Below are 243,793 nucleotides of genomic sequence, written 5' to 3' on the forward strand. Positions count from 1 at the left end.
GTGACAGTGTTACACAATATTGTCAAAGTGAGCACTAGATATTTTCTGAAAAGACAGAAATCTAAGGAGTTAAGAACACCAACAAGCACATGATTCTGCACCTAAGAGCATCCACAACTGTAAGAGTATATTTATTTATATTTTATACACATGTAGAATCATAGATGTATTATTCAGGAGACGCCAGTGCACAACACTGATCTGAAACTCACAGAGAAATTAATCTTAAATGAGTCTGTAGTGTCTCTCCTTCAACGCTTCAGAGTGTACGTGGAGTTCGTATATATTTAGTTTTTGAAATAATTTGTATCCCTGTAGCACTTTTCCATAGAGAAAATCCAAACCTTGCTTTATTAAACACTCAAATACTCCTATAAGAGATGAAGAATCAGATATTATTATTCCTATTCTAGAAATAAGAAAACTGATATCTCAAAATGTTAATATGCCCAGAGGACTTATATGAACAGTTAACAAAGTCCCTTTCTCCTTCTTGCCAGTCGATCTTTGAATATCGTCTTGAAATCTGAATTTAGCTCTCAGCATTTTCAGTGTTCCAGAAATGGACCTTGTGAGAAAACAAAGCGCATTGATTCCTGGTGCTCACAAATCCACTCTCGACATTTCCTAGACTAGTGACCACAGGCTCAGCCTCTGCCTGCCTCTAAGGTCATGTGGTCTTTGTTGCTACAAGGACCATGAATCTATCGCAGTTCACTATTAAAAGTAAATTGTCGGTCTCTTATCTTCTATCCAATTTTGTTAGAGCAACTAAGCTGTGCATCTCTCCAGAGTGAAGTCGCAAGTAACAGACCAGCAAAGCATTCCTTCTTGCCCTACCTGGATCTTGGTGCCTGTGAGCGACTAGAGATACTGCTGGATGCTGGGCGTGCGGAATGTCCTGGAGGAACAGCGTGGGTGGGAGCATTAACATTAAAGTAATGCGCAGGAAGTGCTTTCTTGCTCAAAGAATATGTTCAATACATGTTAGCGTTTGTTATTCTTAGTATTTGTAGCTTAGCTGGTTGAATTTGGGAAGAGCTAATAACTACAGTTCTGGTTACCATTTATTAAATTAGGCAAATCTCATGATAATGTTACAAAGGAGATTATCATATTCCCCATTCTGCGGACTTGGGATTTGACTAATGTTTCTCTGATTTTACCAAGCTTGTTTGTTTATTCATTTGTTCGTTCATTCATTCATTCATTCATTCACAAATACTTACCAAGCTCCTGTGTACTAGGCACCGAGCTAGGCAAAGAGGTGAACAGGACAGACCTAATCTCTGCCCTCACAGAATTTAGGAGTCTAGGGAGGAGTACAGACAAGTGAGACCCAATGTCATGATGTCGCAAGGCTCACTCTCATTCTTGCCCTACCATTTTGAATGCAAACCCCTGTCCTTCTCTTCATGCTCCTAAAATAAATTCACTCTCTTAGGCCAAGATGAAGGGTATTTTACTGAGGCATGCACAGGAGAAGTAGTTTATACCTCACAGAATTTCTCTCTGAAAGCCCCCATAAGCGTCTTTTCCCTCATACCACGTCAATCCTTAACCTCCTTACCCATCTACACCACCCCCAGTCTCCCAGTCTAGGGACAGGCCCCTGGCCCAGGGTCTGCCCTGAAAGCTGCTCTCTGGATCTTTCTTCCTTATGCACACTACTTAAGTCTTACTCTCAAGTGTGCAATGAAGTTCTCCCATTAACAAGATACATCTTCCTTATAAGATAGCCAGGGGATTATAAGTAAATTATTACTGTTCTGGTCCTGTAAGTCAACAGAGAGGTCTACTGTGGTATGATCCCCTGTGTTAAAAGAACACATTAGAGACTTGGAACTTGGACTTAGGGCAGCAAGGCAGGTGTCCTGGAAAAAGTGACATCTAAAGTGTGGTGGATATTACAGTTGCCTCCTTGATGTCCATTGTTCAACTCTTGGTAACTCCCCTGATGTGGTGGTAAAGATTGGAGCTGACTGGGGGGGGGGGGGGCAATAGTCATACCTTCTACACGAACCCCACATGCTTTGGGGGAACAGTTTCACCCTCCTCAACTCAAGTCTAATAGCATAAGTTCATCGCTCTAGCCAGTTTTTTGGCTCAGGGGTAAGCAAGGACTAAGTGGCAATAAGACTATAAAAGATGTGGAAAAGAGGGAGGTTTGGGTGGGAAGAAAGTCTGGAAAAGAAATGCTATCTTTTCTCTAATGGACATGAATAAGGAAGTACACAAACTTTTTAAATTTTTTAATTTTTAAGCAACCTCTGAACCCACGACCCCGAGTTCAAGAGTCACAAGCTCTACCGACTGAGCCAGCCAGGCGCTCTTGGAAGTGCACAGACTGAGTCATTACTGTTGGCGATTCGATCACCACAAGGACCAGCAGCCTCGGCAGGAAGGTTATGTTGCCCCGCAGAGTGAAGAGTTAAACCGAAATTCAACCCTTCGTTGCCTGGTAGAGCTGCTGAGCCAACCTCAGTGATGTGAACCTCTCTTGCCTAGGAACACTTGGCTTGAGTTTTCTGTTACATACAATCAAACCCAAACTAACTGATACAGAAGGTGAGATTTGATCAACAAGTAGGCAAGTCCCTGATCTATAAGTTACGAGTTCATTTAAACGAGGCAGTTTGATTTTCAAGAAAAACATAAAATACAAGACAACTCCTACGTACAATTACCAGCCTGACAAAAATTTTTTTAAAAAAAGACCTGATTTATTGGCATACACACATAACACACACACATCCTACTCACAAATTCCCAAACTTAAAATGATTACGAACTACCTAGGGGCGCCTGGGTGGCGCAGCGGTTAAGTGTCTGCCTTCAGCTCAGGGCGTGATCCCGGCGTTATGGGATCGAGCCCCACATCGGGCTCCTCCGCTGTGAGCCTGCTTCTTCCTCTCCCACTCCCCCTGCTTGTGTTCCCTCTCTCGCTGGCTGTCTCTATCTCTGTCAAATAAATAAATAAAATCTTTGAAAAAATAAAAATAAAATAAAATAAAATGATTAGGAACTACCTAATGTGACATTTAAAAAGAAAACTTCAAAACTTTGTTAGAACACTTAAAAGATGATAAGATGATTCAAACAAGAAATAGAGACAATTCCAAGGTAAAAAAGACAATAACATTAAAATATCTGAACAAACCAAGAGAATTGGATTTGAGTTTCATGTATAGATTTAATACTATTCTGATTGAAAGCCCAATAATTATGTTCAATCCATAAAATTATTCTAAAATGTGTGCATAAAAATAATAATACCATCAACAGAGAGTATAGAAAAGAAAGGCAGTGGGAGTTTCTGCCAATATCAGCCATTAAAAACTCCTATATAATAGAATAAGGATTAAAGTAATGTGCTAGATAGACCACAGATTAATGGAACCAAATAAAGAGACTTAAAAGGCCTAACAATTTTTAGAAGCATTTGTGTAGAATAAATGGAAGTAAAACTATATATACATGTATACACACGCATATACATTTAAAATATTTTAATGAATTACAAAATAGTTTTTTTAAATATAAGGAGAGAACGAAGATGTGTGGCAGACACTTCTCAGCTGATTCAATGGTCTTTATCAACCTTCTCTTTTTTGTTGCATTCTATTAAAGCAGGAAGAATTAAATTCAGCTAAATGTGACCATATGAGGCAGTTCTGACTAATGAGACATAAATGAAAGTTTGCTAGTAAGTTTCTGAGAAAATTTTTTGTTTTCCTGATAAAAGAAACTGATGTGGTTCCCATTGCCTTTCCTTCCTGTTGCTTTGAATGCAACATTCTTCCTGCTTTAAATATAGACAAGATAGCTAGAGGTTCAGCAGCCATCTTGGGACCATGAGGTGGTAAGCATGAGGGAAAGGCAAAGAGAATTTTAGAGTCTCTAGCCCCAAATCACTGAGATGCTGAAATGACGCCAAAAGCTACTATATCAATCATGGTTTGTTTTGTTTTGTTAAAGCTTTTTTGTATCCGATGATGCCCTGATCCATTAAAAATCTTGCTGGCAGGGCAGAATGGCTCTTCCAGGGCTAGCTAATATCTCAAGGCAATAAACAACTTACTTGGGAAGTGCACTTCTCACATACACACCAACAACCCCCTTTTACTCTCACACACCAAGCCTCAGGGCCAGGTACCAGGCACCTAGAGACACCACCGTAATAGCCCCAAACCCACCAGAATTATTCAAACTAGTCATTCCTAAGCTGTTTACTCTGACCTGTCTTGTCCTGCCTGCAGAAACCCCAAATAAAGGTTCTGGCCTACGCCTTCTCTAGCTACTGCTTCTGACCAAAACCTGACTCTTCTGCAGTCCTGTGTGGCCTGGCATGCCCTCTTCAATCGGGAAATGTAAATTCTTTTTTTCAATGGCACAGATCTCTCTGTGTCATTATTCAGTCACCTCTGTAAAGTAAAATCCCACAGGTACATTTCAGGAAAGCTGTCAACCTCTGGACTTCCTGTAGAGTGAGAAAACTAACCCCCTATTTGTTTAAACCACTGGTGTTTGGATTTTTGTTACTTGTCATCACATAATCATAACTGACCCAAGGAATATTTGATAAGAGGTGTAGAAATTAGTGGTAACAATTTTAAAAATAGCTAAGACTTGATATAATTCAGCTAGATTAATAAATTTTTTTTATTATGAGAAAAGAACAGAACATTGAATAAAAGACTTAGCGGATCTGTGAAAAAGAACATTTTTTTCCCCGAAACTTCTTAAGGAATCATGAAGAAAGTTATGTATAGGGATGCCTGGGTGGCTCAGTCAGTAGAGTATCTGCCTTCAGCTCAGGTCATGATTCCAGGGTCCTGGGATCAAGTCCTGCATTGGGCTCCTTGCTTAGCAGGAACCCTGCTTCTTCCTCTGCTTGCTCTGTCTGAAACTCTCCCTGCTTGTACTCTCTTTCTCTGACAAATAGATAATCTTAAAAAAAAAAAAGTGACGTATATAAATTTTAAACTTCCGTACAATGAAAAACAGCAAAACTGTAAGAAAATAGAGAAAATGAAAAATATGTATCATATGTGACAGCATATAGGGTCATACATAAAATATAAAAGGAGCTTATTCAAATTTATTAGTTATATTTCTTTACTCTGATAGATAAGTGGACAAAGAATATGAACAAGCAATTCCCCCCAAGGAAAATCGAAATAGTAAATAAACACCTGAGAAAATGTTCAGCCCTGGTAGTAATCAAAGAAATGCAAATTAAAGCGACCTTGAAATGTTATTTGACACCTACTAAATTAGCGGTCTTTAAATGCATGGGCTGGCAAGGTGCTGGTGATAGGGTGTTCACTTCAGGCGGCACTACAAACCGGTACCAGCTTTGAGAAAGCTCCGTGGCAAGTAAGGAGAGACACCCGTGCCTTTTAACCTAGTGATTACAGATTTTGCAATTAGCCCTAAGGAGACTAATTGAACAGAAGCAGAGAGACACCCTCAGCAGTGTGCTTCAGAATCTTTGCAATTCAATCAAATTCAATTAACATATATTTTACACATTCCACCTGTCAAGCAGAGGCGACAGGGAATTAGAAATTAATAAGACGCTGTGTCTGACCTCAGGGGGCTCACAGTCTGGCAGAGCGGTCAGGTAGGTAAATAAGCAACACGACAAAATGGTGCAGTAAGCCCAGCAATAAAAACACAGATGAAGTCAGATGAGCTAGATTTTTATGAGGCTTACCTAAGGGGACAAGAGGAAACTACAGGCAAAAAGGTACATAGAGTTAAAATAGGGACAATGAGTCATCCAGCACTATGAGAATAGAGATTCCAGGAGTAAGTTGGTGGAAAACCAAGATTTGTGGCAGAGCGCAGAGAGCTTTTTTGACCTTGTTTGATATCTATAATAGTAAAATGTGGAACATTCTTAAATCACCAGCTTTGGAAATATCTCTTCATGAATTATGATACACAGCGGACCATCATGCCCACCATAAGAATGAAAATTATGAAAAAGTACGTAAGACACTTAGAAACATCTTATAATAGGCAGGCAGGATACCTAGGGGGAGAGCAGCTGCTGCCTCAACGACCCTGAGCACTGGTCCAAATTCACCTTTGCCCCTTTTTTTCCCCTCAAATATAAAAAATCGAAATATAATTCACATGCTGTGAAATTCACCCATTTGAATTCAGTGCTTTTAACATATTCACGAAGTTGTGCAACAATCACACTACCTAATTCCAGGCCACTTTCATCACTTGAAAAAGAAACTCTGCAGTCCTCCTGGCCTTCAGCAACCACTAATCCACCTTCTGAGTCTGCGGACTGGCCTATTCTTCGCTTTGCCCTGAGAGAAGCCCCCAAATTACTGCTGCCCTCCCCAGGTCTGGGTAAACAGGGGCAACACCTATTCAGTGCTCTGGCCCCAGTGTGGATGCCGGCCCTCCTCCGAGTGCAGCTGCCTGAAAGCCAGTAACACCACCGATGAAAGGTTCAGACATAACTCAAGGGAATTAAATGTAGACTGTGTAAATCTAGAGAATCTGCTTCACAGACAGCCTAGCTCGCTCTGTGGGGCTCTCAAGACCCGTCATGCTAACCTGAGCCCCCCCACCCCCCTGAGGTGAGCACCGCCTCAGCTCCCTCCCTCGGCGTGAGGAGAGCATGACGCATACCTTCTGGTGGAGCATTTTCATTTCTCCCCTAAGAAACTCGTAGGAGGCGTGGGGCTGTGGTAACTTGGTCTCTGGCCACCTTCACCAAGGTCATTACCTCTCTTCCCCGCCAGCCTTCTCTCCTGCCAGGCGCCATTTTGTTCCTTTCCCAGGGACACTGAATGCAAAAACTGTGGTTCTCTGTGGAAGTGACTACAGATGCGTTAGCTCGCAATTTGTGTTTGCTGTGTTTTCCTGGCTAATTAAGGAGGACGCTGCACACGTGGTGGTGAAGCTTGACCTTTCTGTTTTATGCACTAGGACATACTCTCTTCGGTGGTCTCGGGTTAGAAGACCTTATCTCACTCTTTATGAGCAAACCACAGCAATAATGCATCGTCCCATTTCTCCCAGTCCCCCCAATACAGCACGAGGCAAAGATGGGGGTGAACCATGACACTGTTAAAAGCACACAGAGACAGATCAGCGATGTATTAGGGGGAGCACTGACGGGAGTCAGGATATGGGAGTTTGGATTTACTCTCTCTGTTCTCAGTTCCTTCATCAAAGTGAGAGTTGGAATAGAATGAGGCTCCAGCAGTCCCCCAGACTGAAATTCCAAAGTTTCTGTTAATTAGTAAGGTGAGGACCAACCTCATTATTTAGGACCCATCTGGTCTCAGGGACCTTGTGAGAGAGAAGAGAAGAGGAAAGAGGAGGGGATACCAGAAAGGAAGGAATTTAGGGGAAAAGAAGAGGAGGTTCAGGAGATGATGGGAAGGAAGGGGTCAAAAGGAGATGGGAGAGGACAGAAGGAGAGAAGGGGAGGGGAGTGGTGGGGACGGAAGGAGGGAGGGAAGGGAGTGGAGGGGATGAGAAGAGAAAGGGAAGGAGGGAGGGGACAGGAGATGAAGGAATGGATGGACTGGAGGAGACAGGACGGGAATGAAGGAGCGGGAACACACAGGGGACCAGAGGAGAGAAGAATGGCAAATTAACAGCCTTCATTGGGAAGAAGTTGGGAAGAACGGAGCAAACATTTCTGATGTTCTTCTGAATATCAGTTCTCAAAACCACCTTCAAGGTCCGTACCGATATTGCTCTCTCACCAGTGAGGACCTGAAATTTCAGATTCTTCAGGCCCCTCTCCTGCATGCTGAGTGAGCGATTCCCCTTGGCCCCAAGGAATTCTGGTGCAGTTAGACAGACTTCACAACAAGCTGGATTAAGTAATTCGCCCCAAATCTTCACTGAGTTAATCATGGTGCTGAAGTTCAGAGTGGGGCCTATCCGGTTCTGAGACCTGTGTTCTGTCCAGTATACTAGGCTGAGAAAAGAAACACAGACATGAGGAAAGGTTTCAGAATGGACACCTTCCCATGCACGTAATAAAAAATGGGCTGAGAAACGGTCTCAGTGAAATCTACTCAAAAAAAAAAAAAAAGGCGGAAGGAAAATGTAGGCTGGGTTAAGTAAAACCCATTCAATTCAAAGGAACAGATTTAAGATAAAGTCTCAGAGGCGTTCCCAGGACAATAGGCCTTTTCCATAATTAACACATCTCCTCCTCGGCTGGCAGTAACTCTTACTGCCTTATTCTTTAGTAGGGATCTAGATTTAACAATAGCACTTTTCATTCTCTAGCACATTCACAATCCTTAAAGCACTTTTACATCCAGTATTCCTTTTGACCTTTCACATAATAATAACAAGAGTTCAAACAAAGATTTTGGAGTAAGACCTCAGCTCGATTGCCAGCCCTGCCTTATGAGCTGTGTGACCTTGGCCTGATGAATGAACCACTCTGAGCCTCAATCTGCTCTCTCTTACAAGATGGGGATAATGAAAGTACCTACGTCATAGGGTTGTGGTGAGCATCCAGAGGGGTAATATATGTCAGCGTTGCCCGGCAGGTACTAAGTGCTGAAGAAATGCTAACCAGCATTACATATATATATATATCTGTCTCAAAAATTATATGGCATTTGAAAATAGGCAGAAAAGATTACTGGGCCTTCTGTCAGTGCAGTACTGAGATTAATTTTCTATTGACTTTACAACTCTGAAGATACAGGTGCTACTATGAAAATTTTTGTCTCATGAAGATGCAAATAACTTCTGTCCAATAGAGTAGATAAGCACAAAGATCACAGTTTATTGTCCTGTTGGACATTTCCCAGTTTTGTATCTAACTTGAAAATCTTCTACCTTTTTGCGTTGAATTGTGTACACACACACACACATCTCCAATGCTCTTTTGACCAGTTTTAACATCTTAATGTCCCCCTCGACAAATAAAATCTTTGCCATGTATTGTTATTATATTTGCCTGAGAGATAGGATTTTACCCTTCTGAAAAGTATGCTTTAACCTCTGAGACAGATCCTACAGGGAGGCCTGCCCCCTTTCCTTGAGAGACTAAAAATCAAAGAGATTTTTGACTTGCCCAGAGTAGGAACAGAATTTGGTTTTCTCAAATTCCAGTCCCAGTACTTTCTGGCTCCGTCATATGCCTTTGCCCAAATGATAGACAAAAGGAGAATAATAGTAATAAAGAATATAATACAAAAGAATCTAAGGCTTCAGCAGTTCCTGGGCTATCTTCACAGGCATCTCTCCATCAAAGAGGGATGTGAGAAGCCCCATGGGAAGCTGCTTTCTAAATGTTCTGCTTCTCTGCCTGTTTTTCAAACCCAAAGAGGAAAAAGGGACAGGCTTTAAAGACAGCAACAGTCTAAAAAAAGGAATGAGGTGGGGAATCTGATCATTCACTAACCTAGTTAAAGGGAAACCAAAACTATTCTATGCAAAATACATTTAATCTATATTGATGAGGTAGAGGGAGACGGGGTTGAAACTACCTTGGAAGTGGAGCCGACCCTACCCTGCGTCTCAGAAGACTTCATATTCTCTTTTCTCAGCATGAGAGGAATGTAAGCCTTCAGAATTAGAAGGGTAATGAAGAGTGAGCCCTGTGTCGGGGGGCTGCACTCTCCGCTGGGCTCTGGGTGGGGAATGGACCTCAGCCTAGCATGGTGCCCAGCATCCAGGGGCCCCGGCTGTTCTGGAAGCAGAAGCAGCAAGCAGAGCCGAGCGGTGGGAAGGTGAACGTGGAACCAGGGTTCATTTAAATCAAGCGGTGCCTGAATCAAGTGGAAGGAGCTGCCTTTACATGTATTATAACTGCAGGTCTATTAAAACAACATATATGAAAAGTGCATTTTGTATTTGAAAAAAAAATTCCGTCGACATTGTATTTTGGCACAGTCGGCCCTCATTTGTGCAATACTTTCATCTCTAAATTTCCCTAGATTTCTCCTGCCTCACTAGCTGACCCTTCTCAGTTTCCTTTGCTGACTGTTCGTCCTGGATTCCTCCGTGTCCCTCCACACAAGGGTCATTCATTCCTTGGCCCTATCTTTTTCCCCACTACCTGGCTAAATGTCACCCCTATGCTGATGCTTCCCAAATTTTATCTACAGCCTCAACCTCTTGCCTGAACTCGGAACTAGCATGTCCAGCTGCCTGTGTAAAATCTCCACGTGGATGCCAACGAGCGACTTAAACTTAGTATGTTCAGAACGGGGTTTTTGAGTCTCTTCCGTACACTCTACACCTTTTACCCCCAGAGGACAAACTCTGAGTCAGGGCCTTTGTATATGCTGTTCTCTGGGTCTAGAACACTCTTCTGCCGGTCATTTCCTGGAGAGCTTCTTGCTGTCACTCAGATCTCAGCTCAAACATCACTTCCTTCGTGGAGCTGTCCCCACCCCCACCCCTCTAAAGTAGCCCCCCTTTTCCCCAGCACCACCACCAGGCATTCTGGTGGTCATGAAGGTAACCTGCAATGACCCTATAGCCTCACATTTATCACTACACAGGATTCTGTTACCTAAGTGCTTGCTTGTTTCTTATTGTTTCCCGCCCACCTCACAGCTCTGCTCCCCACCCCTGGCCCCTGGCCCCTACAGAAAATGAGCCTCGAAGGAGCTGGGACTCATCTGTCTTAGTCACTGCTGTTCCACTAACACCTAGGCCCTTAACAAATTGTTACTGAATGCATATATGCATGAACAAATGCATCTCTGGGGATCTGTTTTCCCATGAAACCAGAGGGTAAGTATCACAGAAAGTCTGCATGATAACTGGGAAGGAGGAAGATACCAGTTCAGGCATGACCTTGATTTCTAAATTGATTCAGGGACAGTAAATGCCATAGGGACAGTAAGAGGGCAGAGGATGTGTGTGTGTTGGGGGTATAGTAAGCAAATAGAAAAACACAAGGAATTAAATCAGTCACTTTCTAGACTTTGGGATTATAATAATCCCTAAATGTTTAGAAAACCTTTGAGAGAAAAACACAATCATTTAATTTTTATTTTGCTGAGTAAAGATATCAGGTGGAAAATTATCATCTACTGTTACTATCACCATCATGCCATAAAATAAAGTGTTTAAATTCCAAAAAAGAGAAAAGACATAAATAACCTTTACCGTTTTTTAAATTGAATAAACTTTGCTTTATGTAAACTCCATGGGTGCCTGGGTGGCTCGGTCAGTAAAGTGTCTGCCCTCAGCTCCAGTCGTGATCTAGGAGTCCTGGGATAGAGCCCCTCGTAGGGATCTCTGCTCAGTGGGGAGCCTGCTTCTCCCTCCCCCTCTGCCTGCCGCTCCCCCTGCTTGTGCTCTCTGTCAAATAAATAAATACATAAAATCTTTAAAAAAGAAAAGAAAACTACATATTGACTTAATTTCTCTCATTGCGCCATCATCCTTTGGAAATGTCATCCCTGACATCATGGACACAAGTGACTGGTTCAAGATCAACAAGCCATCATTGGGACGCCTGGGTGGCTCGGTCAGTTAAGCGACAGCATTCAGCTCAGGTCATGATTCCAGGGTCCTGGAATCGAGCCCCGTGTCGGGCTCTCTGCTCAGTGGAGACCCTACTTCTCCCTCTGCCTGCCACTCTGCCTGCTTGTGCTCTCTCTCTCTCTCCCCCTCTGTGTCAAATGAATAAATAAAACCTAAAAAAAAAGAAAGCAATCATTGGCAACTCTCCTAAATCTACTTCTTAACATGTCTTTAGCCAGTTAAAGCTCTCTAATAAATGTTCTCTATTACGGTATTATAATGTGCACGTGACCTCAAAAACCTAGCATTAGAATGTTACTTAGAAGTTTCCCCAGGGGCGCCTGGGTGGCACAGCGGTTAAGCGTCTGCCTTCGGCTCAGGGCGTGATCCTGGCGTTGTGGGATCGAGCCCCACATCAGGCTCCTCCGCTATGAGCCTGCTTCTTCCTCTCCCACTCCCCTGCTTGTGTTCCCTCTCTTGCGGGCTGTCTCTATCTCTTAAATAAATAAATAAAATCTTAAAAAAAAAAAAAGAAGTTTCCCCATACATTAACCAATTATAAGGCCAGACATATTAAAACAAACAAAAACCCATGTAAAATATCTGAAGTAAATAAATAGATGAATATGTATGCATGTGTTCACACGGGTGCATGGGCGTGTGTGTGTGCGCGTGTGTGTGTTTGTGTGTATGTAATGCATTAAGAAGACACTGGTGGATTAATAGAGTTTTACAACGTAAAGATTAGTAGTCGCTTCTGAAACTAATAACTACAACATTCAGGATCACAGTCATGTTACAGAGAACACAAAGGAGAATTCCCTTTCATTTTACTGTAAATGGTTTTAAAGATAAATGTTTTTTTAAAGAATAAGATGAAAAGGCACCAATAACAGAGACAACTGGAAAAAAAAAGTGTTTAGTCTACTGAGAAAACTAAGAAACAAAACCAAGTGAGGCAGATGATATCAAGCATTATTTACATTCACTGCTGAACCGAATTATTTAGGAGTAACGCCCACATGAGAAAGAGAATATATTTTGCAAATGTTAATGTGAATAATTTCCTTAGATGACCTACTTCATATGAAAAGAGGAAAATCTGCTTGCGGAGAACATGCAGAATGCAAAGGACAGGGAGCGGAAACGTAGCTGTCACGGGAGAAGGAGAAAGACGGTGGGCTGAAGGGGCATTAGCCAGCTGGAATCCGAAAAAGTGGGGGTGGCTGGGACATGTGTCACACACAGTCCATTAGATGCCTTTTTAAGAAATTAATTCAGGATTCAGGGGGAGCACTGGGTGACTGTAGTCATACATAAGAAGCAAATAACAATAAGGACTAAGTGTTCCGGGCATTTCACTGGCCCACGGGCTTCTGGAGGGCAATAAACAGGGACACTCTCTGGCTCACTAGATAAACAACAGTAATAAGAGGAATCATAATTAGGGCGCCTGGGTGGCACAGCAGTTAAGTGTCTGCCTTCGGCTCAGGGCGTGATCCCGGCGTTCTGGGGTCGAGTCCCACATCAGGCTCCTCTGCTATGAGCCTGCTTCTTCCTCTCCCACTCCCCCTGCTTGTGTTCCCTCTCTCACTGGCTGTCTCTATCTCTGTCGAATAAATAAATAAAAATCTAAAAAAAAAAAAAAAAGAGGAATCATAATCGCTCCAATTTGGAACCCTAGCTCCGCAGGTGGCTGCTGCCATGATCCACTCAAGTCAAAAAGTAAGAAAACTCAATTAGCAGCTCTCCGCCCCCCAGCCCGCCCCCTCGGATGAGGCGAAGGAGTAGAACATTCTCCCACGCGCTTCCTAAGCCATGGGGGGTGTTTTTGAGCTTCTGAACAGCAGTCAGGAAATGAGGCCGAGCAGTAGATTGATACTGTGAACCACAGTTCCCCTGAAGAGCTTCGGTAGAAAATGATACGAGTGGATAGATCTGAATTCCCAGTAAAACCAAAGCTAGTCTCCCTATTGAGTTCTAGTGGAAATTGTCGTATTTTAAAGAAACACTGCATAATATGTGTGATTCCGAATCAGATTCAAAATATTATCTTTTGATTCAGCAAGCAGTCGGCAGGCCTTTTCCTGGTACTCAGGACAAATGAAGGTAGACCATCTGCCCAGCACAGTTCTCCTGGAAACATCCTGAAAACGAAGTGGCTCCCAGACCCCACCGCTTCCCTTGGCTCCGGCAGTCAGAGCCCGCCGTGGGCTTCACTCCTGCATACTCCTGCAGATGTAGCCACAAGCAGAAGAAAATAGGTCCAGTGACCCTGGTTTATCTGAATTTTAATAGAAAGTTTGCAAAGAGTGCTGACATTTTTGCTTCAAGATTCATTTCAGCTGAACTTAGGTTAATCTTTCCCTCCTGGGGAGAGTCTCTGGGAAGGGGGGGCAGCAGGTGAGAGGAGTGGCCGGGGGGGTCTAGGCTGTCTGTACCAGCAGCCAGCCGTGTGTCCATCAGCCGAGCCGCCTCACCCTTCTCTGAACTGTCATTTTCTTAGCTGGATGATCAGAGAGTATTGATGATTCTTAAGGTCTTTCCAAGTTCCAGAATAATATCACTGGATGTTTATAACTCTGTGCGATTGGACAGAAGTTTTGAGTAGGTCTGCTGCCCAGGAATAAATGGTTACCTCATTCCGTTGTTGCAATGACCAAGATAACTGAATTTAAAACTCCTTGGCTGGTTATTTCAGCAATTGTAACCACTTACTGGCTTGACCATGCTTTGCCTCAAAAAGCTTTCGAAACAGTCACAATAACTTTTTAGAAAATAAGAATAACCACCTGTGATCCATCGGTCTCCACCGCACCATCTGACCTTGTGTGTGGACATCTTGAGACACACAGCCCACAGGGTTATTGTGCAATCTCTCCTCCCTAATGTCTACAGCACAACCTTTTGCTGCATCCTGGATGCTCCTTGTTCTATTTTACGACTCTTGCTCTGTCCACTCCCTAAATGTTACTTCCTCAGCACTCCTTCTCCGGCCTGTTCCTCTCTCACTCTGTTTGCTCTCCTTGGATGATCTCACCCTCCACCCACGATAGTGTGCAATTCACGTTCAGGTTCGTGCTGTTTGCTGGTTGCTGCCGTGTAAATACTCTCATCACTGCTGATTTCAAGCTACCAATGATTGTGGAGTTGGGAACTGATGCACAAAATTGGCCCTTCCAGCTGTGAGAGCCGGCCTCCAGCGCCCACACCCCCATTGCTTCCACTACTGCCCGCGTCCTGAAATCTCCCTCTGTGTGTGAGCCTCTCCCACTTCTGGGGTTGTTTCACATTCAAATCTACTTGAACGTCGCATCTTCTCAACATCATCAGGAGCAAAACGGACCCACGATCTTCCTATAAACCTTTTCCTGGATCCCGGTTTCTCAAGGTCGCCCTGGACAGGCGTGCGTGACCCAGGCTAGGGAGCATACGCTAACCTTGAACTTTTGTGTGGTTGCACCTTTTGAGCAATGGAATAAAACCGCGTGCAGGTGCGTGGGGAGGGAGGTTTTCCAGCAGAGAATAGGTGTTTGGCCTCAACCATCCTGTGGCGTAGTTTCTCCAGGGACAAGAAATAAAAGGTGGGGAATGCTTTGAACCGGAGTAGAGAAAGATCTAGGGCCCAGGACCGGCTGAGTCTGATTCGGAGAAGCCTCGGGCTGTCCTACAAGAGGAATTGCTGTGGTCACGTGGAGGCGGTGGATGATGACACCGAGTTGCTGATCTAGCAACCACGTGGAGGCTGATAAGGCAAAGCCAAAGGCCGGCCAATTTCTGAAGATGCCGGCCTGAGGCAGCCGTTCTGGACCTCGTTCGTCTGGAGAGGGCACATCCCGTGTTCAAGGCTGGAATGGGGCCCGTAGGCAGCAGTCACACAGCCGTCCACTGATTCCGCAGAGCAGGGGTCTCAGAAGGGCATGAACAGTAGCGGCAGCCGCAAAGCAGCAAGATTAGAAGGTTAGAGGGGAAGGACCCGGGGGACTTGTTCTGTAGCTCAGCAGTGAGGCGCTCCGCGACTCTGAGAAATAACAGATAGGACACTAATGGGAGCTGGTTTCCAGCAAGTAGTTCTGCTGCGGGCAGAACAACTTTATGTCATAGTCACAGGCTAGCGGGGCCAGGGTGTTCCCCCGGATGACATTTATTTCCCTCGAATTAGACCAGTTACTGCAATGCCTAAGCCTGAAAATGAGGAGTCGTTGGGTATTCTCTGACCTGCCAGTCACAGAGTCGGGTCACTTCTGTCGCCCAACATTGGCTTGAATCCATCTTTCTTCTTCAGGCTCGAAGTCAGTCCTTCAAGCTCAGGCCTGCATCCTTTCTCACGTGGGTTTCTCTGACAGCCCTCCAAGTAGCCTCCCTAACTTCTGTCTTGCTCGCTCCAGTCAGTCCACCCACCACGTTGCTGCAGAGTGATGTCCAAAAACAAAAAACAAAACAAACCCAAAATCCAACCAAACAAAAAAATCTGTTCAAGTCACTCCTTTCCTAACAACTGTTCAGGATAAAATCCAGACCCCTTGGAAGGGCATATGAGCTCCGTCATGATCTTTCAGGCTCCTCCCACGCTTCCCTTGCACCTCCAAAATGCAGAGGCATCTGGGTATGGGAGGGCGCTCTGAATCTTTTCCATACCTTCTGATCGTGATAATGTAGTTTTAAACTGTCATCCTGTCTTACATCATACTCCTCTCTTCTGGTTGTTCCTTCTCACCTTCTTCTTCCTCGATTCATTCCTTAAATGTTGATTTCCCCGAGGTACTTCCCCAGCTCTCTTTTCTGTCTTCTGGGAAAATGTAACTCATTCCTGGGGTCTCTGCTTCCACCTAACGCTGGACCCTCTTAAAACTCTGCCTCCAGATCAGACTGTACTTCTCAACACCTCTGCAGAATGCCTCCCAGCTACCTTCAACTCCATATTTCTGAACTAGAGCTCTCCCACCTTCAGACGGGTGCTCCCGCCTGTATTCTCCACCTGAGTTTATGTCTCTGTCGGGAACTGGTATCTGCTACTTACAGCTGCCTAACAAATCACTCCCGAACACTGGCTTAATACAACAGCCATTTGTCATTGGCTAACAAGTCTATGGGTCAGCTGGCACTTCTGCTTCGTGACTCAGACTCAGCTGATCCTGGCTGGGCTCTCGCACACGTCTGGAGCCTCCGCTGGGACAGCTGCACCAACTGGCCCATATGGTCTATCCTCCAACTGGTTAGCTTAGGTTTATTCACGTGGTGGAAGTGCAGAGTTCCAAGACAGAAAGCAGAAACCATTCAAGGCTTCTGGAGGCCTAAGATGGGAACACACTATCGGTCCCATTGCATTCTGTTGGCAAGAAGTCACAAAGCCAGCCCAGGGTTGAGGAATGGAGAAATACACAACACCTTTTAATGGAAAAAGCTGCAAAGTCAAATGGCAAGTGGTGTGAATACACAGAGCGGTGGAGGAGTGCAGGATTTTTGCAATCTACACAGAAGGAATCCTAAATACCTCTATATTGATAATGTGGTGGGTGGTAGTGAAGGCAGCTAGCTAATGCTGACTGAGGGCCTAGCACATACCCTGCTCTGAGCCAATCTCAAGAAAAGACAAATCTCGCATTGTGCTTAAAGTTATTCATTAAAATCACCTTTTTATTTTATTTATACGGGAGTTTTGACTTTATTATGAGATGATACAGAATATGTGTAAATTTAACCCAAATTTCATGGTAACCAATATGGAAATACAGTAATTCCTACTTTTTCTTTATTTAACAATAAAACAAACAAGGTTCCTAATCTAATGCTTTGTATTGTCAACAGCATTTGGGTCAATAACTTCTCATTTGTACAAACAACTAAATTGATGGGGCGCCTGGGTGGTGCAGTCATTAAGCATCTGCCTTCGGCTCAGGGCGTGATCCTGTTGTTCTAGAATCGAGCCCCACATCAGGCTCCTCTGCTGGGAGCCTGCTTCTTCCTCTCCCACTCCCCCTGCTTGTGTTCCCTCTCTCGCTGGCTGTCTCTCTCTGTCAAATAAATAAATAAAATCTTTAAAAAAAAAAACAACTAAATTGGTGTCAAAATTCCTCATTCATTATTATGTCCTGTCCTATAATGAGAAAGCTGCTTTGAGCAAGAATGGTTTGAAAACACAGTGGCATAGTTTAGTCAACTTATTTCACAGGGATTAAATCAAAACAAAACATTTGTCATTTAATGGCACCTTTGATTTACTAATCCCTTGCCCTGGACTGGACTAACTATGGCTTTCAGGAGTTTCTGGATATTTTCTCCTCTACTTTCTGCCAGCTAGATATAGGCAAAAAAAACTGAAAGAAATAATCTTGTAAAGATATTCCATCTAGAATAAGATACAAAATACACAATTTCACAATTTTAAGTATTCACAAAGAAAATAACAGAAAACAAGTGCTCATCAGACTTTAAAAGAATTTTCTCATTCTCACAAGTTTAGCAATAATAAATAAATACATTTTAATAATAAATTGTAGCCTCTGATTTTAACTTTATAAAATTGTTAATTTATATAATTAATTTATATGATTATGTTATATTGATTTTATGATTAATATTAAATCATATTATAATTTTATATTAATTTACTAAGTATATTATATACAACAGATATGTTTATATTAATTATAAATTAACAATTACATTGGTGGTTATAAATATTAATATATTAACAGTATATATTGATTTCATTATACTATGTTAATTTTATATATTAAATTTATATAAATATATATTAATTCTAGTAATATAATTATATTATATGGTAGCTTTTTCCCCAATAAGTACTTTACTTCATTCAGTTTTCATAGTGACTCTAGAAGGAAGTTGTTATTTTTATTAATTCCTTAATTTACAGTTGGGGTCATGAAAGTTTGGTATGTTAAAATATGTAGCTCAAGGCCACACAGCTACTAAGCGATAGGGCAAGGTTTTAAATTCATGCAGTTTGACTCCAGGGTCACTCTTGGACAAAATGTTAAATTGGCACCTCTCTCTCCTTTATTTTCCACATCTAAACGATTCCTCAATTCTACCTCTTTTCCGTTTATTGACCTAGCTCCTTCTATCCAATGCCACTGGCCCTGACCTTGTTCAGGAGCTCATAAATTCTTGCCTCGATTATTCCTTTAGCTTTCTTATTAGCCTCCTTCTTTCTAGTCCTGCAGCTACAGTACAAACCCTCTATTTAAAACACGTTGAGGAATGACATACAAATTAAAACTACACTGAGATTCCTTACTCCGTTAGCCAGCATGGTCTGCCATAACAAGACACCACAGACGAGGTGGCTTAAACAGAAGCTATTTATTTTCCCACAGTTCTGGAGTCTGGAAGTTCAAGATCACGGTGCCAGTAGGGTTTATTTCTGATGAGGACTCTCTTCCTGGCTTGCAGATACCTGCCCTTCTGACTAGGTCTTCACATGGCCTTTCCTCCTTCTGTGCACAGATAGGGAGAGAACTCTCTGGTGTCTCTTCCCCTTTTTATATGGACACCAGTGCTGTGAGATTAGGGTCCCCCTGTTATGATGTCATTAAACTTTGATTACCTCTGTAAATGTTATAATTCCAAATACAGTCACATTGAAGGCTAGGGCTTCAACACATGAATTTGGCAGGTGGGGGGGAGGACGGTCACACCTTAGTCCATAACAACTACACATACCTACCAGAATAGCTAAAATGAAAAGGATAAACAATATCAGTTTTTGGAAACTGGAACAACTGAAGTTCTCATACACTTTAAATTAGTCTAATCACTTCATAAAACTGTCAGAATCCAATAAAGATGAATATATACTAAGCTTATGACTCAGATATCCCACTCCTACATGTTTAATCCAGTGGAAATGCATACATACACTCACCAAAAGACATATGCAAGAGCCTTCACAGCAGCACTCTTCCCAATAGCCTCACACTGGAAATAATGTGAAATGCAGTAGAAAGCATTAGTTAATGGGGGCAAATGCCTGCAATGGAATATTATACAGCCATGATATGGATGAATTACATCGCCACATGACTGAGTGGATGATGCTCAGAAACATAACGCTGGCTGACAGAAGCCAGACAGAAGAGTACACATTTTAAAATGCCACTTAAATGACGCTCAAAAACAGGCAAAACAGATCTACTGTGTTAGAAGTTAAGCAGCTGATCCCCCTTGGAGAGGGAAGTAGTAACTGGAAGGGAGCAAGATGGGCCTTCGGGGGTTCTTGCTACATTATGATCAAGTTTCTGGTTGCCCAGCTATGTTCAGTTCATGAAAATTCATCAAGCTGAACACTTAACATATGTGCATGTTTCTGCATATATTTTACATTTCAATAAAATTTTCTTTTAAAAAAGAAATATTGTGAAGATTCCATATCACATGAGAATAAAGTCCCAATACTTCAGCCTGGTCTAACACCCTTTGTGACCTGGTCCCGGGCCAACCTTTCCAGCCCTTTCTGTACTAATCCTGGCTTACACTCCAGCCAAAATAAGCCATCACCAAATACCTACAATGCATCGTGCTCGTTCATGCTCACCCCCTGCCTGAATACCATTCCCATTTCATCGAGCTGGTTAACTCCTTTTAAAACTTTGATCAGACCTCATTTTCCACCAGGAAAATTTTTCCTCATCCAACCCAACCCAGACTGAATTAGGAGTGCCTGCTCTGTCTTCCTTCATCATTCTAGGGACTTATTACCCCTAGTCCATCGCACTGTCATTTTCAGTTTATAAGTCTATCTGATGACCTGTGAGTGTGATGAGGGCAAGGACTGGATCCTTCATCTCTGCATACACAGCATCTAGTGCAGGGACCAGCATATAGCAAATGCCCAATGAACAGCAAATGCATTAATAAGGAGATTAATGAAATTTAGCTTACATCTTGATTTTGGTGCAGAACATTTCTTCAGTCATTCCAGCAAGAAGAGTTAAAGAAGAAGAAGGAGGAAGAGGAGGAGGAGGAGCAGAGGAGGAAGAAGAGAAGGAAGAAGAAAAGAAAAAAGAAAAAAAAATCTGGCAGCACAGACTATACCATGTCCAAATTTTAGTTTGCAATGAGTGCTTTGTTCCCCGTGAACATTAATATCAGGGAAACCAAATACACATTTCTTAAAACATATAATAGTCATATTGCTCATTCCCTAAAGACTGTTCAACTGTACAGAATGATTGCATTCCTCTGAAATATGGGCGAAGTGTTAATGTTCTTGGTTGGCTTGAAACTCAAGAAATTCCTCTAACATCTAGATTGGCCATGTTCCTCGGGTGGATCTGCCAAAAATTCCTCAGATATCCCAGTCTGGGATTTATGGACTGAGAGGTTTATGATATTTCAGAGTGTAGAATGGGCTATTGTTTTACATATTAGACAAGTCAAGTAAACGCAATGAAAGCTGTGATTGGGCTCCGGGCCTAAAAACTGAATCAAATTGACAGCAGTCATTTTTCTATGCAAGTTCCAAGCAGGCTTAAACCGGACCAAATGCTAAGTGGTGATCAGATTGGGTTCTCAACAATGTTTCTTCCTACTTCTGAATTTGGCCTTGAGGCATGGCTCCAGGACAGAAAGGCAGAAAAGGTATTACTGATGAGAGGTTGAATGGTGAGGATATCTCCACGATGACGATTCCTGGTAAATAAGCAAAACACGCATAAATGTGAAACCCGACCTCAACAAGAGTTAAGGCAAAGGTAAAGAAGTACTCACCTAACCATCTTACGCATGTACAAGCTGGGGAGTGAAGTGAGGCCTATCATGAGGGCATTTACCCACTCTCACACCAATGAGGACTCCTCACCCCTCCATCACTACGCCCTGACCAGCAGGCTTATTTATACTGTCTCTGACTCCACCCATCTTCTTGAGCCGCAGCTGATTGGACCAGACATAGGCACCTGACTCAAGCAGCGCCAATCAGATGCTCTCAGTTTGGAACTGGGCAGTAGTTAAGCTAGTGCTCCCAATGAGGACCGGTGGGGCTGCCTGCCCAGCCATTTGGGGTGCAAAGGAGTGGGGAAGCAGAGAAAAGTGAACGGTAGGAAAAGAGAAGAGATAGAGTAAACTATCGAGGTGCGATGGGGGTTGGTGAGAAGAGATATCAGTTCCTGACAGCTTTCCTGTTCCTGTTTTCAACCCTCTGGAGAGATCTGTATACATACTCTGGCCGAGTCTGGCCTACTCTTCATGACAGAATACCGTGTTTTTGCTCAGGCTGGTTTGGGTGGGTTTCTGAGGTCATAGGACTAGGATACTTGTGCTCTGGTATTCCAGCATGAAGTCTGGCTGCACTCCCTTCGTGCCTTTGGAAAAGGACAAAGGGTGCAACTGAGGCCCCGCTCGGGTGAGGGGCATTGCACTGCAGCAGTCGGGGTCCCCGGCCCTTGCTGGCTGGAGTTTTAGCTCTGAATACAGCCGGAGCTTGCGAGCTGTTGGTTAGTGGGGGTGTTAAGTAGTTCTTTAAAAAGGGAAGCATGGCACCGGGAATGATGACATCTGAGCATCAACAACACAAAATTAAGCCTGTGGAAAATTTCAATTATGATAGCTAACACAGGAAATTGCATTTATGTATGGAAACTAAATTTAGAAGCCTGGACAGATTGACAGGATCCTTCCTAAATCCATGTAAACAGCCCATGCCAGGTGCCAGGAAGTAACTGCGGGAGCAGGACTGGCTAGGACGGCAGGCCCCTTGGCTATCCTCGAAACTCTGAAGGAAAAAAAAGGGCTTTTCCCTAAGGCTAGTTAATTTTTCAGAAGTCTTATCCTCCAGGTTAAGAGAGAATTAACAGTTTTTGCAAGAATCATTTTCAAAGCTGTTGCTATTCTCTCCCTGCTTTGTGTTCGTAAACAAGGAAAGGGTGTGGTCAGGACTTGGATTTGCTCTGGGCAGTGTTTATGCAGCCCTAGCTGGCTGCCAGAAGCAGGACCCTGTGGAATAGTGTGAGAGCGCGTGAGGGGAAATCTCTCAGGCTCCCTCCCTTTACCCACGGCGCCCCCCACTCTTAGGGTTCTCTCCTTCCCATGGTGTTTCTCTACCATTTCAAGTCCTAGGGACATGAAAACTGGAGTCAAACGCTGAGAAATGACAGTCATGGTGGTTCAGTAGGGAAAGGATGTGGGAGTCAGGCAGACAGGTTTAAAGCCCTGGTCCTATTACTGGTGCTTTTCTCAGCTCCGGACAGGAGGGTCATCTGCCCTGGGCGATGAGCTCTAGAAGGCCCTACTGTGGCCCTTCTCATGGCATGCTTCACCCTGTGGAGGCAAGAGTCCACTAGGTCAAAGGAACTTGCCCTCTAGAGCCTGTGTCTCCTTCTCTAGACTGCGTTCCAGGTACTGAGACATGAAGGTTCCCTGTGCCAGGGGCCCCGAGCCTGTTTGCAGGACCTGTGCAAGCTTCTTCCCAGGCGTGTCCTCCCAAGGGCACGTATCCCCTAGATTTCAGGGTGGTTTAGGGGCAGCTGTTCGTAGAGCACAGACAAGGGTTGGACAGTGTGTGCCAGAATATCTGTATATGAGTTTCAGGGATGGGACGGGAAGGGCAGCAGGCCAAGGACTGGGACATTACTCACTGTGCACTGCCTCTTTCTGGCTCAGATCAAGAAGTCTGAAAAATCTAAATTTGAATCTGGCCTTCCAGGTTGTTATGAAGCAGGAGAAGAGGATATTTTATTTAACCGTAAGCTTGATATATAGTTTTTGCCATGGAATATGGGTCTCAACTTGTCCTCTTGCTGCAAGCCCCCTAAATGTTAGGAGTGGGCCACATTACCAGTTCAACACTGTGTGACCTTAGGTAACTTAGGTCAGGCTTCTGAGCCTCCGTATCCTTATCTGCAAAATGAAGGCAATAACAGTAGCAGTTATTTTGAGAATTTAAGATGTAGTTACTTTGGGGCTCCTGGGGGGCTCAGTTGGTTGAGCATCTGCCTTCTGCTCAGGTCATGATCCCAGGGTCCCGGGATCAAACCCCACATCAAGCCCCACATGGGGCTCCCTGCTCAGCGGGGAGCCTGCTTCTCCCTCTCCCTTTGCCCTTCCCCCTGCTTCTGCAATCTCTCTCTCTCAAGTAAATAAATAAAATCTTTAAAAACATGTAAAAAAAATAAACCGTAGTTAGTTCTATTATTGTTATGTGCCCTTTGGCAAGTTACTTAATCTCTCTGTGCCTCAGTTTTCTCATCTGTCAAATGGGAGGATGCTAATAGTATCTGTCTCCCGGGTTGTTATTAGTTAACGTATGTAAGGGTTTTAGAGCAGCATCTGGCATGTCATAAATGCTGTGTAAATGCTGCTTGTTGTCGTCCACTGCCCATTATCACCACGCCCACCACCTGGCCTGGTGGAAAAGGGAAAGAGCACATGCAGTGTGTAGGTCACAGTGAGGCACACCTCTGCCACACTTTTGTTACTTTGAGACTTGCCTCATACTCCAGTCTCATCCTGTGATTTCAAAATCCCCACCAGACTTGTTAGGAAGCATGAAGCCCGTTCCTGCTTCCAACTGAGACTGTTGCTTTGGCCAAGTGTAATCTGATGAATACAAACTAAGAGTCCTGTCCTGGGATAACCCTCATTCTTGTCTGTCAGGGGCTTTGAGATCCACTCAGAAAGGTGCAAAACAAATCTTGAATCTCTGGGCAGAGACACGGCGGTGGCAGCAAGGGAGGAATGGGGGAGGGATGTTGGCTCTTCTCCTGAGATCCACCGATTGCCATTTCTTGCTTAATGGAAGTTTCTCCGGCCCTGTGCATTGGCAGGCTGGGGTTTGGGAATTAACCTAAAATGTTAATTTTGTAAATATCTGGAGAAGGCTGATGCTCCGTCCGAGGGGACTAGATTGCGTAGAAAGGACCTGTAATCCACAGAGAACTACCGAATGGTTTTCCAACCACGAGCCCCATTTCTTTCTGCTACACAGCACTGCCTCTGTGGATCAGCGGCTCTTTCTTCTGCTTGGCACTCAGGCAGCCCACTCCCCATTTGCTTCAGCTTTGTAAGGGGTCAGCAACAGGCAGCTGAAATACTGCCGCTCTCCACCGCAGACACTGAAGAAGCATGCCAGCGAGGCCATTAGCAGAACATCCAGCATCGAACCCCAGCTCCTCACCTTTGTAGCATCCTCTCCCCAAGGAGTTTCTTCCTACGTCCCTGTGCTCTAGAAGCACATTTTATCTTAGGAACGTTCTATTCCTTCCTCACATTAAGGCATGAGTTACTAAGAACAGCTATTATATCAAGGTTTTATACTAAGAACAATATTATACCTTTCTCTCAAATTATTTTCATCTAAAAAAGCCTTAAGAAAGCTCTAAATGAAAGAAATAAGGCAATTTCAGACAGCAGTCGGCAGTCGTGGAGGGTTTTTGTCAGGGTGGGGGTCCTGGGGAATGGCCCGCCTATTCTAAAGTGCTTCTCATCTCATAATCCATTTATTCAGCCTGAATGAGTTTCCACTGTGCTTTCGGGTGTGCTATCAGGGACTGACTCCATAAATGTATTGGCATCACTGTGGTTCAGGGCTGGTTGCACAGCTCTTCCCCAGGGCTCATGGGCAGTGTTCACTAAATCCCCATGGCTGTGGTTTCCAGTGAGGCCTTTGCGGTGGAATTCCCTTCTCCTTATGGTCAACAGGTTTGAGTTGTACAGACAGTCATGACATGGTGCCCTGACCACCTTTTGTTTGTGTTCGGTGGTTCTGACACATGCATGCACTCCTACAGCATGGGAATGGAACGATTTTAACACATAGAGAAATGTTAGAACGAGGGAAAGCAGCGCCATGGTGTTGCCAATGAGGGTCCATGCTCTGATCGGCTTGAGTGGTGCCTTTGTTTTTAAGCTCATATTTGATACAGGATGTAAATACGTTACGTTGGTTTGCATGCTATGCTGAACACGCCCAGCAATACGTTGTAAACATCCTTGCGACATTTCTCAAAGGAAGTAGTTGCTATGTGTGACTAGTCACCATTTTTGCAAGAGTTAAACATCTGAGCTATTTAAATTCCTCTGCAAAGTATGAAACGCAAATTAAGTAATCATGGCATAATCACTCAAATCCAAAGAATGAGGAGTGCAGTGTTTGGTTGGTTGGTGGGTTCTTCCTCTAACTGGTGGGGTAGCAGGGGAGCATCAAATCTGATGGTCAAAATTCCGTCAAAACCTCTAGCCATTCAAAGTTTTTGGAGAGAAATGATATCCCTTACAGATGATCAGCTAGGATGAATATCCCTGTGGCACAAATCAACATGCACTTGACTGCTGTTTGCTGTGTACACAGAATGAGTGTGTAAGTCCAGGGCGTGGGGAGACCACTGTGTGAGTGTGTTATGGGTGTGTCTGTGAAGGAGCAGGAATATTTTTCTCAACATTCTGTTTATGAAGCCCCAGTTCGTTGTATAGTTGCTAAGGAGTGGAACCAAGGGATATGATAGTCAATACGTTTCGTCCAAAGACCTAGTTTTTAAATAAATTTATCAGTAGTGCAATAAACCATATTCCATGTGAGCTTTCCTCTGATCAAAAGAAGAGATATCGAAGGTTTATTTTTCACGAAGAAAAAATTTTGACTTCTCCGTAAACGTACCTTTGTTTATTTGTAGAGCTGTTTCCTATTTTTTCTTATCAAAATACTTCAGCTGTAGCTCAATAAATCGAGTAGGTATAAGAGGGTCTGTCCCAACCAAGTCAGATGAGTGTTTTTCACCACGGGCCTGAAGCAGATCCACTATGTTAGGAATTACAGCGCTTTAAAAAAATAAAAGGGAAAAGTATTTTTGTTCCAGTGAGTATCTCCTGTGGGAAAAAAAGGCAGATGGAAAGAATAGCAATGATGAAACAAAATTAATATATCTGTATTATATAACCACCAAAACAGCTGCCATGCAACATTTCTATGTTTCCTTTTACAAGTAACGTGCATTTTTTTCTTTGAATATGAGTTTATGCTTGAGTAGGTGGCAGCTTAGCCTTAAAGGCCTATGCTCAGATCATTGATTTCTGCCCCTTTAAGAAGGTTTTGTGTTTCTGTGCCCAGTACCATTATGTGCTGATTTCAGAGTTTAGCAGTCAGAAAGTGTATTTGTTTCTCTATTTCCTATTTTTTTGGCTGTACATGTTTATTTCTCTATTTCCGATTTCTTGGCTGTGTTGGGGGCTGGGGGTAGCTATCTTACTTTTGTCCTCATGGGTCACGTACATGTGTGAAATCAGATTCCTAGGAAATGTATTCTAATTCCCTCTAAGCAACATATGAAAATGCTTTATTATTGGAGACTGAATGTATTCCAGTTTGCTGACAAATCCAGCTCTGGGGTATTATCAAAAATTGGAGATTATTTTTTTCTCCTGTTTCTTTCTGGGGAAGAGTCAATAGTATTGAACAAGAAAAAAAAATTGTGTTCCTTTTAGGCCACAGAGCCAGTGTAGCCCTTAGGGGAGGTGAGAGAGTTAATCATGTGTCCTAAATTGAGCTGGGGACATGTACCTATTGCGTCCAGTTAACTAATCTTTAATTTTTGTACCAGGCACACAGCCAGCATGTCCACTTAGCAGGGAGAGATGATTAAGAAGAATGTTGTAAAAAAGCTGAACATAATTCACTATCACCAAATATAGGAGGCGTCTCTGAAATTGACCAATTTGCCCCCACAGAATGCAATGACATGATCCCAATTGTGAAAAAAAAAATAATCCAACTTGATTGGGATAGGTGAGGCAAAGCAAAAACAAAAAAACTTTGGCCCACAAGTCATTTCCGTTTGGAAATATTTCTAAAGATTGAACTTAGGCCGGCGGTGCCTGTAACAACACGATCTGCACGCTGCCACGAGCAGCCACGGCGCTGAACCCAGAAGCTCAAGGTGGGAGAAAATTCAGTGGACAGAGTCGACCTTCTGAAGATGCTCTTCTCAGAGCTTCCTGAGACTTTCCAGAGGGATGGTTTCCAAACTATGTTTAGCCAGAGGGGAAAGAAAAGATTTTGCCAGCTGTAAACACTGGATTTGATTTTCTGCAGCCTATTTCCAGCATCAGAACAATTTCTGCTTCTACCTTATAACCCACCACAGCCCAGGATTTTAAGAATTTTATCTGAAAGTATCTCAACATAGTTTTTTTTTAAAAAGAAAATTAGCACAGAGAAAATATTTTTTTAAAAAACTACTTTCCAATTATACATAGTGTCCAGTGTACATGTTATAGACATATAACTTGTATTTTATTCACACATAGAGATTTGAATCAAGTAGGTGCCCTGTCCCTATTCCCTGTATGGAAAGTTCCAAGAGAAGGATCTACACATGGCTTTTTTTCCAGGTATGTGTAATCTCTGGAACACGTTTCACAGGATGCTACTCAGATGCTTCAATTAATGGGACAAAACAATTATTACACCTGCAGAAAACAAATGGCTATGGGGCTCCTGAGCGGCTCAGTCGGTTAAGTGTCTGCCTTTGGCTCAGGTCATGATTTCAGGATCTTGGGATGGAGCCCCACATCAGGCTCCCTGCTCAGTGGGGAGTCTGCTTCTCTCGCACCCTCTGCCCCTCCCCCTGCTTGTGCTCTCTCTCTCTCTCTAATAAATAAAGTCTTTAAAAAAATAAATTAAAAAAAAGAAAAGAAATGGCTAATTTATTTAACATAAAAATGAGTATTACAAACCAGTAAGAAAAAGATAAACAATCCTGTGGAAAGTAGGCAAAGGATACACACAAATAATTCAGGAAAAACAAACAAACAAAAAACCCAGGAAGTAGACATACAAAAATATACTTAACCTTGCTCATGGTTTAAAAATTCCTGGGTGGCTCAGTCTGCTTAGCATCTGCCTTCGGCTCAGGTCTTGATCCCAGGGTCCCGGGATCCAGTCCAGCATCGGGTTCCCTGCTCCGCGGGGAGCCTGCTTCTCTCTCTCCCTCTGCCAGCTGCTCTCCCTGCTTGTGCATGCTCTCTCTCTCTCTGACAGATAAATAAATAAAATATTTTTTAAAAATTCTAGGGATGATGATATAGCAATTTTCACTTTCAGTTGGCAAAATCAAAAAGCGGGATGGTAAAACCAGGCGAAGATGTGAGGAAACCGTTACTTTCACACATATTCATTGAGTGTGTTAATTGATACAGCGTTTGGTGGTGGCAGTTTTGCAATGTCAAAGTTGATCCAGAAACGTCACTTCTGGGAATGTAATCTATAGAAAAGCTCACAGAAGTACACAAAGACAAAAACGTACGTGAATGATGATTGCAGCATAGTTCCCAACAGCTGACAACTGGAAACAAACCACGGAAAAGAATGAGGTAGAGACACAGGTCCTCACGTAGAGTGTTCCAAGACGCAGTCGAAAGGAAAAAGGGCCAGTTACAAAAAAGCGTGTAGAAAAGGATTCCATTTTTGTTCTGTGTGAAAGAAGAAAAATGTGATGGCATATATACTAAAATGTAAATGCTGGTTGTTTCTGGGAGTTGGCGTCTGGGAGCACCTTCCGTCTCTACCTTCTGTGTATCTGTCAGGTTTGATCCCAGATGAAAGGTAAAGTAAAAATAGTTTTAAAAAATCACAGTACGAACATCACTTATGTAGTTTTCTTGCCAAACATGTTAGTTCTGAATCTAAACATGAGGAAACAACCGCATAAATCCAGCTTGTGTGATGCTCTGCAAGAGAGCCAGCCTGGACTCCTCAAATTTATCGATGTTAGGAAGAATGAAAAGGGGACTCTTCTAGAGTAAGAATAACTGAAGAGAGCCGACAACTAAGGGCAATATGTGATTCTTGATTGGATCCTAAATGCATAAAAAAAAAATTATAAAGAGGGGTGCCTGGGTGGCACAGCGGTTAGGCGTCTGCCTTCGGCTCAGGGCGTGATCCTGGCGTTATGGGATCGAGCCCCACATCAGGCTCCTCCGCTATGAGCCTGCTTCTTCCTCTCCCACTCCCTCTGCTTGTGTTCCCTCTCTCGCTGGCTGTCTCTATCCTGTCGAATAAATAAATAAAATCTTTAAAAAAAATGATAAAGGAAGTTTTAAGACATAATTGCCTTGGTGAATCCAGGTAAAAGAATAGCATTTCTAGAATGATATTTTGGGAAATGCTAGTATAGGAAATGCCCCATTAACTGAAATGTATTGTACTCCTTTATGCTAGCTCTTCCCATGGATACATTATCTCATTTAATCTTTGTTATTTATTGGGAAAAAAAGATGGTTTCCTTTTGAAGCTAAGATTATTACTATGATTGCTGAGGGATACCAATACATTCAATTCTAGAATATCTTACTGAGTTATAGATTTCCAATCGGTGCCTAGATGCCACCTAGGGTCTACTACAAAGTTAGGGAATTTCAAAGCTGGAGGATATCTTTGATGTTACATGGGATCAACCCTTATCATTTTACCAAAGAGCAAAGGGCCCTAGATGGGTGAGGGACTTACCATAGTTAACTCAAAAGAGCACTGGTTTTGGAAATCTTGCCCCTAAGTTTAGAATTTATACAATAAAACCATTAAGATGTATTCAACACTTGCTAAACATCACCAGTGGAGTCGGCATCATAATGGCCTGCCCTGAGATGAGCCCCTTCTGCATGGAAAGAGGCTTACCACTGAGGGAGGAATTGTATGATAATCCTCAAGGAGCAAAGAGCCTCAGACTCCCAGCACTGTAATAATGCAGGCAGTCTGCCGAGTCCCGGCCGAACCAAGACATGCCCTTTGCTTGACTTTTTTATTACATAAGAAAGCACAAGGAGTTCAAGCCAACACTTTTTTCTCCCTAAAAAAAAAAAGAAAAGAAAAAGAAAAAAGAAATGACCGCTTATGGAAGATGGATAACAAGAGTCCTGAGTCCTTTACTTCTCTTCCTGATGAACATTTCCTCGCAGCACATTCCCAGCAGGACTCATCCCATCTGGTAGAATGATGGAAGAGAGATTAAATCACTTTTCCTTTATAAAATGTGCAGATTGACGTTTCCCATTTTCTATCTCTCTCTGAGAATCGTCTCCTGACCTGCACAGCAGAGTTCAGGAAATCAAAACGTTCTTCTCCTTGACTGGTTTATCAGGAAAACGATTCCCCTGACTGGCTTATGTCTGCTCCTCAGGGGCCAGTGGAAGTCCCACACTGGTGATGGTGACACCGTGACTTCTCCTTGCGGTGGGCCAGATACTGGGGGCAGGGCAGGCAAAGGGCTTGAGAGGGCACAGGGAGCCGCAAAGGTGTCCAAGGCCAAAGTCTGCAGAGGTATGCAGCGTCTACGTATCTGGAAGAACACATGCAGTGTGAAGTCCGGAGGCCACTGAAATTGGAGTTGCTAAGTTGAGGGTGTGGATATGAACAGAAGTGGGCTTGTAGCCCAGGCAAGTCAGGACCGGGCAAGAGGGTCTCTGGAGGAAGCCCCAGATTCCAGCTGGCAGGTGCATCTCACCACGTGTGGTTGGCGGCGCCTGGTGTTTTGAAGTGACTGAAGTGGCCAGGATCAGCGCACCTGGAAAAGCCACTGGTCCGCAAACAAAACTAAGAGCACCAGGGTCTGAGTTAGGTCTGAAGTGAAAACTGGATCCCGACATCCAAAGAGGTCAATAGGGTGTAAAGTCAAGGACAAAGCCATTGTTGGTCCAATAAGCATGTTTGGCAAATCAAGGGAGGAGCAAGAACACCAGCGTGAAGCCAGGGAGAGCAGGCGGCCATGGTGGTCAGTGTCTGAGGAGTGCGGTACAGCGCTGGGGTGGGAGGGGCTAGAATGATTCCAGGACTAAGGAGTGGATGGGACAGCCACTCTTCATTCTGTTCCTGCACTCTGAATGAGACATGGCTTGTGCCATTAGAAGTACCACCAGAACTTTCTGCCGTAGGCTTAAGTGGCTGGTATCAAGATGGGCAAGTTCATGAAACGCTGGAAGGTGCTGCTGGTCCTGGCTGGATGCTACTCCGGACACAAAGCAATCATCATGAAGAATATTGATGATGGTACCCCAGACCATCCTTACAGCCATGTTCTGGTGGCTGGAATTGACCGCTAGCCCGGCCAAAATGACAGCTGCCATGAGTAAGAAGAAAATCTCCATGAGGTCAAAGATCAAGCCCTCTGCAAAAGTTTATAACTATGATCACTCATGTCCACAAGGTATTCTGTGGATATCCCCTTGGACAAAACTGTCATCAACAAGGATGTCTTCTGAGACCCTGCTCCTAAACGCAAGGCCTGACAAGAGGCCATGGTCAAGTTCGAGGAGAAGTATAAGACCGGCAAGAACAAATAGGTCTTCCAGAAGCTGCAGTTTTAGATGTTTTGTTTCACTCATTAAAAATAGCACAGAAAAAAGTATCACCAGCATGACTATAGTTAATAACACTGTATTACATATTTGAAATTGCTAAGAGAGTAGATCTCAAAAGTTCTCATCACAAGAAAAAAAATTTGTAACTATGAACAGTGACAGATATTAATAGACTTATTGTGGCAATCATTTTGCAATATATATTTGTATAAAATCATTACAATTTCATATATTGAAACTAATATAATGTTATATGTCAATTTTACCTCAATAAAAAAAAGGTAGTACCAGTAACTTTGTTTACTCTGTTGCCTTGCAATTAATTGAGAATATGAAGGAGAAAAGAGAACTTTGCTTATGGGGAAGAATATGTTTGTGTTGACAGAAAGTACTACTGGGGACTTGCAGAATTTCAAACACACAGGCATTCCTAAGGGAATATGCTGGGGCAGTAGGATGTGGGGAATATGGCCCAAAGTTGTTCTATGATCAGCCATACTGAGTTCTCCAAGTGACTGGTTAGGGACTATGGGTCTGGTTGAGGCGCTCTCTCTAGAAAAATCTTGTAAGAATGCACACATTTTGGGGAGGGGGGTAATGTTAACACACTGGAGAGTCCTAACAGCTCAGTTCAGATACATCTATGCTTATGCCTGGAGGGAATGGAATGAGGCCGCTAGGGAGCTGGGAAGGCTAGTTTCCCCGCACAGATGCCTGAGGACACTGGGCACCCACAGGGCGGGGGGGAAAGGTAGAGTGAACTGTGGGGATGGTCCAGCATCTGCACAGAGAGGAGGGTAGGGAACGGGGTCCAGTTTACAGGATGCCAGTATACCTATCTTTACCCCAACTTCTACCACACTAGGTCAACTTTTGTCTATCTTGCACATAGGGTTTCTGGGATTTTCTTTCATTTGGCTTTAGACCTTTTGAAAACCATCACCTTATATCAACCACACTATGGGCTGTCCATGTTCTTGGCTCTGTGCTGGATCTATCTTGGTTATATCATGTAGGACACCCTCCTCAAGGAGTTCCCAGTCTCTCTGGAAATTCCAGTTTTATGTAATGGTATAAAGGGGAAAACCAAATAGGGTGGGACTTAAGTGCTAAGTGATGTGTTGGGGGTACAAGTGACTCACAGATTTGAGGGAAAAAAAGATTCCTAGGTTTTAGGGGGTAAGGAGCCACGTCAAAAGATATTGAAACCTCTACCTGAAAAAAGCGATCTTTGTGCAGAAGTTTAAAAGGAGGAGAGGATTTGAGTGAGTGGGGAAGGCATTCCAAGCTGTGGGGAGAGCCTAAACAAAGGTATAGAGATAGGAACACTCCAGGCCAGTTTGGGAAACAATAAATAGAGAAAACATATGGATGACTGACAGTGTTTTCCATTTTTTAAATTACTTATTCAGACAATATCCTCAGCAAGAACAATTTCCTGTGGTTTATAAATAGGTCCCAGTTATTTTAGTGGAACATAATGCTGATGATCATTCATGGAATGTTCCACAGAGACTTTAGTTTTCCGAGGACCAGGAGAAAATGTATAAATGTGTAAGAAATGGTCCAGAACATGAAACACCATTAATAAAAATTGAATACCAAGTTTATGCAGAAATTAAGGTTCCTAACCAGGTACTTGGATTTGTTCCTGATTCATGATGCAAAGTGCCCAAGGCTTCAGATGACATGTACAGCTCTGGATATGAAAGAACGAGAATAGGAATGGGGGATAATAAAACAGGGACAAGAGATGAAGTCATTTGTCTGAGCTCATAGGATGGGTGGTGGCAAGGTTATAATTCAGGACACCAGTCTCAAGTTTCCTTTCACCCAATATTTCCTACCCAATTCCGAAACCAAAAAGCCACTAGGATGGTACAGAATCCCAGTTCCAGTGATTCCTAAGATGGGAAAATTTTCACGAGGCTGGTATGTTTCATAGGTTCGGGATCTCAGTTGCCCATGCTTGAGAAACATCCCAATGCATATGACCAGGTTATAGGGTATGCAAAAGAAAGAAGATATTTATGTTCATTAGGTTATGCATGGATTTGTATTTTATTGCAATTAGCATCATTCTCAGCTTTCCTGTGCTGTTCAATTTTCAATGTGTTTCACTAGCATTTGTAGCTCTATTTTGTTTATTTTGGCCTAAGAAAGATTATGAGTGACTACATCTTTTTTATTTGTGTTTTTCCTTTGGGTTCCTCTTCCTATAGACTTAGGGCAAAAGAAGTGACGGTTATCCTAAATATTCTACCTTCCAGTCAGAGTGAGGGTAAAAGAGGGAGTTTGGACTTTACCCACAGCCTTGAGTCATCAAAATTAAGTTTCAGAGCAATAGGAGCAGCAGCAGCAAAGTACTTTGTTATAAAAACTTTCTTAGGAAACGTATCCAGCAGTTAATCTTGCCTATATCTGAAGAGACCCTATCAAACATCTCCAAAAGTATGAAATGGCACAACTACTAGTAATTTTACAGGTTTTTGCAAGAACTTGGAGTTGTATCTAAGCCTCCACCCACACCCCAGCTCTCAAAATAAGAATGAATGTTATGAAGTCGTCCTCTCATTCTTATAGTTGCGTGATTTTATGGGGTAATAAAACCAGCACCGACAGCATTTCTGGCCATTCCAATAATCCTCCCACAAATTAAAAAAATACTTCTAGAATTGAAAAGGAAGCTCCATTCAACTTATCAAATATAATAACGATTGCTTAGAAAAATGTCCTTTGACAGGCAGAATTTGTAGCCAGTAAAAGGGTATTATTTGCACAGACTGCTCAAGATTTGCAGAATCCTTTCTTAATGACAAAGGTTTTCCTTGGTTTACCCATGCCATATGTGTAAGTTTTACATTTCATGAGACAGTTTGAAGGAAAGGGTGAAGGTATTTATGTATTTATTTAAAACCAGGAGCAAGGTGGGGAATAGGGGCAGAAGGAGAGAGAGAATCCCAAGCAGGCTCCATGCTCATCATGGAGCCCAATGAGGGGCCCAGTCCCACAACCCTGAGATCAAGACCCCAGCTGAAATCAAGAGTTGGACGCCTAACCAACTAGGCCACCCAGGGGCCCCGAAGTTATTCCTTTTGAACATACTCTCTTTAATGGTGATACCATAGCAACATCAGACTATAAATCACCAGCTAATCAGAAATTAAGTTCACAGGCATAACCTAAAAAGCATGGCCAGAATATACTTTTTAGTTCCCAACATCCCAACATCTTTACCTTGGGGCATGAAAGAATTAGAATAGAAATTGGGAGATTTCTGCTTTAGAAATCAAATCAGGTTTTCCCATTTTGATACATAAAACAAACAAGGACAAAAACCAAAACCAAAACCAAACAAAACATATCAGTTTTCTGAGATATGGAAGTTTGGGTAGCTTCTTTTCTGTGCAGTCCCCAGAAAGTAAGATTCCAGCACTCTTCATATTTAAACATTATAGATTTGTAAACAGTGTGTGTATGCCCAGCTAATCAGGAAACACAGATTTCCTTCCTTTCTTTCTCCAGTATGTTCTATTCAGGCTTTCCCAAACTGTATTCCTCCCAGCACCATTTCCACTGAATGTGACTTGAACAAAGGGCTTGGGAATGATGGGAGAAGAGAGCATCATGGGAAGATTAGTTTTGGAAATGTGAGACGTAACATCTACCTCTTGGTTGATTTATGAAGCATGCAAATATATTAAAGTCTCTGAGAAAATCTGCCATTAAAGTAAGGTCTAACTTTGTTTATCTTAGCATTTCCCAAGCTTCGTTGACCACAAACGCCATTCCCCTCTAGGCTATGCATGAGTATTCTGTGGGCTATATTTGGACAAATGTCAGCCTGTGCACAGGCACTGGCTTTCATCCAGACACAGGCCTTGGAGGCTCTCTTTGCCACTTGACAGCTTGGAGAGTCTGAGCAAGTTACCTTCCCACTCGGAACCCTAGTTCCCCATCTGAATTATGTGGAAAATAATCTCTCTCTTACATGATTTTTTGAAGATAGAGTATATGCTCAATAAACATTTATTTCCTTCTGTTTATAAACACGGTAGTATAAATCTTTCCGTGTTTCAACATGCATCCCAATATCCTCTCTAATAAGATTATCTTTTTCCAGTCTCATCTCCCAAGAACACGGGAAGTGTTAACACTGCTTTAGAGTCAGACGTGTAGAATGTAACCTTACTGTATGCCTTAGGCCTTGAGGCGAGTTATTGACTCTCTCTGCGTCTCAGTGTCCCCACCTGTGAAATGGGGATAATAATGGTACTTGCTTCACAGGTTGTGAAGAATTAAAGGCTAGTATTGATAAAGAACTAAGAATAACACCTGGCATAGGGTAAGTGTTTAATACTCTTATTAAAGCTACTAGTAGGACACCTGGGTGGCTCAGTTGGTTAAGCATGTGCCTTTGGCTCAGGTTGTGATCCCAGAGGCCTGGGATCAAGCCCCACATCAGGCTCCCTGCTCTGCAGGGAGTCTGCTTTCCCCTCTGCCCCTGCCCCCACTTGTTCTCTCTCTCTCTCTCTCTCTCTCTAATAAATAAATAAGATCTTTAAAAAAAACATAAAGCTACTAGTAGTCTCATTTTCTAATCATATGCTGTGCTCCAGCCACACCAGGCTCCTATACCCACAACTGTGCTCTTGCCTTTCCTCACCTTTTCTTCCCGGTGAAATCTTATCCATCCTTCCAGGCCTGCCATGAATGTTACCTCCTTGATGAAGTCTGTCCAGATTTTCCCTAACCAGGTATCTTCCTGCTCCAGGGGATCCCCTGTTCCAAGGGGCTTTGTAGTCCCCTCTTGGCTCTTACCCTGTTTGACTTTGTGTTCAATGAGTTTTATATTCCTGGAGGAGCAACAGACACACCCCTACACCCCCCCACATCCCCCCTCCCCCACTCAGCACTCAGTTGTGTGATCTAGCAGGTACAACTTCAGGCTGAGAATCTGTAAACCTATTCTGGTCCCAGGCCAACCACTCTGTAACCTTGGGCAAGCCACTTTACAGGAGCTTTGGTTTCCCCTTTCTTAAAACAGTGGGTTGGATTAAGCCCGCTCTAAAGCCACTTCTATCTCTACCTTTCTGTAAGTCCAGTAAACACCCCTTGGGCTGCCATCTAGAAGCCTGTGGAACTTCAAGGAAATAGAAGAAACGAAGTTTGAGCCAGAAATGTCGATCAGAAATAGTTGTTTTCACCGTTTATAAAAACAAAAGACTGAAACAACCCAAATAAAGTGTGGCGTATCACGAAATACTATGCAGCTGTAACAACAACAACTAAGAATAAGGAAAGCTGATGAGAAATGATCTGTAGGACGCGTTAGGTGAAAAAAAGCAAGGTGCAGGCCAGTGTTTGTAGAATGCTCCCTGTTGTATGCTAAAGAGAGAGAAATTACAAGAATATGTATTTGATTTTGTTTATATATGCCTAAACAGACACGGGGCAGGTGCACAAGAAAATTTTAAAATGGTTACCTATAGGAAATGGGGTGGGGTATGGGGTGGGTGGGGACAGGGTGAGAGTGAAAATTTCAATGCATTCCTTTTAATGCCATTTTGATTATTTATTTATTTAGTAATTTTGACACCCAATATGGGGCTCGAACTCACGACCCCAAGGTCAAGTCACATGCTCTTCTGACTGAGCCAGCCAGGCACCCTTACCATTTTGAGTTTTTAATTACGTGAATGTATTGCTGAGTCAAAGAAAAAGTTAAAAGAGAAACCTCTGACTGTGACAATGACTTTTAACAAAAGCAGATGTTTATCTTATTTGTTTGCAGTTTTCAGTGAGGCCAAGGTTGAACTAAGGAATGATGTACTCATTTACTGTTGCCGCTCTGTACCGGAACATGAACCCCTCTGGCATGCTTGTCATCGGAAAGGTGAAACTTTGGCCGTTTAGGTATTCTTGGAGTTTTCTTCTCAAGGCAGCCATCTTGATTCCCCAGTTCATGGCACCTGATGCAGTGCTGCTTAGCAAACAGAGGCTTCCGTGCACCTGGGATGTAGCCGGTGGTCATGGGAAAGGTCTCGGGGTGATCTTTCTGGAGGATCTGGAGAATTCTATTGAGGAGGAAGGGAGGGGGCAGCCTAGCAAATTCTCAAACCCTCTAGGAAGGCGAATGAACAGAGGAGCAGAGGACTCAGAGCTCTGAGTCTCCTTTCAAGGATGGTTAAAGATGATAGCTAGCATCTACGCCCCAACAACTAAGGCGCGGTTCAGGGAAATCTTTCAGACTTTTCCAGCTTGCCCACAGAATCGACCTCCCGGGGAGCATCAACCTTCCTCCCAAATGGGTGAAACGTTCCTCTCAAAGTTAAGTAACCCACCACTTTAAGAAACTTAGACCTATAAATATTTTTGTTTCTACCACAGTCTTGCAGCCATGAGAAACCCAGTGTATGGCATTCTCAGCTTGCTTTGGTCCAAGGTCCCGTTCGGAGAGAATTGTGAGATTAAATTACTTGCAGCTGAGGCAGGCCCGCACTTAGCCAGCATCCGCGGCATCAAACCCCAGCACTCCCGCCTGGCCGCTCCTGGGAAGGCTTCAGAAGAGCTTTTCAAAGCAGACCTCATAAAAACAAACACCCCCACCACTACCCCCATCTCCTGTCCCCTTTTAAAAACAAACAACAATACCGCTCTGTTCGCCAAACACAGGGGGATTTTCTGTTTCAAGTATTTTTTCTTATTTCATATTGGCAGCACTTGTTAAGGAACCGATGACTTTCAAGTTGAATGAACTTTGAAACATAAGCACATAAGAATCTAGGTACTTAAAACTTCCTCAAACTTAGATACATCCTTACAGGCTTCATCTAAAAAAGTTTCTTTAAACTTTTATTAAAATTATTTTAGTTAAAAAAACGATACCTTTGACCCCATATCTTGAGTCATTAAGTTTGCTTTAAAAGCTAGTAAGTAAAATATCTTAAGATCTTATTTCCCTTTTCAGACTTAGAAACAAACTTAGAAACTTGGGTTTGAATTCTGTTTTCATCACTTACTAGCTGTTAAGACCTCAGACAAGTAACCCAATCGATTTGTAACCTCAATTTCCTCATTGGTAAAACGGTGTAATAATAGTATAAAAAGTACGTGTAATAAACAGAGAAGTAATAATAAAATGAGTACATGTACTTATCAAAATGCCTACAGATAAACATGAGTGACAAAAATAACAGTGTTAAAACAATAACAAAAAATTATTATTCCTTGGGGCTCCTGGGTGGCTCAGTCAGTTAAGCGACTGCCTTCTTGATCTCAGCTCAGGTCTTGATCTCAGGGTGGTGAGTTCAGGCCCTGCATCGGGCTCTGTGCTGGGCTTGGAGCCTACTTAAAAAAATCTTTTTATTATACTTCTATCTCATCTGGGGGGAATGCTTACTAACCGAAATTGAGCAAATACAGTATTTTCTCTTTTTTGTGATTCTTTAAGGGTTCCAATTTCAGTCTTAAATAAATGCTTATCATTAAAATTGAACTCTTGTTTGGTCTAGCCTGTATATAAAAGAAAAAACCCAAGAGGAGAACACAGCGTGCCAGCCATGAGAAGCAAGCAAGGAAAGAATTTCATTGCCTCCACAGCTGATGTTTAGATAGTCTTAGTGTTTCATCGTCACGCCCTGAGAAGGAGATATAGCCTTTATGCTGTGACCGGGCATCCGCACCCACTGAGAATCTGAGGGCATAGGATGGGAAATGAGGAGAGTCCAACACCGGAAATATAATTAGGGGGCAAAGCAGACAAGATCTAATCACTTAATCCAGACCCAAGGGTTTCTCCTCGAACTAGTGGCATGTTAAATTTTTCTGACCTCTGTGGGGAAGTGATTTTTCTTTTTCTCTTTGTTGTTCACCCATCAGCCTATGAATTTCGGCAATTTCTCGAATGAATTCTAGGCATGAATCTAGCCCACTTCTGGAATCCTTTACATAGCGTGGCAAACTATGTCACATTGGTGGGGTGGGGTTATCTTGATGCAAGGGTCCTCTGTTATTGCCAAGGTCATCTTTGGACTTTCGAAAGAATGACACCAGTCATGAAAATACTAGCCATGTCTGCCTTCTGCTCACAAAGAGCACCATGGCTTGCCACCCACAGATGCCAAGGCCATTGTGATGGAAGCGCTACAGAAAGCCTGGACGTTGGAAACTTGACCTCACTTTGGATTCTTGCTTGGTAGCATATTCCAAATTCTAGTTGCTTTTCTTCAGTTTTCCTGAGCCTAAATAGTGAGGATGCCAGTTATTGGAGTCCCCATTGACAATTTCTGGAACAAAGTTGTCCAATAGAAATAGAATGTGAACCACATATGTAATTTAAATATTTTGCAATAGCCTTATTTGAACAAATAAAAAGAAATGGCGAAATTAATTTTGAAAATAGGTTTTATTTAACCCGTTATATCCAAGATTATATCATTTTAACATATATTGGATATTTTAAAAATGGAAATATTTTACGTCTTTTTTTTTTTAACCAAGGCTTTGAATCTGGTATGTATGTAGATTTCATGAAATTTAGAGTTAAAGCAAGTAGATTCAAATATACAAGTTGTTCCAAACATAGCTAAACATTTTCTAATGACTGAAACCAAGAGCCAATTTTTAAATTTAAATCTCACTTCATTAAAATTAAGTCAAATTAGAAATTCAGTTTCTCTGTCACTCCAGCCACATTTCTAGAGGCTACTGTATGGGACAGCGCAGGCTGAGAAGATGAAGAAAGAGTGCACAAAGTTTTATGGAGGGCCAACACCCTCAGGGCTCTTCCCACCCTCATCCTCAGTTGGTACATGCCGAAGGGAGGTTCCAGCAGCCCGCCCCCCTCATTTCTTGTTTGTTCCCAACAATAAGGACTCAGAATCACTTTTGTATTTCTGTGGTGGGATAATTAGAATCAAGCCGTCTGAAAATAGACAAGTAAAATAGTCAGCTTATACATGAGAGGTAAATTGTGACAAACCCTTTTTCAAGAGGAGCATGTAGGAAAGTTTTAAAGAACATGCAGGGATGCCTGGGTGGTTCTGCTGGTTAAGCGGCTGCCTTCGTCTCAGGTCATGATCCCAGGGGTCCCCCATCAGGCTCCTTGCTCATCAGCGAGCCTGCTTCTCCCTCTGCCTGCTTTGCCTGCTGCTCCCCCCTGCTTTTCACTCTCTCTCTCTCTCTCTGATGAATAAATAAATAAATAAATAAATAATAAGCAAATAAATAAAATCTTAAAAAAAAAAAAACATGCAGAAGCTCATTTACCTGATCTGACAAGTGGTTGGTTGTTAATTGAAAAATGATGTTAAATGAGGACTAAAAAAGACTTTCACTTTTGAATTATAATTTTTTTTTAAAGATTTTATTTATTTATTCGACAGAGATAGAGACAGCCAGCGAGAGAGGGAACACAAGCAGGGGAGTGGGAGAGGAAGAAGCAGGCTCCTAGTGGAGGAGCCTGATGTGGGGCTCGATCCCATAATGCCGGGATCACGCCCTGAGCCGAAGGCAGACGCTTAACCGCTGTGCCACCCAGGCGCCCCTTGAATTATAATTTTTTAATTGAGGTGAAATTCGGATAACATAAAACTATTTTAAAGCAAACACTTCAGTGGCATTTAGTATCTTCATCATGTTGTGTAATTACCACCTCTATGTAGTTCTAAAATACTTTCATCACCCCCAAATAAAATTCCATACCAATTAAATGGTTATACCCCATTCTCTCCCCTGCTCCTACCCCAGTCCCCGGCAACCAACAACCTATGTTCTGTCTCTATGGATTTATCTTTTCTGGATATTTCATATAAACAGAATCATATAATAAGTGACCTTTTGTGTCCGTTATTTTTTCCCCCACATTGTAACATGTATCATTGCTTCATTCCTTTTATGGCTGAATACGATTTCATTGTACATATATATACTATATTTTGATTCATCCATTGATGGACATTTGGGTTGTTTCTAACTTTTGAATATTGTAAATAGTGTTATTATGAACATTTGTGTACAAGTGTTTGTGTACCTGTTTGCAGTTCTTTTGGGCATATACCTAGGAATGGAATTGCTGGATAACATGGTAATCCCATTTAACTTTTTGAGGGACTACCAAACTATTTTCCATTACATCTGCACCATTTCACATTTCCACCAGCAATATATGAGGCTTCCATTCCTCCACATTCTTGCTGATACTTGTTACTTTCTTTCTTTTTTTAAAAAAATTAAAGCCATCCTAGTGGGTGTGAAATGGCATTCAGAATGGTTTTGATTTGCATTCCTCTAATGACTAATGATGTTGAACATATTTTCATGTGCTCAAATGCCATTTGTATATCTTCTTTGTAGAAAATTCTGAGTCCTTTGCCCATTTTTGAATTGGGTTGTTTCTTTGTTGTTGAGTTGTAAGAGTTCTTTATATATTATGGATACTAGACCCTTATCAGAGGTGTAATTTACAAATATTTTTCTCTTATTCCCTAGACTGCTTTTTCACTTTCTTGATAATGTTTTTTGATGTACAAAAGTTTTTAATTTTGATGAAATCCAATTTGTCTATTTTTATTGTTGTTACTCATGCTTTTGGTGCCGTAGCTAATAATTTATTGCCTAATCCTTGAGACATATTTTGAAAAAAAATAGACTTTTATCTGGAAAAAGACATAAAATTTTACTTTACTTGAAACTTATAAATGTACATTCACCTGGTAACCTGTTGATAGTCAAAGGGTTTCTTCCAACATGTTTACTGAGTGAAAGACCACTTTGTTTTTGCATAAGCCAGAGCTATCTGATACACTTTGATTTCTTTTAAGTTGACTAAGAACTTAGAGACACTAGCAAAGCAACTTGACTCTGGGTATTTCGAGGTTTTTATAATCTCCACTCCTCCTTAAATTTTATTGTTATCTTGCCCACCTATAATTTGATGGTAATATTTTTAGCCTTTAATCAGACGTTTAAAAATATGCAACTTAGTTATCACTGAAAGGAGTCTCTTTGCACACTCGTATTTAATTGATTTATGTAATGTTTAATTATATGTATAATTATTAAGTAAAATAGGTTCAATTGTCATAACTGGCATAAATAAGTTTGGGAATAAACTCCATTGACTTGGTAAATATATAGCACAATGGTGGGACCTGAAAAATACAGGTGTAGCAGAGTATAGCCTACTGTCAGAGTGTGCTTGTGTGCCACGGACATCCGTCAATAGGCTCACAATACAGAGGGAATGGACAGTGTAATCCAACAAGTGTGTTAACTGAAGAAGAGTTAAGAGAGCATTTACTCTATTATTCTAGAGGTCTCGATTTAGAATTATTTAAAACATATTTATTTTTATTTTTTAAGAACATTTTTAAAACTTGTGGTAACATATATAACATAAAATTAGCCATTTTTTACCCTAAATTTTAAGTGTACAGTTCAATGACATTAAGTACATTCACATAGGTGTGCAAACATTACCACCATCCATCTCAAAGAACTTTTTTTTTTTAATGATATTATTTACTTATTTGACATCAAGAGCAAGAGAGAGCGAGAGAGCATAAGCAGGGGGAACAGCAGAGGGAGAAGGAAAAGCAGGGAGCCCAATGTGGGGCTCGATCCCAGTTCCCTGGGATCATGACCTGAGCCAAAGGCAGACACTAATCGAATGAGCCACCCAGGCAACCCCACAAAGGACTTTTTCATCTTGCAAACAGAATTACTTTTTAATAATATGCAATGCCAAGCACACAGCTCTGATATGCTATCTTCTAAGAAGATACCAGTGCCATTTAGTAGCAGTGTGAACTTGGGCAACTCATTTAACCTACTGGTGTCCTCAGTTTTCTAACCTATAAAATGGGGTTAATATCTACCCCACAGAACTAACAAAAAGGACAAAAATATATCTGCTAAAGCACTTTAAAAACTAGAAAGCATTTTACAATTTTTATTTATGGTTATTTTTATTAGTAGAAAATTTGAGAATTGTTTCCTAGAAAGCCAAGGCTACTCATTCTCTTCATTTTATAAATATCATTTCTACATATTTAGGTTATTCAGATTTATCATCATACATTTATTTTACTTGTTTGTTTATTGATTGATTGACTTTCATCCTACTAGAATGGAAGATCCATGAGGGCAGTGATTTTCTTACTGTTTTGCCCATTGCTCTATTTCAAAGCCTAGAACAGGTTAAGGCATATTTATTTCTTAAATAAATGAAAGAATGAATTATTTTATACATCAGTAAATGTGTTACTAGAGCTCAAAAACCATTCATGATATTGACAGCTCAAACATGTAAGTCTTTAGGCTTTCTCAGTGCAAAATTAATATGTGTGAAGCCCCAAATAGAACATTTCTACTATGAGGAAACTTCCCAGACTAGTTCAGAGTTGACAGGAAGTTAAGATTAGGAGTAAACAGAGATGAAAAAAAAATTATTCAAATTTTCAAAATGTGTTCTAAGTTTAAAATTTTAGGCTATTATCAAAACAATAAAAGATGGGTTTTAATTCAGCTAATTTAGTGTAACCAAGGAAATACTTTAAGTGTCATTCTTTCTTTTCTAAATAAAACAGGCAGGCAGCACTATTGTTTATCAATATCTGGTTTCAAGTGTAGCTATGTGACTTGCTCTGGCAAATGAAATGTGAGTGGAGGTAACCTTGTGTCATTTCTGGGTGGAAGTATTTAGTTGCTGGTACTTAGCCTTCCATCATGCTCTTCCCTTAACAGTGGAGATTGTAGAAGTACCTACTGACATGGAGAAACCATAATATTCAAGTATTCTGGAACACTGAGCTGACACATAGGAGACAGATTCCCCACAGAGTCTCTTGGAACCACAGTTGATTTTATATAAGCAATAATTTAACTTTCGCTGATTTGGAACTTATGTATTATACTGAAATTTGGGAATTGTGTATTATAACATCATAACCTAGTCTATAGTGACTAATATATATGTTGATGTATTTTCCCCTACATTTTGAATGGAAAATTAAAATAATTTATATCCGAAAAATTTTGTAATAAAGTACTATTTCTATGGGAGACAAAGCCATATATAATCACGTGGTTTTAAAAATGGAGAGCAGTACTACAGTATGTTACAGACATATCAATGAGTTCTAGGTTCCTTTAAATCATCTTGATTTCTAATGTGAGGAAGAACTTCAACAAAGCTGCTTCTGAGATATTCGAGAATAATTCTTTTGAGCTATCCTAATTACTAAGGCTTTTCCTCTTTTTCTAGATTCTTGCCTTTCACAGAAATATATGCCTTCTCCAATAATCTCTCCATATTTAGACTGTCTTTTTTGACCTGTTACTTTTTCTTGGCCATCAACTGGACTCTCCTAGTTGATGATTTTTTTTTCCACCAAAGGGTAAGAATTCAAAATTGTGAGGTATTTATAGTGTATTTATAGTGAAAGTCTGGTGAAAACTCAGGTATTTATAGTGAAACTCTGAATCCTTGCCTTTTACATTTTTGGAATACTTACTGGCACTTTATTAGAGTACCTTGCTAAGGTTGTGTGTGGCCTCCCTTTTTGAAAGAAATTTTTAAAAATTAAAAGGGAGTGGAATGGGGTAATGGAGGTGACTCATCCAGCAAATGAAGAGTTAGTCAAGTACTATTATCTGTGATAAAGGAAGCTGTTACGAGTCACCATTTCAGAGTAACACTGGAAGATGTTAAACAAGCATTTTCCAGAATTCCCATTGTTTTCTTTGGTATTTCATTAACATTGTGGGTGGGGAGGTGCTGAGGGCCATGGTGCAAAATAAGTGAAAGGGAAACAACTTTCATTCCTGGTGGATTTCCTGCATTACCTAATGAGGGCAGCCACTTACATGTTGATTCTGTACAATTCAATTCAACAAATATTTTTTGAGCACCTCCTAAGTGCCTGCTATGTACAAACTGTGGACAAACAGACAAAAGAATCCTGTCCTTGGAGAGTTCACCTTCTGGAGGTGTGGATCAACCCTCTGAGAAAAATGCTCAATTATTCGCCTTTCTCAATATTTTTTCATATATATCAGAAGCAAACATTGGTACAAACATTCAAACTGATGGTGGAACACTAAAAGGAAGAGTCAGCATCACTTTGCTGGAACAACTTCATTTACATTTATTTAAAAATATTCATTTAAACATACATGTAAAAAATACAAACTCATCAGCCCTCAGGTCTATTGATTTGAGATATAAGCATGATCTAAACTATTAACCTTTTATTTCTGTTTTGTTCTGTTTTTAAATTCATGGTTGAGGGGCAGATCTTTAGGGAGAAAAGCCTTTGGGCTTTTTTAATCGAGAAGGGCCCCTCTTCCCTCTGAAAGCTTACAGTGCCGCCGCCGTTGGGCACCTACAAGCAGGCAGAACGTCAGTTTCCCTAGACTCTGCTCTCTAAAGAGCGTTTCTATTCGTGGACACGGTGATGACACCATCTTTTCTCCCCAGCAGTGGCCGTTCCAGAATTCCTACATGGCCTCGGGGATTGACTGGGTGGGCAAACTGGTTGAGAAAGAGCATTGGCACTTGACAAAAACTCGACAAAGCGTCCGGTGTCCATCTCAGGACTTGCGGGTAGGGGCAGAAATCGAACCCTCAAGCCATCGCGGTGCTTGCACTGAAGCTTGAAGGACCTCACTCCGCAAGGGTGGCTTGGGAAGAGCACCCGGTTTTAGGTTAAAGTGAGCCAGAACGCCCAGAGGCAGGAGTTGGACAAACCACTTGTAGGGTCTGTTCGCACCTACCCGGAGGGACAGGGTGAAGAAGCACTCACAAAGGGGTGGGCGGGGGAGGGGGTAGATTTTGACTTCACCGAGTAACAACTCCCTGCCCCAATCTCTCAAGGTTTCCCACGGAGAGGTCCCTGTCGCTCTTCATCAGGCTGCGCAGAACCTATAAGGCATCAGCACCTAAATTCTAAAACCAAACCAACCAAACCACGTTCTAAAACCTCCCACAACACTCTCTCCGTAGCGTTCCAAACGCAAACATCGCGGGCGAAAAGAGGCTGCACAAATCACGTAGAAAATTAGGCTGCCCCTTTGCAAGGCGATAATCAAATTAGCCTCAAATTAAACGTGAAATTGGCCCTCGCCGGCTGTGGGGACAAAGCCCCCATTGTCCCTTTGCCCGGGTAGCGGCGGCGGCGGTGCCCACCCTGCCTAGGCCAGCCCTGGTGGGTCCCCGCGGCAGAGGACGAGGTCGCCGGCGGGCTGGGGCAGAGCCTGGGCTGGGGAGTGCGTGGACGCGCCCGAGGTTCGGCAGGCACGCGCAGCAGGAGCTCGGTGGGCGCTGCGGGGCTCCCGGCAGGCGCCGAGGGCAGGCGAGGGAGGAACCGAGGGAGGGAGGAGCGGAGAGCCGAGCTGAGTGTGATGGTGTGCGGGAGAGAGCGTGTGCGCGCGCAAGTGTGCGCGCTCCCGGCGCCCGCGCGCTCCCTCTCCCCGCCCCTCGCCCCCTCCCTGGCTGCTCCCTCCCCTTCTCCCCCCGCCCGGCGCTCCCGCCCAGCCCCCGGAATCAGTGCAGCTGTTGCCGAGCCCGCTGCGGATTCCTCCAGTCCCTCCCTCGGCCGCCTCTCCGTCCGGAGCGAGCGCGCAGCCCCGCGCAGCAGCGCCCACCGGTCCCGTCCTGTGAGCCCCGGCCCCAGCCGCGGACAGCCCCGCGGAGTCGCCTCCCGGCCCACCCGCCCGGCCGCCGAGGAGCGGGAGGAGGACGGGACCCCGGCGCCCCCACCCCCTTATCCGCGGGAGGTAGGTGGGGGGCCTAGGCAGGAAGATGCCAACTCACTGGGGCTGCCTCCCGGGTGGGCTCCTGGGCGGCGGAAGGGCAGGAGGAGGGGCGCGGGCCCAGGCCCGGAGGACGCCGCTGCCCCACCGCTGCCCTGCGCCCTGGGAGCGGCGTGGGGGCAGGGAGGCTGCAGAGCTCGGGCGGGGGCGGCGCGGGGAGCCTGGGTATCCTGTGCTTATTAGTACGCGGGCTATGCGGGCAGAGGTAGGCAGGCTCCGCAGTGAGGCGAACGCAGCTCCCCTGTGCGCACCGCGGCCGCCCAGCCTCATCCTCGGGCGCGGCGGCGCCGATTCCTCCTCCCTGTCCACTGCCGCCTCCCTCCAGCAGGGCGCAGCTGCCCCTGGCGCGGGGGTGGGTACTGAGTGGGCAGCAGGGAGGGCGTATTTTCGGGTGCCCTCCCTGCGGCCGGGGCTGGTAGGAGCGGGGGCGGCGTTGACAGGGCCCGACTCTGCGCGTAACGGTACGGGGGATGCGGCCAGGCGTGGTCCCCGCTGCGCCGCGCTGCAGCTGAGCCGGAGGCGGCGGCCCGGCGCCCCCCCCCCCACGCCCATCCTCGCGCCCGCCCCCCGCCCTCACCGCCGTCCTCACTCTCCCAGGGCTGGGCGTGAGCCGCCTCGGGGCGCGGAGCCGCGGCGGCGCCCGCCCTTCAGCTCCAGCCACCCTCTCTTCAACAGGTTTGTACCAGCGCGGGGACCCTCCGGGCCGGCCTTTGGGGGGTGGTGGGCTGGAAGCCCCTCTCTTCCTCATCCTTTACACCACGCCCTCGGCCCTCTTTTTTGGGGGGGGAGCCTTCCCTTTGTTTTTGTGAGAGGAAAGATGCCAAGCGCCTGCCGTCAGATGGGGAGGGGAGTGTTGTCGATGTCAGTATACAAACGAAGTCCATTATTTTTCCCATCAAAAGCCGGGCCCCAGAGCGAGGAGAGGGCGAGTGTGGGGGTGCTTCAGCAGAGGAGAAAAATGGATACGGTGGGTATATTTGGGCGGGGATGTGCTTTTTTGGCAAGATGGATGGCTCCCAGTGCCCTCGCCGTGATGCAGCACAATGCAGCAGTATCGCAGCCTCCCCTGGTTCTCGCTGCCGGGGTTGGCACGGTCACTCGGCGCCTGCGGCCCCCGCCCGGCCCCACCCAGGCCCGGGGCTGCCCTTGGCCGAGGCCGGGAGCTGCTTCTACCTTGTCATGCTGCTTCAGCTGGATGTGGCGTCTGGAGGACCAGGTCACCTAGCCGTGGGGGGTGGGGTGGGGGGAGACTGCTGTTTGGGGTGACCCTTCCCGCCCCGCGGGTCGGGCAGTGCTCGGACGAAGGGGCGTCCTGGAGCGCTAATACAGGCTGAGGGAGCTGGCCTGCGGCTGCGGACGGGAATCTGATCTCCGACCGAGGGACCTGAGCCGTAGGGAGGGGCTGCAGGGAGGACAGGCCCGGTGGTGTGCGGAGGCAGTGGTGCAGTCAGTATTGGGAGTCGCAGTGCTTTTCTGTGCATTACCCATAATCTGTGACTACAACCCAGCTATCCATCGATTTCTTCATATGTGAAAAGTTGATTAATAGAAGCTTTACGGCGATAACATTACAGTACCTCTGTCTTTGGTTAATACTAAGAATATGCGTTTTCCCTATAGGAAACCATTTTTTGAAATGAAATGATTGATGTGTTTTAGTTCTTATGTCTCTGAGACATTTTAAAAAATATTAACATTCAGTAAGTTGTTTTAAAAGGAGCAGGTTTTTGGTGGATAGTAAATTGTTTCTTTATCCGTATTTGCTTTATTTTTATCATTTGCTTTTTCTGTAAATGAAGCAGTTAGAGATTTGGATTCTTTATTACGGATTATTAGGTAAGTGGGTGTCATGATTGTTGGTAAATTGGTATTCACATTGATTTAGCTAGCCACGTTAAGTATCCAGTCATGACTAATGGGATTATCATGGTAACTGACTGCATTTGTATTTGTTTATATGTATTTTTTGTGTACATATTTTTTGCAGATGTGGCTGGGGAGAGGGGTGGAGAAAGGCAGACCACCAAGGCCTCTGTGACTGGTATCTGGTTAGAAGGAGGTGATGATTCCCAATGTCCTCATCTGTTTAGTCTGGGAACACCGGGAATTTCTCTTCTAAATGCCACTTCTACAATTCATGTATTCAATGTGGGATGGCAAATGGGACATCTCTAAATGTCACCTCTTCTAAAATGTATATGTGAAAAAGGGAATTTCAGTATGCTAACTGGAAGGGAAGGTCAGTGTTTCAATGCAAGGGCATATCTACTTTTATTTTTTAAAAATCTGATGAATCCAGCATTTGATTTTATATGGCTCTGTAGAGTAGAACTGAATGTAAATTGTGTGGTTTATGTGCATTGAGTTTCTCTAATAGAGGGCCATTAAAGTGTAGAATATTTTTGAATTTGGATTTCATCATTGCTTTGGTTGTATAAAATTGTGATGCATAAAGATGTTTGGGAGTATTGTTTCCATGGATTATCAAGACATTTGGATTTATTATGTTGTAAAAAATATCCTGTGTTGATGGCTCAGGGGGTTTAGCTGTTCTGACTTACACACCAGGTGCAGAATTATGTTAGGCTACCCTCTTTGTAGCTGTCATCTCTGGACTAACCAAACCCTTCATCTGAGAGTTAAGTATTGAGGCAGTGAGGAAACTGCTTTCACTTGGTCTGCTCCTGCTATGCAGGCTTTCTGTGCAGCGCATCTCTTGGGGTGAGACTAGTAACAACAGTCTGTGATGTTGTAGGAGCAAGTGAGAAGACCTCACTCTCTACTTGTGACACATCCTTAGCAGAGACTTGGCATTGCCGTTTCCTTGGAAGAGTTTGTTTGAGTGGTTATTGAGTGCAGCATGAAAGCGTGACTCTACATGCAGAAGCACTGTTTTGAGATGGAAGGATTTTACTACTACTAAACAAACAGACATGATGAGTAGAAATTATTTGATGTGGTTTTCATTAAAATAATAAGTTTTTCGTTTCAAGAGCATACTCTTAGAATTCTAGAGCTATTCACACACACGTACATATGTAATATATATAGCGATGTGATGCTCCTTTAATTATGTTGGGTCATGACCAACATCTGCATTATAATCAGTCTTTAATTACTGTTCTGTGGATTTCCTTTTGGTAGTCTTGGTTTCTTCAGTGCTAGAAACCATTCTTCCATAAGGAAAGGGCTAATATCCCTTCTGGAAAGGCTATTCCTGTAGGTTTGTCAGAAGGGATATTAGCCCTTTCCTTCTCATGGATTTCTCTTTCAAGTTTTCAGTCTTTGCTGTCTCTCAGAGCACCTTTTCTTTGCAGAAGACCTAGTTTAGTATTCTTGATTTTTCTGATAACAGTTATCCTGTTCTCAAGTTTATAATGTAGGAATAGTTTCGTCCATTTCTTTATCTTGGTGGGTAAAATGAAACTATCCCAATTAGAGACACCCACACTTCTGTTTTTAGATGTCACTGGAGAAGGTGTCCTCATAATGTCTCTTGCTACGGTAGTGAAGTTTGCAGAACAGCAACGTGAGGAGCTTTTTATAAATGCAGATTCTTAGAGGTCTCATCCCAGACCTGTCCAGTCAGAATTTGCATTTTAACAAGACCCCTAAGTAACTTGTGTGCATGTTAAATGGAGAAACTGCTCTACTCCTTCAGGTAAGGGACCTCCATATCCTTCTAGTATCTTTTGTCTTTTCTTTTGCCGAAATATTGGCACATTTTTTTCCTTGGGTCGCTAAGTGGTGTTGAAGAAAGGGATACACTGACTGTAAATCATTTAATACAGAAATACTTTGTAAAGTTCTTTAATTTTTAGGTGGACGAGCCCTATTTTTTTAAATAATTTATTTAGGCTAGTCAGGCGTTTTAGTTCTTTTCTAGAACACCTCTAAATTTGAAAAACAGTTTCACCTCCCTGCCTAGACAAAAAGGCATTGGCTTTGAGACAGCAGAACTGGAGTCCAGGAAGCTAAACCCCTGAGTGCAAGGGCCCCTCTGCTCCCTTTGTTCTTCTCTGACCTCTTGTCTGTCATCAGTTACTTCTCCTCTTATATTCAGTGTCCTGCCCTTCTGGTCCATTGCCTTCTTGAAGTTTTTTATTGAGTGATTTGTACATACAAAATAATGCCCATAAAAGATCTGTTACAGAATCATAAACCAGTGGGCGCTCAGGCACCCACCACTACCTGGTTCAGGAAGAAGAACCTTACCATTGGATATTCATCGTCCCCTGTGTGATCCTCTCTCCTCGCATCTAAAGCCGCTGCTGCCCTGAGTTTTATGCTTATCATTCCCTTGCTCTTCTTTATGGGTTATCCTTTCAAAAATTCTTATTTTGTATGTTTTTGAACTTTACGTAAAAGAAATGACGCTTTATGTTATTTTTCTGTGATTTGCACATTTAGATTAACATTATATTCCTGAGATTCATTCATTTTGTGGCTGTGGTTCATTCATTTTCTCAGCTGTAGAGTATTCCACTATGGCTTATTTATTCCTTCTGCTGTAGATAGAGATTTGGATTGACTCCAGTTTTTTGCTCTTATAAAAAGGCTGCTATGAGTATGTCGTCTACACATCTCTTAATACATACGTGGAGATAGATGCAAACACACACACACTGTCTGTCTCTTTGTCTCAGGAATGAAATTTCCTGGATGATTGGGTATGTGTATTATCAACCTTACTAATATGCCAAACGATTTTTCCCAAGTGATCGTACTACTTGTGTTCCTCCTAGTAGTGTACATGTTATAATCATTCCACAACTTTGCCAGTGCTTCATTTATCAGACTTTAAAATGTTGTCCTGTTGATATTTATGAAATGTTATCTCATCATGCTTTTTATTTGCCATTTCCCTGATGATTGAGGTTAAGTATTTATATTATTGGCCATTTGGGTTCCTTCTTTTGTGAAGTCCCTGTTAAGCTTTTTGCCTATTTTTATCTTTTAGATTTGTAGGAGTTCTTTATGTAGATTGCCTGCTAATCCCCATGGATTGTGTGTTGTAAAAATTACCTCCCAATTTGTGTTTGTTTTCAAAAACTCTTTGTGGTTTTTTTTGATGAACAGTCATCCGTAATTTCAGGAGAGTCATAATCAGTTATTGTTCTTTAAGGTTTGTGAGGACAATTTTGTTATTGCAGGAATTTTTTTTTTTTTTTTTTTTTTTTAGTTGGGAAATAGCATGCGTTTTGGAGTCAAACAGATCTGGGCTCAGATCCTAATGCTGTTGTATACTAGCCATGTGGCCACAGTTAGGTTCTGGCCTTAGGATAGTTGATTACTCTTGAAACCACAGTTTCCTTATTGAAATTGAAAAATTTTCCTAAAATCGAAATAATAATACTTCGTGATACAGTTGTGAGACAGCAGTGTCTAGTGCTAGGTACATAGTCGGTATTCAGTTAGTAACTGTCCATTACTTTCTCTTCAAACTACCCCAGCTGTATGAGCCACTGACCTCTTCTAAATGCTTTCCAAAAACTGCCTTGATATTTTTATGTTAAAAGAGATAATAAACAACTTATTCTTTTATTTTTTTAAAAAAGCTGTGTTACAGTGGAATTTATATATTGATCAGCACAGGCTGTACAAGACCACTTACTGGAAACCCTTTGTCAGCTTAGGTTCCTATTCTTGAAAGTAGTGTAATTATAGTTCTTTTTACAAGAGAAGCATTTATACTGCTGTTCTCCCTTTGCTGCTACTGTAAGATTACTCTGCAGTATTGTTTTTGGTGCAGTAAACAAATTATTGGATATCTTCTCTTGCCAGGGGTTGAAATTGGGTTAGAGTGATGGTGGTGTGGGCTGGTCTAATGGTGAATAAGATTTAGTTCCTGATTCTAAGGACTCTATACTCTACTGTATAGAATATATTCTCTGTATGTCCCCAGAAGATAAAAGACTTTGGCAACCCATTTACCCTTCTGGTCTCAGTTCTAAATTTATAAAATGAAGAACTTAGATGAAATTATAGTGAGGGTTAAAATCTGGCACATGGGCAACATTCCCTCCCTCCCTGGCAGACCTAGAAAATCATCCGTGACACTCCTTTTCCGCAGGGCTGAGATAGAGTGTCAGTAACATTCTCAATATAGTGTTATAGGCAGTAACTACCAGTTGATTGGATCTCATGCTCAATTTTTAAGATCCTGTATATCTTTAAAATTCTGTGATAAGATATTTGAGTAACACAGCACTCTGGCAGAGTTCAAAATAGAATGGAACAGGAAGAAATCAAGAGCAGGGAGACAGGAAATAGGTGATTGTGGGGGCCCGGAGGTTAAGGGAACAGGTTCTGGTGGTAGCCAAGGGAATGAGAAGGAGGGGAGAGAGGGAGAAAAGCTGTGATGGCCCAATCCTGTGCCAACTACTCGTAGAGTGAATGAACAGGAGGTAGACCTAAGTGGATGAGGAGCTAAGATGACATGGGTTTCAAATTTGGATCATGACAGAAATAGACCCAGGGAAGAGTGGAAATTGGGTTGGGAAGAGAATCAGTTTTGTCTTTGAACATGTTAAATTTGAGGTTCCAGCAGAACCCTTAGGGGAGATGATGTTGGAGGAGTTGAGAGAGGTCCGAGCCAGTGCGGCTGAAGGGAGGCTGTTCAATGCAAGGGTCCTGAGCTTCAGGCTCTGCAGTTACACAACCTGGTGACTCCATGTACAGGCTAAATGACCTTGGGCAAACGACCTTGAGCTCTCTGTCTCAGTATCTCCATCTGCATGGTGGTACCTATCACAAAGGATTATTAAAGCTTAGTGAGATAATCCACTGTCATCACAATACATTTTAATTACCATGAGACATGGACATTTTGCTTAGTGTCAATTTCTTGCTTTCTGTCAAATATTTTGATTTACTCAGAAGAGATACATTCCAGTGAACATGCCATCATTCAGATAAGTAACGCTAAATTCAGTCTACATTAAACTTGTCCTTATGTATCACGTCTAAACTATAGGAAAGGCAAACCTAATTAATGCCTATTTTTAACAAACAAGGAAACACTAGAATCCTACTATTTGGGGGAAACGATGTGAACAGATAGTTTATAAAAGAAGAAATCAAAGAAGCCAATAACTATATTAAATTGTTCAAACTCACCAGTAATTTGAAACACAAAACAATTGGATTAATATTTCCACTTTAACTGGTGGGTAAGTAATGCTCTCTGGGTTGCTGTAGAATAGGAGCTCTGCATTATCTGTTGGGAGAATATTTGGATTAATACAAACTTAGTAGAAAAAACTGGGTTATATATAACAGAAACCTTAAGTGTTTTTATTTTTTGGAGTGAAATCCCACCTGTAGTTCTGTAACCTAAAAGAAAGAAATAAAAATAAGGACAGAGGTTTTTAAACAAGGATTTTCTTTCTTTCTTTTTTTTTTTTTTAAGATTTTATTTATTTATTTGACAGAGAGAGAGAGACAGCCAGCGAGAGAGGCAACACAAGCAGGGGGAGTGGGAGAGGAAGCAGCAGGCTCCCAGCGGAGGAGCCTGATGTGGGGCTCGAGCCCCGATCGACGGGATCACACCCTGAGCCGAAGGCAGACGCTTAACGACTGCGCCACCCAGGCGCCCCTAAACAAGGATTTTCTTACCTTGTATTTATAATGAAAAAGCAAATGGGACATACTCAAATTATGGCACAGGGATAGGATGGAATTCAATATAGTGCTTAAAATAATAATGGTTTGTTAGAATATTACTGAAATGGGAAAATGCTAACAATATAATATTCAGTGGGAATACCTTTATGCAATGCTATATAATAGGGTATAAGTTCAGTTTTGTTTTATTAAAAGACTAGAAGGAAATACATTAAAATGTTAATGCTTTGGGTGGCGGGTTGAAGGGTGATTTCCTTTCTTATAAGAAAGGAAATTCTTATGACTTAATGTTTCTCATTTTGAGTTTTGAAATATTTTACAAATAGAGAAGAGTACAGTAAATATAATAGACTACCACGAGGACCGTTTTTTAATCAGAAAAACAAGCAACACTTTATGTTAATTGTTTAAAAAAAAAGGAGACAAAAAAGCAAACCTGGCCACTTATAGGTCATTATTAAGGAATAGTTTTGGTTTCCAAAGAACTGTCTTATCTGTCCTTCTGTACACTTTTCTAAGAGCAGAGGAAAAATGAGTAAGTTAGCGTCTTCAGGGTATAGGTCTCAGAGAAAAGTAGAGCATTTAGATATGATGGAATGCTGTCTTGACTCAGCACTAACATGGGTCAGCTGAAAGGGTGGGGAAGACCAGGATTCTTTAGTATTTCCAAACCACATCCTTACGCAGAGAGGGCAGTGGAATTCTGTGACATCCTTGTTCTCACTTGTGGAAACCCAAGCACAGCGGCCGAAGCTAATTTTGTAACCATTAGACCATCATGTTTCACTGAAATTGGTCAGAAAAGTAGGTGAAATTTTGAGTGAAAATTTTAAAATAAAAATACTCCAGATTTATATTACTTCCAGTTAATGGTTTCTCACCATTTGGGAAAATTATAGACTACAAGTGAGAGGAATGAATTTTAATAATATCCTTCCTTCTTTGTATGAGAGGAAATTCTTACGTATGTGTATAGATATTTATTGCATCTCTCCATCACATTAGTGAGACAGAGAGATGTATGTATGATTGAGTAATCTCCACCATGAATGGAGGCAGAGGACTATTTTAAGACTTTTAAAGTGGGGAATTTTGTGGAGATAACATTTTGAAAGTGAATCTCAGGAGTGAATCACACTGCCCTTCATCTGTGGGGGAAATTTGGGAGGAAATAGTTCTGGTGTATGGCCCACATTCCCAACTGTATTGGTACTTTGTAAAATGTAGCTTGTAGAAATGAACTAATTTACTTCCATGAATTTTGTGTGTTTTTTGCTATCAATTTTAAGTGGTTGATTGAGGAGAGTTTTAGGTCAAGTGTGGTTTGAGATTTGAAAGTAAGATGCTGTAATTTCGAGACTGCTTTAAAATTGACCCTTGTTCATAGGTGTCATAATTCCGTTCTTTATAAACTCTATGAGAGTAAATACCTGAATGATTTTTGGAGCCGTTTGACATCTCTTATCTAGAATCTAGAGCACCCTTCTATTTCTGAACTTTAACGTATAAACTTGAAGCCATTGGTAGGGCAGTAAAGTCTGTATTGGAACATAATTACAGATTTTTACCCAACAGATGAACTAGGATGAAATGCAAAACGATATATAAATAAGCAGAATTTACTCTTTGGCAGCATATATGTATAATTAAATATGTCTTTGCTTAGAAAGTGGTTATCTCTTGGTGATGGGATTGTGGAAGAGCTCTAATTTCATCTTCCACATTTGCCAGATTTTTGGAAATACTTAACAGTAAACTCTTGCTCTTTATCAAAAATATCCTAGCACCACGATAAGTCTCATTTTAGATGGATAAGAACTAATAAGTTAAATGATTAATCAGCTAAATATATACCCTTTGCTATTCTTTTTTTTTTTTTTTCTGCCAGAACTTACAGAAAAGCAGTCTTAATACTAAAGGCATAAAGAGCACTGAAATTTTGAAAAGATTTTTTTCCATTCCTTATTTAAATGTGCAATTTGTTAGATCCTTGGTATTTTCTTACTTCCGTGGAGTGTGGGAAAAGATGTAGGAATTGGGCCACAAGGGAGCCAGGGAAAAAACATCCTCCAGGAGATCAGCCTCTATGGCTCTTGCCTCTGGCTCTGAGTGAGGTTTCTTGTTTCCCTACCCTCTTGGACAGCAGTTTTGGGGATAATTGTTGTCCTAGTGTGTTTGCTTCAAGGCTAAATCTAAACATTCAAGGGCTGTACATTTTTCTGGAATGTTCTTCACCAGCTGTACAGTCTCTGCGGAGGGATAATGCATGTTCTTATCACGGTTTACTCCTCCCCCTTTTAGCCCTTTTATCTTATTTAAAGGGGAAGGAAAACGTAGATGCTTCTCTAAAACAATGCTTTTTTATTTTGTTCTGTGATGTTTAAACATTTTCCATTGTATTTTTAAATCTGTAGCATGGGAGTGCTTTTATAGTGAGTACAATAATCTTAAAATATTCTTTTTTTTTTTTTTTTTACCTTCTTAGAATCCCTGAATATTTGACAGTGTCTGCTACTCTATACAGTGTGCTTAGTTTTTTTCTGAGTGGCTTATGAAGAATGTGTACTTTCATAAAGTTATAAATTAGCATAAAATCATCTAACATGAAAGTTTTAAAATATTTTATTACCCAAATAATCGATGTTTATTATAGATCATATGGAAAATAAAAGTGAATACAAAGAAGAAAATTGAAATTACTAGGTATTTAGTGACTCCAGCAGCCTGCAGTTAACATTTTGGTGTTTATCCTTTAAACCTTTTTCCCTGTGTACATACTCATCTTACAAATAAGGGCCACATTCTCAGATCTTAGGCTAAAGATGTCAAGTTTTGACAGTGTAAATAGTCACTTGATGTTTATTACTCTTCCCATCAATACCTGTAGCATGACAAAACATAAAATCCTATTACTGGTCTTACTTAAAGCTATGGCAGGGCCACTGCCTGTTGCCCTGAGCTGTTTTTCGTGGTAGGGGTGTTTTTTTTTGTTTTTTTTTTTGTTTTTTTTGTTTTTTTTGTTTTTTTTAAAGATTTTATTTATTTATTTGACAGAGATAGAGACAGCCAGCGGGAGAGGAAACACAAGCAGGGGGAGTGGGAGAGGAAGAAGCAGGCTCATAGCGGAGGAGCCTGATGTGGGGCTCGATCCCGGAATGCCGGGATCACGCCCTGAGCCGAAGGCAGACGCTTAACCGCTGTGCCACCCAGGCGCCCCACGTGGTAGGGGTGTTAAAGAAAAATGTTCAAGGAACAGAAAATCCAAATTTTATTGTACTCTTCTTCTTTGAACAAAAAATTTTATAGTGGAAAAATACCAGAAATTAAGTTCTCATTAGATAATGTGTGCTTTCTGTTTTGTTTTGGAAAGAATTCTCATCAGAGTTACACTAATTCCCTTGAGGGACATCTCCATTTGCTTTGGACAACATCTGATTTTATGTTTATCTTCAGATTTCAGAGAGTGTTTAAAACAGCTACCCTGTAACAGTGTTACAAATGGAATGGATGTGGTTATTAGAATCTTGGTTTTAAAGGTAATAAATTTTACTGGGCCGATTTGGTTGTAACTGTTGAAAGCATACACTACGAGTTCAACTTTCTTAGGGTCCTTGTATTGGCTGAATTCTTTAAAATTCTATCTTTGGATCTAGGATCTGTTTCAAAGAGAAAAAGCAATATACTTATTTGATTATGTAAGCCGGTTGTTTAAGCCCTGGGACATGGGATGGTTGGAGGTGACTTGCTAGCTCTTTGTTGCCTTAATTCTAGTAGTTGACCTTTTCCTGGAGAAGGTGCTAAAAGGGTTTGTCATGTACTTGGGGAAAGGAGTGGGAAGAGCGGTGAAATGGAAGAGAAAGCAAGCCTTTTTAGCACTTTCTGTGAGGTACTTTGTGGTTGTTATTGGTCTTGTCTGGAGTGGTGGGCCTGCAGGAAACATGGCACATGTCCTTCTTCCCAGGTTTAACACCGAAGGCCAGTGGCAGCTCTTTTTAGAGACTCAGCTGGCCTGGCTGATGGATGGAGCAAGATTGGGGGTTGGAGCTCAGCTGCACTACATGGACTTCCTCTCTCCAAAGAAGGGATTCTTCAGGAAGTCCTGACCTAATGGGAATCATTCTTTTTGAGGACAGTCACAACTCATCAAGGGACATGCTTTGATGGCTAGTGTGCCTGGCTTGTCTGAAGCCTGCAGTAGGGATCTCAACTTCCAGGCAGCTGCACACATTGGTTCTGGCACTTGGGGAGGCATTGAGTGCAACAGTGCTCACAGTGGTCCGTGCACCCCAGGGTAGGGGGAGCAGGGAGCCGGAACATGGCCTTATCCAGACCTCTGCATGGATGAGTACACCTGTCACTTTTTTAGGAAGTGAGTGGTGGTCAGAGCTATCAGTTGAGTAACTTCTCTGAGAGGGGCCTGGTCCTTCTCACAGCGAGGTTGACAACTCTGTGCTGTCAGCTGTCCTTAAATACCCACCTTATCTCCTGGGGTGGAGTCAAGGATGACCGTGATCCTGGAGCAAAGACATTCATGTGCCGTTTGACAGTAAAGAAGCCAGCACACACCTTGTGTTTTATTCTTTGTTTTAAAGGTAGGGTTTTTTTTTTTTTTGTTTTTCGTTTTTTTTGTCTGTTTGCTTGTTTTTAAATCAACACCCACTGCTAAAGGAATTTCTGAGTTTCCTTGATAATCAGGATGGTTTTTCATTTTGAAATGCTTATTTTGCTTTTGAAGTGTGTGTTCCTGACTTTAAGTACACCAGCTGTCATCCTAGCTCTTAAAATCTCGTTTGATTCATAAAGGGTGAATGTTTAATTTGAGAGCAGGTTAATTTATTGTCTTATTCCTGAGATAGACTACTCTTATCTGTCAGTTGAGTATTATATATATATTATATATTTATATATATATTTTATATATATATATATTTCCAGCTCTGAAGAATTACTTTGTTAGTATATGTTTGCATGAATTTTTTATTCCTAATGATAGTATGTATTTTCATTGGGCTACACTCTTGTTAAAGGAAACTTTGTTCATATGAAATAAATCTTTTGTGGATCGTATTTGAGAACTGGTTCTCGGTCTTCTTAGCTTTTCAAGTAAGTAGGTATTCAATGTAAAGAGCATATTGATAGCTGGCCTATCACTGGAATGTTGTGCAGCTGTGCAAAGCATGAGGATCAAATGTGCTAATTAAATATATTTTTTTAAGCGAGAATGGAATGTAGCAGCATGTGGTTTACCATTCCAGGTTGTTTTTGAAGAGGACTTTTTTTTTTTTTTTTTTTTTTTTTTTGGCCAAATATTAGAGAGTACATCGACTTAGAGGATGTATTGCTAGGTTAAATTGTTTTTTTAAAGGAAGTAATGGGACTCATTAAATACTGAGATGATCCTTTAAAATATACACTGACTAATAATCTGCTTCAAGATGTAGGCAGTGGGGATATGACTAGGGCTTAGCATCTATAGTTAAGGCATTTCTTTTTTAAGATGTGACCTTGCTTTTTCCCCCTCCATGTCAGTTCTCCTTCCTTAGTTGGTGAGTACTCAACCTTTTTGGGGGCAGTGGAGTACAGCATTTCCCCCGGTTTGAGCAGTATTGTAATATTTGTTTTGGGGACCAGTGTAAATTGGATCATTTGGACTGAACCGTATCCACACAGATGGTGGTCTGATTTTTTTTTTTTAGTCAGACATTGTGCAAAGTGATCTGATGGGAATAAATGGCAAGTTGGTTGTGTCATGTGGCAACATCTTACTTAGTGTGTCTTTAGAGATAAGTGGGATGTGATTCCAGCAAGGCTGTGCATAAGAAGTTGGAATGCATTGGAGAACTGCCAAGAGATTGGGAGCAAGCTGTATGACAAGCACTAATGCAGCCTTGGCTTGCCTTAAAATAGCTGCAGTTCAATAGAATAGCTTGAAACTTGTCATTTCACTTGAGCAAAATCATTCCTCTAAATGTATTACCAAGAAATAGAAATGGTAGCTATCCTCTTTAGCAAGGTTTATTTTTATTTATCTTTGTGTTCCAACAGTCTTAAAAAATCTTGCACCCCGTCCGTAGGAAAATACTTCTGTGTCACATTTTATCTTGCATCGTTTCATCTGGACTAATTAGTGTTGCCTTATCCCAGACTTCACATTGAGGTTCCCCTGCCCCACTCACCCTACTCGCTAATTGCAGTTTGCATAGAAATTTGGGCCCTGAAGTTTAAAAAAAAAAAAAAAAGCCCTATGTGTTGTATGTCTGTTAGTCATGTGGATATGAATTATTGATGTTTGAACGTTAGAACCTTGTAGAAGCATAGTAAAGGGCATAGGTTACTTTCCTGCAGAATCTTTTTTTTCTTTGCTTATGCCTTTTTTGACTCCGTATTAAGTTTTTGCAATTTATCTGCAGTTACTTGATTCTTGTTTGTAATTGATTTACTTTCTAATTGTGTTCTCTCCATTAAAAAAAAATGGGCTTGTTTTTTGAAGTCAGGATGATAAAAACAAAGCAGGAGTGAGGGTGTGCAGTCTCTAGGAGGGGTCCTGTACAGGTTTGAGCCGCTAGGGACATGATCAGCACCTGCAGCGGGTGAGGGGTGGCTAGGTGGAGGCGGAGGCTACCTGAGGGGAGAATGCAATCAACTTATTTATTAGCTTGGGTGCTGCGAAGATGAAATTTTTTAAAAAGCAATATTTAGATTACTGAATGGAAATAAAATAACAGAGAGGATTTAGATGTTAAATATAGTATGAAAACAGTGAGTGAACTTCCTCTAGGAGGGCTTAAATACAAACCAAATTTCTATTAAGAATTTCTTGAAAGGTGGTATTAACAGATATCTTAATTATTCTCTAATTTAAAGTCCATTTTAAATTTGGACTTAGACTAATTGCAGTGATTTTATAGCTTTTTAGAGTACCCTGCAAAATGGCTTTGTTTCTTATATATTGCTGTCATTAGATTTATAAGTCCGGAATATTGCTTTGTCACTTTCCATATCTTACACATATTTCAGAAGGAGATACTTATCTTCCTTAGATGCATTGATCTTTTCATTCGTAGATGGCAAATGAATTCTCCATATGGTATTGACGACAGTTTGGAAAATTTCTTTATTGAGCCCATGATTTCTATATTTTTTTATGTTTTTGCCTTTCCCTTCTTTTATACATTGCTTGTTTTTTAAACACACTTTTGGACAGCCACATTGGTAAACCGAGTTCAGAAGATGTGAACTATAAACTGGAGCCACCAGTTTTTTTACTTAACACTCCATTGTCTGGTCTGCTTGTAAAACTCTATTTTGGATAGTTTTTACCTCAGATCATCCACTGAATTGGAGTATGTATTCCTTTAATCTTGCAAGAGACTTCAGTCATTCACTATAAGATAAGAAGGTAAAAAGTAAAATATTTGAATATCCTTTTCTTGGGTTATTGTATGAATTTAAAGATTATTCATCTTAATTTTACACCTGCATATTGGATGTCATCTCTCTGTGTTTGTATGCCTTGTATTGGCACAGGCTCATAAGACTGGGAACAAATATTTAGCATTTAAGATATTCCAGACATAAAAATTTATGGAATTTGCTTATAAATGTTAGGGGATGCACAGAAGAGACCCAGGGTTTTAGCTGGCTCTTTGTGCAGTGTGAAGGCAGATGGAAACATTACAGAAATCTGCTGCAGATGGCAGTGGGGTCGACAGGTGAGGACCACATGGAAGTTCATACCAGGGGTAGATGGAGTAATGAGTTGGTTTATGAAATGCTAGCCATCTTAGATGTTTCTACAGCTGTTGTCAGCTAGCTGAAAATAAATTCAACTTGTTGGAATGGTAAGAGTTTTGCAATCTGAATAGGCTTAGATAAAATAGTGGTGCCTGTAACGATGTCCATTATAATATTATAATAGAAAAAAATGGTAATAAACCAAATGCTCATCATTGGTAAGTTAGAGGAGGAAATATTATAGAGGCAGTACAATGTAGTGGTTAAAATTGCTGACCTAGGGGCTGCCTGAGTTTGAATCTGAAGCCTACCTTAGACTCACTTTGTGACACTGGGCACATCATTAACCCTACTCTGTCTCACTTTCTTTACCTGTAAGATGGGGACAATGATAATACAGATGTTAGAGGGTTCTTATGAGGATTAATAAGTTGGTAAAAGTAATGTGACAGTCTAATATGTTCCAAATATATAACTGCTAGTTATTGTATTGATAGAAATATTATTCTTGAAAACATTCTAATAACATAGGGAGCTTTTTAATATAAAGGAATAAAAGCAGAACACAAGATTATTTAAATGGTATGATCTCCACTATGTGGAAAAAAACACACGCAAAAGAAGGAAGTACTCCAAATCTTAATTTTTTGTGAAGTGTGGTAGTATTGTGACTTTTGTTTTCCTTTAAGTGCTTTTCTGTATTTTCCAGTGTTCACCAATAATCATGTCTTATTTTTATAATTTGAAAAATAAGCTTTTTTTTTTTTGAAACGTCCACGTCACCCCTTGCAAACAATTACTATGTTAATTATAAGAACATCCTGTTTATTCTTTGAAAGCTCGGACCTACCATTTAGCCAAAGTCTTCCTCCTTCTGATTGTACAGTATTTTCACATTCTTACAAAGTGTCTCAGAATAACAAAACTCCAGACCGTTTTTTTTTTAAATTTCATGACTTAGATTTTTCTACTAACTCAGATTAATGGTGTATTAAAAAGAACATAGACACATGTCATTACATGAGTGCCATTTATTAGTGATACGATCTTACACAAATTATGTAATAGTGTTTTGGTTTTCTCATATGAAGGGGAGATAAGGCCAACAATTATCATCTACCAGCTATCACAGCGTCAGGACTAAATGTAGTAATATGTACTCATCATTTCTGGCACATTACAGTCACTCAGTAAGTGATGCTACTATCCTCACAGCCCGTCCTCACTACCCACTCTTGCCAACAAACGAACTAAATTTGGTCACTTCAGATTAGTCCATACCATGGTGTTTAGTTTTAACGCACTGATCTTTAGTGCTTAATTTAAGATTGCGTAGACCAAAGTGGCTTTCCTAAAGATTCATTCTTATATGCTTATTTTACCATCAATCTCCCCGTTCTTCACATATTTCTGTCTGTGTTTATTTTGCCACTCCAGTCAGTTTACATAGCTCTATTAAAGACCATTTCCTTCCATAATGTATCAGACAGTTTAGGCTTGGTGCTACAGTAACAAGCATCTCCAAAAGCTCTTTGTGCAAAGCCACGGATGCGTATTTCTCATTCATGTTATATGTCCGATATAGGGTGGCAGGGGGCTCTGTGTCACATTTTTCTAGCTCAGGAATCCTGGCTGATGGGTCATACAGAAGCCATTGGCCGGAACTAGTCACATGACCCTGCCCAACAGCAAGAGGAGCGGGCAAGTGTAATCTACCCATGTGACCAGAAAGAGAAGGGACTGGGTATGTGTGATCATTAGATGTTTCTGACCGAACATAGGTAACAGTGTAGCTGCTATGGTCTGGCTTTACATTTCCCATCACGTTCTTTGAAGCAATAGCTTTGCAGTATGTTAACATGTGTTATTTAAAAAGGGAATGCTAGGCTAAGTAAAATGTAATAGGTTTCTTTAGTGACGCCCTTCTCAGAGCTGAATTTCAGAAGCTAATAGGCATTCTAGCAGGGAGAGAAATAAATATATTCTGTTTCCCAGACTTACTTGAATTTGGAATTCTTTTTTTTTTTTTCCCCTGAAGCCTCTCTTCGTGGAATATGCATTGGGGTACACTAGTCTGTTCTCATACAGAGCAAAAATACTAGAGATTCATTTTAATTATTATACACATTAGGAAGAAGGTTTGTTTTTATTGTTACTAGAGTTGATTTTTTGAAGAGTTTGGTTTCTACTATTATGAATCAAATGAGTTTTTTCTTTTTTTTTAAGTTACTATTGGTTACATGCTTGTGTTGAATCCAGAGGATTTTTTTCTTCCTTTAGTTGCTTTTTGTTTTAAATTTACCATTGAAAAGAGAAAGGTAAACAAATCATGACCACACATCTTAGTTGTTAGAAAAGATTAAATTGGTTTGAACAGATGACATAAACACATATAGTTTTATATTGGCTTCAACATTTTTTCTTGGTTCCCTCTGACTTTCCATAACAAATTTTCTAGAAGTTTTGACACTACTGAAATGAGGGCTCTGATAAGAAGCAGGAAGACAACTTTTGTCAGGAGGTATTACACATTTCTCTACCAGAAGGCTTTGGATTTAAACACGGTATTTGTTGCCAGGGATTTTATGCCTGCATATGTAACAAATCTCAGTATGGAAGTTTTCACTTAAATGTGGCTGTAAACTTCATGTAATAAAACTTTAGGTAAGAATTAGCTCTTCCTGTTTCATAACTATGCATAAGTAAAACTTAATAATGACCAACTCCCCAGACCTTGAGTTTATGGCTTTTCTTTTTTCTTTTCTTTTTTCTTTTTAGTGATGAATTCAGTTTCTATTAGAAATTATGAAATCCAGGCTGAGAATTCAGTTTTCATTTTGTCTTTGTTTCTTCTTTTGTGAGTAAAAAGGTGCAGAGGGCAATTGTTGTTTCCTGATAGGAAAGACACTTATAAATCTGTCAGCTAACTCAGTAGCACCCCCCTATCCAGCCCCGTTCCCACTGCCATTATAGTCAGACCTGACCAGTTCCACCTGCCTTTTGAAGGTGACTTGCTAGGATTTGAGGCAGGAAAAACCTTTAAAGCCACAGTTCCCAGTCTTGTCCTTTTTGTTGACTTTAGTCTCATTGTAGAGAAAGCATTCATGACCCATCATCACAAAAACAAACATTAAAAAACATTTTTCACGTGGCCTGGGGCTGACAGAAGCCAAACTTTTAATATACCAAGGAGTATTACAAACATGAGAGCCATCGCTCTTTACCACAGGGCTGCTCCCAAGCCTCCTCCCAGGACCCTTGCCTGTGACGGGCCTTTCAGGCGTTTGAGAACCAGCTGTTAGAAGGTTTTGTGGTGGAGTAATGTTTTCACATTGCAGGCTGCGGCTCATGGTCAGAAAGATTGTAGAGAATACATAGAATTAGAAGCTTCAGAGCTGGGCGGGACCCTGTGGATCTTAGTACATCCATGCCTTTGTGTAAAGAAGGAGACATGCTCAGAGAGGCCAGGTGAAGCCACACAGCCTGGTGGTAAGGGCTGAAATTACCACCTTTGCTTATTCGGGCCACTTGTGATGCGTTTTTAAAATTAGACACATGAAGTGAAGCTACAAGTTAATGCTCATGTTTGCTGTTCTGACACTGTCAAACTAGCATTAATGGTTATTGAGAAATATTTATTGGGAATACGACTGGGACGATGGAATTCATTCTTTTTACTATTACCTGTCACACCCCAGGTTTCCTGCATTGTTTTGGTATAGATTAAAAATAAAAAGGTTGTTCGTTTCTGAGTTAGGGAAAAAAAAGGAAAGCCTGTTGTGTATGGAACTAAAAGGTGGCACATACAATATATCCACATTGTCTTTTTTTTTAATTTTTTTAAATTTAAATTCAACTAATTAACATATTAGTTTCAGAGGTAGAGGTCAGTGATTCATCAGCCTTATATAACACCCAGTGCTTATTACATCACGCGGCCCCACCTTCATCTTAATAGAAATAGCAAACAAGTGTGCCCTGACTGCCCAGGGTAGGCTGGAGGAAGGGGAAGGTCATTCCAGAGTAGAAAAGGATCTGGTTAAATATTACTTTGATAAGCTGAATACGTTTAAAAACGTTCAGGCCCAGGGATGTGGATAGAGGCTGACTGAGGAATTCTCTGTGCCTGCAGATGGTTTGTGCTATGATTTAAAAGGGGATAAAGGACAGTTCTGAAAAACATGACCCTCACCAGCCCCCCATCTCCTCTACCCACAATGATTTGTGCACATGCAGGAAACCTAGGTATGACAGGTAAAAGTAAAAAGAATGAATTCCATCGTCTCAGTCGTCTTCTATGGAAGGTAAGCCTTGGGAGGGTATCTGGAGCCCTACTACCTGAGGGAACCCTGCCTTTGCTGGTTACTGGGTGTGGGTCTTTGGTAAGTGAGATATAATTGATCGTCCAAACTAGGTAGTTTATGAGAGTGAAAGGGGCAGGGGGTGGGCTTTTAACAATTGTACCTGGACAACAGGCATAAACTGGGACTGTCTGAGGCAAACCAAGTAATATGGTCATCCTTGTCTTATCACATTATCCATCTCTGTGTCTCAGTTCCTTCACATTGTAAAATGGGTGTGATGATAGGATTCACTTCTTCGGGGATTCAGATTAAGTGTAATAGAACGTGTAAAGTGTTTGGAATGTGGCTTGGCACATAACAGTTCAATAGAGTCAGCTGTTAAAAACACGCTATTATTTAGGATATTTAATTCACATAATAACTGCTTATATATTCAGTTTACTTTCTGCTGTCTTCATATTATTTCTCCATAGCAAGTGTTGCTCTTAATTTTACTGATTGAATAATCACATTTCCTAATGACTTCTTCCATCTATGGCACCTACTCAGACTTAATTTTCTTGCTTTACTCTGATAAAGGCCCTGAAAGTAAAATTTACTGGTACTGTGTCAGCTACCCAGGTGTCTGCCACTTAGTTATGTGATTGGCATCTATAGTCCAGAGAAGGAAGGGCATTGGGGCACTTGTTTATCAGGTGGTAGCAAATTAGTATTCATACTAGAGACACAGTTTTTATACTTGGCTCCGAGATATAGGAATGGTTGGGTGGTTGAGTGGGGGGGATGCCAAAACGAGTTCTCTTCCTTGCCTCTTGCAAGTTGAATTTTCCCAGCACAGTGATATGTAGGGTTGCCAGATTTAGGAAAACCAAAGAAACCACAATGCCCAGTTAAAATTGAATTCCAGACAGAACATCTTTTTTAGTGTAAGTGTGCCTCGTGATATTTGGGGCATACTAACACTAAAAATTCATTGTTTATCTGAAAGTCTTCTTCAATTTGGCGTTGTGTATTGATCTGGCAGTCTAGTTAACTATATAACTATTTAAAGAGACTTTTTACCCTATTCAGTCTAACCCACATTCAGATAGATATACAAAAGTATAGTCCAGTTCCTATTGTAAATTTTGTGTGAACTTTAAAAACATCCATGTGTTCTACTCTCCGTTGGAATGGACCGTTGGGAAGTTGTTATGTGGAGCTGCTGCTGGGTGTCCACCAAGCCAAGATGAAAAGGAATATAGTCTGGTTTGCCACAGCAGCAGGGATCACATTTGCTCTTTGAGAAGTTTTTGGCTGTGCGTATGGATGGACGTAAGCCAGCCTTTTCTCCTTGGAGGGAAGTTAGTTGGTTAAAGTGAGTTGTTGAAGCCTTGGTCAGCTCAAGGAGTTCTCGGTTTTGTGACTGAATTACATTAGTAATAATCTGGGAAAGTGGGAGGGGGGTTAGTTTTGGATCATTTATATTTCACTTCTCGGTATAGAGGGAACAACTTTTATTGTCATGAAGAGTGACCTTCAAATACTTTTCCCAGTAAATTCTCCTCTTCCTGTTTTTGACTTCCAGTGCTGCTGCCTAGAAAATGGTGGTGAATTTTTTGCATCCGCCTTGGAACTCTGTCAGCATTCAACCTGAAGGGCCCTGTATGCTTTTGGGAAATGCTGATTGGAAGATTAGAGGCTGCGGGAACCTGAGTGTCTATTTGCTTTTTTTTTTTTTTTTTTTTTTTACACTTTGGGTATAATGCTTCTGTTAAGTCTCAGAGAAAAAGCTTCACCAGGTTAATGTTACCCTCGGTGAAATTAGTAATGGCGAGAGAAGGCTGGGATTGTGCCTACTGGAGAAGAGTGAGCCAGAGCACATGGGTTTTGGACCAATACTGGCTTTTTAATTGCTGCCATTTAAAAAGTTTAATGTACTCGGTGAAAAGGTACAAGTTTCAGGTTATCCTTTGAAGAAAAATGAATAGTGTCAGGAGCTTGCTGTCAGACGCAGATAGTATGTGGGTGGGTTAGCCAAGGGAAAATAATCCAATTAGAGCTGTTTGTTCAAAGTACCAGATTTGGAGGTGTATAGTTTGCTGTTACCTGGTGGCTTTCCAGAAAATAAATTATTTGTATGCAAAGACTCAGGCTAGCCAGGCTTTGGATGCCGACAGTTATTTTGAAAAACTCTTTTTCTTCCTTGTTTTACTTTCCTTTTTGAGCTGTCTCCTTTTCTACTCACTGCTTTCTTTAGTGGCCCATGCCTTTTGGACATGGATCTGCTCTTGAAGGAATTCTTGTAAATGAGTCGTAATCTCATATGACTGATTTTCATGACGAGTGAATATTTGCCCGAATCGCTTAGGTGGCTTAGTGTTTGTGGGCGTCTTGTTGGATGAGGGCCGGCTGCGAATGGTAGAAATGTTCCCATTGTAGAACAGCGGTTCTCCATCTCGGCAACACATTGGCATCACCTGAGGAGCCTTTAAAAATGCAGATGTCTGGGTCCCACCCCCAGAAAATTTGCTTCCATTTATCTGGGGGGGGGGGTACAAAATAGGCAGTGGGACTTTGAAGACCTCCCCAGATGATTCCAACATACAGCCAAGTTTGCACACTCTCCTTTGGTCTGCTCTCAGAACCATGGCTCTGGCGTATGCTGGCCAGTAGGGTAGCCTTGAACTTCGTGCGGCTACTTATATTTACATTAATCAAAGGTAACTACAACTAAAAATTCAGTTCCTCAGTCACACTAGCCATATTGCAAGTGCTCGGTAGCCCAGGCACATGGCTAGTGTTTTGGACAATGAAGATATAGAATGTTTCCATCAGAAAGTTTCGATTTGGGCTCTCGATAGGATGTCCACCCCAGAGGGAAGCCATAGACATTGAAGTCTGACACAGGAAAGACAGGCTTGGAATAGAGCTAATCCTACAGGACCTGCCAGTACTGAATTACCACATACGTTTTTAGCAGCCTTTTTCTCAATGGCCTTTGGCACCCGAAGGCCTGCAGCAGCTGGTGCGACGGATTACGTGTGGCATCTTGCTGAAAGGCCCTGTTCAAAGCCGGCTGGCCTGAAGGGGTGTGGCAAGGGTGGGGGGCAGGAAAATGTGAACTCTGAGGAGTCCAGGGCCAGGAAGGAGAGAATCAAGCTTTATTCCTGCAGAGCCGAGGAATGCCCTTAAAGGGACCAAAGCATGAGAATTTGGAGTAATACTAAGTGAGAAGGGAAAAATCCCTTCTGTTGAAGAAATATCTTCCCCAGTTGTTTGCCCTCTCGGCTCATCTCTCGTGTGTGTGGGAGAGAAGGGCGGTGCTAGCTCATATTTCCAGTGAAATTTCCATTGTGGGTTCCTGTGTCCTCAGGAGGGGGGACCGGGGGGGCAGATGGGGGTTGAGAGAATGGGATCAAACTCCATCATTTTTATTCAGACATAGCACATAAAATCCAAGTAGGGTAGGGTCAGGGAAAAGAGAAACTGGGAGAGGAAAAGTGATGTATGCTGAAGGATGTATATTTTCTAAGTGATGCCTTCCTCAGGCAAACCCTTTTTCTAGAATCTGTTGTCTTTCTGAAACCTCCTTCTTTTCATTTTATTTTTTATTTTTGGCAGCGTGTTGAATTCTGTTCTTCTTTCATTCCCAGAGTGCTGTTTCTTACTTCAGGATAAAGGGTGGCATGTCACATGTCCTGCATGGGCGCACAAGCTGGGTGTGAGTGCTGAGGGTGGTCTCTTGGGACCCTTTTCCTCAGATTTCAGTGTTCTGCATTATCTCATTCTAGTGGCTTCTTTGTGATTTATAGTTTCCTCCTTCCCTTCACCATTTAAAAAAAAAAAAAGTCCTATCTCTTGTTATATTTTTGGCTGCAGAATAACTCCAGATGGTACACTTTGTATAAGGAAAAAAATAACAGAATTTTTCACACTTCTCTGTGAATTATTTTCCTACTGTCAATTTTAATGAAGTTATTAATCTTATAGAGGGACTCATTTGTGAAGAGACTAATTATGAACACACACTTGTACACAATATTTCACTGGCAAAAACTAAGAGTATTATTGTTCTTACATCTTTGTCTCGTTTGTTACCATCTTACATCTTTAGCACCAGATGCTAAAATAACAACCCAATTTCCTAGAAATAGAAAATTAAGAAAATGAACTTTTAGTGATTGGGTTTGACGTTGAGAAATGAGTTCCAAAAATGGGATCAAATAAAGTGATGTAATTCAAAGTCTTTGAAAAATACATGGCAACATAGAGATGTAAGTTACTGATTTTTACAGTTGTAATTCTGACTTGAGAGTGGATCTGTTTCAAATGATGAAGAGCTTTTGCAAAGAACAGGCATACAGAAATCTCTAATTGGGCATGTTTTGCAAAATATTACTGAGTGTGGATTATTTATAGAAAATGTTCTTTCCTTTGAAATGATCTTTTCACTGTGGTTTTGAATTAGTTGGATTTTTCTGAATCGAGGAGAGGACCTGTGATCTATTCTTTGAGCCTAATATATATATATATATATTATATATATATTTTTATATATTATATATATTTATATATTATATATTATATATATATATTATATATATATATATATTTTTTTAAAGAGAGAGAGCTCAGGAGAGGGGCAGAAGGAGAGGGAGAGAGAATCTTAAGTAGGCTCCCTGCCCAGTGTGGATCCTGATGTGGGGCTCGATCTCACGACCATGAGATCATGACCGGAGCTGAAATCAAGAGTTGGATGCCTAACCAACTGAGCCCTCAGGCACCCCTGAGCCTAACATATTTTTAATTCTCACTGTATTTCTCTAAGAATACAAGAAGCACCTCAGCATTCATCGTTCATGCTGATATCACAGAGCCACCTGAGAATCTGTTTAATTTTTCCAGGTTGATGATGCAGAGAATAGAAAACAGCTTTCAGAGATTTTATAGACAGATCTTTTACTTCCAAAAATATTGCAAGGGTCTTCTCTGTTTGTGCTCTAATTCAGGTAGCTCCACAAAAAAGGGAACAATCTTGAAATCCCAGAAATGCTGACAAAAAATTTTTTTCACAAGGCAGTTTCTCCTGAAATTTCTGATTGTGAGTAAGTGCTTTAAAATAACTGGATTCTCTGACAACTCTACCACATCTGAATTTTCCCTCAGTAGTGGATGTATTTTATGGGACTAAACTGGACCATTGCCTTTGCAGCCTAGATGGGCGTGGAGCTTCAGTTAGAATGTTGAGTACTTCCCTTTGCTGGGCTCTGTGATGGCACCAGGGCCCAGAAATGAGACAGTTCTGCCCTCCTAGGCCAAGTGTCCAGAGGAGGAAGAGGGAACCAATGACAAGTCCTTGTCATTGGTATAACTGTGGACACAGAATTGGCATGTCTTATTCAGGTAGGTGACAGGAAGTGCTAGAGACAGCTTTCTGAAGAAAGATGATGTCTGAGATGACTGTGAAAGAATGAATGGTGTTAGCTGGAAAGATTAAGATGTGGAGGAGTCCCAGCCCAAGGGAATAAGCATGCACAAGGAGAAGGGTAGTGTGCTTGGGGGAAGTGTTCTGTTATGGCTGGAGTGGAGGGAGTGTGTTGAATGTGGCTGAGGCAAGGTGAAACTTGAAAGGAAGTTTTACCTCAGAGATGAAGGGGGGATGGCTTTGAAAGATTTTCAGCAAGTTTGTGTATTTTTCAAAGCTCACTTGAGCTCTAGTATGGAAGAGAATAAATTTCAGTAGGCAAAATGGCAGAGTAGGCAATAATTCAGTCAAGAAACACTGAGGGACATTACCTAAGTTAGGGTTATACTTCATAAGTTTGGTTGAGGGGCGGTCCAGAGAAATTATTAATAGTAAACCTGACTGACAGCAAAAACTGAATCCCCAGTGCTTCGTAGTCTGTCACTGTGAAGGTTTACCTTCTCTTCCAAATAGTCATACATTATGAAGAGTCTCTGAATCCATATTCAAAGGTTGAAGATTGCCCACATTATTAACAGGTCTTTGTAATTGTCAAATATTTTCTCTTCTGATTACTCCACAATTAAATGAAAAAAAAATTGTTACCTACTAGATATTAGGATTTGAACTGTTGTGGTGGTCAACATTCTGGATGAAGAACTGATTGGAAATTGTTGGTCATATTATGTAAGAATAATTTTTCAGAGTAAATATGTACCTGAGGAGTCACATGGAAAGTAAAATTTTGAACATCATATTTTAAGTGTCTCATAGCCATGGACCATTTAAATTAATTTTCTTGAAACTTCTGTGGTTTGAGAAATCATTTTTAAGTAACTGACTTTTGAGTTCTCTCTTTTCTAAATCCAAATTTTCTTATTAGGCTTTGCTTATACGCCCTTAAAGAAACAGACATGCTACATTTCTAGTGATCGTAGTTAGTTCTTTAGATGTTTCCAGAGAAATAATGTGGTACTGTAAGAGTCTAAAAAAAAAATAACCCTATAAAATACTTGTTTTGAGGAATATGTAATAATTAAAAAAAAAAAACTCTTCTGATTAGGAAAGTAATACATTTAAGAATTTTCCTGTAGGGGTGCCTGTAGGCATCTGCCTTTGGTTCAAGTTCTTGAGCCCTTTGGACTCCTTGCTCAGTGGGGAGTCTGCTTCTCCCTCTGCTCCTCCCCGCAGCTCAAGCTCTTGCTTGCACTCACTCTGTCTGTCTCAAGTGAATAAATAAAAAATAAAAAAAAAAAAGAATTTTCCTGTAATCCTGAGGCTATCCCTTGTTAACATTTTGACATATGTAATTCTTCCTGGTCTTTTTAATTCGTACTTGCTCACACACATACACTTACATAATTATGCTACACTTTAGTTTTCATATAATTGTGCTGCCTTTGTTACATCATGAGTTGTATCCATTTGAAAGTATTTTTTTTTTAAGATTTTATTTATTTATTTGACAGAGATAGAGACAGCCAGCGAGAGAGGGAACACAAGCTGGGGGAGTGGGAGAGGAAGAAGCAGGCTCATAGCGGAGGAGCCTGATGTGGGGCTCGATCCCGTTAACACCGGGATCACGCCCTGAGCCGAAGGCAGACGCTTAACCGCTGTGCCACCCAGGCGCCCCTGAAAGTATTTTTTTGAACATTGTTTTCATGGCGGTAAGGTACCCGTACAGCACTCTATTACTGGGCATTTAGGTTGTCTTCAACAACTTTTTTGCCGCTGTGAAAAGCCCTGTGATGAGCATCATTGCATTTAAATTTTTTGTTTTTAAAGCTTTTATTTCAGAGACAGAGTGTGTGAGGGTATGTGTGCACACATGTGAGAGAGGGTGAGGGAGAGGGACAAGCAGCCTCCAAGGAACGCAGCATGGAGCACAATCTCACAACCCTGAGATCATGACCTGAGTCAAAATCAAGAGTCAGACGCTCGACTGACCTAGCCACCCAGTTCCCCAGCATTACATTCCAATTTTTATCTGATTTCACCTTTCCGGTAGATTCCTAAGAGGGCAATTCCTGGATCTAAGGAGTTTTATTTAACACCTGTTCTAAGATTATGTGTTCCAGTGACCTCCTTGCAGGTGTCTGACTGCTGTGGCAGACGCCTTCAAGCTTAAACACGCTGGGAACACGTTTCTATGGGATTCGGTTTTTGTTACTTGAGAAGTTTGCTTCTGTAACATTTATGTAAATCGCAGTGGTCTTCATGCTGAGGACTCATGGGCGTGTGTCTTAGGTCTCCAGCAAAGATACTCCCAGCCTGCAGTAGAAATGTAATTGACTGCTGGGTAGATTTCCTTTCTTTTCATGTGGAATGAGAATGAGATTTATTGGTTTGTATAAACCAGAGCAGAAAAGTTAATAGAAATAATAAAAGCTGTCAGACTCTGTTTAGCTCTATTATGCTTTTATACTTAGAGTCCTTTAAAACTGTGTTTAGGAAATTGTTGTGCAGTGTAATGCATCCACAGAATATTGAATACGGTGTTTACCAGAAAGCCCCATCTTTGAAGTTTAGATGGAACCAAAGAACAGTTTTCTTATAAATTCCTCTGTGTTCCAGATTACTCTTAATTTTATGTTGTGTAAACTGTATGCTTTTATCTGTTCTGAATTTAAAATAGGTTTAAGTTGGGGGAGAGGGTCCTAGGCTAAGAATGTTTCCATGTAGCATTGCTTCTTCTATTTTTAGCTCAAGTTGTATTTACTGCTGAATAGCCTTTTAAAGGAGAGGCCCTTAACTCTCACATCTAATTTTGGGTGCCAGTAGGGTGGCTATCAAAGGCACAGAAAGTTAATATAACTTCCCCAAAGTCACATGAGTGGGTTACTGTCTTTTCTTGGAGCACAAAGAAAGGGTCCTTCTTCAAGACTGATAAAATCACAGTGTCATGCTCTTTCTCACAACACCACTGTAGAGAATTACAGAGAAAGAAGCAATTAAGTGGTGCCGTCCAAATCCTGAAAAGAATGAGGCTCAATGTAGGGGAATTGGGCAGTGGATACAGTGCAAATTTTTATATAACTGTAATTGATATAGGCATGACTCATTTGAAGTTAAAAAACTTCAAATGTGAAGACTGAATTTTAAAAGTTACAGAGAATGATTATTCACATTATAAAGTGACTCATCCCTTATAAAAGGATTTATTATCTTTCTTTTAAACGGATATTCCCCTGGTGCATTTGGGTACTCGTCTGCTCATTGTCTTTTGTTTTTGTTGTTTTTTGTTTTCTGTTTCCTTTTTTAAAGATTTTATTTATTCATTTTACAGAGAGAGGGAGAGTATGAGGAGGAGGGGGAGAGGGATAAGGAGAGAGAATGTCCAGCAGACTCGTTGCTGAGTGCGGGGCCCTACGGAGGGCTTGATCTCAGATCCTAGCCGAGACCAAGAGTTGGACGCTTAACTGACTGTGCCACCCAGACGTCCCTGTTTTTTTTTTTCATTCAATTAAATTAGAATACTCCATGATGCAGTTTCTTAAAAACTATGTCAAAACTTATCAAATTGTGTCATTTATATATGTGCCATTCATTGTATTTATTATATGTCAACTATGCCTCAGTAAGTCCCCTGTCCTCCTGTCTGCTGGCTCCGCCACTCTGTTGTATCCCCCCAACCCACTCAAAGTCGAGAATGTAGGCAAGGATGGGCCAGCAATGTAGTCGAGGGTGCAGGGTGCTGTGTCAGCTATGGGCATCGGGGTACAGTGAAGGCCCTTGCAGGAAGTGAGCTTGCGCTGAATGTGAGAAGAGGGGTATTGCAGCAGTGTGGGAATTGCCTGGAGTGAGAGGGTATGTGGGTTTGTGGCGTGGCATGAGACAGGGAGAGCAGGGGCCTTGTGTGCTTATCATAGAGTTTGGAGAGTGTTGAAAGCCCTGGAGCATTGCTGATGGCTGGTCAGCAGGGGAAAGACAAAATCAGCTCAGAGCCCTGACCCATATCTGGGAAAATGAGGAGACAGGAATCTCAAGGTTTAGAACTCAAGGAACCCTTAGGAGGTGCTTCTCCCCAGGCTGTCCAAAGAATGTTTCTGCCGGAGAGAAACTTGTTATCCAAGAGGGAGCTGTCTTGCCAGGCTCTGCTCGGTCCAAGAAACTGCACACCACATTGGAATCCCACCTGTACAAATACTTAAAATTTCTCATTTCAAAAATTAAAGTGTTCTTTGTAGAAACTAAGGAAAATATAGTTTTCTTAAGAAAAAATTAGAAAATTTAAATTGCCTTTTGTACCACCACCTGGTGCTAATTTTTCACCTTTTGGTATATACTATTCCAGATAAATGTGTGTTTTCAAACAAAAATAGAATCATAACATACATATTTTGTTACCCACTATTTCATCTGAGAATTGTCCTGTATTTTACATATATGTATAAAATATCATTGTTTTTATTTTATGCAGAGTCTACATATTGTATAGATATAATATATATATCATGATTTATTGAACCAAGCTCCTTTTGGAGATTTTTTTTTTTGTTAAAACGTTTTTAAAATTCTGAGAACCTCAGGATTTTATTTAAAAAGGAAATCAAAGAATATACAGTATATTAAAATTTTATTCAAACATGTATTTTTTTTTTAATGTTACAGAAAAATAGCCTTGGTCTACTGGATGTTATTACTAAACAAAGGGGAGGGAGATCCATTTTTAGAACTACACACGGGTACATACAGCGGTTCTTTGTTACCCAGTGATAATTATTTCATCTGTGGTGTTCACAAAAAGCAACCACTGATGTGAACTCTGTTATTTCAAAGGAAGATTTCTTTCTTGTCTAGAAATAAGTTAAAAAGTATAATTAAGTTAAAAGGCATAAATATCAGAAATCAGTTAAAAAGTATGAATAACAGGAATCGTTAATGTTTTTTGCGTGTTCTTTGTATCGTAAATATTTTATGCACATTAACTCAAGTCTCAAAGGAGTTCTTGGAGATAGAGGTTCAGTTACTCTTCCTGCTTTACAGATGAATGAACTGAAGCACAGAGAGGTTAGAAGCTTACCCAAGTAAGTGATCCGTTTAGATTATGAAAATATATTCCGTGTCATGTCACTAGTAAGCACAGACGTGCAAATTAAAATAACTGTGAGATACTACTTTAGAGACCTGTAGTGATCTTAACTGTAACACTTGATGCTGGTCATGGTCGAGGGGAAACAGGCCCTCTCGTAGAGTGCTGGTGGGAAAGTGCCTTTCTGTAGGGCCATAGATTTCTCTTCTAGAAATTTATCCTAAGAAAACAGTAGGCAAGGTTACAATGATATTGCCCCATTGTTGAAAAAATATTGAGAATACTTGTCCACAAGTCGTGTCTTATAGTAGAGGACTTGGTTGAGTAGTGGATAGTGTATCCATGCTGTAGAAAACTGCTCTGCTATTGAAAATGATGCTTGGGCATATGTTTACGGAAATAGTTGTTGTGGAAAAGTAAATAGGGGTAAACGTGTGGTGTGGAACGTGAAGATCCGCCGTCTGTGCGTACTCAGCTCCTCATTTTGGGTACTCGGCTCTGCACCATGAACCAGCATACCGGCCTCCTCTGTGTGTTTTGCAGTGCCAGAGAAACTAGTCAGGTTTTGGCCCAAAGGATGCATGTCCGTTCAGGGAACCTCTGAAGTTTCTGTGAGGACCCTCCAGGGTTTTCTGAAAATAAGCATCATAAGAAATGCTTGGCTTAGAAGAGGGAGAGAAAGAATAATGAGTATCTTGTGTTACAGATCTCCTGTTGACTTCATTTAACAAATGCAGAATCAGAATTTTGCAACTGGGAAGTTCAGCCACACCAGAGCTATGAATTTGTTTTCTTGGGGCGTCTGGGTGGCTCAGTCGATTAAGGATCTGCCTTTGGCTCAGGTCATGATCCCAGGGTTCTGGGATCGAGTTCTGTACCGGGCTCCTTGGTCAGCAGGGAGCCTGCTTCTCGCTCTGCCTGCTCTGCCTGCTGCTCTCCCTGCTTGTGTGCTCTCTGTCTGACAAATAAATATGAATTTATTTTTATTTCATTTAAAAAAATGAATTTGTTTTCTTTCCCCAGTCTTCCTGTAAGCCCACTTGAGTACCTTCCTTCTTCCCTTGAGACTTGCCCCACCCTGTAAGTTTTCCTCCTTACCTCTTGAATGTCATTCCTGTTGGTGCTGGAACTTGACTTTTGTCCTACCAGAGTTTACCTGTCCAGGGTCTCATTTTGCCTCATGTCCCATTGGATTCAGGTGTTGTATTGAACAAGGACTTGGTGTGTTACCCTTCTTAGGTAATTGAACTTTAATGACCGTCTTTTTCTTAAAGGCGCACCTATTTCGGGAATTGCAGAAATCATAACCCCCCCCACCTAAACCCCCACCTTCATGGCAGCTCACCCTGAATCCTTCTCCAAGATGTAGAATTTAAAGGTTGCCTCAATACCAAAAACCTCATTTCTTGTGTTATAGAAAGAACCTTGTGTGGTGTGCTTTGTACATTTTGAAAAATATCTGCAAATATTTTGAGAACTGAATTTTGGGAATGGCTACCCTCTGGCTGAACTCTGCTTACAAAATCCATAAATACAGGGTTTCAGTCTTTCACAGCAGGACAGGTGCAAGCGTGCGCCAGTGAGCTTGTAGCCAGAGACCATTTCTGTGAACATCCTGCCAGGAGAAGAGCAGAGAATAACAAAGGGAAAATTTTTTTTTTGTTAACTTTCTTGTTGAGGACATCCATCAAGGATCATGCTGCTGTCGACTTGCTTTTATATATTTTTGCTTAAAGGGTGGATGTTAGAGTCCCTCTTGGAAAAACCCTTTGTGTTATGTTTTATTAGGTTAGGTTAGGTAGGCATGGAGATGGGACTTCAGGTCTGGAGCCAAACCCAAATCATGAGGCAGTGATAGAGTTTTGCCTAAGAGCAAAGACTAGTGCTTCCAATGGGCTTCCTGCAATGATGGAAGTGTCTTACGTATCTACGCTGTGCAGTACGGTAGCCACGAGCCACGTGTGTCTTCTTAGTGCATATGGCTAGTACACTTAGTGCATATGGCTAGTACACTTAGTGCATATGGCTAGTACACTGAGGAGCTGAATTTTAAATTTTATTTGATTCTAATGTATTTAAATGTAAATAGACACAAGTGGCTCGTTGCAACCATACTGGATAGCATAGTAGACTCAGGATCTGCATCACTTGGGTTCAAATCCCAACTCCATGAAGGTTACCTCTTTGACCTTTGACCTGTGCCACAATTTTCTCATCTGTAAAATACAAAAGATAATGGTCCTTACTTCATAAAGGTTATTTGAGGATTAAATGAGTTGATGTGTGTAAAGGGCTTTAGGCCTGGCACATAGAGCTATGTAAGTGTTAAATAATGCAAATGTACATAACTCCATAAAGTTAAAAATTAAACCCGATCCATATTGTATTTTCTTTCAAGAAGCTCCCAAGCATCAATGATCAGTGCATTTTTCTTAAAACCCTTTAAATACTGCGGAGATCCAGAAAAGTCATTTATTCCATAAATACTATTGGGCACTTACTTTGTGCCACATGGTATGCTGACTGCCGGGGATAAAGGCGGGGCAGGGCAGGCAGAAGAGTCCTGTCCCTATCCCTCATCCCAATAAAATACACAACGGTCTGGCAGAGTTTTGTCATCTAACGGAGATGGAACTTTAGAAGAGGATGGGACTTTAGAATCAGGGTCAGTGTTCGGTGTAGACCTGGAAACTTGGAGCAGCTGTGCCTGGTCCCGGCCAGCTCGTTGTGCTTGCGGCTTTCGTCTTCTCACCGCTGACTCCTGCTTCTGACTGCACCTGTGGGGCCAGGTGTGTCGTGGGGTGCTCATTGCCTGCTTCACAGGCCTGGGTGTCAAGTTACCCTGTGTTCTCTGCTGTAAAGGATTGATCTTTCCATTCGCAGATAATTATCCTTCTATTCTGGGTCCGGTTTAAAAAATAGTGGCAATGTGATTTAGTAGTTTTTGTGTTTGTTTTAACTTTCACTCCTTAACTAAATAAAAGTTGGAAACCTATGTTGGTCCCTTCATTTTTTTTTTGTTTATTTGTTTAACTTTACAGGTTCATGAGATTGAAAAGTCTGTGCTGGACCATGTCACTACATTCGGTTTGTACAAATCTTTAAAAAAAAAAATAATGTCCCAACATTTATGAAGTACTAAAAGTGAGAGGCTTTTGAACCGTAATTGATTTGACAAGAAGTGGACATACTGAAGGAAGGTTGAGTGGTGGTTTGTCTGTTGAGTTGCTTCCGTGCTTGCTAGAGTGGAGGGAGGGAAAGAGAATCCACCAGTCACTTTACATATGAAAAGTATTAAGGTGTCAGCCACTGACATAAGAAAAATTGTTTAAAGTTAAGTCTTTAAAGATTAACTTTAAACAATGTCCTAAAAACACAACATTTGTAATTATCTCATTAAACTAATAACGGCTACAGGTAATGAAAGTAATATGGGAGGTATTTTCTGGCAGATAAACCTTCAGGAACGTTCACATCTGCACATGATTATGAAGCCCTGTTGTTCCTTCACCTTCTCCTTTCCTTAGCCCACATTTCTCACTATGAACTAATAGTACATAACAATAAAACCCTGGACGGCAGCCAACACCGAGTTTTGGCTAACTTTTAGAGTGTTTGTGAAAGTTGAAAAAGCAATGCAGCTGTTATACTGGGTACTTTCCAGTGGAGGATATGTTTTCCAGATGAAAGCGCAAATAGTAATTGAAATGTAATCAGTATTTTTGGCATCTTGGTATTATAATTCTTTTCACTTTTTGTTATGTTAATTGTTCATTTCTTAAGATTTGTACTTTCCTGTGGTCTGTAATAGGCTAAAAATGAGGGAATGAACGAATGTTTTAGGCAGTTGGTCCTTGTTTTAAAAGAAAACAATGACACTAGTCTCATTTGTTAGCTGAAGACTAAATAACCACGACATTTTCATTTAAGATATTTTATTGTGACATTCATGTTTCAGGCAGCAAGAGGGAAGAAAATCTAAATGCCAAATACAGTGTCTAAATTTTAGAGCTGACTGGAAACTTCTAGAACATTCTGGGAGCCTGCAGCACCAGTGTTCATCAGGTGTTCTCAGGGCCGGGCTGGCTGGAGATGCCCCTTCCTCTGACCGACTTGCCTCACACAGTGATGAGCTCACCTTTTTTGTCCCCATCCCTAACAAGGGAGGAGTGCAGATGATTTCACTGGTATTTGGAGTTTGGGAAGGCTCTTGTTTCTTTTAAGCTAGGAGGGTCTCTAGTTGATCAGTAAATCTCAGCCCTTATTTTTAAAGGTCCCGATGCCCACCCACACTTGAGCCTAATTAAGTCATAGAACCATCACAAGAGATCGCGATGTGCGGCTGGGGCTGGGAACCACTGTTCCAGTCCAGACTTCTCTCTTTACAGATGGGGAGACTGAAGCCCTGAGCCTCAAGGTGACTTGTCCAAGGCCCCTCTGGGACCGACCTGAACATGGGATAACTGGTTTCTGGAAGGGATGTCAGAGTCTGATTCTAGATCCCTGGTGAGCTCCTCAGCCTCCTGGCCCTGAGGAGAGCCAGGCCAGGCAGCAACAGAGAGTAGGACCCCAGTGAAGAGGTTGAAGCATTGATCACTCTGTCCCTTTCATCCAAGTAAAAATCGCCCTCTGTATGGAGCTACCACATTCCTCAGTGAGAGGCATGATAAACGGCCTCAGGTTCTCCTCTTTTTTTTTTTTTCTTCCTGAAACAAAAAGGTTTGTAATTAGTTAAAATGAGATGGCAGCGTCCAGACCAGTTGCTGTTCATCACAGAAGGGTCTCTGGAATAGCCACTTTTGCATATCTTAGCAGCCTCTTTCTCCCATTTTCGGGAACAGTACGTATTATTTAGACAGTGTTTGGCATAACTGACCATTTCTAATGCTACTTGTATCCCTTAAGGAGAGTTTAAAGCAATTAAGTGCTAACCTGGCTGGACAGCAAGGTGCAGGTCTGTGGTATCAGAAAGAGGGATCGGACCCCATGGACTCTGAATTAGTCTGTTCCAGCCCTTACTGTGTTGAAGGCTTTGTGTAAAATGCCCTCTTTATGGGGCGCCTGGGTGGCTCAGTTAAGCATCTGCCTTTGGCTCAGGTCATGATCCCGGAGTCCTGGGCTTGAGCTCCCTGCTTCTCCCTCTCCCTCTGCCTGGTGCTCTGCCTGCTTGTGCTCACGCTCTCTGTCAAATAAGTAAATAAGATCTTTTAAAAAAATTAAATGCCCTCTTTACTTGCCTACTTCCGCCGGCCACTTGGGCAGGTCAGTGCTGCCGCTGCGCAGTGGGGCTGGTAACCCGGTACGCCCCTGACCCCAGCACAGGGCACCAGCTGGGCAGCCTACCTGGAGATGAGGAGAGGAGAGCACAAAGGAGGGGCTGGGGAGTTGTGGGGCAAGGAAGCTGAGTTACGGAGCAACTTTGTGCATAGAGACTTTTTTTGAGACAGATTTGATCACATTTTTGGTAAGTATTTACGGCTCCCTGCAAGTTTGTGCTGCAGGTGATCATTAGGGTATTTTGGAACATTGGATAGAAAAACACTTGATTTGGGGGGAAAACTGGATTAAAGGGCTGTGGTTCGTTTCCAGACCCGTTGTTGATTCTTGTTATATGACAGCATCCGTTTCCCAACGTAAAACTCAGAGAAATGAGGAAAATGAAGAAATAAAAATGGATGTATTTTTCTTTTTCAGGATGTCAGAGAATTCATTCATCTCTTACCTAAAAGACACTTACTGGCCTCTGAAATACCCCTCTCCCCCTCCCATGAGAGACAGTAGCTATGATGGGGAAGCTGGTGGTTTTCTGCTTTCTGGCCCTGAAGGCCTCACCTCTGCTATCATCTGGAAGCTGATGGTGAAGGTTTGTTATTCTTGTCAGGAGCCGCTTCCAGAGACCTAAGGAATGTAGCCGGTAATGGGCAGCTGGCATCAATTTAGCGCTGTGGGATGGTCAGGCTGACAGAGTGGTCTGGCTGTGCCTGCCCTCCCCTCCTCCGTGAGGAGTGGGTTTACACCAGAGAAGGCTCCTGCTGCCATCGCTGTCTATTTCTGGCAACCGAGGCATGGCAGAGATGCAGGCTACCTCCTGCTGTTGAGAGGAAATGACATAAATACTCCACAGAATACCTTTTGGGGCTGGGATGTGTATGCATGGGTGACAGCTCCCAGCCTGCCTTCCCTGCAAGGTTCTGTACATGGAGAAAGATTAATGGCCTTAGCTTGAAATCAGACAGAGGTGTGTTAATGAAAAACCCATCTCAATGCAAAACCAAGGGCATACTCTGGCTTTGCCGTGTGTGTGTGTGTGTGTGTGTGTGTGTTCGTGTGTTCGTGTGTGTTCTTTTTGCAGTGTATCCTGAAAGCAACGGGGAGGGTCTCTTCCCTCATTTGTAAAGCCTGTTGAGCTGGATAGCAGGAACTTTCTGGAATTTCTTGAGGGAGGTTCCTGGAGAGTGTGTGAGCAATGAGGAGTTGCGTTGAAGAGGACCAGAGCTTGTTGGCTTTGCCCTCATGAGGAGTCAAGAGGGAGCTCTGCACAGACTCCCGAGCTAGTACGTTAGCCCACTCACCTTGAGGATAGTGTACTTGTTGTCACTGCTGTGTTCCCTCTGTGGTCATGAGGCAAGAGGAACACTGATGGGGGCCGCCTGGCTGGCTCAGTCGTTAAGCGTCTGCCTTCGGCTCAGGGCGTGATCCTGGAGTCCTGGAATCGAGCCCCACATCGGGCTCCTCCTCTGGGAGCCTGCTTCTTCCTCTCTCACTCCCTCTGCTTGTGTTCCCTCTCTCTCTGGCTGTCTCTCTCTCTGTCAAACAAATAAAATCTTAAGAAAAGAAAAAAAAAAAAGAGGAGCACTGATGTTCCCTGCCTGTGTAGCTGGCATCTTTTCTGGCATGACAGTCACTCTGGATTTTACACGAAGAAGGGTTTTAACAACTGGGTATGTTTTAGTCTTCTAGTTGGTGCTTGCTAAGTTAAAAAGATCTTGTCCTGTGGAGCTTACTCTATTGAGCTGATTAATTAAAAAAAAAAAAGGAATTTTGGATACTGGTCAAGTAGTCTCACCTGCCTCCAAGCCTGCAGTCTTCATTCTGATGTATTATACTCCATTTCTTCGCATGCACTATTAGAAGGTAGAACGATCTCATGGGAACTTGGCCAGTCTTTACTACACTGTGTAAGCCACTGGCTGCCTTCCATAGTGTGAGGGGTCTCTGCCCACTGGGTTAGTGCCTTTGCAGTCAGAGCAAACTAAACAGACCAATTCCCTCCCTGTTGTCCTTCTCTAGGCCCAGTGGGGCAAGTTGTTTTGGAGAAGTCTCTGACACTGGCTGCCTACTCCTTCCCCCTCCCTGCAGGATCTGCAGGATTTAGCAGAATTTAAAAGTATCCAAGGCTTAGAGGCAAGATCTCCATAAGCATGAAAATGACCATCCTTGTAGGTCACTGTTTTGGTCCTTGCTCTCATCACTGGTCTCACAAACAGGTCTTTTATTCCTAGTCTTTGAACATACCAACCCTTTTTGAGCAAAACAGCCGTATCAAAAACAAGCACATCACCAGAAAGTAAAACCAGCCAACTTCTAGCAGAGAAACTGCTAAATGCCTGATTTCTCATCATCCCATAGCTGAGTGTGGTTAAATTGAATGGCTTTCCCACCCTTTCTTGATGCTTCCAAATATATTAGTTCACTTTTTTCAGAAATATTTTAGTGCAATCATAATCTACCTATAGAAAGCAGGTAAGATAAGGACACTTCTAGGAACTGCATTTAAAACAGCCATAGCAAAACAAGTTCTATAGCTGATGTACCTCAGTTATTTTTTTTTATTTTTATTTTTTAAGATTTATTTATTTGAGAGAGTGAGAGTGTGAGTGGGGGGAGGGATAGAGGAAGAGAGAGAGAGAATCTCAAGCAGACTCCCTGCCAAGCATGGAGCCTTACTTAGGGCTTGATCCTAGGACCCTAAGATCATGATCTGAGCCAAAATCAAGAGTCAGACGCTCAACTGACTGAGCTACCCACGCACCCCGATACCTTGGCTATTTGATCTGGTTGTCACCAACTCATATTTTGAGTATCAACCTCATTTTGTCAGGATGTAGGTGCAAAATGGCCAATGCTGGGTGTGTGTGCATTGACTTTTAAGTGTACTGGGTGGGACTGATGGGTTGAAATCCCTTCCACTGGAGCAGAAATCTGATCGGGAGGATCACTGAGAAATTTCTTAAGGAAACTTACTTGAAATGCAGTGCCCTTCCCCCCAAACTAAAGGAGCTAAGAGAGGTTTCATTTAAACAGTAATAAACAAAGGATTTGTAAAGCACAAGCTGTTTTATAGTCTGACATTCCAACTTTCTTAAATAAAAACTTTTGCTTTTTCACATCTATTTAGATGTCAAGAATGTCTCTGCCTTTTGCTTAGGATAACACCAGACGCAGTAATATGCTCTGAGTGACAGAGATATTATGCCAGCATAGGCAGTATTTTCTAATCAAAGGTTTTTTTAAATGAACATATGTTTTGCTTGGTACCTTATGATATTAATAAAAATATAAAGTTGCCTAGTAAAATAATTGTTTTGATAAATATTTTGAGTGGTGCGCTTAAGATTAATGTTTTCATCAAAATGTAAAAGCCAGTTTCAAAACTTTTTGCCCATTTTTTCCCCCAGTGGGGTTGTGCAACCCAATGAAAATATTTATAAATGTTTGCAGAAGAGTACTTTTGTTTTAAAGAGAATGCAAATGCTTTATGTGGAAACACAAAGAACGGCCATAATTAAGGTAATAGAGATTCGGTTAAAAATAGGAATGGAAAAGACATTCTTGTGAAATACCCCTTGAGCCCCATGGAAGAGAGTATCGTGCCTCCTTGGGAACCATGTTTCAAGTACTGTAGTATTACTATAGTGTACCGATCACAAGAATGGTAAATACTTTGTGGTTAACCAAATCACAGAGGCCTGCTGGTTGGAAGGGCTCAGCATTCATGTAGCCCAGCTTCCCACTCAGTACTTGGTTTCCTCTCTAGCTTGCCTGTCGAATGGTACTTCCCCACCCTGTGTGAACCGCTGGTGATAGGGTGAACTCCCTGCTCTCCAGCCAACCCTCTGCATATTTTGGAGAGCTCGAGTTGTTAGAAAGCGCCTTCTAACCCTGAGTCACCGTGAATTTGTTGCTCCCTGTCTGCCAAGGAGTTTGTGCCAGTGCCCACATGAGGCCGCCTGAAGCTCCTTAAGGATAGATGCCCAGTGTCCCTTTAAGACTTTTTCCCCTGGGAGGGCCTCGCTCCGCTTTGGGGCCTGGACTCCCAGCTGTCTGACAGCTTCCCTGCCCCGTTCTCAATACTCTAGGGTTGGGCAGTGCCCTGGGGTGATTGCTTCATTTCTGCCAGCCGAGCCACCTCTGTTCGGACTACCTTCTGCTGGTACTTTGTTGAGCTTATTACCATGTTTTCTTTGGACTGCTGCCAGTGCTCACCTCTTCCAACTTTGGGTCCTTGAAATGTCTAAATGGACTAAGGTATGTGTTTTTGAGCAGTTTTGACTCTCTTCTTGGTGCAGGTCCTTTACTGTGCTAAGTATACTTTCTGAGGTAGTGAGGAAAGGAGTGTTTGTGTCTGGGCCTTGCGTTGTGGACCTGCCCCCACCCCACTCTCATCCTCGAGTCTGCGCCCTCTGAGTTTGGCTGTTCAGCTTGGGAAATTCATCTCTGTAATTTAAACAGAAATTTGAAGTTGCCGTTTCAAGTTTTTCTTTTGGTTGGTAAGGGAAGTTGAAAGTGGTAATGGGATAAATATAGTAAAAAAAAAAGAAAAATGCAGATAATTCTTCACTGTTTAGGGGTTTATTTCAGATTTGGGTTTTTTGGTGGGTTTTTTTTTTTTTGAGTATTTACAGCTCTCATTTGAACAAATTTGCCTTTGGATATGTTGGAATTTTTTTTTCTTGTTACAGCAGATTTGGTAGGGAAAGTGCTTATAATACTCTTGGAAGATGAGAAAATTTTAAAATTTATTAATGAGATGTTTATTGTCTGCAGTGTGCTAGGTATCATACCTAGGGATACATTGATAAAGAGAGAAATGCCTAATAGTTCATGGAGAATATAGTATATAAGGTGAGGTAGTCATTTAACAAATAATCACACGTCATTATTTAAACGCTATAGGTACGTGCTCTGAGGAAAAGACACTAAGGAGAGCATATAACAGGAGGCCTCGGGTTGGGATGGGGAGCCTCAGAGGAGCCTTCCTAGAGAAAGTGATGTTTAGGCTGACCTGGTTCTGTTGTCCCAATCTTTAAAAGCGCAGATTATTAAAAGATAATGGTTCTGTTGCTAATGAGGTCAGAAAGCCTTCCTTGATTACAGGATCCTTTTTGGATGGGCATAAGTGTGTGATGGCATGAAAGACAGCATCAGAGTTCACTCAGACATCCCTAAATACCCAGCCCCTGCTGGGGTCCCCAGCCCCTGATTTTCTCTCTGCACAGAATCAGAATGCTAACAGAATGTATTGCCTCCAGCTCTCCCATTTGCCCTGCCATCCTGTTCATTCTTTACTCTGTTGCTGAGTTTGGCAAAAGAACTTCTTTGAAAGCATTTGGAAACAGGATAAACAAAGTGCATGCTATGTTGTAGATATTTTGGAAAGTAGAAAACTGGTTATTAATAACATATTTCAAGGAGATGAAAGTCTAGGCTTGATTTTGTTCAGGCGAGGAGTTCAAAAATGCAATTTCCAAAATCATATCGCTAGGGAGCTTTTAAAGAGAATGCTCTGGATTCTCTCATTCTTGTTCTTTTAAGCCTATTTTCTGCTGTTGAGGGAAGAAGGAAAGTTGCTGGTTTCCTTTGCTCTTGAACCTGATTAAGGACTTGACCAGCTGAGACCTCATTCTCATTTTGAAGTGATTGGAACAATAGCAAATTTGAATTGCAGGCCCATGGCCCTGTAGCTTTGGATAGGCCATGAGAAGTTTGGTGGGGTGCTGGGATGTTGGCTCAGTTGGTCAGATTATGGCCTGGCACTGTGGTAGATGTACTTACTTGTGTTTGGTCACCTATGATGCATACATGCTCTTTGTTAGATATCAGAGAACTCCTCTATGATTCTAAACTTCGGGGAACATTTTACACACCGTGGCTCCTTTTTCTCATTTGTCAGTGTTTGAATATTCTGGAAAGCCAAATGGATCTCCGCATTTACTTTAACTAACCTTTGTTAGCCAAACTTCACATCGAGCACCTTTGGAATCAAGCTTTTTGAAAGTAACGTGCAGAATTCTAATGGATTTCAGCCTGTATAAATTGTTAAACGTTGTTGTTTTAAAAGTTCCTTCAAATTGATCAGATTTAAACAAATTTTAGTAATAGAGGTTTGATCATGTTAAAATGATAATTATATGAATGTTTTTCCTGGAATGAATGTCACTTCTCCTTTTCAAGTATCATAGCCCAACCTTCATTCATTTTGTTCATTTGAAAGGTTACAGAGTTCTAAGTAAGTTTGGGAAACATTTACCAAGCATACACAGGGGAAGGGCTTGCTGCTGAAGCGTTAACCCAAGCAATGAGAATTGTTGAACTGTTCTCTGAGAAAATTTAACTACTAATATTTAAACCTTTGGAAATTTGGATATTAGACATGCCTAGGACTTAGGTCATTTTGCAAAGGTGAATGATTCTTAAAGGGCAATGATTCTTAAAGGGGAATTATTCTTAAAACGTTATGTATTTAAATATTTATAATAAATATGCAAGATATGCTTATTAATAACTTAATATATTAATATACCACATATGTAAATTACATATTTAAATTTATCACAGTATATTAATATTATTAATATAATATTAATTTGTTGCAATATATTAATATTAATAATCTATATAATATATATACCCCAAATGAGATTATGAAATTAGTGATTATTCCATTCCTATTTAAATATGACCTGTGTCATTCTGCAACATTTGAAAACAAACTTCTTGCAAAAATTCATCCTTTCTTAAATGAAACTGAGTGAAGACAAGTTTGCCCCTTATGTAACACTGAGAATTTTATCGGGGTCCAAGCTACATATTGTGTGGGCAGGAAGAAGCATTGTGTTTCAGAGTTACATTGCTCTGGAGTTCCACAGCTTCTACCACCTGCCATTTTACTTCATAACTGTTTTTGAGCACCAGCTGTGGCTTAAGCATGATGCTGGTGCTGGTGGTATAAAACTGAACAGAACAGAGAGGATCCTGGCCCTCGTGGAGCTTAGGGTATGTGCGTGTGTGCCGCATTCATTTCCTATAGTGTTGCTTTTCAGTGCTGCTTGACATATTTCCTTCATTTGATCGCTATTCCAGGTTGTAGAGGTAACGCATTTTCACTTGATAGATTTGCAGAGAATTTTGGCACTGGGCTACTCTAGAAGAAAAAGTCAGCTTTCCAAATAGAAAGCACATTATTGCTTCTCTATTGTTTGGGCACACATGATACTGACTTATGAAATTTCACAAATAAGAATCCAGTGAAATGTCAAACTCACTGAAATTCAGGATCAGCATTTTGGCAGGCAATACCATTAGGCCTATATTGTAATGTAATTTAAAACTATCTGGGAATAAGAGTAAGACCAAAATAGTTATTTATAGTAGCTCAGAAACCCCACACTGGTCATCGGATCATGATGTTAGGTCTGCATTGAGTTAATGATTTCAATTTTAATTGCTTCTCTCTGTCAGGAGAACAAAAACAAGTTTGGCCTTTAACTGTCAATGAGGACAGCCATATATTTAGTAGAAATTACTGAATTTTTTTGTTTGATTCAAGTTAGGTGATTTGGAGACTTATAGACATTGGAAAAGCTAATCTTTCTCATATAGTCTAAAATAAAGCTAGTCTAAAATAAAGCTAGTCTAAAAAAATTTTAGGGCTTGCAAATTTATATTTAGAATCTAAATGGTATCATAGGCAGCCAAAGAAAAGATATAAGGTACTTCGTTTAAAAACTTAATGTACAAATAGTAAAAGAGAATAAATTTCTATTCTGTATATTAAGAATTTTCCTTTCATTTAAGGCACCCAAATAATAATTCTGTTTATAATTCTGTTTTACTGTGCATTTTACCCTATAAAATGGAGGAAGGTCAGAGAGATGCCTTGTTTCCTCCCTACATTATACTCCTCTTTGTTGGAGAAATCTGTTCTTGGTCATTGTGTAATATGTTATTAAGTCATAGTGATGGATTCTTTTTAATAGATTGCTTTAAAAAAATGAATTATGGTCAGTGTATTGTTTGCTAGTGAAATATTTTAAAATAATTAATTTCCTTTATAATAAGGGTTAATTTTGCTCCTCCAAAGAGTAGAGCCTGGCTTAACATGCCCATATTAAAAAAGAAAATTTGTCCCTAGGACTTTGTTCATTAAACTAGAATCAGCCTTCTATGGGCATCTTTCACCTGTGTTGGAAAGAGGTTATTTCTGAATATTAGAAATGAAGGTGTCTTCGTCCCTTTGGGCTGTAATGACAAAATACCATAGATAAACAACAGACATTTATTTCTCATGGTTGTGGACCCTGGAAGGTCCAAGATCAGGGTGCTGGCTGATTTGGTGTCTGGTGAGGTTAAGTGTAGACGTTGCTTTAAAAAAAATTAATAAATAAAGTAGGGCTAATAATATTATCTATCTCTCAAAAAGTTGCTGGGAAGGAATGAATGAAAAAGCAAGTAAAGCACTATGCCCACACAAAGTAAGCCAGCATGAAAATTAAACTATTTTAAATACAATTTACATTTTCTTTGGTTGTTAGACTTATCAACTTTCTGTATTTTATTTTTTTTTAAAGATTTTATTTATTTATTTGACAGAGAGACAGCCAGCGAGAGAGGGAACACAAGCAGGGGGAGTGGGAGAGGAAGAAGCAGGCTCCCAGTGGAGGAGCCCGATATGGGACTCGATCCCGGATGCCGGATCCCGGAACGCCGGGATCACGCCCTGAGCCGAAGGCAGACGCTTAACGACTACGCTACCCAGGCGCCCCAGCTTTCTGTATTTTAAAGATTAGGTTGAGTTCTTGTGGCTCAGGATTCAGAGGTGACAAAGATATTATAGATGTTAGGCTCAGCTGTGTGACATGACCTAGTTGTTTAACTCTTTGGGCCCCAGCTTCCCCATTTCATTAATTAAGATAGAAAACAAGTTGGTTGAAACATCAAATATGGCCATAACCCTAATAAATGTAAATGGATTATGTTTGCCCACAAAATGACAGAAACACTTGGATTAGATTTAAAAAATAAGAGACATAACTAAAACCTAAAACAAAATAGAAGGCGAAATAGTAGAATGGAAAAAATATACCAGGCATATATTACTATTAATAAATGAGTAAATGTGTGAATAGGGAGAAAATAGGCTCTTTCAACAGCCCACCAAGAAGATAAAATAATTATAATTTGTATGTATCCAGGGAATTATAAGCAAAATTTGAAAAATCCACACTCACAGTGGGAGATTTTAACCCATTCTGTCACTGATAAATAAAAACAGACAAAAGTTAGCATCAAGTATTTGAGGACCACCTATGTTAACAACGGTTAATTATTAAACAGGTCTCTGAGCATACTTCCTCTCAGAATGCTCTGAGTCTATGAATTTTAGCTAGTTTGTACAGCTGTGTCTTGCTTTTTGTATAGTTGATGTGTTTCTGTAAAGCTGTAAGTCAACTGGTAGTTTTAGAAGTTAATGATACTGGGGTGCCTGCCTGGCTCAGTCAGTAGAGCATGTGACTCTTGATCTCAGGATCATGAGTTCAAGCCCCATTTTGGGCATAGAGCTTACTTTTAAAAAAAAGTGAATGATACTTTTATGAAGGACTGGGTGCCTGACTTTGTTAGAACTGATCGTTTATGTCTTGATTTTGTTAGCAGAGAACTCTCAATATTTAAGATGGACTCTTGGGCCTTATTGTGAATCTGAATAACAATAGGTTAGTTGGGTTTATCCATCCCTGTGGTTTCTTCCTGATATTTCTCTTTGTTGGCCATTTTATTCATGCTGCAGAATGCCACCGTGAGCACATTGCAAATAGGGTGTGGCTCGAGTCTTAAGTTTTTGGAGGCAGAATAGTTGAGAGGATTGAGGCAGTTCTCGCCTGGGTCTTTCCCTGGAAATTGTCAGACCCACAGCTTGATGCCTTCAAAGTCCCTGAGCAGAATTTTTTAAAAGATAGCACACCAGCAGTCCCGCCTGTGCTTTTTCAGGTCTTTTATGAATAAAGTGGGAGGGTTTTAAGTGTTTTCAGAACATTTGGGTCTGTGGCTTCTGCCAAAATAATTGTTAGCATATGGTTTTCTTCCTCAAAAAGGATTGGCAAATGTTAGTTGCCTTTTTCATTTTAATTTAATTTATTAGAGCCTTTAATTAAAATTGGTTATTAAGAAGGTGTATGTTTGTGTGTGTGTGTGTGTGTGTGTGTGTGTGTGTAGTGCCAGTGAAAATCCCATTTATTTTCTACTTGTTTCTTTACTTTCTGAAACCTGAGTAGTTCGGACAAAAAAATAAACTCTTTTGATGGGTTAGACCTAAATTAAGAAGGGAAACCTAAGTGTTAATCTGTACATGGAGAAGCACTTATTAAATCTGTGTTTACGTTTATCAGCAGCCTAGTCTAAAATTGTGACTTCCTTGAAAGCAGAGTGCCCAGGAGATCTGTGGAGCTCCAATGAGAAGTGTTTTGGCCTTGGTGCCTGATGGGGATAGTACCAGAGCAGCAGCTTGAATTGACGTTGCCCTGTGCCCTCACCTTCTAGACCTTCACCTACCAGTCTCCCACCCACCCAGCCAGCCACAAATAAATAATGAGCAAGCACTTAATGTTTCTGAGTGCCCCACTAGGAGTTGAGAAGATGTAAGAACAATATGATGGGAACAAGACCTCGAGAGCCTATGGCCTAGTGACAATAAGTAAATAGAAGTTCTGTACTTACGAAACAGTCTTATAATGCTAAGTGATCGTTCAGCAGTGTCTAAGATGTCTGGGAGGGAAGACCTATTCAGGGTTATCTAAGGTTGTCTTAATTCAGACCAGAAGGTGGTGGTGGTAACTGATAAGAGGTAGCTTCAGTAAGGTGATACCTAAGCTAGGATTTGCGGGGAGAGGAAGAAGCTGTTTCCAGGTCGTTTGGAGGTAAGTCAAGAGCCTGACTTTTTTCCCTTAGAAGCTACAAGAGCTTAGGACAGGAATATTGAGACCAGGCTGGAGAGCGGGTCAGAGTCCCCTCGTAAAGAGTCCCCTTCTTCAGAGCTTTCTGGGCATTATTCTGAAGGCATGGGCCTTGGTGGGTTTTAGTCACAGGAATGAAATGATTGGACTTACATTTGAGAAAGGTCCCTCTGGTGGCAACGTCAGGGAAAGGGTAGGGATTATTATTGGAGGTGAGTTGCTGGAAAAAGAAAAAAACTGTTGCTTGAGCTAACTCCTGATTGTCAGGAGGTACGAGCAGCCTTGGGGGCTGAAGATGGGAGAAGAGGGAGACATGAGGGAGGACTGCAAGGTGTCTAGCTGAGGTAACGGGGAGAAAGGAGGGTGCCATTCAGTGAGGGAGTGATGCGAAGGAAACGGGGCCTGGAGGGAGGAATTATGGGTTTAGTTTTAGATACTGACCTGGTTATCCTTAGGACCCCTGCACTTAGCTGACCAGGGAGCAGCTGACAGCATAGAGGAGGAGACAAAGATTGGAGGGTGGGTAGCATCACCAAGGGAGATTTTACACAGAAACAGAAGAGGGCAGTGGAAGGAAACGTGGAGGTAACTGTAAAGAGCAAAAACCTGTGCATTTATCTCCTACCTGTGTCACATGGAAAACATTGGTACCTCAGGAAGTAAACAGATACGATGTTTTCCCTCGGGCTTTGCCAGGTATTGATTTATGGGATTTTAATCAATAAAGAGGTGAACTAATAGAGTACTACTGAAACTTGGAAAGGTAATGTTCTGGCTTTTTTCTTGATGGTTATGACCTCGTAGTGTAGCACATGCAAGAGGTGTAGAGACCTACTTGCCTTCTGGGTCTAGGGTAATCATTTCCTGATCTGTTTCTGTTTTGGTCTGCCAGTTTGAAGAAATAAAATTATCTTATCGAAGCAGAAAATGATGAGCCTTTGGAATTTTTTTGTATCTTTTGGAAAATTCCAGTTTATAGGATGTAGGGTTAGAGAAGAATAATTTGGTGGAGGGCTCTTGGCTTACATATGCCTTGTTTTCACACACACACACACACACACACACACACACACACACACACACACACAGACTTAGGGCAAGGAAGGTAGGTATGCATTTTTAACGATCTTCCCAAAACCTAGCCACAGAAACATGGGTATTATTCATATCACCCTTAGGATATTATTGATTTTTATTCATTCAGGGATTATTTAATGAGTTCCTGCTGTGGTGATCAAGTCAGTCAGAATCTGGGCACTTAACTGAGCCCATTGGGTCAATGAGAACCATTCTCTGGGAGAGAAGATTATCTTGTTTCACACCAACTTTCTACAGTCCTCCGATACTTTCCAAATGGCGGACCCACCAGGCAGAGTTCCAAGATGGCCAGCTCTCCACTCTTCTCTCCTCCTAATCTCCCCACAGCCATTTAAGAAGTACAGATTACTTCACTGGCTGTGGGGACACATGGCTGATAGCACCTTGGGAAAATCTAGCCCTTTATAGATAACCTGCTGGAGACACCTCCCTGTGTGATATAAACTGTCCTCTCAGCGGCACTTGTTGAAGTAGGTTGGGGGATAATGGTGTTCACAGCATGCTGGGGCTTTTGGAATCCCCGTGCTCTGGGCACACATTCACATCTTTCCTTGACTCTGACTTTTCCTTTACCCTTAGGTTACTCCGTTGTTGCTATTGAATACCTAGAAGCGCCCTTTCACTGTGGCCCTGGTGGGGTTTGGGATGTTTTGCTTTAGCATTGCCCTAGGAAAAAAAAATTCCATTATAAAAAATCAGCTGTTTGATAAGGATATTATCTTAAAACAGGTGGAGCATATTGAAGAAAAAAATGACCCTGATATCCATGTTCTTAGACACTCAAGTGAAACAATTGAATAAAAAGAATAACTGATAGCATTGATGTTTCTTTTGCACACAGACTTTCGCTTCCCACTTTCTTCTTTAAGGAAAAATGGGGTTGTTAAAGAACAAACACCATTAAAGAAGAATTTTTAGGACAAAATGTGCTTATGTGGTTTGAACGACTTATTTAACGCTTAGGGAAAGGATTAGCGCTTGCTTGTTGAGAAATCTGTGGAAAGCAGTCACTGATCTGGGGATAAGTCAGTGGTAGGAAGAGGGACGTATGGGGGAAACGGTGGGTGTTGGGCTTAGTCAGGAGTCAGGTGTGGAGGGAGTTGGAGCCCCAGTTGGTGGCTGCCCTGGAGGCCCCAGTGTGGCTTGTTCTCATCGGTCAGCAGGTGGCACCAAATAGCCAGCACGAATTCCGAGAGGTGCGTAGTGTTTAGATTTCACCTTGGGTTGGGTTAAATTGCCCTTTCTCTACTTGCAGAAATTTGGAATTCATAGCACCTTCACATTTTTTTTTTCTGTAGAGCTGGCATCCTCCAAGGCTGAATTTTGTGAAAGTGTTTGGTATTGATGTAGTTATGAAAACTAACCACCTCCAAGGTCAAATGGTACATGACTTGATTGACTTTTCTTCTTTTGAAGGGGATTATGACTCAGTGTTAAAAGCGACAAACAGTAAGATCAATATAACATTCTTACTGGCTTAGGTTTCTGTCATTTCTTTGTGTTTTTATGAAACCTGGTAAATGCATTGCTAACGTAGGTGTTAAAATTAATCTACTGATAAGTTTATATTGTTGGGATTGATTATGTCTACGTGATTGGTATCCAGGATTTTACTCCCATCCAAGTGCTGTGTTTGAGCTACGGTGGGTGATTATATGGGTCATTGACTTCCTCATTCCTCCGACAAGCTATCCTTCTCCACATAAAGTCTTTCTTTGCCTGGAATGCTATTTCTCTTGACCTGGGTGTGACCTGTTCCTTTTTGACGGTGAGATCTCACTTTAAATACTGACTCAGAGAGGCTTTCCCTGACCACCAGATCTGAAATAGAAAATAGTCTCAATCCCTTTCTCTTTCTTTCTTAAATTGAGATATATTTGATGTACAATGTTATCTAAGTTTAAGGCAATCAGCATGTTGATTTGATATGTTTCTGTATTGCAACGTGATCACCACTGTAGCATTAGCTAATGTGTCTGTCCCATCACGTAATTAGCATTTTTTTTTCTTTGTGGTGTGAATAGTAAGATCTAGTCTCTTAGCAACGTTGAAGTTTATAATACAGTGTGGTCGATTATGACTCTATTGCCTCACTCCACTTTTTTATTTTCTTTCAACTATTTTGCCTTCTCTTGTGTGCTTTTTGTCTGGCTCCTCCTACAAGGCCGTAGGCTTCCCCGGAGCTCAGTCCTTATCTTGTTTACTGTTATCCCCAGCATCTGAAACCGTGCTGAGCACCTCGTAAGTCCTCAGTACATTCCAGTTCAGTGGATGCATCATAGCTGTCTTGAAAAGGGAAGAAACTCTATTTAAAGCTAAATTCGGGGCGCCTGAGTGGCTCAGTCGTTGAGTGTCTGCCTTCGGCTCAGGGTGTGATCCCAGAGTTCTGGGATCGAGCCCCACATCAGGCTCCTCCGCTGGGAGCCTGCTTCTTCCTCTCCCACTCCCCCTGCTTGTGTTCCCTCTCTCGCTGGCTGTCTCTCTCTCTGTCAAATGAATAAATAAAATCTTTAAAAATAAAAATAAAAAATAAAGCTAAATTCTCATAATTCTCTGAGGGCATTTTGATAAAGTGAAGGTAGCAGTGGACCAAAAGTTGAGGCCCAGGTTCTTCTTTCTTGTTTGTTCCTGTAAAATACCGTGCCTTGGGTAGGTCCCTGAGAGCTGGGTATTGGTCATAGAATTTGTAAATAACAGCAATATAAATCATGCAGTTGTTCCTTATTGAGCCTCTGCTGGGCATTGCAACTGTCCTTGGTGACTTATGTTTACTATCTCATTTGATCTTAGGCATCTGTTTTCTAATAGGAAAATGGGATATTTAGGTGAAACAGTCTATTCTTTTATATACCATTTTATGAATTTCCAGGAGAAGCTAAAAGGTTATAGTTTATGGTGGTACAGAGTAGAAATGAATGAGTTCATTCAGAAGCCCCAAGTAGGTATTCGTCCAGCTCCGATAAAACTTAAAAATTGCAAAGCTTAAACTTTACAAAGAGGGAAGAAACCCACCCTGGATTAGGTGTCTGCCATCTCATTCAATCCTCACACGGAGGCTCTCTTTCCTTTTTAATGGTCAGGGAAACTGAGGCTCAGAGGTGTTAAGTACCCTGGCCAAGGTCATACCCCTGTTATGAGGCAGTGCTAAAGTTCAAAACAATCTTCGATTGACTCCAAAAATCTGTTCTGGACTTGTTTTAGCTTCTACTCACCTTTAACCCAGCAGGTTTCATGGGAACACAGCGTGCTTCAGATGTCTAAATCGGGTTTTCTTTCTCTTTCTCACAGAACTCTAAGAAGGAGCTGATGTGGAGGAGCAGCTGAGACAGTTCAAGATGACGACCACAGTAGCCACAGACTATGACAACATTGAGATCCAACAGCAGTACAGCGATGTCAACAACCGCTGGGACGTGGATGACTGGGACAACGAGAACAGCTCCGCGAGGCTCTTTGAGCGGTCCCGCATCAAGGCTCTGGCAGGTAAGTCTCGTGGTGCCCTGTTACAGAGGCCCAGCGGCCCTTACAGCTCCCCTTAAAATCACCTGCCCTGTCTGCCCTACAAGAAGGTCAGTTCACCTCTACTTAAATATGTCCCAGGAGGGCAAACTGACCATTGCATAAGATGGCCAGCTCCATATTTGGAGAGCTGTCCATCCTAAGGCCAAAATGAGTGATTTTTTTGAGCTGCCCTAGGTTTGTAAGAATTCTGTTATTTTTGACTCCTCTTATGTTTCAAAATAATGCAGCATACTGGACTATATACAGAAAAATATACAAATTAGCCTGTGTGCTTAGTTCCTGTGATATATTGGTTGATCTGACTTGTTACAGTAGTAGAGTACTTACTTTGAGTGACCAAGGGGAGTGAGTATCACATGCAAGTAGATGTAACAATGCAATGGCTTAATCTGGTAAGGGCACATTTAATGCTACAACAGGTAAGTTTGCCATCAATTCATTAAAATTAGCAGGAACACACCCTTACTTTGTGATTCCTCACTCCCTTGTTGCTGTTGAATGCTTAGAACACACTCTCACCCTAACCCTGGTAGGGGTGGGCAGTGTCTTGCCCTGAAATTGCCCTGAAAATCCAGAAAGGATTTCATCATGATGAAGACTCAGCAGTACTGAATATATGTAAACCAGAGGTCAAACTGGAGTGTGTTTGAGGTCTTGCATCTGAACTTTGAAATTTCAGATCAAATGGTTTCCAAATGAGAAAAGTAGGTTAATGATTTTTTTTTCTTAATGTCTTTGATTATTACCCGTAAATCATTGCCATGTAAGCCAGGTAAGTTTACCATTAATTGTTCAGATAGCTGACTTTTCTTGTTACCTTTATGGTGTAATTTGATTATGATGCATGTATCGTTCAGACTTCTCTTGATTGTAAGCAAAAGAAAACCTAACCCAAAGTGGTTTAAATGATAAAGAGAATGTATTGTCACATTGAAGACAAATTTTGCCTTTAAGCAAGACTTACTCCTGGACTTAAATGGTATGACCAGGGCCCAGTTTCTTTCTCTACATTTTTTGGCCTTATAGTTCCAAGATGGCTGCCCCAGGTCCCAGATCTGCCTATAAGGATATCCAGGAGAAAAGAGTACCTTTGCTGCCCCAGTACTTTTACCATGGCCCTCGGAGCAGTCTCACTGGCCTGATTGATCCTGACTTGGGCCAGAGGCCTCCCTCAGAATCTCTCTCCAAGTGGAGTCAGAGAAGAGGATATGCTGATTGACATCAGCTAATTGACATCAGCTAATCAGGACGCACTTCTGGAGTGAGGGGGGTTGTGGGGTGAGGTGGGTAGGGTTCAGTCCCATCTGAACAGCTTGGCTAGAAAATTTGGAATATAACAGGAAGGAGGAAGAGAGAAATGGGTACTGAGGATGCAGCCAACTAAATGCTGTAGGAAAATTCTCCTTAGGATAACTTGTCTCTTGAGTGGTGGTGATTTAGTGATCTTTCTTGAGCTTGCCTAATTTGAGGGCATAAATGAATGATTAACCAGGTAGTCACTCTAGAACTGAAGATTTTCTAGCTTATTCATTAACAGGGAACCTTATGGAAACCTTGATCCTGGCTTGTGCCAGTGGATCAATTTGTACTTTAATCTCTTACGTCTTTTTCTTGAATCTGCATTTAAGTCTTTAGATCAGTATGATATTGGTGGCCAGTTACCTTTGATCATGAGTCATTTACTTTCTGGTTCTAGGCTACTACGTATTACCTCCCTTATAAGGAAAATTGTACCTGCAATTGTAGAGTAGTTCCTTGCTCTTTGTGTCTGATCTTTATTGCAGTTCCAGGGGAGATCCCCAGCTGTCCTTAGTACTAATCAGTTGTCCTAAGACTTCCTAGGGTGGCTTTCCTTTTCTGTTATCTAGGTCCCTGAACTACTGTAGTTATGATAGTAATAGTAAGCATTTAACATGGTGCTTCCCGTGTGCAGGCACTGTTTTAAATGCGTTATATATATTAACAGTTAATCACACAACAACCCTATACGTGGGACATTACTATTATCTACAGTGTATAGATGAGGAAACTGAGGCATAGATTAAGTAGCTTGCCCAAGGTCGCACTGATAAGTGGCTAAGGCAGACTGGCTCCAAAGTGTATACTTCCCTTTTTTTCCATATTCAGTAAAATATAAAATGATTCAAAGCTCATTGGTATAGAATATTGATAATGGGTAACTGAAACAAGTTTTAAAAAAATCTTTAAAAGGCTCAGGAATGAATCTTGTGGTCTAGAAGAAGCCATGACTAACCATGCAAGTTATTGAAAAGAAAAGGTGTTGCCTCCACGTTAAATGATGTATAGAGAAAGAATTGCTTTCGGTGGATCCAGTAGATACCAGGAAAACCATCTGTTTGTTGGAGGAAATTTTCTTGTTATTTGAATTCCTATTCTATGGGACAGAAAAATCTCTGAGCTAAGAATCGTATATGCTGAAAACAAGAGCAACAGAATTGAAAAGGGGGGCGAGTAAAAGAACAGTGCAGCACGGCTTCTAGAATGTGAGTGTGATCACAATTGCCTGGTCATCCCACCCCCAGAGTTTCTGATTCCGTAAGTCTAGGATCGGGCTTGATGTTATGCATTTCTAACAGGTTCCCAGGTGATGCTGATGTGGCTGGTCTGAAGAGTCACGTTTCAAGACTGATGGTTGACTGGTCTATTTCCCTGTATGTCTGAGACCATTAGATCTAGACCCAGCTAAAATCTAGCAAGAATTCAAGTATCAAACTTCACAGAGTTATTTTAAAGGCACACTTTAATGTGGGAGTGGTGTGGAAGGCTGGCACCTCGTTTTGAGAGAAGAGAACTATCTTACTGCCCCTTATAGGGAAGTAGTATAGTGATCGATCCAATGTGAGGTAATGCTGCTGTAGGGTTTCTGTTACAAATGCATGTTCTAATGGGAGGTCTTGGCTAGCGCAGTGGAAATGTATGTAGCAAATTTCCTGTCCCTCTTAAGTGCTCTACCTGTTGAGTCTTTAGACTTCAGTCTGAATTCTGAGCTGATATATAAAAGACAGCGGTGCAGGAATTCATCTTTTTATAGTGCATCTTGTATTGACCATGTAAACACCACCTTGGATTGTGTCCTTTACTAAGTGGCTCTACATGTTTGTATCTGTGAGGAAATAAGGTGAGAGAAACTACTTGCTACTATTTTTTACCCAGTTTACAGGTATTTTCTATTATTAGGCTGCTATGTATATGTTTTATATATGGGTAACATACACTCTTCCTGTAAGTTATAAGAACTGTTCTTAATTTCAGTTTACTTGCCTTCATCCTCTTCTTGCTCTTAACTTTGTGGTATAATAAGAAATAAATTTTGTTTTTGTCCTCAGTCCTGGCACAGAACTCCTAAAACCCTTGGAATTTGCTGAGTGTCTTTTGTTATTCATGAAAAGCCGCCTTCCTCACACCTGGATTTGTGCTGGTGGAGGTGACGTAGGGTGAGGCCTTTAGATAATGCTAGGATGGGACTGGTCACTGAAATGACCAAATAATGAGAAGGTGGGAACTTTCAGCCCCATCCACCAGCCTCTGGGAAAGAGGGGGGCCTAGAGATTGAGGTTAATCTCAATGGCTGATTTAATCAGTCATGTCTACATATTGAAACTTCCCTAAAAGCCCCTCAATGGAAGGATTTGGAGAGCTTCTGGGTTGGGGAACACATTAGTGTGTTGGAAGGGTGGTGGGTCCTGAGAGGCCATGAAAGTTCTTCACACACACCCCACCACACCTTGCCTATACACGTCTTCCATTTGTCTGTTCCTGAGTTGTATCCTTTATAATAAACCAGCAAACATAAGTATTTTCCTGAGTTCTGTGAGTTGTCCTAGTAAATTTTTGAACCTGAGGGGGTTGTTCACAGGAACCCATGAACTTAGAGCTGATTAGTGAGAAGTATGGTGGCCTGGGACTTGTGACTGGCATCAGAAGTGGAGGCGGTCTTGGGGGACAGATCCCTTAAGCTGGGGGGTCTGCACTACAGGCAGTTAGTGTCAGAAGTGAATTGCATTGTGGGACACCCATTTGGTGTAAGATATTTGACAGGGGAGATGGCTTCGCCTGTATAGTGTGGAACACGTCCATGTTTTAAAACCGTAGGAATCAGGCCTGCAGTCACTTGTCAAGTGCCAGTTTATCATCACAAAGATGAAAGAGTCTGGAGTTGGGTCTCTTCCATTGCCCAGGGAGCTTTGAATCTTTCCATTCTCCTTAGACTTCTTTGCCTGAAAATTAGTCTGATTCACATGGCAGTCACTCATCACCAGCCCTCCTGGTCTTTAGGATTCGAAACATCAGAGGAAAACACAAGTGGAGGCATAGGGACGTGAACTCTGCTGTCTTTGTAATCTGTCTAGGGAATCTCCTGGTGGGGACAGAAACAACAGCTTTTTCTCACAGTAGAGAAAAGCTTCATCTACAAGATTTCCCCTCACCCAAGTTGGGTGAAGAGGGAGTCTCTCAAATCATTAGCTTTCAAAAGGTCAAGACGTAGGAATGTTTTAGAAAGTAATTAGAGCTAAGATTGACTCTTGCCCCGTGTTCACAAATTTTATGTATATGAGGCTGGGGAGATTGATACTTACGCCTACACTGTGTGCTCCCATTTAGAATTTCGAAGGGACAGGAGAAAAGCCCTGGTGCATCAGGTTGTGCAGCAGAGAGGTCACGCCAGGCCGATTCAGCCTTAAGGCAGAGTGCTGTGAAGTGACTTTTAGGCTTTCTGTAAATGATTGCCCGCATCCCATGATGGCATACCCACATTCCTGACCTCTGACCAAATCGCCCCCGTAGTGTGCAACATGTGGTGGTGAAGAAAGGGATTCAAAGTAAGCGGGGCGTTTTGCAAAGCAGCATTTTATTTGAAATAAAAACATAAAACTTAATCTTTTAAAGAAATGTAAAAGGTTAATGTTTTCTTTCTACAAGTGATAAGTGTTAATGGTTGGAGGTTATATTTTGTACAATCAACACAAATTAGGGGAAGTAGGAAAAGTAATCCTTTACAAAGTACAGCATTTCGCCTGAAAATACTGATAAAGTTGGGGTGCCTGGGTGGCTCAGTTGATTGAGCAGCCTACTCTTGGATTTCGGCCCAAGTCACGATCTCTCAGGGTCATGAGATTGAGCCCCATCCCCAGTCCCCAGCTGTGGAGCTCTGCCCTGGGTGTGGAGCCTGCTTAAGATATTCTCTCCCCCTTTCCCTCTGTTCCTCCTCCCCCACACCCCACTAGCGCACACTCTTTCTCTCAAAACAAACAAACAAAAAATTGATAAAATAATTAGAATTAGTCTTTGTAGCAACACTCATAAACAGTGAATTTTAAAAATTAGGAAGATATACGCCAAAGTGTTGTTTATTTCTGAATGACTTTCCTTTTTACTTATCTGTATTTGAATTTTTTTTCTGAAATAAAATCTGAACTATTTTGTAATGAGGACAACAAAGCATGAAAGCATCTTAGCATCTACTGTCACATTCAGAAGTTTTAATTGTTACCCCCAAAATCATGACATAGAAAAGTGGTAGGAAAAAGCCTGTGTATAAATGAGTATTTAAAAAAAGAAGTTAAAAATGAAATTCCTTTGGGAGATGTCACTCATCAACATTTATGAGCTAAAGTTATGCGTAAGAGCCTTTCTGCAAAGCTATGGTTTTAGCAAAAAAAAATTGACCTTGAGTTTACATGGTTAGTAGGGAATCAAGGACAGCTGAGAGCCTTAGAAAAATGAGCCGAAGGCACCTAATTGTATCCTTTACATTACATCCATAAAGTAGGTAAGTTATTAGTTGCTATATGTATAGGCCAGACTCCCTTTAAACATAGTCATTTGAGTGACCAAGAATTTAGGTGGAGCATTTAATCGGCTAAACCACTGATATGCTTTAAATATTTTAAAGTGTTGCCTAAAAGAAATGTATTATTAGCCACATGATTTTTAACTTTCTAAGTAAGATATTTCAGTTAATCAAATCATCCAAAATATTATCTCATCAATGTGCAATCAGTATAAGAAGTTGGATACTTTACATTTTTTTCTACCAAGTCTTTTTGGAATCCAATACGTATTTGACTACCCACATTTCTTATGGTCAGTAGTCACGTGTGGCCAATGGCTACTGATTTGGAGAGGACAGCTCGAGTGCCTTCACACAGACACTTTAAACGTTATAGATCCTGCCAAACAAATGTGAGCTTTAAAATACCATCTAGTATTTGGTCTAGGGTATGTTATAAAGCAGTAAGCAGTTGGCCACTTGACTAAATGTGAATTTAAATTCTGATCAGCAATAATGCATCAGTTGAATCGTTGCTGTAAAAATGAAGACTTCTCCTTTTTGTGCTTTCCAGCACTATTTTTTTTTTTTTTTTAAGATTTTATTTATTTGACAGAGACAGCCAGCGAGAGAGGGAACACAAGCAGGGGGAGTGGGAGAGGAAGAAGCAGGCTCCCAGCGGAGCATGGAGCCTGATGCGGGGCTCGATCCCAGGACTCTGGGATCACACCCTGAGCCGAAGGCAGACGCTTAACGACTGAGCCACCCAGGCGCCCCCAGCACTATTTGTAAGTGGATGCAAGGTAGCAACAGACAGCTCCTGCAGCACATCTGCACTCTGCTCTTTCAGCTGAAAATTTGGCCCTGCTCTCAAGCACTGTTTTTGGATGCAGAAGACTGAATAGCATACTTGTTTAAAAATGCATAATTCAAGGGCCCCCATAAGTTGAGATTCACTGATGTAGGAGGGAGCCCAGTAGTCTACATTTTTAATGCATATGATACACGTAGAGAAACATTTTCCTGGGACATGGCCCTAGTATTCTAACTTAATATTCATTATCTTCTTATCTGAGTATTTCCCCCCAAAGGGAAATCAGCTTTTTATCTCTTCTTTAAAATAGTAGTCTGCCCTTTTCTCCAAGTAGGTCACAGTTTATGTTTTGATATCTCGACACCTAAGAGGCCTTCATGTTCCACCCAAACTTGAGTGTAGGGCTGTCTCCTGGCAGGAGGAGTACATTCTTCCTCTAATCCCAGGCCTCATTCCAGCCCCTGTGTGGGTGGATCCTCGTGGTCTCAGAGGTGGTTGAGGCCCCCCAACCCCGATCACTGTTGGGGTCTTCTCATTTGTAATCTCCAGGAGGGCAGAACATTTCTTTGGGCCTAAATTAGAGTGCTCATTAAAATTAGTAGGGAAACTTGAAAAGTATATCCTAAAGAAAGTTCTGCAGTTATAGATAAAAGAAAATTCAGGCACAGGGTTTTCTCAGGAGGAAAAGAGCTGGGTTCTGTACCCTGAGAATTGGAGCAGAACTTGCCATCACTTTCTCCCAAGTGACTGCAAATTTCAAGTTATCATTTAAGTACTTAAATTGTTTACTTAATTCCAGAATAGATAGACCTGCACATAGATGGAGGAAAACCTACTTTTAAAATCTTAAAAGATTAAGTTTACCTTTTCCCAGAGATATCTTAATGTCTTTCTACCTACAATCATGAGTTTTTAAAGAGGTGGCTTAGATATTGGCTTTATATTTTTTATGGTCTCCTGTAATATGATGGTTTTACTTAGAAACTTTCCAGGATTAGACTATTAATTCATAATCCGCTGCCCCTGCCAAAATGAATAAAAGATATATATTTATATTATATATAAAATATTTGACTTCTTTCTAGTGGGAGTACAAAGCCAGTGTGCTATTGGGTATATAAAGAGATCTGTAAAACATGGTCTAGAATTGTCTAATTAGGAAGATAAAACCTATTTACACGAAACATTAACTAGACATGTATGCAAGTTCCAGGAAGGGGGTATAGGCAGTTAGTGCTCTAGTAATTTATAGGCAAAGGCTGACCACAAGAGGAAGAACGGCAGTCATTTGAAGAGGGTGGATGGAGTCGTGTGAAGATCATTGGAACTTGGGGAGGGACGGGGGCTTGAACCTGGGCATGGCTGCTTTGTTTCCACCGCCGCAAAACCAAAGAGGCCAGGTTGCAGATCCCCAAGGACCCCTCTCATTAAAACGCAAAGTCTGCTTTTGGCTTCTCAAGGTTGGACTCATTTCTCTAAAATTAAATCGAGAACTTTTCTTACTTGCACACCCACCCGCCCTGTTCGGATGCAGCACTTCTATGGCCCAAGGGAGAGACTTCTCACATGATGGAATGGGTTTCTATAGTCAGGATTAACAGGGCTTTAACAGTTATCCATTATTTTCCTCACCCACTCTTGAAGCTGTTTGCCTAAATTTTGCATTATTTGGGATTATTTGAGAGAGAGGCATGGTCCCTAGTGCACAGTAAATATACCACCCATTATTTATGAAATCTGAATCTGAAAGAGCATTTCATACTGAAGAGGTTCATGAAAACTATTGAGGAGAAAGTCTGTTTAGGTCATTACATGGAGTTCTAGGTTATACCCTCAATTTATTTTCTGTGTACATACAGCTTCAGCAGTTTCCTGACCAGAGGAATGCAGGAATGGTTTCTTTCTTGTTTGGATACAGTTGTCTCAGGTCTTCTTTCCCTCCCTTTCCTCTGACTGCTGGAGATGACCCCTTCCCCACTCTGGAAATCAGCCTGGGTTCCTGCTGCTGTTCCTTACACCCTTCACATTGTGTTCTCACCTTAGCGATGCTGACATCCCATAGTGTCTGAGTTGAATGATCCTGGCGGGGGGAGCGCTGGCCTGCCCTTCCTCTCCTTCACTGCACCGCTTAACCACACACCATTCCCTCTTCCTAACCCAGCCCCCGTTCCTGCCCCCGTCTTCTTGAGCCCCATTCTCATTTCTCAGCCACCTGCAGGACTTCCCTTGATCCTTACCCCTTTAGTCCTCTCTTACTCCACCCTTAGCCTTTGCCTTAACTCCTTTTCCCACCCCACCAGAATACTTTCCTTAAGTCAGCCTCTTATTTTTAAGGAACTCCAACCATCATTTCTATGAGAAAATCCCATACATTTGGTGGTTAATTTGCGAATGAACTTATTAGGGAATATAACTTATCTTTTGTTGGGGACTGTCTGGGTAAGCAAGAGGAAAAACTTAAGATTTTTCTTTTCCTGGCTCTTTCTGCCAGTGTACCCTGTCCCCATCTGTCTGACTCTTAAATATCAGCTTTATTGAGATATAATTTACATATTATAAAATTTGCCTCTGTCAAGTATACACTTTAGTGGTTAATATACTCACAAAGCTGTGCAACAATCACCACTAATTCCGGAACATCGTAATCACCCCAGAAAGAAATCCCATACACATTAGCGGTCACTTCCCATTTTCCCACTCGCCCTAGCTCCAGGCGACCGCTACTCTACTTTCTGACTATGGATTTGCCTATTCTGGGCATTTTATATAAAGGGAATCGGGCCTTTAGTGACGGGGCTTCTTTTACTTAACAAAGCATTTTCAAGGTTCATCTATGTTATAGCATGCATCAGTACCTCATTTCTCCCTCTGCTCTCTTATGTAAGTAATTGTGGTAGATTAGTGAGAAAGAGCAGGAAAATTCTATGAAAGCTACTAACATCTTAATACTTTTTTATCTGGCAGTTCCTGGAAACAGATGGCAGATCCATTGTAGGTATCTGAAAGTACTGTGGACTTAGGAAGTTTTTCATTTTGTTGTTTGGTGTCTCATGTGGTTATTTATTAAATGCACTTACGTAGGGGCGCCTGGGTGGCACAGCGGTTAAGCGTCTGCCTTCGGCTCAGGGCGTGATCCCGGCGTTCTGGGATCGAGCCCCACATCAGGCTCCTCCACTATGAGCCTGCTTCTTCCTCTCCCACTCCCCCTGCCTGTGTTCCCTCTCTCGCTGGCTGTCTCTCTCTCTGTCAAATAAATAAATAAAATCTTTGAAAAAATAAAAATAAAAATAAATGCACTTACGTAGTTTAACTCCTTCGCCAGTTTCTACTAAAGTAGACCTGTGAACAGGTACCATCATAGAAAGATAAAAAGGGAAGATACAGTTTACACACAGGACATTTGTAAAGTCCTCTACACTTTAAAAATAAAATGTCGACGGTTAGGAAGAACCAAAAGTGTCAAAAAGTAGGTTTTATATTAATGCAGTTCAAAGACCTAAGGTCTTATTTAACCACTGTTTTCCGTGATACCATTCAGTTTAGTTTTCTGATTTGTAGAGAGATTGATGCCTAGATGTTAGTTTCTTAAATTAGATTTTGATTTTTGACACCAAGTTGATTAAAGAAGATGGTTTTGGTTATTCAAAGGCATATTTGTCAGTCTTGACATGATCCCATTAAATAGTAATCCACTGGGAGGGATCTGAGTAACAAGGTAACAAGCATTCGGTCTGTGTCTGCTGTTTGGCTTCTCCGAAAAGAATCCTGCATTCAGAGTTATTTTTGGGTAGTTCTTTTTGGTTGTCAGGAACAGAAATTCACTTGAATTATCTGAGTAAAAAAGGCTATGTCTGTAGTGGAGTGAGGGAGGCGTGAGGGAGGGTTAGTGCAAAATTTCAGGCTGACGAGCCCTAGAAATCCATTCGCGACTGTGGCTGCTGTGGGGCCGGAGACCTTCTTCATCCTTCACGTGGGCTGCCTGCCTCCTTCACTGGAGCCCTGTACAGAGTATTTGTATCTGCCCACTCCTGACTCAGCTCACACGTGGCTTTGGGGTACTGTAATTCCAGCTCTACCTCTTGCCAATCTTTTCTCTTTTGACCTCCTTGCCAGATGACTCGCTAAAATCCTGGTTTTCTCTAGTAAAATTTCTGTGAGATTGAATACGGAGATGGGGCTCTGATTGGCCCAAATAATCTTATTACACCAGGCCGTGGCCAACTGGATACTTACAAATGATTACATACATACACACATACATACATACATTTGCTTATTTATTTACATTTTAGGTAGGCTCCACACCCAGCGTGGGACTCAGACTCACGACCCTGAGCTCTAGAGACACATGCTCTATAGACTGAGCCAGCCAGGGGCCCCTGCAAATGATTACTTTAGAAGAGTTATCCACGGGGTGCCTGGGTGTCTTAGTCGGTTGAGTGTCCTACCCTTGATTTCGGCCTGGGTCATGATCACAGGGTCATGGGATTGAGCCCTGTATTGGGCTCTGTGCTGGCTGTGGAGACTGCTTGGGTTTTTCTCTCTCCCTCTGCCCCTCCCCTGCTCTCTCTCTCTTTCTTCCATCTCTCTCTCAAAAAAAAAAGAAGAAGAAGAAGAGGAAGATGTATCCACAATGCTGGAGAAGAGCAGGAAGTCATATGTACAAAACATACCAGCCCCATCCATTCACAACTCAGAGGGCATTTGGCTGACAGAGGCTGTGGTTGGCATTTCTAATGCAGAATTGCAGTGTGGTGGAAGACTGTACTTTATATTGGGACTTTGGGGGAAAGATGCTGGGGCATTCTGCATGATCAAAGGAAGAGTTAAGCAGCCAACCCAAGGGAAAGGCAGGGTACAGACAGCCCCAGGAATCACAGAAATTAAGCTTTCCATCTCTCAGTCTCTTGTTTTTAGCGTCTGTCTCTCCCCTTGGAGGTAGTCTTTCAGGTGACTGAAAGATGATTGCTGTCTGCCCCTGGATGTTGCTATCCGCCACTCTCCCCATTCTTCTAGTTTCAGTTGGAAACATGGTGGGGGGGGTTGATAGGGAGGCTATAGTTTATTAGACTTTGGTCAGGGGGCTACTCCTGAACCAGTGAACTGTGGTGCAGGGTGTGGAGGGATGTAAGAGCATGGCGGCTCTCTCTGCAATCATGGACCTGTTCCTGAAAAAGGAGGTGGGTGCTGCGCAGATAACAATAAGTAACAAAAATGCCCCCAGCACATTTTCAGATAGATTGATGTTGTTGATTCAGAAATAAAACTGTTATAAAATGACAAGGTGACATTTGCTATTGTCTGATTGCTTTCTTAAAAAAAAAAAAAAAAAAGGCAGGGGCACCTGGGTACTCATTTGGGTAAGTCTGCCGTCTGCTCAGGTCATGAGCCCAGAGTCCTGGGATCAAGCCCCGTGTTGGGCTCAGTGGGCAGCCTGTTTCTCCCTCCCTCTTTGCTCCTCCCCCCGCCTGTGTGCGCTCGCTTTCTCTCTCAAATAAATAAAATATTTTTTAAAAAACAACCAATAATGTACAGCTTCCATTAAGGTCTTTGAAACAATAAAGTTCACAAAGAGGAATGAACATTAGCATTTCCGTCTTTAGACTGTGCCTCTAATAAGATGCTTTGTTTGTACCTAAGTTGTTAACTTGTGAATTTAACTATTTTGTTTCTTGGAAACTCTCTGTCCCATCCTGTCTTCTTGAGGCCTCAAGGATCAGCACCATTCTTAGAGTATGACAGGTGCCCAGTAATGGCACCATTCCAGATTTTTTTAGCATTACAACACTGTAAGCACCATATTACCATGCTCCTTACCCACATTTAATCTATTTTGGGGAAATAGATCATGTGTATAAAATAAGCAATGAATGTGACAGGATTACATAAAAGTGTTGTGAGCCTTCCCCAAAACCTAAATCTTAGCCTCTTCATTCTCTGGTTGAAAAACATGTCCCGGGGCACCTGGGTGACTCAGTGGGTTAAGCGTTTGCCTTTGACTCAGATCATGATCGCAGGGTCCTGAGATTGAGCCCCACCTTGGGCACCTTGCTCAGCGGGAGCCTGCTTCTCCCTCAGCAACTCCCCCTTCTTGTGCTCGCGCACTCTCTCTCTCTCTCAATAAATAAAGTCTTAAAAAAAAAAAAAAAAAGAAAAACATGTCCCCTTTCCACATTTCTTTTTCCTTATTCTCATTGGGGTAATCTTCAGGGGAATTTGCTGAGCTTGAGTTTTGACCTCTTTCCTGCAAACCTGTGAATTTTCAGAACCCTGAGGTAGTGACATCATTGGGCGATGGACACGTTATTGGGTGAGGCTGAGAAAAATTTTGCCATACAGGTTTAAATTTCTGCAGATTCTTTAGATTTCTTGAGCACCTATGTGAAATTGCTTTACTAGCCACATGATTGTGTCTGTAGGCATCTTAACAGCATCAGAGAGATGCTGGGCTATTTGCCAGTCGCCGGCCCTCCCCGCATTCCCTGTTACCTGTTGGATCGCCCTGTAGGTCTTGAGGAAACCCAAGCCTCTCCACTGTCTCCAGCCTGAGCCCTGGCTCCTCCGTGAAGCCATCTCCTGTGTGGCTCAGACTGACATTTTCAAGAAACTTCTTTGCCTGTTGCTTTCCGTATCCTACCCCCTGAATCATATTAGTTACATGTGTGTGCTTCAGGTGTGTGTATCCATATTCTCTCTCCAGCTGATCAGTAAACCCCTTGAGATTGTGACTGAATAATACTTCTTTCAACATTTCCTACAGCGCCTCATAGAAATCAGAATGCAGTTAGGTGCTTTTACTTGTCAGATTGAAGAGCCATTCATGGTCAGATCTACCAAGTATCCACTTCATTTGGGGAAAATTTGCCCCTAATTTCTATGATACCCGTCAAAGAGTTAGTTCTTTGTGTTTAAGAATTTTACATTATAATGTAAGAGAGAATTCCTTTTAAAAGTTTGACGCGTGTCTTTTGAGATACTTTCCATGCATATTATTGAAACACCTTTTTTTGTAGTAATAAGCAGAAGCAGGACATGTTGATAGTTAATCTGGAGTTTAATCTTTCTCTCACCAGAGAGTATTCGTCTTAGATTTTCATTCTTGCAGGATCTCATCTCTCTACTACAATATTAACTTATAGAGATGCTGTTGGAAGTTTGGGGCATAATTTTTAAGCTGGTACAAACCATTACACAGAGGATCAGATATTTTTCACATGATGCTCTCAGTGTGGCCCCTGCTTCCTTTTGTGCTGCAAGTGTCCGCTCCTAGGGTTTTATACTTTTTTGCCCCAAAGAGCTAGAGCTAAAGATTTATTTGTCCACTCCTTCCTCAGGTCATTGCTGTGCTTCTGGACCTCTCTCAAAAGCTCTTTATCTCTTTACCTTCCATGTTTCAGGATATTGAAGGTGCTTGATGGGGGCATTTTTAAGGAGGTGCGCACTCCTAGGTTGGTCTGCAGTTTGCCTGTGTTTTCTCGTGTGTCAGTTAGCCTCGAGTGGGTGCCAGCAGTTGGAGTTGATGATTTAATGGGTCATTACAAATTTATAAATGCTGGCCACACTTGTCCTCCTGGAATAATGTATTGTGACTTTAAGGACATAGGGAATTTGGTGAATGTGGTGGCCAAGCATGACAGGGAATAGAATGCCATAATTGTAGTTTATGGTTCTTAGAATACTTTTATTTCGCTATGACGGCCAAAGGCCATTCATCTATCCCTCAGACAAGGCTACACGTGGACTAGAGTGCTGTTGTCATTGTTGTCGTTTTAACCGGTGTTTATTTTTTTAAATTTTTTAAAAAATATTTTATTTATTTATTAGAGAGCACAAGATGGGGGAGGATCAGAGGGAGAGGGAGAAGCAGACGCCCTGCCGAACAGAGAGACCGATGTGGGGCTCGATCCTGAGACTCCAGGATCATGACCTGAGCTGAAGGCAGATGCTTAACCGACTGAGCCACCCAGAGGCCCCTTAACCGGTGTTTAATTTAAACCTTTTCTTCTTTCGTTAACAACAAAAGCTATCCAGCAACTTTCTAGGTCCATGGGACTGGCAGTGTGTCATTTAGCCAGCTCGGCCCTTGGTCAATTTTTACCTTTTTTGAGATGGGTTCGACAGTTCCCAGGGTTGACAGTCCTGAAGCTGATTTTACAGAAATGAGTTTACAGACCAAATCGATTAGCCCTTTATATGTCCCTATGGTGAAAACACAAAACTTTATACCTGGAGCTGGTCACTCTGCAGAGGATTAGTGTGTGCTTCCGGCTTTTCCCTGAGCCCCTAAACACACTGTCCATGGAGTTGTCTCCAGGCATTTGAGGGAAGGCCAGTGTTAGTAGGGATGCTTGTAAATAATGTAGAGGTATTCAAGACAGCTTTGAGAAATACAGGAGGGAGAGGAGGCAAGGCTGGAGGATATACTTGATACGAATTCGAAACCCGAAACGCACAGCACTGAGTTAACAGGTGTGCTTCTGCAGCTTGCTTTGTGCATTTCATCAGGTGTAATCTTCAGGTGTGCCCACATGAAGATCTTTTTTTTTTTTTTTTAGACCCCCTCACATCCAGGGAGCCATTTTAATTGGCACACCTAACACCATTATTGTCTGAACTGAATTTTATCATAGAGGTTGAAGTTTCTATGTTTCTTAAACTGAACAGAAGACTTCCGACTGATCATGTTGATCCAATCTATAACTGACTTAAGATTTTGACAGAAAAAAATTTGAGCAGAGTATCAGTAGGAAATATATTTTACATGGTAATCCGTACACGCAAAAATTAATGTATGTGGGTGTGTTTGTGTATTCACCCACATTTAAGTTTCACAATGTGATGCTGAACTTGAATTCATGAGATGCTATGATGTTTTCTATTCTCTCCCATTTTTTTAAAATGCTACTATTGATCTACTAATTAGTGGTAGCAGGTGCATTTAAAAGGACATCAAAGTGGCCTCTCTGTTTTTAAGCTATGTGAATCATGATGATTAAATGAGTAAGGGGGTATTTGATTTTTGTGTCATTTTATTAGTGAATGACTAAGTGAAATTTTATCGAGCACCCACCAGGTACTGTGGTTAGTATTAGAAATAGAGAGATGGGTGATGAAGTGAACGAGGTGAACGCAAGTCTGTGGTCAGCAGAGATTTTCACTTCTCACAGGACAGGCAGCATCAGTAGATGGAGTTTTCAGCTGAGCAAATGGTGCCTGGCTCTCTCAGGGAACCACGTGCAGAAATGCAGAAGGAGTTTGAGGGAAAACTCATTGTGCAGACAAGGAGGGCCTTGAATGCCATGCCGAGGAGTTCAGCTTTTATCCTTTTGGCCGCTGGTTTTCAACATTTAGCTCAGGAGAATTTGTATTTTCAAATAGAATTTAATTTGTTACCTCACTGTGTTAAATGGCAAATTTGGAGCCAACCTGGATGAAACTGAGTGGTCTTCCCTAGATTTCTACCCCCAGGGGTCGTGAAGCCCCAACCTGAGAACCACTGACAGCCCTGGACTTCTGTGTCAGGAGGAGCCCTCTGGGGACCCCGAGGGGGATGGCTTGGGAGATGGCTGGAGGGAGGGGAGTGATCTTGGGAGAATGTCATGTTTGTCCAGGGAAGAGACGAGGAAGAGGCCCCGAAACTGGGGCAGTGACAAAAGGCTTGAGAGAGCAAGAACTTAGACTGTTGAGGTAGGATCCCGAGGACTTGCTCTCCAGTGGGCTGTGGAGCCTGGGAATGGGAGGAGGGAGGAACATGAGTTTGGTTTTGGTTATGTATATAAAAGCCTCATGCCAAGTTTTTCTTTTGGTTGCTAGATGCTCGGGGTAGATGAGGGTGGTGTCAGATATGTTGGTCATGAATCTGCAAAGCAGATTCTGTTGGGTTTTTGTTTTTGTTTTTTTTTTTTCTCTTACCACGTGGCCTCCAATTTTCAGGATTATATCACGTTTTCCTTAGCTCACTTTATTCTGCATTCTCTCCAGCATTTGGAAACTATATGGGCCCCAAGGCTCTCCCAGGCTGCCTCTCTGGATGCGTGTTTGGAGTCCCTCTGTGGCCTGAGCGCCCAGTGTTCCAGGGGTCTGCATTCAGGCACCCAGGACTGTCCATCTCAGGGCTGATGCTGGGAAAGGAAGAATGGTCCAAGATTAAATCCCTGTTCTACCACTTACCAGCTCTAAGGTGGTGAGCAAGTTCTATATGATGAGTCATAAAGTCCACCTTGGGGATTATTGAGAGATCTTACAATAATGTGGAAGGCACCGAGCTCCCTGTCTGCACGCAGTGGGCTTGTGTGTGAGGTGTTAATTATATTTCATTATGAAAATAAACCTGGGGGCACCTGGGTGGCTTAGTCGGTTCAGCGTCCCACTCTTGATTTCAGCTCAGGTCACGATCTCAGGGTCATGAGATCAGACCCGGCATCTGGCTCCACACTGCTGAGGGTGGAGACTGCTTGGGATTCTGCCCCTCCCCCACTCGCTTGCACTCCCTAAAACAGTCAATCAATCAATAAACCTTCCGAAGAGAGGGCTCTGCTCTCCTCCTGCAAGGAGGCCTTCCATATTAAGAAATATTGCATTCACACAAGGTGGAAGAGGAGAAGTCAAGGTGGGAAAGCAGGCGCGTTCAAAGGGCACATGTTCTGGTGACTTAAAGACAGTGGTGACCTGTGGCTGATCGCTGTGGTGTTTAAAGAACATGTGTGACCCTCAGGCCTTCTGGGGGGCAGGAAAAGCACTGAAAAAGACTTCCATTTTCTTAAAAAAAAGTGTTCTATTCTGTGCATTTGCATCTTCTCTTACATTTGCCTGTTTTACGTTTATACTCTATGCTCATTAGAACGATCACAACTCTAAGCATTTACAGAGAGAATGATTCAGGAGGAAAGTGCAGTAAAGATATTTAAACATTCTTCTTGGAGCAGAGGTTGAGAAGTTACCCCCCACGCCACCGTCCCCCTGGAAACAGTCAAGATGGGAGGGAGAGAGAGAGAGATGGAGATAGGATTGAGAGAGCTGTGTTCCTTGGGGTAAGAGAGATATGCTTAGTGCAGAAAATCCCAGTGGAACAGGCTGGCTCTGACTGGAAGAGGCTGGTCCTTCGTGGGGGTTATTTAGCTTTAGCCCCTGTTCCTCCTTGTTGAGACAGCTGTAGTTTGGTATCACGGGATAATGAAGAAATATTACTAGATTTTCAGTGGGATTATTTATAATACTTCAAATTTGTGTATTGCTTTCATCTTGGAGATTATAAAAATATTACTATAATATTAACAACAGTCTTTAGTAGGGGGCATGAGCCCCCCCTTTAACAGATTTCAATCTGAGGTTTTCCGAACCGGGTTGCTCTTTGCCCCAGCCTGCCTGCTTTAGTGCTAACGTAAATCAGAGGTCCTGTGGTCCAGGACGGTCATTGCAAGCCTCTGATGCCTATCTTTGGCCTGCCTTTTTCAACTCTACTGGAAATTGCTCTCCTTCGAATAAGTATTTGTAGGTCTCTGAATGCCCTTTAATTGGTGGGAGGAAAAAGTCTTGTACCTCTCCCTACTTTTATTCCATATTAGAGAATCGTGAGTAAGACTGAGTCCCCTTGAGTAAACTCAGAAGATGAGACTTGTTGCAGGAACAGAAATTAGAGCACAGTCTTTTATGTTTTGGTTTTAAGCAATGAACACTCACTTGTGACATCAGTGATGATTGAGTTTATTTTAAAACCTTTCCCAATAGGACACACGTTACCTATACTTAACAGGAAAGCAGAGGTAAGAATCTGATATTTTACAGTGTTTTTTCTTTTTGTTTGGGTCACGCAAAAGCGAAAAGTGATTTAAAAAGGGAGGCCTAAGTGACCTATCTATTAAAAAAAAAAAAGGGCAAACATTTATCTGTGTTAAATAGTATATTAAAAAGATACAGAATGAATTATCTTATATGATATGGAAATACACACTTAATCCTAGATATGACTGTTGGTGGATTGCAAAACCTGAAAAAAACAAGTTTTTTTCATTTTTAGGAAGGATAGAATTGAATAAGTATCCTAAGACCCTACCAAGTGACAGATACTAGCTGGGCACTTTATGTAACATGCCTACTGTATCTAGGGAAGACTTTTTTTTTTTTTTAAGATTTTTATTTGTCAGAGAGAGAGAGAGAGAGTGCGCGTGTAGCACACAAGCAGGGGGAGCACAGGCAGAACAGGCAGAGGGGGAAGCAGGTTCCCCGCTGAGCAGGGAGCCTGATGCGGGACTTGATCCCAGGACCCTGGGATCATGACCTGAGCTGAAGGCAGACGCTTACCTGACTGAGCCACCCAGGCATCCCGGAAAAACTTTTTCTTAGGTCACAAAGTTTCAAAAAAAGTTTGTTTGTTCGTTCATTCATGTAAAGTAAGTTCTGTGCCCAGTGTGGGACTTGAACTCACAACCCTAAGATCAAGAATCCTGTGCTCTCCCGACAGAGTCAGCCAGGCGGCCCTGGGTCACGGAGCTTTTTCATGGTATTTACAGAAGTGGCTTCAGATAGCAGGCTATTGTGGGCACTGTTACTGCAGCCAAGACACCTGGGCGCGACCGGGCCTGGCCAGTGGAGACATGAGAGAATCATCCAACTCCCAGTCTCAGTTCCTTCACTTGCAAAATATGAGGGGGTGGACTGGTTAGATTCCAAGGTCCCTTAAGCCTTTAAGATTGTGTGTGAGCTCCCGGGCAGTTAGCAGGCTAACATCCTCTTGTTACCAAGGTGAGTTTTGGCCTCTTTTCCTGGTGGTTTCTGTGTATACAGTGAGAAGCAAACTGTGCATGGGTATAGGGATGATAGCAGCCTTTGTCCTTCTCCAGGAAATACGAAATGCTCATTGACTCAGACTCAAGTCCTAGGCGCTTGTTAATTTTTTTGTTACCTTTTTATGTTTGATGAGTCAGAAATGCAGATTTTTATAGAGTGTTACCAAATCTCGATTAGAATAGCTTCAAATTACAGACCTGTTTCCTGTGTAATGTGTTTTGCTGTTTGCCCTTCCATCATCCAATAGGCAGGATAGAAGGACATTTTGATCAGTTAAGAACCTTGGTCTGTTGCTTCATGAGCCTTTATTACACTAAAATTCTTTTTTTTTTAAACTTATTTATTAAGTAATCTCCACCTGTAATATGGGGCTCAAACTCACAACCCTGAGATCAAGAGTCACAGGCTCCACCGACTGAGCCAGCCAGGCGCCCCTACACTAAAATTATCGACAGAAAACTATCTATGTGCCCATACTGATAGGACATCAGTATTCTTCAGCTGGGTGGGCAAATATAAGTATTGCAGGGCAGTTGACACTAGAGTATCGTAAAACCTTAGGAGTAAGGAAAACTTGTCTGTTTAATATCCACCAAGGCGATCCTGTGCACATGTGGGCCCATTTGCACACACACACACACACCCCACCCACCCCCACCCAAAGTGTGTCAGTGATCACACTCCTGCTTAACTGTGATGTGTTGCTACTGACTATTCCTAAACTGCCAGGTGAGTGCTTCTGTGTTTTGGGGACTCAATCTCAGAGATGCCGACTGGAAAAACAACATTTCTGAACAATATGGAGGTTGGACTTCTGGAGATGCTAAGGCCTGACCCTAGTGCTAGCTGGTAAATGAAGGTTACCTCACAGTGCTGTGCACAGATATGAGGCTTGGATGCAGTTTGGAATCAATAACTAATGTATTAGGCCTCTTTTTAAAATATATATATAAAAATGAGAGTTGGCAGGATTCCCATAAAGTTTTTTTTTTCTTAAGGGTTGATGGGTGGGCTTGGAGGGATCTGTGTGTTGTTCGATAGCATCTGAGAATGTTTGTTTGAGCCTCGGAGTCACACACACATACCGCATAGCTTTAGACCTGCTGTTTGTCTATACCCAGTACTGCATTCTCTCTGACCCTTTAGTAAAGTGGTTTTTTAAAAAATTATTTTTAATTGTAAAAAACACATAAAATTTACCATCTTAACCATTTTTAAGTGTGCAGTTCAGTAGTGTTAGCTATATTTACATTGTTCGGTAGTAGATCTCTAGAACTTCATCTTGGGAAACTGAAACTCTGTACCCACTGAACCACCCCCCACGTCCCCCTCTCCCCAGCTCCTGGCAGCCTCCATTCCACTGTTTCCGTGAGTTTGACTACTCTTGATACCGCGTGTAAGTGGAATCATATAGGACTTTTCTTTCTATGGCTGGCTTTCCTCATGATGCACTCATAATGACTTAGCATGACATCCTCCAGGGTCATCCATGTTGTGGCATGGGACAAGATGGCCTTCTTTTTTAAGGCAGAATAATCTGCTGTGTGTATATGCCACATTTTCTTTATCTCTTCATTCATCAGTGGACATTTGGGTTGCTTCTACCGCTCGGCTCTTGTGAAAAATGCTGCAGTGAACGTGGGCGTGCACATATCTCTTTGAGATCCTGCCTTCAGGTTTGGGGCTGGGGGTGGATATATACCCGGAAGTGGGATTGCTGCATCATACGTATTTTTTTTTTAATTTTCTGAGGAGCCTCCATGCCGTTTTCCACAGCAGCTGCAACATTTTACGTTGCCACCAGCAGTGCACAAGGATTCCAATTTCTCCACATTCTCTACTGAAGCTTTTATGATGTTATAAAAAGTAAGGTGTAGTGGAGAAAGGCACCATCATGGTCACAATCTGTGTTTTTCCCTGGTTAGATGGTAATTAAGAGGGTGAGAGAAATGGCAATAAAAGGCAAGTGGAGAGGTGCTTGAAGATGAACATGTCAGGTTTCGGAAAAGAGCTTGGTTTCTCTCTTAGCTCACTTCACTCCTTACCTGTCATTAAAATTCTAGTTATCATCAACGAATCCATTTGACAGATGTTTTTAAAAAATGCATCCTAAGTAAACTCTTCTCTCAGAACATCCTAAGAATTATAAAGAAAAGTCCAGTGCAGGAAACTGAGAGTTTCCTAGGGCTGACAGTGTGTTTGATTCTGTGTTGGTCTGTGAGGTAGGATCGAAGCTGTCATTACCAGGGTCTGGGTCTTCATTCTGTCTGTGCTGGGACATGCTGGACATCAGGGAATGTGGAAAATAAGCATCATCTGCCACTTAGCATGAGCCTGTTGGCTCCACCTTGGATTTGGAAGCTGGAAGGTGAGATGGGAGAGGCGATGAAGATAGGCTTTTCCTGATTTTGAGCCCTGGACCCACTTCCTAGACAGAGAGCTCTGAGAAATGCCTGCCACTTCCTCTGTCCTCTACTCCTGGTTTGCCCTAGAAATGAAAGGCAGCAGGAATTCAGAAGGCCTACTTCCTCATTTCTGGCATGTGGTAACTTACTCTGGATCTCTGCGCATGCCTCTCTGTGCCTCATTCTCCTTATCCATAAATCAAATGGTTGGCTTAGGTGGACACATTTTGGAAAGGACCTCTTGACACCTGTTGGGAGTTGGAACTCTCATCTTCTTTTTTTGAAGGATTAACATGTAGACCAAGGAGTGTTACATAAGGTGGAGTGGGCTCTGCAGTTCTCCGGGTAGTGCCAGCTCCCTCATAGGCTCTGTTCAGGCTTCCGTTCAGCGTTGAGGCTTCTGAAACGGCCGAGTCGTTTCTGAACAGCTGCTTTGTAGAGGATACCGGGCTGGGGGATGTAGAGTGAAGTTTATCCAAGACTTGCGTCTTCCCCAAAACAGGTTGTGATGCATTTCCAAAAGCCTTATATCCAGAGGACCTTTAGAGCTTTTCTTCGATTTCAGATCCCCTGGTTTTTAGGGAGAAAATCAGAGAAGCAAAGGGACCGGCTCAGGCTCACAAGGCCGGTCAGTGACAAAAACTGAGACTGGAGTCCCATTTTTCACTTCTCTTGAGTCCATAACTGGTGCACTTTCCATTATTTTAATTAGGCTGATAGGACTGGTGCACAAGAAAAGCAATACTCTGGGGCAGGGCATGATAGGTGCCAGGCCAGGGGGGCTGATGGTGTGGGTATAGGATTTCTGAGAAGGAGCAGTCATGTCGGCTGGGATAATCCGGGAAATCTTTCTGGAGGATGGACATTTGGGGCTTGGCTTCAAGGATAGACAGAGGAGAGGGGAGTGCCCAGAGCAGAGGCGTGGAGGTGGGAAAGGCCAAAACCAGCGGTGGGATGTGGATCAAGCTTGGCTGGAGCAGAGGGACAGGGAGGGGGAAGGGACGAGGACTGGCATTTACTGAGCATCTGTTGTGTCAGGCACAGTGGCTGTCCCTTTACCCATGTCATCTCAGTGTCCTGAGTGGGAAGTGACACCCTGACTGTGCTTTTGTGGGAGGGCACCACTTTCTCTTCATGCCATCAGTACTTGGCATCTGTCTTTCTTAGAGTAAAATTACACTTTGATCTGGTGGGAACGTACCTCGTTGAAAATGGGGAGAAGAAAAGTGGGAAGAGGGGTTGGTTTCTGTGAAGAAGGTCTCAGAGGTAGTTGATAGTTGGTAATTCTTTCATAGTAAGTCTGGAACTGGCTTCCCAGCTCATGGCAGCTGGCAGGCCTTGGTGCTCCTGAGTGTCCGGGCTGACCATGAATTATTCAGGGCCTGTGCCCAGTGAGTGGCTGCCTAGCAAAGTCTTGTGGGAAGGAGGCTGTGTTATCTCATTGAGAGATTGGCAGAAGCTCAGGTGCTGAGGAGGAAGAAATGACTGCACCCTTAAAATATTTCACATTTTAACATGCCAGGGCTGCACACCGTGCTCCATAGCCCTACATCAGGGTAATTGGGACCTGCGTTTCCACGAAGAAGAAATAACACCCCCCACCCCTAACTAACAAATACAATAACCTACACTCTCCTGTTCCTGTGGCACTTGTTGGCAGGGATTTGGCCAGAAGCCACATTAAAATCGCAGATAAGACAGTATAGACACAGGGAGTGTTCGTGTGGGAGAAACGCCACTCTGCTCTGTGTTTATCTCAGCCAAGTAGAGAGACGCTGTTGTTGGTCCATTTGGAATGGTACTTTCTGTAACTGTCGCTGTTTTCATTTGTTACATGCTACGGTGTGTGTCCGTGACCCTGTCCATCCATTTGTCTGACCTATTTTCTCAGCTAGGTTGAAAGTGCCTGCACTTCTTATAACTTTGTGGGTCCCTCCAGTGTGGCCTGTGTTCCCAGATGGGCCTGAGCACATGTAGATGGGTTGACTTTGGACTCTCTATAGACCAGGATATATGGGGCCTGTGCCTTGATGATGAGGTTTCCATCCCTCCCCCTCCCTCTTCCTTCTTCCCTATCCGGGGACCTGTTTAATCTGCTCTTTTCACCTTTTCTCATTACAGCCTATGGGAAGCTTCTGGAAAAGGTTAACATGGGTATGAAGACCTGAGGGCAGAGTCCAGAGGCCTATTTTCACAAAGAATAGATTTCTATCTCCTCTCTTCCGGTTTTTTCCTATGAGCTGTGCTACCAGGAAACAGCGTCTTCTCACTGCCTCATCTGCTTCCTTGTAAAACTCTGGCCCAATGGCTGTGAACACCTGTGTGTGTCAGCCTTTTCCCTCTGTTGGAGGTGGGAAGCAGAACCAAAATCCTGGGCAAGAGCAGGCCTGGCCCCAGCTGCATTCCTCAGATGTTCACTTCCTTTGAACCACTCTGCCTGTAGCCGAGGAGCCCCGTCTTGGCTCTGGCTGGTGTTATATTCGCAGGCATAGCAACACCTGTTTGCCAAAGGTGGGGCCTCTGGACTGGGGCGTTCTTTTGCCCATACAGGGAAGCTTTGCATGTGCAGATAACAGATGCGATAAGAATACAGGGATAAGGTTTGGCCAGGGTAGAAGATTCAATAAACTGCATTCCTTCCCCAGGACCTTGGGTACTTGTTACTGAGTGTCATTTGCCATTTTTCTCCTCCTCAGCAGAGATGTCAGATACTTTATATTCAATTCTGCTGTGACCAGCTGAACAAGAAACAGAAAAGAGATATAAATGGGAATTAGATTTCTTCTGGTATTTCAGATGCAGCCATGTAACTAGATAATTTTGTAGAAGTATGTGTGTGTATGTGTGTATAGGAGATAGGAAAAAAAAACCTGTATCCTCTAAGGAACAGAGATAGCAATTGTTGTAGATGAAAAATACCTTTAGTCTTCCTTTTATTTGTCTAGGTATTCTAAGTTTTGAACTATCAAATCTGATAGCCTCACCTCAAATAAACTTTGGCCTTTGTATAAACACATAGGCCCTTTGTAACTTGTTTCATAGTGAATATTGTGTTGTTATCTCTGAGGTGTTCCTGCTTTACTTTTATTATAGAATATGATTTTGAATATGCCTTTCCCAGTGTAAAATGGGGTGAGTGAAAGAAGGGAACGGGGTTTGTGAGTACCTCCCAGGTGGAGAACTGGTCTTGCGCGTTCTGAATTGCCCTTGTCCAGAAACCCAGGGCGGGACCAGCTCCGGTACCTAGTCCGAGGTCAGTGATTCCAAAGGAAACCTACAACATCCTCCAGCCAGTAGCCTCCTTGGTGAAGAGGTGGCCAAATGTGGGGGTAGAATTAAGTTTTTGAAATTTCCCCTGTGAGGAGTTTAAAGACAAGTAATCATAGCTGTATGATTGTACAGATAGTGCGGCTATCTTCCCAACATTCTCTTTCCTAAACATTTATCTCAGTTGTACAGTAACTCTATGAAGTCAGTCCCGTTGTTGTGCCAACTTTTAAGGCTCAGGGAATCACGGAGTTAGAAAGTAGCAGAGCCAGATTCCTAGATTCCACATCAGTTTTTAAGCACCTTTCCTCCTCTAAACCCTGACCCAGATGCTCCGTGGGTGATGCCTTGGGAGTAAGCAGAGGAATGGTCTAGGCCCTGATCTCCGGAAGTCACGTGGTCGTGAGGAAGCGCTGCTGACTGCTTCCGGCTGTCCAGGCTGGGGGCCCTGGGTGCACAGTGCCACTGGGGAGAAAGGAGATGTTCTGGAAGGGTGGCAGGCAGCTAGCAGTGAACAGAAACACTAATGTCAGAGATGTGTTCTGACGCCACGTGGACTTGCTGAAAATTGTTCTTTTCGGGAGGGCAGGGGAAGAAGGTTTCAGGTAATTCTGTTTTCTGTTTTTGACTGGATTTCATGGTGGTATGTTTGGTTAGCTGGTTGAGCTTTCAGGTACGTGGGGCAGTTCCCCCTTCGAATAAGGGATGGGTTTTTGAGAATACACATACTGAGGCAGGCTTTGGGAGAAAGGACAGCGGTAACTAGGTAATTAGGGGGTCAGAGGCTTTCAGGGCATTATACAGTAGAGGGGAGGCAGATAAAGAATGCCCACAGGTAAGGATTCAAGACTGTGAGTAGTGGGCAGGAGGCTGGTTGGAGAAGGGGGTGGGTGGGCCGGAGAGGTGAGACAGATCACATCAGCTTCAGCTCCGGGGAGTAAATGCACTGGCATAATTTGGAGCCTGCTTCTCTATCTGGCCATACCAGTGGAAGAGGATTATTTTAGTAATAGTATTTTGGTTTCCTATAACGAAACGCTCAGGAGAAAATGGCTGTGGTTGTCCAGCTGTTGTCCAGATGAAGGAAAGGCAGATCTGGAAAGGGCAGAGAATTTGGCAAAACAGTTTATATGTGAAACCTCCTTATGTTCTGTCCCTCCCTGTTCCCACCACTTCTTTCCCAGCTCTTGGGTTGCTTTTTCAAGTCCTTCAGTGTGTACGTATCCCATCACATCTTAGCATGTTGGCCATCCTCTCCCAGGCATTGCAATCTTGCTAATGTTTAGATGTTCAGGAAATGAACACTCCATAGTTTACCCTTTCAAGCTTGCTGTGATGCAGGGAAAGCGTTTGTCTTTTTTCTTTCTTTCTTTTTTTTTTTTAAACCTCTCCGACTTCATAAAGCCTCTTGGGACAAACATCGGCTTCATCTCATCACTTAGTGTTTCCATTCACATGCTACATGCTAAATCATATAGAATCTTAGTATATAGGTCCAAGTATGAGAAAAGGAACAAAATCCAAGCAAACAAGGCCAAACAAAATCCATTCACAACAGGAGAACCCTTAAAGTACCAACTTGCATGTGAATTAGCAGAAAATGTGCCTGCTCCTGACCCAACTAGGTGTTGCAGAAGTTCCTTGGAGGCTTGCTTGGGTTTTAGGTATCTTGATACCACTTACTGAGTTTTTTATGGTTTTTCTGAAAATCTTGCAAACCATGAGTAAGCTGGTATTATGCTCTAAGTACATGGGATAAACAGGGCTAAACTGGGTCAGTCTGGGGTCCAGGTGGGGCTCGGCCATTCATCAGCTGTAGGGCCTGGGGCAAGGCATGGTACCTCTCTGAATCTCAGTTATCTTGCCTGCAAAATGGACCTGATACCTCCCTCATAGGTTTAGTCACTTGAGAAAATGTATGTGAAAGCATTTTGTAAATTACAAAGTGCTGTACTGACGTGATACTGTTGTTATGGCCAATCGTTTATATGGAGATTGATGATAATTGGGGCTATAACAATAGTCTCCAAGACAGGGGAGATTATTTATCACTGATAAATACATTTAGAACCAGAAGGAATTTTTTATGATCATGAACTCCAACCTGTGTGACCTCCAGGTGAGGACTGTGAGGCCCAGCGAAGGTTAGACACACATGCAACTAATTCGCTTCTCCGTGGCACTCAGGAGATGGGGTGAACCGGAGTACTCCAGACTGGGGCCTTTCAGCACACCGCAGCACTTCTCATTTGTGCTGTCCACAGGCAACCATAGGGACTTGGTTTTACCATTCTGGCACCACGACGATGATGGATACATGTTGCCTGGGCTTCAGTTGCTTCGATCCCATAGCTGACTGCGCCCATCAGTTGTGGTCACCTGTCATTACGCCTTGGAATCTTGGTGCAGCTTGAAGGCAGGCACAGCCGCTTCCCAGAGTGTTGGCCAGATGTGTTGATATCCCTGCCCTGGGTGAGGGACACTAGTTTTTTAGATTAGAAAACATCGAGGGGATAGGGTGAAATCAGAGAGTCTGTTTCTGCGGAAAGCCTGGTTGACTACTGAGCATTCTGAAAACTATCTTGCTCCCCTTCACTCTCCCTTTCACATTCTGTGTGTTTCTGTCATAGGTGTCTCCAGGATTCTTCTTAGAGCACTGCAGATAAACTGTGGGTAGGATCCCTGGCCTCTTGCTTTATTAAGTTAGAGTTGGGTAAATTCCTTTAAATTTCTTCTTTTCTTCCTTTCTTTCCCTCCTGCCTCTGAAGGTAAGGGTATCTCCTCTTGGGTAAGGCTGACTGCCCCACCCATACCTTTGAGCCATTTTCCCACTGGTCTTTTCCTACCTGTGCCAATTCAGGGCTGAAACCTGTGCACAGAGGATATGCTCAGCTCGACCTGGCCCAGAGCCCCTTCCCCTGCTCCTTTCATTCCTATTCACCACCTCTACCTCTTGCTCTTCTTCCCTTTGCTCCACATTCTTTAATCCCCTGTAGCCTCGCTTTAGCTTTTATTATCCCACTGACCTCCTCATTCACATACTGGATCACATCTTCTCTGACTTCTGGTTCCTTCTTTTTGTAACACATGATGCCATTCTAACCCCTTTACTCCTTGAGTGTCTCTTCTCTTGGGCTGTCATTCCATAGCTCTCTGGTATCTCCACTGTTTTTTCTTCTTCCTTACAGACCCTGGCCTTCCCCAGCCGCTTGCCTCTTACCTTCCTTCCCAGGTTTAAGCCCACTACAGTCTCTCTCACGGTGTATGGGACTCTATCCTCAGCCCTGAGCTCCTGCTCCACCTCCTTGACTCCTTCTGGACATGTCGCTCCTCAGTGCTGCATGGAACTCAAATTCATTGTATCCAGAAAGAAATGATCCGTCCTTCCCTCCACCCTGCAGCCAGCTCTAAAAACCCCAGAGTCTTCTGCAACCCTAGCCTTTGAACCCCACGTACAGTTGGTTACCAGAGTCCTATGGATTAACTCTTGCATCAGTCTGTTCCTTTTTGTTCCTATTGCCTCACACTGACTAGTCCTTTGACCTGGAGAACTCCAGTAACCACCTGAATGACCTTGCTGCTTTCAGTCTCTCTCTTTTCTACCCATTCTAATTGACCACTGCCAGATTAATCTTCCTTTGGCTGAAAAGTCTCCAATGGTTTCCCGTACTGGCTTAGATCCCTCAGGGTTTCCCTCCTGCCTGACAGTCCCGCATGCTCTAGTCAAAGGGTAGTACTCGCTGGTGCTTTTCCTGGGACAGTCCAGTTGGTGCCTTTTCTTCCCAACTACCCCTAACTAGGAGAGAAAGCCTCCCCCTTTCCCAGCCTGTTGCTGGTCTACCTGTGTTTCAAGGTTTGGTCACAATGCCAGTCCCTCCTGGAGTTGTTTCTGCCTGTCTTCCTAGGCAGTTGTGTCCCCTTATCCTCTGAACTCTTGTAGCGCCCCTCCTTTAGCCCCTGTTTCTCTGGTGTTGGACTATTTGCATATTTGTCCCATCTCCTTTGGCCAGGAACTCGCCCAGCCATCTCTGAATCCTCCACTGGGCAATGTACCTTGCACACAGCTGGCATCAAGTAATACTGAATGGAATAAAGAATGAGTGCCTCTGGCCTTCCTTTACCTCCTCCCCACTGCTGAGTTGGAGGTGGTCAGATGAGTCATCAGGGTTCTGCCTCTTCTTCCCGAGCCCCATCACAGCAAATAGATCCCACTTCTCACCTCCTGCCCCTGCAGGGTTATTAAACCCTTCCCCAGCCTCAAAACCTTTCTTTCCAATACTTGGCATCTGTTCACTCTGCCTGGCTTATTCTGAGTCTGCTGTTTAGTACTGAGTGCACTAAACTAGTCCCAGCCTCTACCCCCATCACCTAGTGCATAACCTGGCTAATTAGAAAGCTTCTTTCACCTACTTCCCCATACCAGAGGGAGCTGAAAGGGAGACTTCAAGAATGGTGACTCATACTCTATTCACTAAGTGGCTTAAAGATTAAAAATAAAGCATTGTAAATTGGCAAGCACTTTGCAGTCTCATTGTCTCGGCCCACACAGCTGGACACTTAGACTTAAAACTTCATATTTAACAGTGAAGTATATTTAATATTAATATATACTGTATTTAATAGTGAAGAACGGCCTGTTAACATCTTAATTGAGAATATTCTCCGTTCTACTTTTTGTAGCTTTGGTGTGATATGTGGGGGAAAATATGCAAGAGGTGTGTTTTGAAAAATACACTCCTAATTTTAAATGGTATGATCATTGTCAGGGTATTTTCACATCATTCCCTCATTGACCTTGTAGAGGTAGGCATTAATTATCCCTGTCTGACAGAGGAGGTTTAGAAAGAATCCAGGGTTTCTTCTAAGGTCATAGGCAATTAAGAGCCTTGGCCAGGACTAGAAACTCAGGTCTTGAGAATCCCAGTCCATTGCTTCTTCCAGTAACCCCACATTTTGCCACATTCCTGTCAGCATTGTGAATTGCAGCCGCGGGCAGTTAAAGGAGCTTTAGAAATTACTCTACATCCTGGGTGATGAGAAATGCCTTCAAATCTTGGACCCCGCTTTAGAAAGCTAAAGGTTGACGCTGGATGTCTTTAAAAGCCTGTGCTGTAGATGTAGGAATGGGAGTTGCTCTTTTGAGCAGCTAGCTAGACTTCAGGTTTGTTTTAACTCTAGCTGGGGCAGGATGCAGTTGCTTGAATTACAAGTGCCCTGGGGACTAAAGTAATCCTGGAGTGGAGGCCCACCTCTTTAATGCAGATTGGAATCCCGTAGGAACGAAATACCTTAGGAAGAGTATTGCTGCAGGGCTCCATGTGCGAAAGCCAAAGTTGTGATTTGTTGTCTGCCTGTAGTTACTTGGGGAAGATGGGAAAGAAAAACTTGGGTCAGTTATTTCCCAAAAATACATTTTGATCACTGTTCTTGTCTTTGTAGAGGATTTTTTTTTTTTTTTTGAGACTGGTGGGAGAAATTAAGGAGGAGTGTTTTAATATCTTGAAGAACCCAAAAGTTCAGGAGCCTCATTTTAAAAATCAAAGTAGGATTTGAGGGTAATTTCTTTTCTTTTATCTCCCCATCCGTTCGTAAACTCCTCACGTCCGGGATCCTTGAGGTGTTTACCTGTGTACCTTTCTCCCACAATGCCTTGCAAATCGGTGCTCCCGTAAATCTAGCATTGAATTCGTATTATAGAGTCAGTGTTAACAAACCTCCCGCTAAACATCTTCTGATGGCCGCAGAAGTCTGTTGAGATTCTTCTGTGCGCTGAACTTACACCTCCCCTCGCTGTGGCCCTGCACAGTGCCCAGAGTGACTTTGTCTCACTTGTACACGGTGGCCGGCCGGGTCGCCGCCTCGTGGTTGGCGCCCGCGCAGTGGGGACGCCGCGTGCACGCAGGTGCGCGGCCCCCGTGGCCGCGTTATCTCCGCAGACGCAGAGCAGTGGATGAGCCGCCCGGGCCGGGGACCTGCGGGGCTCCTCACCCTCCCGGGCCGCCTCCTTTTCATGTGATAGTAATCGGAGACTTTTCCGTTACATGAGGCTCTCAACAAAAGATTGTAATTCCAGCAGCTTTGTTTGGGAAGGTACCACCACGGCGGGCGCGTCCTGGGCCCGGCCCGGGGGTCGCCGGCTCCGGGGCGGTGGAGGCGGTGCGCAGCGCGCCCGGGCCGCCTGTGGGTTGGGGGCCGCGGGCCGGCCGGCCTCCCCCGCGCCCCTCCTCGTGGTACAGCCTGCGTTTCCTCTACAATGCTGTTATGCTAATCAGGTGACATCACCGCCCAGCGCACGGAGAGTGGCTCCTGATTAAATTACAAACCGGCGGCCGCCGCGGGCAGCCGGGAGGAGGTGTGTGTAAGGCTCCCGCGAGCTCCTGGGCTCGGCGACCGGGGCATGCTTAGGATTGGTCATATTTAAAAAAAATTTTAAAGTAGGATTTGCACCTCCTTCCCTCCCTCCATCCGTCCTCCCGCCCCTCCTCGGTAATTTATTTCAAGCTTCTAGTCGAGAGCCACAAAAGGAAGGAAAGCAACAAGGAATTAGATGCCTGAGTGGTAACTCCTGGCCGGGCTAAGGTGGACTCTCCTGCAGCCAACTTCCTATCAGATCTGCCTGCTGGACTTTCAGACCGGAATGGGGCTTGCCTGAGGTCCGGCCTTTTTCACAGGGGCCGGGAGCCAAGCCGTGCGGAAGCTCCTGTGTGTTGGATGGGGGTAGGTGGGGGCCGGAGCGGGATTTCCACCGTGCAGCCCGCCACGGCGTTACGCCGGGCATAATGGAATTGCAGAGGACGTCTAGCATCTCAGGGCCGCTGTCGCCAGCCTACACGGGGCAGGTGCCTTACAACTACAACCAGCTGGAAGGGAGATTCAAGCAACTACAAGGTAAGCCCTCGCTTCCCAAAGGCCAGGCCTGCCCTGGGGCTGTGCCTACGGGGGTTCCGAGATTTTATTTGTGCCATATGGTACGTGACCCTAATGAAGAAGGGCCGCCGCACGGCCCGGCCCCAAAGCCTCTGGTTGGCTGCGAGCACCCCATTCACTCCTTAAAGGAGACAGTTTCTCACTCTACTCTAGCAAAGCCACCATTTGGAGTCCCTTTCCCTCTCTCGCTTTCGCTCTCGTATCCTTTTGGCTCTGGGTTGTCAGGTATCTGCTACCCACTGAGCACACATTTTCTGGCCTTTTAGCTATCTTTGCAGCTCAGTGGATCAATGCTAATAGACCTATTAGTATGCAAGCATTTGATTCTGGGTCGCCTCTGTCTCCCAGCCCCCCAGCCTCTTACCTTTGGGAATCCTAAAGGTGTAAAGTGCGCTGCTCGACACCCAGTCCCGTAGAACAATAGCAAAGGGGAGGAGGGAGGGGTCTTTTTGTTCCTAAACCTTGGGTAAATTACAGTTTTGATTCCGAAGCCTAATTTTAACTCTTTTGATGTATTGTGTTGGGGAGAGCCTTCCCATCAATTTAGTAGGCTATGTAATTTATAATGAAAGCCAGTTATTGTCATTCCAAGGCTATGGGTTGGATTAGTTGGATCAATTACAGGTTTCTTGGCGTCTATATTAGTCTCAAATAATTGAATGAATCCAGTATTTTACCGCACATATTTTTATGGAGAGCGGGGTCCTGTGTGCAGCAGTGTGTGGGATGATGGGCCTGCAGCCCACCGCTCGGGTGGCCCTGCAGCCCTTGGCTGTCCCTGCCCTACCAGCAGGCCTGGCTGGCGGTTTCTCAGAGCTTACACATGAAAAAGGGCTCATAACTGAAAACAGAACTCCTTCCGTTTGGAAGCCCCTGGAATCCGTAGTAGGCTAGGAGTGGCTCTAGCTAATGCTGTGAAAAAGTGGCCTTCACACACTGTTTCTTATTTTAACTCTTCTCGGTGCCACAAATGCGGTTCTTGTGAGGAGGAGGAAGGAAGGAAGCAGCTCAATCCTAGAATGTTTTCATTGGGAAGGGGAGGGAGGCTATATTTCATTCACAGGTTTATTTGTCTTGTGAAATAGTTGACAGTAATGACACTTTTCTGGAAAACAAGAGGCAGAACAGGACGTGATTTTAAACATTTGCTAGTCCATGCGGCATTCCTGGGGCAGTTAGCTAAGAAGAAGCTCCATTCCCTCCAGAGAATGTTATGTGTCTTTGCTTCATTCTCCTTGAGCTCTTTGAAGGTGGAATTGGCGTTTTGGGAAAACTTGGGGTGGGGGGACAGAGAGGTAAGGGGAGTTTGCAGATGGTAAAGAGAGGAATGGTGGTGTGTGTCTGTTATCTTCTGGGTCTGTGCTGGAAGCCCCATAGTTCTAGGTGTTGAGAATTCAGAATGCCCCGCTAGTAAGCATGACTAAGTCTCCCTGCTTCATTGTGTCATGCCGTCCAGGAGAAAGCACCCAGTGATGGATCCTTGATCAGAAAACCTATTACCAAGGTCCCGTCAGCCCACTCCTGTCGTCTCAGAAAAAAATGCAAAACCAAGGCGAAGGTGTAAGAAGGTGTGGGGAGCAGTGTACTCACAGGCCCACCCGTAACAAAAGGCTGTTATTTGAAAGCTTTCAGGATGGTTGTAAAACTGCTTACTGAGAAGGGTGGAGCGTACACACAGGAAATGTCTTAAACTGTCCTCTCTGGATACAGGAAAATTTAAATTAAAAAATATATATATCACCACATATATCTTTTTTTACCTCGTTACTGTATCTCAAGGAAATCCCTTCAGAAGGGGTGGGCTTCACATTTTGTGTGGTGGCTTTTTTTTTAAATGACTTTTGCTCCCTAATGTAGTTCCAGATAGCTGTCTTATTTCTACATGATGTGGTTTAAGAGTTACACAAGTTTAGTCTTGGTATTTCTATAACAGAAAACCACCCATGTTGAGGAACTGAGAAAGGGGTGAATTAACTTTCAAGTATGGTGGATCCCAAGAGAATTACAAATATGGCATCCTCCTTAGTAACAACAAATGGAACTAATGGCATTTTAAGCAACTTCAGGGAGAATTTTTGCTGAAACCTTTTCCCATCCCTACCCCCAGTTTGTATTTGTCGTTCTTTCAATCATCTTTGGTAATATGTAGATTGTATCTTCTGATTTAATTTTATACATACCTCCAAAGCTGCCCCTCCCTCACCCTTTTTTTTTTTTTTTTAACTCTTCTGAGTATCATCCGTCCTAGCAGTTAATAACCCAATATTGTTAAACTGGTCCTTTGAATTGATTTTTTTTAAATGCCTATTAAATGAATTTATTCATTTAGCATCTATGCCTTAGAGTCTGAGAGTACTGTGATTTTGTGGGAGATATTTCTGCATTTTTGCTGATTTCAAATATGTTCATACTGGATCCTAAAAGTTCAGGAGAGACCAGGGGATGAGATTTGATGTTCTGGCTAAGGGAAGTATGATATTAAAATGTGTTTGGTCTACTTAGATAGTAAGCAAATAGGTATGACTTATTTACACTCTGATTCAGAGGACAGAGATGTGGAGTGGTGTCTATCACACTAGTGCTCCTAGCACAAGTTAAGATGAGAGACCGGACCTTCAGCCTCTGATGGCTTCAGACGTTAACCAACAACACCCAGCATACCTAACAGACACACCCAATGTGCATGCTTTCTCTCTTTCACATTGTTCATCAGCAAAATTAAGTTACCACCTTCCTCAGAGCCTCTGCATGCATTTTTAAAGTTGGATTAGTTTTTTTCTTTTCTAAATAAGAGAGAAATGCGGAAACAACTCAACCTCACATGTTTAGAAAAATGTGTCTGTAGTAACAGGTTCATAATACCTTTACTCCAGTTTCAAATCAGCCAGCTTAATTCCTTATAGGAAAATGTCGCTACTCTTGTACTCAGAAGCTGTTGCTTGTGCCTAAGGTGTAAATTAAATTCCAGACTCCTTAACTTGGCATTGCACCCTCCCCAAAATGGCCCCACCCCAAGTACTTCCTTTGCCCGCTCTTACATTCCAATCCAGTCTTCCAGGTAGGCAGGCTTACAGCTCTTCATAAAACCAAGCCCTGGATTTTAGCTTCATCGTCCACCTTCTGCCTCAAATGCCCCACCCATCCATTTACCTATAGAAATCATTCCTGTAGGGGCGCCTGGGTGGCACAGCGGTTAAGCGTCTGCCTTCGGCTCAGGGCGTGATCCCGGTGTCATGGGATCGAGCCCCACATCAGGCTCCTCCGCTATGAGCCTGCTTCTTCCTCTCCCACTCCCCCTGCTTGTGTTCCCTCTCTCGCTGGCTGTCTCTATCTCTGTCGAATAAATAAATAAAATCTTAAAAAAAAAAAAAAGAAAAGAAAAGAAAAATCATTCCTATAAATTTTTAAGACTGCTCACATTCCAGTTATTCCATAAAGCTTCTTGTCTCCTCTGTTGGGGTTGGTGGGAAAAAGATTTCATTGGGTGCTTACCATGTATCAGACATGTTAGTAGGAGCTTTATAGATGGTGTCTTGTCTTTGTAACACACCTGTGAGATTTTATTTTAATTTAATTTAATTTAATTTAATTTAATTTTTTATTTGACAGAGAGAGAGACAGCCAGCGAGAGAGGGAACACAAGCAGGGGGAGTGGGAGAGGAGGAAGCAGGCTCCCAGTGGAGGAGGCTGATGTGGGGCTCGATCCCAGAACGCTGGGATCACGCCCTGGGCCAAAGGCAGACGCTTAACGACTGAGCCACCCAGGTGCCCCACACCTGTGAGATTTTAAAGATGAGAAGACAGATAGCTTGACCAGGGTCATAGGCATTATTGAGTTCAGGCTGCACATTGTTGTTCTCTAACCTTCTTCTAGACTTCTAGATATTGGTATTATTTTATTTCTGCAGTAATGACAATAATAATAATGATGATGATGATGAGGTTACATTACAATGAAATGGGCACCCTAACCTGAGTCCTCTCTCCTGTCTACCTGCTTCCCAGAGAGCACTGATTCTCTTGGCCCTGGCAGTGGAGTTGTAATGAAGACAGGATCTAGTTGAAAAGCATCAAAATGAACTTCTGCCTTCTTTGCAGCCTAACCCTGACATCTAGCACCGGTATTTCTGGAGAAGGTGCCTTTTTTTTTTTTTAAAAGCTGTTCTGGCTCAATGAATTTGTCCCACTGTCTAGAAAGAGTTATGGAGTAGTCTGTCTTCAGTGGGACAGAGAGGGAAACTACAGAGCAGTTTCTTACGTGCTATCAGAGTTGCCTTGTTGCATTTCTTTTTTCTTTTTCTTTTTTTTTTGTCCTGGTTTCTTCTCTTAGGGAAAAAATATTGCTGGTCTTGTGCCCTCAAATCGTGAAGAAAATTTATTCTCCAGTTTTTCAGGACTTGCCGGTTTGTTAGGGTGCCTAGATGTTTGTCTTGCATAATGTCTTAAACTTTACAGAAAGAAGATTACTGGGCATACACCTTCTTTTCGTCATGAAGAAAATTTAAAGGTCTTAAATATAAAGTATTAGCCTTCAGATATTTCCCATTGTGACAGTGAAAAGAATTGGTGACAAGTGATAACTCTTTTTTGGGGGTTGGGACCAAGACTATAAGAGCATTTTTGGATTTAATGAAAATATAAAAGATTGGCTTTTTGGTCTGGATACCTGCCAACACTATAGCTATTCTAAGCCCAGATAACTTTGTGGCACAAGTCACCAATTAAAAAAAGATAATCTTTTTTTCCAGTTTACCAAGTTTGAGCTCACAGTTTGGAAGTTCTTAACAGATTTGCGAATTAGGATTCTTTTTGAATGATGTAGTAATAATAATAATTACTATTAATATGTACAGCACTTAACTTTAATATGTATCATCTTGCATAATTGACTAAATGAGATTATTCAAAGTACCCAGCATGGGATCTAGTACTTAGTAAGTTCTAAATAAGTGTGCATTTATTTAGTATTAATATTATTTCTCTGGGGTATTCTTATTTTTTATAGGTAAATAAGCGGCTCATTGGGTTAAAATCAATTGGTATGAGGATACATCTCCAGAATCCAGGTTTTCTGACTGCAAATTTGATCTCTTCTGGGACCACAAAGTATGGGTTAGGTTTGAGCCACAGCACCCACTCCCTAGATACCATGAGTGCATTCCAGTGGCATAGAAAATTAATGAACTCAGGACCGCTCAGATTTCTGGACATGTGGTGCCCTCAGTGTTTGGTGGGCCAGGAACTCTGACCATCAAGCTTAAATTGTGGTTGACCAGGGTATCCATTAAAAGGACTGTTGGAGGCCAGCTGGGAAGAAAAGGAGTGATGGATTAACTCCCTTTGGGGGAAAAAGACCACTTTTCTTAGGGTAGTGAAATGGGACTGAATGACCTGACTGTAAGGAAGCTTTCTCATGACTGTTCCCGTCATCTCTCCTTATGCCTAGGGCCTGGCGAGGGGTCTGCCCCACTGCATCTAACTCTGTTTTAGTCTCTTTCTTTGGTTTCCTGAACCACCCCTCGCCCAAAACTGTTGGGCCTCCCTGAAGCTGGGCCCTGACTAGAGTTCTGTGCAGAAAGTTTTGGGATTTGACTCCATGGTGATTTGGGTCTAGCTGACCTTCCTGTCTCCAGCTCGTTCTACTCCTTCCTCAACAGTACTCAGGATTCCCTAAACCTACCCGCATTTTCCTGCACTTGAGACCCGGCTCTCCAGGTTTCTTGCACCGGATTATTACTTCTGAGTTCCCGTTCAGATGCCACTTAATTCTAAGTATTCCCAGAGGGAAGGGTGGTCAGAATCTCTGCTTGGATTCCCTTCCTGTAAGATTTAAAGTTGAAGTACTTGCTCATTTTGTGATTTTCACATACTGCTGTTGGTTTCCGTTGATTTACTGTTTTGTTTTTTCTACACCTCACAAAGTTTAGGGGCATAAAGACAAAAGTCTGACATCACCTGTCTGACACATAGCAGTTGCCAAGTCTGTTAAAGAGTAAATAAATGAAATTGTTATTATGGACTGCTTTATTGCAGTGGCTCTCAAAAGGAGGTCTCCAGACCAACAGCATCAGTGTAATCTGGGAAGGTGCTGGAAATATAAATTCTCAGGCCTGACTTCTGAAACTCTAGGGTGCGGCCCGGCAGTTGGTGTTTTTATAGCCTGCCAGGTGGCTCTGGTGCACCCTCAAGTTTGAGAAATACTCCCTTATTGGATCATTCCTACAATCTCTGTGATTTGGTGATGAGGAAGGAGGGAGATGGTGAGGAACCGACTGCAGGAATCACTCCTAAATGGGACCAGATACTCTGATATATCGAGGAATGAAGAGTCGTGAAGAAGTATGTTTAGAATAAAATTGTTTAATAGTGGAAAAGGCATTTAATGAGTCGGGAATGGTCTTTGTCCCTCGAAATTTAGAGAAGCCATTTAACATCTGTAAGCCTCAGCCACCTCATCTGCCAGAGGCACTAATTATCTGTCCCAGTTCCCCACCGAATTGGTGGGAAGACCAATCCGAAAGATCTAAGTTAAAAAAAAAAAAAATAAAGAAAAAGGTTATAGTATCTGCAGGTTGTGCGGACAGCTCAGTAAGGCATCTTGTTCAGCTCCATATAGGTTCTTAGTAAAGAATCTGTTGCATTTCACCTGAAAAAGAGAAATCCCAGCAACTTGGTATCTGGAAGGTTGGTATCTGGAAGGGAGGCAGGTGGCACCTGGCCACGGCCCTGTCCGGGATATCTGAAGATCTGGGCTGCTTCCCTTACCTGAATACCTGTCAGGTTTACCTTCCAGGGTTGCGTTGAACAGCAAATGCCATAATCTATATTATGCTTCCTTGAAAACATCGCTGTACTATTTAAAATGTCAAGTGTGGTTGTTGTTTCCATCATCGTGTTTTCTTTTAAAGAACACTATATATAGATGAACTGTAAGAAGTCCAGTATGGCACAGCAGTTTAAATACGGACTTCAGAGTTTGTCTTCCTCTCTCCTGGAATATACAGGAATAGTGACGGAGCTTCAAGTTTTCGGTTCACAATAGCTTTACAGGCATACCTCTGTTCACAGTTGTAATCACACTTGTGCGTGTTATCACAGTAAGCCAGGTAGATCCCAGCTGTTTTTAGATCGTGGTGTCTTTTCGCCCTCCTGCCTGACAAGTTTCTATCAATTCTTAGACCGCCAGCTACGAAAAACTAATGACAGATGAAATAAATGATAAGGGCATTGTAAGCATTTTTCTAACTTCAATAATTTTTGCCAGGTTGATTTAATTAAAACTCTGGCACTTGTTAAACCAGTTTATGGCTGCAAAGGACTTGCCATTTAAAAGCTCAGTAGTCGGTCACTAATCTGTGCAACCTTAGAGCAAGAAGAGTCTAAGAAATGAAATAATAAAACTGATTTTAAAGAGAGACGGTTTGCTTTATTTTTGTTTAGTAACAAAAAATTATTGATTGCCTGCTTCTCGTTGCAAACTGTCCCTGGTTAGGAAGTGCGTGAGAAGGCGTATTTCAGCAATGCTGGAAATGCTGGTTGAGCTTACAGAGGAATAGGCAGCAAGTGGACAAAAAATTTGTTCCAAGTTAGAGACCCAAGGGAAGGAAACAAGAGGTGCGGGACCGGGGTAGGGGAAGTGGGGCAGGTTCAGGGTGGCCAGAGTATTTTATAGAGTGCAGAGCCAGGAAGGGCATGTCAGAGGATAATTGAAAGCCAGAGGATGCGTGGTCCTGTAAATCAGGTTAAGGAGTTCAGAGGTAGGTCTCGAGGTGGAAAGCCACTGAAGGATTTTAGATAGGAGAGTGACTTGTTCTGACTTTTTTAAATTTCCTCTGAAGAAAGGTGGGTCTGACTGCTTAGTATGATGATTGCTTTAGAGGATAGTGGTCAAGAGAGAGACAGGAGACGAGTTGGGAAGCTTTTGGATTTGTGGGGTGAGGAACTTAGAAACTGCATAGACTCCTCGAAATTTGAACTGTAAGGTACTTAGAGCCCGGTTACTTAGTGTGGTCTGCAGATGACCTGGGAGTTTGTTAGAAGTCTCAGGCCCACCCCAGATCTACTGAGTCAGAAGTTCATTGTAACAAGATCCCCAGGTGGTTTGCATGCATGTTCAAGTATAAGAAGTGCTGCCTTGGAAATAATCTGTACTTGCCTCCTTACCCCTATGAGCGGAGAGGGAAATAGTCCCAGAAAGATTATGACCTTCCTGAGGTTTAGAGTTTAATGTGTTTTTTAGGAAGTCTGCCTTAAAAGTAAGATTTTCTTGGGGTTTTTTTCTTTTGGGTAAACTAGAGCATTTTAAAGTAACCATAAAATAATCTTGTATCTTAATGTATAATAGTTAATTGAAGAAAGTTTAGTATTACCCTAGGAGATTACAGGGCTTTAAAAACGTGGTTGGTTAATTCCTGGCTTTGTAAGTCTTTGTAGAATTTGGCTGGGATTTTCCTATTTGCTAATCCTGCAGGTTTTGAAATTGGTGCAGTTAAAACACAATTTCTTGTCTTTTACCCATTTGGTTTTAATGGAGAATTACAAAATTCTCTGGGCTACTTTCTTTAAGTTCTTTGAGAGTTTTAGCATGGTGTTCTGGGAAGTAGAGTCTTGCTAAGTCCATACCTGCTTTGTGACTTCAGCCATTTATATACTTCTAAACTACGTTTTTAAAGCAGAAATAACCCCTAACCCCATGCTCCATCTTAGTAAAATCTTCCTGTATTAATTCGATGTTACTCTTCTTGCCCTTGGTTATTAGACTTTAGTCCACTTTCAAACTCACCTAGAAGTGTCTTCAGGTATGGCTGTAAAAGTAGATTTAAAATACACTAAATATCTGTTACTTGATAAGTGCTCATTTCCTGTGAGTCTGTAGGTGAAGCTTTAAAATTAGTGGGTATTGGTTAGATAGGGGAGAAAAAGCACCTGCTGAAACTTGTTGGCTGGAAGTTTTTGCCCCTTAAAGAAGAAGAAAAGCGATGGAGGAGATAAGTTACTTCCATTCTCAACCAGCACCACTCCAGAATCTTCCTGATGAAAAGGGCACAAGTAATGAAAGCAGTAGGAGTGGAGAGGCTGCTCCGATGGTGTTCTTACCACCGCAGAATTGACGGTCATTATTAATGGGCAGAGTTAAATTTTTAGCTGTTCTTTATATTACTCCAAAATTCTTTTTATATAATAATTATTTCATAGCCAAATTATGACACCTTCAAAGGAAAGAATAGTTTAAGATCCTGCAATCCCAGGGACCTGGGTGGTGCAGTTAAGTGCCCAACTCTTGGTTTCGGCTCAGGTCATGATCTTGGGGTCCCGGGATCCAGCCCAGCACAGGGCTCTCTGCTCAGTGTGGAGTCAACTGGGGATTCTCCCTCTCCCCCCCTCCCCTCCCCCTTTGCTCATGTGCTCTCTCTCTCTAAAATAAATAAATAAAATCTTTAAAAAAAAAATCCTGTAATCTGAACAGATTTCACTTTTCAATAGTTCTTATCTATATGCATGTACAATTTAACATTATTATAATATAGATTCCGTTTTTTTGGTGTTTCTGTTTTTTACTTAACATTATATCATAAACTTTCATATTTGGTTGTTTCTATGCCTCTTGGCAAATTGCTTTCCAGATCAGGGCAGTCTTTTTACTAATCTGAGCCTGTTCACTCCTCTCTGCGATGAGGGATGCAACTTTTATGAAGTAAGATTGTCATAAGAATAAGTGAAGTTTGGGGTGCCTGGGTGGCTCAGTTGGTTAAGCATCTGACTCTTGATCTCAGCTCAGGTCTTGATCTCAAGGTCATGAGTTGAGGCCCCACGCTGAGTGTGGAGCCTACTTTAAAAATAAAAGTAGTAACGAATAAGTGAGGGTCTCCACAGAAACTGTCACACTAGCTGGTATATGGTGGGCCCTCACTAATCAGTGGCAGCCATTATTACAGGTCCTGGTTAAATGGCAAAGCAGGGCCCAAGAGGGGCCAGTCTTTTGAACTTAAGTTGGCTAGCTTACCCCACCCCCACCCCTGAAACCTGTTCTGGGTGTGGTTTCCTTCATGTTAGAGGAGTGTTTGGTTTGCCTGAAAACGCACCCAACTGAAACGGCCCCTTTTATGTTCCCCTTTAGAAAGTATACAAGGCTGACGGCAGTCATTTGAGTCTGATGACTTTTGATGTAGGTTGAAGGTCACAATAGTGCTGGCTCTCAGTTCATAAAAAGCGTCTCGAGCAGTTACTGCGGGAGCCAGAGCATCCAGCACTTTGTCGGAGAACTACTGTAGCCAAACTAATATTAACCACCCTCTATAGATGGGTGAATGCCTCTACTGTGTGTGCTTTTGAAAGGCCTTTCTTAGCCCTCCTCTCTCTCCCCCAACCTTGTTTTCAAGAGGCAGAAGGCCTTTAAGTGGCAGATCCAGTAATCACAGTAGCACGGACACACAGGCAGCCTATATTTGGCCTCACAAAGGCCTTGTGAAAGATCTGGCCTTAAAGTCCTTTAGTGCCGAAATGATGCAAGTGGAAAGTTAATTTGAGGATCACTGCGGCACGCTTTATTCATGAAGAATGTGAGCAAAACATAAAAAGTCTGCAGGCTCTGTTCTTCTCTGGTGGTAAGGAAATTACGTAGGCTTTGTCATTATTTGGGTGAATTTGACCCCCCCACGGAGTGTGATTGTGATGGAATTTTGGAGTGAGAGCTGTGGTGTAAGTACAGGCTGGTTGGAGTGTGTGTGTTTTCCCTGAAATCCTTATACAAACCGTAGACCGTATTTTGGTGACTCCCATGACTGCAGATAGTGGTTATCTCTTGGAATGTGGCCTTGGCTTTTTTGAATTAGGGTTTTGTGTGTGTGTGTTTTTTAAGAGGAACTTTGAAGATCTATTTTAATGTATATGAAGTCTTTGAAAGTCTCCCTGGTCTGTTTGAACTGTTACATGCCAATGAGCTTCTGTAGATCTCTCTCGCCTGAATGTATTGTAGTTGAGAGGGGAGTATGAGTCCAGCGCAGACTGTGTTTCTGATGCTTGAAAACGGTGCCCTGATTTTTATTGAGGGAGACGTTTATTCCTACAGAGGTTTTAGCGACTCGCTATAAAAAAACTCAGTCTTGCAGTGCTGGAGGGAGATTGTGCGTTATCTGCGAACAACTGCCAAGCAGATGAAATCCCAGCTGCAAGGTCTGTGGTAGAGCCTGGGTGGGAGTGGCCGGGGAGCCCAGGAGGAAAGCCTCCACCACCTGGCAGGGGTGGTGTGGTGCAAAGGGCTGTGCGGGCTGCTGGAGGCAGTGTCCAGTGTTAGGACATTTTATCTCAGAAACACAGCCTGGTGGAAAGCACCTGGGCCTGGGAGTCACGTAAGTCAGCATTCAAATCCTGACTTCACCAGTGACCTGGACCCCATTTGCTCGATCTGTTAAAAACTGGGAAAAATAGCCCTTGGGGTGGCTATACATCTTAAATTAGTGCATCGTATTGATGGAGTGACAAACTCATCCTAGTTTTAGCACTGGCTGTTCCTTCCGAGCTGCCTCCCCAAGTCCCAGGCAAGCTAGACGGTGGGTCGCCGTAGCTGTGTATGAAAGTACCTGTGACCGGGCATGGAAGACACGGTCTGTGTGTGTTTGCTTATCCCTGCGTGCGTTCCTAGTGCTTGGCACATGAGTAATGAACGAGTAAAGTGAGGAAGGCAGTAGCACATCTGTAGCTGTTTTAAAGTGAGCTAGCCGCTCTTCCTCCCTGTGGCCTCTCCTCCCCTGAGAAAAGAGGTGGCCTCCCAGCCACATAATAATAAATAATGTGTTGAATGAAAGCGTGAATCACATAATGGTTTTGGCTCTCTGATGTGGCTAAACTATAACTTCAGGAAGGGGGTTATCTGGCTCTCTCTACTTTTTTGATAAAATGAAATTTTGATAGGACGCTCCCTCATGTGGTCCGCGTAGTCTGCAGGGTGCTGGGGAATTGAACTTCGGTGAGGAGAGAAGGAAGCCCATGGTGCTGAAGTACTCGGAGAGATACTAAAGTTAATGAGACATCGGGTTGTCTCTTCTTGCTGTTACTGTTTTTACGTTTTCCCTTTGAGTGAGAATGCGGCAAGAGTGGTTGAACCAGAGGAGGTTAGGGTCACACTAATGTAATCCAGTTACATAGCCAGAGGGGTGGAAGTGCACCCTGCGAAACTGAAATCCATTCTTCTAGGTGTGGTAGCCATTCATTCACATTTTTATGTTGTGTGACTGTAAAACGAAGGCAACTTTTCTAACTGCAGATATGTCTTTGCTCACGGTGATACAGCATGAGTAATGTTTTTCTAGAAGCCCGGCAGTTAATAATACTCTGAGCAAATAGAGGCAGGGCCTCAGAAATGTAGATAGCAGTTTAATGTGCAAGCTTGGCCTTTTAAACTGAAGAAGTAGCCACGAGAAAACTAGTTTTGGCCAAAGAACTGCTTTCCAGCCTTCAGTGGCTTCCAATCCTCTCCCCACTCCTTAAAAAATCTTTGGTTTTCTTCTGCAAATATATATGATTTCAGTTTTGAGACAAGAGATTATTTTTTCATTTGAAACACAAGGAAGCAATTTTTAAAAGTCCTACTCATTCAGCAACGGGCCTGATCGTAGCCAAGCTTGACTAGAAGTTCCTGGCCACAGAAGCATAACCGCAGCCCTTATCGAGGTAGTAAATTCAGTTGGCTTTTTGGGAAGGGAGGGGCTTGGAGTTGAGGGAGGGGCACTAGACCCCAGGCCTGCTGGGTAGGGCTCTGGAGCTGGCTGCTTTTGGGACTGTTCGTGCTACCAGTGTGCTACAGTCAGATGGCAGGGCGGGTCCAGATATCATCTCAGCCATTGTTGTCATCCAGTGATTCCGAAGTGACCTTTCTTACCTCATCTTCCTATGAGTTCATAGTTGTCTGCAAACATAAGTTATGCTATGGATTCTTGCTTTTTCTTTGATAAGGAGCAGCACTTCTGCTCACCAGTTCTTTTAGGAAGAGGAAACTGAGGCACCGGTCATTCAGTGATTATAGCAGTTGATTGTGATCTCCTCTCTTTATTCCCCCTTCCCAGTGGGAATTTACAATGTAACTTATTTGCTAAGGTCCCCTGCATTAAAACCAACAAACAAAACTATTGTTGGAGTGGAAGAGGTGATGGTTAGAATAATTACTGGCATTACTGAATTCCTGTTTAATATTTAGCCTTATGGAGGGCCTCTCTGTAGCCCTCTGCTAGGCACTGGGGTACAGCTTCCAAACCTGCCTTCAGGGGGCTCACAAACAGGTCAAGAGACAGGAAAACAGATACAGTTTTTGTAATAAGTTTGAATGGTTGAATATAAGGAAGAGGGTGCTTTATACACCTGAGAAGTAGAGAACACCTGCCATCTTTACTCATCCCGGTTGCTTTGAGAATGAGTTACAATAATGTGTGGGAGCACCCTATGAAAAATACAAATTCCTAATCTAAGAAATTTTTGTGCAGGGAACAAATGGCAAGACTCTCTGTTCTCAGTTTCACTCGGCTGGTCTGGTGTCCACCGATGAAGGAAACGGAGACCTTTTCAGTAACAATTGCCAGTATTTATTGAATACTTTTATAGCTGACTCTGTGTCACTTATTATATGCATTACCTCATTGCAGACTCAGAAGAATGCTAGAGATAGGCGGAGATGTTATCTCTGTTTACAGATGAGGAAAGCAAGGCTTGGAGAGATGAAGTAACTTGCTCAATGGCACACGGCTAGTGAGTGGTGGGCCTGGCCGTCACACTTGGCTATGTTCACAGAGCCCCACTCCGTGCTGCCTCTCTGGAGATAGTGATCTTCCTGGGAGGCCCTGGGTGTGTCTAGGTGTGGCAGGAGCGGTTGGACCATGTCTAGCAGCAGCCTACACAGTTTCTTGAGTGTGCTTTGAAGCCGCTTCCTCAGCCCTAGCTCCTCAGAAAGCGTCCTCCCCTGTGGGTGTGGGATTTATGATGTGGTTTCCTTCCTCCTGCCTCTGGAGGTCGGCTCTTCTCCCCGGGGTCAGAAAGCCCATGGGTGGCTGATAATCTGTGGCGCTGGAGTCAGTCGTGCCCGCCCTGTGTTCAGGATGGGTCATGTTTGTGTCACCATGTTGGTAAGCCAGTGGTGCTGTGATGGCCTGAGCAGTGCAGTCTGGTTTGGAGTCAGAGGTCACGCCCTTGCCACCCCATTGCTCATGAGTCCACTGATGCCTGTGATGTCAGAGTTCAACCACAAGCTTCTTTTCCTGCATTGAATAGAACTTTAAAAGGGGGGGGAGGGGCTTTTGTGGGCTTTGCAGCAAGAGCCAGGTGTGAACCAGGTGCTTTCACATATATGTTATTTATCCTTTCAGTAACCTTGTGAGGTAGGTGGTGTCATATCTACCCTGAGGATTGAGGAACTTGATGATCCCAAGGGTGAGATGAGGTGCCATGGTCACTTAGCCAGCAAGTGACAAATGAGTGACTTCGCAAAATTCTGCAGCAGGAGGGGGCCATTTTCAACATATCTTTGAACTTAAAGTAAGTATTTTTTCCATATAGATAGAGGCAGATAGCAAGGCAGAGTGTACATGTCTATCAGTACATGGGTAGATTTTTACGGACTTTAATTTCATTTAAATTTTGTTTGAAACACATGTATTTAATTATTCTTATTAGGGATTCAGTCAAATTGATAGGTGTCTTAAAGTGTCACATTAAACCAAGCAACAAATTGAATAGGCAGATTAAAAATGAAAGGCTCACCAATCAGGTTTCTCAAGTATCAATTTCTGATAAAACTGCCTGCTACTGATGAGTAAATCCTTCCATTAAAAACAATGTAGTCTGCTAATTTCCTTATCCTTGATATTGCAAGGGGCGTAACATTGCCAGGAGGGGTAATGCATCTGCCTGTCTTGAAGGTCAGAGCTGACATCCACCCGCATTTGGATACAGTGTTTGGTAAATGCATTAGGGTATTTGGGAAGGTGTTGAGCTATGTAATAGCCTAAATTCAGGTGATATTAATCCTTGGTCTTTTTTAATATAGCTGTAGACATGCATGTAGATAGGACCCAGTGCTGGTACTTTGAGGGCTTTGGATTTTGAGTTGTTGGAGATTAAAAAAAGCTGCAGCCAGAAATCTTTTGTGATGCAGTGATATGGGGACTCAGTGACAGTCCATCCGTAAGACAGCTCTCATTTGAATCTGTCTACAAACCTCTGAACTAAAAGGAGAGGGAAAATATGTTTACATAGATTTGGAAAGCTGGGTCCCAACATGCCTCTGCTTAGGCAGTCATGCACACGTTGTCTGTCTTCCTTTCTCCTGGGTGAGACAGGAATTGACCTGTAGCATGATGGAAACACGTTTGGGTCGGTACTTAGGGCAGCTTCCAGAACCGGGTTCAGTCTAGGTTATGGCGGCAGAGTTAGAGGGGAAGCTGTGTAATGACGTCGGTCTGTGCTTTATTTTGGTGTCACCGGGATCTGCTGCCGTGGCTCAGTTAAGTGACTGAAAGCTGGAACGTTGTTGGGAGGGGAGGTGTGTGTAGGCCCAGGAAGATAGCTGTTGGCTTTAGTTGTTGCTTCAATTTCTTCACTTTGGGAGTAAGAACTGTTATCTAGAACTTGTCGTCAGAACTCAGCTGGCATAACCTGGAAGCCACTTGCTTATAATATGCTCCAGCTGATGCACCGTTGCAGCCTGGCCGGTGGGATAGAGTAGCACGTGCCTGCTAAGTAGTGAAGAGCAGGTGCCGTGGAAGAAGGCCGGATTAAGTTTTAGAACACACTTTACAGCTCTAACAGCGCTGAAGGAGCCATCCAGTCCATCCACGTGTTTGATCAACAGTTCAAGCGAGTGAATGCCATGGTGAGCAAGTTAAGATGCTAAACGCTAAAAACACAGGTGTAAGACAGTCACTGCCTTGAATCACATTCTAAAAGGGAACACTAGATAGAAAGTGGCAGATGTTCTAAGATGTGCATATGACATCCCTAGGTTGTGAGATGTGAGAGGGACTTTTTGGAGTTGACATTTGAGCTGTAACTTCAAGTAGGACCAGAATTAGATAATGAGATGGTGGGTGCTTGGGGGTGGGGATGGGACATGACCAGAGAAAGCCACAAAAACAGTGAGGCATGCTGGGGAAATGGCTAGACATCTGCATAGGATGTGATATGTATTTTTCCCTTCCATTTCACTTGTTAATGCTTAGTAGTAGTAGTTGGGGTTTTGGCCTCCTTTTTGTTAGCCAACATCCAGCTCATGTTGGCACAGGTACAGGGAATCAGGTGCTTAGCAGCTGATAGGGGTGAAATGACCTCGCACAAGTCATTTCATTTCTCTCTCCTGGTAGAAAGGGTTGTTAGATCATCATCTGATACAGACCCGGAGGCTCCTGCAAATCAATGTATGGAGGGTATTACTGGTAGTACCAGTAACCTACCAGTAACGAGGAGTAACTTTGATTTCACTGAATGCTGCTGCAAGGCTTTGCTGGGTGGATGCCCACTGCTAAAACACACACACACACACACCCCAAAACAAAAACAAGCATTTCTGGCTTCTGTGTCCTCTGGGCTCACAGGATCAGTGCCGTTGGAAAACTAACAGGCTACTGAGGAGGAGAGCAAAAGAAAAGCTGTATCTTCAGGCAGAGAGAAGGAAAAGTGGGTCCCTACTTAAACTCCACCCCAGTGGTGGTGATAGTAATACAGCCACAGGTTCTTGGTACTTACCCTCATGCACTTTCCTAAGGACTTTGCATGTATTGATTCATATGCTTCCTGCAGCATCCCTGTTAGAAAAGACTTATCTCCATTTTGGAAATGAGGAAACTGAGGTACAAAGGATGCTTTGCCCAAGGACACTTAGCTCGTAGGTGGTGGAGTCGGGATTCCAGCCCAGGCTGCTTGGACTGGACTCGGAATCCTTCACCAGGTTGCTCTGCTGCCTCTCGGGAGCATTTCTTTCATGGTGATTAAGGCCCATGCTTTTGTAGACCTCAGATTAGCATTTGTTCACTTCACAACCTTGATTTGGTGGAAGCACTGGCCCAGAAGTGGACAGTCCTGATCCGGCTGCAAGGAGGATTTGTAGAGACTTTGACTCTGACTTGGTGGGGGTAGTGAGGGGCAGCATGGTAAGTCCAGTGTAAACCTCAAGCCTTGCCTAGTCCTGGAAGACTTCATTCCCTTTTCTTTGATGGTTGGTTTGCTTTGGTCATTCTGGCAGAATATGAGGGACTCAGCTGAGTGCAGGCTCCTTGATCCAAACCCTCCCCCTACCCAGCGGTACGGGTTATCCCCATGTTACGCACTCAACACTCGCTGCTTCCGTTTCCGTAATATTGGGTTTTTGTTGTTTAGACATTTTGGTTTTGGTAGTGGTGGTTTGTATTGTTTTGCCTGGTATTTGGCCAGAGTACAGCATTATTCGTAGAAAGACTTGGAGAGCCTGGAGTGAAGGGTAGGAGTGCTGGAGTAGATTTCTGGAGTTAAAGATGTGATACTCACTGCTGCGGCATCGGCTGCGCAGGTGATGCTGGGGCAGTTTTCAGTGGTGATGGCCTTACCTAGGAACGTGGAGTTGGGCCAGAACCCACGTGTAAAGTTTACATTCTTGGAGTGTGCTGATTTTTCTTGACTTTAAACATTTTCAGCTGCTAGAGCATTTGTTGGTGTATTTAGGCCAAGTTACCTTTATTCTGTGATGTCCATGTGAATAAAGTAGATAATCCCGATTTCTGCTTCCACTGCTGCTGCCAAGTAAAAGTGAAGACTTCCAGCTGCTTATTCGTATTTTGTTCTCAGGCCACCTTTTGAGTTTTCCCACAGCAGATGTAAAAGTAGTTTTTAGGAGGAGCACCAGTCCATCCTTATTTGTTGTTAGACTCTAAAACTGCAGGCTTGGTTTTGTCTGCTGTCCATTGTGTTGTGAATTTGGCGTAAGAGGAGCAAGAGATTTATGTTTATTGTATATAGTTCCCCCCACCCCCATCCAATTCCAGAAGCGATTTCATTTGGGCTGGGCAAGTGTCTCCTGATGATCATTTTTAAAAAATGTGTTTGTGATGGTTATTCTGCTCGAACAGTGTGGAATCACAAGACTCATGTTAGGACTGTTGGGTTGGTGAACACTGGGTTTGTTCTCTCTGGCCTCTAGAAAAATGTGAACATCTTTCTTTGGAAGGCCTGACAGTTGCAGTACTGGGAAGGTGCCATGTAGGTGCTGCATATCTGTCTTTTTTTCCCAAGAAATGTTCTTTTGATGGTGCTGTAGAAAAGCCCTCTTATAGAACGTATGTGTTGTGAACTCACATTTTTATCTCTTTTGAGAATACACCTTATTTTAAGGATTTATGTAGTTCAAGTGGTCTCCTTTACCTTTTCTCTGAGATGCAATATACTTAAAATGTAGAAGGAGCTATGGCAAGTGTATAGTCAGGATGCATTATAACCGTTTCCATTCATCGTGTGGTACCCCACAGGTATAAGGAGTGACACCCAAAGCAAGAGAATACAGCACCAGATTATCAGCTGTTGTTGTTTTTAGGATTGATTCTGTGGAGATGACAGCACGTATGTGGCCATTGTATGGGTAAACCATTTACTATTACAAACCAAAACGTTTCTGAAAACACCTGATCCCTAGTGAGGGTTGCTTCATGTCTGTACAGTAGGAACAACATAGCAAGCAGGGAAATCTTTAGCTCTCTCGATCCAAAACTGTGCACAGACCAGACCCTCACTTAGCTGGAGCACGTGGCTGAAGATTGCGCATTTCAGTGAGTCTGAGTGTTGCGGTTCAGTCCTGCTTTTGAATTGGGAAGATCTGTGTGGAGTTCTGAAAAGTACCTTCGTGAGTTGCAGTAAGTCTTGACTCTTGACCTTGGGGTTTGGGTAGAATCTAAGTCTTAAAGCTTTGATGAGAATGTAGGAACCGGTTCTCGCCAAATGCTTTGACTAAAATGACTGTATTGTTTGTCAGGTCTTATGAGAAAGTACCATGTGACACGAGGTCCTAAAACTGTAAGAGTAAATAGCCTCCAGCAGTTAACTGTATTTACTTTGGAGACAGGTTATAAACCCAAATCTCTATGCCGAACTTGAATGAGTGTTTCTTTTCTTTTCTCCTCTCCGGGGGTAAAAGCTGATGAGAACTGCTCTGTGGTATTGCTAGGACAGACCTGTGTGACCTTCTTTATGTAAATGACTAACAGGGGAGTATTTTCATTTACTTCAAAGCCATGTTTAAAAGAGGTTTGCAGGCTGGTCCTGATAGCTTCTGGCCCCTGTGGGGGGAGGAGGAAGCCAAAGCTGAAAAAATTCAAGCTTCCCAATGGTTGGATAGAACCCTAGCAAATCCTCTTCATGACAGTGATGGCTCCAAGCCTATTTTTCTTTGAAGTAATACCCCCTTTGAGAGTTACTCTCAGGTGACTTTTTTGTTCCATAAGGAGTAGATTTTATTTCTTGGTGCTGTGCAGAGTGGTGGTTAAATATAGAACTATGTGTGAGACTAAAAAGCATCTGAAACGTTCAGGAAACCAGTAACATTTAGTGGCTTCTGACCCATTTTGGCTGGGCACCTTCCATTTTAAATGCCCACTCTGGCTCTTCACAGTGTGTGTCTTGAATAAATGGAGGACGAATCTGTCCACACCCCTGGGAAAGCCACTTGAAGCACAGGCCTTGTGAATTGGTTGTATTGCCATCCTCTGCTGTTTGTGTGACAGGGGCAATGGGGTGGGTGTGGTGATCCCAGGATATTCTCTTTCTCACTCTTAGCAAGAGCACTCTTCCCTCCCTCCCTCACTGTTGGACAGAATGAGAAATGTACTGCCAGGAGTGAGTTAATCCTGAAAGGATTTGGGTTCTTCTCATACATGTCCAGAAGCACCAGGCCTGGAGGTGGTGAAGACGAGATGTGCACATCACATGATAGTGCAAGTGTAGGCTGGAGAGCAAAGGAGTCGTCCGTAGTCACTAAGCACTGCTTCTTCGTGACTAGTAACCTTTTTAATAGTCTTAGTCTTGGGGAGGAAGCGGTGCTCTGAATTGAGAATTCTTCAGTGAGGGCTTCAGTGAGACATAAGACAGTGACTGTCCAGCTTGCCCAGGACGCGGGCTTCCTTTGGTATTGACCAGTTGGTGTTGCTTTCCAGGTTATCATGGCTGGCACTGAGCTGCCACCATGCCTGTGGGCTCCCACGGTTACTCCTCAGCTGGCGAGCCAGCCCTTGGGTGGCACAGCATTCATGCTTCCCCCCACCCTCCGCCGGGACCACTTGGAGGCCTTTCAGGGATTTTCCTGGAGGTATAGCCCCACAGTTTTAAAGAACTGTTCAAGGCCTGAGCTTATAACAAGAGTAAAGCCCTTTTTCCCTTGTCGTTACTGCTTCTTCCTTACTGACTAATTAGCCAGCTGCTGCAGGTCTCATTAAACTTCATTAATCCTGAGCATCTGTCTATAGGAACTGCCTCAAGATAAAAAGAGGAAACTCAGCTAAATGTTTTTGTTGCTGCTAATTACCCCAAGCTATACTTTTTATTAATTAATTACTCTGCTCACTTCCAAACTGAATGAGGACCTTTCCCCATGCCAGACAACAGGCATTTCACTCTCTCCTGGCTGCACATATGCTGCTCTGTGGTTTGGCGTATGGGATACCTTAATTATCAGGGCCAAGAATAGGATGGCTCTGGAAGCTGGTTTTATGTAACCTCAACTGTTCAAAGCTTTCAATCAGTAATTGATTTTTTTTTAAACAGATGCATTCTTTAAATTATCTCATGTGTTTGTTAAAATACATGATGGAGGAACAATTACACAGCTAGTTTTCTTGACCCACTGGTTCCAGTCTGGGGAAGAATTTTAATGGAGTTTTGATGGGAGTTATCGGATATTTCTATGTCGTAACTAAAGGTGACATTTGAAAAGGAAAGTGTTGATCTTGGGTTTGCATTGGTGGTGACCGAAAGCAAGGAGTCCTTGGTGGTACTCCTCACAGGTGTCGGGCGGGGCAGAGAAGCATACTTCCCTTTTGGGGGCTTGGCGAGAGATCCTGATGGAATTGAAAGCACAGTTGAATGGAGGATTCTTTTTGGTGAGGGCTTCTGCCTTGAATTATAAGTAAACCTCTTGGTGTTCAGGTTGTCAGGCATTAAGTTTGCAGGATACCTTAAGGGATATAGCTCCATGTCCTCCCTTTAGGTGGGAAAAACATATTTACCAGTCAGGCTTGCCTCCTCTTTCATCTCAGATGCAGGGTAAAAGTCCTTGCAGTGTAGAATTCTGTTTAGAGCAGTGGGGGCTGGTGAGGCAGACCATGGTTCAAACCTTGGGACTGTGCTTCGTGACTTTGGGCAAGTCACTGAACCTCCTCTCTGAGCTTTAGTTTGCTGTCATGCAAAACATGTTGGGTAAGAACACCTACTTTATATGGTGGTTGTAAGAAGTCAGTGAGTTTTACTGCTTAGAAGAGTGTCTGGCCCTTAAAGTAAGTGCTCAATAAACCCTAAGTATACTGGTGGATATGGAAGACAGTAATCAAATTTCCTGATCATTTGGGATCGTGTTCATGGAGCTTCCCACTTGTGTAGCTGAAGCCCTGGTAGATCAACCCCCCTGGGTTCTGATCTTATGCTTTGGCTGGTGGGTGATGTCACCTAGACTCAAACCTCAGCTGGGAGGCTTTGACCCCTTGAATCACCTCTGGTCAGATGATTCTACAGTGCTTTGCTCCTTCCTCTCTTGCCACCTATTACTTCAAGTGTAATTAACTGTCGATGAGGCTGGTGTGTTATTAAACTGGAAACCCTTCCCGCATGCATCCTAATTTCTCATTGCTTCGTACAGTGATTGACAGACACTTTTTAAAAAATGGCATTTGTAGTTCCTGCAAATGAAATCTGCGGTGGAACCTGTTTGCAAACTACTACCCTAGCGTCCTGTAGACCTCAGTGTGTCTTGTGAATGTCACTTATTTTTGTATGAATATCCTCAATTCTCCATCTATTAAGAGGAAGAATTAATATTTGTTTGCCTTATTTTGCTTATAAATGTTTTATAAAGTTAAATACTGATTTGGCATTCTGCAGAAAATAGGCGTGAAAATCAGGGTGACATTTTATTTATTTTAGAGTACTCACCGAAGACAGCATTTCCCATGACCTTTCGTGGTGCCCTGGGAGATTGTTGTCCTCCAGCGGGTGCCCTTTTTATTTCCTGCTCATCAATCTCGGACCCATTTGTGAGCCTGGGTTCTCTTATCAAATTAAGATGAATTGTATGTTTTCCCCTCAAATGGAAATGCCCTTTGAATATTTCAAAAATGGTATGTGCTCCTTTTTTGTTGTTGTTAAACAAAACAACAAACAGTACAGGAGTACAGAAGTGGAAATCCTCCAGTCTCTGGTTGTGCTCCCTTGAGACAATTATTACAGTTAATAGTTTGGGAAGTAGCTATGCATACCTGTTTATTTGCTTACGTACATTTAAATGTATCTGTGTATTTAATATATAGGCTTACATTTACATTTAAATATATACATTTTACTTACATGTAAATGTATCTATATATTATATATAGATCCTATATATATATACAGATATATAGGATCATAGTAAATATGTGCACTGTTCTGTGACTCTTCATTCATGGTCATCCTCCTAACCTATATACTGCAGATTTCCCTTACTCTTTTTAATGCATGCATACTATTCTTTTACAGGAATGTGTCTTATTTTAATTAACCTGTTAGTATATATATTTAGTTGTTTCTGGTCTTTCCTCTTTTGTTGTTGCTAACACCTTTTTTTTTTTTTTTTTTTACAATTTTTTAAAAAATCTGCCACCTGTGTCTTCTACCTCTTTGTGTGCTTGCACAAGTATTTCTAAAAAGTAAATATCTACAGATGTGACTGGTAGATGGAGGAAATGCATATTTTAAGTTTGATATTGCCCATTGACCCTCCCACTAGCCACACACTAGTGTGCCCTTTTCTCCATGTTTTCAGTAGGTGGCAGGATTTGTCCAAGGGGTAGAGTTATTTTATCTTTGCCTACTTTTACCTAGTCCTTTAAGTGGAACTTTCTGCCACCTCAGCGGAACATCTGTGGGCTTCAAGCCCTTCCCACCCAGTTCCAAGATTATTATCTTTATACAGGCTGTTGAGGAGAAACAACTAAAGTCTTCATTAGGCAATAAAATGTCCCTGAAGAACAAATCAGCCATAGCATTCGGCTTCGCAGGCGTATCTAGGTAACGGCAGAAATACTTCTCCTGTGACAGGGTTGCTTTATCCTCCCCCATTACCTCACAAACTGGCAGAGCTACAAACAGCCAGGTCCCCACACCTGTTACAAGGACCTGACTCTGTGGGGTGGGACAGAAAGCCTTGGTTATAGGGATGGGAGGGTCCTGAGGTGGAGGTCCTGCATGTGGGGGCACATTTATTGTAAAGATAGGCTTTCTCTGTTTTGGGAAGGGATTCGCATTTAGGTTAAGCAATACTGTGCAACAGGTTTACGTTTCCACAACAAATAGAACAACAGAAGAACCACCTCCCTATTTATGTCCCTGCTTCTCCCCTTTGTTGCTTTTTTCACATGAAAGAAATAAGGTAGATAACTAGCTGTAAGCTATGAAGATTCGGTGTGGTCTGCGTCACACTTGTGCACTGTCTTACATGAAACTGCACTTAAAACTTTGATTAGTATTCCTATTAATGATTAAAAAAAAACAAACAAACCCAAACTAGTATAAACTGAACTGTCCTCCTTTGATTAGGGAGAGGGAGCTGTTGGTGCCACCCCCCCTGTTGGCTAGGTCATCCTAGGGGCTGAATCCAAGGTCTTTTCTTCCTCCAGTTTTTCCGTCCTCCTTTATTAAAACAAGGCAATGTACATTGTGTACTCAAGGATCTGCCCGCCAAAACTCTGTATTATTTGGCTTTATAAGAAATCTTGTGTAACCATTCTGTGTGTGAGGTTGAGTAAAGCCACAAAGGAAGTTACCAGAATTGTTTTTCAGTGTTTGACCCTATGAGTGATAACTTTCTCTTTTTCGTTGTAATAGATCTTAAAAATAACTACGTGGTGGTTGAGTGTGGGCATCCATTATCAAATGCTATGAATTCTCAAGGAATTGGAAGTTTCTCGCTATTTTAGGAGAGGACTCTTAATGCTTTTAGTGCCTTCAGACCAGTTACTCAATAAATGGTTGTTCATTGGTTAATAGATTAACCCAAGAGGAAACAAAAATGAGAGGAGGCCTGTATGGCTGAATGTTGGAATGTTGGGTACTGGTGTAGAACATTTGCTCTTCTACATGGAATAATTTTTTAGGCAGTGAAATAGTTGGCCGAGTTTAAATATATAACCGAGGATTGTGTCAGAGCTTATCATTCAGTAAATTACTTCCTGAATGAAGAACACTCAATGAGAAGTGAAAATTTTGGTTTGATACACTGGACTATCACTTAGAAAATAGTGTTAAACTCGAAAATTCTTTAGTTCAGTCCAGGAAGCAGCTTATCTTTACAACATTATGCATTTAAAAAAATCTTGTCACAACTGTTAGTTATTTCTGATATGCAATTGTAGTTTGGACATCTTCTTCCCCAAATGCATGAAACCTTGGGCTTACTTGCATATACAACTATAATTTTGGAGTTGGGTCTTGAAGTTGAAACAGTCTTACTTAACTTCTCAATCTTCCATTTCAACCCTGATGGTTTTTACAGGGAGTCATGGTCACTGCCAAAGGGGTTTAGGTGACTAATTTGTAATGATCTTTAGGACGGAAGCCAGTTTCTAAATCTTTTGTTTAGGTTTTTAAATATAATTTCCCATTAATTGGAACCTTGTCCTAATTCTATGGTTCCAGGTGATAACTTGGCATCACTGTAACATTCTTTGTTCCAAAAACAGTCATCCTTTGCAGATTAAATTTACACATAGAACCATATTTGAAGGACTTCCATGGTAGATTATCTTAGAAGGGCACTTCCACAACTGATTCATTTAGGAAATGATCATATTAGTAAGCACTGTACCATCCATGAAAAGCAGACTACTTTGTGGTGACCTCTAGGTCTTCGTCCCCTCCTTCTTAACTTTGTGTGTCTCTGGTTTTATAAAAGAGAGTTTCTTGGACTGTAGCTCTTTGGAATAATGAATTAGATGCAAGTTGGACGTCTTCGTTAAATAGGACAGCTATCAGAAACTGAGTGGCTAGAACTGGTGCAGTAGCCTACTGGCAGCGTCAGCCTTTCTGAAAGCTTTGAGGTACAGCAGTATCCTTTTGAATCTTGAATTTCTTGTAGTTATGTAACTCTAGGGTGTGAAAGAGAACTCTGTTTTTCTCCTTGCATTGTTGACCCTAAGAATTCTGGAAAACTGGAGAAGAGAGAATATCATAAGCAAGGGCCAGGGCACACACTATTTGATTTTTAATACACCGGCTCAGATTAGCTACATTGTCCACAGAACAGTATGGCGACGTTTTTTTGTGCATTGCATGAAAAAAGAAACATAATACATTTTAATTGTCACCACCTCCACTTAATCCCAAGGCTTCTGTAATAAAAACCTACCTTTAGCCCTTGAAGATGAAGTAAAGAATTTTAGTTTTACCAGTGAATTTGTGTGCCACATGATAACCTGGTTAGGATATATTCTTTACTGCTTCTTTGGTTGTTGCCCAGAAAAGGTCATCCCCTCCCCCCACATACAGCAATGAAATTACCTTTATAAAGTTTTAGTGTACCCATTATGGTTGCTTCCCTTTAAAAAATTCTGTCCTAGTCTGTATAAATGTTACCGTTCTCCCATATAAGTTGGATTCTAAAGGATGTGGTGTCTGTTCCAAGCTTTTTCCACCTTTTGAGGATATTACAAATTACCCTAACTACCTGGGACTTCATATTTTTTAGTTTCCTTTCAGGGAGAATTGGGGGAGGAGAGGTGATGGCGAATAAAGTGTTTATGAGGGTAAGAACCAAGGACCTGAAGCTTGTGCACCATGGGAAGTGGGACTCTTCCTCATCCTTCGAACATGAGGGTACAGCCTTGAGTTCTGGCCTGTGGTGTCCACCGTGTTGTGTCCTTCCTGACTACTGGAGTGGCTCTTTTAATCCTGTTGTTTCAAGGAGAAATACTCCTCAGCTGGGGAGGGGAGAGGACCCGGAGTTCACCCTCTGGCTGATTGGACATGCAGGCAGAGTCCTAGTAATCGAACTTAAAAAAAAAAAAAATGGCACATCACCCTGGCTGCATGTTTAGTAGTAGAGATGCAAATGGTCCCCAATCTGGTATCTCGTTCATAGCAAGCGTTCAGTGCATATTTGCTAATAAGCTGGTTTTGATTTGAAAATGGAAGCTAACAAAGGGTATATGTGACTAATGATACTATAAAAATGTTTAAACCGGGAACTGATGAAACTTCAAGGGCCAGATAATAACCGTGTTAGCCTTTGCAGGCCACACAGGGTCTCTAGCGTATCTCCTCATTCTCCTTCAGTGCGTCCCCCCACCCCCAGTATGAGAAAACATTCCAGCCCCGAGACTGTACAAAAACAGGCTATAGGCCAGAGTTCGCTGGTGCCTATTTTAAAATTGATCTTTTCAGTCACAAAGTTGCTGACCTTAGTGGACGGGTATTGTTTTGGGAGGTAATAATCTTGTTTTCCTCAGTCAGTGTGGGATGGTGGTGTGAGGAGGCGCTTTGGGATCCTTCAGGGTTCATACAGATGAGGGTTCTAATCCTGGATGTGCCTTTGCTAGCCACATGCCCTCGGGCAAGTCACTAGACTCTTTCCGTGCCTCATCTAGTTAGAAGTGACGTCTTCATGAACAAGGTGAAGTTAATGTGGGCCCTCACAGCGCCCAGCAGCGCGTAGGAACCCATAGTACTGACTTCATCCTTGGTCCTGCTGACTCTGCCTGGTGCAGCTTCAGGCTCCTGCCTGCTGGAATGTCAGGCTCACGACAGTGCTTCTTGTATGGGAAGGTACTTTGGAAGTGTGCCACCCATTTTCAGATAAATTTAGTGAATGGTTTCTGGATATTTTTTTCATAGGTCCTGGTTTGTTTTTGTTTTTTTTAATCTTTATCATATGTGGTTGTTGTTGTTTTAAAGATGTTATTTATTTGAGAGAGAGAGAGACAGAGCAAGAGGGGGGGAAGGGCAGAGGGAGAGAGAAAAGTAGACTCCCCGCTGACTGGGGAGCCTAATGCGGGGCTCGATCCCTGAACCCCAAGATCATGACCTGAGCTGATGTCAGACACCTAACCGACTGCGCCACCCAGGCGCCTCTGTCATATTTTGTTTATTAAGGCATAGGCAACAAACTTCAGAACATAGTCATCAAAACAAACTTCCAGTTACAAACTTCCAAGGATTAAGTTGCATTTATTTTAAATATTAAGTGGGGGGGGGGAATCTGTTATTGGTGTCAAATAAATGAGGTGTTGTTACTCAATATCCATCATAATCCCATTGCCCAAGGCTTACGAAACCTATTGGTTGTAATCACTTAATGACTGTGTGACCTTTGGCACAGGATGCCTCCGTTTCTTCAGCTGTAAACTTGGAATAATAATAAATATATCTAATAACAGTGGGTCTAAATAAATCAATAAGAGGTCTGGCACATGGACTCAATAAATTTAATATGTTGTTGTTGCTGCTACAGCAGCTTTGGAATCACCAGTAGGAATCAGGGTACTGACAGTAATTTTTTAGAATGTATAATGAAATCCAGTATTACTTAATAGTTGCATTCCTGGAAAATTATGTACAATTCAAATTTTTAGCAAAATAAATAACATTCTTTTTTTAAATAAGCTTCATTGATGGATTATTTTGCACTGGAACCAATCATTTCCTTTTATCATTTACTTATATCATTTTCCTTATATTTTACTTATATATTTTACTTATATTATTTCCTGGATTATTTTGCACTGGAACCAATCATTTCCTTTTATCGTTTACTTATATTTTTTCCTGAAGCATTTTTAATATTTTAAAATAAATATAAAATGTTAACGTACATTTCCAAGTTCATCTAATACTCTTATCAAGGTGAGTTTCCTCAGAAATCAGAGTGATTTGATGAATCTGGTTTTATTTATTATTTTTGTGCTTCTGAGTATAGTTGACACACAGTGATTCAACAGTTCTGTAGGTTGTGCTGCGCTCACCCAGGTGTTGCTACCATCTGCCACGTACATCGCTGTTAGAGTACCATTGACTGCATTTTATTTCCTTGACTTACTCATTCCGTAGCTGGAAGCCTGAATCTTCTAGCCCCCTTCACCCATTTGCCCGTCCCACCCTCTGGCACCTCACTTTGTTCTCTCTATTGATGGGTCTGTGTCTGTTTTTTTGTTTTATTCCTTTGTTTTGTTTTTTAGTTTGCATATACAAGTTAAAGTTTTCTGTTTTCTAAAGGCATTTAATTTTCCCTCCTGGTTTTGGCATTTTGCCCTACTTAATTCACCCTAGTTCTCAGCTTTGCTCTTGTTGAGAAGAGTTAGTGGTATTCCTCCGGCCATTTGCTTTCAGAGTTCGCCCCTACCATCCATCACCTTAGCCTCCTCCAGTCTTGACTTTTTGTGGATTGAGACTTTAAGGGGCCTGCCTTGAACTGATGACCATGACTGGGAGGCAGGACCCCTGGGAGCTGGCCGCCTTTCTCAGTTCATTATTGGGAGTCTCCCTCTGCAGTGCCTTAGTTTCCAGTTGACAGAATTGGGCTGGGCTACTCAAAAGAAAGGCCGGCTCTAAGCGGCAAGCAGGGCCTCCTGCACTGATGGAGATCGTAGGTGCAAGGTTATATCGAGTTCACAGTTGTTCTGTAGTCTGCATATCAGACTGTTAAGTGTTAGCAGAGAATTGCATGTTTGCTACACATGCATTTAGAACAGATGTTTACGTGTGTTTTGTCCATGAAGCAGGTTAAACTGTTAGGAAAAATATTTTAACTGAAGTTCTATTTATATACAAATCAGCAAACATAAATTAAAGGCCCGCCCGCACGCAGACTAACCCGTCACAGGGAGGCCTTTAGTCAAAAGATTAGTTTCCTTCCTTTTGCTGCCTCAAGATAACAATTTGATTCTCTATTATCAATACAGCCAGTTGCCTGTTTCCGGTTTCCTGCTCTGTGTGTTTTGCATGTTGCTCATGGGAAATGATTTATTTATTTTTTCAAGCCAAGGCACATATGGGAACTCCACCCTAGTGTAGTCTTTTGTTTTGAATTAGGAGTCTTTTTTTTTTTTAAACAATTCAAGAATTAAGCTTTAATGGGTAAATTGTTAAAATTAGTATAAAGTAAGTCTTTTGACTATTGGCCTATTTGGTCATGTTAAAATAACGTTATAATTACACCCGTATATATTTCGCTGCCTCATTCTACTGTATACGTATGTGATGGCAAATGCCACAAAACAAAATGAAAAATAAAAGCTTTTCAAACTTTTTGGGTTAGTTTTGGATCCCTTTTATTCTGAAAGACCATACCACAAAATTGCATTTTTATCATTTATCAGACATTGAGGAACAATTGCAAGAAGCAATTCAGTCATGAACGATTTTTAGTTGCTGTACAGTGATAACATTTAACTTCTTAGGCCCCGTCTATATGATTTGAAATTTCTTTCCTCAGTAATTTCAGTAGGACCACCAGTAGCAGCAGGATTTATTGAGCGCCTACTCGTGGGGCATTGCAAGTTTGCTGGTTCATTCACCAGATGTTTGCCGTGTACTCACTGCCAGGCATATGTATACTGAGGCGCTAAACAGATGCAGAATTGGGTCCTTTCCCTGGGAGCAATTGCAGGCTAGTTGAGGAAAAAGAGGACGCAGGATACATGATAAAAAGAGACCACATCCCATCAACTGATGGCCTGTTGAAGGGCTGATCGTGGCCTGGGTGTTCAAGGAAGGATAAGGGAAGAGGACGTGCCTTCCAGGTTAGGAGAATGGTGTAAACAAATGTGCAAGGTGTGAGAGTTCAGAACATAGCATGAGACCTGTCGATATGTCAGGGAGGATCCCAGAGGACAGGGTGCCTCCTCTGCAGAGACTGCTCTGGACCCTTGAATTCATGTCTCAGAGATTGGGACCCTCTTGTGGAAGGTTAGGAGCCTTTGAAGGTTTTGGTACAGTGGTGTAACTTCGAGAAACCGCTGCTTGGGGAAGGCGACTACAGCAGTAATGTTTAAAATGGGTAAAAATGAGGGGCACCTGGCTGCTTCAGTCAGTAGAGCATGCGACTCTTAATCTCGGGGTCCCGAGATCCAGCCCCATGTTGGGTGTAGAGACTACCTAAATAAATAAATACAAACTTAAAAAAAAAAAAAAAAAAGGTGGGTAAGAATGAGAAAGGCACGAGGGACTTCAGTAATTGTTGAAGGAAGGGGCCTGAAGCCATCCTAATTAAAGTGAGCTTTTTCTTCCAAACACCCAGAAATACATCTTGAAATCATTCTCCTGGCAGCTGATCCTGTACTACTTTGTAATGTCTTTGTTATTTTTTGATTTTCCACTTTGTTCTCCCAGCTAGACTAACTAGTTCATTGAGGGCAAGGGACCTTGACTTAGACACAGAGTTCTACATACAGTAGGTGCTTTGTAAATACTGGAGCTTATTAATACTCTCAACTTCAGATTAGTCCTTACCCAGAGAGCTATAATATTGTCCATTTAATTAGCCAGTCATGGGGCTGGGTTCATGGGATGCTTGCTCCATCGCCTCCTTTTGATTTCTTCTCTGCTTCCATCCTCGTTTCTCAATTCCTGCTGCGAACCCACATCTACACCTAACATAGCTATCAGCCCAGAGAAAAATTGTACGTTTGCCACGTCTTCCTTCGGACAGGCCACTTTCTTAGCACGGTTTGAAGAAGATCCTGATAGGAAAATATTCTTGGGTTAGACCAGCAGGTTCAGACTATTTGAAAAGTAGAAGAAAGATCTGGCCTCTGCAGCCAGGTATAAATCTAGTCTTTGAGGGAGTACTGAACGTGGGGTCATTTATCAGTTCCCGTTTCTGTATTTCCCTTATTTTCCATCCAGAAATGTTCCATGCCTTCAGGCCTTTCTTCGCCCCTGGCTCGCATCCCCTTTCATAGCCAGCATTGTGGCATATGGTGAATGTGGTTGTGTTTAGCACTCTGTGCATGGGGGGTTGCCAAAAGATGCTGTACAATCCTTTCCATCACACAATGCCCTTCTGTTCATCAAAGCTTTTTCTATCTCCTTTAGCATAACTTACGCTAACACAGTGTTCATTTTTCCAGTTGCAACAAGTTTTCCAGAGTAAATAAATGTTGACGCATTACAGTCTTCCAGGTTTGATGATAGTCATTCGCTCAGAAGCATGGAAGTCAGTTATGTGCTTCGAAGGGCATGATGATGGAGAGGATATTCACAGCCTTTCGGTTAAAATTTAGGCAAGAATGTTTCTCTGTTATAAATGTTTCATCTCTTTTCAGTAAGCCATCTTCTGAAAATTTCAAGTTATTTATCAAAACCCAAAGATGGTGACTCTAGGTACTTACAGAAGAAGGTGTAGCCATGCGTGCATCCTAATTCGTTGTAACCATACTGCGCAGTGGAGGAGACGGAGCAGCACCCAGGGACACGCGGCATATGGCGGCTCGGCCTCTGCTGGCCAGTGATACGGAGCAGCCCTCATCCTCACCGAGCCTTGAGCTCTCGTGGAGATACCCCCCGGGTCCCACCTCCCTGACAGAGTCGCTGTGCAGAGAAGTGTGAAGTTGCTGTTCAGATGCATGATGGTGTAACTGCAGGCACACCATCTTATCCAATTCTGTTTTCAAGAAAGTGCACCATAGAATTTTACCTATGATTCACTCCTGCCACAGATCAGAAGCTGACACAGGTGTTGCCACTCACTCGAGGATGGGTTTTCTCTTCTGCTTCTCAGTGGTTCTCACTTCCCAGGTGGCTGGCTAATTTTTCTCTGAGCCTGTGGTACCAAAGAACTAGCTGGCTGGTCTTCACACCTGGAACCACTTCTGGTTCCCAGGTGTTCAGGGTTCTGAGGAGGACATTTTGGTAGAATTAGTGGGTCTTGGAGGCTTGTTTTGCGAGTAGCTTTTGCCTTTCCTGACTCCCACTCCTTCACTGACACATAGACTAACCAAGCCCCCTCCTGCGGGGGGGCGGGGGGCGGTGCTTCTGGTTCCTTCTGCCCTTTCTTCACCTGGTTCCCCATGTTTCCTGTCTCTGAGCTGCTAGCTCTGCAAGTGCCCTCAAGTCCTGCCTTCCATCTGTCGGTGTCTGTTGATGCCAGGCTGCCAGAGGTGGTCGTGTCCTCAGGTACCATCTTGGTTTCCACTCTCCCTACCACATTATGCCACTCATTGCAAAGAAGCATCGGTGAGGAATGTTTAAACCTGAAGGCCCTTATGTGGAGAAGTGAGGAGACCCATATTCTCTGTAGCTCTGTTAGGTGGAGTGAGCCTTGCTCGGCCCTATAGAGACCTATGTAGACTGGATAGAGACACTGTCCAATAGTTGGAGTTACCAGTGATGGAGCAGACCTTTTCACAAAATAAGGACGTGGGTTAGGATGGTGTGATGATGAGTGATTCTTTTTTTCTTTTTTAAAGATTTTATTTGAGAGAGAGAGAGAGTGAGAGAGAACATCAGCAGGGGGAAGAGGGAGAAGCAGACTCCTCGCTGAGCAGGGATCCTGATGCAGGATTCAATCCCAGGACTCTGGGATCATGACCTGAGCTGAAGGCAGATGCTTAATTGACTGAGCCACCCAGGTGCCCCTGATGATGGATGATTCTATATCTTGTATCGTGGAAACATGTTTGGTTTTGTGTTTTAATGTGCTAGGGGCATAGTGGTTGAGAACCCAGGCTTTGGAGCCAGCCTGCCTGGAAAGTTACTAATTCTGCCTGATGGGAGTAGTTATGGGGACTGTAAAGCACATAGATAGGTGCCTAGGACATAGTAAGTCTCAGTGATGCTATTATTACTTTAATAAAAAAAAAGAAGCTGTTTTCTTTCTGTACGACCTTTAACACTATACTGCCACATCCACACACATAGTTTCCCCCCTTTCTGGGATTTTTAAATAGCTGGCCCAGGTACAGTAGGAGGGATGTTTTTGCTTTTGAAAGGGTGTTGTTTTAGAGGACTTCTAAAGCCGCGTTCCACCCTGCGGTCAAGGGGCTCCGTGATCCTGGATCTCGGATGGTTTGAATTGATGAGAGTGCTGGTCTGCTGGGCCAGAGGAGAGGGTGCTGATTTAGTGAACATTTCGCCTCCTCTCATCCAATTCTAGAGCAACCTTAGGTCAGTCCCTCTAAATAAATATAGTGTGGGGGGGGGCATGGACTGACACAGCTGGGAGGTACTCTTGGGAACAGGGCTGTGGAGGGGCCTGTTTCTGGGAGGCAGCACTTAGCAGCTTATGGGCAGGGCTGTTGGAGGGGGGGGGGGCGGATGGGGAACCTGCCCCAGTGTCAAGCTCAGCACGTCAACTTCTTGGGAGCAGATGCAGGCATGAGTGGGCTTGGGGGACAGAAATGCCCACTGTCACCCTGGCCCAGACTGAGCCTCCTACCCCTGTGGTTGTCCTGGAGGCAGAGATAGTGACAGCTGCTGCTGCTCTTTCTTGCAAGGAAGTAGTAAGTGCTTTGTGGGATGAGTGGGGTCGAGGGTATAGACATTCCTCCTGCGGTGGCCAACATGCAGGCCATCAGGATCGCAAAACCTTGCATGTGGGCTAAGAGAGTAAAGAATGAACAGCACCCCCCAACTCAGGTGTCTCTCTCGCTGGGGAGTGCAGTCTGAGATGCTCCAAATGCCAGCTCCTTTTGGTGGGAGCCCAGAATGCCTACACCAGGGTTTCCCAGCCTGGGCACTACTGACATTTTGAGCTGGATAATTCCTTGTCGTGGGGGCTGTCCTGTGCCCTATAGGGTGTTTACCAGGGTCCCTGGCCTCTACCTACTAGATGCCAGTGTAGCACCCACCCCCCAAGGTGTGACAGTCAAAAATGTCACCGGACATTGCTGAATGTCCTGAGGGGAATTGAGAACCACTAGTGTGGTTAACCAAATCAATATGGGGTTTGCGAGGGCTCCCTTTTCTTATTACCAGGTTTGCCTCATACTGGTAGAACTGGAAGTGGGCTCTCCTTTCTTGGCTCCTCCCACCACTTCCTCACACAGTTCTGGCACAGTGACAGCAGCTTGGGCTTGGAAACACGCCTCTGGACTGTCTTCCATCGTCTGTGCCAAGGGCTGCCTGCTCCTCCTCAGACAGGCGGCTGGCTTAATCTGCCGCAGTCTCGCTGGATTGCGAGTACAGGGTGATGTCATCGTGCCTTCCCAGGAAGGGTGGAACAAAGGACGGAGTCCCCAAGGACACGCAGCCTCATCCTCTGCTGGGCTGCTAGATAGGTTTGTTTCCCTCCCTTTCCCTCCTTCAGGCCTCAGAAGTGTTTGTTGTTCCCCAAACCATCCATTGTTAGAGGACACGCTAAGCTGACTGGACTTCGTGTCTCACTGCTGAGCCCATTTCCTGCCCCTTGTGTGTCATGAGAGTGTTGGTTCTGGTCCGGTCCTTGGATGGAATCTTCCGTGCCTTTTCCAGTGCATGGTGTGAGCTGGAGGAACTTAGGCCTTATGTGACTTTTCTAGCACGCTTACGTGACCTGGGGCCTGCTCGTAAGCCGTGTGGGGAGCGTAGAAAAAGGCAGGAATGAGGACAAGAAAGCCAGCTCTCGTTCCTCTCCTTTTATTTTTGTTCAAGCTCTCCTCCCCCTCCTCTTCTCTCCCTTCTTCCTGGACTTTCTGGGGACCTGAGGAGCCTTTCTCACACAGGTCCTCAGGCTGTGTGGAGCAGTTCTCTTCCCCACCAGTGACCTCTCTGCCTCCTCCTGGGGGAGGAGAGTCAGGGATGGGCTGCAACTCTCAGAACTGGGTGCCGGGGAAGGGCACTTACTGTCTTTTGAAACAAATCCATGGAATCCCCTCGTAAAGGAACCTGCTAATTCAGAACCTAAAAGAAGCCAGGAGTGTTTCTGTAATGTGAGATTCACCCAAAGGAGTGACAGTTGGCTGCGGAACACCTTTTGTGCTTGTTTGTTTAGAGATACCATAATCCAAGCAGGTTTTCATTTTGATCTTGTTCCCTTGATAGGCTGGGTGTGGTAGTGATTTTGAGCCCAAACCCTTTAATAACAGCCTCGATACCCATCAAGGGCTTTATTAAAGACATTTCCAACTCCAGTGTAGCACATGAAATGTGTTATAATTTAAAAAAAAAAATTAGTTGATCCTAAATACGTCTGAACCAGGAGTTACTTGCTATATGTGAAAAATACTTAGGAGAAGTTTAATGTCTTTGTATTCTGCTCTGGACCTCCTCTTTCAAAACAGCCAACTTTCAGCCAAAAAATACAGCTCCCTGTGTCAGTGTCATGAAGTTGTTGTCCAGCATGATGATTGCGTGATTAATAATGCATGTGATCTTCTCTCTGTGACTTCTCATGATGGTACTGGTACAGCTCCTTTTTCATCTGCATTGTGCCCCTTACTACCTTTTTCTCATTCCCTCAATCTTGCCCTTTCTGATCCTTTGTCTGGTTTGGGTTGGCCATTGTCCCAGGGAAAGACCCTCTTTTCCGCTGGACAAACTGTTCCTTTAGGGAAGGGCTGAGCTGGGAGGAGCTGCTCACTGCAGCAGGTGGCCAGCTGCCTCACCTGCCAGGCTGGCTACAGTACAGGCTCACCCTCTGGCGGCTCTGCCTGGCTCCCTCCCTGTGCTGGGGTAGCTTGGAGACCTCAGCAAAGCCTTCCAGGCAGACCTCCCAGGATGCTCTGGTCAGCCTGGGAGCCCAGCATCTCTAGGCCACCAGGTACATGCCTTATAAGCAAAGTTGGCTTTTTAGTTGTCACCTAGTAGTGGTGAAATACATTAAAAATTTTGGGGATCTGCTCCCTTTTTTGTAGATTAATGATAAACATCTTGGTGGGTTTGGGCTTACACTGAAAGGAGTAGATCTTGGGTCTTTTGGTGTAAATTCATGCTACAGAACCAGAAGTGGGGTGGGTAACTGACAGAAGGGTATCTCTGTAGAAAACAGTCAGTGAGTACGAATGGGTACGGGTACATTCTGTCCACCCCTGTCGAAGGTTTCAGCAGCCTGCATTTAGAACATTCTGCAGAGGCAAGAAGTTTGGAAACCTGTTTGTACGGATATGAAAGGCCTGTTCTGGGCAGATGTGTCTAGAATTTTAGGCTTTGGATTGGACAGAACTTGATCAGTGAGGCTTGAAAAACTTAATACTCTTTCCTGGATGACTTGGATCTTCAGCTGCCGCGCTTTAGACCATCAACTAGCAGTTCCCTTTTCAGTGAGTGGTTGAAGTATGGAGAGTATAGCTGTCCGCTCATCTTACGGAAGGGGACCCTGAGCCCAGTATCTCGGCACATTTTTGGCGAAACCTTGGGCCCAGGCCCTGCTCTCCCAGTGCCTGGCCAAATCTCTTTGTACCTCACCACGTTGCCTGCCATTTTTCTCTGCTGTTCATGGGGCGTGGGACTCAGCAGGTCAGAGTGTCATTACAAATCAAGGTCATGAGTGAATTCATCTTCTGATCCTTTGTACGTGAGGGAAGCAATTTCTTGCTGTCTCCTTAGCTTCTCTACCCCACATCCCTCCATCTACTGTGTACTTCCCTAACACACGCCTTTCGGAGGAATAATAGTAGCTGCGACTTATACATTAGAAACTTTACCAGATGTGAGGCTACTGGGCAGGGCTGCACAGACCCCCCTGTGCTCCACTGTATCCTCTGGCCTCTTCAGCAGAGAGGAAAGAAAATGAAATGAATGAGAGCAAGGATATTCTGGTGGTACGCTTAGCGGCTCGGATGTGTTCAAGGATTGTACAGTTCTTAGATTCCTGAAGAGTTGATCATGCTTAAGAGGAGCTGAGTTGAGGTTTCATTCAGAGTTGAGTTTTCCTGTTCTTCCTTTGGCTGGGGTCTTGTGACCCTGCTAGCACATCTCTCCTGCCGGCATGCTGTAAATGATGGTAAAGTGATCTCTCTTCTGCTTGCAGATGAGCGTGAAGCCGTGCAGAAGAAGACCTTCACCAAGTGGGTCAATTCCCACCTCGCCCGAGTGTCCTGCCGGATCACAGACCTGTACACTGACCTTCGAGATGGACGGATGCTCATCAAGCTGCTGGAAGTCCTCTCCGGAGAGAGGCTGGTAAGTGGGACTGTTAGGAAGTGACTTTGCACCATAGGTCAGAGAACGGTTTTGAAAAATCAGATATGGACTTGTGTTTCCTGATGAGTTTTGCAATTAATGATGGATGTTTTTGAGAAGGAGAATCTTGATAAGTGAGATGAGCATGTCAGGAAAAGCTCCCGCGTACCATTGTGAGTCTAGGTGATGTTCTTGAACTGTAATCAAGTGGCCTCATTCGGGTAATTTGTGAGGTTACTACCCTTGGTCTGAAAGATCTTGGCTGGTGTCCCCTGTTAAACAGGGCACGGTGCTGCAAATTGAAGGGCCAGACTCGGGCACTGGCTCTGAGATGAATCCGTATCCCATGAGGTCATGGAATAATTTTAAATCTGTTTCTTACGGATCCTTTGGAAAATCTGAGCTGCCGTTACAAGGTGGCAAGAATTGAACTCAGTAGTCTCTGATGTTTTTTGCTTTCTTCCTTGCATACGTTTTATTTTGGGGGTGGAGGGAGACGCTGGTGTTTTGTCATCTCCTTGGAGACACACAGCTTCTGATCAATTCATGGTGCCTTTCTTGGGCAGGGGAATTGTCAGCCCACACTGAAAATTCTATCCCCATTTTGTTTCCCAGAGCTACAGCGGCTGTCTCTGATGTGACTTTTATGAACCTTAAAGCAGTCCCTGTAACTGACCCAACAGGTTTTGTCTGGTCTCGGTTTGAAAATAGATGCTAAATTGTACCAGAGCAGATGTAGTCCATAGGTGGTGGTGGGACCGTGCCAAACGCTGACGCCCAGGGATAGAGCCCCACATCTGTAGTGACATCACCGGGAAAATAGGATGCTGGCGGTTGGCAGGGCTGCAGAAAGACCTATTTTTAACTTGAGCTCCACCCTGTAACCTGACAGCTGCACGGGTCTGTATGCAGACCAACCCACACACCTCTGACCACAGGCAAGGGGCTGCCCTGTTACTAGCCTACCAACAGAATTGCCTCTTGAGCCTGGGTAAAAACACGGTTTTCTCTCTCTCTGCCTCTCCGTTCAAGAACAGAGTCCTTTACAAAATCGTGAGGCCACATCTCATCTGTAGTGAGTTTTGTCTCCGCTCTTTGTTCCCCAAGCATACAGGTCTTGTTACCTTATCTTCTCTGAGAGTTTTGGGTCAAGCTAAACAAACTAGAAAAATAAAGGAGGCTTCTGCCCAAGACCATGATGGCTGCCCTGAAGGTAGTTTTAATAGGGTGAGATTGGGAGCAGTTGGGCTCATGTGGAGAGGATAAGGGCCTGTCATTTATTGCGTTTTGATTTGTTTTTTGAAGTGTGTCTTGTGTGAGAACCTAGGGTAGAATTATTGTGATATGCACCTTTAAATTTAATTTTTTGGGGTTTTTTTTGTTTGTTGTTTGTTTTTAAAGATTTTATGTATGTTAAGTAATTTCTGCACCCAACATGGAGCTCAAACTTATAATCCCGAGATCAAGAGTCGCATGCTCTACCAACTGAGCCAACCAAGTGCCCCTAAATTTAATTTTTGTAAGCGGACATTTCCCCCTACCTCTCAGGTCTTTTTTTTTCTTCTTTAATAAAAGTTTAGCCTAGTGTGATTATTTATTGATTTTATTTTGCTTGTTTTTGAAAATAGCTAAAAAATAATTAAAGGTTATGTGAAGAGAAATTAATTTGAACATTTATTTTGGTTCCAGTAGGGTCCAGTCTTCCAGGCTGTAGGGAGCAAAGTGTTCACCTTTGTAGGTCCATAATTCTTTAATACTAAGAAGATTGTGTCCTTGATAATGTCCACATAACAAATGGGATAAGTCCCGTTGCCCTTTATTCTGAACAGGGTAACAAAAACTTTAGTAGGGAAAAAGAAAGCAACTAACAAAGCATAAATCTTAGTCGGGTGCAGATCCCTCCCACTCCTCTCTTCGTTTGCTGTTAGCAGTACTTTTTTTTTTTTTTTTTTTTTTTAAGCCACCCAGAGACCTAGGGGAGGGTAGGAGTGGGGAAGAACATAAGATGGGCGCCATCTCCAACCTCTCAGGCAGTCAGTGCCAGAAATTGCGTTGAGCAGGGATATACCACTTTGTGAACCCCCAAGTGCCTTAACTTCTTTCATTATTCATTCGTCACAGCCAACCTTGATTATAGGTTTGGCGGGTGATTAATCTTCTTATTCCAAAAATAAGGATACCGTAGATAGAGTGAGCTAAAGCTCTTGTTCATTCGGACTGAAGATTTTCAGCCCCTTTTAGCCCCGTGGTTTATTTGGTTCATGGAACTTTCTGGAGGGGACACAAACTATTCTCTGCTCTTGGCACTGGAGGCTGCCGAGGACTTAAGTTAGAGACCCTAACTGTAGGAGATGACCTCCCTGATGGCTTGCCCCAGAGGATCCTTGCATATGCAGAGCACAAAACTAATCAGGCGGTTGGAACTTCCAGGCCTGGTAAATTCTTTTCCACAGCTAAACGTGTCTGGTCACATAGCATTCAGTCAGCTCTGGGCTTTCTGCACCAGTGATCCCAAACCCTATGTAATGTAAACGTTTGCCTTCCATCTGGACCTGAGTGTCAGTCGGCATTTTAGCCCCATGCCTTACCATCAGCTTGGCAGTATATAACAGATGAATGTCTGAAGAACTTGAGTATCTGAATTTACTTTATTAATAAATTCTTGGAGACAGTTAAACCCTTCTTTACAGAGGAGGAAATGTGTCTGATTTTTACTAAGTTCAAAGAAACATTAGCTTAACAACCCAGGCAATTCCACCCTAACCCCATTTGGCTCAGTAAAATTTGAGTTACATTTGAACAAGTTTTAAGTAGGCATTTTGGGTTATCAAGGCACTTGATTCTGCTGTATTGGGAATATCAGGAGGCAGAAATCCCCTTCTGTGGTCCTGGCTTGGACAGGAACTGTGTCTGGAGTTGTCCTTGTCTTTGCCTTGGGTATATCAGTCTATGGAGCAATGAGGAAACTCTGAGGCTGAGCCAGGAAGCTTTTCATACTTGGGTAGGATTGGGTTTTTACTTACAAAAACATTTTTTTCCAAAATCACAATGGACTGTAACTCTTCATAAAGGTGTTGCTTTAAAATCCCTTAAAAAACACAGACCCACCCTTGACTTCAGCATAAACTGAGCAGATAAAAGCTATGACCGCAGAACCTGTGTCAGTCACTTTGTCATCGGTCCCAGATCCCAGGGCCTTGGGAATAATGTTGTCAGGCTTGGACTTTGGGGGTGAAGGGGGGCCCACAGGTCACAACCCAGGTTTGAGGGTTGCCTGTGCCTGCTCCCTTTTCTCCATGGGCCTCAGCAATGAAGAATGGTTCTAAGTAAGGCCGCCAGTTTTCTGCCTTGCTCCTGCCAGGGCACTCACCTCTGACCCAGAGAGGACAAGGTTTTCTGAACACTCTACCATCCCCCAGAGCACTCAACTTTGACCCAGAGAGGACAGGGTTTTGTGAACATCTCTGTCCTTGCCCCTAGCTCCTGCCATTTCCAGTAGCAGATGTCACTGGTTTTTGCTTGCCTGCTGTTTTCTGATATTCTTTCTTCTTACTCCGTTAATCAGCGTCAAAGAAGAGAAATCAACAACAGGATTTCTTTTTTCTTTGCCACCGTTAATTCCAAAACAGGCTGAGCTAGGTGGGGAAGATAGATTTACCACGAGATTTGTTAAGCCTTAAATCAACCATGTTGAACTGTGCTGAGTGAGTTTTACATAAAGCCTTTGTTAGGAGAGCCGTACTGGCATGTGTTGTTGAAATGGGGTTTGTGAACTGGCCACAAAATCTACCTGTTGTTTGTAAGATCATTTGTTTGGGAGAATTTTCTTTTGTTTAGAACAACCAGCCACAGAAGAACACCCCCATTAAATTGCAGTCTAATTTTAACTGCAAAAAGTGCAAAACGTGAGTAGTGATAGGTATGCATGATGAAGTACTGAGGGATTGGCCCAGAGCCCTAGAATTCAGAAGGGGCGGTAAGCCTTCTGGATGGCAAGTGTGCAGGGTCCCATGAGGATCCAGGAGGAGGGGTTCGGGTGTGGATGGCAGGAGAAGATAAAGGTCAGGTGTCTGCTATGAGGGAGAGTGAGGAGCACTTTTGGTGGTGGGCATCAGGAAGGAACTGGGGGTAGGGAAGTATCCCAGCTAAACTGGAGGTGGTTTTTGGAAAGAGTGCTGATGGTGACTTGAGAGTGTATTGCTTTTTAGTATACACTGTCACATCTACCATCTCACCGAGTTCTCACAGTCTAATGAAGTGGGCAGTTAGACTTTATGGAAGAAATAGGCAGCGCTGACCAGGATCTTGCCCAAGGCCAGTGTCACTAGTAAGTTATAGAACCTGGACTCTAGGCTGCTCTCCTGTTTGTTGGTGCCCTCCTTTCCTGCTGAGCCCTGCTGAAGGGAAATACTCATTGAAAGAGGTCCCAGCCAGTGAGGAGACAGGCAGGACCTAGTGGAACACAGTGTGTTAATCCTTGATTAATTTTAATTGGACAAAAATCGTTTATACTCGTTAAAGCTCAAAACTTGACCGAGGACCTAGTGTGACGTGAGTTTGGCTATGTCATGTATTAGAGGAGATTTTGGAATTAGTGCTTCCCATTGTACCATCTGAATTAATTAGAGCCATTTGTGTGTGTGTGGTCAAACTATTTTTGATTGAAAGACAAAAACATAAGTAAGTTATCTGTCACATTGGAATGTGGAGACCAGTTAGTAGTCTTTTCTCCATTTCCTCTTTAACTGAACAAGGGATCATTAGAATTCACCTTGCAGGTTAGTAAGCCTTTCACTCTCCAACACATACATTGTATTTTATAGCTGGAAGTGACTTTGGTTACCACTAAGTTAGATCCCTTCATTTCATAGGTACTGAGATTCAGAGTAAGTGGCCAGCTGGGCCACCGAGCTAGTATAAGGCAGATAGAGTCCTAGAGTCAGCATCTCCCGCTTCCCAGGGCTGGTGCTCTGTCCCCCATGTAATCCTTGGAGAGCTGGTGCTCCAGGTGGCTTCAAGGTAACCTGGGACACCCATAAAGAAAAGTCTGAGGGAGTGGGGGTTCCAGGGTGGAACAGCATGGCCCACCTCCCAGGTAGCCTACCAAGACACCCTGCCAGAAATCCTCCCCTGTGTCTTCCTCTTTTACTCAAGGAGGCCAGATCACTCTAGGAAACATTTGTTTTCTCTTTGCCATCTCTAAGCTCTAACAGAAACCCTGCATTGTGATTGTTCTCTAGTTCTGCAGATCCTGACACCCTGCAGGGGATAAAAGACTCAAACTCAAGGATGGCCAGGCAGTGGAGGCACCATGGTGGACCAGGGACCATCCAGCTCCTTCGTTGTTTTCTAAGGGCACTGGGTCCACTCGGGCGGGTTTGCCCAAGGCCACACTGCTTCTCAGAGGCGGGGCTCGGACAAGTTGCTCTAATAAGCATTTGGAATTGTGTCGTCAGGTGCTAGGTGGTTCTTTCACCCTGTAATTTCCACTCCTTCTTTGGAGTCTGAAAAAGGATGGGTCTGGGGTGAAGCCTAGGATAGAGCTCTGTTTGATGAAGATTTGGGACTAGAAGGGACAGAAGGGACCTTGGGAAGGGACACAGGAAAAGTGCCTACAAGAGCAGGGAAGCTTGTTAAAATGATTTAAAGGAGGATCCCTAAAAATGGGCGTTTCCTCAGAGGGACCGTTCTGCTGCCACCACAGCCGCCACTCATTTCTGCGTCACATGTGCGTCTGGCATCGATCCTCTCCCCACGTGAATGGCATTTCAGACTGCCCCATCAGAAGTGACCTCCAGGACAGAAAGACACACGTTGCGGTGGGAACGCACCAGTGTCACAGTGGAAATTTGACAGTAATTAATGGAGGCAAGACCGGGAACACTCCTTTTCTTGGCAGAATCAGCCGCTTTTGGGGCGCGGCCTCAAGAAAGTGTTTATTACTGAGGACTGCACCCCCCCCCCCCGCCCCGGTTCCATTGTGTTCAGTTTTCTCCATTGTTATCTCTCTTTTCCTTTTAAGAGAATGGAAGTTTAGTAATATAAAAATAGCTCTTTAAAAAAATGGAAACTATCTGCCAGATGGGAACTGGGTCTGTTTCCTTTCACGTGGAAATATGCACCACTCTTAGTTCTTGGTGTAGCAGGAAGAGAACGAGCTTTGGAATCCTTGCCGGCCACGTGGATTACTCCCATGTGTCTAAACCAGTGTCTTCTCCTCGGTGAAGTGTTACTGTGAGGGTGAAATGTGATCACCGCCACGAGCCACCTCACAAAGAGGTTAACTAGTTGCTCAGTTAGTGGCAGCTGAGAATGTTGAGATCTTGGGAGCGCTGTCGTCTCAATGACCAGTGTGTTCCAAGGTATAGCTCTGTGAGATAGTTCATACTTCCTAAGATGAATTTCCCGCCATCACTGCTCCCTTAACTGGCCCTGCTCTTGTGCCCTAAAACATGATAGCAAACCGAACAGGAGACCTGGCAGCTGGTATTCTTGAGTTTTAGTCTCGGTTCTTACTCCCGCTCCTGCTCCGCCACCAGCATTGAACCTCACGGTGTCCTGTTTATTTTGGCTTAGAAGGTGTGAATGCGGAGGGAGCGTCCGTGGAGAGGAAATGTGGGAAGTGTTTGAGAAACGTGAGGGTGGTGAAGGGGGTGAGGTGATAAAGCCCATGGACTAATCGTGACTGTGCAGTACGTAGCCCAGTTTGAATTAGTAGCTGCAGAGCAGTAATAATATTTAAAATGTCTGTAAATCATGTTTCTCAGACTTGTTTCCTAATAAGCTTTGAACTATATAGAGCTCTCACTACGTATAGAAGCCCCAAGTGTCGCGGTTTGGGTATTTTCACATCCTTTCCCCTCCATCGGGACACCACCCAGTCACATTTTTCTCTACCTCTTTTTCTTTTCGTTCCAGTCCAGGATTTAACTTGGGGTGTCAGGATTAGAAGAGTGGTTTCTCCTGACCTCAAAATCAGGTTTCTCCTGATTTTGAGCTTGCCTTTCAATTGAAGCATGTCAACTTCTCAGGCTCTTATTGGGAAAGTTCTGTCTAGAGCCTAAATATTTCCTGTTGTCTCCAGAGAGGTGTATTATATCTAAACACAGAGAGAGGTGGGAGTCCCCCTTTTTTGTTTTAGGTAGAATTGTCGGGAGGAAACAACTTTTGAGATGTCCTTTGCTGGGAGAAAGACATTTTGTGTGTTTGAGAATGCCGTATGATTAGCTTACCATTTCATTTATGTAACAGCCCTTTGAGATAATTATTGATGTTCTAACCAGTTTATGGGTAAACAGTTGAGAAGCAGGGCTCTGATTTGCTAGAAAGTGGTGAAATTGTAACTTGAATATAGGCATTTCAACAGCACAGTTTTTGTCCTCTATGTCGAATTGTCCAACAGAAGCATATTGCATAGGGCTGGTTTGCTCATGTTTGATGACTGAAAAGGTAAAAGGCCGTGAACAGTAGGGAAATTTTAGGAAACGGAGTTCCTCCCCCTCCCCCCAATCTTGGATTGATTTGAGGGAGAATTGCAAAAAAGAAGAATGGTTCCTGAAAGTTTTCCTTTTCTTTTCCCCCTGCCTTTTGGAAGTTCATGAGGTTTGTTTGTTTTTAACCACTTGAAGGAAGGAGTCCAGTCATTTACCTGAAGAGGCTTGTCTAAATTTTTTTTTCCAGTTCCTTCCTGGTGTTTCCAATGGCTGGTGCTTTTCAGGGACTTGAGTTGCATCTGGGTCTGCAGTGAACCATCCATTGCTCATCTGGCATGGCCAGTAGCATCCACTGGGGTCCCTGCGACATGGCATGAGGCCTCGTCAACCTGCAGGGAAATGGGACATAGGTTCCACTGAGATTTTGTAGAAAGAGAACAGAGGCTTGGAAGGTCTTGTGTGTTTGCGATTGAGTTTTTCAAGGTTGAGTCTGAAAGAACAGTGGTTATGCCTGTGGAGCCTGGGAAGATACCGACAACCCCCCATCTACTCCCTGTTCCCCTCCTCTTTAGCCCCTTCTGATTCCATCCGCACCGTTTCTCCCACCCTCAGTTAGGAAATGACCTCTGCTGCTCCCTTCGAGGCATGCTTGGGGACTGTGTGCTGCAGGAAGTAGAATGGCCTTGTCCTCGTTGCTCTGCAGGCCTCGGCACTGAGACACTTTAGGTTTGAAACAGCACATGTCGGCCGACCCGTCTCCCTAGTCAGGTGCACAGTTGTTGAAAAGAGAGGAGAGGGAAAAGCTCCGGGACAGCGGGAAGCGTCAGCCTGTCAGCCTGAGGTGCAGCCTGCGCTAGCGGGGGCTGTGCTGGGAGATGGAAAGGAGAGAAGGACAGAGCCGGGCAGTGGAGACATGAGCTTGCTCTAGACCCAGTAGATGATGGAGACCCACAGAGAATTTCCTGTGTGTGCCTTGATCTTTTGCTTTGTTTATTCAGAATGTTCACCTTCCCAGAGCTTCTTGGATTGGATATAACTGGGTAGAAGGAAGAGACATTGGGCTATTCAAATTACACTGCTCTCATGCCGTCTTTTCCATTATCCTTCTGAGTGAGTCACACCCTTTCTCCCAGCCCTCCGCATCACCCTCACGAAACCGCCACGTGGAAATTCTCCTCATTTTGGTAGTGTGCCCCTTTTCATTTTGAGCCAGCTTTAGGAAATAACCCAGACCTGCAGGTAGCAAACCTATTTTTATGGTTAAAGCAGTCAGAAAAGTCCTCAGGGGTGTTTTGCCAGGCATCTGCAGAAAACTGTGTGGGTGGCCGCAGTAGCTCTGAAATCATTTAGGGAGATTGGGTTCCTTTCTGTCTAACCTTCCAGCTTCTGTGCTCATTTGTAAACTGTGTCCCTTGCATGATTAAACAAACCTCTGAAGAGGGATCACCATCCCTTAAGTAAACTTTTCTCTTGCAAGGATGTTAGGTAAATACTGTCCTTGCACCGAGCGAGCGCACACGTTTTTGAATGTTTTGGTTTGGGTAGGAGAGTGCTGCATGAACGGGCTCTGGGCTCCCAGCCTGTCGATGCCCCGTTGTATGATCTGTTTCTACCATCTGCTCCCATTTCTAGCCTAAACCCACCAAGGGACGCATGCGCATCCACTGTCTGGAGAATGTGGACAAGGCCCTTCAGTTCCTGAAGGAGCAGAGAGTCCATCTTGAGAACATGGGCTCCCATGACATCGTGGATGGGAACCACCGGCTGACCCTCGGCCTCATCTGGACCATCATCCTGCGCTTCCAGGTGAGGACACTTGGCCCCAGGATTCTCCCTTCTTCCTGCATATGAGCATCCTTGTGAACCTGGCCTCCCCATTCCAGAGGGACCAGGAAGACCACGTTGAAATGGCATCCCAGAGTCCGGTGTGCGGAGCTGTGTGTCACATGCAGCTGCCGTCAGCACACGGCAGCTACCACATCCTCCCTCAGTTTTGCCAGCCCCTGAAAAGTTCTCTTGTCAGATAAGGAGTTTCTGGGCTGCATCCCTACCCACCACTTGTCTGGTACCTCCTCCAAACGCCTGGTGTCTGACACTAGGCTTTCAGGAGCAAAGATACAAAGACGTGGTTGATGCTAGGGTCCTGGCACCAGGCTGACCGAACTTCACCAGATTGTAGCACATATCCTGGAACATTCTTAGGAGAAGCTGTTTAGGATTATGACACAGGGTGGGCTCTCTTTTCACTTTCTCATTCTCCTTTCGATGTGAGGAAGCAGTTTTCAGGGGAATTGTGCAAAAGCCTCATGCTTGTTTGATTGGTGACAGTTTTATGGGTTTTTATACTCAACGGGAAGGCTCTAAGTATAGAAGTACTCTAGGCCAGAAGGTACTCTCAAGGTCATTCTGTGTCATGTCTTCACGTTGTGAGGAAAGGGAGGAGCCTCATCCAGGGTTACAGAGCCGGTCAGGACTGCCCTGCTTGCTTCTGACACTTGAAGAGAGAGCTCCGAGTTTTCAGCACGGTGGAGCACCTCTGGCCTGGTTACTGGCTCTCTCCAGGCAGTCCTTCCTGCTCCTGCTTTTCAATTAGAATTGAAATGCAGGAAACACTTCTTACCAAAGCGTTAGGTTACTCCGCAAACAAATGTCCTAACAGTCCTTTCTCCTGGGTGGCTCTGTTCTCTGTGCCTTTCCTTCCTGTTCCACGCCTTTGATACAAAGTCTGATTGATTTTTCTGGCTAAATAAAAATCTCACCAAAAAAGGGCGAAAGCAGAAATCAAATTATAGCTCTCTTTGTATTCTTCGTAGAACTCTGAAATCAGCCTGTAACCAATTGTTTTCTTTCTCGTTTCCCCGGGGAGTGGGTTCGAGTTAACAGTGTTCTGGGTGTGTGTGTGGGAGGAGGGGGTAGGAGCTCAAACAGAGCTGTCCACAGAAACTCCCTAAACAGGTGGTTCCCGAGCCACGCGGGTCCGTCCCCCCCCCCCCCCGAGGCCTTGGGAAAGTTTTTTTTACTAATTTAGATTCCCTGGGTCGCAGTCCCAGTGATTCCGATTTAAGTAGTTCTGAAGAGGGAACCACTGTTGAAGATGAAATCATGAATGGAGTTAATGACAACATCAGTGACTCTATTTTGCGAACAGAACTCTTTTTGTAGGTTTCTGTCAGTTCCTAAATGATTTGAAAATGGAGTGAATACCATTAAATCCATTAATTATAGCTCTCATTCTTAGGCCAACAGAGGTGGAATTAGTAGGCCCTTCCTTGAGCTTCACCTCCGTTTTGTAGAGTAAAAAGTTCTCTTTTTGTTGCCTTTGACCGGTAGTAATCAGAGCGTGGAAGGGCATCCTGATGGTGGCCTCTCTTCACATCGGGTCATTGCCCACGTTGGTGAGCTGGCACACGCAGCCCTTTCCAGGATTCTCAGCATGAATTGGGTTGAGTCATTGACTAATTAGCTTCCTGACAGCTTGCCTTTTTCTGTACTTGAACTTGTAAATGCTGATACGTACTTTCTCTTTCCTTTGGGGCAAGAAACATAGGCTGCTGTTGCCGCTGCATGGCCTGCAGGGTTGGTGTCTTACGTGACCTAGCTTCCGTCCAGCAGCTATATTAAATCAGTACCCGTGCCACAAATAGGTATTGATTCTGCATCAGCCAAGGCCCAGCTCACTTTCTGCTTCCTTTGTGAAGCTTCCCCACATTCCACAGAGATCGCTCTTTCCCCCAGCTCCTGAACATACAGCCTTGTCTTGCATTCCCAGTGCGCATGTGTGTGTGCATGTGCACATGTGTCCAGAGCCCTCACGACGTGGCCTGCCCCGTCTGTGCATAGCAGGTATCCATTAAATACTAATGATGACTGTTTCCTTCTGCTGTCCATTTAAGAGAGAGTAAAGGATGTTGTGGGAAACTGGAATGAAAGTCTTGCCTTGTGGAAATAGGGAGCTGTCATTTCGGAAGGACAGACTGTGTTTCTAAATGACCAATCTATCTGGAGATAGATTCCCTTCTTCACACAGAAGCATGAGATGATCGACAGGGGTTAATATGTAGAATTCTACCTGCCTTTCCTGATGAGTCTGTGTCTTACCCCTTGAATAAGGTTATTCTTTCACATTTAATTTCTGCACAAGAGCTAATGATCCTAATAATAGAGTTTGGAGTTTATGCAGACTCACACTCCACATACTTAGCACAGTTTAAAAAGGGTAATTTTTTTAGAAGTATAATTATTTCAGTTTCTAGGGGTTTTTCCTAGTTGAAGGTTTCTAACTTTTTAATCTTATATTTATATATTTTATCCTCCTTCTTCTCTTTTCCAGAAAGAATTCTGGGGCATGTCTTTAGATTAAATGGGAAGACCCATGACGGATCAGGGCAGGGAAGCTTGGAATAGCTAGAGCTAGAAGATGACGGATGGCCTTCTAGGCCAACGCCGTTTACCCCCGATGCCTGTCCCACATTGTACGATTATAGGCAAGAATCTAAAGACAAAAGGGTATTTAGAGCATTTGTCTAAAATCACATAACTGGTAGGGCGGCCCTTATCCAAAGAGTTAACATTGATGGGTTCCTTGTTAAGAGCTCAGCATTTCATATTCCTTCTTGGTTTAAGTGCACAGTAGCGCTGTGAGGCAGCCATGGTTGCTGGTGCCGTGCCTCTTCCTCAGATGGGACGCCGAGCGGCTTGCCTAGGGACACACAGTAGGCGGTTTTAGACCCAGGCAGTCTGTCGTTGGTGCCAGTAGACCGGGCTCTGTGTGTGATGTTGGTTTTATGCTCTCCGTGTGTGGCTTATGAATGCAGACTGTCTCCGTCCAGTCGGGCTGCTGTAACAAAACACCACAGAGAAGGTAGCCTACAAACACTAGAAATTCATTTCCCACAGTTCTGGAGGCGAAGTCTGAGATCAAGCCAGCCTGGCCTGGGAGGGCCCTGTTCTGGATCGCACACTTCTCACTGTGTCCTCACGTGGTGGAAGATACTGACGATCTCTCTGGAGCCTTTTTTTTTTTTTTTAAATAAGGCACTAATCCTGTTCATGAGGATCCTGCCCTCTGCTAGGCCCCACCTCTAATACCATTGGGAGTTAGGGTTTCAGCGTAAGTTTGGGGGAGCCACAGACTTTCAGACTGTAGCACAGACCATGGAAGGCTGCAGTGTGGGTGCGTTCTCTGAGAATTTGGTTCAGCTTTTAGGAAAAGGTATATATGCTGTCCTCATCAATGAGGGATATGTGTGAAAAATATTTCATCGTAAAAAGCTCAACCGAAGATTTTTCTGGGGTCTGACGAGGTGCAGGGTGTTTACAGTGAACACTTGTAGTTGGAAAGATGGGCTCTTTTGAGCTTGGAAGTGACCCCTAATGGGAAGGGGGGTTCTGGGAACAGGTAAGTAGCCTTCACTTCCTTCTTATCTCTGCACAAAGCAGAAAACCCAGTCGGTGTTTCTGTGAGGTGAACCTCGAAGAAAGCAGTTTTCTTCGGCACAGTAGGTAGTCTACACGGCTGGGTTGTGATCTGAAGCGTACCCCTCGTGTATGCGTAGAACTGTTCTTCTGTGGCTGTCACTAGGCAGCTGACCCCTCTGTTGGTCTAATACCTGTTTGTACATCTTAGATCCAGGATATCAGTGTAGAAACTGAGGACAACAAAGAGAAGAAGTCTGCCAAGGATGCGTTGCTGTTGTGGTGCCAGATGAAGACGGCCGGGTGAGTATGAGCTCACGGGGTCAGGGCCACGTGCCCAGGACAGAGCACCGCTGCGGCCATCGCTTCTGCGGTGTTGACCACTGTCTCTTCCGCTGCTTCCATGGAGCAGTCTTGTCAGCGCATAAGCAGTTGATAGCTGACATTGTGGCTAGCTCGCAGTGTGGAAGGAGTTCTGACTGAGACTCTGGACCTGCCATCGCCACAGTCAGTTCCTTGTCTTTAGTAAGGAAGCTCCAGGAGTAGTAGATCTTGAATTTTAAAACCCTGAAACCATGTTTAAGAATCACATCCATAATATTTAAAAAAAAAGCAATTGTGGGTTTTCTCCTCCTTTTAATTTTTGCTGCTTTGGGGAAGCTTTATGCAGTCAACTTAAGAGTAGTCTTTTTTTTTTTTTAAGATTTTATTTATTTATTTGACAGACAGCGAGAGAGGGAACACAAGCAAGGCGAGTGGGAGAGGGAGAAGCAGGCTTTCTGCCTAGCAGGGAGCCTGATGCAGGGCTTGATGCCTGGACCCTGGGATCACGACCTGAGCCAAAGGCAGACCCTTAACGGCTGAGCCACCCGGGTGCCCCAAGAGTAGTCTTGACACGTTACCTGTCTCAGTTTTCCTTCTCTTTATTCTTCCCTTGAAATTTTAGTGAAAATACTTTTTTAGAGAACTGCATCTGTTCTGTTACTCACTGAAATTGTTGGGTCGCATAGTATTTACAACCGATTTTGTACCAGGTGAACTGGAGAGTTATTTAGTCAGAACATCTTTGAGGATAGTTATAACTGTAATGGACACAATCAATTAATGGTAAGTATGGAACTCACAAAGAAGGGTATACCTAATAAGGGGATCAACTTAGTTATAAGCCTTTAATCAGCCACAGATACAAAGTCTGTCAATGGTGTAGAATCGCTGAGTGAATAGGGGTAGGTCTCAAATAGGGAAGTTTTTCAGGGAGATACTTGGTTTATAAAACTTCATTCAGTTCAGTAATAGAAGGAAGAAAGCTGAGTGTCTCATGGACAGGTCATCGCAGCTGCTTCCTCTCTCCCAGAATCCGTATCCTAGTGACCACAGGGTCCTGGTATCTTTGCAGAGGAGAAAGCCAGTAGAGGCAAAGAGGTCTCAGAGGCGTTCGGGTTGTGGTCACTTTTTCATTTGTAACCATGGTGTTTTAAATCTGAGACTCAGTTCACATCTTTTGTCCAGTTGACTTACCAAGAAAGAAAAGCCACATGGATGTGTGCTTTATTTTTATTTTATAGCAAGCCGAAGTTGAAGCAATATTTGCTCTGACTTGATTATACTTTGGATATTCATGGCCTCACATTTTTACAGTACTTAACAAGCTTTTTCTTGAACACCGGATTTCACAGAACCGTTAATCTTTATTTGGTAATTCTGTTGCTCTTTCTCTTGTGCTTTGTCTCTGTAGGTACCCGAACGTCAACATTCACAATTTCACCACGAGCTGGAGGGACGGCATGGCCTTCAATGCACTAATACACAAACACCGGTAGGTTACATCCTCAGAAACCATACTAACAGTTTTGGGGTAGAATGTGGATATTCTCTTGTCCAGATCTGGGTGACTTTTGACCCTCATATCCATTGCCTCAGATGTTGCGCCACGGTGGGAATTCCTGCGTTGCGTGTGAGGAAAACGTGAGAGAATGTGTAAATTCTCCCAAACAAACAAGGTTGCTCATTATCTTCAGCTCTCTTAATAAACTTTGAACTGTTTGTTCAAAAATCAGGCTTCATTGTTTGATGATTAAATACTGTTATAGAGTTTTTACTCTGCTGAGGGGAGGTTTCTACCATTTTTGGAGTAAAGATCATGTCTCATTGGTCACATGTGTTCTTAAGCCATGGTTTTTGTCATGTCCCACTCTCGTTCTGCATAGGCCTGACCTGATAGATTTTGACAAACTAAAGAAATCCAATGCACACTACAATTTGCAGAATGCATTCAACCTGGCAGAGCAGCACCTTGGCCTCACTAAACTGTTGGATCCGGAAGGTAAGGACTCGAGAGATGGAAGGTGGGACTTTTAGCATCTCTAGGAGTGAGGGCTGACAGGAAATCTGCTGTCAGTTTATTTGTGCAGTGTGCTCTGGGAATTACTCAAGGAAGAGGAGCTTAATTTCGGTGTGGGAATTACTTGAAGATTTGTGCAAAGGATTATATTTGAAAAGGCCTTGAAAGACAAGTATGATTTAAATGTGTTTGGAGAGAGAGGGCTTGCGTTTGGAGAGAGAGGGCTTGCAAGGCACAGGCACTTGAGTGAGGAGAGATGCAGAACCAGGTATGAGGAAGGTGTGTTTGGGGACTAACAGTTCCATTGGGAATGGTGTTTAGAGTAATAATAGGAACTACCACTGGAAAGGTGGGTCGGGGCCCTATAGGTCAAAATTTTTAGAGGTTATTCATCAGTCATTGAAAGTTCTTTGCAGCTGTGCTCAATGAAGGGACCCTGCCGTAGGCTGTCAGTGAATGCTTGTTGACTGACATCCATCCCAAGGTGGCAAGCAGCCTTGGGATCAATGGGTACAGACCGGGGGTTGGGTGGGTGGGGGGCTTGTAGGAGGCTGTGCAATGTTTGCTTTGAGCAAGAAGAGCTTAAGTGAGGAAGGTGCATCAGGAAACGGGAACGTGTGGATGGAAGAAGGATTAGGATTCGCAGTCCCTTCTTAGGGCTGACTGCCTGGAGGCATGGCGTCCCATGCTCTGCCCGGAGCTGCTCTCTACTCAGGGTCCTTGCAGCAGGACCCTAAAGACTTACTGCAGCTGGCATGCAGCTGACCTGTGTGGGGCATTCCCTCAGGTTGTAGCTCCCTTACTTGACAGAATCCTAATTCCTGGCTTTTAGCAGGAGCTGTCACGGGTACTTTTTCTTATTTTGTTGAAAAGCGTTTGAAATATAAGAGGATTTGTTTGTAGTACTGGAGCTTTTTAGATCACAGCTCTTAGCTGTGAGCAAATACTAGAGAGAGAACACTGTGAGTGAAAGTTTAAAGTTCTTATAAATATAGAACAGGAAGTTTAACTCCCCAAGGGCAGATTGAGGTCATGAGGCTGCCAAGCAGGCTTGCTATTTTCCAATGCATTAGATTCACTGATATGTTCCCTATGCAGGAAGCTGGGAGAAAATTATCTTTGTGCTAACCCATTAAATGATTTCTTAATATAAACAAAACTAAAATTCCTTGGGCTGTGATTAATCTTTCTTCTTAACTCCTATTTTAACTATGAGAAGACATTCTTCTTCAGCCATAGCTCTTTGTGCTAAATAACCTTTTTCTTTTTAATAACTTGCTCATTAGTTAATCTTTCCAGTCACTTCCCAGTATGAAAAAGGAAATATATGTTTCCCAGATCACAAGACAAGGAGCTAAAAAAGGCAGTTGATGTCACTTATCCTGTGGGTTTGATCTTGATTCTTAGTTGTCCTTAGCTCTTGTTAGGTGTCCACTGCCCCAGAGAGCATCGGCTAAGATACAGTTGCAGACAAGGTACAAAACCCACAGGGGTTTTGCCTGCTCACATCTTCCCAGTTGTGTCAACCTTTTGTGTTGATTAAATTGCATACAGGGTTTGTATTTGTATTTTTGGCCTTCCTCCGTTTCTCTCTCCTTGGGGCATACTGGGATGGGACCGAGCAGGTGCAGAGGTGGCTAGAGGGACTATTAGGGTGGAATTAGTAGCTACTGTTCTGGCCTCCACTGCCATAGGCTGCCTCGGAGACATTGGGCAGGAGCTTTCCAGCCCTGTGCCCTCGCGTTCTCATCTTTAAAATAAGAGAAATGATCCTGCCTCCCACAGGGCTGCCAGGAAGATAGAAGGCACATGTGTGAATGCATTCGGAAAAAGAACCTGATTATCACTTAAGGGTCATCCTATGTATTCTCTTTTCTGTCTGTCCCAAGTTAAGTGTGTCACCCAATATTGCCATACCTCAAACAATTGCCATCTTCATACATTTATTGCCTCCCTTAGTGAATACTTACTGACTACCTGCTTTATGCAAGACTACACACCAGGAATTTGAGAGAGGGAACAGCACGGGGCGTACCCAGACACAGGGTTCCTAACCCTTGGGGATGTAGTCTTGTAAAACAAAGAAAATAAGTGTAAGTAAATTATAGTACCTGGCAGAGAGTGGACTGTTGATCCATGTAAACAGAGTCTTGAAGGGAACGGAGGAGAGACAGTAATTCTGGCTGTAGGGATTGGAAACAGCTGTGTTAGAGCAGTAACTTCTCAGGTGGACCCTGAAGGATGGGAAGAAGGTGATGGGGTGGGGAAAGACCTTTGAGGCAAAGGGAAATTGTGAGTAAAGTGAAGGAATATTGGGAACTGTGGAGTGTGTATGGGTAATGTTGAATAGTCCAGTTTGGCTCAGATTGTGCCTGAGAAAAATAGTAGGCTCTAGAATTAGAAGTGTCACAACAGTGGTTGGCTCTTGTAGGGAGCCTGAAAAATACTCAATGGTTGGAAGGAAGAGAAGGAAAGTAAGGCAAATTCTAGAGAATTAAGGGGCTTAGACTTGATTTTTGTAGATTATAGGGCACTTTTGAGTAATTTTGAGCTAGGAGAAAGTGTGTTTGCAGCCATGCTTCTGGAAGATCAACCAGGGAAAACGTGTCAAGTGAATTGGGTAGTAGGGAAACCCAATGAGGAAGCTCTTGCTTCTGGTCTGCTTATGTGACCATGAGAGTCTGAATCATGAGTGACAATAAAGATTCCATAGATAGAGTCATCTGGACTCAGATTTGGTGACTAATTGAATACCGGGTAACAATAAGATAGGGATGTCCAAAGACTCAGTGACTGGAAGCAGTTCCGGTGGCATCAGCAGAAATGCAGATTCAGGAAACACGAGCCCAGTTTGGGAGTGGAAGTGGGCAGGGAGATGAGCGTGCTGCGCCTGGCTAGTCGCCACGCTGCTAAGAATTCAGTGAGACCTCGTTTTTCTCTAGTAGTTTTCTTCTTGGTAGCTTGGGATCCTGGAGAGGAAAGATCATGTCTCTTAAGACTTTTATGTCCTTAATAAATAAAATAAAAATAAAAGACTTCTATGTCCTATTACAGTAGAAGTCATTTATGAATATTCATATCATGAAAGAGTCAGGGAGATGGTTTCATCCTCATTAGCCTTGTAATTAATGCACTGATGGCAGAACTCTTAAATATAAACGTTGAAGACACTAGCCTGTTTCAGTGTTCAGCAGTTACTCTGGGTTGTTCCTGCTGCCTGGGTGGTCGCACCATGAGCAGAGTACTGAACAAAACCTTCTCCGGGTTACAGATATCAGTGTGGACCACCCTGATGAGAAGTCCATTATCACTTATGTGGTGACCTATTACCACTACTTCTCTAAGATGAAGGCCTTGGCCGTTGAAGGAAAACGAATTGGAAAGGTGAGTTCACACCAATTTTATACGTTGTGAGACATGATTAAAGTTCACGTCTTAACGTACCGCCACTGAGCACCTTGTTCTCCCAGGAGCTCATCAGAAGCAGGGAAGTAGGCAGAAGCCTCTCTATCCCTAAGAGTGACGGGAGTAGGAGCAGCAGCTGCAGTGTTTAGGGAGAGATTTGAGGGGCATCTCAGACCCAGAGACACTCCTCCCCTCAACCTTACCGGATAATGGGGTATTGGAAATCTGATGAGTTGGCTGATGTCATGGGTATGAAATCCTACTTATCCAGTTGGAAGGGCCCCACTGTTACGCTTTTTTATTTTTCATTTGGCTGATGTTCACCTGCCATATATTTCAAAACACATCAGACCAGATGATATTGTCTTCTCAATGCAACGAGAATGGAAAATTCATGGACATTCATGGGACAGGACCAAGCAAAACAGAGCCCTTTTTGTTTGTCTAGGAATTCTGGAGCCGAGGCAACAGGAGTCATTGAGAATCTTAAACCCTTTGCCTGGGGGTTGGGAGGTTACAGAACCAATTACACTTGAGTTAAGCTGTCATTGCTCACAAGTAATAGCTACAGTCTGAGTGCCTATTAAGGCATAGTTCCTCGAGTTTAAAAATGCTTAGGCCAGAGTAGCATAGGACAGTTTCAAAGCCAGTCATTAAGTGTGCACGTGCTCCTGTAGGGTTATAATCCTGTTTTCCTTACTTGGCAATATGATCTTACTGTTCCGTTTTTCTAACTCTTGTTCACAGGTGCTTGACAATGCTATTGAAACAGAAAAAATGATTGAAAAGTATGAGTCACTTGCCTCTGACCTTCTGGAGTGGATTGAACAAACCATTATTATCCTGAACAATCGCAAATTTGCCAATTCTCTGGTTGGGGTTCAACAACAGCTTCAGGCATTCAACACTTACCGCACTGTGGAGAAACCGCCCAAGTAAGATGCAGATTGGAATGCCTTACCGTTCATGTGGGAAGAGAGATGATGGCAGCCTCAGACCCCTGTTTTCTGACTTCCATGACCTCATCTCTTAATGAGCGCCTCTCCAGGGGCCTGTCTTGCTCCTTTTCATTTGACCCCAAGTGGCTGAGCTCTGTTACCAACCACGCCTTCTGTGAGCCTTCCCAGTAGTTTGTGCCCCTGGTATGCGTGATACTGATACCTGAGAATCCTAAGCAGTGGTACAGGTCTCCAGTTCCTTTTCCCAAACCCTTGTACCTGATGTGTTTCAGAACTCCTTACGCTCTGGATGGTAGAGAAGTAGCTGAGTACATGTATATTGTTTGTTACAAGACTCATAGTGGGCCTGAGACAGTAACCCATTGTCAGGCCTGCTGATAAGTCTGTAGCAAAGTGCGTAACTACGATGTGTTAAATAAAGACAGACAATAAATTGTTTTATATCTATCTGTTTTTGTTTTTTTTTTTTAAGATTTTTATTCATTTATTTGACAGAGACAGCCAGCGAGAGAGGGAACACAAGCAGGGGGAGTGGGAGAGAAAGAAGCAGGCTCATAGCGGAGGAGCCTGATGTGGGGCTCGATCCCGTAACGCCGGGATCATGCCCTGAGCCAAAGGCAGACGCTTAACGACTGCACCACCCAGGTGCCCCTATATCTATCTGTTAGATCAGTTTTTGCTGTCCCCCAAATTGATTTTTGACTTCTTTTTGAAAATTCTAATTGTCAAATAAGGATTATGGACCTTATCCCTTCTTAGAGTTCGAAAGTCATTCCTCCTTTTTCTGTAACCCAGCTCAGTTGTAAATTCCTTGCTAAGGTCTCTGAAACCCATTGAAAGTCATTTGAAGTAATTCTTGCTGAATGTATCCAGCTGTGCTCTCTGAATGAAGTCCATCGTCCAGGATGTATAGTCTAAACCTTGAATGAAGTGATTAATAAAAGAGTTGTATTATGTCCCCCCAACTATAAATCTCAGTAGCAGCAACCAACCAACCCCACCAAAATTCCACAGTTGGGTGCATTTTGCGGTCTGTGATACCCAAAAACTAATGCACCGTGTTTTCTCTAACATGAGTTCCACATAAATCAGACCAGAGATAAATGGCTTTTAAAATTGTATGGCTGTCTGAAAGATTTTTTTCTCCAAAAGCAAATGAATTTCTCCCCTTGAAGGAACAACATATATATATATTTTTTCTTTTCCCCTGTACTTAGGTTTACTGAGAAGGGGAACTTGGAAGTGCTGCTTTTTACTATTCAGAGCAAGATGAGGGCCAACAATCAGAAGGTCTACATGCCCCGGGAGGGCAAGCTCATCTCTGACATTAACAAGGTAAAGCTGAGCCATTTGGTCCTGTGTGGGCCTTGACCTTCTGCAGGCTTCAGGTTCTAGGTCTTGATTGCTAGGAGGGCAGTCTGAAAGGGTCCATCCTGGCCTGCTGAACTGATGCGTGACAGAAGTGGCTTGGGTTTTGCAGGGTGTCAAGCAAATACTTGTGGGTTGATCTATCGGAGTTTTGGGAGGGAATGTTAGACTGTCAAACCAGTCTTGGTTCATTCTCTTTACCTTGTTACTCTCATCTGTCCAAGGCAGTCAACTCTAGCATATTTAAGTTGCAGAAGGGAAAACTCGAAACCTTATTTCATGTATCTGGAATCTCTAAAGGTTGGGGCTTAGGATTTTGGCTGTTTCTGTCAGAGAGGCCGTCCAGCAGTTTCCATTTCAGTCTGTTTTGTCTGTAATTACAGAATTTCACAGTGGGCATTATTTCCGGGTAGAAATTTGAAAAATCTAGAACTGTGGTCAGTTTTGTACATTTAGATTATTTTAAGTGGAATTTTTTTAATGTACGATACATTTCATAGAAATTAGTTAACTGTGAACGTTTGGTGAGGATTTGGAGCAAAATGCTCAGATGTGTGAATTAAAAAGAAGTAGCTCAAAAAAAAAGGTGGGTGGTCGTACCTGGCTGGCTCAGTTGGTGGACTGTGTAACTCTTGATCTTGGGGTCATGAGTTTGAGCCCCACATTGGGTATAGAGATTACTTAAATAAATAAAAAAAAAAAAAGTGGCTCAGGATGGGGTGAATAAGAGAGTCATAACATGATTTCTTTCTGAGAACTCATTTATCTTTTTTATGTGATCAGAGCTGTTGAAGGTAATTACTTTGTTTCCTCTCAAAGTAAGAGATTTATAATTGAGTTATGTTGCTCCTTATCTACACTGTTTTGTTTTCCAAATATAACACAGGACTTTCAGATATAGATAGGAAAGAGAGTTCCCATGAGGCCAAACAGAAAACTATTTCTTTTCGCAAGGCCTAAGAGTGAGGGTGGAAACGGGATGACTGAGAAGTACTAGCTGTTGACTGTAGCCGAGGCAAGTTCCTTGGACATTGCAGGAAACTGTCCCTTTTTTGCCTCTGTAGGCCTGGGAAAGGCTGGAAAAAGCAGAACACGAGCGAGAACTGGCGCTGCGGAACGAGCTCATCAGACAGGAGAAACTGGAACAGCTCGCCCGCAGATTCGACCGCAAGGCAGCTATGAGGGAGACCTGGCTGAGCGAAAACCAGCGTCTGGTGTCCCAGGTGCTGCTCTAGACCTCTTTCGGGGACCTGCTCCCGGGGTCATCTAGAAACGTGGACCATCCCCGAGGGCCGCAGGACAGCTACTTATCAACACCCCCTGTTCTGAAGTAACTCGAGCCCTCTTGCTCACTTCCCATGAAGAGGATGTTTATCATTTCTGATGTCCTTGGTCTTCTGTTTATCTCACTGTTCGTAGATTTGGAAGCAGTTCAAGCAGAGTTTGTTTAGAGCCAGTGAGTGAGTGTGAACTGCTCACATTATGTAGTTTTTAGAGATTTCTCTTACCTTTCATCTTTGGCCATCTGATCCTTCAAGGCAGTTGGACTGGTGACGAAATAAGTAAAAGTAACTTCCCTTTCTCCTTGGGTTCACACAAACTGTCACCTGCTCCAGTCACAAAAGTATAAGGTGCTAGATACGCGCTTACACCCCTCTGTAAAATGAGAAGTTGCTGATTCGCTTTAGGGAGGGCATCTTAGCTCTAGCAAGGAGTGTTAAGTGTCCTAGGGAAGGCGGAGACCAGCAGCTGGCGGGGCTGAAGTCAGTGTGGCTGTAGGACCACCAGAGATTGTGTTCGAGATTCAACCTCAGTCTCTGTTTGTTCCAGTTGGATGGCTTTTTTATTTTGTGTTTGTGTGGTTTTTTTCTTCCCCCCATTTTTCTGTAGGACAACTTTGGTTTCGACCTTCCTGCAGTCGAGGCCGCCACGAAAAAGCACGAGGCCATTGAGACAGACATTGCCGCGTACGAGGAACGTGTGCAGGCTGTGGTCGCCGTGGCCAGGGAGCTCGAGGCAGAGAACTACCATGACATCAAACGCATCACAGCAAGGAAAGACAATGTTATCCGGCTCTGGGAGTACCTCCTGGAATTGCTCAGGGCCCGGAGGCAGCGTCTCGAGATGAACCTGGGGTTGCAAAAGATATTCCAGGAAATGCTCTACATTATGGACTGGATGGACGAAATGAAGGTAGAACTTGAGTGAGAGGAGGCCAGAGCTGATCCATCAGGCCTTCTCCTTCCTGGCACCCCACCCCCTCCCCCACCGACCACACAGCGCCCAGTGTGCCCTAGCTGCCCACTCTCTAAAGCCACATTACCTGTGGGAAGACTCTTCGTTCAGGAGTTAGATGTGAGGTGTGAAAAAGGTGTATCGAAAACCAGTTCCATAGCCAGAGATGCGCTACAGTGATTTAGATTTAATTTAGGTCTGTCCCACAGTAGGGAATCAATCAGATGATGGTTTTCTGTGTCTTTACTCTTGAGAGTTGAAGTAGCTTTCCATGTGATTGATCTGTGTGTGGGTGGCTCTCGTGGGGAAGGGGCCCAGGAAGATAACGTGGGCAGACGGGAGACTGGTAGCTAGTGTGGGTGGAGTGTGGGTCAGGAACCAGGCGACCCCAGTTCAGACGGTCAGCGCTGGAGCTGTGAAGTCTCCTTGAGCCTCCTTTCTTCGTTTTTAAGTTGGGATCGCTCTGACCACCTCCCTCTTTCGGTTACAGCCAGGATGAAGTGTGGTCACAGGTGTACACGCCATAGGATGGGCTGGTTGGAAATGGCTGCCGGTGCCAGTTTGTGCTTCCCCTTCCTTCACTGACAGCCTGAGCATAGACTTCCAAGCTTTCCTTCTGCCCAGGAAGAGACCTGCCGTTGTGCCAGAGGCCTGTGCCCGTTTGTGTTCTCTGCTGCGGGCGTAGAAGGCTCACCCGTGTCAAGCAGGCCCCCAGCTGGAAGGCATTTAGCTCCATAGCTGGAACAGAACAGGGCAGTCTGTAGACAGTACAGTGAAGCCCCCTTTTATCTCAGCATGCTGTGTTCCTAAGCTCGACCTTATGCGATGGATTTCTTCCTGGGATGTAAGCCCTCGTCTTTTGCTTAACCTCTTGAGCCGTTGCTGGCAGAGGGATAGGGTCACCTCCTCCCATCAGTTTGCCCTCTTACTGTCCCAGATTTATGATGTTCTCAAGTATGGTCTGTGTTGACCTTTCAAAGTAGAAATGTTCATAAAATCTAGCAGGGAGGCACTTTTCATTTTATAAATCATGTTGTACATTAAAGTTCCCAAAATTTGGGCCAGAAAGTTCTTTCAGAAGTAGGAGTGAAGTAGAAATTCCATCTGGAGAGGAAGTCAGATGAGGCCCCCACATTGAGCTGATGGAAGGAAGAAAAGAAAGTGTTAGTGGACTCAGACTTAAACCAAAGAAATTGCTCAGGCCCGTACCAAGCAGGAAGCCACCTGACCCTGTTTTTACTTGGTTCAAGATGTGGTTTGTAAGCTTTCAGCTAGATCCTTCTCCCAGTGACAATCTGAGTATTACTGAGGCACACCAGTAAGCTTTTAACTGAGGGAAACATCCATGGAAGGGGTCAGCAACTTAAGGGAGATTTATTTTTTAACTCTGCAATAACTACAGCATTTCTCTCTTCTCTTCTGGAATATTGTTGCTGCGGTGGTTTCTTCTTTGAGCCCCAGTTCACACGTCCTACCGGTTCCCCTGCTCCCTTTTTTTCTCTTCTGTTCTTAGTGTATTTTTGACCTGTTTATTCCAGGGGAGATGATCTTCAGTTTATTATGTCTCTCCTGATGCAGGCTTTTGGGTTTGTTTGGTTTTGTTCCAGTTTGCTTGTCCTTCTGCCCCCCTAGAGATGCAGGGAGGGTGGGGGGCTGGAGAGAGGGTGCAGCCGGGTTGCCGGCTCTCAGCTTGTCCAGAGAGTACGAGACACCAAAGTCAAGGTTCTCTGCACAGATGTGCCCTCTGTTTTCTCTGGTGCACAGGTGCTATTACTGTCTCAAGACTACGGCAAACACTTGCTCGGCGTGGAAGACCTGTTGCAGAAGCACGCCCTGGTCGAGGCGGACATTGGCATCCAGGCAGAGCGGGTGCGAGGTGTCAATGCTTCTGCGCAGAAGTTTGCAACAGACGGGGAAGGTAAGGATGGGCTGTTGCAGACCTTTCGTCCTCGCCACCAGAGATCCATCTTTATAGAAGTAGATAAGTGGTCTGTGCCAGTGGGCATTTTGAAGTTTGTAGGTTCCCAGTGGCTTTGTCATGGATACACGAGCTGCAGTGGGGTGGCCTTCTGGGTACTTTTTAACTCTGCCAGGCTCTTCTGAAATGAACATGTGTTTCCGTTAAATACTCAAGTACTGCTTGGTTCTGCACGGCGACATTTGGCAGTCACACTTTGCCTAGATCACACTCCATGCATCCAGCGCCCTGGCGTGGCTGCTCAAACATCTCACAGCTCTCACATCTGGTCATACGTACCCTTGTTTAAAGGATGTTTGGAAGGATTTGGTTGTGTTCCTTATACTTGAGAAACGAACGCAGCTGATCTTTTTCTTATGATTTATATGCTTTTTTGGTTCATAAATGACCACTTTGTACTTGGAGCAAAAAGATAACACTTATCATTGCCTCCCACCCACCCACCCATGTCCAGGCAAGGCCCTGGAAGGTTCTCCATTGTCTTATAACATGGCCCTGCACTGAGAATGGAACTGGTAATCTGGCGGTGAGAAAACGAGTGTAACTCACTACTTGCAAACAAGCAGGGACCTGTGCTTTAGCCGTCAGACTCCCACATTCCTTCCTTGCATTAAACAGGTTACAAGCCCTGCGACCCTCAGGTGATCCGAGACCGCGTGGCCCACATGGAGTTCTGTTATCAAGAACTCTGCCAGCTGGCGGCTGAACGCCGGGCTCGTCTGGAAGAGTCCCGCCGCCTCTGGAAGTTCTTCTGGGAGATGGCCGAAGAGGAGGGCTGGATACGTGAGAAGGAGAAGATCCTGTCCTCCGACGATTACGGGAAGGACCTGACCAGCGTCGTGCGCCTGCTGAGTAAGCACCGGGCGTTCGAGGACGAGATGAGCGGCCGCAGTGGCCACTTCGAGCAGGCCATCAAAGAAGGTGAAGACATGATCGCAGAGGAGCACTTTGGGTCCGAGAAGATCCGAGAGAGGATCCTTTACATCCGGGAGCAGTGGGCCAACTTGGAGCAGCTCTCGGCCATTCGGAAGAAGCGCCTGGAGGAGGCCTCCCTGCTGCACCAGTTCCAGGCGGATGCCGATGACATCGATGCGTGGATGCTGGACATCCTCAAGATCGTCTCCAGCAACGATGTGGGCCACGACGAGTACTCTACACAGTCTCTGGTCAAGAAGCACAAGGACGTGGCGGAGGAGATCGCCAACTACAGGCCCACCATCGACACGCTGCACGAGCAGGCCGGTGCCCTCCCCCAGGAGCACGCCGAGTCTCCGGACGTGAGGGGCAGGCTCTCGGGCATTGAGGAACGGTACAAGGAGGTGGCAGAGCTGACGCGGCTGAGGAAGCAGGCACTGCAGGACACCCTAGCCTTGTACAAGATGTTCAGTGAGGCTGATGCCTGTGAGCTCTGGATCGACGAGAAGGAGCAGTGGCTCAACAACATGCAAATCCCAGAGAAGCTGGAGGACCTGGAAGTCATCCAGCACAGGTGAGCGGGTGCGCTGCCGATGGTGTCGGGGCCACCAGCTGCCCCCCGTTACCACCCGTGACCAAGGAGGTGAGTACCCTGTTGAATTGCCTTTCCAGATTCGAGAGCCTTGAACCGGAAATGAATAACCAGGCTTCCCGGGTCGCCGTGGTGAACCAGATCGCACGGCAGCTCATGCACAGCGGCCACCCAAGCGAGAAAATCAAAGCCCAGCAGGACAAACTCAACACGAGGTGAGCGTGCAGCTTGCAGTGTGCTGGCTCCCTGTGTGTCGGCCCAGGGAGGGCGGGGTCCCTGGCGGAGCCTTGCTGTCAGGAATTTTCCACACGGGGTCACTGATAATATCACCCTAATGTCACAGCATTGGCATCTGCCTTTCAACATACCCTGGTTTTGCAAGAAGTGTCTTTGGGGTGATGTCATTCAAGGCATCCTGGCACCTGCCTGTCCCCACATCAGAAGTTAAGGTGTTAGTGTGAGGCCTGTACCCAGTGTGGACCATGGCATCAAGGTGGCACTGCTCCTGTCCCTTTTGAGATGATTTCTGGAACAGAATTTTAGCATGTTTTAGACGTATTTGGAGAGTGGAAGTCCTGATAATCGAGTTAGACCTTTGTCCTGGTGTTATCTTTCTGTTGAATAAACACATTTGAATAGCTTGTGGTGGCCTCCGTTCTGAAGATGACTGTCAGGCATTTTGGGTTTGGAAAATATTCATTAGCTGCAGTTCAGGGATAAGAAAAATCCGCATGGCAGAAATGCAGTTACGGAAAAGTAACTGATTCTGTGGGACAGATGTGCGGTCCACACTGGAGTTCCTTGAACAAGTGCCTCTTCATGTCAGGCTTTTTCCATATTATGTCTCGTCTCTGAGGTGTTTTGATGATAATTTGGTATACATACGCTGAGTGAGATGATTTTCCAAAAAGCATTTATTTTCCTAGCAGAGATGGAGAGAAAACATGACAGCTTTGATCTTGACTGTTAATGTCACTGTGTAGCCGTGAGCTGTCAGCCTGTCTCTGACAGGGCTGTGTCCGTGCCCTTGTGCTTACAGGTGGAGTCAGTTCCGAGAGCTGGTGGACAGGAAGAAGGACGCTCTTCTCTCTGCCCTGAGCATACAGAACTACCACCTCGAATGCAATGAAACCAAATCCTGGATTCGAGAGAAGACCAAGGTCATCGAGTCTACCCAGGACCTGGGCAATGACCTGGCCGGCGTCATGGCCCTGCAGCGCAAGCTGACCGGCATGGAGCGGGACCTGGTGGCCATCGAGGCGAAGCTGAGCGACCTGCAGAAAGAGGCCGAGAAGCTCGAGTCCGAGCACCCCGACCAGGCTCAGGCCATCCTGTCTCGGCTGGCCGAGATCAGCGACGTGTGGGAGGAGATGAAGACCACACTGAAAAACCGCGAGGCCTCCCTGGGAGAGGCCAGCAAGCTGCAGCAGTTCCTGCGGGACCTGGACGACTTCCAGTCCTGGCTGTCCCGGACCCAGACGGCCATCGCCTCTGAGGACATGCCCAACACCCTTACCGAGGCAGAGAAGCTCCTCACGCAGCACGAGAACATCAAAAACGAGATTGACAACTACGAGGAGGACTACCAGAAGATGAGGGACATGGGCGAGATGGTCACCCAGGGACAGACCGACGCCCAGTACATGTTTCTGCGGCAGCGGCTGCAGGCCCTGGACACTGGGTGGAACGAGCTGCACAAAATGTGGGAGAACAGGCAGAACCTCCTCTCGCAGTCACATGCCTACCAGCAGTTTCTTAGGGACACGAAGCAGGCCGAGGCCTTCCTTAACAACCAGGTACTGCTCCTCACTTGCCTTTGCGTCCTCCCCGGTACAGCAGGTCCTGCTTGCCCCTTGAGGCTTTCTAGCCAGGCTGCTGCTTCAGAGCACCCTGGGTGGAAACAGGGGTAATTGAGAGGCTTCTTACCCTCTGCCTGCCAGGGCACTGAAAGCCATCACAGCGTAGGGGATAGGCGCTGAAGGTTCCTGCGGCACTGTCTTCCCTGCAGAGTACCGTTCCGTTTCAGCCGCTTTCGAGGATCTCTTATGTTCATGGCATGTCCTCATAGTATTGCATTACATTGGCCATACTCTGTAAGGCAGAGATCCAGTTCGATGATCTGAAAGGTACAGTGAGGGAGGGTTTTTTGTTTGTTTTTTTATTTGTTTGCTTGGGGTTTTTTGTTTTTGTTTGTTTTTTGTGGGGGAACTAAGTGGTTCTGTGTTCCTTGCCCCAGAAGAGTCAGGGAGTTCACCCAATGACACAAGGCAGAAACTAGAGAAAGAAAAAGGCTGGAGATGGTGGCCAACATCAGGGTTGTTAATCTTTTCAAGAGAGAGTTTGAAGAGTATGTTCCCACTGGGCAGTGGGCACATGAGAGGACCCTGGTGGCTGATGCACAAAGCATTGCTTGGTTTCCTTGCCGACTTTGGGAAAAAGTTTAGCCATTGAACCATTTAAGGAAATTTCATACCTTACGGGGTACAACTAGGTTTTTTCCCTCCCAGCCTCTTGTTTTCTCTGATTCGGTAGATTATTTAAGTACAATGGAGCAAGCATTATGAGGTATGTGTTGCATGGAAACTTAGGACATAGGAAAGGTAGCTCGTGTTATTCTGAAAACGGGTCGTATTTCATGGTGTTTCATCCTGCTCTCATTTTGGTTGTCTCTCTTTGAAAAAGGAGTATGTTCTGGCCCACACTGAAATGCCCACCACCTTGGAAGGAGCTGAAGCAGCTATTAAAAAACAAGAGGACTTCATGACCACCATGGACGCCAATGAGGAGAAGATCAATGCTGTTGTGGAGACGGGCCGGAGGCTGGTGAGCGACGGGAACATCAATTCGGATCGCATCCAGGAGAAGGTGGACTCCATCGATGACAGGTACGGCGCTCCGGCTCCTGAGGGAGTCTGGCACCCTGGGACTCCCAGGCCTCTGAAGCATTAGCCACAAGTCCTTGGGACTGTGAGTATGAATTTCCAAGTGGGCAGGGTCTGGACAGCTGGTAAACTTTAATCTACCTACCACAGAAAATCAGTGAGCAGCACATGACTGCCTGGAAGTGTGGTTCTCATGGTCAGGCGTGGACAGGTGTCCACAAAAGAAAAGAAACCCCGAGAAGCCGTACTAATACTTAATCAAAGATTTATAAGAGCCGTGATGCCAATTAGCAATCAGGTGTAAGCCATACCCTTCAAGAGCTGATGGGTGTAGCCTGTCACGTGATGGGGCCCCGAGAGTCACACTTCCCCAGCTAAGCCCACATTCACCTTCATCCACGCCAGACTCCTCTGAAGCCTTTCAGGAGGAAGTGGGGAGGCACGGCGAAGTTTGCTTATCCTGAGTACCTGGCAGAGCCACAAAGGAGCATTATCAGGCCCTTCTCAGAAAATTGGCTTGGATAATGCCGTAATAGGATTTTTTCATGATGAGAGAAAAGCCCCTTTCCTCTTCTGCCAAGGCATCTCCAAGATTTGATGCCTTCTTTTATTTTTGTTTTCTCAAGTATTTGCAGTTAGGATTTTTCTCCCTGACTGAAGGCCAGTGTACTGTTTGCAACCCTCATTCTCACCCTGCCTTGCCTGTTCCTGAAGTGGGAGGTCATGGCAGGTCAGGGTTTGGATGCACCAGGACAGGTGGCTCTGGTCTGGCCAGTTGCATCCTGGTTTAGCCCGTCTGGGTCAGTCTCTGGCCTCTGTTCTACCCGATCTTCTGTGGTCCCAGTTTGGGCTGGATTTAAGGGCTCATTGTGAAGCTGATGTCATCGACAGACAGGCTTCTTTCCTGGCTTTCAAGTACAGTGGAAAGGAAGAACTTCTTGCTGAGAATGTTTCCTTGCTTACGATATCCAAGAGGATCTCCTGGGACCCTGAAATTTTTATGATACGGAGTGAAAGGGGGAATTACTCCCTCCCCGTGAAGACTGAGGTTTTGGCTTTAGCACTTCCAAGCGTTTTCAACTGATTCAGAGCCTCAGCCATATCTTCGAAGAGTGCTACTATGGAATAGGATATAACGTATATTATCATTTCGTATCTGTTGCTCTTCAAACTACAAAAAAGAAAAAAAAAAATCCAGCAAACCCTTGAGTGAGTGTGAAAAACAAAGATTAGGCAAGGTATTGTTAACTTAGAGAAAAAGAATTTCCTTTCTTCCTAATGTTCAGTCTTGAGTTATTTTGTGCATACAGCACGTCATGCTCGTCTGTGTTAGACGCGTACAGCTGGTTTCCTGAGGGCTGACTTGGCCGTTAGGGACACGTGCTTCCAGGCAGGCGTGCAGCTGCCTTGCGCTTTGCTGCGTGTGTTCATACATCCCCTGGTGCTGCAGCTGTGAGGGGTTTTTGGAAGCAGGTGATGTTGTCAAGACTGGAGACTCCTGGACGGGAGAGAACGTTTCAGCAGCCCTCCGTTGTGGTTTAACCTTACTTTTGCCCTTGACTCGGAGCCTGGGCTCCTGGGGTTCCAGAGCCGCCTTAGGATTTCTGTTGAAGAAGAAATGGAGCATATTATCCATAAACAAAAGAAAGATGGAAGGGGGAGGGGGCTTTCCATGGATCAGCCCTCAGGACGACTACATTTTCCTCAGCTCGTGTTCACTGAATTCTGGTTTCACTTTCATATCCTCAGAGGCCTCCCGATCAGAAACTGACCCCAGAGGATTCTTGTCTGTTATCAAAATACACAAACATGTGAGTTCCAGGTGCTGCGGGGCCATAAGCTAAGTGAATATCTGAACACTCAGATCTAATCCCCTGTCCAGAAACATTCTGATGCTCTTGTAAAGCTGTTTTCATAAAACACAAAATCATTATCACGTGCTTACGTTCTGGAAATCTTGTCGACTACCACTGAGTTTGTTGAAATGAAAAAATACTAGAACAAAGACACTGGCTCTTAACAGATGTGGGTGGGGTGCGAGTGACCTTTAAAGTGCTCATGCCTGGGTGGAAAGGAGCCTGCTGTCCAAGCCCGCCCCAGGGCGTGCGAATGGGTGAGCTTCCTGGCTGGAAAGAAGTTCCAGCCACAGTGTAGTCCTGGGAGAGCAAGGAAACGGGATCCGGCTTCGAAGAGCCAGACCCCATCTCCCAGGGGAAAACGCTTTGGTAGTATCCATCTGTTTTACTCAGGTACCTGTGGTTCTTGACTTTTTACAAGAACCAGAGTGAGACCTAGCATCTGCCTCAGTTTGAAGTAGCTTCCGAGTCTTATACAGGGGTAGAGGGTGAGAAATGGAAATAAAGCAACAGAGTTAACCTTGCCCCAAACAAAGAACACCCTTAGGACTGTAGGAAACTACGGCCAAGTTTTAGAAGGTCCTTCCCTATGATTAAATCCACGATCCAGCTTGAAAGGCCTTCCCCAAACGCCATTGGTTGCTGCCGCTGGTGAACAGTGAAGCCCCATTCACTTGTCTCAAGGGTTCTCTGAGTCAGCAACAGGTGTGCTGCCCCTGTAGCTGTTTTTCACACTGCAGAGCGTGCCCTTGAGACGCCATCACCATGCTCTCTCGGAGATCTGTGTCATTTGGATATGGGGCCCCACGTCACCGTTTGACCTTTCCCTTCTAACTGGTCCCACTAGAAGAGAGAGACTGCCCGGCCAGAAATCTGTTGGGCATGTGTGAGGGTTGACTGTGTAAGCTACCGTCAGGATTCTGTCTGGTTGTGTTTCTGCGTGGGAAGACTTCTCAGACAGTGTTTGAATTATTTTTATTTCCACCATTGCCATGAGCTTCAAGGGTGTGTGTCCTGTTGTAGCTGCCAGTTTCTGATCCCTCCTCGCCTTCTGAGCACTTGGGTGTGACACTGTGGAAGGGACCTGGGTCTCTTATTGAAGACCTTTGACTAAAGGCAGGACCTGCATTTTCGTGCCTGACTCCAAATTACCTTCCTCCTGAAGATTGGCTTTTTATCTTCTTACAACCCCTACAAATAGTGACTGGAATTTGAGGTTTGGGAGCTTAAACTTTTTTTGGACATTCCTTCCCCACCCACATTTTTAGACAGTAATTCCTTTAGCCCAAATTCACTAACAGTCTTTAAATAAATTTTTTTCAAATTTTTGGTATCTGAGAAAGGGTATCAATGCCGTGAAGAGGCTTTGGCCTTTATTTTTTGTTGTTATAAAAGAAATAGAATGTTAAAAATGTTGGGGAAGAAGCTACAGCCTTTAATCTTAGCCCTGGCACGTTTTAGTTTCTGCTTTCCGATCTGTGCCTTGGGGTTTTATGCCCTTGAACGTGCATATACTATTTCCATTTAGCATTATTTAAGAAATATTTTTCTATTTTTGCGTTTTACCTAAGTGATATAAAAATACTAAGGTCCCTTTTCCCGAAGCTATGAAACCTCTTTCAACTAAAAAACATTAGAAAGGGATTATGCGTGTCTAGCATATACCTGGCAGTATTATTTCCACTCGTATTATTCTAGTTGTTCTGTAGGCACTGACGCCCTGTAGGAGCAGAGAGCATTTCCCTTTGGTTCCCCGGGCAGATGACGGCTGCTGTGTTGCCACGATCAGTTTTGCCAGCATTCACTGAGGGCCGGGTCCCCCACTGTGTCACTGTAAGCTCGCTCTTGCTCCCGAGGAAGGTTCTTAAAGGTCAGACAGCAGCTGGTGCCCCCTGAGCTGCTCGTGGCATCGTAGAGAGTCAGAGGTTGTGTTCTTCCTCATCCCTCCATGGGGGCCCAGCAAGAGAGACCTTGCCCAGGCACATGGAGCAAGAAATTGCTTTGAGACTCAGAATGAAAACCCAGCCTCCTCATCTGCCCCAGTTAATACCCTTCACTTAGGCTGCCTGGCTGGCTTAGGTTCCTCAGGAATATCGGGGAAGCCGTGTTAGGGCACTGCTGCTTGGCCCTCGGTGTGGCGGAGCACCTCCCTGTTGCCGCAGAACTGTGTCAAGGCCATCCTTCCCACGGCATTCCCGGCATGCCCATAGCTGCTCTTCACCGTCTCTGGTGGAGAACCTAAGCCACTGGGCGCTTGAAGGAAGTGCGCTGCGGAGTTCTGGTACCGCGACAGTGTGTGTGAAGAAGCCCTGAGTACAGCATTTGGGCTGGGGAGCCGGCACCCCATTTCCCTTGTCACTCCCCAAGCTCAGCAGCTCTTACCTGTTCTTAGGAATTTTTTCTTGAGGTTTCATGCTTCAGCTTCATTCAACCTTGATTATCTTTATCCATTAATAAAGAGTGGGATCTAGTAGGTAGATAATCTCACAGGTCTCAAAATTTTCATTCTTGATTCACTGTTGTTTGAGGGGACTTTTTCTCAAGGTGGGAAAATATCTATCTAGGAGACATTAATTTAAAGCCAGTTATATGGTTATCTATATTTTCTTAGCCACAGTTGTCACCCCAGTTTCTTGAAGATGAGTTTCAGATTCTCCTGCAGTGCCGTAGATGGGGACTTGTACACAGTGCATGCTCACATTTTTTCCCCGAGCGCCAGATTAGCAAGCCCTGGATTTATGTGGTTCGTTTGAGACCATCCTCTGCCAGTTGTGTGGCGTGGACAGGGGCTTTGGTGTCTCATACTGTGGCTTACTCATTTGGAGGATGCTAAATTCTCTCACTTGTCTTTTTGACATAATGAGAACTGTAGAAGCAAACTGCTTTTATCATATGTAGATACCCAGGAAAGACATTGAGTTGTAAATTCAGTCTTTCAAGATTCTGTATTTCCTTTTTTAAAAGTAATTTTTTATTATTGTTTCAACAGACATCGGAAGAATCGTGAGGCAGCCAGCGAGCTTCTGATGAGATTGAAGGACAACAGGGATCTTCAGAAATTCCTGCAAGATTGTCAGGAGGTATGTCTCCCGTCAGCCCCTCCCTCCCTTTCTTCTAAGGAGAGCGAGAGCATTTGGCAGAAGAGCCCTTGGGATTATAAAATTAACTGAGGCCCAGAAATTCATTTCTAGCTGAGCCAGTATGGCACCTCATCAGTTCTCTAGCCTGCAAGCTACAACTTAGAGTAACTAGATTCTTCTAATCTAGAATAGTCTGGAATCCTGCTGTCCATTACAGTGGACCCTAGCCATATGTGGCTATTTTGCTTTAAATTAATTAGAATTAAATGGAATTCAGAATGTAGTTCTTCCACCATACTTGGTGTATTTTAAGTGCTCAGTAGCCAATTGTGATTAGCAGCTGCCATATTGGACAGTGTGGGTGTGGAACATCCCCATCGTCGAAGACAGTGTGATACCCTAGAACGTTTACTTAATAGCATGTTGTAAGTGAGAAGGAAGGAACTAAGAGGAACAGGACTGGCTACCCAGGTAAGAAGCAAAGATTTAAAAAATGCGGACTGAGTTTCTTACTCACTGAAGACCTTGGAGTATCCATCTTTCAGGTTCCTTGAATACGTGTCTAACATGCCAGGAGCAGCAGTTCTGATTTCAGACTCCTGAGTTTTTTTAACATGTGGTATTAATCTAATGATTCTCTTACTATTTCATGCTCCCCTGATACGTGCATAAACAAACTTGGAAAACTAAAGTTAGCTAGAAAAATGCAGTCTTTCTGCAAGCTAGCTGAAAAGCATCTGGCTGCCTTCACATGTTCATGAGTTCATGAGCACATCGCATTTTTCTCTCTGCCAGAGAACAACACTGAGACTCCGTCCTCTCTGGTTTATTGGGTTAAATCCCCTTGGAGGCAAAATTGGGATGAAGGATATCCAAATGAAGCTGCAGGGCCCTTTTGGGAGGGGCATTGGTGGGTGTGGGGACGGGATCCAGTCGTGCGTGAAGAACGTGACTGAAATCATCACAACACCTTGCCTGCAAACACATGGCTGCATGTTAGAAGAAATACAGCCCTACCAGCAGTCGTGTTAGAGTGTGTGATAAGCGATCCTTCATGTCCGTTCTGCTGTCTCACTATGAATCTTGCAGTATGCTCTAGCAGGTTAAGCTTCAGAAAGCAAGCCCCTAAACTGCGTAGGTTAGGGTCTGTCAGCTTCCTGTGCCACTCTGATGAATCTGGATCTGTGAGGGATTTGCCGGGAGCCAGACAGGCTGAAGACAGGAGTGCTTCTTCACATGACAGCGAGCATCAATAACCCATTTGGATTGGATGCTCACTTAGAGAGGTATTCGTGTCCCCCAGACAGGACTTAGAGGAGAGTAATGGGATCTGAAGTTAGCTGTGTAGGGGTGCATGTTGTTCCACAGTGAATACTCAGTGACTCTTTAGTCCTGGATGAATCAGGAGCTGTTTGCAGCCTGGCCTTTGCCTTTGACACGTTGGTGGTCCCTGTATTATCCCTTGATGGTTCCCTTGTAGTACTGTGGATGACTCATTTTAACCTCAGGGCATCCTAGGGGGAGGACGGAGTCAATAGGATTCCATACTCTGGCTTAGAAGGCAAGTTTAATGAAATGAAATTCATGGACCTCAACAAGGTGAAACCTAGGCTAAATTTGGGGGAAAGAATGCCAGAAAAAGAGCAGGAGGTGAGGAGACAAGAGGAACCCTTGAGAGAAACCCAAATGAAGTTTTCCCGTTTTCCATTTATACATGTGTGGATTCATAAGTAGAAACGTGTAGGGAAGGTAAGTGGATAAAATGATAGTCCTTCCCAGTGGAATCACAGGAAGTCGTCTTACTGGGTTGTCAGATCTTCGTTACTACTTGTTTCAGGTTAGCACTGTTGGTTATAAGGAGTTCACTTCTCACCACGCACCAGTTGACTGTTGGACGTGCCTCAAGGGCTCAGTCCTGCCGTGATGTCCCCTCACAGCATGCAGAAAGGTTCTGGCCGCCGGTTGAGTCCTGGGAATGATGTGCAGGTCTCTTTATGCCTGCTCTGCTAAGTCTTCCTGGTTCAGCCTTTCTTTCCTGGAGCCTCATGAAAAGTTAGTACAGCCATAGGATCTGCTGGGGTTGCCGTCTCTCCCACCTCAGCACGTAGAGTTTCCGTGGGGTGACAGAATATAGGTCAGGTTTGGAGGCTTCAAAACCTTTGGTATAGAAGAGCAAGCAGAGGGGAGGTGTGTAGTGTTCTTTGGCTGTGAACTCTGCATCATTCAGCCTCATTAAAATACATACCCTTTTTAAGTGTCCGACTCTTGATTTCGGCTCAGGTCATGATTTCAGCATCATGAGACTGAGTCCCAAGTCAGGCTCTACACTGGGCATGGAGCCTGCTTAAGATTCTCCCTCTCCTTCTGCCCCTCCCCCCTTCTTTAAAAAAATTAAATTTAAGGGTACCCTTTAAGCCAGGATCTCTGAGCATGGAGTTTGTGTATGGACCAGCTTTGCATTTGAAAATCTAGTATGCTTCGAGAAACTTCCATAGTACCCACAGGTCAGATTTAGTACCATTGCCAGCTATGGGTATTGTCCAAAGTCTCGGGAATCCAAATTGTCTCCCCGGTCCCTTCCCCGTGGGTGCCTTGGCTAGAGCAGGCTTGGGTTGTGAGATCTGCCTTTGTTGCCACTCCCTGTAACCACTGCCCGGAGGGAGAAATTTACTGCAGGGCCCCCCTATTCCCTGTTGTAGATGGGGCTATAAAGCACATCACAGTTTTTGTAGCGGGATTTCAATGTAGTGAATTCCTGAAAAGTGATTTAGAAGTTACTGCTTTTCTGTTTTATTCCCTCACACCATAGGGAAACAACATTCAGAAACTGAAGGGTTTTTTTTTAAAAGGGCAGTATAACTAGAGTTGTGTGGCACAAGGGATCGCAAGTTCCATTGCTTTGCTCTGAGCTTGATTCAGTGATCAAAGCATTTTTCCTATCCTTTTCCAATCTGCACAGTGTTCTTTTCTGCAGAGAATGAGTATATTCTTAAATGACCTTTGCAAATGCCCACAAATAATAACTGTAGTTCTGATTGCAGAATGCTGATGAAGGGCTGATGAACTAGCAAGTTCCATAGCTCCATTTCATTGTGCTGTAGCGCATGGGGCTTTATCTGTAGGATGATGTGTTCCGCAAAGAGCAGATTTGTTTATAAGCCTCTGATTTCTATGTAGCTCTTTTTTTTTTTTTTTTAAATCTCTCTGGGTAGGTGGTTATGAATAGCAAAAATATGTGAATGTCCTTTGCACTTTGGATTAATGCCTTCTATTGTGTTTAATCTGTGTGTATGAAGAAGACGGGGCAAGTTTTACCATTTGGTTTCCTTTTAACCTCTTTCCCCCTTGGACTGAATGAATTGGCCATAGTAATTCAGATTTTAGCTACCCAGATAACTGGAAAAAAGGTGATTCTTTTAAAGTAGGAAATGTAGTGCTCCTATTGTTATGTAACCAATCTATATAGTCCTAGCTTACAAAGGGGTATATGAGATTTACTGGTTTTTCACCTCGATAAAGAATGACAACAAAAGATCTCAGTACCTTTTGCTTTCTACCCCCACCCCTCTCCTACGTGGTGGGTGAATATGCTGAGAAAGGTAGACATGGTGCCTGGGAATTTGCCCATATTCAGAGCCAGAGGTGCTCCTGTGACATGCATCACCCTCCTTGACCTCGTTTTCAAAGAACAGACTTTCTGTTGTTTAAACAAATTTATGGGGAAGCCTTTCCCAGCAGCAGAGTGTGAGTAAATGGCCTTGCAAATGTTGGTCCTGTGAGAGAAGGTTCTCTATGTCATTTCTAAACCTTGGAGATTGGACCATGGAGAGTCTGGGGTGCAGATTTGTTGTGGCAGCAACTGGTGCCACAAAAGTGGGCTTCTCCTGGTCACACAGGAGAAGGGACATGGTCTCTGAAGACCTTTGGTTGTAGGCTGATCCTACATTCCTTTGTGTATCTTTCTCTTAGGCAAACAAAAAGCTCTTCCCGGTTTAGTGCTGTGTACGGGGTAGGAATTAGGACCTGGCCTGGCCAACTGCAGGCAGTAAGGAGCCCAGAGAATTGGGATGAAAGCCAGCAAGGGAAGCGTGTCCAGGGCCTGGGGCTGGGCTGACTCCCACCCTTGGCCTCATGAGAGAACTCCTTTCTCAGATCTGTCAGCAGCTGGCCGGCTTTGTGAGCCTTTGCAGAGTATAGATCCAAGGAGACATGTTGGGTCTCAAAATCAAGTCCTGGGGAGTGTTCTTGGTCTGAATGGAAGGCTCTTTAGAGAAATAGAGGCTATAGAAAAAGAGGTGAGGGTGATTCAGCCTTTGAAGGAAACTTAAAGAGGGCATCGTTGTTGCTTTACTCCTACAGTGAACAAGTTATTTATGCTTCTGGCATTCCCATAGATACGCTGTGAAGGGAAGGGAGGGATAAAAGAGTGGGGGATTTTGTGTTTGGTCTTTTTTATATATAATAGAAAACTAAAAGAGTAAAAAGATTACCAAATAGAGTAAAAGGCAGTTAATCATGATTAACATGGTATAGCTGGCACAAGTATTTGGAAGAGAAAGAAGATTGTGACTTGGACTGGTTAGGGCAGAATTTTAAACACAAGCCTTTGGGGGGAAGGCTGGTTACGCGTGCCAAACACTTTGAAAGCTGGCTCGGAGCGCTCTTGTACTTCTGGATTTAGCGTTAGATGCATACTTTGGAGCATGGCTCAGGTACATCTCCCATACAATGGAGATAACCTGTCATGACGGGTCAGGGTTGTAAAGTAAATGTTTGGTTGTCTGTTGACATGGAAACGTGCAGTATGCATAGTACAACATAACACAACTCTTTCCAGGCAGGAAAAAGGCTGATGTCTGTGATCACAATCTCTGAAACCTTTCTGATTTTTGTTTTTCCTAGCTATCTCTCTGGATCAATGAAAAGATGCTTACCGCCCAGGACATGTCTTACGATGAAGCCAGAAATCTGCACAGTAAATGGTTAAAACATCAAGCATTTATGGCAGAACTTGCATCCAACAAAGAATGGCTTGACAAAATTGAGAAGGTGAGAAATTAAAATGTTTGATGAGGCTCCTGTTTCGTTTTTTGTTTTTGTTTTTTTTTTAAAGATTTATTTATTTATTTATTCGACAGAGGTAGAGACAGCCAGGGAGAGAGGGAACACAAGCAGGGGGAGTGGGAGAGGAAGAAGCAGGCTCCCAGCAGAGCAGGGAGCCCGATGCGGGGCTCGATCCTATAACGCCGGGATCACGCCCTGAGCCGAAGGCAGACGCTCAACCGCTGTGCCACCCAGGCGCCCCGATGAGGCCCCTGTTTCTGTGGTGTGGCCATGGCATGAGAGTGACCGGGTGAAAGTGAGCTCCTCTCTTTAGCATGGACTCTCGCCTTTTTGAGTCCTGTCTGATCCCGTACAGAAGTTACACAGCCTGGAGCAGTCCCTCTCCCACCTACTAGTTCCTGACTTTGACTCGGTAGAAGGGAGAAAAGCAGAAAACCCAGCCAGGTGTGGTGCAGAACACTTGATTTGTCTTTTAGTGAGCACTAGTTCGGTTTCTGTTTTGTTTCTCACCTACTACAGATAATGGGCTGTGAGCCCCCTGGACAGAGTCGCCACTCTCTTGATCCTATCACATATTCTGGAATGTGAGAGGCTGATGATTTGCACAGAATTTAGAAATATTTTGTATTTTTTAAAAATCTTCTCAATTTTTCTTCAGTGACCAGGCACTATAATAACCTAAAATGTATTATTTTGGCACAGGGAGATTCTGTGCAGCATAACTGAACATGAACGTGAAGTTCCCCACCTCCCCTCTTCTCTTTCTCAGACTTTTTATAAAGATTTTATTTATTCATTTGACAGAGCATGAGCAGGGGTGAGGGAGCAGAGGAAAGGGGCAGAGGGAGAGGGAGAAGCAGACTCCCCACTGAGCGGAGAGCCCGATTCGGGGCTCCATCCCAGGACACCGGGACCATAACCTGAGCTCTGAAGGCAGATGCTTAACAGCCTGAGCCACCCGGGTGCCCCCTTGTTTCAGATTCTTAATGGTTAAAATAATGTGTTGGGGTCTTTGGGGCCGAGTGGGGGGGATGAAATCTGCCGTCATGAGCACTTCCCGCTGCCCCCTATGGAACTGTTTCAGCATGCCGTGGTCACTTCTTGCTGAACTCTTGAAAGCTGTGTAGTGTACATAGACTAGGCCCTTGTCCATTTTATTAAGCGGTAACCTTATGTGGAAAGGCTCTGTAGGTTGAATGAATAGGTAGATCACAGATTAAATACTTTAGGGTTGGTCTTCACAGTGACCTTTGTTCCCTAGCAAACTGTATTTATTTATGTTTTCCAGGAAGGAATGCAGCTGATTTCAGAAAAGCCTGAGACGGAAGCTGTGGTGAAGGAGAAACTCACTGGTTTACATAACATGTGGGAAGTCCTTGAATCCACCACCCAAACCAAGGCCCAGCGGCTCTTTGATGCAAACAAGGCCGAACTTTTCACCCAGAGCTGTGCAGATCTGGACAAATGGCTGCACGGCCTGGAAAGCCAGATTCAGTCTGACGACTATGGCAAAGACTTGACCAGCGTCAACATCCTGCTTAAAAAGCAACAGGCAAGTGCACCAGGGAACCACATACTTGGGCCTCTTTCTCTTTTCTTGACGTCGTCTTTATAGACTTAACTCGCCCACCATGTTCTCAACCACCTGTCTTCTGTGTGAAGGGGTTTTAACCCAGCAAAATGTTTGTCCTGACAGCATCAGTGGACACCACTAGAATCAACTGGAAAGACACAGTATTAGTAGAATATTGGGTGTCTGTGCATGGGAATACTTTTTCTTATTGTCATCATCTTAGTTGAGAGATAATAGTACCATTTAACAGTTGAGTAAATATTCACTTCATTCATGTCTGCAGTTTACACGAAGGAAAGCAATCCTGTTCTCATACTTTGCTGTATAACGTCTAGGAGGTACATGTTAGTTATCTGAGTTGGTCAGGGTACTTTTTAGATAATAAAAGAGATTTATTTACTTATTTTGGGGACATCCTGGTAGTGCATTCTAAAGGCAAATGAATTTACCTTAAATTTTGAGAAAACAGCTTCCGTGAAGTTGAGAAAGCAGGTTGGTGGCAGAATCTTCCAGTGGCTTCCCTGGCTGGGTTTGCAATGTGTGGACAAGTCCCCAGCCCCACAGTTGTGCTTAGAACCAGTCACTGTGGAAGTGTCTTTGCCGAGTGCTGAGGCCTGTTTCTTCAAAGTGATACCCACCCTTCCTTTTGCTAAGTGATGTGGTTATTTGGCTACCTTACTATGCATTAAGGAGTTTTGTTAAGGGTGGATTTTACTCATGGCTGTTTACTTCCCTATCTAAGAAAGGAGTCCATTTATTCCTAGGTGCAACCCCCTGTCTCTTAGCCATCAGTAGGTGTTATTCTCAATGTGATGTTTTCCTGAGTGAGACTCCCCCTGCTTTCACTTCCGCTCATTCTCCTCCTGTAAATAAGCAATTAGCATGTTTTCACCTCATAATCTGGTATTAAGAAAAAATAATCAGCCTTCTAATTGAAAAAATTGAGAGAAGGTGGAAATATTAGCTATTCTCTTTGCCTAAAAGAACTCGAACCTTAAGACATTATTGATGGTTAACATGGGTTTCCAACATCATTATGGCTTCTGAACAAGCAGATGAAGACTGTCCTTTCCCCATAATTAATTCTTATTTGTCTTGTTATTTGCCTTCTAAGTTCCTGGATGAACTTGAATGTTGTTCCTGAGTTAAAAAATCCTGGAAAGGGTGGTACCTGGGTGGCTCAGTCGGTTAAGCGTCCGATTCTTGATCTCAGCTCAGGTCTTGATCTCAGGATCGGGAGTTCAAGCCCTATGTTGGATACCATGCTGAGCATGGAACCTACTTTAAAAAAGCCGGGGCGGGGGGGGGGGGGCGGAGCCTGATTGCTCAGTTGTAAAGCGTCTGCCCTCAGCTCAGGTCACGATCCCAGGGTCCTGGGATTGAGCCCCACATCGGGCTCCCTGCTCAGTGGGGAACCTGCTTCTCCCTCTCCCACTCCCCCTGCTTGTGTTCCCTCTCTCGCTGTGTCTCTCTCTGTCAAATAAATAAAAAATCTTAAAAAAAGAAATCCTGGAAAAGGATTGATCGGTAGTTTGATATAGATGTTAAGAGTCCCTTCTTAGACTCTCCATTATATAAATTTATACTCAGTCTTCCCTTTTGGCCAGTGCCCAAAGCATTTTATAGGACTGTGTGTCTCCCATGTCTCTAGTGTGACACACTTGATGTTTTCTGCCCTCAGATGCTGGAGAACCAAATGGAGGTGCGGAAGAAGGAGATCGAGGAGCTCCAGAGCCAGGCCCAGGCCCTGAGTCAGGAGGGGAAGAGCACCGACGAGGTGGACAGCAAGCGCCTCACCGTGCAGACCAAGTTCATGGAACTGCTGGAGCCCTTGAACGAGAGAAAGCATAATCTGCTGGCCTCCAAAGAGATCCATCAGTTCAACAGGGATGTGGAAGACGAGATTGTAAGTAGACCTTCAGCACGCAAGGGGCCTTTCCATAAGCTTCCTCATCTGTCCTGCCGTCAGTCGTGTTCTCACTTCTTTGTTGGACTCACTTCGGGCCATGTTGGTGAGCTGGGTTATCGAAGCCTACGCTTTTATGTATCTACACGAAATGCAACTCCATTGTTTTCTTTGATTTTCTAAAGATGTTCTAGGATTTTAATCCCCCTAGAATAGTAGTTTTAAAAATAAATTAAGGGCGAGGACTTGCAGTGAGTCCAGCAGTGAGGATGAAGTAGCGTCTGAAAGCCCAGCCCTCACCTTGTACCTCGGGTAGCCCTTCCCAGTGGGGTCACACACCCCTCTCTTGGGCTGACCTCCCTGCTGATCCTCTGCTGCACTTGTTTGCATCAAATATTTGTTCTTTTTGAGCAGTCCTGACCACCTAAATTTACAATTCTTTCCAGTTGTGGGTTGGAGAGAGGATGCCTTTGGCAACTTCCACGGATCATGGCCACAACCTCCAGACTGTGCAGCTGTTAATAAAGAAAAATCAGGTAAGCGTTTCTGCTTGGGCTAGCTCAGTCAGATGAATAATTGCTCCAGACTGCAGGGCAGAGAGTGCGAGAGAGCACTGTTTCCCCCTGGCGCTCGCGGAACAGCCTGCTGTCACGGCTCAGCAAGCCTCTGTTTCCCCCGCTCCCACAGACGCTCCAGAAAGAGATCCAGGGACACCAGCCTCGCATTGATGACATCTTCGAGAGGAGCCAAAGCATTGTCACCGACAGCAGCAGCCTCAATGCTGAGGCCATCCGGCGGAGACTCGCTGACCTCAAGGAGCTGTGGGGCCTCCTCATCGAGGAGACCGAGAAGCGCCACAGGCGGCTTGAGGAGGCGCACAGGGCCCAGCAGTACTACTTCGACGCGGCCGAGGCTGAGGCGTGGATGAGCGAGCAGGAGCTGTACATGATGTCTGAGGAGAAGGCCAAGGTGAGAGAGGTTTCCAGCCCTGCCCTGGAGAGCCTCAGACTCCCGCCCCAAGCTTGTTCTCTGCTGGTGACTGTGTGTTTGTGAAGCATTTCATCATTGCCTTCGAGTGTCACGGGGGACACCGTGGTGCATGAAGGTGACCAGAATCTGTGGGGATCTCCCCTTGACAAGAATCTTCCTGTCTGAACCCTGGTATATGTCATTAAGACTAGGTGTATCCTTTTTTTTTTTTTTTGTCTTTTTTCTTTTTTTAACAGATATTTGCCAGAGTCCTTTCTGCTCTCTTTAGTTAATAGAGTTACCTAAACTTGACAAGATGCTTTTGAGACCATTTAAAAGTTGTTAGGGTTGCAGAATATTGTCATCTATGTATGGCCTCAGCAGCCAGCCAGGGCACACGTGGGTTCCTGGGCTTGAGCCTGTACCTTGGAGGGGTCTCACTCATTCTGTACGATCCTTGTGGTCGTCTTTCATGCCCCCCCCCCCTTGGTCCAGTCCGGGTTGACTCTCCTGAAAGGCTTCAGCATTGCCCTGCCCATATCACACTTGTGGTTTTGTTCTTTCTCATGATTCTTCCTTCCACCCATCATGCAGTCAGCTGGTCCTGCTTGAAGCTGGTGTTGGGTCAGAGGGGACGACTGATTGTGACCCTCCCCCTCTTTGCAGGATGAGCAGAGTGCTGTCTCCATGTTAAAGAAGCACCAGATTCTGGAACAAGCAGTGGAGGACTATGCGGAGACCGTGCATCAGCTCTCCAAGACCAGCCGGGCCCTGGTGGCTGACAGCCATCCTGAAAGGTGAGGACTTTGTCGTCAGGATGAGATGGGCTTCTCAGTTCCTCCCAGTGTGAGGGTCTGTTACTCTGATCCGTGCGAACGGACATGGCAGCATCCATCTTGAGTAACTGGTGACAGAGATCTTTGAGAAGCATCTGTCAAATAGACCCAGTAGGCCTGTGCTGAATGGGAAGGGTGAATTGTTACATTAGGAAATTGCTCTTGTGAGTTAAATATCTCCTATGAGCCAAGGCCCTCTTGAAAAATCACTGGTGTCATGAGTCAAGTGCAGATTGACTTGCACAGATACGGGTTATCAAAACCTACCCTTGGGTTGAAAGTCATCCAGTTCAGTTAACTGAGTGGTAGACAAGCATGCACCGACCTGTAAAACAATAGGAGCAAGCTGATACCACTTCCTCAGAGATCAAGTCCTTCACGCACCTTGGGAATAAAGAAGAAGAGTGTGTGTGGTCCTTCCCCACTTTATACCACACTCACATATTAACTTTAATGGCAGTTATTTTAGGTTTGCTCTGTAACTGCCTTTTATAACTCAGGAAAAGAATCGGCTTTGTGCGTCAGCCAAGGCACATTGAAGATGCAGTCGGTGGCCATGTTGGTGTAGGGGGTCCTTCATGTGTTCATGACAGGATTCCCAGGAAGGCGGCTTCCTAGTTTCTAGGGTCGAGCATTGGAAGTCCTTGTCTCTGATTGCCTGTTAGAAGACAGTCATGCTGGGGAAAAGTTGGAAGGGATGCAGGGCTCCCAGGACCCACTTGACAGGAATGGCGGGGAGGAGCCTGCACCCCAGAGAAGGTGGAGATGTGTGCCAGACAGGGATATCATTTGTCCCTTCGGCTGCATGGTTCTTGAGAATGGAAGATGGCTCCTGGGTTTTGCATTAACTTTTAACGTCAAAGGAAATCCTGATTTCCAGAGCCAGCAGTGCAGAGAGTTGGGGTTTGTCCTCCCTCCCTCTATCATCACAGTCAGGATGGCCTTCAGCCTTAATGATTGTGTCTTGTTTACATGTGGGCTCTAAAATTACTCAAGGTCAAATTCCAGAGTTTTATTTTTTAAGCTAAATAGGTGAACCAGAAGTTTCCTCCGAGAAATTTTATGTAACATGCTTTCTTGGCGTCTCCACCTCATTTGTTTTCTCCCTGAAGAAAATGTGACATTTAAGGTCCTTTTCCTGCCACCCCTCCTCTCCTCCCCTCCCCCTCTTCCAGTGAGCGCATCAGCATGCGGCAGTCCAAAGTGGATAAGCTGTACGCTGGCCTGAAAGACCTCGCCGAAGAGCGGAGGGGCAAGCTGGACGAGAGGCACAGGCTCTTCCAGCTCAACCGGGAGGTGGATGACCTGGAGCAGTGGATTGCCGAGAGGGAGGTGGTCGCAGGGTCGCACGAGTTGGGACAGGACTACGAGCACGTCACGGCAAGTACCGTGGGCAGGGCAGGGGCAGCCGTGCAGTGCGCGCTGTGCACAGACGGCCGCTTGACTCCTTATCTGTGAGCACATCACACGCCCTGGACTCACGTCAAAGGTCTTGGGGTTTGGTTTCAGCTCAGCTCTTTTACCACCAGGCAACTTTGACTTAGCTTATTTAACCTCTCTGCCCTTTTCCCCAGTAGTGAAAGGAGATGAAGCCAGGGCCTTGCTCTGTGACAGCGAGCAAGAAGGAAGCCTGGTTGAGTTTTTAGAGCTAGGACCTGTTAAGTCATGCGTACTGCTTGTTTCTTTCCAAAGGACATTCATGTGATCAAGAATAAAATGTTCACGGTAGTCTCACTGTTTTTTTTTAACGCTCATCTCCGTTTCAGATGTTACAAGAACGGTTCCGGGAATTTGCCCGAGACACCGGGAACATTGGGCAGGAGCGTGTGGACACGGTCAATCACATGGCCGATGAACTCATCAACTCTGGACATTCAGATGCTGCCACCATCGCTGAGTGGAAGGATGGGCTCAACGAAGCCTGGGCTGACCTCCTGGAGCTCATTGACACGAGAACACAGATTCTCGCCGCCTCCTATGAACTGCACAAATTTTACCACGACGCCAAGGAGATCTTTGGGCGCATCCAGGACAAACACAAGAAACTCCCCGAGGAGCTTGGGAGAGATCAGAACACAGTGGAGACCTTACAGAGAATGCACACCACATTCGAGCATGACATCCAGGCTCTGGGCACTCAGGTGGGTCAGGGAGCCACCCAGGGTGGCGGGGAGCGTCTTTGTGCATCTTTGAGCGTCTCTGTTCGTTCCTTGGCTCCTCAAAACATGCCTCCAAGAATTGCCCACATTCAACACACACACACACACACACACACACACACACACACACACAGTTAAAATGCTCCATTTGGGAGAGCTCAGTCCGTGAAGGTCACAGTTTGCTGCATGCGCAGACATCATTAAGTAACCATCCCTACGATTAAAACAAACCCAGACGTACATGCAAACATTTGCCAGTTCTAGACCGTCTCCACACACATTTGTATTATGTTAGCGTAGTCACCCGAATCATTTCCACAATAATATCTTATTATTCTCCATCCACCAGGATCTGAGTTATAGGTCCGGAAAGAGAGAAAACAAGAGTCTAATGTTTTAATACGCCTGGTCTCCCCGCTCCCCCAGTCCAATATGGCTGACACAAAGACTTTCTTTAAAAGATGCTTGACAGAATGATAACAGCTCAGCAGTGAGAACCTGGAGTATAATCACTCTTTAGTTCACTCCCCAATCTCTGCACAGTTTCTTGTTCAGTCTTATGACTTGTAAATGAAAACTCAATTGTATCTTTTTCTCCTCAACTTCATGGTCCTGGAGAAGAAGCCAGTTTCACTGAAGATACCAGCCCGGAGTACATTAGGAGGGTTGTTCTTGTCTGTCAGGAGCGCATTGGTAACCTAGGGCGCAGGCATCAGCAGACTCCTTCTGTAGAAGTGCAGATGGTAACTATTTTCAGCCTCATGGGACACATGGTCCCCCTTGCAAATCCTCAGCTCTGCCGTTACAGCATAGGCGGCCCTAGACAATACGAAATGAAGGGGCATGGCTATGGAACAGTCAATCTTGATTTATGGAAGCACGCGGCCCCGCTTTGACTGTGGGCTGACCCCGTTCCAGTGCCATCGGCCTTACCAGTCTTCCGTGTAGTTTGGAGTTTGTTCTCTGGAGGGACCACCTTTACCACTATTGTCTTCTCCCCTACCTTTAATTGGCTCCTTCTAGAGACTGATAGATCACAGCTGGAGCTCCGTGCAGATTAAGTGACTTCAGTATTTCCACCAAGGAAGTAGAAGGTATGGAGGGAATATTTAAATAGAGGTACTTGGAGTGGCCGAGGGTCTGCATGAAGCAGAATTTAGTAGGGTCCACTGTGTATCGTAAGGATTTCCAGTCTTTCCTTCAGAGCTGGTGGACTTCCCAGCTCTGTGACAACTTGCCATTCAATTTGTCTTTGTTTCTGTTCCCTAATGCTTTGAGGCTTGAGATGTTGTTTGCAAGATGTATGCTCCCATGAGAGCTCTGAACGTGTTCTGTAACTGTTGTTACATTAAAAGGGCTTGGGGGACCTTGTGGAATGCCTCCAGGCAGAGCTAGAACAAACCTTACGTCAGTAGGTCTTTCCTGCACCTGTAAAATCACTTCGTTTTTAGAACTTCAAGAGACTCCAGAGATGATGGAGTTGTTCTCTTGTTTTCTTCATTAAACCCCTCCACCTGGTGAGCCTCAGACTGCTGAGGGCACCCATCTCATCTGGAGGGAGGGCAGGAGTCCACTGCCTCCCATCTTGAGAGTCTCCGCCTCACCGTACCTGCTGGACGAGGCCATTTACAATTCTAGAAGTATGCGTGCCCCTCCTGCAAATACAGACTCAGCCCAGGTTTCTGGTAACAGCATTAGAGGGAGGCCCTTGGGGCAGGCTCCCAGAAGCCGGTGGTGTGTCCTTCCCCGTCATTTAACTCTTGTGCCAGCCCACTCTCCACTCTGCATGGGAGCCATAGTAGTGGTCTTCAGTGACTTCTCAGAGCAGTAGTTCATTTGTGTGGGGAATTTTCACTTTTGCCAATCCTCCGCCATCTTGTTTTTGTTTGTTTCCTTGGGGGTTTTTTGTTTGTTTTTGGTTTTTTTGAGAACAAATTAAAAACAACCAGTGGGACAAGGAAAGGGGTTTTTTTGTTTCGTTTTGTTTTTAATTGTGGGGAAAGCTTTGGTTAGTCATATAGAAAATTAGTTTTTCAAATAATTTCCTAGGAACTTGCTTGTTGTACTTTGAATTATACCTGAGTCACAGTCATGGAAGATTTCCAGAAGCGAGGATATGGAAATCAAACCATCACGGAAAACAAACCCCATTGATTGTTCTTTGCATCTGTTGCAGAAATTTGTTTTCCTTGTATGCCACTGCCTAAAGTCCTTCTGTGTGGTGGGGGTCAATATCCAGCTCCCTGAAAGCACCGGTGTGGTCCAGCCTTCCCTCTTCTCCCCACGTACGGCCCCCAGCTGGCATCTGTCAGCATTCTCCCCTCACAGGCCTCTCAAGGCTCCCGTAGTCTGGGATGACACCTGTCTGCGGACTGTGATCACACAGCCTCAATAAATGAAGGCTGGGTGTGTATTTCTCCTATATGTGTGTTTTTAATCAGATGTCATCTACAGCATGGCGCTACTAAAACGTAAAAGAAGGAAATCTAAAAATATAAAATAGCCAGTTACGACTTTCTCTTGTAAAGGCCTATCTCCCTTCCACGCCTCGCCCCAGAAAGGTGAAAGCCGGTCCTTGTTTTTCCCCCTTTATGTCTCAGAAAGTAGATATTAGGTGCAGTGTCTACACTTTGCTTTTTTCTGCAGAGCCATCCTCCTGGAACACTCGGCACGAGTGTTCTTTTTCATCCCTGCGGAAGAGGCTCCTGTATGCATGTCCCATCACGAATGTCACCAGATTCTCACTGGTGGACCTTTATTTTCAGTCTTCTGCTTTTACAGACGTTGCTGCATAAATAATGTGTCTTTCATTTCCTCTATGTGCATAACTATGTAGGATAAATTCCCCAAAGTGGAATCACAAAATCAAAAGGTACCTGCGTTTGTAATTTTGACGCATCGTGCCTGTGCCTTCCACGGGAGCGGTAGTGCGCTGTCCTTTCAACAGTCAGATCCACTCATGACAAACTACAGTGTCTCCACGGAGCATCTCTCCCTGAGGCCCATGTGCACTTGCTGGTCTGCAGAGTTTTTAGTGAAATTTGGCTAGTGAAAATTCCACCTTCTTGGATGTCAGTCAGTTTTTTGAGCTATATTAGATGATATATTTTTGTTTTTCAACTTGAACTGGCCCATGTAAGATCTCTTACAGCAACATCACGTAACAATGGGAAACTTGTTTTCAAACTGAGTTCTTCATGGTAGTTCCTTGTTCATGATGTTTAAAAAAAAAAAAAATCCGTACCCTGCAGGAGCTGGTTGCATGTTGATTTTTTGAATATGTCTGCATATGTACCCTCGGCTTTCTGTACCATCTTTATATCCCAGGCCCCCTCCAGGACACCTGACCAAGGTCTCCTGCCTGCATTCCGGTAGCATTTCATTTGTCTTCTCATTTGCACTGAACTCTGTCATGCAGTTCGGTACATTTATACTAAACTTGGATTTTTCCGATGTGGATCTCTTGTGCGCTTCTTGTGAACTGCTTGGGGTGTACGGGCCCCAGGCTGACTCGGTGTTCTCATTAGTGTAGAACAGCGTGTGGTGTGCATGGAGGCAGTGGTGGGGCAGTGGAGAGAATGCCCACCCATCTGAGCTGACTCGTCTCCCCTGTGGCTTTACAGGTGAGGCAGCTCCAGGAGGACGCAGCCCGTCTCCAGGCAGCCTATGCAGGTGACAAGGCTGATGACATCCAGAAGCGGGAGAATGAGGTCCTGGAAGCCTGGAAGGCCCTGCTAGACGCCTGTGAGGGCCGCAGGGTGCGGCTGGTGGACACTGGGGACAAGTTCCGCTTCTTCAGCATGGTGCGTGACCTCATGCTGTGGATGGAGGATGTCATCCGGCAGATCGAAGCCCAGGAGAAGCCCAGGTAACTCGCCTGGCCTCCTGGGTGGGAGGATGGCCCGCCTGCTGACCCTGGGGGATTGTTAGAGGGATCTTCTAGAAAGAACCAGGGGCCAGAGCTGGGGTGCCAAGGGGTTTGGGGGCAGCCTCCATTGCCTCTGTTGTCTGCAGCACACAGTTACCAGGGAACCAGGCACAGTGCTGTCCAACCCTCTCTCCTACCCCCGTGCTCCACATTCCCTCCTGCCTTCCTGCCCTTTCTCTGGGCCTCATGCTTCAAGCATTCACATACCTTGGGCATGACTAGCTCTCCCTCATCATTGGAATTGAGTTCTTTTTCTGTGTCTGAGATTAAAAACCACTGTATCCCTTTTCACATGCATTACCAAAGGTGTCTCTTATCCTCACCATCTGCTTCAGTGGTGTCTCGAGATGATTATTTACTATTTCTTCCATATCTTCTCTCTGGCCGTGTTTGCTGCGAGGCAGTGAAGAGTGGCTAAGAGATGAACGGGCCGGCACATACACAGCCTCCAGCTTCACCCCTGCCAGCGCCAGCCCCCGCTGTAATTGAGAAAAAATCTTGTATTACTGGGTATATAAAAAGCAGTTGTATTTCCCAGATCAGGACTTCAGGTTTTGATTCATGAGAAGGTCTCACAGCTCTACAGTTGTCAATTTCCAAGCTGGTTCTGGCTCTGTGTGCCTCTTCATGCCTGAATAAGAGGGCGATACCAGCTGCTCTTTGGAACACACATGTCCTGAACCTTTGGCCCTAACTCATGAGGGTATTAAAGTTTGAACAGAAATCCAGTGGCTTTTCTGGCACCTGCCTGGCAACCATTTTGAATTAGTAAATGCATGTCCCTGCACGTGTGCGTGCACCGCACACACACACACACACACACACACACACACACACACACAAGAATCGGAGAAGCCTTATTCCAAATGTTAGGTTGCATTGCTGGTCCTGAATCAGACCTGAAAGATATATTGTGCTGTTGAATGATTTCCTGCAAGTTAATTATGTGTTTTGAAACCTACATGTTTATTTGGAAAGCTTGATCTCCTAAATGGGTACTATTTGTCTCATTTTAGGGACGTATCATCTGTTGAACTATTAATGAATAATCACCAAGGTATCAAAGCTGAAATCGATGCTCGTAATGACAGTTTCACAACCTGCATTGAGCTTGGGAAATCCCTGCTGGCGAGAAAGCACTATGCATCTGAGGAGGTAGGACGGCTCTTGGCTTTAGGGCCCCAGAGTGAATGCAGACAGCCTTAAGATGTAAGATGACTTTATGTTGTCAGTATGTATGCATGACAGGGAAATATATATGTCTTCATATGCATGTATGCTTACACTTATTTTGAAATTCTTTGCTCCTCTCCCTTGTGTGGGGGATAGTTACACTAGAACAGCCTAGGCACAAAAGACCATTTCTGCAGTTCCATCCTTTGTCACCTCCTCCATCAGTACTCACACTGGGTGGCATCCCTTTTCTGTCTAATTCTAGTTATGGTGATGGTAATGAAGAGAGACGTGATGCGTTAGCACGTGGCCCCCTTGCAGGGGTAAGGTGTTCTCTCAGAGAGGTTAGGGCTTTGCTCCCCTCACTGTCCATCTCTTCCTGGGCATGTTCGCTGTATGGAGCCCCAGAATCTGGAGGGGGCTCAGAGCATGGTTGGCCTCCTCACGACAGCAGCTTTGGGTGGAGCCCAGCCTTCCTCTCAGCCCCTTCTGGAAGGCATGTTGCCATATTTTTCTCTCTGGTACATAAATAGACTGAGTAGTCCTTAGGTACTCCCTGGTTTAGCAGTGGTCTCTACAGAAAATGTATTTTCCTTGGGCAAAGTGACCCATCAAGGGGAAGGCTAGAAGGATGTGGTACAATCTGTTAAGATGTCCCTGTTGTCCTCCTTTTCTTACAGATCAAGGAAAAGTTACTGCAGTTGACGGAAAAGAGAAAAGAAATGATTGACAAGTGGGAAGACCGATGGGAATGGTTAAGACTGAGTAAGGACCTACTTAATCTTTTCTTCCTTTTTGGGTGTCCATTGACCACATGCAAGTTTAGTTTGCTGCTATGATTTGATATGATGTTATCACGTAGTGATTTTTGGTGTTCTAAATGCTTCTTTCTTAATGCCCTAGTTCACCATTTCATGCTAAGTATTTTTAAGTAGTTCCCTGTGGCATATGCGTTATTTTTTATCCCCGGATTGATCTCAGTGTTGTAAGTGGGATTGAGGTGGTCTTCAGGAACAGCATGGAATGACAATTCGGTGTCCCTCTGGGAGACTCCAGCTTGAAGTCCCCTCCTCCTCTAGTTATCTTTAAGAGGAATTACTACTGCAGTCAAGAAGGTAGAAAGTTGGCCTGATTAGGTCTTATATCTTGTGCTCTTAATAGAAGGTTTGTAACTTTATAAAAGCTACCAACTATGAAGATTTTGCAATGAGCTGGGCATTATTCTAAGTGTTGTATATATTTTTCTGTATTTACTCCCCAAGGGGACCCTCTGAGGTAGATTCTAATTTTAATCTGGTTTTATAAAGGGATCTGTGAGCTACCACAGTTTATAACATGCAGTACTGGGACTAGCATCTCGTAGTAGGTATGAACACTGAAGCTAGCCCAGCTCGAGCATTATGTATCATGCTTCGCCATGCTGCGTGTGGGGCTCGGGGCTCTGTTAGTGTAATAGAACCCCGTTCTCAGACACCAGGGGTACTCACTGGAAACAGACTCTGGGGGGCCTTGTCTAAAAGGTTTGTAAAATGCGTAAGGAAGGCCCCTCACCCTTTTGGGCTAGAACCAAATCCTGCTCTTAACCGTTCTTTGGATGAGAATTTGGTGTATAAATTTTGAGAATTCCCAGGGCACGTTCACTTCAGCAAAGCCTGTGTTGCTCCGCACTGTGACCTAGGCCCCAGGTTGTGTGCTGGGCATGCGCGATGAGGGGGTGAGTCCCTCATGCATCGGTGGCGTCTTCTCCTTGTGGCCTTGGCGAGGGCGGCCAGACTGCTGAAGAGAGGCAGCCAGCAGCTCCTGGGGATGCTGATGCTGCCCGCAGTCCATGTCTCACCCCTGTGGCCCCAAGCATCACCTTTTATGATGGAGCGAAAATGAATGCTGGCCACGGTGCAAAGCTGGCCAAGTTCTGACCTGCCCCTCCCTCCACTGTGGTGGACGTCCTGCTGTTTTTCCTCATATGTGGGGGAACAGAACAAAGAAAGCAGAAGCCTCAGCCCATATTGTCCCTACTTTCTAGAGTGTCCCCTATATCCTTTCCTCCCTCTCATTCCCCCCAAAGTAAAACCTACAGCTACCACCCCGGGAAGGGCGGTTGGTGGATGAATGCCTGCTTCGTCAGCGTGGTCTGGTTGTATGTAGACTGAATTCCTTCAGGGCCCTGAAGCTTACCTCGCTGAAGTGGGGCCGAGTGAGTAGAGCATACCTTCTGGGCCTGTACCGAGCACTGTCTGCTGTAGCCCCTGTCCACATGCGGCTCTTGAGAACGCGAAACGTGGCCGGTCCAAACTGAGATGTGCTATACGTATAAAATGCGTATCAGATTTCAAAGACAGAAGGAAAAGAAGTCCCGTCTCGTTTTTTTTTTATATCGCTTACATGTTGAAATGCTAGTTTGATCTGTCGGGTTATCTAAAATATCCTTGGTAAGTTCATCTGTTTGTTTTAAAATTTCACCTGTTTATTTTCTGTGTGGCTACTAGAAAAGCTAAAGTTGGATATGTAGCCCGCGTCACACTTAGGCAGGACAGCGCTGATCTGGGCTGTAGACTGGCCATGCGGGCAGCTGCCTCCAGAGGGCAGCGCCATCCCCGACGGCCAGGCCCCCCTGCTGGCCCACACTCACTCTTGGTACCCTGTGCAGTTTTGGAGGTCCACCAGTTCTCACGGGACGCCAGTGTGGCTGAGGCCTGGCTGCTCGGACAGGAGCCCTACCTATCCAGCCGAGAAATAGGCCAGAGTGTGGACGAGGTGGAGAAGCTCATCAAGCGCCACGAGGCTTTTGAGAAGTCTGCAGCCACCTGGGACGAGAGGTTCTCCGCCCTGGAGAGGCTGACGACGGTAAGTGGCCGCGGGGTGCTGGCGGTGCTTTGCCTTTCTGTTCTCTGGGGCAGCTTCTTCCTGTCCGCCTCCTAGACCAGAGAGTTCATGTTATTGCTGTTGTGAGAAGCAGTGAGGACTTTGCTGAGACTGGCTGTTCTCTTGGTACAGAACCTGGGGAGACTGTCCGGGGCTGCTGCTCCCTCAGTTACTTCCTGCGTACCTAGATTTGTGATCAGTTTTGTATCAGCCACCTGCCTGGGAATTGATTGATTGGGGTTTGCTTTTCTCTTTTGATCTGCCTTTCCTCTTCTATCTCATAGGAGCTTTGGTTTGTAGGGGAGCTTAGCCTTACGGTTTCATTCAGATTTTCAGAATTAGAATTTCTGTCAAGTAGTAGCTGGATCCTAGACCATTGAGAATTGTCCCCATTCTCGATCATTCCTTCGGTCGCCACTAAATTAAAGCTTTAGAATAAGGCTTGCTCACTGGCGTGTCCTCTCCTATGACACTTGGACTTCTGGCAGAAAGCTGATTCTCTGTGGTCGACAAAAACGGAGTTCTTTCCAAGTTCTGCAGTTCTAGGAATTTAAAATATATCTGCATACTTGTGTGTTAAACGGAATAGTTTTAGTGCATACATACTGCTCGTGAAATGGCTTAGTTTCAGCTAGGCCACTCTGGCTTTTTTTTATGTGTTATTCGGGTTGGGGCTGAACACAGACACCTACTGCAGCACAGGAAGCCTCCTTGAGAATTATTGCAACTCTTTCTCAATGGTGTTTGAGCTCGGATGGGAAGTCCAGTGTGGACCGTCATGCTCAGGTGCTTGCTTCCCAAGCAAAGTTGAGAGCTGCAGAGTTCATTTAGAAGTTAAACCCAGGGTCCCGGGGGGACACTGGAGTAGACCTGCGTTGCCACTCAGGTGTGTTTAGGGTTATAAACTTAGGGTTATAACCCTAAACTTCCTGTAGTTTAGGGTTATAGCTGCAGTTCCTGTGACCCCAGTGCCATCTTGCTGGGTATTAGACCTCCTGCTTATCCAGTGTGATCCAGGGTCGAAAACTGAGGCAGGAGGGCTTTCTGGGTCCCTCGAGAATCCTTTCCTTAAAAGAGGCAGAGTTTGGGGCTCTGCTGAACATTGCCATGTTTTCTCTCAGTTGGAGTTACTGGAAGTGCGCAGACAGCAAGAGGAAGAGGAGAGGAAGAGGCGGCCGCCCTCTCCCGAGCCGAGCACGAAGGCTTCTGAGGAGACTGAGTCCCAGCAGCAGTGGTGAGTCAGGCAGCCTGCACTGCTCGAGTCTCAGCTTCACTGGCAAGTGAGGTTCGGGGAGCATCTTTGCTAGCTTGTGCTATGCCAGGCCTCACATGCCCTTCCTGTTAATTCTGTAGAGTACTTTGAATCTGTGTAGTCACCCCCAGATGACATTGGAGAACACTGACTTGTCTGCAGCCATATTGCCGTGTAGGCGGCAGAAGTGGAGTGTAGACACTGCCTGCACGCACACACACTCAGAATTTCCATGTGACTAAATGCATGGCGTGAACCACTCGGATTTCAGGCCACTGATTATGTGGTGCTGCTTTTTGAAAGTTCTTCACATAAAGAAGAAATTATTATCTATTTCTGAAAAACTAATAATTGTGCTGTGGTAAGAGCCCCATGCCAGCCCTGAATGCTGCCTGTACTGGGGGGAGAGGTCATGCTTGTGGTCTTACTCTCTACCTAGAGTTGGTTTGCAACACTTGGAAAGTCCTTAAAAAGAAATTACGTTATGTAAAAGGGGCTTGCATATGCTTTTCTGATAGAAACTCTGTAATAAAATTGAGTGATGTTATTTTCCCTCATCCTCTCTGTTTTTCTCTTTTTCCTCCCCTTCTTTCCCTTCCCCTTCCCTCCTCTGCCCTCCTTCTCCACTTTACCTCACAGGGATACTTCAAAAGGAGAGCAAGTTTCCCAGAACGGTTTGCCGGCTGAACAGGGATCTCCACGGGTTAGTTACCGCTCTCAAACCTACCAAAACTACAAAAACTTTAATAGCAGACGGACAGCCAGTGACCAGCCGTGGTCTGGACTGTGAAGTTCACTACCATTTGTCAAGAACCACTCTTTCCAAATCCTGTTGGTTTGACCTTTTGGCTTCCACTCACCCACAGTGTTAAAATTTTCCTTAATTCATAGGCTTCCTTGGTTTCATATTTGTTTGCATTTAATTCATGTTTATTTGAGTCTTTTAACTGATGGATGCTCAGTTGCCTTAAAGCAACATACTTACTTTTTGTTTATTGTGAGCTTTTTACTTTATTAAGATTTTACAGCGAAAGCCTTACATGAGTAATTGAAATTAAATGAGATTACAGCAAAATGAAGAAGAAAGCTAGAATCCGACAGGTATGACACATCCAGTTATACTAACAGGGTGTAATACTGCGCTACACATACCCCCCCCCCCTTTACAGATGTCATTAACCTGCCATAGCTTAATAGTAACTAGGAAGACTGGTGTATAAGGAAGGAGATTCTCAGTACTAAGATTAAAACCTTAAGTCAGCTGTGTCACATTCCACAAAGGATGCATTTACTAATTGAAAACAAAAAAAGGCGGGGGTGGTGGAGATGGATCTACTTGGGAAGCTCTGTTAATTTTAGGCAGACTCTGAAATGATTTTGAGACCCTTGAATTATTACTTTTTCCGAACGAGTTCCTCTCATTTTTTTCTGCCAAGACCTGAACTGAGAGATTCTGAGCTTACTTGCAGCAAGTAACGCAGCCAGCCTCAGGAGTGAAATGCCCGCTGACCCTGCCACCACCTTTGTCTTGGTCACTGTCGGCACCGCCATGACGCCCAGCATGGCAGGTGGTAGCAGTTCTCAGCATGTTCCGGAAGCCTGCCTACCAGACTTCTGGGCCTCTCCATTCAGTCGATGACTTCAGGGTGTCAAACTGTTTAAATTTTTCAAACAAACGGAACAAAAGCCATTCTGGTTCACCCTGATTACTTGAATGATGCACTTGGTGGACCAGCCCTAGGAGCCGTTGGACACCGCCTGGCTTCAGAAGTAATTTAGCGTCTGTGTAGACAGAAACTCCATTGTATGTCTCGTACAGATCTTCTCATTTATTTTTCATTTCCTTATGACTTTTTTGTGGGGTTCTCCAGTAAGGAGTCTTTTAGAATGGCATTTATCAGACCACCAGCAGGGATTGAAAATGTTTTAACAGAAATTCTATTCCTTAGGAATAAAAGCTTATGAAAGAGGTGATTTCCTGGTACTGATACAGAACAAAACCAAATCCATACTACATCCAAGCCTTGTGAGACAGTCACTTGCTCATTTGCCATATTTAGATGTTAGTGGAATCAGAAACCTGTTTTGATATGTGTTTTCCATGAGTTAAGTCTTGATTTGTCTTTTCATTTCATGATGCATGTCTTTTTTTTTCTTTTGTCAGGATAACATCATATAGCATCTTGTTTGTTTTTCCTTATTTCTATGTACATATCTATCTACTTGCGACTGTAGATGGGTATATAGATAGATGCCAAGCTTCTTATGTTCTGGGGGTAGTGTGCACCATTATTGGGTCTCTGCCTTAAAACACACCAAAATTCATTTTAGAAAAAAACTGCTTTATCTTTGGTCATTAGGGAGCCCTGATGTGTGTTTCTGGCTCCAGATTCTGTGTCATTGATCTATATGTATATATGTGATGTTTCCATATATATATATATATGTTTAAATTTTATATCATCTGGAATGATAACCAATTTTATGCTTTTTGTATTTAGAAGACCAAAAAAAAAGAGAACAAAAACATAAGCACACAGAAAGAGTGCAATGATGTTTTTGGCATTTGTTCTCATGCCTATTTTTATCTAGATTTTTAAATTGTAGCTTGCCAGAACAAGTTTTTTATTATAATTGGATTGGAAGAAGAAAAGCCTTTTCGTTCTTTTGAGTTGTGGTGCAGAGACTCAAGTTAATGAACTTGAAAATAGTGTTGCTTCGTGCACTTTGTGCACCAATCAGGTGTTTCTTGTGCTACTAGTTGTCACGTTGCATTCGTGTTCACCTCCTGATTTAAAGATCTCAGGTGTACCCAGCCACTAAAGCACTGTGGACTAATCGCTAAAGAGAAGCAACATGGGGTGGGGGTGGGGCGGAGATTCACATGTACGATCACAGCACTATGATTTGCTTTTGATGTTTGTCTCTAGTGGTGTGTTGTCTGTTGGCATGCTTAAGCACATGTCCATTAAAAATCATTTTGTTCCTTTTATTTTCCTTGTTTTCTTGGTTTAGTGATTCATTTGCATAAACATTAATTATCTTTGCATACTGGTTTGGGGTTTTCTCTTTCCTTCTAACTCTAAAGAAAAAAATTTTTGCTGCAGAATTTCCCCCAGAAGAGGCTTCCCTGGCCTTCGCCCACCTTGAAGTCTGACCCAGTGCTATAAACGTTAGCCTGTTCCCAGCAGACGCTGCTCCGTCCAGGTCACTGCTGTCACTAGCAGTTTTCAAGACACAGCTGCAGCACTAATTTTTTTTTAACCTGGTTTCTATACACACTAACCCTATGTCTCCCTAGACTCACACCTGGCACAGGCCTTTCAGACCAAACTCACACTTCCTTCCCACCAGAAGTTTCCTGAAATTCCACACTAGAACAGATTTGTCAACTTTAAAATCCACTCACTTTGTTTGGACTCAGGGTTTTGTTTTTTTGGTGGTTATTTCCCCTCCTGCATCTCTCCTTTAAAAGTAAAAGGAAAGAGAAATATTGAAATAGCCTGTTGCTCATAAGCACATGTCTACAGGGTGTCCCTTACGAGGCCAGGATAATCACATGTCCACCCCCCCCCCCTTCCCCATGCCTTCCTTGCCCTGAAAGTCCATTTTCCACATTGCTATGTGGGTAAAGGGTTCCAGTCAAAAACACCCTTAAATTGCAAAGCCTCTGGTCTTACCCTAAACCCTGATGCTGACAGTGGTAGTTTGTACAGATGGAAGAGGAACTCGTGACTCCCGCCCCGCCACTTAGATAAGGCCTAAACGAGTGATCCTGTTCCTGAGAGTTGACATATCTGAGTGTTGAAGCAGTGGTGGTCATTCTCCCATTTCTCCCGTTGAAGTTGTTGCTGCTAACTTGTCATTCTGGTTCTGGGCAGCAGTGGTGGGGGACGTATCTAATGAACGTTGCCATTGACACCTCCATGTTTGTCCGTGTATGAGGGGTGCAGGTTGTCTGTAATCCACTAAAGCGTCAGCCACACCCAGCTTTAGTAACTTGCTAATCCTGAGCCCTGGGTGTATCAGCCGGGGCCGCGACAGTTAATGGTACACAGTTGATGGTACACAGGCTGAAAGCGATAATGAACCGAGACCCTACTGCATTTCCAAAGCCGAAAAGCCCTGAGGGTCACAATATAAATGAGCTTGGGAAGGAACAGCTCCCGAAGACGTCTCCAGCCTGACGGTCAGAGCCGCGGGAAGCCTGGCTGTGTCTGGGCTTTCTCGTCTCAGTGCAGCAAGGCACCGTGATCAACCAACACGTGATGGGGAAGGCCCTGGTTCTGTCTGTGTTTGGGGGTAAATAGCCGTGTGGTGTTGAGTGACTGTGATTGGCTTTTCCAGCTCCTTTAACACAAACTACAACCCACTCACGATACAACTCCGGCAGATGTGGTTAAATTGATGTTTGTTGACTTGCCTCATTTCCTTCCAGCTCTTAAGTTCCAAAGTCTAACTGGGATGGTAGATGTGAAATGCATGATTGTCGTCCTAATTTCTGCATGTGTTTATGACAATGTGTTGGGGGCGGGGGAGGGGAGCCAGAGAGCATTTTTAGAAACCGGAGGTCTTTCCCTGTCTTACTCTGGGGGAATGCTGTGTGGTTCTGATAGCGTTGTCTATCGGTCTGTTTGTGAATGCCCTTTCGCTTCAACTTGCAGCTCTTGTGGTGGCGTCCCTGATTGTAAGGTGGCTGCTGTGTAACATCCACTCTCTCATATTTAATACGTGTGATTGGTACTGTCGTCTTTTTGTTCTCAAGTAACCCTAAGAGGAGATGATCTGAGTTACATTAGAGAAAATGGATTGATCCGAGGAACAGAGTGCAGTAAAACTCATCCTGGCATTTTGCTTTTCTCATTTCCCCATAAGCGGGCGGGCATTAATCCCTTCCCACCTTCTAATGTCCCTGGTGTCCAGCTGGCTTTGTGGGATGTTGCAATGGTTTTACTGTACTGCCTCGATCTGTGCCAGGCATTTATACACAGCCACGTGTGCGAGTCAGAGCGTATGTGGTCACCCCTGTGCCTCACGGGGCTCGCTAAATGGCCTCTCCCCTGTCCCTAGATGGCAGAAACGGTGGACACAAGCGAAATGGTCAACGGCGCTGCAGAGCAGAGAACAAGCTCGAAGGAGTCCAGCCCCATCCCCTCCCCCACCTCGGACCGCAAAGCCAAGACGGCCCTCCCGGCCCAGAGTGCCGCCACCTTGCCGGCGAGAACCCAAGAGACGCCTTCGGCCCAGATGGAAGGCTTCCTGAATCGGAAGCACGAGTGGGAGGCTCACAATAAGAAAGCCTCAAGCAGGTGAGAGCCGCGAAGGCTGAGGCAGTGAGATGGGAAGTCAGCCCGTTCAAGGTCGAGGCACCCGCTTGCCACTTGAAAAGCAGGGGAGTGTGCGCTTGTGAAGTCTATTTGTTCTTAGCTTCCTGGGCGTCACTTTTTTCTTGGGACTGACATTGGAAAGTGGGAGGGGAGTGCTTTTGACTCACTGAGAGAAAGGTTAATTAAGTGTGGATGGGAATAGCAAGAAGGGGCCTTGGTAATTCTTCCTGAGAAGAAATGTGCTAGGTGGGGGTTGAGCAATTTCCCCAAAGTGAAGTGTTCTTCCTTGTGGGATTTTTTTTTTTTCTTAAGACCTTCATTTCCCCGACCTTATCTCCATATCCGTGTTTATAGTCACTACTTCCCAACAAGCCCTACTTTTACTATCTCTATTTTATTATAAATAAAGAAATGGAGGCTCTGTGTGGTTAAAAAAAAACTCACCCTTTAGAAACCTGGTATATAGCATAGCCGGGGTGAAATTTGTATCTGATTCCAAAGCCAACATGCTTAACCAATAAACCGTTCGGCCTGGGACCACCATGTACAGTTGTGCAGGGTGTACATTAGACCAGGAAATCCCATCCACGTTGAGTACAACATAAATTTTTATGTTTAGGTAGTTGGCAGTACAGTGCCTTCTGATAAAAATCAGTACATCACGACAGTTTGCCGTATCATGGGGAAAAGGCTGTCTTTTTTCTGACTCATCCCGAGGTACTTCCAGTGCTAATGGCCCTGGATCTGCCTCCCTATCAGGTTGCCAAGCCCCATCAGGATTAAAACTGAGGTTGAAGAGCTAACTGTGTGAGGACAGGCATGTTTCAGATGAGGAGTCTGCCCTGTACAGCAGTACCACAAGAGGGAACTACAGCAAAGAGTACCAACACCAACAAAAGTCTTTCCGTCAGAACAAGAGTATTATGTAATAGAAGAGGGCGCCGTGTTTTTCCCCAAACACAGAGAAGTAGCCGTCAGTCACCTGCCACTGTAGGAATGTGGCCACCATCCCAGCAGTCCGTGGAGGAATTTTGTTCTCTTATCAAGTGTTAGCCGAATTTAGGAAAGGCTTTTAACAAGGGGTCATACCGTGTGGTGTATGGATCATTTGCGTATTAATCACATTCTTAATTCTGTAAGGGAGTGTGGTCTAGAACCCTCACCTTCCTTCCTTTACTGTTCAGGTCCTGGCACAATGTTTATTGTGTCATAAACAACCAAGAGATGGGTTTCTACAAAGATGCAAAGACGGCTGCCTCTGGAATCCCCTACCACAGCGAGGTCCCTGTGAGTTTGAAAGAAGCCATCTGTGAAGTGGCCCTTGATTACAAGAAGAAGAAACACGTGTTCAAGCTGAGGTGAGAGGGGCCCTGTTCTCGGTTGCCGAGAGTAGGTGTATTTTCACTCTCGGGGTTGGTTTTCCCAGGTACTGCGGTCAGCCGGTTCTTCCTCTCTGTCATTTAAAAAAAATCACCAGTGAACCTTGTGTAGTTTGTCATGTGTCTTGGTTAGGATCTTTCGGGACTGTGGCCAGTCAGCAGCCTCCCTGTGGTTAATGGCGCAGCTCAGCCTTGAAGAAAATGAGCTTTTGTTTTGATAAGCTGGAACTTACTGTTCCTTAAGACAAGGTGAGCTGTTCACATTTTAAGGGAAGCGTAGAAAAATAGTTTACCCATTTTTGTAGACTATCCCAATCCAGGAGATGCTGTTCTTTGCCCACAAGTTATCTGGAGCTGGGTCAAGTGAGTCATCCTGGAGCTGGATGGAGATAAACAGGAAGTGCATATGTGGGACCTGGGTCTCTGTGCTCCCCTGGCTTGCTCAGCGGTTGTTCCAGCTGCTTCTGGAACCATCTAGGTCCACATGTTTCTAGTTTGTAGAACACATACAGCTCCCCACAGAGTGGATCCAGGCTCAGAAGTTCTTATTAGACTTGGAAATGGGTGGAAAAGCCGGTTTATCTTGAAAAATGTAGTAAGTAAACGTGTCTGTGGTTAGAATGTTAATTAATTTAATACTAATTTGATCTGTTGTTTGGGGACCTGAAAAGCTTTGGTCTTGAGTTAAGACATTTGTGTCCTGTCAGTTGGAGTAGGCCATGGACTGCAAATAAGCATTTCAAAGGGTGTGACTTGAGCTCTTTGAAGGAGCATCGGAGGCAGGCTTTTCAGGACTTGGAACCCTTTACATTGTGTGAAACAAGGTGCAGACAGCCTGCCTGCCTCCTTCCTTCTCCCTCCATGCAGCTTCAGAGGGGCAGGGTTTTGGCAGAGGGCACTTACTCTCCTCCCCGCCAGGAACACCCCTTCCTCTGTACCGCAGTGAAGTGAATAAGTGAGCCCTCCAAGCCAGTGACTCTCCAGTGTCCTAGGGATGGCCTTCCGGATTAATTTCTTTTACTACCTATAGTGTAAGAAGAGAAATCTGGGATATCTTTTCTGTATGTCTGTTTAAAAATTCTGGTATTTGTAAATGTGGGGGATACAAGCTCTGCAGCAAAATTTCAAAAAGACTCATTTTTTTAAATTCCAGTTTAATCAACATACAGTATTTTATTAGCGTGCACGGTCTAGTGATTCCATGATTCTATACATGACCCCAGTGCTCATCATGATAAGTGTCCTCTTAATCCCCCTCACCTATTTCACCCAGCCACCCCCATCTCAAAAAATAGTTAAGGCTGGAGAGGGAGAGAGAATCTCAAGCCAACTCCATGCTGAGCGTGGACCCTGATGTGGGCTCGATCTCACGTAACCCTGAGTTTACAACCTGAGCTGAAACCAGGAGTCAGACGCTTAACTGACTGCGCCACTCAGGAGCCCCACTTCTTTATACATTTTGGATACTAACCCTTTATCGTGTATGTCATTTGCAAATATCTTCTCCCATTCACTAGGTTGTCTTTTAGTTTTGTTCATTGTTTCCTTTGCTGTGCAGAAGCTTTTTATTTGAAGTCCCAATACTTGATTTTTGCCTTTGCTCCCCTTGTCTCAGGAAACATATCTAGAAAAACGTTGCTACAGCTAATAGAGAAATTACTGCCTGTATTCTCCTCTAGGAAATTTTTTGATTTCAGGTCTCACATTGAGATCCTTAATCCATTTTGAGTTTATTTTTGTGTATGGTGTGAGAAAGTGGTTCAGTTTCATTCTTTTGCACGTTACTGTCCAGTTTTCCCAACAGCATTTTTGAAGAGACATTTTCCCCCATTGCATATTCTTGCTTCCCTTATCAAGGTTTAATTGACCATATAATTGTGGATGTATTTCTGGGTTTTCTGTTCTGTTCCATTGATCTATGTCTTTTTTTGTGCCCGAACCATACTGTTTTAATTACTACAGCTCTGTAATATAACTTGAAGTCTGGAATTGTGCTACTTCCCATTGTGTTGTTCTTTTTCAAGATTGCTTTGGCTATTCAGGGTCTTTTGTGGTTCCATACAAATTTTAGGATTGTTTGTTCTAGTTCTGTAAAAAATGCTTCTGGTGTTTTGATAGGGTTGCATTATCTGGACATTTTCACAGTATTTGTTTTCCCAGTCCATCAGCATAGAATATCTTTCTATTTGTGTCATCTTTAGTTTCTTTCACCAGTGTTTTGTAGTTTTCAGAGTCTTTTACTTCCTTGGTTAAATTTATTCCTAGCTATTTTTTTATTTTTGGTGCAATTATAAATGGGACTTTTTTTTTTTTTTAAGATTTTATTTTTAAGTAATCTCTACCTCCAACATGGGGTTTGAACCCACAGCCCCAAGATTAACAGCCCCGTGCTCTGCCAACTGAGCCAATCAGGCATCCTGGGACTGTTTTCTTAATTTCTCTTTCTGCTACTTCATTATTCATCTATAGAAATGCAACATGTTTCTTTATATTAATTTTTATATCTTGATCCTTAGTGAACTCATTTATCAGCTCTAGTAATTTTTTGGTGGAGACTTCAGTGTTTTCTATATATGTCGCAGCATGTCATCTGCAAATAGTGACTGTTTGACTTCTTTCTTATCAGTTTGGATGTCTTTTATTTCTTTTTGTTATCTGATTGCTGTGGCTAGGACTTCTGGTTCTGTGTTGAATAGCTGTGGTAAGAATAGACATCCTTGTCTTATTCCTGACCTTAGGGGAAAAGCTCTTCGTTTTTCCCCAATGATGATAGTGTTAACTGTGAGGTTTTCATCGGTAGCCTTTATTATGTTGATATATGTTCCCTCTAAACCTACTTTTTTGTTGTTTGTTTATTGTTTTTTAAGTAGGCCCAATGCCCTGTAGGGGCTTACACTCACGACCCTGATTTCACCCTGATTTCACGAGTTGCACACTCCACTAACCGAGCCAGTGAGGCACCCCTAAACCTACTTTGTTGAGGGATTTTATCATGAACAGATGGTTGTACTTGTTCAGATGTATTGAAATGATCATAAAGGTTTTGTACTTTCTCTTGTTGATATGATAGATGTCAGGTATTCTCATGTTGATTGATTTGAATACTGAACCACCCTTACATCCCAGGAGTAAATCTCACTTGATCATGGTGATTTTTTTAATGTATTGTAGTTTAATGTAATGTATTTTTTTAATGTGTTCTAAACCAAGATATTGGTTTGCCAATATTTTGTTGAGGTTTTTTGCATCTGTGCTCGTCAGGTATTGTCCTGTAGTTCTCTTTTTTTGTAGTGTCTTGATCTGGTTTTGGTGTCAGGATCATGCTGGCTTCATAGAATGAATTTGGAAGCTTTCCTTCCTCTTTTACTTTTTGGAATAGTTTGAGAATAATAGATATTAACTCTCCTTTAAGTGTTGGTCAAATTTGCCTGTGAAGCCACCTGGTCCTGGCCTTCTGTTTTGGGGAGCTTTTTCATTACTGATTCAATTTCTTTGCTGGTAATCGGTCTGTTCAGATTTTCTAGTTCTTCCTGATTTGGTTTTAGAAGGTTATATGCTTCTAGGAATTTGTCCATTTTTTCTAGGTTGTCCAGTGTGTTGGCATGTAAGTTTTCATAATATTCTCTTAAAATCCTTTGTTTTTCTGTGGCATCGGTTATTTCTCATCTTTCATTTCTGATTTTGTTACTTGCGCCCCCCCCCCTTTTTTTTTTAAAGAATCTGGCTAAAGGTTTATCAATTTTGTTGATCTTTCTGCAAATCCAGCTCCTGGTTTCATTGATCTGTTGTATTGGGGGTTTTTTTAGGTTTTTTTTTTTCCCTTTCTGCTTTAATCTTTCCTTCTACTGGCTTAGGGTTTTGTTTGTTCTTTTTCTCAGTCCTTTAGGTGTAAGGGTAGGTTGTTTATTTGAGATTTTTCTTGCTTTTTGAGGTAGTCCTGTATTGCTATAAGCTTCCCTCTTAGAAGAGCTTTTGCTGCATCCCAAAGATTTTAGACTTTGTATTTTCATTTTCATTTGTCTTCCTGCATGTTTTGATTTCCTCTTTGATTTCATGTTTGACCCATTCATTGTTCACTAGCCTGTTATTTAATCTCCACGTATTTGTGTTCTTTCTAGATTTTTTCTTGTGGTTGAATTCTAGTTTCATAGCATTATAATCAGAAATGATGCATGATACAACTTTGATTTTTTTTAACTTGTTGAGACTTGTTTTGTGGCCCTCCCTGGAGAATGGTGTTCCGTGTGCACTTGAAAAGAATGTGCATTCCATTGTCAGGGTGGAATGTTCTGAATATATCTGTTAGGTCCATCTGGTCTAATGTGTCATCAAAAGCAGTTTCCTTGTTGATTTTCTGTTTGGATTATCTATCCACTAATATAAGTGCGGTGTCAAAGTCTTCTATTATTACTGTATTACTATTGATTACTTCCTTTATGTGCTTTTTGTATTTGGGTGTTGCTTCTTGGGTGCATAAGTATTTACAATTGTTACATCATCTTGTCAGATTGTTCCCTTCATGATTAGGTAGTGAAAAGACTCATCATTTTTATTTTTATTGTTTTATTATTTTTTTAAAGATTTTATTTATTTGAGAGAACACAAGCGGGGAAGTTGGAAGAGGGGCAAAGGGAGAGGGACATGCAGACTCCCTGCTGACCCAGGACCCTAGGATCATGACCTGAAGACTCGTCTTTTTTTTTTTTTTTTTTTTTTAAGATTTTGTTTATTTGACAGCACAAGCAGGGGCAGCAGGAGAGGGAGAAACAGATTCTTGCTGAGCAGGGAGTCTGACATGGGGCTTGATCCCAGGACCCTGGGATCATGAGCCGAAGGCAGATGCTTAACCAACTGAGCCACCCAGGCACCCTCGGACTCATCATTTTTAAAGCATTATCTCTTGAATTCAGTTTAGAGCATTGATTAGATGCTCAAGTGGCCTTTGCCACAGCAAAGCCAGATGTTGATATGTTTGGGACATTTTTGATCATTCCGGTGGATTGAAACATTAAGTTTTTGTATATATTATCCTGGCTCAATTATATAGCTTCTTGATGTTCAGGGTGCTGTTGCTGGGCCGTTGTGGGTCCCAGCCACAGCTGGTGATGTATGCAGAGCTCCGATGGGCATTTCTGGTAGGATTCCCCTGGCCTGCTTATGTCCCACATAGGTTTTGGGAATTGAGGGCTTTGTTTCTTCCTAAGTCAGATTGTGATTGACTTTCTTCCTTCAACTTACAGACTAAATGATGGCAATGAGTACCTCTTCCAAGCCAAAGATGATGTAAGTTTTTAAGATTCGTTTCGCTAAATCCTTGGGAGTTGGCAAGTATTTATCAGCATGATAAACTTTATTTACAGTGTTCCATGTATAAGTAGTGATCAGCCATGGCTTCTGTTATCTGGTCTCCTCCATCATTAACAACTGGAAGGCGTTCGGTGCTCCTTGTATCACTAGGAGCAGCAAATGGCATCTCACTGTGTCCTTGGGGTATCAGGAGGACTAGTGCAAGGACCCTGAAGCTGATGGAGGAAAACTTGCCCACCCCTTGCAGTGGATGAGGCACAGTGAGGTGGTCCCAGGACAGGATGTGGATCCTGAAGTCCAGTCAGGGCCTCCCAGCGGCACTCCACTGCCTTTAAGCAACCATTTCATGGTTGTACTTCATGCAGGGAGAAAAGGTCTGCTGATGAGAAAGCAATGTGTGTAGTGCTTTAGGTTTGAAAAACCAACTTCTACTAAAATCATACAGGGTTATATGTCAAATATACTTCAATTTTTTAAGAAAAGTAAAAGAAAAGGGTGCATCCCTCTAGTGGAGACCAGTCCTCTCATTCTTCCAAGTTTGCAGGACCACATACTTGATTGGTGACTTTCAGGTCCCGTAAACCAAATTGTCGTGAGAGTTGAACCGTGTTCACTCTGCTGAGGGTCATTTGGGAACTGCTTGCCTCTCAGCCGGATGCCCCCGTGGCCTAGATGCACATTGCTCCCAAGCCTTCCCGAACGTTGGAGGCGCATATGGTTGGGCAGGTGGAGTGAGACTGTTTTGAGCCCATCCCTCTTGGCTGAGTCTCACCTGTCGTCCTTTGTCCAGGAGGAAATGAACACATGGATCCAGGCCATCTCCTCTGCCATCTCCTCTGATAAACACGAGGTGTCCGCCAGCACCCAGAGCACGCCAGCATCCAGCCGGGCACAGACCTTGCCCACCAGCGTCGTCACCATCACCAGCGAGTCTAGCCCCGGCAAGCGGGAGAAGGACAAAGAGAAAGACAAGGAGAAGCGGTTCAGCATTTTTGGCAAAAAGAAATGAACTCCTTTCCTTCACCTCCTGCCCTTCTCTTACCTTTTCAGTGAAATTCCAGCATGCAAGCTCAGAACCAACACATTACTCTCTGTGCCTAATGTTCTTCAATGTGGTTGATTTTTTTTTTTTTTAATTTATAGAGCATTTCTGGGGGGGGTGGGGGAAATACACCTAAACACTTTATCTCCAAGTTACAAAAGTTTGAGGTGCAGAGGGAAGACCAGATTTTTTTTAATGAAATTATATAGATTAGATCTCAATATTTAAACTGTTCCTCAATTTTGTGAGGCTGCGTTGGAAATAACCCGCCTCTAGTGCTGTTGGTATGCAAGGCAGCGGTGCTTAAACAATATTTCCTGTGCTCACCAGAGACAAAATGTACCAATTTCCTGACACCATTCTCTTCCATTTATTTCCAGTGGTTACCTTGAGTCTTGATTATTAGACGTGCCCACGACGGGTCTAACCTTGATTAAACAGATCGTGTATTATGATCTTGCTGCAGCCACAGTGCAGCTCCATGTTAAATCTGCAGACCCAAACCGTTTGTATCTGGCATCACTTACTAACACCTGACATGCGGCTTTTCTGCATCACCTGCAAGGACAGTTCAGAATGTCGGTATACCGGTATACGAGAAGGAATAGAAAACTGATACTGTTTTAAATAATCTGTAATTTCAATTTTTTTTTTTTGCCGAAATACATTATATTGTATGTTTGAGATAATTCTAGTACAAAGTATAATAAAACTAGATGTATAATAAACCCTTTAAATCATTGGTAAGTGTACAAGTGGAACTGAAGCATTTACTGGACAAAGTAATGTTACTCTAATGGTTACTTGCTCGTGCGTTGCCACACTGTGTTATAATTTGCTTCATTACCTTGCTATTTGATACATAGTGTGCATTTCTTTGTCACTGTAACGATTGTAATGACAAATTTTCATCTTACTGCACAATCAAAATGGCATCGATAGGAATGAACTCCAGAGGCTGGGCCTGAGCAGGGAGGTGGTCGCTCAGGCCTGGCGCTCAGTCGTTTGACCTGTACCTCTCAACTTTTGCCCTGTTAAATATATGCTATGTCATTAAATGCTTTTAAATCTAGCACGGCGGGTAACTGTTGTCTTTTCTCTCCTGCGTGCACGCCATGTAGGGAAACTGTGAAGCCAGAAATAGCAAATGGGAAATGTTAGACCATCCATCCCGGTTCCTGTTTTGCATTCTTGGGTGGGGTGTGTGTGGTGCACTGGCTTTGAAAACTACGGCAAACAGAATAACAAATATGAGATGTTTTGCAGCTACACATCCAGATTTAATCTTTTATTTATGAAAAAGTTAACAGAAAACTTGCTGAACCTGAGTTCTGAGGAAGGCATTGGCGAACTTTTTCTGTAAAGGGCCAGGGGCGGCAAATGTTTTAGGCCTCGTGGGCTAGACTGGTGGAAGCTGCTTATCGTGGAATGCGGAGGCAGCCGTTGATGATATGTGAAGGAAGGGGCATGACTGTGTTCTCATAAAACTTTATGGACACAGGTGTGAACTTTATGTAATCTTCACATGCTGTACAATATTCTTCTGATTAAAAAAAATTTAAATGTAAAATCTATTATATATGGATCATATAAAAAACAGATGACAGGCCAGATTTGGCCCATGGGCCTGTTGAGCGATACCAGCATAGGATCACGGGTTAGACATGCGAGTATACTTGTCCCTTTTTTATCTGGGTACGTCGACTGCAGACCATTTGCATATTTTCTTACCAGAGCAGCACGGAATGCTAGTATTACGGGTTTTCAGTAAACTGTTCCACAAAGGCCCAGGCCTAATGCGATGTCAGTCCCGGGCTCCACAGCTGGTTGGCATTGGAGCTTTCTGTAACCCCAGAAACAGACCTTTGCCATCTCTCTTTCATTCCTCTTTCATGCACCCAAGACCATTTATCTCCGTTGATGTGCCCTTGTCTTCCATAAGATTGGAATCATGTCTCAACAGATAATCCTCTTACCAAAATGTTTCATTAAGAAAAAGCATCTTGGAAAATAATCACGATTGACAACAGCCCACTCTTGACAAAGTCAGCCAGATGGCAGGCAAGACACACTCAAAAGGAAAATAACCAGCAATTCCAGAATCCCATAAAAAAGTATATATGCATGGACTAGTTTGCACATAGTTCCAGAGGCTCACAGATCCCTGATGATGCTACTTGGGTTTGGTGGTACTTGCTCCCCTTACCGCACTTGCCGAGGAGCCACCGCAACCTGAAAGGGGAGGATGATGGGCAGTGGCCGAAAAGCAGCAGCAGAAGATGCTTCTGTGGGTCGTCAGGGGCCGATGTCAACAGATGTGATCAGAAAACCCCAACAAGACCTGTTCACTGGACGAAGCTACAGGCCATAGAGGATCCAGATGGTCAATCCTATTGCGGTAAATACGGGTTTTTTTTTTTAAATTCTATACACTCTAGTACTTTAAGGATTGTGCACATCTATTTTTATTGCTATAGTGTTGTGCTATCTTACTTCAATTTTTAGTGATTAGGATGGGTGATAATACTGTCCTCTGTACATCTGAGAAGTGAGAAGCAGTAAAATAAAACTGTCAGGATATGAAATGGGTATTGATTAAAGCGCACTTTAGTCCCACTTGAACATCCCTGAAGTTGGAATGCATCCTCAACTGATGGCACCTCAGCGTTGTGTTTTCTTGGGGGTACTCAGAGTGATGATGCTTCTTCCAGCTCATGTCCTCGTCAGTGGATGAAAGTGAGTGTATCAGACCGGGCGGTGGGCACATTGTTACCACCAAGTGTTTGGCAATGTTAGGATTAGTTGTGTATGGAGGGTCCTATGGTACTTGCCTCTGGATATATTATTTTCATTTTTTAGTTGGAATACTTAAATATTTTCTTTGGTCTAGTGGTAGAATTCATACAGGAAAGGTAAGATAGAAGCTTGAGTCTTTCCCATGGTTTAAACTGACTTTTCTAAGCATGACCGATACCCAAAAAGCCATTAAAACAACAACAACAACAAAACTGTCCATCAAAGTTCAAATTTCTCTCACCATTGAGAGTCCTAGTGAAAATTTTCACTTTCCACTTCCCAGCGCTAACCATCAATGAAATTATTCTTCTTGAAACTTAGATGCCCCATCTTTAGCTGGTAGAGCCTGTTCAAGTTGGCTTCTGAGTCCTTTTGGTAGAAGCCTAGTTATCATTGATACTTTCTTCCCTCTCTGGCATGACAAGCTGTCCCAGGCTCATCAGTACATATCTTGCCCCAAGACCTGCAATCAGAAGTCTCTAGGAAACCCTCGTTTCTTTTAGTGGAAAATGATATTTCAAAACCATAATTTATGTCTTAGAAATGCTCATTGCTGCTGAGTTGGTCCTTTTTTATATGCATATCTGTAGCTAAAAATAATTCACGGTTCATACTGCAATTCAGGATTGCAGGGATTTTTTACTTAACATTTCCTATATTATGCCATAATCTTGTCCACCCAGAATCAGCACTCAAAGATCAGGGGGCATAGAATTAGAATATCCTATAATAACTCCTGTGCTTTATTACATACACAAACTCAGAATAGTGATCCTAATACCACCACCAATACAATTGAAACAGTTTTGGGGTGTGTTTTTGATTTTGGTCAAACAATTTTATGTTGTAATAATTGTGGATTAATTCACATGTGGTTGTAAAATAATTCTGCACCTTTGAACTGTGTTCCCCAGTGGTAACATCTTGCACAACTGGGGTACAGTATCACATCCAGAGTACTGACATTGACACAGTCAGGATATTTCCATAGCAGGATCCCTCCTGCTGCCCTGTTACTGCCACACCTTCCCAGCAACCACCAGTCTGTTCTCCCACATTACACATTCGTCTTTTCAGAAATGTTGTATACACGGAATCACACAGGATGTAACCATTTAGGGTTGGTTTCTTTTTCCACTCAGCATAATTCTCTGGAGATTCTTCCAGGTTATCTTGTGTATCACTAGTCCATTCTGTTGTGCCGCTGAGTAGTAGTCTATGGTGTGATGTACCACACTTTGTGCATTCAGTTCCTGAAAGACATTGGGGTAGTTTCCCGTTTGGGGCTATGATGAGTAGAGCTGTGATAACCACTCATGGGGGGCTTTTGGTGTGGACATAAGTCTTCATCTCTCCGGGAAAAAATAGATGCCCAGGAATGTCGAGAACAATTTTTAAAAGCATTTTGCATGTGCTCTCTCCGTGTCCCTCGGGCGCCTCGCCCCCACGTTAGGTCATTTGACTGTATCTACGGTGGGCAAACAATTCTCATTCAGCTCTCTCCCTCTAAACCCGCGCTAGTCTTCTGCAAATCACCGTTGGTGCTCGCGGCTCTCCGCACGCGGGTGTTCCTGTGCCCTGTGCTTGCCGGTCTGGAGCGCGCTCCCTTGGTGTGGGTGTGTGTTTCTAAGCACGTTTCCCCTTCTTGCCTCCCTCACCTCCCCTTATTTTTTTGGCCAGTTCTCCGAGTCAAGCACTTAAAGTGAGGTGCGCTCTCTTCGCTTTCAGGACTGAATCAAGATTTCCCAAGGGAGACATAAATGCAAGTCCCAAGTTTTTCAAGGTATGGTGACCCAGCGTAACACAGGCTACCCTAGAAAAAGGGGTTTTTCAAGTTAAAAAAAAAAAAAATCCAACTGGCTTGACTGAGAATGAATGTTACCTCCTGTGTGGAGCTATGAATGCTTTTTTTGTAAAAGATCCGCCTTCTGCAAGAAGGGATTCAGAAGTGGGACTGGAGCGGCCTCCTCTCTCCCTTGGCTTTCAAGTGGAGATCGAGAGCGCTGGGTGAGAGGCGCGTGTGTGCTTCTGTTCCGTGCTGTCCGTGCTGTTCCGGGTATTCTCACTGGGGGAAGCACCAGCAGCCCCTGGCCTCGCGCGAACCGGGCTGACGGGAGGAGGCAGTGAGAGTGCGCAGAACTCTGCGGTACGCTTCCAGGGCCTCCTGCGTGGCTCTGCAGGGGAGCTTCGAAGACACTTCTCAGGAATGCCCGGTTTCTTAGTGGGCCCAGCGGCCCCGGCTGTCGGCGGCCCCCTCGAGGCTCCGGCTGCTCTCGGGGCTCCGTTTTCCTGCTGCGGGTCAGCGGCACGGCCGTACGCGGACCCCCGGACTCTCCTGGCCGCCGCCCCCCGCCCTGCTCGCGCGGATCCCGGCTCTCCCCGTGCGAGCCCCGGCGCACAGACACCCTGGAGGGCTGCCACGGCAGGGTACGAGAGTTGTGTGGGCTTGCGCAAGTTTCCCCTTGGCCTTCACTTGTCCCTTTGGCTGTTTGTCACGCTTGGGGGACGCATTGTGTCTGGGAGTGGGAGGGAGGAGGCGGAAGAGCAGCGGGGTTCCTGAAACGGACTCTTTGAAGGGAAAGAGCACTCTCTTGCATCAGCCGCCGGGACTTTCTCCGCGGGGTGGGGCATCCTGCATTCCGGAGTCTGGGCGTGGGGTGGGACCTGGGCGCGCTCTCCCCCGAGCCCGAGCAAGCCTTGGCTCTCAGCGTTCTCCCTGGAGAACCGAGCCCGCGTCCAGTCACCATTTTAGTTTCCTGTCACAGCGAATTCTTTCCAGTTTGCTGTTCAGGCTTCGGTTTGGTGAAGGAAACAGTGTCTCATGGTTTTCATCTCCTGCCCGGCGCCTCCCGGTCAGGGAAAGGTCTCTCGCAGTCTCGATCACAATGGCCGGAAAGAGCGTGCACCGGAACGAGCGGCCCTCCGCCGCTGCCATCTGTTCCCCGTCGGTCCCACCTCTCCCCCTGTCTTTCCTGGGCGCATGGGATTTGATGACTTCATCCGGCTTGCTTGCCTCTGCTCTTCTGGGCAAAGAGCGTGGGCTCAGAGCCCAGACAGTCTGGAGTCATGACTCCTTCGCTGTCCAGCCAAATGCCAAGTCTTCCTCCCGCGTCGCCTTTGCAAAGCTCCTACTACGTGCCACCCGCGCTGGGGAGCGGCCCTTGGGAGCTCACAGTACGCTACCCTCCTGGCCGTCTGCTTCGTCGAGCCTGGGTCTTCCTACCTCGAGAAGGGGATTGAAGGAATGAGGGGCCCTGCACCCCAAAAATCCGTTCCCCTCTCACCCGCTATGCTGCCGGCAGGAGGCTTCTTTGAATTTTTTCCCCTAAAGATTATTAGAGTGTTTCACAGTTCCATAACAGAAAATCCACATCCACAGTGGTGTGAATAACCAGGGAATTGGTCCCAAGGTTGGACTGGTTGAAAGGCTGATTTGCTGCCCAAGTTCTTGATCTTATCGGGACTGCGGGTCGATAGATCTGTTCTCTCTCAGACCCATGCTCCTGCCTGCGTCACTTGTGGCCTCAGGCTGTTTCCCTCCTGGTGAGGGCAGCTGCCAGCACTCCAGGGTCATGTCCTTGTTGTCCTTGTTCAAGTCTAAGAGAACAGAGCCCCAAGTGTCACTCTGAATGGATTAATTTAGGTTTTGCAGCCATCCCTGAACCACATCTCCCTCAAGAGAAATCACCTCAGGCAACCAGGGTGCCGTCCTGGTCTATCCAAACCAGAGGTCCTTAGAGAAGGGACACGGGTAGTTGGGCCCTCAGTGTCCCTCACAACGTGTGATTAAGAAAAATGTCAAAAAATAACATCGAAGGGTGCTTGGGTGAGGTGGGGGGGTTGATGGGATGTGAGTGTGGGGGTGCTAAAGCCCCCACCTTCTGCCCAGCTC

The 243,793-nt window shown here is 43.8% G+C and overlaps 1 protein-coding gene, 1 long non-coding RNA gene and 1 pseudogene across 7 annotated transcripts; 2 read left to right on the forward strand and 1 right to left on the reverse strand.

Annotated features, from left to right (window-relative positions):
- Positions 1-20,551: 20,551 nt before the first annotated feature.
- Positions 20,552-28,563, reverse strand: LOC123000207 (uncharacterized). The gene is made up of 3 exons (XR_006408049.3): positions 28,299-28,563; positions 26,108-26,316; positions 20,552-21,147 (listed from the first exon to the last, which is right to left on the reverse strand). It is a non-coding gene; the product is annotated as an uncharacterized LOC123000207 (long non-coding RNA).
- Positions 28,564-31,395: 2,832 nt separating this feature from the next.
- Positions 31,396-31,806, forward strand: LOC113268901 (60S ribosomal protein L27-like; annotated as a pseudogene).
- A 15,565-nt stretch (positions 31,807-47,371) lies between these two features.
- Positions 47,372-238,177, forward strand: SPTBN1 (spectrin beta, non-erythrocytic 1). Of its 6 annotated transcripts, XM_048222657.2 has the most exons (37): positions 48,216-48,291; positions 80,800-80,845; positions 98,374-98,568; positions 167,718-167,869; positions 176,935-177,108; positions 180,929-181,020; positions 182,453-182,533; positions 182,925-183,040; positions 186,330-186,442; positions 187,211-187,398; positions 188,640-188,757; positions 189,855-190,013; positions 190,681-190,983; positions 192,790-192,943; positions 193,622-194,492; positions 194,591-194,725; positions 195,550-196,306; positions 197,193-197,395; positions 202,238-202,328; positions 207,231-207,377; positions 208,681-208,944; positions 210,647-210,871; positions 211,318-211,407; positions 211,559-211,840; positions 212,507-212,637; positions 213,852-214,056; positions 214,443-214,817; positions 218,459-218,703; positions 219,780-219,918; positions 220,617-220,701; positions 222,584-222,780; positions 223,920-224,032; positions 224,690-224,753; positions 229,121-229,359; positions 230,562-230,735; positions 235,997-236,039; positions 236,854-238,177. In XM_048222657.2, the coding sequence occupies exons 3-37, from the start codon at positions 98,421-98,423 to the stop codon at positions 237,070-237,072; spliced, it is 7,092 nt and encodes a 2,363-aa protein (XP_048078614.1). In that variant the 5' UTR covers positions 48,216-48,291; positions 80,800-80,845; positions 98,374-98,420; the 3' UTR covers positions 237,073-238,177. The 6 variants fall into 6 exon arrangements, with proteins under 6 accessions (XP_026341628.1, XP_026341648.1, XP_048078614.1 ...); XM_026485843.4 differs by lacking the exons at positions 48,216-48,291; positions 80,800-80,845 and adding an exon at positions 47,372-47,580; XM_026485863.4 differs by lacking the exon at positions 80,800-80,845 and having other exon boundaries at positions 48,208-48,291.
- Positions 238,178-243,793: the final 5,616 nt, after the last annotated feature.

This window comes from Ursus arctos, unplaced genomic scaffold (assembly GCF_023065955.2).
Source record: "Ursus arctos isolate Adak ecotype North America unplaced genomic scaffold, UrsArc2.0 scaffold_8, whole genome shotgun sequence".
Classification (NCBI taxonomy): Eukaryota; Metazoa; Chordata; class Mammalia; order Carnivora; family Ursidae; genus Ursus; species Ursus arctos.

Excerpts from the sequence above, each read along its gene's own strand:
- SPTBN1 (XM_026485843.4), top strand. The coding sequence starts at position 98,421 with ATGACGACCACAGTAGCCACAGACTATGACAACATTGAGATCCAACAG. Across the intron at positions 187,399-188,639 it reads ACTGTGGAGAAACCGCCCAA|GTTTACTGAGAAGGGGAACT; the intron begins GTAAGATGCAGA and ends CCCTGTACTTAG. Across the intron at positions 207,378-208,680 it reads GGCTTGACAAAATTGAGAAG|GAAGGAATGCAGCTGATTTC; the intron begins GTGAGAAATTAA and ends TATGTTTTCCAG.